Here is a 252,500-nt window from a genome sequence, read left to right on the forward strand (position 1 = left end):
AATATACATACATATACATACACATATATACATATATATACCACTCACTCATCAAAGCTACCTTATCTATAAAGAAAGATCCCACGCCCTATCTCACAAATGAAAATATCATCCAATTCAGAAAATCATGCAGTAGAGAAGATCTAATCTCCTCTCTCACTAACACCCTAGACAAAATTGATCTCACTGACACTGAATCTGCTCTCAATTCCTGGAAAGAGCTCACCATCAACATTGCAGACACCATTTGCCCCTTAACCACCAAAGTCCTTCACCCCGCTAACAACACAAAAAAACCATGGTATTCACCTGAACTCAGAAAACTCAAACACGACCTGAGAGGCTTAGAAAAGAAATGGCGTAAAGACCCCTCCCCCACTCACCTTGCAACATACAAATCATCCCTGCACTTCTACCGAACAACCATCCTCAAAACAAAATGAGACTTCCATGCCCTTCGAATCCACAACTTACAATACAACTCCAAAGCCCTGTTCTCATATGTCTCTAACCTCACTAAATCTCCCACCCACACCAGTCCTGAGTTTGCCACTAAATGTGTCGATCTTGCCCAATTCTTCGACAACAAAATATCTAAACTCATGCTACATTTTCCTCCCACCACCTCACAGGCCAACCCCTCCCCACCACCTCACAGGCCAAACCCCTCCCCTACCTTTAACACATTTGAACCCACTTCCTCCTCTGAGATAGAATCACTATTAAAGAAAATGAAACCTGCCTTACACCCATCTGACACAATGCCAACTAAACTGCTACTGTCTATACCCAACAAAATAGCATTACCCCTTGCCAACATAATCAATAGTTCCCTCCCCTCAGTAAGGTTCCGACCCCCCGAAAAAAAGCCATTGTCAAGCTCATCCTAAAAAAACCAATCTTGACTCAGTCGACCTCGCCAACTCCCGCTCTGTCTCAAACCTGCCCTTCCTTGCAAAACTTCTTGAAAAAGTAGTAAACCTCCAACTGACCGACTACCTAGAAAAACATAACATACTTTCCACATCACAAGTTGGCTTCCGCAAATTCCACAGCACAGAAACCCTACTAATATTCCTCACAGATACCATCCTAAAGGGTTTAGACAAAAGCCATTCTTACATTCTCTCCCTACTGGACATATCATCCGCATTTGATACCATCAACCACAACATCCTTCTAAACCGTCTCACAGAAATTGGCATTTCAAGAAACCCCCTTACCTGGTTCAAATCATACCTCGACAACAGAAACTACAAAGTCAAAATAGTGAATAGAGAATCCAAATCTATCAACCGATCCAGAGGCTTCCCCAAGGTTCTTCACTCTCCTCCACACTCGTTAACATCTACCTTCTCCCCCTCTGCCAACTCCTCTCCAGTCTTGGTCTCACCCACTTCATTTATGTGGATGATGTCCAAATACTCATCCCCAACACTAATTCATTATCCAACTTTTTCAAAGCCTGGGAAATCGCTCTCTCCGCAATCAATGATCTCCTTACCAACCTCCACCTCGCACTCAATACATCCAAGACTGAACTCCTCATCATCTCGCCCCAACATAACTCTACCACCATCTCCATTATAAACGCACACCCCACCTAAACAGCCAAATCGCAACATGTATGTGACCTTGGAGTCACCATAGACAGTCATCTAAACCTCAAAAAATGTATCAGCTCAACCCTGAAAGAGTGTTTTTTCAAACTAAACACTCTCAAAAAATCCCTTTTACACTCTAATGACTCCTGCACAGTCCTTCAAGCAACCATTTTCACCAAACTTGATTACTGCAACGCCCTACTACTAGACCTCCCCAAGGCTTTCATCAAACCACTCCAAATGCTCCAAAACTCTGCAGCTAGAATCCTTACCAACACTCACAAAAGAGACAACATTACACCTATCCTCAGAGACCTCCACTGGCTCCCAATCTCCTTTAGAATCCTCCACAAAACCCTCACAATCATTCATAAAACTCTTCATAACCAGGACATACACTGGCTCCATGACTCTTTACAGTTCCACACCCCCAATAGACCAACCAGATCCAACTACACAGGAACCCTCCGCTCTTTCACCCATCTCACCTCTACGAAAGAACACGCACTATCCATTGCTGGGCCTGCTATTTGGAACTCCATGTCCCCCGACCTGCGCCAAGAGCACTGCCTCCAGAAATTTTTTAAAAAGCTAAAAACCTGGCTCTTCAAGCAGGCTTTCGCATAATCCCACCTCCTTTCTCTCCTCGCTCTCCTCACTCTTTGACCTCAATTCCCCTCTCCCTCCCCCCCTTCGCCTGCCGCACCTCCTTTCTTCCACTTGCCCTCTATGTATCTGTAAATAGCTGTAAATAATTCCACCCCTCTTTGATATATTATACTGTTATCTCCTTTTCCCTCCCTGCTCTTGTTTTAAGCTTTACGGTTCAATGTAATTCTATCACTTTGTTCATTTGTTCTGTGTAAACCGATATGATATGAAAATGAATATCGGTATAGAAAAAAAAATTCTACATAAATAAATAAATAATCTACTTAACTTTAGAACAGATATATGAGACAATCAGAGTTATCCAGCTAATTCTGAATATCATAGTTAACCAGATAATTTATCTGGCTATCTCCACTCCTCTCTGGAATGCCTCTGGGCTGCCTGACTTATCCAGCCAAATTCTAGCCAGCTAAATAGTTATCCAGCTAGAATAAATTGTCACATTTTCATTTAACCAGATAACATCTTAGGTATCCAGCTAAATTTGTTTGAATATGGATCTACAAGTGCCTAAGCACTAGATATTGTGAAGGCAGTGTTTAAGAGGATTCACTTCTACAATAATTTTAATTTCAAGCTAATTTTACGTTCGTACTCTTAAAATTAATTACGCTCTGCAATTAACCATCAATACTTGAAAGCATCCATATTGGAAAAAGTGTTACAAATGAAGCACGTGGGCACATGATATCCTTTATGACGTTACTTTTATCAATATGATTCCTTCCTGGCAAGCAAAGGAATTGACAAGTGATGACTAATGTTTTTTAGAAATCAGACAATCTTTAGTTTCATGCTCGATGCAATGCAATATATAAGTTAGATCTTAAATAACATGGGTGAAAGTTTTCTTTGAATTAAGCTTAAATTTAAATAAGATAGAATTATTTAATGACATTTCAAACTCTGGTATTCTTAACAATTTATTAATGACCCAACCTAATGGCATTCAGTTTCTTAGAAATGATATTTTCAGAGGAGATTTTCCTTAGCGCAGCTTTCACTTCCTGGTTTCTCAGGCAGTAGATTAGGGGGTTTAACATGGGAATCACCACAGTGTAGAATACAGAGATAATCCTGTCCTGCTTTAGAGAATAAGCTGAACTGGGTCTCAGGTACATAAAAAGAGCTGATCCATAGAACAAGGTGACACTGACAAAGTGGGAGGCACAGGTGGAAAAGGCTTTGCGTCTTCCCTCTGCAGAGCGGATCCTCAGGACATTGGAGAGAATGGAGGTATAGGAGATGAGGATCACCAGAATTGAAGGGAGACTTATTAAGACGGCAAAGGTATTCAGCACAATCTCATTGAGATATGTGTCCATGCAGGAGAGCTTCAGCAGTGGGGGAATATCACAGAAGAAATGGTTGATAACATTGGATCTACAGAAGGATAAACGGAAGGTGTTACCTGTCTGTAAAATAGAATATAGAAACCCTGCAATGTAGACAATGGATGCAAGCTGAGTACAGACTTTCCTGGTCATAAGAACTGGATAAAGCAATGGGTTACATATTGCAACATAACGATCATAGGCCATCGCTGCCAGTAGGAAATTGTCTGTACATGCAAATGCAAGAAAAAAATACAGCTGTGCCGCACACCCCAAGTATGAAATTGCTTTATTCTCAGACAGAAAGTTGACCAATATTTTTGGAGTAATAGCTGAAGAACAACAGAGGTCAACAAATGACAAGTTACAGAGGAAGAAGTACATAGGTGTGTGAAGGCGAGGATCCAACTGAATTAGTAGAATAATACCAAAATTGCCCAGAAGAGTCATCAAATATATCATGAGAAATACCACAAATAGAACAAACTGCAGTTGAGAATCATTGGTGAATCCTAGGAGAAGGAACTCAGTCACCAAAGTGTGGTTTTCTTCTGCCATTCACCAAGAGTTAAAGTTCAGGAGCACCTGGAAGAAGAAAAAAATGAATGATCAGTTGGGAACAATTACTAACTTATGTAGACTATCATTAGTCTACATAAGTTAGTAGTCTACATAAGTTAGTAACTTATGTAATAGTCTACATAAGTTACTAACTCCACCCCACCCCAAGAAAGTCCCGGGGATTTCTTGAGGTGGGCGTGTCAGGGGGCATGACGCGGTCGGCGTGTCATCGGGGGGCGTGTTGGGGGGCGTGACGCGGTCGGCGCGTCATCCGGGGGCGGTGCCGCGGGTGTGGTTTTGGCCCGGGGGTGTACCGGGGGCATGGCCGTGGCCTCCAGACCAGCCCCCGGACTGGAACATGGCACATGGCAGCCGGCCCGGCATGTGTAACTTGTGCGTCAGAGGTAGGGGAGGGTTAGATAGGGCCAGGGGGGTGGGTTAGGTAGGGGAAGGAAGGGGAAGGTGGGGGGAGGTGGAGGGAATGGGCAGCGCGCGCAGGGCTCGGAGCGCGCAAGTTGCACAAATGTGCACCCCCTTGCATGTGCCGACCCCGGATTCTATAAGATGCACGCGGCTATGTGCGTATCTTATAAAATCCTGCGTACTTTTGTTCGTACCTGGTGCGCGAACAAAGGTACGCGCGCGCGCGCTGTGTTTTAAAATGTACCCCATAGAGTTGTTCTGTTCCTGCTTGTATGCTAGTGAGATGTCACAGAAGGACCACAAGCCCCTATAATCCTTAAGTATGTTTGCTGTTGGCCCTTTATGGTTGCATGTTTCCAGCTCCCACTGATTCTGGACACTTCCTATTAACTCAGATATTGCTTCATGGAGTTTTTCAGATGGTAAATGGGCATCTGAGGAAAAAAAGAAAGAAGCAAGTGATCTCTCATCTCTCCTTTTCCTTAGGAATGCATTTCCATTTTACCAGATAGACACAGTCTGACATATATAATAGATGTGCTTAAATCTCCAGTACAATTCCTACAACAGCTATTTCAACTCTAGTGTCAGTGCTCTGAACCTGAGATCAAGCATCAGACAGAGGATGAAATGCTAAGAGAAATCAGGGAAGCTAACCAATTTGATAGTGCAGTAATAATGGGAGATTTCAATTATTGGAAACAATGAGGGAAACCAAAAAAATATATATATATATATTTAGAAAATAGCCTAAGTGACGGTGTCACTTTCAAAATGAAAAACTTTTATTATCTCAAAAATATTTTTTATCGTATATTTTTTTTGTCTTTTCATAAAAATCAACTCTAATCCATAAGAGAAGTATAGCCAGCAGTCTCTTTGTAAGATGATAACCGCAGCCCTACACGGCCAGTGTTTCGCAATACACGCTTCCTCAGGGGCATATGAAATTGCTATAACAAGAGTCCTTGCCTAAAAACATCAGACAAAAGTGTATTTAATAGAATGCTGTAGATAGAAAAAAGGAAAAATCACTTATCTTAAACACTGGAGGCTACCGCTTCAAAATGGACACAGCGTCTCTACTGTCTTCTTCATCGGGAAGAGGAAACGAGGCTGACGTGAACATCTCATTAAATGCCTAAAGGTATGATGTCACATGATGATGTCACTAAAATGCAAATTATGTATCAGCTGGTATAATCAAAATCAATAGGAAAACACAACAGTATTACTAGAGATTCTTCATCCTAGACAAACATGTAAGTCAAGATCTGCATTGAGACCCATAGGACTGTAGATCCAACATTGTACAAATTTTAAAAGCTGTAGTTCGCGATCACCACCACGCCAGTGTTCAGGCATGTGGTCAATCGTACAGAAGGATAGGTCCACAAACCCGTGTTCACAGGAAATGCAATGTGCTACCAGCGGTTCATCAACTCAGGAGTTCTTAATATTGGATCGATGTTCGATCATCCGGGTCTTCAACAGGCATTTGGTCTTTCCAATATATAATAGATCACAAGGGCAACAAATCAAGTAAATGACCATCGTACACAGACAAGATGTTATATATTTCAGAAAGATTGTATAACCTGTGTTCAGAACAATTTTGTCATTTATTGACATTGAAACTGCACCTATGGAACAGTTATTACAGGGTTGATGAGACCCCCTTATGTCACTGTCCTCAATTGAAGAGTTAGAGAAATCGGAGTGGACCAACAATTTCTTTAAATTGGACGCTCGGGAAAAGCATTTGCAACACATGCCAATTGTTGAAAATTGATTGACGGATCATGTAAGCTTCCGACGAAAATGGAAGAATGCATGTGTAAGCTGGAGAATCTTCAACAGAACGTGGATGGAAAAGCCACTCCCGATGGGCAAATTTTGCTCGTAGATAGGCTTTTAGAATGCATGAGCGAGGATATCCTCACTGTAAGAAACGTTCAGAGAGATTTTTTGCTTGCATTTCAAAATCAGCAAGGGTGACACAGAGATGTCTTAGACAGATAAAACTGACTCACAGGAAGGTTAGACTTAAAAGTCCGTGGATGAGCACTTTCAGAATGCAGGTATGTATTCGAGCAAACCGATTTCCGGAAAATGGAGGTAATAAAACCTTCATCTGTCATGGTGATCTGAATGTCCAGGAAAGAAATCAAAGTACATTGAATGTCTGCAGAAAATTTCAGATAAGGATTACAAGTGTTTAACCAATCCAAGAACAACTTAAAGCTGTCATTATCACCTCTCCAGAGAACAAGCATATCATCAATGTATCATTTCCAGATGATTACTTGATTTTGAAAAGGATGATGATGTAGCCATTGCTCTTCAAAGCTGTCCATATATAGGTTGGCCAGGTCGGGGGCCATGGTGGCCCCCATGCCAGTACCTCAAATCTGCTAATAAAACCTCCGATTAAATGCAAAGAAATTCTCCTTTAGTGCAATATGTAATAATTGTGAGAGGAAATCACTTGGAACATGATGGAGTCATGGACGTCTCTCAAAAAACATATTAGCAATCTCAATCATCTCGTCTTGCGGGATGGAGGTATACAATGCCTCGACATCCAAGGTCACTAATTTTAAGTCCGTGGTATCAATTTTCAGCTGTTTAAGAAATGTCACCATATCAGAAGAATCTTTGATAAAAGAAGCCATCTGTGGACTAAAGGAGGCTAAGAACTGATCAATAAATCGTGACAAAGGCTCCAGTAAGGATCCACAACTGAAAACTATTGGTCATCCTGGAGGATGTTGTAGATCTTTGTGGATTTTTGGTAAGGTATAAAATACCGGAACTCGTGGATGAGATTTAGTCAAACATTTTGCCACCTTCACGGTCAGAAAGCCAGATTTGGAGCCACGGTTTACAACCTTAGTAATGATCTTCTGTAGTGTTTCTATGGGATCCTGATCAAGAAGTTTGTAAAATCAAGTATCCTCTAGTTGACGACTGATTTCTTGTTCATAAGTGATTCGATCCTGTAAAACAATCTTCCCACCTTTATCCACCAGCTTTATTATTAGATTCTCAGCTGAATGTAATTCTTGAAGAGCAATCTTTTCAGAACACGATAGATTGTAAAAAGGCTTAGAAGTAGAATCGGTTTTAAGTGAAGCAATTTCCTTTGAAACCAGTTGGTAAAACACCTTAATAGCTGGATCTTCCAGCCCCAAAGGGGTGCAAGTAGAAGGGTTGGATATTATTGATATATCACAACTTGATGGATGAGAATCAAAAAATAATTTCAATTTTAGTGTCCGCACAAACCGAAAGAGAGCCACTTGTAATGAAAATAAATCAGTACTAGGAATAGGAACAAATGATAACCCATGTTCCAAAATCATAAGTTGAATTGGTGTCAGTTCAAAAGAAGAAAGATTCAAAACTAATGATTCTTGGCGAACTGAGATTATACAATCTTTCTGAAATATATAACATCTTGTCTGTCTACGATGGTCATTTACTTGAGTCATTGCCCTCGTGATCTATTATATATTGGAAAGACCAAATGCCTGCTGAAGACCCGGATCATCGAACATCGATCCAATATTAAGAACTCCCGAGTTGATGAACCGCTGGTAGCACATTGCATTTCTTGTGAACACCGGTTTGAGGACCTATCCTTCTGTGCGATTAACCACATACCTGAACACTGGTGTGGTGGTGATCGTGAAATACAGCTTTTAAAATCTGAACAATCTTGGATCTACAGACTTGGCACTGTCAGTCCTAAGGTTCTCAACGCAGATCTTGACTTACATGTTTTTCTAGGATGAAGAATCTCTAGTAATACTGTTATGTTTTCCTATTGATTTTGATTATACCAGCTGATATATAATTTGCATTTTAGTGACATCATCATGTGACATCATACCTTTGGGCATTTAATGAGATGTTCACGTCAGCCTCGTTTCCTCTTCCCAATGAAGAAGACAGTAGAGACGCTGTGTCCATTTTGAAACGGTAGCCTCCGGTGTTTAAGATAAGTGATTTTTCCTTTTTTCTGTCTACAACATTCTATTAAAGCACTTTTGTCTGATGTTTTTAGGCAATGACTCTTGTTATAACAATTTCATATGCCCCTGAGGAAGTGTGTATTGCGAAACACCGGCTGTGTAGGGCTGCAGTGTTTCGCAATATGCAGCTATTAATCAAATTTACTTAGGGAATAGCCACTGCTATTAATTGTATCAGTGGCATGGGATCTTCTTAGTGTTTGTGTAATTGCCAGGTTCTTGTGGCCTGGTTTGGCCTCTGTTGGAAACAGAATGCTGGGCTTGATGGACCCTTGGTCTGACCCAGCATGGCAATTTCTTATGTTCTTATGTAACATCGTCACTTAGGCTATTTTCTATATATATATTTTTTTCCCTCATTGTTTCCAGTTGTTTTCTGGGTTACTGTATTGACTCTCTATGATAATAATTTTGTGGTTCACTCCTTGAGTCATGGAATCTGAGGTTAATATTTCTTTGAAAACTTTAAGTTTCACTGATGCCGATTTACAAGCGTTATTAGGAAAACCTTCATCTTTTTCATCATTATCCAGCTCATCTTCCAACACACAATGATTTTCATTGCAAAAATTATTACATCATTCTGTTCGCACTACTCTTCATGCAGACACCTTGTTGGAATATTGTAGAGTTCAACGTATGTCTCGAGGGTTACGTGTACTAAAAGAACCCCATCTCTATAAAGAGGATGCCAAATTCATCTCAGACTGGAATGCGATCCTAAACAAGTGTAGCTTGGATCTCATGATCCTGATCATTAAGAAGGCTCAAGCAACTGATTTGATTATACAAGATGAGATAAATATGACCAAGTCTCTCCGGGCATCCACTATAGAACAAGATCAATTCGCACTTCAATTTAAAAAGAGAAGAATTGATTGAAAAATTTCATACCGAATTAAAAAATTATAAATATGACAAATTTTGTCAGGAAGAAAAAGATTACTATAAAGGGTATGTTTACCCTTGGATGTCGAAGACTAATACCACAAAAACTCCAAGGCATGTCACGTTCGATTCTAATGGGGATGATTTATCAGGTGATGATTCACAAAATCGTTCTCAGTGCAATGATAATTCAACTTTTACAAAATCAGGAGCATCTTCTTTTTTAGGTCAGAACATGCGAGGATCTCGCCATCCATTCAACAACCGTTACAATCGAAATCCACCTCCCAACAATTCCGATCAATTCGAACAATCAACCAGAGTCACCCGGTCTCAGTTCGCCAAGAATCATTAGTTTTGAATCTTTCTTCTTTTGAGCTGACACCAATTCAACTTATGATTTTGGAACACAGGTTATCATTTGTTCCTACCCTAGGACTGATTTATTTTCGTTACAAGTGGCTCTCTTTCAGTTTGTGCAGACACTAAAATTGAAATTATTTTTTGATTCTCATCCATCAAGTTGTGATAGATCAATAATATCCAACCCCTCTACTTGGACCCCTTCGGGGCCAGAAGATCCAGCTATTAAGGTGTTTTACCAACTGGTTTCTAAGGAAATTGCTTCGCTTAAAACCAATTCTACTTCTAAGCCTTTTTACAATCTATCGTGTTCTGAAAAGATTGCTCTTCAAGAATTACATTCAGCTGAGAATCTAATAATAAAGCCGGCGGATAAAGGTGGGAAGATTGTTTTACAGGATCGAATCACTAATGAACAAAAAATCAGTCGTCAACTAGAGTATACTCAATTTTACAAACTTCTCGATCAGGATCCCACAGAAACACTACAGAAGATCATTACTAAGGTGGTATACCATGGCTCCAAATCTGGCTTTCTGACCATCAAAGAGGCAAAATTTTTAAGAACATAAGAAATTGCCATGCTGGGTCAGACCAAGGGTCCATCAAGCCCAGCATCCTGTTTCCAACAGAGGCCAAACCAGGCCACAAGAACCTGGCAATTACCCAAACATTAAGAAGATCCCATGCTACTGATGGGATTTTAGACAATGCTGGGGAGGAGCACCAACGACATAGGAAAATGTGGGAGGGAGGTTCTGGAAGCCAAATTTAGGCTCTTAGGTAGAAAGCTTAAATCCAGAACCTCCAGGGTAGCATTCTCTGAAATGCTCCCTGTTCCACGCGCAGGTCACCAGAGACAGGTAGAGCTCCGGAGTCTCAATGCGTGGATGAGACGATGATGCAAGGAAGAGGGATTCAGTTTTGTAAGGAACTGGGGAACCTTTTGGGGAAGGGGAGGATTTTCCAAAGGGATGGCTCCACCTTAACCAGGGTAGAACCAGGCTGCTGTCACTAACCTTTAAAAAGGAGATAGAGCAGCTTTTAAACTAAAACAAAGGGGAAAAGCAAGTCACTCAGCAGCACATAGTATAGAGGGAGGTATTTTCGAAGGATACTAATGAAGCATTAGAGTTAGGGCATCCCAACAGTGAGGTTCCACTAATAAGAAAAGTAGTCCAAGTGCCTGTAACTAAAAACTCACCTGAGTTAAAAGATTCCAATTTATCCCCGACAACTGAAAAGCAGAATGAAAATACAAACAAAAAACTTACTTTGAAATGTTTGTATGCTAATGCCAGAAGTCTAAGAAGTAAGATGAGAGTATTAGAGTGTATAGCAGTGAATGATGACATAGAATTAACTGGCTTCTCAGAGACCTGGTGGAAGGAAGATAACCAATGGGATAGTACTAATCTGGGGTACAAATTATATCGAAATGTCAGAGAAGAGCATCTTGGTGGCAGAGTGGCGCGTGATGTCCAGGTTAGCATAGAGTCCAACAGGATAAATATCCTGCATGAGATTAAATGTACAATCTAACCTTTATGGGTAGAAATCCCTTGTGTGTTTGAGAAGAAAAAATTGATAGCAGTATAAGACCATCCACCTGGCCAAAATGGTGAGACTGACAGTGAAATGCTAAGAGAAATTAGGGAAGCTAACCAAACTGGTAGTGCAGTAATAATGGGAGATTTCAATTACCCTAATATTGACTGGGAAAGTGAATCATCATGGCATACTAGAGAGATAAAGTTCCTGGGTGGAATAAAAGACAGTTTTTTTGGAGCAATTGGTTCAAGAACCGACATAAGAACATAAGAAATTGCCATGCTGGGTCAGACCAAGGGTCCATCAAGCCCAGCATTCTGTTTCCAACAGAGGCTAAAACCAGGCCACAAGAACCTGGCAATTACCCAAACACTAAGAAGATCCCATGCTACTGATGCAATTAATAGCAGTGGCTATTCCCTAAGTAAACTTGATTAATAGCAGTTAATAGACTTCTCCTCCAAGAACTTATCCAAACCTTTTTTGAACCCACCTACACTAACTGCACTAACCACATCCTCTGGCAACAATTCCAGAGCTTTATTGTGCGTTGAATGAAAAAGAATTTTCTCCGATTAGTCTTAAATGTGCTACTTGCTAACTTCATGGAATGCCCCCTAGTCCTTCTACTATTCGAAAGTGAAAATAACCGAGTCACATCTACTCATTCAAGACCTCTCATGATCTTAAAGACCTCTATCATATCCCCCCTCAGCCGTCTCTTCTCCAAGCTGAACAGCCCTAACCTCTTCAGCTTTTCCTCATAGGGGAGCTGTTCCATCCCCTTTATCATTTTGGTTGCCCTTCTCTGTACCTTCTCCATCGCAATTATATCTTTTTTGAGATGTGGCGACCAGAATTGTACACAGTATTCAAGGTGTGGTCTCACCATGGAGCGATATAGAGGCAATATGACATTTTCCGTTCTATTAACCATTCCCTTCTTAATAATTCCTAACATTCTATTTGCTTTTTTGACTGCTGCAGCACTCTGAGCTGACGATTTTAAAGTATTATCCACTATGATGCCTAGATCTTTTTCCTGGGAGGTAGCTCCTAATATGGAACCTAACATTGTGTAACTACAGCAATGGTTATTTATCCCTATATGCAACACCTTGCACTTGTCCACATTAAATTTCATCTGCCATTTGGATGCCCAATCTTCCAGTCTTGCAAGGTCCTCCTGTAATGTATCACAGTCCGCTTGTGATTTAACTACTCTGAATAATTTTGTATCATCCGCAAATTTGATAACCTCACTCGTTGTATTCCTTTCCAGATCATTTATATATATATTGAAAAGCACCGGTCCAAGTATAGATCCCTGAGGCACTCCACTGTTTGCCCTTTTCAACTGAGAAAATTGACCATTTAATCCTACTCTCTGTTTCCTGTCTTTTAACCAGCTTGTAATCCGCGAAAGGACTTCGCCTCCTATCCCATGTCTTTTTAGTTTTCGTAGAAGCCTCTCATGAGGGACTTTGTCAAACGCCTTCTGAAAATCCAAATACACTATTTTTATTTATTTATTTATTTATAGATTCTTTTATACCGAGGTACGTATAGCTATACATCACCTCGGTTTACAGTGAAACAATATATTAGCAACAGGCTTTACATATAACAGTTTATACAGTAGAACAAATATCAGAAACAGGCTTTACATTAAACAGCAACAGGCTATACAAATAATAAAATAACGGCATTCAATGGAAATCTGCTAACTTCATAAGCTATAATAACCATAATAAATTAAACTTCAGGATTTGCACAGGATCAGAAAACTGTCGAAGGCAAAGTTTTACGTCACATTAGGGTCCATATACCTAGTTTGTAAGACAGGGGGAGAGGTAAGAGGGATCAGGTAAGGGATAGAAGGTTCACCTTTATCCACATGATTACCTTTATCCACATGATTATCTACTGGTTCACCTTTATCCACATGATTATTAACCCCTTCAAAAAAATGAAGCAGATTTGTTAGGCAAGACTGCCCTTGGGTAAATCCATGTTGACTATGTTCCATTAAATCATGTCTTTCTATATGCTCTACGATTTTGATCTTGAGAATAGTTTCCACTATTTTTCCCAGCACTGAAGTCAGGCTCACTGGTCTATAGTTACCCGGATCACCCCTGGAGCCTTTTTTAAATATTGGGGTTACATTGGCCACCCTCCAGTCTTCAGGTACAATTGATGATTTTAATGATAGGTTACAAATTTTAACTAATAGATCAGAAATTTCATTTTTGAGTTCCTTTAGAATCCTAGGATGCATACCATCCGGACGAGAGAGGGATCAATTTTACATTGATGGGTGGATGGGGCCGGTTGGCAATAGTAATCAAAATATGTTCAAATTTGAATTAATGACTGGAAGGGGGACAATATGTAAATCCATAGCTCTAGTATTAAACTTTCAAAAGGGAAACTTTGATAAAATAAGAAAAATAGTTAGAAAAAACTGAAAAGTGCAGTTACAAAGGTAAAAAGTGTTCAACAGGCATTGACTGTTAAAAAATACCATCCTAGAAGCACAGGCCAGATGTATTCCATGCATTAAGAAAGGTGGAAGGAATGCAAAACGATTACCAGCATGTTTAAAAGGTGAGGTGAAAGACTATTTTAGCCAAAAGATCTTCAAAAATTGGAAGAAGGATCCTTCAGAAGAAACTAAGATAAAGCATAAGCATTGGCAAGTTAAATGTAAGACATTGATTAGACAGGCGAAGAGAAAATTTGAGTTGGCCATAGAGGCAAAAACTCACAATAAAAACTTTTAAAAATATATCCAAAGCAGAAAGTCTGCAAGGGAGTTGGTTGGACCTTTGGAATATCAAAGGGTTAAAAGGGCGCTTAGAGAAGGCCATCACAGAAAGATTAAATGATTTCTTTTACTGAAGAGGATGTTGGAGAGATATCCATTCCAGAGAAGGTTTTCATGGGTGATGATTCTGATCAACTGAACCAACTGAACCAAATCATGGTGAACCTGGAAGATGTGGTAGGCCTGATTGACAAACTGAAGAGTACTAAAGCACCTGGACTGGATGGTATACACCCAAGATTTCTGAACGAACAAAAAAATGAAATTTCAGAACTATTAGTAAAAATTTGTAAACTATCTTTAAAATCATCCAATGTACCTGAAGATTGTAAGATGGCCAATATAACCCCTATATTTATAAAGGGATCTATGAGACAGGTTGTGAGAGTGAGAGCCTGCGTATGTGTGTTTGAGAGCGAGAGCCATTGTGTATGTATGAGAGATAGCATGTGAAAGTGAGAGCATATGTGTGTGTATGTGTGTGTGTGAGAGAGCATGTGAGAGAGATAGCATGCGAGAGCTTGTGTGTGTGAGAGAGTCTGTGTGTGAGACAGCATGCGAATAGGCGTCTGCATATGTGTGACAGAGAGCATGTGAGAATGAGTGCATGTGTGTTTGAGGAAGGAAGGGAAGAAGAAACAGAAAGAAAAAAAAAGAGACCCTGTAAATGGAATTGGGAAAAGACCAAGAAAGGAATGTGGGGAAAAAAGGCCTGGGTCCAACTGATTAGAAAAATAAGATCAGACAACATATGTAAAAACAAAAAATTAGTGATTGGCATATGTTATCTTTTTTTTTAAATAAACTTTATAGAATTTTCAATTTGTACAACAAGAACATTTTTTTACAGTGTATGAAAAGTTTGCTTATGGGAAAAACATAAAAAGTCATCATTCTATAGGAAAATATAACATAAGACTAACAATAGTTTGTAATTAAAGAGACAGATTAAACCAGTTAAGCAAGTATACTAATTTAAATACTGGAGGAATTCCACAACAAAAAATCAAACATATCACATTTACCCTACACTGGATTTATCAACAAGGAATCTTTGAAGCTGTGTAGAATCATAGAAAATGAATTTGTTCCCTTGAAACATCACAGCACATTTGCAGGGAAATTTGAGGAAGAAAGTTGCTCCAAGTCCTAAGACTTGGGGCTTTAATTGCAGGAAAGATTTTCACTGCATCTGTGTGTGTTTAGACAAATCTGGAAAAACATTTGCACCCAAAAAAAGACAGAAATCTATCCCTAAAAACAGTTTTATCACTAAATCTCTAGCAAATATAACCATCTGGGAGTTTTCTAACAAAGCAGAAACATTTAATCTAACAGAAGAAGTCAATATCTCAATACCACGGTCATGCTCTTTAGATACTCGTTTCTGGGAAGAGATATAATATGCTCTCTATATATAGAAGGCATTATTTTGAGGTAATATCTTTAAATTCTCAGAGAAATATTTTTTAACCATCTCGACAGGAACCATAGAATTACATCTAGGAAAATTAACAAAACTTTACATTTTTATATCCCATAGAATTTTCCAACATTTCAATTCTTAAATGTAGAGAATTATTCTTTTTAATTAAAGCCTTCTGTACAGAGGAAAACTCAGAAATCTGATTTGAAAGAGATCCTAAGAGAGTAAAGTGACTAGCTAATGAAGAGGAATGTGATTCTATCTGAACAGAGGCATCAACAGAAAATGTAAACAACCCAACCTTCCACTCAATGAAGCAGCAACATCTTCAAGAGAGGTATCTTTCCTAGATGTAGAAATAGGCATCCTCTGTAAATTAGGGGGAGGGACTGGATTTAAACAAAAAGGAGGGGGAAGAAGCTAACTTTTCAGCACTGCAAGGACCAACACCCAAAATAGCCAAGGGAGAGAACAAAAAATTATCACCCACAGCCAGTCCAGAAGCCCCCCCTGCAGTAAGCCCCACCAGCAAAGATCCTGCAGCTGCTCCTTCTCCTATCACACCCAGAGCAGTCGAGCAAGGATCTTCAAAAGAGTCAATAGTACTCAAAGTTTGATAGAGAGGATTCCGGTTTTCTGGGCTCAAAATACAAACATTGCTTGGAGATGACTCTGGTGAAATTAACTCCAAGAGCAATCCCACTTGGTTGACTCACAGATGTTGCAACCCAAGAATCCTAGGGACCATAGTAAGAGACCGAAATTACCATGGATAAATTAAGTATTTATCCTTTTGTCACATGGATAAAATTATAAAATTTTGTCACATGGATAAAATACCATGGATAAATTAAGTATTTATCCTTTTGTCACACCCTGTTTATTGTAAACCGGCATGATGCGACTCCCATCGCGAATGCCGGTATATAAGAAATGCAAATAAATAAATAAATAAATGGAGAATGACATATTCTGTCCCTTCCTCTTCTTGCCCATATATAAACCAAGGGAACATGGCTAGCCAACTGAAGGAGGGAGGAAGGAAACTTCCAAAGCCAAGATGGGTCCAAGAGTCCACTAAACTCCCTGCTGGGCTCCCCAAGGGTCTCACAAGGGGCACGCCCCTTTGTTTCGTGCCTATGTTCCAAAATCTTAAATGGCACCAGTCTATGATGTCAACTGGAGATCGCAGCAATTACCACCCACCCGAACAGATTCTCTCAAGGAGCAGCAGCTGTTTCTTCCTGCTGCGTCTCTCACATGTGCAATAGGCCCAAGATCTTGAATGGCACCAGTCAATGACGAAAGCTGGGGATCGTGGCACCAGGCACCACCATCCCAAACAGAATCCCTTGGGGAATAACAACTGTTCCTTCCTGTCGGGTCCCTCTGCTGTATGTTATGCATTACATATTTGTATTTTGTATTTCTTCAGTATTCCACCTTTCAGAGTCTGGTTTTTCAAGCTTTCCATTTTATTTTTGTCTGAATGTTTCTGCTTCTAATTTGTAGTCCCTTATTCTGTATTAGGTAAGGGTCTGTCTGTGTTCTGCATGTGTCACTGAAGTGCAGTATTTCTGCTGTCTTGTAGTTTTTAAGACTTTGTAGCTGTACAGCTTCTTCTGTTAACCTCAGTAGGTGATGTATTAGTGTTCTAGGGCATGGTATAATACTTGCATTGCTGCCGTGTGAAAGATAAGGCTACTGCTGTTTGAGTCCTGAGATAGTGCTGGTATGATATGATATAGAAAGATTCTAGGTGTCTTTTTTGTTTGTTTGTTTCGCAGGGGTTTGTGTTACTTCTCAAAGTGTTTGGAAGTGAAGGGTTTGCAGTTACTGAGATGAGCATGTGTGAGGAAGAGGAGGTGCATGTATGTGAGTCTGGGGAAAGGAATAAGAAAGAGTGAGTGTATGTGTGTGTGTGTGTGTGTGTGAATGAGCATGTATGTATGAAAAAGAGTATGAGAGTGAATATGCAAGTGTGATAGTGTGTGTGTGTATGAGCATGTATATATGAAAAAGAGTATGAGAGTGAATATGCAAGTGTGATAGTGTGTGTGTGTGATAGTGTGTGTGTGTGAATGAGCATGTATGTATGAAAAAGAGTATGAGAGTGAATATGCAAGTGTGATAGTGTGTGTGTGTGTGTGAATGAGCATGTATGTATGAAAAAGAGTATGAGAGTGAATATGCAAGTGTGATAGTGTGTGTGTGTGAATGAGCATGTATGTATGAAAAAGAGTATGAGAGTGAATATGCAAGTGTGATAGTGTGTGTGTGTGTGTGTGTGTGAGAAAGTTTGTGGGCATGCTGTTACCAATGCTTCCTCTAAGGATTGTGTTGTTGAGAGCATAAAATTGATAAGGCGTTTTGCATCAAAGGAAGTAGTGCTCACAGGATAATGAAACCAAACATTTTTGCTCATAAGCAAAAGGTTTTGTACACAGCAACCCAATCTTTAGAGGGAACCTTGGCTGGAACATCTCTCCTATGATGCGAGGCTGAGCAGGCTAGGGCTCTTCAGTGTGGAAAAGAGATGACTAAGAGGGGGCATGATAGAAGTTTATAAAATCATGAGTGGGTGGAATAGATAAATAAAGGACAATTATTTACTAAAACAAGGGACACTTCATGAAACTAACAACCAGCACATTCAAAATAGGTTGTAGAAATTACATTTTTTCATTCAGTGCACAATCATGAAAAGGCACTGGCATAGAGGGTTTGGAGTAGTCCCTGAAGGAAAAGTCCTTAACACATTTTTAGCCGTGTAAACAGCTATTGCTATCCCTGGGAGTGAGTAATAAGAATTAAATCTCTTTACGGGATCTGCCAGGGATTTGAGATCTAGATTGGCCACTGTCAGAGAGAGGATGCTGGGCTCGAAGGACCTTGGCACTTTTGATCTTCTTATGTTAAGTTGGGAAAACTGTACCTATAAACTTCAGGTCAAATAGAAGCGGAGAAACTCTATACTACAATGGATGAATAAGTAACAAAGGGTCTCGCTATATTATTTACTAATTGCATAACTGAAGAAAGAAACGAAGAACCTGAACCTATGCAGGAGAAGCGATTGCACTACAGTCTCATTCCAGAATAAAGTGCCTGGGACCCTGCCAGGGTCAGGATACTGGGCTCAATGGACTTTTGGTTTGATTCAGTATAGCAAATCTTCTATTCTTATGTTCCTGTGCCTTGATATTGCCAGGATTACCCATGGGAAATCACAAAAAAGATTTCCCTTTACCTCGATACCAGGAACATCAACCAAAATCAAATATATAAGAGCTAGCCAGGATCCAACACCTCCTCCAGTCCCAGAGTTATATACCAGTTTCACTAGTAATGACAAAGAAAAAAGATCTGCAGATTTATAGAGAGAGAAGTAGAAGAAGAATCGTACAGTATGGGTGGGGCGAGGATTCATTTTGGAGAAATGAGTGTATAAAGAAGATGAAGAGAAACATAAGAAAAAACATACAGAATGTAGGGACACCTAAGTATGACCCTAACATGACATCTGGATAGTGTGTACCTCAAAAAGTGTTCCTCACCAGAAGTTTATTAAGTCTTCACATATTACAAATAAAACATTTGTAACTTTATTTATTTGTTTATTTAACATTCTTCTATTCAGCCAAATGCAGACCAAGTTGTTTTAGGCAGATTACAACTAATAACATAAAACCATCCAGATTCTCTCAAAAAAAAAAAAAAAGATAAGCGCAGAAAACAAATATTAGCATGGCACAAGACTACTGCAAACAAATCGTAATAAACACAGCGCAGCAATCTAACTCACTTCATTTGTCATTTCTTTTTTAAACTATGACTTTCTTTTTCATTTTTGTTGATGTATTTTCTGCTTTCATTATTGTTTATAGTTGTGCAGAACTTAGTGGTTTTATTACTTACAACTTCTTAGAGAAGCAGTATAGAAATTGATTAAATACAGAGTTTTGTCCTCCCTAAAAACCAATAAGGCTAATAAATATGTGCAATTGTCTGTCCTACCTCCAAAGTTGTTTTGCATCTTTATAGTTTCATTTGACCACAGAACAAATCCAGCAGCATAAACCACCAGTGCTATAAACCCCCAAGGTAAGCCTAATGTTATAACACAAACCAACTGAACTACAGAGCCCAGAACAGGTGTCTTTTATCTGTGAAGCTCGTTCTGGGATTGCATTTTTTTTTGAGTATTCATAAGGTGATAGAGATCTTTTGGGTATAAGCACGTCTGAACTTAAATGTTAGGCTGCCATATAACATTTAATTCCCAATGGGCTAATTATTAAAGTCAAATTTAGAAAATATGATCAGAATTCCATGGGGCAGCCTTTCCTGAATATATGAAACATCAAATTATTCCTCATGGGTTGCAATTTTTGAAGGGAACAAAAATCTTTTTAGATAATAAGGAGTTTGTGTCTAAATAAAAGTTCGCTAGGAAGGTATCTTCAAAGGATACTAATGAAGCATTAGAGTTATGGCATCCCGACAGTGAGATTCCAATAATAAGAAAAGTAGTCCAAGTGCCTGTAATTAAAAACTTACCTGAGCTAAAAGACTCCAATTTATCCCTATCAACTGAAAAGCAGAATGTAAATACAAACAAAAAACAAACTTTGAAATGTTTCTATGCTAATGCCAAAAGTCTAAGAAGTAAGATGGGAGAATTAGAAGGTACAGCAGTGAATGATGACATAGACTTAATTGGCATCTCAGAGTCATGGTGGAAGGAGGATAACCAATGGGACAGTGCTATACTGGGGTACAAATTATATCGCAATGACAGAGAGAAGCATCTTGGTGGTGGGGTGGTGCTTTATGTCCGGGATGGCATAGAGTCCAACAGGATAAAGATCCTGCATGAAACTAAATGCACAATCAAATCTTTATGGGTAGAAATCCCATGTGTGTTGGGGAAGAGAATAGTGATAGGGGTATACTACCGTCCACCTGGCCAAAATTGTGATATGGACAGTGAAATGATAAGAGAAATTAGGGAAGCTAACCAAATTGGTAGTGCAGTAATAATGGGAGATTTCAATTACCCCAATATTGACTGGGTAAATGTATCATCGGGACACGCTAGAGAGATAAAGTTCCTGGATGGAATAAATGATAGCTTTATGGAGCAATTGGTTCAGGAACCGATGAGAGAGGGAGCAATTTTAGATCTAATTCTCAGAGGAGTGCAGTATTTGATGAGAGATGTAATGATGGTGGGGCCACTTGGCAATACTGATCATAATATGATCAAATTTGATTTAATGGCTGGAAGGGGGGCAATTTGTAAGTCCACGGCTGTAGTGCTAAATTTTCAAAAGAGAAACTTTGATAAAATTTATTTATTTATTATTTATTTAACATTTTTATATACCAGGATTCATGTAGAATATTACATATCATCTCAGTTTACATTATAACGGTAGCGAGCATGTAAGAATGCAATTACATTGAAACAGGGTATAGAAACTTGGGACAAATAAATGGGGAATAACGAAAGAAAAAAAACTATATAAATAACAATGAATAAGACCTGTTTTGTTTTGTTTTTTTAGCTAAGACTGGTCTGGCTGAAGATCTAGGTATATACTGGAAATAGTTTAAGGTCAGGTACTATGAGTAAACTTGGATTGCTCGGCTGTAGAGTTGGGATGCTAAACTATGTGTATAGACTGAACGGATGGATAGTCTGATATTTGGCCTGTTGGCTAGTAAGGTGATGGAGGAGGTATCTCATTGGCATAAATGAAACGCTTGTTCGAATAGCCAAGTTTTTAGTCTCTTTTTGAAAGTGATTGGGCACTGTTCCAACCGGAGTTCTGGAGGTAGAGAGTTCCATTGTGCAGGACCTGCTGTGGACATGGCTCTGAGATAGGATTTGATGAGTGGGACATGGAGAGTGTCTCTATATACTGCTCTCATCGGTCTAGAAGGTAAATGTAGTCGAAATGGCATGTTGAGTTCCAATGGAATGAGCTTGTGAATGGCTTTGTGTATGATCGTTAGTGCTTTGTAAAGGATTCTGAACTTGATTGGAAGCCAGTGTAGGTCCCTCAAGATAGGGGTAATATGATCTCTTTTGTTGGTCTTAGTTAGAATCCTTGGCTGAGGCGTTTTGCAGCATTTGTAAGAGTTTAATGTTGTTAGCAGGGTGGCTGAGTAACAGAGAGTTAAAATGAGAAAAATTGTTAGAAAAAAAATTGAAAGGTGGAGAAGGTAAAAAGTGTGCAGCAGGCATTGACGGAAATATCATCCTAGAAGCAAAGAACAGATGTATTCCATGCAATAAGAAAGGTGGAAGGAAGACACGATTACCGGCATGGTTAAAAGGGGAGGTGAAAGAAGCTATTTTAGCCAAAAGATCTTCATTCAAAAATTGGAAGAAGGATCCAACAGAAAAAAATAGGATAATGCATAAGCGTTGGCAAGTTAAATGTAAGACATTGATAAGACAGGCTAAGAGAGAATTTGAAAAGAAGTTGGCCATAGAGGCAAAAACTTACAATAAAAACTTTTTTAAATATGTCCAAAGCAGAAAGCCTGCAAGGGAGTCAGTTGGACCATTGGATAATCAAGGGTTAAAGGGGCACTAAGAGTAGATAAGGCTATCACAAAAAGATTAAATTATTTCTTTGCTTCAGTGTTTACTGAAGAGGATTTTGGAGAGATACCCGTTCCGGAGAAGGTTTTCATAGGTGATGATTCAAATCAACTGAAACAAATCATGGTGAACCTGGAAAATGTGGTAGGCCTGATTGACAAACTGAAGAGTAGTAAATCACCTGGATGGGATGGTATACAACCAAGGGTTCTGAAAGAACTAAAAAAATGAAATTTCAGACCTATTAGTAAAAATTTGTAACCCAACATTAAAATCATACGATGTACCTGAAGACTGGCAGTTGGCCAATGTAACCCAATATTTAAAAAGAGATATAGGGGTGATCTAGGAAACTATAGACCGGTGAGCCTGACTTCAGTGTCAGGAACAATTGTGGAAACTGTTGTAAAGAATAAAATCACAAAACATTTAGATAGACATGGTTTGATGGGACACAGTCAGCACGGATTTACCCAAGGGAAATTTTGCCTCACAAATCTACATTTTTTTTTTAAGGGGTGAATAAACATGTGGACAAAGCTGAAACAGTAGATGTGGTGTATTTGGATTTTCAGAAGGCATTTGACAAATTCCAGCATGAGAAACTTCTAAGAAAATTAAAAAGTAATGGGATAGGAGGTGATGTCCTTTTGTGGATTGAAAGTTGGTTAAAAGACAGGATAGAGACAGAAGGATTCAATGGCCAGTTTTGACAGTGGAAAAAGGTAAATGGTGCTTTTTAATATATTTATAAATGATCTGGAAAGGGGTACAATGAGTGAGGTTATCAAATTTGCAGATGATACAAAATTATGCAGAGTAGTTAAATCTCAAGTGGATTGTGATGCATTGCAGGATTGGCAGATGAAATTTAATGTGGACAAGTGCAAAGTGATACATATAGGGAAAAATAACCCTTACTGTAGTTATACAATGTTAGGCATCATAGTGGATAATACTAGAGGTGTGCATTCATTTTCGCCGTATCGGTAATCCACAACGTATATGTCCCTATTCGTTATATTTGTGGGGAGGCGAAATGAATCGTGCCTCCCCATGAATATAACTTATCATCCATTGCATTCGTTGGCCGCCATTTTGAAGGGGCTGATTTTAATTTTAATTCCTATAAAATCCAGGCCTCTATGGCTTTCCCCGTTCCCTCCACGGCCGCTCTGAAATCGCCCCCGGACCGTGGTCTTGCACACGACCCCGCCCCCAGACCACCAAATTTTTGCAAGCCCCAGGACATACGCGCATCCCGGGGCTACTGCTCCCGGACTGCGGCCCCGTCAACGGCCCTGCCCCTGGACTGCCAATTTTTGGACGCGCGTATGTTAGATCAGTGCACAGCAAGGCACCGTGACAGTAGGCAGTGGGTAGTTTAACAGACTGAACTTTATTATTGGGTCGGTCTGTGCAGTGAAATCCCCAGTCTGCCTCTTTTGTGCTTACAAGCAAGCTGCGTGTGTGGGCACACCACACGCGTTAGATTAGTGCACAGCAAGGCACCGTGACAGTAGGCAGTGGGTAGTTTAACAGACTGAACTTTATTATTGGGACGGTCTGTGCAGTGAAATCCTGTCTGCCTCTTTTGTGCTTACAAGCAAGCTGCGTGTGTGGGCACAACACAGATTAGTGCACAGCAAGGCACCGTGAGATGGGCAGTGGGTAGGCACTAGGCAATGACATTACATCCATAATGTCAGGGAAAGCTAGATATAGTCAAGTGATTGAGACTGGCAGAGGAGGCACTTCAAAAGACACTAGTGACACTCCTCCATTAAAGTTAAAAAGGCACCTGTCATAATCTAAACTCTTTATAGGGGCAGTCAGTTCCATCCAGAAAAAAATGAAATCTGACCATGATGCATTGTCATCACCACCACCTGTTTCTGGCCCTGTAGTTTTGGAAGTGAGGGAAGGGGAGGCTGAGTCATGCCAGACAAAATGTCGACACCCAAAAGCAGCAGGGGGACAGAAGTCTCGACTAACACTTAGCGTTGACAATGTAGTGCAGTCACTGTTTGCTTCTGATTCAGATGAAGAATCATCTTGTGTGGGATTCTCATCTGAAACGGAAGAAGTAATAGGTGACGAATCTTTGGGAGGATCAGTGAATCCTGTGTTAGCCTCCACTTCAGTTCAGCAGGGGAGAGATGAAACTGATGAGGAGGAGGAAGAGCAGTCAGCACAGGCACAGAGGATGACTGAGGCCCCTGACATTGCTTCTCAGGGTTCACCCACTACCTCAGCTCCAGTGCCAACATCCACCCCCAAGGCTTTAGAGAAGGGAGGATCATGAAAGACATCTGCGATCTGGAGCCACTTTAAAGTGACGGATGACCCACGTTTTGCTCGGTGTAATTACTGTGCCAGGGATATTAGCAGAGGCAAGCAAATGGAACATCTATCTAATTTTGGCATGACGCATCATATGAAGAGGCAACACCCAACAAGATTACTGCCATCTGGGGGATGGTGGCAGTACCAGTCAGGGGATCCCTTCCAAGCAGCATAAAGTGATTCAAAAGCAGCAGAGTCAGGCCACACCCTCATCCCCTTCTAGCAGTCAGGTGGCAGGCCAGCAACCCTCTGACATGTGACAGAAGTGACAACCCACCATGGAGGAAATGGGGTGGAGTGCGGTAACGCTCTCCCGGGGTAGGAGGCAGGCAGCCTCAAAAGTTGTAACCAGGAGCATTGGGGAAATGATTGTCCTTGATGACCAGCCCTTGCAGTTCATGGAGAATGTGGGTTTCAAGCGTTTTCTGAAGGTCGTAGTTCCAAATTACAAAGTCCCCTCCAGAACCACATTTAGCAGAAAGGTCATCCCCAGCCTGTACAAGCAGTGTTGCAGTCACATGCAAGCGCTGCTAGCTAAGGCAGAGGGGAGAGTGCATTTCACCTGCGCTATCTGGACCACCATGAATGCTGCACACTCTTACCTCTCCCTGACAGCACACTGGTGGGACCTAGCTGAGACAGGGGCAGCCAGCAGCTCTATAACTGAACAAGTATCAGGGTGGAAGTGGGCTTTACTGTACACCCACCTGATGGACGAGGCCCATACCGCAGCCAATATTCTAGCATGCATCAGACAGATGCTGGAGGGCTGGCAACTACACCAGCAAGACAGGAATACTCAGGCAGGGTTCTTTGTCACAGACAATGTTGCAAACATTGTTAAGGCAATAAATGACGGGCACTTTAAGAACATCCGATGTTTTGCACACACTCTACACCTGGTAGTGAAGTCAGCTCTGGGGTTGGATTCCAATGACAAAGAGAATGAATACCTGCATAGGTTAATACAGAAGTGCATGTGGACAAGTGCAAGGTGTTGCACATAGGGAAAAATAACCCTTGCTGTAGTTACACGATGTTAGGTTCCATATTAGGAGCTACCACCCAGGAAAAAGATCTAGGCATCATAGTGGATAATACTTTAAAATAGTCAGCTCAGTGTGCTGCAGCAGTCAAAAAAGCAAATAGAATGTTAGGAATTATAAGGAAGGGAATGGTTAATAGAACGGAAAATGTCATAATGCCTCTTTATCGCTCCATGGTGAGACCGCACCTTGAATACTGTGTACAATTCTGGTCGCCGCATCTCAAAAAAGATATAGTTGCGATGGAGAAGGTACAGAGAAGGGCAACCAAAATGATAAAGGGGATGGAACAGCTCCCATATGAGGAAAGGCTGAAGAGGTTAGGGCTGTTCAGCTTGGAGAAGAGACGGCTGAGGGGGGATATGATAGAGGTCTTTAAGATCATGAGAGGTCTTGAATGAGTAGATGTGACTCGGTTATTTACACTTTCGAATAATAGAAGGACCAGGGGGCATTCCATGAAGTTAGCAAGTAACACATTTAAGACTAATCGGAGAAAATTCTTTTTCACTCAACGCACAATAAAGCTCTGGAATTTGTTGCCAGAGAAGGTAGTTAGTGCAGTTAGTGTAGCTGGGTTCAAAAAAGGTTTGGATAAGTTCTTGGAGGAGAAGTCCATTAATGGCTATTAATCAATTTTACTTAGGGAATAGCCACTGCTATTAATTGCATCAGTAGCATGGGTTCTTCTTAGTGTTTGGGTAATTGCCAGGTTCTTGTGGCCTGGTTTTTGGCCTCTGTTGGAAACAGGATGCTGGGCTTGATGGACCCTTGGTCTGTCCCAGCATGGCAATTTCTTATGTTCTTATGTTCTTATGCAGGAACATAGCAGCGCACTTCCACAGAATTGTGAAAGAGGGGCAGGTTCTCCGACAAAAACAGACTGATTTAGAGATGCCTCACAAGCGTCTCATTCAAGACATTGCCACCCGGTGGAATTCCACCTTTATGATGCTCAAGAGGTTAGTGGAGCTGCAGACACCCCTTCATGAACTTTCTGGTATAATGGACATAGGTGTGCAGAATCCCCTAGGGCATCATGATTGGTCAGTCATGAGTCAGCTGGTAAAAATCCTGTAGCCCTTCAAGGATGTCACAGAGGAGCTGAGTTCCAGAAGTGCCACCTTGGCTGACATCAACCCTATAGTTAATCTCCTGGATGAAAATTTGGAGGCCTTTAAACAAGAAGAGGGAATGACAGTTGAGGTGCTGCATTGTGTAGACGTTTTGCAGCAGCAGGTGAAAGAGAGATTAAGGCCTTTAACAGAAGACCAAACATACATGCTCACCACAGTCTGTAATCCCCGTGTGAAAGGGAAACTCGCCCTACAGTACAATTGTCTCTTATTGGTGAAGGACCTGCTGTTAGCAAAAGTACGTGAACAGGAGCGCCATAGGCAGAGACAGATTAGGTGTGAAGCACAGGTGGAAACAGCGGGCTCTTCAGAGAGTTGTGCTGCTGGCCCAAGCAGGAGCAGCACTGTGTCAGCGACAGATAGTACCTCCTCCTCCTCTTCAGAACGCCAAAGGCATGTTGCCCATAAAGATTCATCTGTTGTGCGACGGGCGAGATAGAAAGCAGCTGGCATGAGTGACTCTCAGCCCGCCAAGCAAAGGAGACACCAGCACAGCTATCAGTGACACCGGTATCTCTCAGAGCCGACAGAGAACATACAGACAGATCCGCTGGCATATTGGGCACACAAGTCCACTGTCTGGCCACACCTAGCCAAAGTGGCTCAGCGATATCTGTCATGTCCACCAACCAGTGTGCCCAGTGAACGTGTTTTTTCAATGACAGGGGATATCATGAGCCCTCACTGCTCAAGGCTGGCACCAGAGTTGATGGAAATGCTAGAATTTTTGAAAGTAAACCTGCCTTTGTTTGGGTTTCCAAATTTTCCCTGTGAATGTCAAGATAAATAAAAGCAATTGGAAGCCTTGCAGCAGCTCCAACTGCCTCCTATGCTCCAGATAATATAAGCACTGCAGCACATGTACCTGATCTGAAACTCTGTGCCTGACCGTCCACTGTCCAGGCTGTACGTCCCTACAAGGGCCTGACCTCAAACGCTGTGCCTGTCCGTCCACTGTCCAGGCCGTATGTCCCTACAAGGGCCTGACCTCAAATGCTGTGCCTGTCCATCCAGGAATTATGTCCCTACGTGGGATTGACTCTGTCCTCGACTGCTGTGCCTGTCCATCCAGGCCTTATGTCCCTAGGTGGGATTGACTCTGTCCTGTATTGCTGTGCCTGTCCATCCAGGCCTTATGTTCCTACAAGGGTTTGACCTCAATTGCTGTGCCTGTCCATCCAGGCCTTACGTCCCTAGGTGGGACTGACTCTGTCCTGTATTGCTGTGCCTGTCTGTCCAGGCCTTATGTCTAGGGCCCTGTGTCTGTATTGCTGCCTTCTCATGGGTAGAATTGTTGCTGTTTGAGTTCTACCAATTAGTGCTGTTATAGTTTGGCAGATCTGTATATAGGTTCTGAGTAATTGTTTTTGGAGATTTCTGTGTCATTTCACATTGTGTCTGATAATGGAGAGACTCTGTGTCATGGTTACTGATGTGACAAAAGAACTGGAAAACGTTTTGCATGATGACTAGTAAGGGAAAACATTCTAGTTCCATACAGCTAGCCATTTCAGAGATTACCTTCAGCCAGTGCAGTAAGGATTTCTTTTAATTTATAAATATTATGTATTTCTTGACTTTTTTTTTTTTTGGAGCATACCCTAAAAGAAATCACAGATGACACATTCATGAGATGCTGAGATGTGAATTCTGAAATGTATTCATATTTTATATACATATATAGATGGATATATAGATAGAGATGATAGAGATATACACACACAAAACAAAGTTCAATATTTAAAAGTATGGGGGGATTTTCAAAACTGTACGTTTTAGTGGTAAATCTGTCGGCACTTTTATCCACAGGCTCTGCACCAGTTCTCAAAGGGAAGGTACAAGCACACATTCCCTTTCAATCGGGTGTAGCTTTGGCTGCATTTTATTTGGGGGGGTAGGCCCTTTTCTCTGATTAAATCAGTATTTACCCATGTCTATGGCTTGTTCAAATGATGTGATTTTTCAGGATTGCTCCGGGAGGGGTGATGATGGCGTCATGGTGATTGAATTTATTTAAAATCTCAGGGTGGGGTGGCCTATGGGTCTGAAAGTTAGTTGGAGGAGTGGGCCAGGAGGCGTAAAACTGAAGGCTGAATGTTCTGCTAGGGTGCCTAATACCCTTGCAGTGGCCCTGCTGATGTCAACATTCCCTCCCCATTATGGAAAACAGGGGGGCTTTGTGACATCATTGACTGTTTTGCTGGCATCAATAAAGAACTTTATTCTAAATGTGAACTCACACTCAGTGTAGATCTGCAATGTTACTATTCAGCTAGATTCGGGGCCAGGCATAGAGGAAAGGATTAGGTGCTTTTAACTGCCTGGACAATGAGCTGCACTGAGTTTACTGCATGGAATTGCCCTTTGATTAATCTTTTGAAATAATTTTTAAACAAAAATTAACTCCATAATTGTCTTCCTATATTCTCTCAGAGCTTGCTGACTTTGGATTGACCCAAGTGATAGTGGAAAAACTTTTGAATTTCCCTCCATGAGTGCTCCTGAGCATAAGAGTGGGCCTCAAGTTTCCCTCCCCACATCAAAGGACCTAGAACAAGAGGATTGTAGGACATCAAACAGAATGGGGACCCTGGAGGCTCGATCAGGTGCCCAGCCCCTGGATACAGGAGGAGCTTTGCATTCTTCTTCCCACATCGCTTCATCCTCTTCAGGGCTTCCTCTGCAAACATTCGGCTGTTGTAGTTCCCATCTTCTCCTCCTACAATGAAGAGGATGGGTCCCTGAGCATTCTCCACAGGGAGGATACAGTCCTGGTTCCTCTCCTCTCTGGGGTCTTCTATGGCATTATGGAACTCCATTGCCCCGGTGCTAGTGAAATGAATGCCCTCGGTAATGTATGGCATTCCTCTTATGTAGAGATTTCTGTACCGAAGTGAGTTTCCATTGATGCCATTGGGCCCATTGATGCAAACAGTGGCAATCACCTTCTTCAAGAACGTGGCCATGGCTAGGGCTATCTCTGCCCCTTTACACACAGCGATCACACCGACTCCAGAGCCCATGACCTAAAGAGAATACAGAAAGTCAAGAGAACATACTTCCGGACCCTCATCCCTCTATCAATGGTAAATATAGAAAGAAACAGAGAAACATGACAGCAGAAAAAGACCATTATGGCATATCTAATCTGCCCATCCACACCAGCTAAGATATGGTTACATAGATGGGTTTTGGTGTCTTAACTGCAGAGAACTATCAGCTATGATGGAAGAAGCTGTTATTGACAGAGGATTACATTATCCCTAGCTCACATCACTACTGCCTTCGGTCTGGTCAAAGAGTTTTCTCTTTATTTACTTTATGTCAACAATTTACAGTCTAATTACCTGAACCAGAGAATGGTTAGACAGGGAAAACTTGTTTCGTCAAATTTCAAACCCATTTAAACTTTTTTTAACATTTTTTTTACTATTGACATGCCAGCAATTTAGCACAGGGAAAAGATATTGAACATTGGTGGTGCCCCCTTGGGTCGGCCACTAGATGGCCCTGGGTCCCTGCTTAGAAAGTCAACATCTCTATGAGCTTTCCATCCTTTTCAGCCACTCCCAGCCTAGAGAGCCTTATTAAGCAGTCTTGTGACCTTTAGCTCATGTGAGTTTGCTATGACAAAGGGATTGAAGGTTGATGTAATCAAGACTTTTTAGAATTTTATTCTTAATTACTTTTGACTGCCTCATCCTGTTTAGTGAAGCTAGTTTAATATTCAGTTAACCTCAGAGGAGTAAGGATGCGGTTTTTCCTGCCTCATCAGGAAATTTAATTTGGAAGAGAGAGAGATTTTTGCCGGATCCCTTTTTGGGAGTCCTGTGAAGGGGTTGAAGACCTGTGAGCACTAATCTAGTCCTTAGGTGAGGCAAGCACCAGCAACAGTACCCAACAGCGTGAGATTTTTTGATGGCTAAAATGTATCCTATCTTTAGAGGAGACTGCTGTTTAAATCTTGGAGAAGGCTCTCCCAGACAGAAAGGATAGGGGCTGAAGACCCGTGAGCCCTAATCTAGTCCTTAGATGAGACAAGCACCAGTGACAGTATAGCAGCAGTCACTGAGAGATTTTTTGTGGCAAGCAAGCATTCTGGTATTGTTTTGTGGGGAGGTTTTCGTTGAGTCACCCCTCCCCATATGGAATCCAGGACTGGGATAGCCTGGTTCCTGATGCCTCAAGATGTTTTCTTCATGAGAAGTTAATGACCACCAAAATCAAGGGAAAGGACCAAGATTTTGGAGACCCCTCTAGAATCTCTACCCTTGTGGGACTAGGAAACAGGCTGGGTCACCAGGAATGAACATCTGAACCATGATAAAGGGGATCCTACCCACCATAGGATCTCACTATAGTGCTGGAACACTTTATACAATCAAAGACGTAAAAGCCCCAGGAGAGTAAGAGAAAACACACCTATCCAGAAAAGAGAGGCATCTGTAAACATTCTTGATAAACTGGACTTTACTTTGACTTTAAAGAATCAGTAAACTTTTATTTTAACACCCAGCATGTTGCCCTGCCTGTTTGTCCCAGGATCCACCTCTAACTACATACAGTGTTGGCATGTGCGCATTGACGCGCTGATTTTATACTGACGCACGCATATATTGATGCATGATTTTATACTGGCGCGCGCATGTGCACACGAATGCCGTCTCGAAAGCGTAGCTGGGGGCAATTTTAGTAGGTACGCGCAGTGACACAATAGGCCTTTTTCCCAGTTCACCCCAGTAAAGGAGAGGATGGCCTATACCCCCTAGCTTGCTTGCCTCCCTTTCATCCTATTGCCCCCGACGCTTAAAAACCCGCTAACTAGCAAATTTTATTTTGTTTCATGACTTACCCACCATCCATAGCAGTAGGGGACCCCAACGAGCGCTTGTGCAAGGAAATATTTACATGCTGGATTCATGCTACAGATCCGTCCTGTCCAGACCACACACACCCTGCCCGTTTTTCAGAAAACCTTTTCTTTGTGCATACCAGGAGATACGGCCATGGCCACGGGCCTTTTAAAATCCGCATGGCGCGTGCAGATCTGAGTCATGCGCGTAACTCACAGTTTTTGAGTGTGCAAGTCTTTGAAATTTGACCAGAGTAAGAGAAGAACACACAACCCCGGGCCATAAGCTTCACCCACGAAAAGGGATCCACACTTGGGACAGAGAGTAAAGTTACGGAAGAAGCTCAGAGGAACATTCCAGAACCTTCCATAGTCAGTAAGAAAGTGAAGCCTTCATCACAATCCCTGGCACCTCAGACATTAGTAGGAAGGCTGGTTGAGCAGGCTGACAGGGCTGAGGTATAACAGGAGGGACATATTCCCAGTTACAGCACAGGCCTTTACTCTGCATACAGTGTGATTGGACACAGATCGGCTCTGTTCAACTTATTAAAGGCATTATTAGGAAGTCTTGTGAACCTTAGCTCATTTGAGTCTGTAATGACAAAGGGATTGAAGGTTGATGTAATCAAGACTTTTCAGATTTTTAGTCAATTACTTTTGGAATATTTCCATAATTGTTCTTTTATGAACGTGAAAGTATGTTATGTAGATCAGTTGAAGAAACTTCTACTTTAATGCATTTTGATTGGTATTTTTTAGACAGCAGAATGTGAAAAATGCTCGAGTTGGAAAACTTTTACAAGGCATGTATAATATTTGTATTTTGTATGCATACATTCACTTAAATTATGAAGTCCTTATTCAAACACAGCTTAGCCAGATAAGTCACTTATCCAGTTACATAGTTAGCAAAATAGTCAGTGGGCGTAACTGGGCAGCATGAACTATCCAGCTAACGTAGCAAGATAAGTAGGGATATTCAGCTTTATCTGGCTACGTTAACCAGATAAGTTAGATGTTACCCATTGCAGGTCTAAAGTTAGCAGGAGAAGCTTATTCAGCTAACTATAATAATTATCTGGCATTATTGTGCCTTTATCTGGCATTATTGTGCCACTGAATATCCCATGTAAGTTAGCCGGATAAGTCTTATCCGACCTTCATAAATAGCTAGATCTAAATATCTACCCCTGTATTTTTTGTAGAAGTTTTCAAAGCTCAAAATTGTTTTTTAAACTCAGTGTCCTTACTGAAATATCTCAAATCTTCCTAAAATGTATGAAGCTTTTTACAAAGCCCAAAACATTCTGTAAAATGTCCCCTTTGTATTAGATGGATGTGAGGACTTCTGAAACTCACCAGTAGACACCATGACGAGCAAAGTGACAACTAAGAATCATAAGTTACTTCTTTCTGTTCGTCTCTCTGGTGACGAGTGAGAATTAAACCCTTTACCCAGATAAACTGGCCTAGCTGAGAACTGCCCTTTTCAAAAAGGCTAGAAGTGCACTTGGGATTTTACAGTCTGTGTTTAAAAAGATGCATTCCTGGGGAGAGCATGGGGAGCGCTAAGTAAGGGAAGGCCAACATGATTGGAGTTTTATCCTGTTGTAGCTCTATTACCCCTGCTCAGCCACCTGCACAAACAGTGATGGATGAACACAGGCATTTTTCATGCATGTAGATTTTTCCACCCCGTCTACAAGAACTCGGAAAGTTATTTAAAAAAAAACAATTCTGAACTGTAAAATTAACCATGCTGAGCCATCCTGGAATGTGTAGCCAAAAGCCATTGATTCTGTCCTACAGTTAAGAGCTATGTAGAGACCCTCTAGGTCTCCACTAGATGGCCCTAGTCCTATCCTGGGGTCAGTGAGCCGGGAGACGGGAACAGCACCTCCTTCAGGCTTGCTGGAGGGGAAGCACCTGTGTGAATAAGGGAGGGGGGGAGTAGAGGGAGTTAGAGTTGGAGAGTAAGAAGCTGGTAGTGTTTGTTTGTATTTTGGTTGGGCCTTCCAATCTAACCACACTTAAAAAAGGGTTTTCCTATCAGGCACTCCCATGCTTGGAAGATTCTGCTTAGATCCTGGACTTTGAAACAGTTTGACGTTTTCTTTGGAAATCCGAGTTTGTCTCTCTGGGTAGTCCCTGGTCCTGGTCAGAGAAGGGAAAGAGGTAACTCATGTCATTAGAGACTTAAAGAGGGTTTTACCTTTTTGGCTTTGTGAAAAAAATCCAATTTTGGTGTTTTTTTTCCTGAGTCGGGGCAGGATGTTTGGAGCCAGCCTTCCTTGCCCAGAGCTTAGGGAAAGTGAAAACATTCTCTCAGCCTGGGACTTTTTATCCAGAGAGGGCAGCAGCAGATTGGAGAGGAGAACAGGAGTTTAGGAGACATCTGGAGTCTTTGCTCCGGGCACAGGACAGAGACGGGTTTGTGGAATGATTGGAGACCATGTGAACTTCAGGTACTGTAGGGGATAGGGTTTCCACCATAGTTAGGATACCCCACCCACCTGAGACTTTTATCTATCCACTGCCTGAAGGGTATGAAGTTCTCAGGGTCCAGTCTGAGGGGCACTTCCGCAGAGGAACAAAAGATCTAAGCCAGTGGGACTCTGTATGGAAACAAGTTACTCATGGACATTAGTATTTTTTTATCAAAGTAAAACATTTAATTTGGAACACCTACCAGTGAGTCCAGCCTGCTATTTCCAGTGTGCTGGTCCCACACACAGGGAAGGGATTTCACCCTTTCCCCCTCAGAGACCAAGAACCCCCAAGCCTAAGGCAAAAGGACCAGTGATAGTAAAATTGGGAGTTAGCCCTGGCTTTTATTGTGGCCCCAGCAAAGTTCAGCAAACAGCTTGAATTGTGGTTACAGCAGAATATGTGTAACTTATTTAACCATGAAGTACAGCTATGTGGAAAATACCTTGGGATGTCTCATCAGGAGGTCAACAGCTTCTTCAAAGTACTCCAAGTCTATCTCATCCAGCATTTTTGGCAAATCATCATATGCAAAGTAGGCCAAGGAAAGTGCCACAAAACCATGGCTAGCAAGGAGTCCACCTCGGAATTCAATGAGGCCTCCAATACCTCCGAACATGTCAATGACCCCCGGAAATGGGCCTTTTCCTGTGAACGAGAGTAAGAAGGAAGAGTTAGGCACAACCTGCAGCTTATGCTCTCTTAATAATGGAATTGAAAAACCAAATGCTGAAGTAAAGATACATAAGCAGTCAGATCTCTTGAGAAGTGTAACGTGATGCACATAAGGGAAGAATTATAGCTACAAAATGCAAGGTTCCTCATTAGGAGTTACCACAAGGAAAAGGATCTAGGTGTCATCATTGAGAATACGTTGAAATCTTCTGCTCAATGTGCAGCAGCAGCAGCCAAGAAAGCAAATAGAATGCTGGGGATTATTAGGAAAGGACTGGAGACTAAAATAAAGAATACTGTAATGCCTCTGTATCGCTCCAAGAAGCGATTCTGGTCACCACATCTCAAAAAAGAAATAGCAGAATTAGAAAAGGTACAGAGAAGGGCCAACCAAAATGATAAAGGGGATGGAAAGATTCTCCCATGAGGAAAGGCTAAATAAGTTAAGGCTCTTCAGCTTGGAGAAGAGACAGCTGAGGGGGATATGATAGAGGCGTTTAAAATAATGAGTGGAGTGGAAGGAATAAATGTGAATCAGTTGTTTACTCTTTCAAAGAGTACAAAGATTATTGGGGACACTATGAAGTTACTAGTAATACATTTAAAACAAATAACAGAAAATATGGTTTTCCTCAACACAATTAAGCTCTGGAATTTATTGCAGGAGGATGTGGTAAAAGCTTAGAGTAGCTGGGTTTAAAAAAAGGTTTGGACAAGTTCCTGGAGGAAAAGTCCATTATTAAGGTAGAGTGGTACAAATACACTGTTATTATTGGGAAAAGCAGCTTGGAATCAATCTACCCCTTGGGATCCTGCCAGGTAATTGTGACCTGGCTTGGCCACTGTTGGAAACAGGATACTGGGCTTGATGGAGCTTTGGCCCGAGCCAGTGTGGCATGTTCTTATGTTCTTATCACTTCTGAGAATATCTGTGTTTTCAAGATCAGTTCCTAACACTTCCAAGTAAAATCAAGCCTGGCGCTTGAGGGGTGCTCACCTCCCAAACCAGAAAGAATTGTTTTGTATTATTCTGCTCATACCTCAGAGCTGTCCAGCACCAAGAGCTCCCACTGCAAGAAGGAAACCTCACAGGAGCCACCAGTGCCACACAACTCAAGAGCTCCTGAGCAACAAAGCAGAAAGAGAACGCAGACCACTGGAAAGGAGAGGCAGAGAGAGTAGGCTCTCTTTTCACTCAAGGGCATGATTATATATTTCACAGTACTATTTTTTTTTTATTATTAGTAATGACAATTTTCTCCCTGCTCCTTTTGTTTTGTGTTTTTGAATTATGTAAATTGCTTTATTAAAAATAAAATTCATAAAGATTATTTAACCTATCAAAACTTTCCATATTAAAAGTTATAAATGGGGAGGGTAAATATACAGGGAGCTATATACACAGCACTAAAATTACTTACAAGGTTGCTTACGATGTGCTAAGGGGAAGTTACCTATTATTTACAGAAGATGATCTGTATTGCAATTAAGAGGTAAAGAATAGAGGGAGGTATGATAGATGTATTGGAGGGACCAGTCAGTTCAGCTGCAGTGGGGTCCATGCGATGAAAGGGGTCCTGTTGCAATCAGGGGGTTCTGCCTTGCATAAACACAGGTAATGGGGAGAAAGTGCCCACTCGCTATATGAATGACTTGCCCTCCCTTTGCTTCTCACCAGTGTTCTTGCGGGCCTGATAGTCCTATCCCACTCCAACCTCTCACCCCCCTTTCCTCTCTGTGGCCGAATCCCAGCCATGAGGAGGAAGGTAGAGCTGCTTCAGACCAGCTCCTCCTGCTTCCAGGGCTTCTCTCCCGTGCAACATCCGTCTTCTTTCCATCACACAGAGCCTTGTGGATACAGAGCATCGCATGGTTAAACAGCGGATATGTGACCCGTATAGGAGAAAGTCCCCAGTGCCAGGAGCAGCAGCTTACGAGCGCCAAGCTCCCTGTGCCATGCTCCTGCCAACTGAGATCAGGCCAAAGAAAGGTAGGAGGGAGGCGAGTGGACTTTGGGGAGCAGGGATGCAGAGATTGTGGGAAAGTGGCAACTTGGGCATTATAGGGTTTAGAGTAGGCTTGATGGGTGTAAGTGAGGGCGTGAGACAGATCTGGGGATTTGAAATGGGGGGATAAGAGAGTGGGCTGAATGGTGAGGAGAGGTCAAGAGTGTAGTGGACCTGGGTGCAGTGCAAAGAAATGAAAGCCTGCGTAGGGATTGAGAGAGGGTGGATATGGGGGGAGAAGATGGGTATAGGAGGCTGGATAGAGGGTAAGAGACAGAAGGAGCTGAAGGCAGGGAATGAGCAACAGGGAATGCAGGGCTGCTGAGGGGATGAAAGGCAGGGGAAGGTAGAGGAGAGCTGGGGAAGGGGTGAGATCAGAGTGTAAATAGGGGACTAGGAGTGAGTGAAAGGCAGGGGAAGGTAGAGGAGAGCTGGGGAAGGGGTGAGATCAGAGTGTAAATAGGGGACTAGGAGTGAGTGAAAGGCAGAGGAAGGTAGAGGAGAGCTGGGGAAGGAGTGGAAGGCAGGCTAAGGGAAGGAGAAAGCTGGTAGGCAGGAGGGAGATGGAAGAATAAAACTAAGATGGGGAGATGTGAGAGAGGCTGGGAGTCAATAAAAGATGTGAAAGATGCAAAGGAGGGAGAAGTGAAAACTGCTCCAGGTTTCTTTCTTCTGCTTTCCTCATCAGTCATCTCTGAATTCCTTTTCCAGGACCTTCTCTCTTCTCCTGTCTTCATTCCTCTCTGACACTCACTTTTCACTTCCTCTCTTCATTCTCTGTCCACAAACTCCTCCTTTCCTTCAGCAGGTCTCATCCTCCATTTTTGCCCAGCTCCATTGTCTCCTCGCAGTCTTTCCATCTCCCCCCACTAATCTCCTGCTCTCTTGCTCCCTTATCTCTCTCACCCCCTTTCAATCATTTCATTTCACTCATCCCCTCCAGTCTGACTCCCTCACCCCATCCTTCTTACCTCCATTTCATCTCATCCGCTCACCCTCTATTCATCTCTGACTGTCTCACAACCAGTCTTCCCCTTGTATGGCCCTCTTCTTTCCCCTATCATCATCTCCCTCCCCACCCCACCATTACCTCTGGCTTTCTTTCACACATCCCTCTCATTCATTCCCCCTCCTCTTCTCCCACTTCTCTTGCATTCCCTCTATCCGCTCTATTCCAAGTCTCGTTCGTGCCCCTATCCCCTGGTCTCCTGCCCTCCTCCATTCCCACCCCACATTGCATCCCTTTCTCTCTCGCTCCCACTCACGGTTTTCATGCACCCCCTCTATGTCTCACACTGCACAGCTCCTTCCTCTGGGTCCTTGCATTGTTTTTTGCACCCCCCCCCCTTCCATTCTCCCCAATTCTGGTTGCAGCGCACCCCTCCCCTGGTCCTCTCACACCTGCTGCTGGTCTGTAGGAGGATAAAGATGGAGCCTACGCTCTCAGTCCCAACCCGCTCTTCACTGGCAGTCCCTGGGAGAATGAGCAGCGCTAGGAGAAGTCCCTGGGAGAGGAGCGGGGAGAATGAGCAGCGCTAGGAGGAGTCCCTGGGAGAGGAGCGGGGAGAATGAGCAGCGCTAGGAGGAGTCCCTGGGAGAGGAGCGGGGAGAATGAGCAGCGCTAGGAGGAGTCCCTGGGAGAGGAGCGGGGAGAATGAGCAGCGCTAGGAGGAGTCCCTGGGAGAGGAGCGGGGAGAATGAGCAGCGCTAGGAGGAGTCCCTGGGAGAGGAGCGGGGAGAATGAGCAGCGCTAGGAGGAGTCCCTGGGAGAGGAGCGGGGAGAATGAGCAGCACTAGGAGGAGTCCCTGGGCGAGGAGCGGGGAGAATGAGCAGCGCTAGGAGAAGTCCCTGGGAGAGGAGCGGGGAGAATGAGCAGCGCTAGGAGAAGCCCCTTCCTCTCACCTGGCATCCAGGCCACCACAGTCCCACTGCCGTTCTGCTAAACACTCACCTGCTGAGCACTGAAAGACAGAAACAAGAACGTGGCCTGGGGTGGGGAGGAAAAGGGGGTGATATGGGAGGAAATGGGAGAGGACGAGGTTTCTGGTGGCTCTTGGAACGCACTATGTATTAATCAATAGGTGTTGGCTTAATGTCATTTTTCTTTTTATATTTTTCTTAGATGCCAATCCTTCACTGGTGTTTTTGTTTGTATCATCCAAGGCTACTTGGATGCTGATTAGCTTTTTCTGTTCCTTGTATTTTTATAATATATTATTGAATAATTAGTATATTCTATTTCCTATTCAAACAAAATCAAACAGAATGCTGGGAATTATTAGAAAGGAATGGTGAATAAAATGGAAAATGTCATAATGCCTCTGTATCGCTCCATGGTGAGACCGCACCTTGAATACTGTGTACAATTCTGGTCGCCACATCTCAAAAAAGATATAATTGCGATGGAGAAGGTACAGAGAAGGGCGACCAAAATGATAAAGGGGATGGAACAGCTCCCCTATGAGGAAAGACTAAAGAGGTTAGGACTTTTCAGCTTGGAGAAGAGACGACTGAGGGGGGATATGATAGAGATGTTTAAAATCATGAGAGGTCTAGAACGGGTAGATGTGAATTGATTATTTACACTTTCGGATAATAGAAGGACTAGGGGGCGCTCCATGAGGTTAGCATGGGGCACATTTAAGACTAATCGGAGAAAATTCTTTTCCACTCAATGCACAATTAAGCTCTGGAATTTGTTGCCAGAGGAGGTGGTTAGTGTAGCTGGGTTTAAAAAAAGGTTGATAAAATTTCCATTTGTAAAAACGGTATATAAATACTTTTAAATAAATAAATAAAATATTAACTGCTATTATTTCAAGTTTACTTAGGGAATAGCCACTGCTATTAATTGCATCAGTAGCATGGGATCTTCTTAGGTTTTGGGTACTTGCCAGGTTCTTGTGGCCTGGATTGGCCACTGTTGGAAACAGGATGCTGGGCTTGATGGACCCTTGGTCTGACCCAGCATGGCAATTTCTTATGTTCAAGATTATGTTGATGTAATTAGTTTGAAAGCTTCATAAAAATACAATAAAAAAAGAAATATGTTACTGAGTTTATTCCCAATTGTGTATTCCATTGGGAATTAATGGGGGGAAGAGAGAGAGAGAAAGACACAGAAAAATGAAAGAAACAGATAACATTGTAATATTCAGATTAATTCATTAACTACTACCTGGAGGGAGGAAGAGGGCCCCACGAACTCTGCCTTCTCTGATGAGAACCCGCTGCACACCAGGGGCCACGTACCACCTTTCCACTATCCGGCTGGCCACAGGCAGCACATCTGGTGCAGAGAAGAGTTGGTACATGTCATACAGATCCAACTTAACGTGCAGCGGGCTGTGCATCAGCTCTCGTTTCATCAGCCTGTGAAACATCTTCTCTGGCTTCAGCGAGCAGAGCAGGCCCATGGGCTGTGCCCCGCTGTAATCTCCTCCCGTGGCTGCGTCCCTTTCCAAATTCACCTCCCCTGCCTCGTTGCTTCGGTAGAAGGCGCGGGACTGGAAGCCCACCCCTTTCTCGTCTGTGAGAGATGCTCGTAGAGTAACGATCTGGAGGGGAGCAAGGCCGGAGACCTGGATCCTGAGAGGCTCATCGGCCAGGGAGACTTCTGGGGTGACCGTGAACTGGACCATGACTGAAGGATCCCACAAACTACTATCTGGGGTGGAAGAAAAAGAATGATATTGTTAATGTGTGAAAAGGTGATGAGATCAAGAGGAAGGGGGAAAAGAATACAGAAAGAAAGAATGGGAAAACTGTGTATTTGAGTGCAGGTTCTGTGATGGAAGTCGTCAGATACGGAGGCCTCAGTCCTCCACCATCAAACTAGCACCTGAGGAGGAAGAACCCATGTGGAGGCACTGGTCCTACGAATGTCCTGCTTCCGCCTCTCTGATCCGGCCTGCACCTCTGCTTTGGACAGGAAGTATTTGCTGGCTCGGAGAAGAGGAGGCAGGGTCATGGGAAATCTCTAACTTTTTACTAGTCTGAGAGCTGCCAACTAACTCAGATTCCTGAAGGTCACACTCAAAAGGATTCGGTTTATTTTATTTCTCAGCGCATTCTGGGGTATCCTCTGTTTGAACGAATACAGGACAGGAGTGTTAAAAGAGCTAGAACTAACTCAAAGTAATTCATTACTTGGTAGTCAGCTGGCAGCTCTTCACTTTACATGATACATGTGTCTGTATGTGTTTGTGTATCTATACATGTGGAGCTGGGTGTTATACAAAATACAATGAAGGAACAAATACAACACTTTTTCTCTCACATACAAAGAGAGAAAATACTTTTTGTCTAATAACTAAACACCAATTTTAATAGAATAATACAAATTTATACAAAACATACAAAAAATGTTTAAAAACAATTTATTATCATAAGAACATAAGAAATTGCCATGCTGTGTCAGACCAAGGGTCCATCAAGCCCAGCATCCTGATTCCAACAGTGGCCAAACCAGGCCACAAGAACCTGGCAAGTACCCAAACACCAAGAAGATCCCATGCTACTGATGCAATTAATAGCAGTAGCTATTCCCTAAGTAAACTTGATTAATAGCCGTTAATGGACTTCTCCTCCAAGAACTTATCCAAACCATTTTCGAACCCAGCTACACTAACTGCACTAACCACATCCTCTGGCAACAAATTCCAGAGCTTTATTGTGCATTGAGTGAAAAAGAACTTTCTCCGATTAGTCTTAAATGTGCTACTTGCTAACTTCATGGAATGCCCCCTAGTCCTTCTATTATCCGAAAGTGTAAATAACCGAGTCACATCTACTCGTTCAAGACCTCTCATGGTCTTAAAGACCTCTATCATATCCCCCCTCAGCTGTCTCTTCTCCAAGCTGAACAGCCCTAACCTCTTCAGCCTTTCCTCATAGCGGAGCTGTTCCATCCTCTTTATCATTTTGGTTGCCCTTCTCTGTACCTTCTCCATCGCAATTATATCTTTTTTGAAATGCGGTGACCAGAATTGTACACAGTATTCAAGGGGCGGTCTCACCATGGAGCGATACAGAGGCATTATGACATTTTCCGTTTTATTAACCATTCCCTTCCTAATAATTCCTAACATTCTGTTTGCTTTTTTGACTGCTGCAGCACACTGAGCCGACGATTTTAAAGTATTATCCACTATGATGCCTAGATCTTTTTCCTGGGTGGTAGCTCCTAACATGGAACCTAACATTGTGTAACTACAGCAAGGGTTATTTTTCCCTATATGCAACACCTTGCATTTGTCCACATTAAATTTCATCTGCCATTTGGATGCCCAATCTTCCAGTCTTGCAAGGTCTTCCTGTAATGTATCACAGTCCGCTTGTGATTTAACTACTCTGAATAATTTTGTATCATCCGCAAATTTGATAACCTCACTCGTCGTATTCCTTTCCAGATCATTTATATATATATTGAAAAGCACCAGTTCAAGTACAGATCCCTGAGGCACTCCACTGTTTACCCTTTTCCACTGAGAAAATTGACCATTTAATCCTACTCTCTGTTTCCTGTCTTTTAACCAGTTTGTAATCCACGAAAGGACATCACCTATCTCATGATTTTTTAGTTTTCTTAGAAGCCTTTCATGAGGGACTTTGTCAAACGCCTTCTGAAAATCCAAATACACTACATCTACCGGTTCACCTTTATCCACATGTTTATTAACCTCTTCAAAATAATGAAGCAGATTTTTTAGGCAAGACTTCCCTTGGGTAAATCCATGTTGACTGTGTTCCATTAAACCATGTCTTTCTATATGCTCTACGATTTTGATCTTTAGAATAGTTTTTTCCCGGCACTGAAGTCAGGCTAACCTGTCTGTAGTTTCCCGGATCACCCCTGGAGCCCTTTTTAAATATTGGGGTTACATTGGCCACCCTCCACTCTTCAGGTACAGCGATCCAAATACATTGCTAAGATTTGATAGTCATCACTCCTTTGCTTTAAGAACAAATATTCCTGTTGGGCAACTGCTTCGGCGGCTCTGCTCTTCAAAGGATGATTTTATCTTTCAGGCTAAGCAGATGCTGTCCAGGTTCAGGGTAAGAGGGTACCCTCAACCCATTCTTCGCGGAGCTTTTAAACACGCTCTCTATGCGAGTCATGATTTTTGTTTCTTCCTGAAAATCCAATGTCAGAAGGGTACATTAATTGCATACTGCCATTTTCCACTCCTGTACAGGATATCACCACTATTATAAGCCGTCATTGGCCTATTCTGTCTTTACACAAGTTTTTTGGTCACCCTCTCAGGTTTTCTTTCTGTCAGGGCAGAAATTTGAAGGACATTTTGGTTCATTCACATCTAAGTGATCTGGTTTTGCCAGTCACCCATAGTAATTTTTCAGGTCATCAATCATGCGGACACTTCTTGGTCGGTTTCCACACACTATCTATAAAATTAATTTTGAACATCCAATTTCCCATTTTAAATACAAGCTGAATTTTTCCTCTACCTGTCAAACAAAAGGGGTGATTTATGTAATTCTATGCCCATGTTCAAAACTATATGTGGGTAAAACTATCTGTTGGGTCCGCACGCGGATCGTGGAACATCGTTCCAGTATTAGGACTGGCCGCGAATCTGCACCCCTCGTATCACATTGGCTGTCTTGTTCACACTCCGAATCTGATTTGAAGGTTTTTTTGTGATCGATGTGTTGCCTCCTCCGTCTCGGGGAGGCAACGTTTCAGAGATACTAATACGTAAAGAGCAAAAATGGATACACAGATTGGACTGTGTGGTCCCTAAGGGCTTAAACATTGAAACAGCATGGCAATATTTTGTTTAAATGTTTAATCCTTTACCTGTTGCTTTCATGTATGACTGTTACCTCCTTAGGATTGGCTGGAACTGTGATGGGTTGGAGCCCCCTCATTGGTTCGAATTTTGGTGCCATTTCTTACGTTCTCTTTAAATGTTTGTCTCCATCTCTGCCCCCCGCTCTCTTTGCTTTATGAATTGTTAGACTGAGCTGTCATTTACAAGGTAATGTCTATCGGTGAAACTTGTTAGGGTAACCGTTTCTTTTTGGTCCTTGCTTGGATAGTAATATTGAGGTTATTTGCTTTTTACTTTATTTTTAGTTACTGAAATTGTTATCCCTCCCGACGCAGCCTGTTCGGCGAAACACGGGGTCCATGTCTGGGGACCCTAATGAGAACTGTATTTTGACAAGATGAGCAATGGAGTTGCCGGTTTGTGAAAAACCTTAAATAAAACTACTGGACTTACAAATTGAATTGGACCTTGCTTAATTTCTTGCACTTCCTTGGATGTGTGTATATTGAATTTTTGGAGTGCAATTTCTTCTGCTCCAATTTTTGTATTATGGGAAATTGATACAAGGATGGGCACGGGAATTTGAATTCCATTTATCTGAAGACCAATATGCACAATGTTTTAGGAGAGTGCGCCCGATTACATGTAACGTTATACTCTGGGAAACACAATACACATTTGCGTTCTCGTACTGGTCAGGTGCGCCATTTTCGGGGAAGGGATTGAAAGGAGCCCAGTGTTAGTGGAGCAGAGGTTCCTTTGGGGGATGTAAAAGGGAAGGGACGCATTCAGCCAGTCAGTCTTGTCATTGTAGAGTGTTTTGTTAATGAGAGTTAGAGCTTTGTATTGTATTCTGAATGGGATGGGTAGCCAGTGTAGGTCTTTGAGGATTGGTGTGATATGATCGGCTCTTTTGCTGTTTGAGAGTGATCTTGCTGCTGCGTTCTGTAACAGCTGCAATGGTCTGTGGGAGACGGCCAGGAGGCCCAGGAGGAGGGCGTTGCAGTAGTCGAGTTTTGAGAAAAGAAGTGCCTGAAGAACAGTTCGATAGGCTTGGCTGTAAAGAAGCGGTTTAAGTTTTTTTAGGACCTGTAGTTTGAAGTATCCATCTTTTATCATTGTGTTAATGTGTTTTTTAAGGTTTAGTTCGCCATCTAGAATGACACCTAGATCTTTTACTGGAGAGACAATATGACCCTCCATATGGGATGATGTGCAGTCATGGCTGAGCGTTGTGGTGGTTTTGTTTATTATGTATAAGATTTCAGTTTTATTGTGGTTGAAACAGAGAGACATTTGTGAGAGTAGCTGAGTTATTTCTTGTAGATATGTCACAATCACTCATGTTACAATCACTCCACTGGTTGCAAGTTCAATGGCCTATCCAATGTAAATTAGCTGTCATCATTGAAAACCTTCTTAATAATATAAAATCTCCTTGGATCACTTCCTCCTTACGGCTATACACCCCCTCTCAAACACTATGCTCGTCCAATCCTACTTCAGCTTCCCTCTTTATGAGTTCTTAAGATTGGCGATCCACGAGCCCGTCCTGCAAACTGCCGCACTCACCTCCCGCCCCGCCCCGTGAGTGCAAGTTGCTTCGGCGCACTCAGCCAGCCTTTCCCGCTGCTCTCCCTGCTGCCAGGACGAGCGTCTCTGTCTGCACAGCAGGCCTCCACTCTGGCCTTGCCACAGATGCTGCTCCTGTCTTCAGTTCCTGCCTTGCTGTGGTGCCCGAGTCCGCGTCTTCTGTCTGTGGTTCCCTTCATCCAGTTGTTACTGAATTTTCTTGTCTGTGGTCAATTTCTTCTCGGCTGTCTTCAGTGTCTCTTCGTGTCACGGTGGTCCTTCTCTTCTTCCTCGTCGTCTTCTTTCATGGATTGATCTTCTGGCTTTGACCCTGGTGTGGACCCGATGCTGTGTGGACTCTGCCTACCACGACCTCTGCCTGGACATTGACCTTGTTTCTTGCCGCTTGCCTTCGACCACTGCCTGGACCCCTACGTTGCTGTGCTCCCTCTACTCTGATCTCCACTGTCTCCTCAGCATGCTGGCCTACAGCACTTCCTGCCTACCTGGACTTCCGTTACTGCAGAGGCCATCACCTAAGACCAGCCGGCCCTGGAACCTGAGGGCTCAACCTAAGGGGAACGAGGGCTGGTATTTGCGAAGCTCCAGTTGGGCCTCTGCTTCCACCAGCTACGCCCACCGACGGTGGGGGATCTGTGAGGCTCCTCCCTGCAGGTAGCACCAACTCCCCCTTGGTTCAAGGGTCTGGCAAGCACAGCAGTACCACAAAGGGACTTTTCCATAGCTGGCCCCTGTATTTTGGAATACCCTCCAGCTACATCACGTAATATAAGAAAGCTTAAAGAGTTTTAAAAAGCTTTGAAAACTACTTTATTTAAAATGGTTTTTAAGGCAGTGTAAAAACTTGATGAGAAGATTGCCAACATGCAGTAAGTAATTGTAGCATTAATAAGATATCTGTCTCTATATATAACTGGAAAACTTTACCCCATCAATTGGTTATCTCTCTAATGAGAACAGTGTAGTACCACCCCTCTTAATTATCTTATAACGTATTCAGTGAGCAGCTTCTATATGGCTAATTTAACTTGTATTTGTGCTTGATTACAACTGTGTGTTACCAGCGTAGATGACAGTGATAAAGTAGTGTTTATATGTTATTGCCGACATTATTGGTTTAGACTGATTTTGTTGATTTTATTATGTATGTTTTTATGTAGCCCGCCCCAAACTACAGAAGGAGTGGGAAATAAATTATTTTAAATAAATAAAATAAAGAAATGATGCCAGTGAATTAGAAAATGTGCAGTAAAGTTTAATTTATGAACACCCGGTGTATTACTTGTTCATTCAGCATCTACATGGAAATACACTCAAGAAAGAGATTTCCCCCCTACACCTGGAGGCTCCTTGGCCCGAGGCTGTTGGACTGTGCAGAGATTTAGCCCTGAGACTGAGTGGCCCCTGACTTCTTATGAAAGGGAATATCGGTGCCAGAGAGACAGATGGAAGAGCGGAGGAAATAGAGAGAAATGTAAACGAATGAGAAGGGAACAAAAACTGCAGCAGCACAGTATGAGTGGAAAAGAGAGAAAATGGTTCATTGAAATATTGCATTTTCTGACTTTAAAGTTTAGTTTAAATAATTTAAAATAGTTATATCTCTAACCATGTAGAAATGTCTAGACATGTTACCTGGCACGCCGTTCGTTTTTAGCTCCTTTCCTTGTAATATTTGGCAAGTTTTTAAGGGCTGGTGGGGTCACTGCCACCCTGGCAATGCCAAATCAGACTCTCTGACACTCCTTGGCATGCAAACCCTACAAAAGAAGACGCACAATGCCCCGGCTTCCCAGTCAGTCCAGAAGTCCTGCACAGTGTGCACCAGCAGCTGGACCTGGAGCAGGGGTCAGTGACTCCCAGCCCCCTGCAATGTCCCACGTGCTGCTACCGTATGTCCTGAAGTGCAGGGTGCACACGCATGCAGCTGTACCTGGTCCTGGAGCAGGGGTCAGTGACTCCCAGCCCCCTGCAATGCTCCGCTTGCTGCTATCGTATGTCCTGAAGTGCAGGGTGCACACGCATGCAGCTGTACCTGGTCCTGGAGCAGGGGTCAGTGACTCCCAGCCCCCTGCAATGCTCCGCTTGCTGCTATCGTATGTCCTGAAGTGCAGGGTGCACACGCATGCAGCTGTACCTGCTCCTGGAGCAGGGGTCAGTGACTCCCAGCCCCCTGCAATGCTCCGCTTGCTGCTACCGTATGTCCTGAAGTGCAGGGTACACACGCATGCAGCTGTACCTGCTCCTGGAGCAGCCTTCCCTGCAGGGGCTCAGTCACTCCCAGCCCCCTGCAATGCTCCGCTTGCTGCTATCGTATGTCCTGAAGTGCAGGGTACACACGCATGCAGCTGTACCTGGTCCTGGAGCAGGGGTCAGTGACTCCCAGCCCCCTGCAATGCTCCGCTTGCTGCTATCCTATGTCTGCATGCAGCTGAACTCGGAAGCAGATCCAGGCCAAGCCTCTAATCTGGCAGCAGCCTGAGGATGACTCTGCACCGAGAGCCGTCTCTTCCATTTGTCTTCCCTCTCCCCCTCCTCACCCGTTGCAAGGGTTACCACTTTGAGCACTACAGAAAAGTTTCATAAGCACTGATTTTATAAGGATCTACACGGAGAGAAGCAATGAGCCACCATAACCAGCAGGAAATCTATGTAAGTATAAGAAGATCTCCTCTGCACGCCTCCTTCAGAGCTGTCTGTCCCCACCTCAGCCCCTGCTCTTAAAGACACAGGCACAAGGTAGCAAACTTTTTAAAGCAGCACGATCACTATTTGCCAAAGAAATTGAGAAAGCAGTGAGATTTTCTGGCTCTGTTGGTCATTAAGTTTCATCCTTTTCCTGCCCAAGCTTCACTCCATTCCGTCTCTCCTCCCCTGAAATACTTTTGGCTGTCTATGGATTTTCAGAAAGAGAAAAACTGGAAAACAATGCACACAGTGAAAGACAGCAAAAGAAAATGAGAGGGGCCTATATAATGGGCTGTGTGTCAAAACATTAACTTTGGTACAAAGAGGACTGCATATTCTGACCGTTGTAACCAACACTTTCCTACAACTAATTCAGGAGACAGGGCATAGCAAGCTTTGAGTTTTCTAAAGCTGTTATATCGTTGCTTGCCAAGCTTATTAGTAGAAACGTTGAATAGTAAATGCTTACAGGTTAATGATTCATTTCAGCCAATAAAGGTCAAAGGTACCGAAGAAAGAACCAGACCAGCACCTTTAACAACGGCAAGTGAAATATACAACAGGTAAGTATTTCTCCTAACTGCGTACCTTTCACTATTAACTAAGAACGGGCATTCATTTGAAAAAAAATGCGTTAAACATGACAAATAAAGCTATTTACTGTTTGTTCTGCATGAAATGAGGTAAAACATTTTTGTATTCTTATATTTTTTAAAGCATGGGCTTCCAACGAGAGAAAACCTTGGCCTGGTCCTATTGCTAATCACAAGAGACTACTTAGGGCCCCTTACTTGTGTCCTCACTCCACTTAAAAGGCACTAAATACAAAAGGCTTTTTAGGTATCACACTTTAGCAACAGTGTCATGTACTTGCAGGCTGCTGTCTGATAACTGCGGAGGCGTCAGGGATGTGTGCAATCTCACGATTTCCCACTTTAGCAACAGTGTCATGTACTTGCAGGCTGCTGTCTGATAACTGCGGAGGTGCAATCTCACGATTTCCCACTTTAGCAACAGTGTCATGTACTTGCAGGCTGCTGTCTGATAACTGCGGAGGCGTCAGGGATGTGTGCAATCTCACGATTTCCCACTTTAGCAACAGTGTCATGTACTTGCAGGCTGCTGTCTGATAACTGCGGAGGCGTCAGGGATGTGTGCAATCTCACGATTTCCCACTTTAGCAACAGTGTCATGTACTTGCAGGCTGCTGTCTGATAACTGCGGAGGCGTCAGGGATGTGTGCAATCTCACGATTTCCCACTTTAGCAACAGTGTCATGTACTTGCAGGCTGCTGTCTGATAACTGCGGAGGTGCAATCTCACGATTTCCCACTTTAGCAACAGTGTCATGTACTTGCAGGCTGCTGTCTGATAACTGCGGAGGCGTCAGGGATGTGTGCAATCTCACGATTTCCCACTTTAGCAACACTGTCATGTACTTGCAGGCTGCTGTCTGATAACTGCGGAGGCGTCAGGGATGTGTGCAATCTCACGATTTCCCACTTTAGCAACAGTGTCATGTACTTGCAGGCTGCTGTCTGATAACTGCGGAGGCGTCAGGGATGTGTGCAATCTCACGATTTCCCACTTTAGCAACAGTGTCATGTACTTGCAGGCTGCTGTCTGATAACTGCGGAGGCGTCAGGGATGTGTGCAATCTCACGATTTCCCACTTTAGCAACAGTGTCATGTACTTGCAGGCTGCTGTCTGATAACTGCGAAGGCGTCAGGGATGTGTGCAATCTCACGATTTCCCACTTTAGCAACACTGTCATGTACTTGCAGGCTGCTGTCTGATAACTGCGGAGGCGTCAGGGATGTGTGCAATCTCACGATTTCCCACTTTAGCAACAGTGTCATGTACTTGCAGGCTACTGTCTGATAACTGCGGAGGCGTCAGGGATGTGTGCAATCTCACGATTTCCCACTTTAGCAACAGTGTCATGTACTTGCAGGCTGCTGTCTGATAACTGCGGAGGCGTCAGGGATGTGTGCAATCTCATGATTTCCCACTTTAGCAACAGTGTCATGTACTTGCAGGCTGCTGTCTGATAACTGCGGAGGCGTCAGGGATGTGTGCAATCTCACGATTTCCCACTTTAGCAACAGTGTCATGTACTTGCAGGCTGCTGTCTGATAACTGCGGAGGCGTCAGGGATGTGTGCAATCTCACGATTTCCCACTTTAGCAACAGTGTCATGTACTTGCAGGCTGCTGTCTGATAACTGCGGAGGCGTCAGGGATGTGTGCAATCTCACGATTTCCCACTTTAGCAACAGTGTCATGTACTTGCAGGCTGCTGTCTGATAACTGCGGAGGTGCAATCTCACGATTTCCCACTGGCCAGGAGCACACCTGCTGTTGCTTGGGACCAGACCACCTTAAACAACTTGGCTCCCACCCCTGCACTGTCCAAGTTTTCGGATCTATGGCTGCCTCTTTGTAAGGATGATCTCGGTGTTGGCCACCAGGAAATGCAATGGGGGATTAGGACAGATGAGAGAGACTCCCTATATCATCGCTCTAGAGCAGTGGTCCCCAACCCTGTCCTGGGGACCCCCCAGCCTGTTGGGTTTTCAGGATATCCACCATGAATATGCATGAGAGAAAATGTTCATGGTGGATATCCTGAAATCCTGACTGGCTGAGGGGTCTCCAGGACAGGGTTGGGAACCTCTGCTCTAGAGAGAGTCAGGGCTGAGAAATACAGAAAGGGAAATGTCCATTTAAAGAGCCACAGGGAAGTGTTTGGGACAAGTGAATCTCTGTGAGTCAAGTGGGGTAGAAAGAAATGCAGCACATTACACTCCCTCGTGCATTCCTGAGGTAAACCACCACCAGGATGACCTTTATTCTGTAACGCAAGAATGAATTCCATACAAGTTACTGAGTCACCCAATTAACAGAAGGACTAAGGTACCATGGCAGCTTCCACATGGACCTTGTGCTGTCTGGGTGCCACTAATCCAGGGTCAGAACCGCACTCGGCACTGGGAATAAACTGGAACATCAAGGCAAAGGATGGGGAAAATGTCGACAGAAGCAGGTGGGCCCGAGCAGGAAGAGGCCATCAGGCAGGGGGGCTCGGCCATTCTTCAGCCCACATGGAGCGCACCGACATCTAGGGGGATAGCGTGGGAGTATATGAGCAAACAAAGGGGAAGCGGCTGTTGCAGTCGGTGTTACCCCACAGTCCGAGTCCTGAAAAAAAGATTGAGAAAGGCAATTATCTCTCTGTGTGTGCCTATGGCACTTGTCAGTCCTTCTCTGGACAGGCTTGCCGCAGTTGTCAGGGGCCCCTTTCTCTCTGCAGGATCTCAGGAAAAGTCTGCAGCCCAGTTTACAAGTCTATGGCAAATTTAAATACATTTGCATATTCAGTAAGTATAAAAGAACTAATTTAAACAAAAAACCAAGTCATACATATATTTCTTTCAGTTAAAATATTCACAGATATGCTTTAAAACTTCCACCTGTTAGGTTCATGATGTGTCCCTCGGTCCTAGTACTATTTCAAAAGGCGAATAACTGTTCTTTATTGATCCATGGCTCACTCATGATTTTATAAAACCTTATATTCCCTCTCAGACCTCTAACCTCTTTAGCTTTCCCTCAGAGAGTTGTTCCACCCCCTTTATTATTACTGTTGTCCTTCTCTGTACCTTTTTTCCTAGTTCCGCTATCCTAGATCTTCCTCATACGTTCTGTTAGTATAGTAGGGCAAGTTAGGTTTCCAATTAACACAGAAACGTTTAATGCAGCAGCCACCACTCTGTCAGTCTATTCGCTTGGGGAAAATGCAGACTCGTCATCACATGGTGCACATCCTATTAAGCTAAGAAGTCTGAAAACAACTGCGCCTTGAACTCTGCTCTGTTGTCAGGTACCAGGGTCTCAGATGATCCAAATTAGGCAAAGAGGCTGCATAGAGAGAGTAAGTAAATTGCAGGATTTCAATCCAGTGCCACTAAGTAGGTTTACCTTCTGCCAAGGAAGGTCGGGCAGCTTTGACGTGAACAGAGGCTCCTTGTTTTGGCTATGCCTATGGATGAGATGTTGTTGGCAAGAGAACATTCTCTTTTATCCAATGACCCGATGCCCGACCACCAGTTTGTACCTCTCCCTGCATTTGGCAAGTCCTGAATGACTGCGATGTATGCTCTGTACTCTCTCAGTTCCCAGTCTCATGAGGACTATGACACTTATCATATGTCAAAATTCCATTTGACTGGTCAATATAGAGGCTCCAAAGTCACAGCTCCTACAGCTGCCTAATGAAAGCTTCTAACGGTGCCCCCTCAAGCTGAAACCTTGCCCACTCAAATTACATTGCACTTGGGATAAAAGTATTCCTCATTCTGTTCTAGGACCTTTTCATATTTGTTTCTGTCTCCCTAAGCCTGGAAGATAAATTATTTGAAGGTGTGCTTTGCTTCGTGCCCCATAGTATAAATGAGTGTGCACACTTCCACCTCATACTCCATGTGTAGCCGGATACCCAACTTGTACCTGGCAAATCACTGGCGTAGTCAGGCCAAGATGCCGAAACAACATCCCTTCCAACTGTGTCATATTTCTATTCCCCCACTCCCCAGGTGAAAACCACTGCTTGAATGAAATTTACAACCATGCCTAGTAAGAAAGCACCTCCCCTAAACACATTAAATAGATGTGCAGTCTCCAAAGAACAGATAAACTCTGCTTCTCTTACCTCCTATTCCAAGGGAGAAACATCCACTGATACCAAAGATTAGTCCTCTCTGGTTGTTCCATCCCTATCAAAAAATCAAATTCTGTCTTTAACAGTAAATAAGGTCAGACCAATTTAAAGTGACTCCTGCTAAGTAATCCATGATTATTTGAAGGTACACCAGTAGACACAGACGTATAGTACCTTTATACTGACTCTCCACCTGAGGTTTAGCACAACAACTGATTGATCTAATAAACTGAAAACCCCACAGCTTCTCAAGCATTCCTCTGAAGCAGGGGTGACCAACGCTGCTCCACAAGAGCCACATACAGGCCAGGTTTTCAGAATATCCACAAAGAATATGAGATAGATAGATCTGCATGCACTGCCTCCATGGTACGCAAATCTCTCTCATGCATATTCATTGTGGATATCCTGAAAACCTGGCCCATTTGTGGCTCTCGAGGACAAGAGTTGACCACCCCTGTTCTGAAATAACCGGCTGCACAAAGCAGACTCAGAATGCCATTGTATCAACGTTAAAAATCATAGAATTCAGTCTACAAGTGATTTCCCTTCAGAATAAATAAACTGGAGCACCATTCTGTCTATTTTTACTTTGGATCCAAGAATAAGGTCTATGAGCTCAGGATAGTGTCTCTTAGCCTTTTCTACCCAACCCCATTGGAGACACGATAATTTAACGACTATTGCCGAAACAGAAGGATTAAACCTCCTAAAAAAAATTGATGAACTGCAGATATTTGGTACTGCCAGAATGTCTGATTCAGATTGTGTCAGGATAAAGGAGTATAACGGTGATATTTCTATAACTAGCTCACGTGTTTGTTGTAATGCCTGCTTCAGGGAGATGGAACCCAGACATCATTGTCACTGTTTCAGAGACCCTGTAATTTTACCAGGTCCCCAGATGCTCTTTGCTCACTGTTCCAGGGATTCTGTATTGGGAGTATCCCAATGCAGTTGGATGCCCTTTGATGAGCCTTTTGTGCACTCCGTTTCTTATTTACAGGTTGGCCGCCTTTGACAGAACGTTGATACTCACTTTCACATCACTTTGTTCTGTCCAGAACTGAGCTGCCTTCTTGTCCATAGATTTTGCAAGAGCCACAACAAAAGCATTTTGTCTGATATCCTCAATTCTGGCCAGCTGGGCTCTATTGAAAGCTGATTTACAGAAACGCTGCAAAAAAAATCAGCAAGAAATGGAAGCACTTTTGTAGAAATCGTGCAGTGCAAACACTGAGAGACACAGGAAGAAACAAAGAGAAAGCCATACCTCAGCCTCGGCTTTTGTGCTCGGTGTTGGCACATACAGGTAACAGTTATCCATGTAATTTATCCAGTGATCCAGGCACGGTCCCTGGCAGAAGTAGTCTGCATTAATGGAAGAATCTAGAAGCATCTGATTCTCAGCACCAATCCCAACATTAATGGATGGAAATTTAATTTCAGTAGAGGAGGGCTGCTGCTTGGAGTTGTCCCATTGTCCAAAGATGAAGCCGCGGATATTTTGAGGATGTCCCTCGACTGGAAAATATGAAAAACATGACCAGCTTGGAGAAAACTTTCCCATGGTCTATACCTTTCCCTAGGACGAATCCTCATCAAATCTGTGCTATGAAAATACACAACAAGAAGCAAGATGAACCAAGGGTCCTTCAAACCCTACATTTCAGTTCTCTTCCTTGTTCCTCTAATGCTTCTCTCCCTTTCTCTATTTGGAGCCCATTTTCTTCTCTCATCCTTCTCCAACTTTTCACCTTTCTCCCAATTTCTTATCTTGTTATCTCCTGTCTATAATTTTCGATTCATAAAACTGGTAATAGAGAGAAGGTTGGAAACTACAGGCCAGTTAGTTTGACCTCGGTAGTGGGAAAACTTAATGGAGATTCTACTGAAGGACAAGAGATTGAAGTATCTAGAATCGGTCAGTTTGTACGGTTTTACCAAAGGAGATTGTTTTCAATTTTTTATTTTTTTTTTCCAGAAAATTAGATCAAGGGCACATGCACTGGATGTGGTTTACTTGAATTTCAGAAAGCATTTGATACTGTCCCACAAAGGAAGCTATTAAGTAAACCAAGCCAAGTGGGAGTGGCCTGCATCTGTCTATGGCAACAAAAAGGATTCAGGCATTTAAAACTAGAGGATGGGAGTGGCAGATGGAAGCCACGGTATTTGCAATGTCATCCCCAAGCAGCACATGAAATGGGTGGCAAAAATAAGAAGATAAATCAGCTCATTCGTCCACACTTAAGCAAAAGGTGAAGAGATGGACAGCTATGAGCACAAATGCTGAAAATGTGGGCAATAAAGTTGCAGAGCTGCAGGCAGACTTGGATATTGTTAGAGACACGGTCCAGCAAACCTCAAGAATGAGATACAGCCATACTGATCTATAACCTGTTGAGGAAGGGCAGGGATCACAGAAAAGGGGGAGGAGGAACTGTTTGTGTCACCTGAAATGCAGAGGGAATGGGGAAAGGAGGAAGCACTGTGGAGTGCCTTAAAAAACAGATAATGGCACTTCTATTTACACTGGCGTGGTCTACAGGCCTCCAACTCAGGCAAAGGGAATGGACAGAGATCTGGCTGAAGACATTTAAAAGGTGGAAAGGAAGGCAGAGCTGTTGCTCATTGGAAATATTAATCTGCCAGATGTGGATTGAAGTATCCCTTCTGCAGAATCTGTAAAATGTAGAGAGATCGTGGATGCCCTTCAAGAGGCTCTGCTCAAACAAATGGAGGGGAAAAATTCACAAAAGTACCTCTAATGTTATATTAAATTATTTTAGGGAATTATTTTAGGTTTTCAGAAGACTTTGTAATGCACAGGTGGGGTTAGTATGTAACATAGCAATCATCAATCAATAAACTAATAAATGTGGATCAATATATAGTGCACAGCTTAGCATAACACATGATGCTGCTGCATACTCTTTTTTTTCCCTTCTTCTCTAAGTTTTCTCATTAACTGACTGAGATAAGAACAGGTTCAATGTTTGACTTCTCTGGGGCTATCCAGCACCAGGATGCCTAACGAGCTACAGCTGGGTGTAAATCTCGTCAGAGCTGTGAGTTCCAATTAGACCAACTGGCTTTGCAAAACCTCAACTAGAGCCAGAAAATGAGAATTATAAGGAAACAGCAATTACAGTGTCTTTAGAATTGCCAGAGGGAGAGCACCAGTAGCCACCCCATGGTCTTTTCCCCAGGCCTGTGTATCCATCTATTTTTTTCACAGATACATTGAATTGGAATACATATCCAGCGCAGCTCAATGCTTCAACAGCAGGGGGATAAAGAAAAGAGGATTTATATTCAGACAACCACCAACAAGGACTGAATTGCACAGGCAGGGTAAACAAGCATGGGAGTAGCTTAGTTATTACGGCGGTTACTACCCCTAACCAATAGCTAGATACTTCACTTAGATGCAGCTCCACCACTGCTATCTACATCGATGGTGGGGGTGGAAGAGGAAACAGAACCAAAAAGTTACTTGTAAGGGCCAAGAGTAACAGATAAGTATTATTGTAATGCTATTTGCCTTTCACTGATTCATGCAATATTGCTGTGATACTGTGTGATATTTACTTTTGCTGATTTTTACTATATTTTTACAATATTTAGTAAATTGAGTATTTGTTTCTACATATCTGTGTTGTATGTTCTATGACATAATTACCACCATTCAGGCCACCACTTGTAAATGTCCGGGCAGATACTCACCTGAGCACTAGTGATCATCAGATAGTATGGCTTGATGTAGCAGCCAAGATGAAAACATGTCATAGGAAGCTCAAAGTCCTAAAGTTAAAAAATGTGGTCTCTGGTAAAATTCGGAAATACTTTGAAGAGGAGCTAGATGGCTAGGAGAAGACAGGTGAAATGAAAAAAGAGTGGGCCCACACTAAAAGGAGAGATACTAAAAGCAACAAATCTTTATGTAAGAAAAGTAAATAAGAGGAAAAGAAACAGCCATGGTTCTCCAAAGAGGTGGCTGATAAAATAAAAGCAAAAAGACTGCATACTTAAAATACAAAGGATCTCATAAAAAAGAATATTTAAATAAAATTAAAGAGATAAGGAAAGAAATCAGTAAAAGCCCAGGTAGAAGAAAGGGTTGCCATAGAGGTAAAATGAGGTGACAAAAGATTTTTAAGATATATCAGAGAAAGGAAGGCGGCCAGGAGTGGTGTCTTAAGATTGAAAGGAGACAAGGAGCAATGTGTGGAGAAAGCAGAAATATTAAACAAAAGACCTTGGAGAAGGAATGTTGCTGATTGGCAAGAGTAAGGATCAGTGTGGGGCAGAACTAGCAAAACCGTTTGAGTGGACAAGGTTATTGGGCCTGATGAGATACATCCCAGGATACTAAGGGAACTCGGGGAGGTGCTTGCGAGATGGGATTTCTGCCACAATATTGAAGAATGACGGTTGTCAGAAGTGTTGCTAGGTACCTAAAAGATGTGGGGTATAGGCCCATAAACTGCGAGACTCTCCGTGGTTCCTTTTCCCATTCCCTCAGAAGGAAGAAATTCTTCCTTCACACCCATGGCCTCAGACCTTTTTCCTTGAGGGGAAAAAGCTCTTGAAGGGTTCCACCTAGAATGGTTCCCGGGCCCACTAGCCCACAGGCTGACTCCAGGTCAACTACATCCTGGAGGACCTTCTCTCTACCAGCTCAGACCTAGAAAGGACCAAATCCCACCTAAAGCGCCAGAATTTATACACCCTTGGGACCATCTTCCAGCAATCACCTAAACCCACACTCTTAAGAGGAGCAGCACATCACCCCATATTCACCACACTATTAAGGCATCATATAGACCCTCCTTCACAACAAATATCATTCTATGATCATTCGGTGATATTACATATTCACAAACAGTGGAAAATATTTTAGATAAAACTTTAAACAATTAGAATCCCAGGGTCTCATCCACCCAGAATATCTGATACAACTAGAAGTGAAAAAGAACCCAATTCTGAGGGTCTCCGTACATGCCTTTCCCTGCAGCTGTCATCCTACATGACTTGTGACAGGGGAACCATCTTGTTAGTTCAATCCCGGCACAAATCCCATGGCTTCCTCCACACTCGTCTCTTACCATGCTCCCTTACTGTGCACCAAACAAAAATAATATCCAAATTTACCTCAGTAACAGCAACATAAATTCTTTCTACCAGTAACATTATGAACCATAACAAAACCTAGCCAAAAATGTACTCAGAACATAAGAACATAAGAAAATGCCATACTGGGTCAGACCAAGGGTCCATCAAGCCCAGCATCCTGTGTCCAACAGTGGCCAATCCAGGCCATAAGAACCTGGCAAGTACCCAAAAACTAAGTCTATTCCATGTAACCATTGCTAATGGCAATGGCTATTCTCTAGGTGAACTTAATAGCAGGTAATGGACTTCTCCTCCAAGAACTCATCCAATCCTTTTTTAAACACAGCTACACTAACTGCACGAACCACATTCTATAGAGAACCACAACCTATAGAGAAAACCTGCTAGACTCAAACAGTAACAAGTCTACTCATGAAAAGCAGTGGCGTACGGTGACATTTATAGCAGGGGATTCAGTCTTGTTCCCTTAGTCCCCTCTCCCCTTCCACATGCACCACTCACCCTCTCCCCCCCCTACCAGGTCTACAACAGTCTTCCTTCCTCAACCCCCCTCTCTCCTAGAGATAAAACACACATGGAACCATATGGCATTAGGCCTCTTGCAACATGCAATGGGTGTGGGCTTGACCCTCAGAACAAAATGCATAAATAATTACAATATAGTAAACCTCCCATATCAAAATCAGCACTAATTGCCAGCACTCAAAGTACAACTCCACCTACGAAAAGGCAACCATGCAAATATTACATCAGACTCTAAAATACCAATATACCTCCCATTTAGAAAACAAAACAAGCCACGCTGCCTAAAATAAAAAGATGCATGTACTAAAATATATTATACAAAAGCTTTTAAAAACTACATAAGTCACTTCTTCAGATGTCAGATCACAGACATTCACATCTAAAAATTCAAGAACTTAATTATGCGTTGAGTCAAAAAATATTTTACTCAACGCATAATTAAGTTCTTGAATTCATTGCCAGAGGATGTGGTGAAAGCTATTAGTGTAGCTGCATTTAAAAATGGTTTGGACAAGTTCCTGGAGGAAAAATCCATTAACCATTATTAAGGTAGAAAGATCTAGGCATCATAGTGGAGAATACATTGAAATTATTGAATTATTAGAGAGGGAATGGTTAATAAAATGGAAAATGTCATAATGCCTCTGTATTGCTCTCCATGGTGAGACCACACCTTGAATACTGTGTACAATTCTGGTCACTGCATCTTAAAAAAAGATATAATTATGATGGAGAAGGTACAGAGAAGGGCTACCAAAATGATAAGGGGAATGGAACAGCTCCCCTATGATGAAAGACTAAAGAGGTTAGGGCTGTTCAGCTTGGATAAGAGACAGTTGAGGGGGGATATGATAGAGGTCTACAAAATTATGAGAGGACTAGAACAGATAAATGTGAATCGGTTATTTACTCTTTCAGACTAGGACTAGGGTGCACTCCATGAAGTTAGCAAGTAGCACATTTAAAACACATCAGAGAAAATTATTTTTCACTCAACACATAATTAACCTCTAGAATTCATTATCAGAGTATCAGGTCGATCCAGTAAGGCTGCGGTAAAAACAGTGAGGTAGTGTCAGGCGCACCCTTCCTCCCCGCACGCACAGTTCTCTTCACTAACTCCCCGATACTCTCCTCTAATCGCATGCAAATGCATGCCGCGGCTGTGAAGCGTTAGGGAAGGGTTATGCCCGCGCAACCCATTTTACTGTATAGGCGCTGTAACAGCGCCTATACAGTAACCTGGGTGCGCTGGTGCCTGTCATTTCAAATGACATTTGAAATGACAGGTACCAGGAAGTGTAAAAAAGTTTAAAAAGTGTAAAAAACAAAAAACCTGTGTGTTATATAAAAAAATAAAACAATTTTAAATACCTGTCGGAGGGCCGTGGGTCCCGGTGGGCGGCCGGTGGGCGGCGGGCAGCCATCAGCGGCATCCGGTAGTCCCTTCTCCCTGCCTGGATGAGCGCCAAAATCGCACGGGCGGGTCAGCAGCGGGGGGGGGGGGGGGGGCGGCAGCAGGATCCGGGAGCGGCGGGTAGGCAGCAGCGGGGTCCAGGGGGGCAGCGGCAGAGAGATCCGGGGAGCCAGCAGCGGCAGCATGTTCGATCGGGCAGGCAGGTAGGTGGCAAAGTAAAGATGGCCGCCTGCACGGGAAAATCGTGCAATTGACCATAGCAGGCCCGAGCCTTGCTACTTTTTCGTTTGTTTTTTTTTGCCCTGGTCCCGTCCGGTCTCCTGCAGCCCCGTCCGGTCCGGACGGGGCTGCAGGAGACCGGACGGGACCAGGGCGGGTAAGCAATGTTTTTACCCTACACTACACTAACTCCTACTAGGGGGAGGCGGTAAACTAGCAGGTTAAGGCCGCGGCAGAACAGCGGGTTACGGAGGAGATAATATCAGCGCCCGTTACAGTATCGCAGGGGAATAGCTAATTCCTTCATTATACAGCTTTTTCGTTCATTTACATGCCGGGTGCGGAAAGGGTTATGCGTCTGTTTTCAGAAGCGATACGGACGCGTGAAACTGGAGAATGTATCGCCGAATTGCCTTGCGCGCCCGAATTGTGCGCTACGAGCACGTTACAGACGGGCAATCCTCGAGCGGACGATACTGGATCGACCTGTATGTGATTAAGGCAGTTAGCATGGCTGGGTTTAAAAAATGTATGGACAAGTTCCTGGAGAAGTCCATAAACTGCTATTAATCAAGCTGACTTAGGGAATAGTCACTGCTATTACTGGCATGATTATTAGCATTATTTAGAACCACAGTCCTTTAATTATTAATAATTTTGTGTTGGACCATTGGTAAACAATGACCCACAAATGCAAAGAATACCAATAGTGTCCAAATTAATTTTTCTTTTACCAAGAACCTCTATAGTGCATGTGTACATTAGGCTTAATTGATCATCATAATAGGTGTCATCGTATAACTTAGTTACACTTTAATATTCCACCTTCTGTTTAAACAAACCCAAGGTAATTAGAAGCTTGGCCATGTTATTAACAAGGATGAAATCCAGCTCCATGCAGAAAGATGACTAGGGTCTTTTCTGCTCTCCCTATACTTCCCATTATAGTTTCTCTCTTGCTGGCTCCTCAGTTTCTTCTTTCTAATGTCTCTGTCATTACCGGGGCCTTATTAACAGCATAATGCCAGTGAAGTCTGCGAGAATTCATTTGCTTTGGAGATCAGGTTCATATTTTGGATACAGCATATCAGAATATCTGAGGATGTTTCTGCTGTGAGGAGAAAAGTCACTCACCTGCAAGCTTGGGAAGAGTCACAGTCCCTAGGAGCAGAAAGCAAAGCCACACCATCATTGCTACTATCGGAGATCTTCAGATGCAACCTGTAAAAATGCAGAGTTTATACCCGGATACCTCCATTCATGAGCTATTAGATGGGTGAAATAATGAGCAGATGACAGACAGGAAATCTCAAGCTATAAAATGGGAATATCACTCCTACCTTGATCGGCTGGTTGACCACTTTATCTAGTTTTCTGCCAGTTTAACCAACTGTAATTAAGTAATAACAGATCATGCCAAACGATATAGATGATTATATTAGAAAGGGAGATGGATGGATTGCGGTTCCACACTCCCTCGCTTTTCAAGAACACTTTAGGGAAATGCAATACTGATACTTGTCCCTGACGTATTTATAGGGCCAGCCTTGGCCACAGTTCATTATTCCTTCTCACAATCAGATTCTGTTCAATTGTAGTATTTACAAAGCTTTTCGCATATAAAGAAATCAGGGAGGGGTGAGGTTAGCTTGGTTATATCTACTTAAATTCATGCTAGGGAGCTTTATAATACTTTCAACTCTAGGTAAACTCAGGAATAATGCAGAGGTGAGGGAGTAGAGCAAGGAACATCTGGAAAGTGAGTTCCTCTCTGCAGGGCAGTGCTGGGGTCCATCCACCGAAAGGATAGGCAGAGACCCCGCGGTCCCGTCTGATACCAGCTCAGTCCATTGTGACCAGGGCACATGAAAGTCCATCTCCTCCTCCCCCCACCCACTGGGGAGCCCTCTGTTATCTTCCTTCAGCTCATGGGACTGGTCCTGGGCCCAGGTCCTACTGACAGCGGTCAGTAATAGAATCAGCGCCCACTCCCAGGCCCCACAGTGGCCCTGTATGGCTTTTCTTTGTAACAGGAAGCTCATGGAGGAAGAGGAGGAGGAGGGAAAGTGATGGGGGCCTGTGAGCGCTCGCCAGCTCACGGGACCCTTACTGAATCCATCACAGACTGATGCCGTCACTGGTTCTATCAAGAAAGTGCTCTCCCCTGAAGAACTGCCCCCCATCTCTCCAGCAGCGTGCACCCAGGAGTACAGGCCAAGGGTCAGTTCCCACTGTGAGAGAGCAGCGTGCACCCAGGAGTACAGGCCAAGGGTCAGTTCCCACTGTGAGAGAGCAGCGTGCACCCAGGAGTACAGGCCAAGGGTCAGTTCCCACTGTGAGAGAGCAGCGTGCACCCAGGAGTACAGGCCAAGGGTCAGTTCCCACTGTGAGAGAGCAGCGTGCACCCAGGAGTACAGGCCAAGGGTCAGTTCCCACTGTGAGAGAGCAGCGTGCACCCAGGAGTACAGGCCAAGGGTCAGTTCCCACTGTGAGAGAGCAGCGTGCACCCAGGAGTACAGGCCAAGGGTCAGTTCCCACTGTGAGAGAGCAGCGTGCACCCAGGAGTACAGGCCAAGGGTCAGTTCCCACTGTGAGAGAGCAGCGTGCACCCAGGAGTACAGGCCAAGGGTCAGTTCCCACTGTGAGAGAGCAGCGTGCACCCAGGAGTACAGGCCAAGGGTCAGTTCCCACTGTGAGAGAGCAGCGTGCACCCAGGAGTACAGGCCAAGGGTCAGTTCCCACTGTGAGAGAGCAGCGTGCACCCAGGAGTACAGGCCAAGGGTCAGTTCCCACTGTGAGAGAGCAGCGTGCACCCAGGAGTACAGGCCAAGGGTCAGTTCCCACTGTGAGAGAGCAGCGTGCACCCAGGAGTACAGGCCAAGGGTCAGTTCCCACTGTGAGAGAGCAGCGTGCACCCAGGAGTACAGGCCAAGGGTCAGTTCCCACTGTGAGAGAGCAGCGTGCACCCAGGAGTACAGGCCAAGGGTCAGTTCCCACTGTGAGAGAGCAGCGTGCACCCAGGAGTACAGGCCAAGGGTCAGTTCCCACTGTGAGAGAGCAGCGTGCACCCAGGAGTACAGGCCAAGGGTCAGTTCCCACTGTGAGAGAGCAGCGTGCATTCAAGGGATGAAATATTAGATCTGATTTGTGGAGCAGGGTGAAAAAGCAGCCATGTGAGGGGAGAAATCAAGAATCACATCCCAAAGCTGAAGCAATTTGTGAGAAGTGAGGCGTGGGTGTGGTGGAGCTCCCTCTACAACAGGAATTAAATGAGCCCGTACTGAACATTAATTATCTCCTGAAGCCCATTAAATATTTTTTCAGTCACAGCTCAGAGCAAATCTTATTTTCTTTAATAAAAAAAAAATGTATACCCCACCTATATAACAGTCTAATCCTCTTAAAATCTCTGCAGTAAATATGAAAGGTTAATATTTGTTTTTGCACAAAATATTTACCAGAAGGTTGAAATAAATGTTCTCTTTCATGTGATATTTTTTTTCTTGTGACACAGTTTTGTATTGATTTATCTGGCCTGTCCCTATACTTCACAGAAATCTCAGGGGACAGACCTCTCACAGTGGCTGAACGCAGGGCCACATTTCTCCCCCGGGTACCCCTGGTCTAGACACAGGGCAGGTCCTCCTCCAGGCTGCACGAGCTTCCCTCACACTCAGATTAGATACAACCAGGGGCGGATTGGCCGATCGCTCCCGTCACGTGGTCTGCCAGGCGCGGCTGTGACAGAGCCGCGCTTGGCAGACCACATGACGTGTCCTGGGCCGCGAATACCCGGGCCGGTCCGACATGGTGAGTCCGCCGCTGGATACAACAGGGACGGCAGCGCTCACTGCACCTCACACACTGCTCTGCCTACCCGAGGAGGAGGTTTATACATTCCCCAGTAAGAACAGAGACAGAACCGCATGGAGGATGGATCCTTAGCTAATCTTCATGTAACCCTTACCCGGGGTGTTTCCTCCCAAGGGCACACAATCTTAGTTATAACCTTCGGGGCTGTTCCAGCTAGCTGACTCCTGATCCCTGAGATAGGGATAGGGATTCTTTCTATTTATTTGTTTTTTTATATACCGATGTTCAGCAATAGCCACCACATCGGTTCACATATAACAATAATGATAGAAGGTTACATCGTGAAGAATAAAAACAATGGTGTTATACAAAATAAGAGAGAGAATTAAAGAAGAAAGTGAAAAAGAACAATAATAGAGTTACATTTATTATATAATTCAATTGATCATGTTGGAAAAGCTTTTAGAAAAAGTAAAATTTTTAAATTCTTCTTAAAAGTTTGAGTAGAAGATTCCAGTCTTAATTCAATAGGAAGGGAGTTCCACAATATCGGACCAGCAATTGAAAAAGCAGGTTGTTTTTCCATGGGGGAGACTCATCTATGGCCCAGACAATGGTGTGTGATGCAGTGTGTGTTGGTAGTTGTGACATCCCAGGGAGGGAGATGCTGTGAAAGAACAGGCAGGTCCAGGAACTGGGCGTTAAATAATAATTTACTGATTAGTCGAAGGCAAAATAAAGTCCATCTTTAAATACTTGTGCAGTTACAGTTGATTTCTTTACAGTTCCAGTGTTTCACTCCTTTTATTTCAGCAAACTGGTTGAGCTTCCCATGGTGGTGTAAGTTGTGCACTTAAAGCTCTCCCAGTCGGGGGGGTGGCGCAATGGTGCCTAGGACGCCTAATCCCCTTGCACCAGCCCTGCTTCAGAGGTGTCTGGTCAAAGTCTTCTAAAGTCAGCCCCACCTCACAGGGCAATTAGCTCCCCCACTGGAGGACTCTCAGCCTTTGGCAGTCTCCAGGGTTGAAAGTGGGTGGGACTGGGCTTCCTTACAGTAAGGCAGGATACAGTTCACCGAGTACGAACGTTGAGCCCCACCTCTGGGATGATAAACTACTGCATGCTTGTAAATGTTCCTGCCCCATTGCAGTTCAGCAACCTTGCAGTCTAGAGTCTGGAGATAGTCTGTGCGCTCCCTACGGTATTCTGGGGTAGCAGAATCTTTCACAATGGTGCAGTTGGCGTAGGCCGCCAACCAGGCAGCCCGGTTCTCCTCCATGAAGTTCATCACATGGATTGGCACGTAAGGATACTGTAGCCCGAACATAGAAACATAGAAATGACGGCAGAAGAAGACCAAACGGCCCATCCAGTCTGCCCAGCAAGCTACGCAATTTATCCATTTTTTTTTTTTTTTATCTCCCCCCCCCCCCTTTTTTTCTCCCCCTCCCCCGTCACTATCGGCTTCCAGCACCCTCCGGCCCCAATTCCCTTCCACCCCTCCACCAATGCAGAGAGCAGTGCCGTATCCGCATCCCAATGAACATCCAGCTCAATCAGGGGTAGCAACTGCCGCAATAAACGGCCACACCCCTGCCCCATACTCTTACCCACCTCTGTTTTGTTTGTTTTTTGTTTTGGTTTTTTTTGTTTTTTGTTTTTTTGGAGATGGCAGCCCTCCAACCTTCCGCTCCGTGAAGGTGGAACACAAACCACTGGCATCCCGCTCCGTGAATGCCTCTGTGGCTACTGCCGCTCCGTGCAGTATTTTGCTGCCTGAAGGTGGAACAACTACTGGCCACTGGCATCCCGCTCCGTGAATGCCTCTGTGGCTACTGCCACTCCGTGCAGTGTTTTACCACCTCCTCTATATTTATGCCCACTAGACTTGATGGATCCACAGTGTTTATCCCACGCCCCTTTGAAGTCTTTCACAGTTTTAGACTTCACCACTTCCTCCGGAAGGGCATTCCAGGCATCCACCACCCTTTCCGTGAAGAAATACTTCCTGACATTGGTTCTTAGTCTTCCTCCCCGGAGCCTCAGCTCGTGACCTCTGGTTCTGCTGATTTTTTTCCGTCTGAAAAGGTTTGTCGTTGTCTTTGGATCATTAAAGTTTTTCAAGTATCTGAAAGTCTGTATCATATCACCCCTGCTCCTCCTTTCCTCCAGGGAGTACATATTTAGATTCTTCAATCTCTCCTCGTACGTCATCCGATGAAGATCCTCCACCTTCCTGTTCGCCCTTCTCTGTACCGCTTCCATCTTGTCTTTGTCTCTTTGTAGATACGGTCTCCAGAACTGAACACAGTACTCCAGGTGAGGCCTCACCAAGGACCTGTACAAGGGGATTATTACTTCCCTTTTCTTACTCGATATTCCTCTCTCTATGCAGCCCAGCATTCTTCTGGCTTTTGCTATCGCCTTGTCACATGGCATATAAATGATGTTCTAACAGACGCTCTTGGTGAGAAACCTTGTGCAAGTTGTGTCTCTCTTCTAAAAGCCTGGGGACACCCCAAAATTGATCCTGGAAAACTTCAGAAGGCGTATGTCGTCTCCTGCTGGAGTAAGGTGATCCCCCTGGCAATGCAGAATCTCCTCCTGACGAGAACCCAGAGCTGGATGGCAACACGGACACCTTCATGGCCATCCACCCATTAGGTTGACCATTTGGGTGACTACTCTGTAGAGCTGTTCAGCCTGCTCTGCAGTAATCACGATGCTCCACTCTCTCCTATTGGAGAAACGGTAACTCACAGTAGGCTGTGATCAGCTCAATGTTCCCGAATTTGCTGACAGAAGATCCGCAGGTGGTGCTCTACTCTGATCCACATGGGGGGCTGATGTGGCAGTGAGCCACTTGGGGGGGTATCCTCTCTGGGGTTGATGGCCACGGGGTTTCTGGTGAAATGGGTTTAAGGTAACCCATGACCTTGCCCAATCACGGATGCAATCATGGCTGTTTCTAGTTCTTTTAACTCTAGGCCCTCCATCTGGTCAGCCCAGGAGAGTTGTCCAGCATCACCATTTGCCCCACCCTCAGGGGGAAGAATCTTTAATGAAGACCTTGACTATGACATTGGGGTCATCTCTGTATGCGAAGCCCTGACCAAGCCCAACTTCTATATTCACTGTGCCACCCCGCCACAGGAATGCCTGGGGCAGGAGACGATGGTGGTTTTGCCCCTGAAGCCATCTTCTCTTTCCTGGTACTACTACTGCTGCTCTCATCTGTCCCCACCATGGAAAAGTGATCACCACTGTGGTCTACACCATCCAGCAAAATGAGCTGGTAGCAGAAGGATCTTCTTGACAGTGATCCCGGGTCCCCCGCTGACATCTTGAAATAGTGGCCCTATGTGTTTTGCCCATGTGATAGTCTCTAGCTGCCTCTACCAGTGGGCACAGCCAAAGAAAATTATTGGCCACCCCATTGTGAGTTTACTCCACCTCAGTCGAAAGGACAATTTCCAGCATAAGCTCTCTGGGAAGGGCACCTACTGCTGAATAAAGTTATTAGCACTTGGCGTGGACACTTTCAGCTGAATAATATGCACTTTGGCACTATTTGACCCTGACTTTGGGGCATGTTCAGTAGTAGTAGGTGTCCACCCCAGAGAGTTTATACTGGAAATTAAATTCTTTCCTGGGCCGGGGTAGAGTACCACACTGGCCACCAGAAATGTGATTTCTCTCTACCTCAGACCCAGGAGTTCAATTTCAGTTTCCTGTTCATAACCCAGATCAGTCCAGACTCCTGGGATTATGCCTCCCTTCCAGCAAAAGGAGGCAGAGAAAGTTTTATTTGCACTGGTATATAATATCTGGAGGGTCACCTGCAGTCCCTCAGTATTTCTCTGTCTCCAGCAGATGGTAGAGGTGCCACCTGCAGTCCCTCAGTATTTCTCTGTCTCCAGCAGATGGTAGAGGTGCCACCTGCAGTCCCTCAGTATTTCTCTGTCTCCAGCAGATGGTAGAGGTGCAATCCCTGCAGTCTGGGGAAAAAAAAAAAAGGGATAGAGAACTAAAATATGTTGATGTTCCCTCCCAGGAGGTTGCTAGGCCCTGGTAGGGCTATCCCTCCTGCTGCTGAGGAGTTCGAGCAGGGGGGGTCGGGGACCCTTGTCCGTCTTGATCTGTTGCTACCCGGGGGGGAGGGTTATAACCTTTGCAGGTTGAATTGATCGCATCTATTTGGTATACCTACCACGGCAATATTGTTAATTGACCACAGCACTATATTTATTGACACCACGTTTCAGAGACCATCTGATGCCTCTCATATACACTATTTGAATAATCAAGGATTTCTAATTGATCAAATTGAGCCCCTGACGCAGCCCCATTGTAAGAGGGCGAAACTCGGCCTGAGTCAGGCTATTTTAAAGATATTTAAATCTACAATAAAGAATCCAAAAATGTGGACATTTTGGCTTCTAATACTCAACTTGTTGCCTCCTCTGGGGAGGGCAGGAGCTGCCACATCTCCCCGTCTCGCCTTGCTGAAGCTGTTCTCAGAGGATTTCTTCACAGGCGCTCCCCAGAGCTGCTTCTCCTGTTACTGGGCAACCTCGCCTGTCAACACAGGACAGAGGCAGGAGCTGGAGGAAGGGGGACCCTCTCAGCCCAGCGACAGGAAGCACCAGGGGACACGCTACAGGTAACAGAAACACTTTCACATACCCAGAGGCCAGCACTGATTGGCCCAGTGGGGCTTAATTGCTTTTATTTTTTTAAGAACAGATTAGGTCTCTTAAGGGAGAGGCACTGAGCTCCGAATCAAGCAACAGCAGGACTGCATAACAAGAGAGCTGGAAGCCGGCAGTATTGACACAGTGCCAGCTGGGGGAAAGGCTTCAGTCTCTAGTAAGCAAACTCTTGTATCCACATCCTCATATAGGCAAGCAGCCAGGAGATGCGCCATTACCCCCAGGCAGCTGAGGCAAAGCTTGGCACCCAGTGCCCTGTTGTTCTCTCTCTCCTGTCACTACCGCCAGCATCTTCCCAGCTGTAACACCAGAGGGCGCTGTATCCCAATGGGGATTAAAATGATGGAAGGCCAGAGGTGAATACCCTCTCCTGTGCAATGCCTTAGCAAGCAGTGTGGGGGCTGCGGTTATTGTAAGAACAGAGCACCCACATGCATCCATGGGTAAATATTGATTAAAAATGGGTCATCTCCACCAATGGACTGGAGGGGTCATTGCAAGAGATGACTAGCAATTTAGTTTTCCTGACAGAGGTGGCTTAGCAGTCTCCATCTCTTCAGGGAAAACAAACCTGCACCGAGGTACAACCAGGACTGGATTGGGAAACGGAGCCAGCCAGCTAATCACCTTACAGGCAGGAACTGCACTGAGAGCAGCAACTTGTTACATGAAATGCACATAAAGCAAGGCACTCGGCAGTCCCAGACTGAGCCCGATCTGAGCCGAAGGATGGAAGTGAAGAAATGCACACAGCGGCAGTTACTATCCTAAAACAAAAACACATGCTAGGCAGACCGGATGGACCTTTTTCTGCTGTCATTTACTAAGTTACTATGGGTCCTACAGAAGAAAGGCTCAGCATCACTGTGGTGCTTTACCTGAACATAAGAATATGCCATACTGGGTCAGACCGAGGGTCCATCAAGCCCAGCATCCTGTTTCCAACAGTGGCCAATCCAGACCATAAGAACCTGGCAAGCAATCAAACATTAAACAGAACCCGTGCTGCTAATGCCGGTAATAAGCAATGGCTATTCCCTAAGTCAATTTGACTAATAGGAGTTTAGACCTGCCTCTCCTTCCAAACATTTTGCTACTGAAAAATAATTAATGTTCTTCCCTTCTGAGCAGCGTTTAATGTGTGACGTGCCGGTGCTATTAATTATTTGACTAAAACTAGCCATGCTCCAAGGAAGGGCTCTCAGCTGTTTATTATTATCAGTGCCGCAGGGCTTTGTTAAAAAGTTAAAGGCTGACAGCAATTAGTTGACTTGCTAACGAGTTCCAAGAACTTGCAAATTGGCTCCGCTGGGAGGTTAATAGATGAAGCAGTTTTTGCAGACAGGGAAAGTTCTCTATATTGATCTCTGTATTGTCAGTATGAGGTTAAGTCATGCTGTAAGGTGGCCACTGCACTCTGAAATAGCATGGGGCTATTTCTGTGAAGTCACCTGCTGCAATGCACAAGAAACACAGCTGTGACTGTGATATCATAACATCCAAGCACAATGCGGCAGTAGGGCACTGCATGTCAGAAGTCACTTGCAATATCAAGCGCGAGAAACGCAAGTCCAAACTGGGCACACTTTTTTCAATGTGCGCACATCTCCCTCTCCTGGGTGCCCCTGCAATAGGCAGATGAGCTGCTGTGCTAAAACAGAAGCGCTATGGATAAATTGTGCATCCCTAATGCGTCCATGGCATTGGGAGCCCAGGAGATGTGGCGTGCGTGGGTTAGGAAAACAGACACTCAATTAACGAGCATCAGTTTTCCTAACTCGCACACAGCCATGGGCTAGAAAAACGGACACTCGTAAACTGAGCATCCATTTTCTTAACCTGACCCCCGTCAAGAATTTTTATTTATTTTTTTTTTTTAATGCTGCTTTCTGTGCTTCCTCCTACTTAGTTTCGGGACCACAGAAAACCAGTAATTCCTGTTTTTTTAGCCCTTGACGCACGTCAAGACAACGCCAGTTCCAGGGCTGGCTTCAATTCTGGTGTGTAAAAACGTGCTCGTCAGGCGCACAGTGATGTTTCACATCAAGGGCAATAGCAAAGCCTCATATACATGGCATTTACATGTGATGAGTGCTATTAGCTAAGGGTATGTTTGGACACACGTTTTGGATGCACTAATCCCTTTTTTTTTTTGCATCAGGTGTTAGCCTGTGTGCTAGCCTGAGCGCACAATATTGCATAGGCCCCTTGGTCTTTTGTCTCTTGCCTCTCATGGCTTGCAGCTCACACCTGCTCAGTTTCATGGGAAGCAGTAGAGTTTATGCCCATTTACTGCTTGGTAACAATAGATTGTGAAGTGCAGGCTTGTCATCCTCCCTGTTCATGTCATGACCCATCTTCCTCATGTGAGAAGTAGGAAGAACACAGAGTAAGCACCACAATTCCTGTCTGTTATCCAAGCAGCTCTAAGGGTGAGAAAGCAGAGTTGCTTACCTGTAACAGGTGTTCTCACAGGACAGCAGGATGTTAGTCTTTACATATGGGTGACATCATCAGGATGGAGCCCAATCACGGAACACTTCTGTCAAAGTTTCTAGAACTTTGTCTGGCACCTACTGGGCATGCCCAGGATGGCACTAACCCCGCATCCAGCAGGGGTCTCCCTTCAGTCTTATCTTTAGCCAAAAGAGCGTGCAAAAAATAAAATAATAAGTCGCAAGCGTACCCAACTCCGCGGGGTGGCGGGTGGGTTTCGTGAGGATTAACATCCTGCTGTCCTGTGATAACACCTGTTATAGGTAAGCAACTCTGCTTTCTCACAGGACAAGCAGGATAGTAGTCCTCACTTATGGGCGAGTAACAAGCTGAGGATGCCCGTGCATGTAGCAAAAACATCCAAAGACGTGCAACTGGCACAACAGGGGTGATTCTTTGGATAACGGGAAGCCTGAATATCCCAGCGGGTGAAGAAGGAAGTTGGATATTACGCTGAGAATAAGTTGCGTAGAACAGACTGGCCAAAAATAGAATCTTGTGTACCAGCTTTGTCTATGCAGTAGTGGGCTGCAAAGGTATGGAGAGAACTCCAGGTTGCAGCTTTGCAGATATCAATAAGAGGTACAGAGCGAAGGTGTGCAACAGACATTGCCACTGCTCTAATGGAGTGTGCCTTAATGCATCCCTGGAGCGGAAGGCCTGCTCATAGATAGCAGAAGGAAATACAGGCCGCCAACCAGGAGGACAGGGTCTGCTTTCTGACCGGGATTCCCAGCTTAGGCTTATCAAAGGAAACAAAGAGCTGGGGGGATTTCCTATGGCCTGCAGTGCATTCCAAATAAAAGGCAAGCGTATGTTTGCAGTCCAAGGAATGGAGAGCCCACTCAGCAGGAAGTGAGTGGGGCTTTGGAAAGAAAGTAGGCAGCACTGTGGACTAATTTAAATGAAACTCAGATACCACTTTCGGTAGAAATTTAGGATGAGTGTAAAGGACCACCCGATCATGAAGAAATTTCGTGTAAGGGGGTATGTAACCAGTGCCTGTAGCTCACTGATCCTGCGAGCAGATGTTAACGCCAGAAGGAAAAAGGCCCTTCCAAGTGATATGCCGTAACTCGCAGGAATGCAGAGGCTCAAACGGAGGTTTCATGAGCTGCTCTAAAACCACATTAAGGTCCCAAGACGGGGCCGGTGGACGGAGAGGAGGCTTCAGATGAAGCAAGCCCTTCATAAAGCGCACCATCAGGGGCTGTGTCGAGATAGAGACATCCACTGTACCCCTATGGAAGGTGGCCACTGCACCAACATGCACTCTGATGGAAAAGGTTTGTAAACCCAACTCTGAGAGATGCCAGAGGTAGTCTAAAAACTGATTTGTGGAGCAGGTAAAAGGATCTAACTCCTTTGAAATGCACCACAATGAAATGTTTTCCATTTAGAATGACAAGATCTTCTAGTAGAAGGCTTTCGTGAAGCAACTAGAACCTGGGACACAGAGTCCAACAGAATGAGCAGTTGCAAAATCAACCTTTCAACATCCCAACTGTCAGTGATAGGGTCTGAAGTTTGGGGTGGCGCAATTGACCGTTCCTGTGAGAGATCAGGAACGGATCCATGCCTAGAGGAATCTGCGGACACACAGATCCCAAAGGATGGGAAATCATGCCTGTCGTGGCCAGTAGGGGGCAACAAGAATCAAACCCTTGTCTGTGCGTAGCTTCAAGAGAGTCTTGCTGATGAGAGGAAGTGGTGGGTAGGCATAGAGGAAGCCCTTCTTCCAGGATAGGGCGAACACATCCAAAGGCAGAACTTGGCGACTGCGACGTAGGGAGCAGAAGTTGTCCACCTTGTGATTGCAAGATGACGCAAATAGGTCGATGCTCAGATATCCCCACTTCCGAAATATCCAGTCTGCCACTAAAGGGTTGAGAGACCACTCGTGTGGCTGAAACTCTCGACTGAAATTGTCCACACCTGCCAGATACGTTACTCTCAGAAGCATGGCCTAAGATAGAGCAAAAGCCCAAATTTGTGCCACCTCTTGACAGAGAAGGTAGGTCCCGGTGCCTCCCTGCTTGTTGATGTGCCACATTGCTACCTGGTTGTCCATTTGGATCAGGACTGTTTTGATGGCCAAACAATCCCAAAAAGCAGAGAGAGCATATCTGATCGCTCGGAGCTCCAGAAAATTTATTTGATGTTGCGACTCCTCTGCCGACCAGGTTCCCTGAGTCTGCAGGTCATTGACATGCGCTCCCCAACCTAGAGTGGAAGCGTCGGTTGTTAAGATTATGTGAGGTTCTGGAGCTTCAAATGGTAGACCTTGAAGCAGGTGGGACTCCTGGATCCACCATGCCAGTGAGAGGCAAAGCTGCCTGGTGACGTGGACAACGTCGGACATTGGATGATGTGCCTGTGACCACTGGGACTTTAATGTCCACTGCGTTACTCGCATGGCCAGACGAGCCATTGGGGTAACATGGACAGAGGATGCCATATGTCCCAGCAAGACGAGTAAATGACGGGCTGTCGTGGTTCGGCGAGACTGTATAGCATGCGCCAGCGATGCTAGCGTGTGAGCTCGGTCCCTGGGAAGTAAGGCCCTTCCTTGGATCGTGTCGAGATCCGCTCCGATAAAGGAGAGGAACTGAGACGGAACCAGGTGAGATTTTTGATAATTGATTAGAAATCCCAATGATAGTAGTAGCTGCACTGTAAGATGGAGGGAGTGAAGAACTCCTTCTGATGACTGAGCTCTCAGTAACCAGTCATCCAGGTAAGGATAGACACGAGTGCCCAGTCTTAAGTATGCGGCTATGACTGCCAGGCATTTCGTGAAGACACGAGGGGTCGATGAAAGGCCGAAGGGAAGTACTCTGTACTGGAAATGTTGGTCTCCGACAAGGAAGCAGAGATACTTTCTGTGAGACGTGGTAATTGCGATGTGCATGTACGCATCTTTCAGGTCCAGAGAACAAAGCCAATCCCCCCTGTTGGAGAAGTGGAAGTAAGGAGCCCAAGGTTACCATCCGAAACTTCTCTCTCCGAAGATGTTTGTTTAGAGCTCGAAGGTCTAATATCGGGTGAATATCTCCCATCTTGAGATTAAAAAGTATCGGGAGTAGAACTCGAGCCCCCTCTGTGAAAGAGGAACCGGTTCAATGGCATTCGTTTGAAGAAGGGAAGTTACTTCCTTCTGCCGATGAAGATAGTAGTCAAAGGTGGTCCACCCCAGCCGAGGTGGATTGACCGACGGGACAGAGAGGAAGTTTAGATGGTAGCCTTGAGCTACGACACTCTACCCACCGGTCTGTGGTAGTTTAGCCACATGGTGGTGAAGTGGTATAGTTGGCCGACAGGCAGAAATGGCAGAGGGGGATGATCTTCGCTTCCGAGTTGGAAGTCAAAACCCCGCAACAGGACTAGGCTGGGCGGGAGGTTGAGTTTTATGAGCCCGTGGCTGGTGTGGCGCAGACTTTTGGAATGGGTGGGATGGACGAGCCCGTGCCGTTGGTGGATATCATCTCTGGGCTTTGTATGCTGTTCGTTTAACTTCTCGTCTAAACAGGCGCTTGGAGAGAGCTGACAGAGTTTCATTGTGGTCCTTCAGCTGGGCTACCATCTCCTGAATTTTTTCACTAAAGAGGTTATCCCCTGTGCAGGGGAGGTCAGCCAGACGATCTTGCACCTCTGGGCGAAGATCTGAGGACTTCAGCCATGCCCAACGGCGAGTGCTGATGCCGGCCACTGACAACTGGGAGGAGTTATCGAAGACATCATTCGCCGATCTGACCTCATGTTTACCAGCATCGAAGCCTTTCTTAATGATAAGAGTTCAGCTGGTCTTGAAGCTGCTCTGGGAGAGACTCACCAAAGTCCTGTAGTTGTTTAAACAGGTTCTGATTGTACTGCGTCATATATAATTGATACGACGCAATATGTGAAATGAGCATTGCTCTGTGAAACACTATGACTGAATGTATCAAGAAACTTCTGCTCCTTCCCAGGTGGTGCTGAGGAATGAGGCTTTTGACACTTGGCCTTCTTATGGGCGGACTCCACCACTACCGACTGATGCGCCAATTGCATCTTCTGGAAGCCTAGAGATGGCTGCACAAGATAAATTGCATCTGTCTTGCAGTTCACGGGAGGAACCGACCCAGGATTCTCCCAGTTCTGCTGCATCAAATCCTGTAAAATCTCATGGACGGGGACGGACATGATTTCTTTTGGAAGATCCAGGAACTGAAGTACCTCCAGCATTTTATGCCTGGAGTCCTCTTCTGTCTGCAGTGTGAAGGGAATAGACTCCGCCATCTCCTTGATGAAGCTTATAAATGAGAGGTCTTCAGGAGGAGATTTGCGCCTTTCCTCTGGAGGTGACGACTCCGACGGAACTTCGGTGGAGTCCTGGGAATCAGATGCATCATCTGTCCACAGATCATATAACTGATCCCCATAATCCATCGGCGGTCTTGATGGAAGAGATGGGATCCCTCCAGCCAGAGGGGGCCTTGGCATCGAAGGCATCAGAGCCGGCATAGATGGTCTTGGCCTTGGCAACGATAAATCGAGATCCGATATTGGTGCCGGGCGAAGTGGCACCGATGGCATTGGGGACTTCGCTGGTGGCCTCGGTGCGGGCACTCCCAAAGGCCCCGGAATGGGCTCCAGCCTCGACGCGTCCTCTTCCTCCGATGAAAGCGGAATAGGCATCGATGGAGCCATGGGGATTGGTGATTTCTTCGGTGTCCCCGGCAGGGCAATGATAAGCAAGTCAAGCTTATCTAGAAGAGGAAGTAGCATTGGTGGCATTGGTGCCGCTGGTGTCGGTGATCTCAGGAGGCTTTGGTCAGCCTGGACCACTGCCTCTTTCCGAGCGCTGGGGTGGCGAGCCCCAGGTCCAGAGTGGGAGGCATGGCAGGCAACGCCAGAGGATCCAACGGTCTGTCTAATTGAAACGACAGCAAAAGACTTAAGGTTTACATTTTTTATTTTAATAGTCGCTTTTGTGCATGCTGTAAGTGCCCTCCCCTTCTGGTGAAGGTCCTTGGACCTCAGTGCACACAGGACGCTCCATCTGTCACCCTCCACAGTGCCACATTAGCTGCTTCCCTTGTGCCATCTCCCAGTAATTCTGAACCCAGTGAGGCTCCATACACAGGAGCAATGCCGACAGGGGAACCCAGAAACGCTGGCCCTGTCACTTTGTCCCTCAACCGAAATGCAGGAGGCAACCTCCAGCCAGCCATCCTCTGGAGAATGCCATGATGCATTTTGGATGTTTGGAAGCAGAAGTCTAAGACTGCAGGCAACTCATGCCCTGCTGGGAGGAAGGCGATTTTCCTCAGGCACTTCAGAAATGCCTTCCCGCTCGAAATGTAAAACTGAACAGCAAGAGAAGCCAAGAATTAGACAGATGTGGTGTTAGAATAGTCCTGTTGTTACTGCTGACAGAGGGAAACATTAAAGGCCACTCTGGGTCAGTCAGTCAAAACAGTAGTTCAGGTGTCCCTGCCATGAGGTTTAAATTTGACAAAATATTTATGCTCCTGTGAAATAACCAGAGGCGTTCAAGATAGGAGCTTCACTCCATTGGTGCTTAAGCCAAGAACAAAATTGGATGTTGAAGTTGTTGCTCCTCTGGTACTGAGCAGGATTAGCAGAGTAATACGCCAGTGTTAGGGTAACTCACACTAAGCCATCTCCCAAAATACTCCTCCTTTTCTCAGATACCCATCTGGATGAAGAGAGAGAAAACGATGGAAGGGAAGAGCAGGGAGCAGGCAGATGTTCGGCCTCCTGCAAAGGTCCCTCATATCCACGTCCCCCCGTCCTGTCGGAACATGAGCTTACTAAAGGTGAGATGGGAGAGCGCAGCACGCGAGTTGGCATGAAAAAGCAGTCAAGCAGTGGTGTCTTGAGACAGAAATATTTGGGGGCGATAGGGGGCAAGCTAAGTATGGAGGAGGACAAGCCAAAGTGACATTTATTTTTATTTATTTAGCAGACTTCTAGCCTGCACAATCTAAAGTACTTGGCGGGTTACAAGGAAGAGACATCACCACCACATGAATTGGAAGTAAAAATTATAAAACATATGCAGGACAAACAACAAACCACCAAAAAATACATAATTTAAAACAAAGAATAAAACACACCACAATGGCTGAACACCCCAAAGATGTCTGTCACATACACTAATAGTCAAATGCCTGCTCAAAATAAAAGGTTTTCACCTGTTTTCTAAATGTGGAATAACATTGAATAGCGCGGATCTCCTCACAACCCCTACCTTTAAAATGGCTACAAAAGAAACAATAAGAACAAGTCCAAATGCCTCCCAGTAAAACTGCCATTAGAAATATTTACTAGCTTCAATCAAGTAATATGGCTATGAGAATGAAGCCTCTGCAGGAAGGGACAACGTCTCAATATAAATCCCACACTCCAATTCTGTAAAGGAAAATTAGTTTCTTGCCTGATAATTTTCGTTCCTGTAGTACCGCGGATCAGTCCAGACTGCTGGGTTTTGCCTCCCCCCCAGCAGATGGAGACAGAGATGTTTTTAAAACAAAACTCCGCCTTATATAGGAGAGTGGCAGTATTACGTAATGTCTAAGCGTGATGGCTCCCATAAGATGCCATAACTATGTACACTAACTCAAACTAGAAACAATTACAGCCTGGTCACTGAACCTCTGTAACACCTGAACCTATAGAACCACTTAAGGCTAATCAAATCAAAACCTCTGCAGACGTGGAAAACCTCCGAGAAAGAGAACTCCTTCAGAAAAAACCCACAAGCGGACTCTCCCCCCCCCCCCCCCCCCCCGTTCATAATTCCTTTTGGGCGGGACTCTGGACTGATCCGTGGTACTACAGGAACGAAAATTATCAGGTAAGAAACTAATTTTCCTTCCCCTGTACGTACCCGGATCAGTCCAGACTGCTGGGATGTACCAGAGCTGTTCTTACCTAGGATGGGAGCCAGAGAAGCCCGCTTGCAGCACACCTTCTCCAAATCCTCTCGACTCCGCAGCTTGCACATCCAACCTGTAATGCCTTGCGAAAGTATGTAGAGGCTTCCACATAGCCGCTCTACAAATCTCCTGTGGAGATCCGGGTACGTACAGGGAACGTGAGATTAGCTGGTGAGTTTTGAACATGCTTACCCAGCTAGAACAGACAGAGGAACAGCAGCACAAACTATCACTCATCCTCTTGCTAGGTTCGTGCACCTTAGTGGGAAGCCTTTAAGCTAATGTCATGTCCTGCTGCCGTGTGGCCAGTTTCAAGGTAAGGGCAGTGAGATCACACCATACCGCCTGAGACTGGCCTGGCAGAAGCATGAGATTACATTCGTTTAAACACTGCTCCTGCTGCTGGCGCACTAGGGTAGGGGTGAGGGGCAGTGAGTTGGATTTGTGGGTCATTGCTCTGTCCAGCTCAGACCGGGCAGGGATTTAGGTTACCCGTGCCTGATCCAATCTGACACCGAGATAGTAAAGGGATGGCATGCCATTTTTTGGGGGTGCTACTTGCCACCCCATAGCAATGCCTATGGAACAAAGGAAAGAGAGAACATGAGACAAAAAGAGGGGGCTTGGAAAAAGAGCACGATGCAATTACAACAGAGGAGGAAATAGAAAAGAGGGGAGGAGTTGAGGCTGATGATCAGAGTCATTAAAAGGGAAGTGGTTCAGGATGAAACATCTCTTGATGCACCGTCCTGCCCCAGAATACATATAAAGGAGCAAACAGAGGTGCTAGGGAGAAATAAGGAGTCTTTTTCACTTAAAATGGTCATATTTTGCCTTCTATCACTTTCCCCATGTGGTAGGATCTGTGGCCAGGCCAGAAGCGCTACCTGTACAGCATTATGAGTGTGTACGACACAGCGGCCGGCAGGAACCTCTTGTACCGGCGGTACCAACTCAAGCTGCAGCAGCAGAGTGCACTGGGTAAGGAGCAGCACCGCCAAGCATTGCCATGCTTTCAGTTCTAAGAAACATAGCCTGGCTGCAAGGTTTATGGGCGAGACGTTGATTCTTAAACAAAACAGATCTAGGATTTTCTCACAGTACTGCATGAGTGATATTCAAAAGTCATGCAGTGTCGAAAGATGGAATATAAATCAAACACACATTCCATTTTAGACACAGCACAGGCAGCAGTGCAAGCTTCCTACACACACACACACAGCTCCAGCACAGAACAGAGATAGCACAGGCAGCAGCACTACAAGCTTCCCTCATACACACTGCCCCTCCAGAGAACAGGGATAGGAGCAGAGTAAGCCACACACACACTGCCCCACCACAGAACAGGGTGTTTTATATATACACACACACACACACACACTCCCCCATAGAGCAGAGCAAGTACAGAACAGCAGGCTTCCCTCATACACTTACATATACAGCCCCACCATAGAACAAATACAGCAGGGCAGGCTTCCCTCACACACACACACACACGCTGCCCCACCACAGCACAGGTGCAGCAGTGACAACAGAAGTGCAAACTTCCTTCTCACACAAGTACTGCCATTAAGTATTCACAGAGCTTCTTTGGTGATGTATTTGATGATAAGTTATTATGGGCACCTCTTAATCCTTCTGCATGAGCCCCTGGGAAATTATAGGGTTGAATTAGGAGCAGAGTAGCTTTTTTTCTACTCCAGTTTCACCCCCCTCCCCTCCTGATCTCCGCAGGCTGCTGCCTGGGAGGGGAGGGGCTGGAGGAAACAGGGCTGTTCCCCATCCCATGAGAGTGACAGAGGAGACACCAGCAGGTAAGAATAATGCACTACTCTCTTATACCTCCTGCTGGCCATGACTGAACCTTGCAGCCAGTTGTAGGGGGTGGAGCTACCCTGTGGGAGGGGGGATATAGAGTGGTTAAAGGAAAATTAGTTTCTTACCTGATAATTTTCGTTCCTATAGTACCACAGATCAGTCCAGACTCCTGGGTTTTGCCCCCCATCTAGCAGATGGAGACAGAAGTTTTCAAAACAAAACTCCGCCTTATATAGGATGGTGCCACCTACAGTCCGGCAGTATTACTCAATGTCAAAGCAGAATGGTTCTCAAAAAACAAGCATAACTATGTACAATAAACCTTCAACAAGAAAAAGAAATAACCGGTTCACTTAACCCTCCTAGGAACTGAACCTGTAGAACCACTTGAGGATGGTCAATCCAATTTCTGCAGATCTGAAAACAAATCAATCAATAACTGAGCGGACTCTCCCTTACTTCCATGCATTCCCCGGGCGGGACCTCTGGACTGATCCGTGGTACTACAGGAACAAAAATTATCAGGTTAGAAACTAATTTTCCTTTCCCTGTACGTACCCGGATCAGTCCAGACTCCTGGGATGTACCAGAGCTTTCTTACATGGGATGGGATCTGGAGAGGCCTGCTCTAAGTACTGCTTCTCCAAACCTCCTCCACCCGGTGCCTGAACATCCAGTCTGTAGTGTCTGGCAAAAGGTATGCAAAGACTTCCAAAGTAGCCGCCCTGCAGATCTCCTGCGGCGAGACCATTTGACACTCCGCCCAAGAAGCCGCCTGCGAACTGGTAGAATGACCCAACGGTACAGGCTTACCACACAGCAAATATGCCAAGCCTATAGCCTCTTTCAACCAGAGTGAAATCATAGCTTTAGATGCCATATTTCCTCGTTTCGGACCAGCCCACAGCACAAAAAGATGGTCCATCACACGAAACGTTAGTAACTTCCAGATAATGCAACAACGCCCGAACATCCAGCTTCCGTAAGTCTTTAGACATAGGATCTGACTGGTCCAAAACAGGAAACGACGGAAGCTCTGCTGACTGATTCCCGTGAAAATCAGACACCACCTTCGGAAGAAAGGAAGGAATCGTCCACAAGGACACACCAGAATCCGAAATTCTCAAAAACGGCTCCATATAGGATAGAGGCTGGAGCTCCAATACCCTGCGAGCAGATGTAATAGTGATAAGGAAAATCACCTTTAACATGAGATCCTTTATTGTAGCCGTTTTCAGAGGCTCAAAGGGCGCCGTTCAGATTCCAAGAAGGACAAGGGTGCCTGATCGGGGGACGTAAATGCTTTGCCCCCTTTAGGAAAGGAGCCACATCGGGGTGAGCAGCCAACGCCATGCCTTGAAAGGGAACCGTGCAAACCACCAAGAGCTGCCACCTGAACCCTTGGCAAGTCCAGATTGTAAGAAACCTAAAATATCCGACACAGAAGACCGAATAGGAGTAATTACCTGGTCCACGCAACAAGATTCAAATAGTCTCCACACGCGCACATTCGCAAGGTTGGTAGGTGTCTTGGCGACCAGAGAATTGTTGCCACCACAGCGTTTGAATACCCTTTGCTCCTCAGGCGGCGCCTCTCAAAAGCCATGCCGCTAGACAAAAGCGATCAACCTCTTCCAACCACACGGGCCCTTGATGGAGAAGGTCCGGGAGCAGTGGCAACCACTGGGGACCCGCCACTGCCAGATTGACCAGGTCCGCAAACCAAGGCCATCTCGGCCACTCTGGAGCTACGAGGATGACTTCTGCTGGGTTATCTCCACGCTCTTGAGCACTTTGCCTATCAGCGGCCAAGAAGGGAAGACGTATAGCAGCACGTCGGTCGGCCAGGATAGCACCAGGGCATCTACCCTTTCTGCTCCTGTTTCTCTGCGGCAACCGAAGAAGCGCGGAGCCTTGGCGTTCTGAAACGCTGCCATGAGATCCATGCAGGGTACACCCCATGTGTCTCATATGAGCTGGAAAGCTTCGTCTGCAAGCTCCCATTCCCCGGGATCGAGGCGCGCCGACGAGAAAGTCCACCTGAACCTTGTCTACTCCTGCTATGTGAGACGCTGCAATACTTACTAAATGCTTCTCCACCCAGCTGATTAGCTGCCGGGCTTCCGTGGCCACTGGCTGGTACTTGGTTCCTCCTTGGCAATTGATATAAGCCACCGTGGTCGCATTGTCGGAAAGAATTCTGACTGACTTCGCCTGGAGGAGAGGGCGGAATGCTTCAATGCTAACCACACTGCTCTGGTTTCCAGACGATTGATCGACCACAGATTCTTCATGGGACCACTGTCCTTGTACCAACTTCCTCAGACAAACCGCTCCCCAACTGAAGAGGCTGGCATCTGTGGTCACCACTGTCCATTCGGGCACCTCCAGGGGAACTCCTCGGGATAAGTTGTCTGAGATAAGCCATCAATCGAGACTGGAGCGCGCCGTATCTGTAAGAGGGAGAGGTAAATGAAACTGTTTGGAGACTGGATTCCAACGCGAAAGCAACGCTGACTGTAAAGGATGCATATGAGCAAAGGCCCAGGGCACCAACTCCAGGGTGGAAGTCATGGAGCCGAGAACCCGCAAAGAATCCCGTACTCTTGGGAGATGGTTGGCCAATAAGTCCCACACTTGTGCTTGTAGCTTGACAATTCGGCCCGAGGTAAGGAACACTCTCCCCTGTTGAATGGAGAGCTCCCAAAAATTCCAAAGACTGGGTGGGCACCAGTCGGCTCTTGGCCAAGTTGATCACCCAACCCAGTAATCGCAGAAGTTGAAGCACTTTGCGAATTGCCAACTGGTCGAGTGACTCAGACTTTGCCCGAATTAGCCAGTTGTCCAGGTATGGATGCACCAGGAACCCCTCTCTGCGCAGATGAGCTGCCACCACAACCATTACCTTGGCATTCTGGGTGCGATGGCAAGACTGAAGGGCAAAGCTCGAAACTGAAAATGGTGTCCCATCACCGAGAACCTCAGAAACCTCTGGTGGTTAGCCCGAATGCCTATGTGAAGATACGCTTCCGTTAGGTCCAGTGACGTCAGAAACTCTCCTTTTCTTACCGAGGCAATGACTGACTGTAACGTCTCCATGCAAAAACGTGGCACCCTGAGGCAGCAGTTTACGCCCTTCAAATCCAGAATGGGTCGGAAGGACCCCTCTTTTTTGGAGACTACGAAATAAATGGAATAATGCCCTTTTCGCTGCTCTGCCTGAGGAACCGGGGTGATGGCGCTGAGTTGCAGAAGGCGTTGCAAGGTATCTTGTACTGCCTGTCATTTCTCTTCGTAACTGCATGGGGAGAGCTGAAACCGCCTCAGAAGGCGGTGTGCAAAATCTAAAGCATAGCCTTGATTTATCACAGTAAGGACCCAATGGTACAACCCATTCCTCGTAAAATAGGGACAATCTGCCCCCGACAGCTGGAACTGAAGAATGGGTCGGCGTCCCTTCATTGGGAAGACTTGGCCCTAGATGTGGACTAGGTAGCCCCGGTTCTGCCAAAGCATCGGTCACAAAAGGGCTGAGACCAGGACTGTTGGCGACCGGACACTTGCTGAAAGGAAGAAGCTGGAGCTCTGGATGGATGAAATCTCCGATTCCCTCTGAATTGAGACCGTGAAGAAAAGGAGCCCCTCAACTTGGGCCTATCCTCTGGCAGTCTGTGAACCTTGTTCTCCCCTCAGGGACTGAATCATATCCTCGAGGTCCTTGCCAAAAAGCAATTTACCCTTGAAAGGCAACGACCCCAGCTGAGCCTTGGAGGAAATATCCGCCAACCAGTTTCTTAACCACAGGAGCCAACTAGCCGAGGCTGCAGACACCATGGATCTGGCCGAAGTCCGTAACAGATCATAAAGTGCATCTGCACTATAAGCGAGCGAAGCTTCCAGACGCCTTGCTTGCTGTGCTTCTGCATCGGAAAGGCCAGCATTAGCCTGTAACTGCTGAACCCAGCGAAGGCCTGCTCGTAATGCAAATTGCTGCTGCACATAGTTGTCCGCACTTCCAGTGCAGAGGCTTCAAAAATTTTCTTGAGCTGCAGCTCCAACTTTCTATCCTGCAGGTCCTTCAGGGCTGTAGCACCCATAACCGGGATTGTGGTCTTTTTTGGTGACTGCGGACACCGCCGCGTCCACCTTGGGCACCCGCAGTATGTCAATTGCTTCCTCTGGAAGAGGATATAGCTTATCCATAGCCTTGTTAACTTTCAATCCCAGACCCGGGGTATCCCATTCACTATATAGCAAGTCCGTGGCAGAAAAATGAAAAGGAAAGAAGTAGCCGGGCCCCTCAGACCCAATAACAGGGTTCATGGCCCCTAGCCTGGACTCCTCTGGCGGCCCATCTATGCCTAGCTCTCCGAGTATGGCAGGGATAAGCGGAGCCAACTCCTCCCTCCTAAACAGATGGACCACCCTAGGGTCATCTCCTTCCACAATGTGAGAGCCTCATGCTGGATCCTGTGGATATTGATCAGGGTCTATATTCACCCCCATCGGAGAATTGCCCTGCGGGTCCTGGTCCCATGGGTCCGTATCCTGACCCGTGGAATCAGTATCGGTCTAATAAGCCCCTGTACGCAAAGGGTGCTTAGCTTTGGAGGACCCAGAGACTCCCTTAGACTTAGTCCGCTTTAGAGAAATTAAGAGCCACTAGAGGAAGTTTTACCCCCAGCCTGCAGCTTCCCTTCCCTCCTGGTTTTAAAAGCCTTATGGAAAAATAAAATAAACTCCGGGGAGAAGGAGGAAGAGGAGTCAGAAGCCCCCTCGGGGCTATCCTCCGCTGCAAATGAGACTGTAAAGGTTCGCTTCCTCCAGGAAACCCTGGCTGATGAAAGAGAGGAGGCGAGAGAATCCCCTCCCCCATAGCTGCACAAGTCGCTGATCTAAAAGTCTCCAAAATGGCCTCCATTACAGCTGATCTCGGTGCAGCTAACACTGAAGGAGATTGGGCAGCCTTGCATTTAATCATTTTTGCGGCCCTGGAGGATCCCTCCCCCCTGGGAAGACACACCGAGCACAGCCCCTCACGAGAAAGACACGCGCCGGCCAAGCCACAAGCGCGGCACGCAGATGAACACAGCATCGGGCCTGAGAAATCTAAAATTCAATTCTGTAAAAAATAGAAAAATAATCGTGGCCCACCCAAGCACCAAGTCAGGGAGGGAAGAGAACCGCAGCGCCGGTGACACTGACAGAAAATGGAAAAAAAAAAATTTTTTTTTTAAGACTTGCCCGGCAGTGGTCCACGGCCCTAATCCAGCGGGGTGAAGTGAACCGGGCTCCCCGGTGTCGCACCCAGCTGCTAGCTTGGAACAAGAGGGCCCTTGACCCTGTAATGCAGCTGCCTCAACAACCAGCGGGGGATGGTCCCCTCAGGACCTTACAAACCCCCCACCCCGGGAGGCTCAGGACAAACTTTTTTTTTTTTTTTTTTTAAATCAAAGTAAAAAAGTTTTACAGACCGAAAACTCTCTAAAACTCACTACACTAACTCCAATGAGCAATCAGCACAGACTATAGGCATTGCACCTCCACCATCTGCTGGAGACAGAGAAATACTGGACTGTAGGTGGCACCATCCTATATAAGGCAGAGTTTTGTTTTGAAAATTTTTCTGTCTCCAGCTGCTAGGGGGGGGGGGGGGGGGCAAAACCCAGGAGACCGGACTGATCTGGGTACGTACAGGGAACCTGATTTCCATCCTCTCTTCCCCCGAGGGCAGCCCTGCATCTGAGTACCAGCATCTTGTTTTCTAGAAAAAAGGCACTGTGTATTCCAATTCCATCAGTCATGATTAACGGGCAGTCCTTGCTAGCCCTATCACTAAGTTGCTGATTTCACTCCCTTAATCCAGGTTACCTGACTCCTGAGGAAGTCACCCATTACATGTCCCATGTGAATCGTTCTGGGAAGGATCCAAAGAAGGAATGGACCCCAAAGGGAGCCATGAACCTGCACTCCAGAACAAGAAATGTTTCTTAAACATCAGACGAACGCAAGGTTCATCCCAAATTTTCAAAAATTTCAGATTAAGAAAATGAGAAAATGAACATCTGGCAAAGAGAAACCCTATTTTACTGTGGCTTGTACTTTTCTGTTTTAAAAATTTGGAAGATTGCTGCAAGGTTTGGTGACTGCACTTTTAATAAAAAGAGAAGCAAAGCAAAATCATGCATTTGGTGTGCAGAAAATCAAAGGTCAACTACCATTTTATAGATGAAGTAATAGCAGGCACCAAACAAGAAAGAGACCTGGGGATCAGCATCTCCGATGGCCTCAGTGTGCTGCCTATTGTGACAAAGCTAGTGGGTGCATAAAAAGGAGAACTTGTAGAAAAGGGGAAGTCTATCTCTACAGGTCCTCTGGTGAGACCCCACACTGAGGTCTCTGTTCAAGACATTGACAAGGCAAAGGCAGTTCAGAAGAGGGTCACCAGAATAGTGCATGGCTTGCACTAAAAGCCATATACAGAGAGACTGAGGGTGCTAGATGACCTCTGTAGAGAAAGGGGAGGTAGAAAAACAAACATACAAAAAGTTAGCAGGTTTCAATAAAGTATCAAACAATGAGAAGCTCATGGACAATAAAAAGTTGTTATATGAAACTGAAGGCAGGGAAGCTCAAAAGAAATGCAAGAAAACACTTTTTCACTGGGAGGGTGGTGACTCCTGGAAAAGGTTTCCAGACATGGGAGGAGCCAAAACTGACAACATTGAAAAGGACCTTAACTGGCAGAAGCAAGAAGTTCATAGATCAAGTAGGACCCATGAGAGCAGAGGCCGATTCAGCAGCCCAAGCAATTCTAATCCCCTGACCTTGCTTGTTTTGTGCTTTAGACTATTAGATAACGACGTGAAATGCTTAGGAATGCAATGTCTCACGCCACAATGGCTAAACATTTACAAGTGCGGTACAGCATCAAGGGCCTGCAAAGCAGGACAAGATCCATAGCAGCTTGACAGACCCATGGTGCTGGGCCAGATCCTGTCACTTCGGTTTTGCATTTCTTTGTGGTTACACCATGGTTGCAACCAAAGAATCAGTGACTTTCAAATTCCCAACTCTGGGAACATTATCAATGAAAACGTACAAACTTTCCATTTGCTCAAGCACTCCTCTGCTTCAGGTCTCATTTTTTTATATTTTTCTGATGCCTCATTTGATGAAAAATGCTTTAATTCAGAAAGCACTGAAGAGTGGAGAGAAAGGCAACCATGTACGTTCCCATAAGACCTCACAGGCGATGGCATCACACAGCAGGTCAGGCACGGGAGATGGTGCTTGAGATGCTGATGGTTATAGGGATGTCATTAAGGCAAACACCTGAGATCTTGGAAATGGACAACTAAGACTCTACTAAGAAAGGAAAGAGTCTGCCAAACTGAGAACTATTTGTTGTAAGAGCTTAAATAGCTGCAATGAGGCACCCGTGTGCCAAACGTGTCCCGCTCTCCTGCATCATCTCAGAGAGCAATTTATTGGAGCTGGAAAAGCATATCTGGAAAATATTCTCCTTTTTAAGCACTTTTCAACACACAGTGGAAAAAGCACTTCTGCGGCAATTCAATCCATCTGTCTGGAGGCTCAGTAACTTTCCTCCAAGTGGACTCACCTTCTTGAATTTTGTAAGGTAGAGGTCATTTTCAATAAGGTGGCATTAGAAATTTCTGGAACATCTGTGCACTCTTTGTGACCCTGGGCAAGTTACTTCACCCTCCATTGCCTCACGTACAAGCTTAAGTTTGTGAGCTTCTGGAGACAGGAAAATACCTTAACTGTATCTGGATGTAACCTGCCTTGAGCTACAATGAAAAGGAGCTAAATACACAAAATTAAAATAGTTTTTGCTTCCTTCCTTGTCTGAGGACCTGGAAAGACTTGGAGAGAGGAAGCAGTCTGGATCCTGGCAATAAAGAGGCAGAGCCACCATCCCTTTACCCCTCTGCCTCCCAACCTCAAGAAAGTGGAATCAGACAGCATGCTGGCAACTAACAAAACATTTTATTGACCTGCTTCACAAAAAAAATGCCATTTCTACATTGTAAACACCTCGATGCTCTGCACAATCTATGGCTGCTGACTCACCATCAAGAGACTGAAGAAAAACAAGAAGCAAACTAAACTGTTCAGCAACACTGAAAAATAATCTATATGACTGAACATGAAGAACCAAACGTTAGGCAAAAATCGCTTATATTAGAGATAGAAAATCTAGATAAAATAACTCCAAACAGTAACAAAATACGAGTACTCTTGCATCGACAGAGCACAGTAATGTCGCAGTACTCAGCTACTTGTGGTGCTGCTGTTCTGTTTATCACCAGAAGATTGCAAGTGGCAATACCTGGATCCACAAAATGAGGGCCCAAGATGACATGAAAAGGAGCTGGCAGCAAGTCATTTCAGCAAACTGGAAACCCCTTGCCCAGAAATAAAAATGAGGTTTATCATTTCTGCAAGATGACTCCCCAAGAGCCTACAATTTGAGCACAAGAAGGTGCTACTCTGGAAATTCCTGGAACTGGTGCATGGGTTCACTGGGTGTGGATGGTGAAGGGACGGGAGCTAAACTTGCATGTCGGAGTCTGAGCACAGTGTACAGGACCAGCAACAGCCGACAAGGTGGGACATTCCTCAACCAGCCCATCAGCAAGACATCCAGACTCTGCTGCATCTCACAGCAATCCATACCATGTGTGGAAAAGGCCTGGCGCTGGAATTCATATAAAAACAAAAAAATATTTCCAGTTTTCCCCAAAAGAAAAATCTATATTGTAAGACTTTCTAGTTCCTAATATCAGGAAGAGCCTCTATTCCTTGCTGCTGAGTGAGACTGACATGCAAACCTCAGAATATGTTTCTTCCTGAGTGGATACAGTCAGAATGCAAAAGCATTAACAAGGCCACTGAAGCTGCTTCCCGAGCTCTATACACAAAGCAACCCAGAAGACCCCCACATATTCTAGGATGCCAAACCTCAGATGGACTGAACCAGCCCAACCGGCGCAGCAGCCAGTGAGAGAATGCAAAACCTCCTCTGGCCTGCTCTCTGCCATCTCTGTTCCCTCCTTGTTTTCTTTTCATGCCATTTCTATTATTTTCAGATGTCATTCTAGACTTTTGCTCCCACTCACCTGACCAGCTCCTATAATGCTGCCTGAGCCCCAAGGCACATTTGTATGTTCCTCCCTCCAACACGGTATAATAAATCCAAAGATTCAGAAAGCAGATCCTGAAATCCCAGGATTTTATTTACTTGGATCAGGATGGCACTTCCTAAAGCCAAGTGTAAAAATTGACTAAGTCACAGAGCAGGGAAACACACAGGAGCCACCAGGAGGGAGGGTCAGAGCAGGGACACACACGGGAGCCACCAGGAGGGAGGGTCAGAGCAGGGACACACACGGGAGCCACCAGGAGGGAGGGTCAGAGCAGGGACACACACGGGAGCCACCAGGAGGGAGGGTCAGAGCAGGGACACACACGGGAGCCACCAGGAGGGAGGGTCAGAGCAGGGACACACACGGGAGCCACCAGGAGGGAGGGTCAGAGCAGGGACACACACGGGAAGCACCAGGAGGGAGGGTCAGAGCAGGGACACACACGGGAGCCACCAGGGAGGGAGGGTGAGTGCAGGGACACACACGGGAAGCACCAGGAGGGAGGGTCAGAGCAGGGACACACACGGGAAGCACCAGGAGGTAGGGTCAGCGCAGGGACGCACACGGGAGCCACCAGGAGGGAGGGTCAGAGCAGGGACACACACGGGAAGCCACCAGGAGGGAGGGTCAGTGCACAGACACACACGGGAAGCACCAGGAGGGAGGGTCAGAGCAGGGACACACACGGGAAGCACCAGGAGGGAGGGTGAGCGCAGGGACACACACGGGAAGCACCAGGAGGGAGGGTCAGTGCAGGGACACACACGGGAAGCACCAGGAGGGAGGGTCAGTGCAGGGACACACACAGGAAGCACCAGGAGGGAGGGTGAGCGCAGGGACACACACAGGAGCCACCAGGAGGGAGGGTGAGCGCAGGGACACACACAGGAAGCACCAGGGAGGGAGGGTCAGCGCAGGGACACACACGGGAAGCACCAGGAGGGAGGGTCAGTGCAGGGACACACACAGGAGCCACCAAGGGAGGGTCAGCGCAGGGACACACACGGGAAGCACCAGGAAGGAGGGTCAGTGCAGGGACACATACGGGAAGCACCAGGGAGGGAGGAACACACTCATAAGCCATCAGAAGGAAGGGTCAGAGCAGGGATATACACATAATCATCAGCAGGATGATTGGTTCATGAACACATCCATAGGTATCCATCAAGGCAGGCACTCAGTAGAAACAGAGGGTGTGTATGTGTGGGTTTCATTCATGCCCAGAGACTTCCCTTACTAGGATAAGATAGTTGGGCTTTTTCCCAATGCCATTCAGTGCATGATCTAGAAGCCACATATGACACTTCCACACTTGCTCAGGAGCTCATTTCTTCCACCACTTTCAGAATATAATGAAGCTTAAATGTGCATTTTATGGTTCTGAGCTGATAATTTAATAGGACTCTTGAAGGATCAGACAGATGGTAAGAGGCCTTACCAAGGCCCAGTACTACTGATGTAAAATGAGCAGGGCAAACAAAACAAGGATGTTTTCTGTCTGCAAGAGGAAACAGCTGGAATGTAGAGTGGCCCCCATATATTGCTGCTGCTGCAGAGGTGACACTTATTTGGGAGGCAGCTTTGCTCAGCTCTAGTTACACATCTGGCTGCTCGGGAGTTAGGGTAGACGCCTCTGGAAAGGGCGCAGACTCCAAGCAATTTTGTTTTTTTGCTGACCCATGCTTTCCTCTGTGGTAGTTGTGTGTGTGGTAGAGAAAGTTGAGGTGAACAAAAATGAAAAAGATTTCCTCTCTGGCAGCAACACAGCTGCAGGAAGGCCTGGAGTATTGTGCGCCGCTCAGCCAACTCCCTGGTGGGAGCTCCGATCCAGGCGGCTCGAGTCGAGAACACGGCAGGTACCGTCCCTGAGGGAAGGATGAATCCAGCGCTGCTGTCACAGTGACACCCCAAGGCCAGGCAAAGAATAGCACCATGGGGTCCAACTTACAGGAGAGGCCATGGACAAACATGTAGACCAAGGCTAGGCAGGGTGGTTTCCCAATGACAGCAGGCTCGGGAATGCAGTAAGCAAAGTGGCTTGCAGTCTGACAGCATGAAAATGTAGGACATTATCCACCTTGTAAATACAGGTCTCTGGAAGCACAAGGGTGCCCATGGAGGGGGCACAGGTTATCATCCTATATAGATACGGTGGAAGTCGTTGGCACCAAAGGCAGCGTTGCATTTGGGGCACTTCCGCTGGCGGGTGTCATAGCGGGTCTTCACACACTCAAAGCAGAAGACATGGAAACACTTTGTCAGGACGGCATCCATCTTCCGCATGTTACAGCATGGGCAAGTGAGGCGAGCCTGCAGAGGGAGCGAACGAGAGACAGATGTGAGGCAAGAGCGTGAGCAGGGAAAATCCTATCCCCTGCTGCAGAAAGCACAGGCGCAGAACTATTGTCCTGCCATTGGCTCAGGGGGCACAACCAGCATCTGCGCTGCCACCCTCCCCCTCCCCCGCTGGTTCGGAGGGGCACCACCAGCATGTGCTGCCACCCTCCCCTCCCCCGCTGGCTCGGAGGGGCACCACCAGCATGTGCTGCCACCCTCCCCTCCCCCGCTGGTTCGGAGGGGCACCACCAGCATGTGCTGCCACCCTCCCCTCCCCCGCTGGCTCGGAGGGGCACCACCAGCATCTGCGCTGCCACCCTCCCCCTCCCCCGCTGGCTCGGAGGGGCACCACCAGCATGTGCTGCCACCCTCCCCTCCCCCGCTGGCTCGGAGGGGCACCACCAGCATGTGCTGCCACCCTCCCCTCCCCCGCTGGCTCGGAGGGGCACCACCAGCATCTGCGCTGCCACCCTCCCCCTCCCCCGCTGGCTCGGAGGGGCACCACCAGCATGTGCTGCCACCCTCCCCCTCCCCCGCTGGTTCGGAGGGGCACCACCAGCATGTGCTGCCACCTTCCCCTCCCCCACTTAATTTTCTCTCTCATGGGATAAGTAATAAAAAATCTCAAACATTCCTTTGAAAATGTGAAAGGATGGACAAGTGAAATGCTCTTGCTTGGACAGAAAAGAGTCATTTTCAACTGCTGGGTGACTGGCAAAATCAGCCTGAGGAACTTATTCAGCTAACCTGACTCGGGCATGCTGCTGAACATACCCAACTATCTAAAAATTGGCTGGATACGTTCAGGAGTTCTCTCTGGCAAAGCGCCAGGTGAGCCGGATCACACTGATAATTGGTACCGGGAGATCCATCAAACCACATAGTCCATGTTAAACAGCATAGCCCTGCCCAGATTCCCTCCCCTATTACAATGTATTTGCATGCATACATTTCTCAAATCCATGCAAAGCAGCTTATTAATAGGCAATCTGATGTTAATAATTTAACGCGGCTGATTTCGAAATTTGTCAGTTGTGTTAACTATATCTATTGAGGAAACTAATCTAATGCGAGGGTCCGCATTAGATTTAAAGGGCCATGCAAAAGGAAAAAACAATGTAAGAAAGAAAAATGTGTGAGGGAGTCAAAGCTGACATCCTACTCGCTCTGAGGCAGCCCCGACATGCCAAGTGTTCAAAAGGAAAATTAGTTTCTTACCTGATAATTGTCATTCCTGTAGTACCGCGGATCAGTCCAGACTCCGGGGTTTTGCTCCCCCTCTAGCAGATGGAGCCACCTACAGTCCGGCAGTATTACTCAATGTCAGAGCAGAATGGAACTCTCAAAACCATCCTAACTATGTATAATACAAGAAACTGAACCCTCCTGGGACCTGAACTTTGAAAAAAAAACCCCACTTATTTATTTAATGATTTTTAATATACCGGCGTTCGTGGGGCACATCACACCGGTTTACAATTAACTCAAGAAAGAAGGAAATTACAATAAACAGGGAGTGGGAGCAGGCGAGAAAAGGGCGGTTGAGGACAAAACGTTAAAAATCTCTGTGAATCTGAAATAACGAAATAGATAAGAACCGAGCGGACTCTCCCGTTCTTCCATGCCTCTGACGGGCAGGACTCTGGACTGATCCGTGGTACTACAGGAATGAAAATTATCAGGTAAACTAATTTTCCTTTCCCTGTATGTACCCGGATCAGTCCAGACTCCAGGGATGTACCAGAGCTTTCTTACCTGGGATGGGATCCGGAGAGTCCCGCTCTAAGCACTCCCTCTCCAAATCCTCCTGAAACTGGAGCCTGGACATCCAATCTGTAATGTCTTGCAAAAGTATGCAGAGATTTCCACGAAGCCGCCCTGCAAATTTCCTGCGGTGATACCATCTGACACTCTGCCCAAGACGCCACTTGTGAACATGTAGAATGGGCACGTAGATCCGTAGGAAGGGATCTCCCACTAAGGAGATGGGCCAAACTAATAGCCTCCTTTAGACAACGAGCTATAGTAGCTTTGGACATCTGCTGTCCTCGTTTAGGACCGCTCCACAGCACAAAAAGATGGTCAGTCACACGAAACTCACTGGTAACTTCAAGATAACGCAGCAAAGCTCTGCGAACATCAAGCTTCCGCAAGTCGCTAGCCAAAGGATCCAAACGGTTTAAGTCCATGAAGGCTGGCAGCTCCATCAATTGGTTGACATGAAAAGAGGAAATCACTTTCGGCAAGAAAGGCAGAACCGTCCTTAAAGAAATGCCTGAGTCTGAAATCCGCAAAAAGAGTTCCCTACAGGAAAAACGCCTGGAGTTTCGACACCCTACAAGCCGAAGTAATGACCACCAGAAAAATCACCTTTAAGGTAAGATCTTTTAGAGTCTCTCTCTTCAAAGGCTCAAAAGGCGCTGAGCAAAGGGCAGTGAGGACTAAATTCAAACTCCATGATGGATAAGGATGCTGAAGCGGAGGATGCAAGTGTTTTGCTCCCTTAAGAAATCGAACTACATCCGGATGTGCTGCTAACACTACACCCTGGACAGAACCATGCAAACAACCAAGTGCCGCTATCTGCACTCTGAGAGAACTACATAACTCTTTAGAAAGACCGGATTGTAAAAAACACAGAATATCCAACACCAAGGCTTGGGTAGGTGCAACCTCATGGTCCAAACACCAAGACTTAAAAACTTTCCATACTCTAACATATGTGAGATTGGTAGAAGCGTAGCTACCACAGCCAGAGAATAGCCTTTGCAAGTTAACCTCTGCCTTTCAAAAGCCATGCCGCTAGACAGAAGCGATCGACGTCCTCCAAACAAACAGGCCCTTGATGCAGCAGGTCTGGGAGAACCGGAAACCACAAAGGACCACCCACCGCGAGATTGAGAAGGTCCACAAACCAGGGATGTCTCGGCCATTCTGGAACTATCAGAATGACCTCCATTAGATGGATCTCTACCCGCCGGAGCACTTTGTGGATCAATGGCCAAGGTGGGAAGACATACAGCAGAACTTCGGTGGCCCAAGGCAACACTAGGGCATCTACCCCTTCTGCTGCCGTCTCTCTGCGACAAGTGTAGAGAACCTCGATGCTTTGGTATTCTGAAAAGTTGCCATCAGATCCATGCTGGGTGTGCCCCATGCATCGCATATGAGTTGAAAAGCGGTCTCTGCCAGCTACCATTCTCCGGGATCTATACGGTGACAACTGTGAAAGTCTGCCTGCACATTGTCCACACCAGCGATGTGAGATGCTGCTATGCTTACCAAGTTTAGCTCTACCCAGCTGATCAATTGGCGAGCTTCTATTGCCACTGGTTGACTTCTGGTTCTTCCTTGGCGATTGATGATATACACCACCGTGGTCACATGGTCTCAGCGAATTCTGACCGATTTGCCCCGGAGAAGACGATGGAACGCTTGCAATGCTATCCATACCGCCCTGGTTTCCAGTCGATTGATCGACCAGAGCTATTTGGTGGGGGACCAAAGTCCCTGCACTGATTTTCCTTGTCATACCTCCAGGGGAACTCCTCGGGTTAAATTGTCCATCACTAACCACCAATCGAGACTGGCTCGTGCTGTCTCCGTAAGCGGTAAAGGTAGATGAAAAAGCTCGGAGACTGGGTTCCATCGGGAAAGTACTGCGGACTATAAAGGTCTCATATGAGCAAAGGCCCAGGGTACCAGTTCTAATGTTGAAATCATCGACCTGAGAACCTGTAAATAATCTGACTCTGGATGGGTGCTTGAGCATTAAACATCAAACTTGGACTTGCAGCTTGGAGATGCGTTCCATGGTAAGAAAAGCTCTGCCTTGCTGAGTGTCAAAAAGAGCACCCAAATATTCCAACGACTGAGTGGGCTCCAGTCGACTCTTGGCGAGATTGCCCACCCAGCCTAGGGATTGCAGGAGCTGAAGTACTTTCTGAATTGCCTCCTGGGCGAGCACTTTTTACTTCGCACGGATCAGCCAATCGTCCAAGTAAGGATGCACCAGTAGCCCCTCTCTGCGGAGATGGGCTGCCACCACCACCATCACCCTTGGTGAATGTCTTGGGTGCTGTAGCCAGACCGAAGGGTGGAGCCCGAAACTGAAAATGCTGATGCAGAACTGAAAACCAAAGAAACCTCTGGCGGTCTGACTGAATGCCTATGTGAAGATAATCTTCCGTGAGGTCTAAAGATGCTAGAAACTCTCCCTTGTGAACAAAGGCAATGACAGACCGAAGCATCTCTATGCGAAACCGGGGGACCCGGAGACATCTGTTTACACTCTTAAGATCCAGAATGAGCTGAAAAGATCCCTCTTTTTTTTGGGACTATGAAATAAATGGAGTAACGGCCCTTCCTTCTTGCCTCTGGAGGCACTGAGACAATGGTTCCTAGTTGCAGAAGTCGTAAAGTGTCCTGCATTGCTCTTCTTTTGGTTTCGTACCACACGGAGAAATTGGAAATCGGTCCAGAGGACACCGTGCAAAATCTAAAGCGTAGCCGTCTCTTATCACAGTAAGGACCTACTGGTCCGTCGTTACTTTGGTCCATTCCTCGTAAAAAAGGGACAGTCTGCCCCCTATCTCTGGCACCGAGGAATGGACCTGCGCCCCTTCATTGTGATGCTTTGCACTGGAAGCAGACTGGGATTTACCAGGTCTGCCAAATCGACGGCCCCGAAAGGTCTGGGACCAAGTCTGTTGCATGTTAGGCGCTTGCCAAAAAGGGGCTGTGGGCGGTCTATATGGGCGAAATCTTCAATTCCCTCTGAATCTGGCCCGAGAGGCAAAGGAACCTCTGGATTTCGGTCTATCCTCTGGTAATCAATGAATCTTATTCTCACCCAGAGATTGGATCATATCTTCTAGATCCTTACCGAAAGTAGTTTGCCTTTGAAGGGCAAGGACCAGTTTCTCAACCAGAGGAGCCTATGAGCCGAGACAACTGAAACCATGGATCTGGCCGATGTGCGCAAAAGATCATGCAGTGCATCCGCGCTGAATGCCACCGAAGCTTCCAGATGACCTGCCTGGACCACCTCCTCATCCGATAAGTCAGCGTTAGCTCGCAATTACTGAACCCAGCGGAGACCCACTCGTAAGGCGAAATTGCTACAAATAGCCGCACGTACTCCCAGTGCAGAAACTTCAAAAATCCTTTTAAGTTGCACTTCCAATTTCCTGTCTTACAGGTCCTTGAGTGCTGTAGCTCCAGTGACTGGAACTGTGGTCTTCTTGGTAACAGCGGACACTGCCGCATCTACCTTGGGGGTACTCGAAGCAGCTCTAAAGCATCCTCTGGCAGAGGATATAGCTTGTCCATGGCCTTACTCACTTTCAAACCCAGATTCGGGGTATCCCATTCTCGTAAAAGAAAATCTGTAGCCGAGAAATGAAAAGGAAAAGAAGAAGCAGGGCCTCTCAGACCAGCAACACAGGATCCATAGCACCCAATTTAGATTCCTCTGGGGGACATTCAATGCCCAGTTCAGCTAAAATAGCAGGAATAAGGGGACCCAACTCCTTTTTTCTAAAAAGGCGCACTGCCTTTGGGTCATCCCCCTCCACAACATGCGTCCCACGCATTGCGCTATGGTGCTGTAAATCAGAGTCTACGTCCACCCCTTGCGGGGGTTTGGGCTGGAGGTCTGGGTCATCTGGATCGGTGTTCTGACTAGAAGTATCTGGAGTAATCTGGAAAACCCCTGACCGACGGATACGTTTAGGCTGAGTAGGCTCTGCACCTCCCTTAGGGGTAAGACCTTTGGGTAGGCGCTAATTTCTGAAAGTAAAATGTGTGGCTTGGCTGCACATTTTACTTACTGAATCGCGCGGGAATAACTAATAGGGCCATGAACGTGCATTTGCATGTTGCGGGCGCTATTAGTTTCGGCGGGGTTGGACGCGCGTTTGACGCGCTATTACCCCTTACTGAATAAGGGGTAAAGCTAGCGCGTCAAACGCGCGTCCAACCGCGTGTTAACAGTGCGCTCCGCAGGAGCACTGTACTGTATCGGCCTGCAAGTAAGCACACAGCCCAGACTGTAGGCCCCCATCTGCTGGAGACAGAGGAACACTGCCGGACTGTAGGTGGCACCATTCTCTTTATAGGCGGAGCGTTGTTGTTGTAACTGCTCTGTCTCCATCTGCTAAAGGGGGGGCAAAACCCAGGAGTCTGGACAGATCCGAGTACGTACAGGGAAATAAAAAAAATGTGTCCGCACAATGATGGCCCTGCCAAACCTGTAAAAAATCAAAGTGTCCCCCCACCCCAATAGAAATACATCACTCCAGGTTCTCCCCCAATGGTAAAAAAAAGATTTATTAGGATATAGAGTCTCCCAAAACCTCTCTCTTCCCCCTCCCCAATCCTCCAAGACAGAGAAAACTTCATTGGTTTCTAATGGGACCCCCTACCAACCCCCACCCTCACCCCCTATCCTCAAAATAGCAAATTTGGCTCTAGCACTGGAGCCTGGGACTTCCCCTGGCTCTGGGTCCGGTCAGCACCATTTTTCAAAATGGCACGGACCTGCCCTTGCCCCAGTCACATGGGCAGGATCAGGTCAGTGCCACTCGTTCTCAGCCAGGTAGAGGGGGATACTTTATTGCGGAGCTGTCACCGCACGAGGAAATCCTTTCTATTTTTAACATTTGGCATGTTGGGGCTGTCTCGAGTGGCAGCCCCGGAGTCAAGAGATCAGCTTTGACCCCCCCCAATATATTTTTCTTTTTGACGGAAAAACAGCTTTAAATATTGATCCCCAGAGAAAGTACAGCACAGCCTGGGAGATAAAGAATAAAAGAGACTGGAGAGGACAGGTGAGAGCTGACGGGGCCGCCTCCCCACCTTGTACTCCTTGATCTCCTCCATCAGGATCTCATCACAGTTGGGGACCATGTCTGGCTTCTTGGTGGTCTCCAGCTTTCTGCGCAGGCGGGAGATGTCTTCCTGTAGGGAGAAGAAGAGGCTGAACATTTTGCCAATCACTGCACGGTATATGGTTCCTTCCGAGGGCCACTTTTTTGGGCATCGCATTCAATTCTTCTAACAGGCAGAAACTCCGTGGATGTGCACATAACTGATCATACAATCGCCTGCCACCATCTCCTGCATGAATATACTCAGCAGAAGAAACAGCGCATTGGATAAGGCAGACGTCAGTCACAATCACTACAATTTTATCAAAGCCTTTCAACTGAGAACCTACTTAGAAAACAGCTGTCAGGGAAGAAGTCAAACACCACAATTGGGCATCAGCACATACACCCTGAACTCCACTTTACCAGGAAATATCAGGACCTGGAGATGGGGAGGGGGAAGCTGAGGTGACTGCCCCTCAGGCCATGTAGCTTGGTTTAGCTTAATTTCCTATACAGAAAAGGAAAATTGGTTCTTACCTGCTAATTTTCGTTCCTGTAGTACCACAGATCAGTCCAGACAGCGGGTTGAGCCCCCTCCCCAGCAGATGGAGACAGACTAAAACTGAAAGGGTATCCTGCACCAGGACAGTGCTCACCCTGCATCCCTTCAATATAAACATTATCAAAGCAAGAAAAGGTAAAGTTAACCAGTAGAAGATAAAGCAAACAACACCCAACATGTAACTGGAACTATCAACACGTGAAAGAACCGCTCTTACATATTCCGGTGCCTTGAAGTTCTGATAGGAAGGAACTGGATCCAAAATGCTAAGAACCAAACAAAAAAAGGAAGAAACCTTCGAGCGGACGAATCAAAAAGAAACCACAGCCCAGGCGGGAGTCTGGACTGATCCGTGGTACTACAGGAATGAAAATTAGCAGGTAAGAACTAATTTTCCTGTCCCTGTACGTACCCGGATCAGTCCAGACAGTGGGACGTACCAAAGCTTCCCTAAAGAGGGTGGGATCGAGACAAACCCACTCGAAGCACCTGCCTGCTGAAGGAGCTAAACTCTGGCGCCTGGATGACGAGGCGATAATGACAAGCAAAATTATGCAGAGACTTTCAAGTAGCCGCCCTGCAGATTTCCTGAGGAAAGACCGACTGACTCTCTGGCCAAGAAGTAGATTGTGCATGCAAAGAATGGGCCTTCAGACCCTCCGGAACTAACTGGCCACAACAGTTATAAGCAGACCCAATGGCCTCCTTCAGCCAGCAAGCAATGGTAGCCTTAGAGGCCTTGTTACTTCTAATAGGGCCGCTCAATAGGACAGAGATGATCAGAGATGTGAAATTTGTTAGTAACCTGTAAGTATTGGAGTAGGACTCTCTTTACATCAAGACGCCTGAGGTCACCACCAGGTGTGCTTGCAATAACTTCAGGAGAAAAGGCAGGAAGCTCCACTGACTGAATGACATAAAAAGAAGACACGACCTTTGGAAGAAAGGATGGCACCATCTTGAGGGAAACACCCGAGTTAGAAAAACGGAGAAAGGCTCCCGACAAACAAGGCTTGGAGCTCGGACACTCTCCTGGCCGAGCAAATAGAGACCAAAAATACTGTCTTAAGAGTGAGGTCTTGAAGCATGGCCCACCAGAGGGGTTTGAAAGGCACCTCGCAAAAGGCTTGAAGCATCAAATTGAGGCCCCAGGACGGACAGGTGGGTTTAAATGTTTGGCCCCTTTAAGGAAGCGAATGACATCCGGATGGGTCGCCACCATGTAACCATCGATACGCCCAAGGAGGAAACAGAGTACATCCGCAGAGCATTGAAAGACAAACCTTTGGAGAAACCAGACTCTAGGAAGGAAAGGACCTGAGACACCGGAGGACTGCACGCCTGGACTCCGGCCTCAGCCCATGCATTCTCAAACACTCTCCATACCCGGACGTAAGTGAGAGAGGTAGATGTCTTCTGTGCCCGCAAGAGAGTGGAGATAACTTCCTCCTTATACCCTTCCTCAGGCGCTGCCGCTCAAAAGCCAGGCTGCTAGACAAAAGCGATCCATCTGATCGAAAAATATTGGTCTTTGGCGGAGCAGGTTTGGGAGCTGTCCGAGGCAAAGAGGCCAGTCTGTTGCGAGGTTCACCAGGTCCACAAACCATGGTCTCAGAGGCCATTCCGGCGCTACGAAAATGACCTCGCTACGAGAAGCTGCGATGCTGACTAAATGCCGTTCCGCCCACAAGATAAACAGATGAGCCTCTGACGCCACCGGATGACTCCGGATGCCACCCTGGTGATTGATGTAAGCCACTGAGGTCGCACTGTCAGAGAGAACTCGGACTGACTTGCCCCGGAGAATTGGAAGAAATGCCTGTAGTGCCAGGCATACCGTCCTGCTCTCCAAGCGACTGATGGACCATTGCGCTTCCTCTGGGGACCACAGCCCCTGTACAGACTCTCTCAGGCATACAGCTCCTCAACCTGGGCGCTCTGGAACTTGCAGACTTCTGCTTGCGAACCTCGGATGCCATGGCTGCCCCATTAAATCCCCCCCCCCCCCCCCCCCCCCCCCCCCCCCCGGGACCTCTGCTACGGGCTGCGAAGAGCTGGTGGCCCTCGTCTTGTCTGGGGCCAAAGCCACGGAGGCTCCTTCTCCCTCTCCAGCACAGCTCAAACACAAGGACACCTCATTCAGCTGCGTGGACCACAAATTGCAAGCTTTACAGGCTGCCATGTGCAGCTTTGGCGCCAATAAATATAGGCGAGAAACGGCGGCCTAACGGAAAAAAACCTGCTCCGGTGCTTGCACACAGGCCGTGCATGTGGTCTGCCCTCAGAGCTGCATGCCTGCACAGGCCTCACTTAGCACACGGTGAAGAAAAAACACCTGAACAACCTGCCTGTCAGCACCCCAGATCCCCCAACGGCCACAGCAGCTCAACATTTATTTATTTATTTATTTATTTATTTATTTATTTATTTAAAAGTCTTCTATACCAATGTTAGTCGAAACATCACCTCTGTTTACATGGAACAAAAGCAACGGAAATTACAAGTAACAGGGGAAGGGTAAGGGGTACAAAAAAACCATAAGGAGAACAGAGAAGCATAGGAACAAACAACAAGTGAACTATAATGTCATAAGAACAAGGTCATAGTCAAATTCAGGTCATGATCTCTCTTTTCAGCGCCTACGGCTCCCACTGAAGAAAAACAGCCCTTGCCGCCAAGCTGTCCTGACCGAAGCTCCAGTTTCTCTCTTTTTTAAACAAATTTAATAAAGAAATCGTAATACTTCCATGCCAGGAGAAAGACAGCCTGAAGGAGGAGACCTCAGAGCAAATAGGGAGCCATTCCCCTGCCTATCAGTCCCTCTGGAAGTAGCAGGCTAAAGCCAGACAGGGATAGCCAACCGCCTGTTCGCCTGGCTCGACCTGAGGGATGGTCCACAAAGGTACCTAACATCTCAGGAAGTACTGCATCAAGTTCTGTCTTCTTTCCTTTGCTTCTTTTATTTATTTTGCTCAGAATGCAGGATTGCAACTCTACCATATGCTGGAGACAGAGAAATACCAAGGGACTGCAAAAGGCACTCTCAGGATATGCAACAGTGCCTCAAAGTTTTGTTCTCTGCCTCCATCTGCTGTGCTAGGGATGAAAAACCCATTTGCCTGGACTCATCTAGGTATGAACAGGAATAGGCCATAAACAATGTTCACACTTTTCCTCATTTTGATATTTTAAGAGGAGTAGCCTAGTGATGATTAAAAGCAGCGGGTTACGACCCAGGGAAACCAGGGTTCAAATCCCACTGTTGCTCCTTGTGACCTTGGGCAAGTCACTTTACCTCAGGTACAAAATTAGCTTGTAAACCCTGTGGGGATGGGAAATACCCATAGTACCTGAATGCAATCCACTTTGACGTACACTTTGAAGTGCCGAAAAGTGGAATATAAAAAAAATCTAAATAAATAAAAGTTTAATCCTTATGATCTGGCCAGTGTCCAAACAGTTGTGTGGCAAGACATTAACTCCTTATATTAGACAGATTTGCAATCTCAACTAAAGGCTAAAGGACTGTCTTCAACTCACGGCTCAGGGGTTCTTAACGTGGGGATCTATGGATGGGATCATCCATAGATCAACAAACCAATAGAGCAAGTTACTGCACTTCACAAATATCCCAGCAAAAAGTGCAGAAAAGGAATTTAGTCCAAACCATAAGATTCAGCAAAGCTCTACAGAGCAGCGAGGTTTTTATTCATTTTTAGGCGGCAACTCCACAATTTCAAATTAGCAAGCAGATTAGAATGCGTCCCCCGACACGGTCCCGTCGGGGGACGCGCGTCAGGAACGGGGGCAACTGTGATTGGCCCCGTCTGACCATGTGACCTGTCAACCTGAGTTCGCGCCAACTCCGTGTGGTTTAAATGCCTGTCTGCATCTAAGATGGACGCGCTCCCTGCCATTTTTGAATTCCTCAGCATTCAGGTATGTGTGTAATCATTTGTAATTTATGTCGACTATCTGCCATTTTATGTCCTTACCAGTGTATGTTTTATTTACAGTGCTTTGTGAAAATTCTTGCTCCCTCCCGATGCAGCCCTCGGCGAAACACGGGACCATGTCGGGGGACGCATTCTAATCTGCTTGCTAATTTGAAATTGTGGAGTTGCCGCCTAAAAATGAATAAAAACCTCGCTGCTCTGTAGAGCTTTGCTGAATCTTATGGTTTGGACTAAATTCCTTTTCTGCACTTTTTGCTGGGATCATCCATAGATCCCCACGTTGCTTACCTATATAACAGGTGTACTCCTAGGACAGCAGGAAGTTAGTCCTCACATGAGGGTGACATCATCAGATGGAGTCCAGCACGCTACTATCCACGCGTCCAGTCTCATAAGTAGAATAGGAAAAAATAAAAACAGGCTACAGGAACCCAACTCCGCAGGGTGGTGGGTGGGTTTCCTGAGGACTAACATCCTGCTGTCCTAGGAGAACACCTGCTACAGATAAGAAACTTCGCTTTCTCCTAAAACAAGCAGGATGGTAGTCCTCACATGTGGGTGAATCCCTAGCTACAGGCTGGCCCCGAAAAATAATGAGACCAACAAAGTCCAAATAGGTACCAACAGGCACATCAACAGAGATGCTGTTGGTAACAGCGGGGACAGTCTGAACTCAAACCAGGGTCCTTAGGTTGGAAGAACTGGGTTCACAGCTGAAAGAGATACTTGAGGATAGACTGGCAGAACCTGCTATCCCGGCGGCTGTCCCTATCCAGACAATAAGGAGTTGCGAAGGTGTGGAAAGAACTCCTTGTCGCAGCCTTGCAGATCTCTACCATTGGAAGTGAGCCACAGAAGTTGCCATGGCTCTAAAAGAATGAGCAGTGACGTGGCCCCCCAGTTGCAGTCCCACCTGGACATAGCAGAAGGAAATATAGTCCACTAGCCAAGCAGAAAGAGTCTGCTTAGAATCGAGAGAGACAGAGAGCTGGGTGGACTGTCTGTGGGCTGCTGTCCGGTCTAGGTAGAAGGCTAAGGCTCTCTTACAATTGAATGTGTGCAGCGCCCTTTCCCCTTGGTTGCAATGAGGCCTAGGGAAGAAAGTAGGTAGGACGATGGATTGGTTGAAATCCTTCACCACCTTTGGCAGGAACTTCGGGTGCATGCACAGAACCACCCAGACATGGATAAACCTTGTGTAGGGTGGATAAATCACGCCGAGGAGGGGTCTGCACCTGACACCGAAATCGGTGTGGATGGCCTCAGGTTGCTGGACACGAGGAAGGAAGAGGACTCCTCTCACTGAGGGGCAAGGCGGCAAGCGCAGTGACTAACCTGAGCATGAGGACCGAGACCAGTGGCGGTACTTCTAAGATCTCCCAGGATGCTTGGCTTGGTCTTTCCCCAGTGCCGAGGATGACGATCCAGAGGTCCAGGACTTAGAAGAAACCGGTACAGGTCATTCTTCAGCGCCCTCCTCACCCGAAGGCCTTGGGGGAGGAGACACCGAAGGGACGAGGACGAGTGCTTCCCTTCGGTCCTTGAGGGTCGATGGCATCAATGCCGGAGTGGACGAATAGGACTTCTCTGATTCAAAGACTTTCTCCATCTTGTCCAGCTGGGCACGGCGACCCTTTGGGGTCATCTGAGCACACAATTTGCAGTCCCCAGGCACAGGATGCACACTTCATGTGGATCCGTTAAGGACATAGACCGGGGACACTGGGGGCATCGACCATCAGGCTCGCAGAAGACCGCAAGGACCCGAAGACTGGCGGACACCAAAGGAGAGGAAAAAAGAAAACAACTCACCACAGACGAAAACACCAACAGGTCTCTCTCAGACCCAGCGCAGGAAAGAAGTGGAAAAAAAACCCCACACACTTTGTGGAACGTTTCCCACAAAAAAAGAGCACGAGCTCCACCACCATGAGACGGTAGCTCCACAGAAAAGAACAGACTGAAGAGAGACCCCCACATAGACGCATGGACAGTGGCATGCTGGGTATGCTCAGTGTGCCTGTCAAAGTTTCTAGAAACTTTGACAGAATTTTTCCGTGCCGGGCTCCATCTGATGTCACTCACATGTGAGGCTTGTCCTAGGAGAAAACGTTTTTGTGTATGCGTTTATGTGCAGTTTTCTTGGGAGGGGGGTCTATAGCTTGCATCAGATTCTCAAAAAAGGCTAAGAACCACTGCCTTAGCCAAACGATGCCAAGATTACATGTGACTGACCTATGAGGCGGGAGATGTCACTGCAGTGAGAGCCTCTGCATCTTCACTTGCTTTTCAATGAAAGAGGAGCTTGAAGTGAACACACAGCATCACTTGTTTACTTTATTAAATGTAATATACCATCTTTCCATGATAAATCAAAGTCCTGAATGAAAGTGAGAGAAGGGGTGAGGACTGGGGTGTTTTGGGGGTAACACCTTCTTGTACCAGCACTCACTTAAGAGGGAGGAGTGAAGTAAGCCCTGTACCTGTGCTCGCTTGTAGTTGAAGGTGTCCTTTTCCTTTGAAACGCTGTTTTCCACGATCTCCTCCCGAATATCGTGCAGCTTCTTCTGCGCCAGCTCCAGCTGTGCCTTCAGCTCATCTGCCTGCTGTGCAGCTTCGAGTGCCTGCCAGTGAAATCAAAGCAAAGAATAAATAGTTCATCCCAAACCGAGCACAAATGCTAACTTGTCTTACTGTGAATGCCCTTCATTTTAGCAGCTTCTGCCGGTTCTGACTGCAGTGTCAGTACTGGGAACACAGCCAGAATCCCTCAGTGAGAGCAGTTGCTGTAAAGGGATATTTCCTATGAACCTTATGCAATCACCTCCCTAAAACAAAGGGCACTGCAGCACAGGAAGTTTATAAAAACAAAGAAAATGGGAGAAAATGTGGTACTTTTGCACTCTCTCAACATCCCTGTTGCTAACTCATGGAAATAAAAACTTCTCTCTTTCTCTATTATGTTTCCTCCCTGATCCTCCCCTGGAATATAATGCAAGTTTTTGAGGAGTGCACGGACTCACTGATCCTTGGGAGTTGGCCATCAAGGCATGGTGAAGATAAGGGTGTTAACACTAGGCATAGCCCTGTCAGGGGCACTCACCTTGCGCTTGTTCATTTCCAGGGCCTGGGTGCGCAGTGCCAGCTCCTTCTCCCCGGTGCTGATGTTATTCTGCAGTAGGTGCTCCTTCTCCTCCAGTTTTCTCACCACTTGCAGCTGTGCATCCACCTGCAGTCAGCAAAAGGTTTGAACGAGGGAGGGCAGAATGTGAAAGGAGAGAAAGGAAATAGCACAGAACAAAATTAAAAGGTACATGAATTTTCTCATCTCTTGAATTTTCTAAGGCAGACTTATCTCCTCAATAATTTGCTCTTTTCATTCATAACTCCTTATTCCATCTTCTCACAACCATCACCCATCCTCCACTCCATCTCTTACATGTCAACGCCCAGCACTATGATCCCCCTTCCCTCAGAGTGCACGTACCTGAGTTTTGAGGGTCAGGACCTGCTCTGCCAGCTCCTCCTTCTCTTCTTTCAGCAGTTTGTGGATCTGGTTGGACTTGATGCGTTCTGACATCAGCTTGAAGTTGGCATCGTCCTTCTCCCGCAGCTGCTGCATAAGCCGAATATTCTGCTCCTGCATGTCCTCGAAGGCCTGCCCTGTGACATCCATCTCGGAAAGCAGTGCCTCCTCCTCCTGGCAGATCAGAGAATGAGGTGGCACATAAGGACAGTCTGCCCCATGCCGTAGACCCCAGTAGATCTTTGGCTTTTTAACCACAACTGGAGATCCTCTGTGCTTACTCCAGCCTTTCCTGAATGCCATTACTGTTTTTGTCTCCATCACTTCCAATGGAACACTATCCCATGCATCCACAATCCTTTCCCTGCCAAAATATTTTCTGACGTTATTCCCGAGTCTATCCCCTTGGATCCTCTTTGTTCTCAGCTTACCTTTCCACAGGAAAATGCTTGTTTCTTGTACAATACAGGAAAATTGGTTCTTGCCTGCTAATTTTCGTTCCACAGTACCACAGATCAGTCCAGACTCCTGGGTTTTGCCTCCCTGCCAGCAGATCGAGACAGAGAAAGTTTCACAGACACTGTTCATAACCCAGTCTGCCACCTGCAGTCCCTCACTACTGACCTGTACCCAAGCCAAGATAACAGCAACAACCATAAATTTTGTAAGCAAACTTCTAAGCAAACTCCTCCCCTCCAACAAGCTAGAAGAACTTGTTTCCTAAATTTATCATAGTGATCAGCACTGAAAATCTCCAACAACTCGCATTATATACAAACAACAGTACAAGCGGCAGACTCTCCCCCCACTGAATGGGCAGATCTCTGGTACTCTGATCTGTGGTACTACAGGAATGAAAATTAGCAGGAAAGAACCAATTTTCCTTTCCCTGTACAAACCCAGATCAGCCCAGACTCCTGGGATGTACCTAAGCTCCCCTTAACTTGGGAGGGATCTGGAGTGTTCTGCTCAAAGAACACTCTCACTAAAGCACATGGAAGCTGGATCCCCGACATCCAAGCAATAATGCCTAGCAAAAGAGGCAACAACTTCCCAGTAGCCACCCAACAAATTTCATGCTGAGACACCTGTTGTGACTCAGCCCAAGAGGATCCGTACTGCCTTGCGACGGAATAGGGGAAGGAATGCCTTGAGAGCCAGGCTTACTACTCGAGCTTCCAATCGCTTGATGTGCCAGTGAGATTGGATTGGGGACCAGTAGCCTTGGGTAGACTGGGTCTGGCACACCGCTCCCCAACCGGAGAGACTGGCGTCCGTCGTGACAACAATCCACTGAGGAGTCTATAGAGACACTCCTTTCATTAAGTGGGCAGGCGAGAGCCACCATTGTAGCTCAGCAACAGTAGACTCTGACAGCAGGAGAGGCATCTGAAATTGTTCCGACACCGGCTTCCAGCAGGATAGTAACGCTTTCTGTAACGGACGCATATGCGCAAAAGTCCAAGGGACCAGATCGATAGTGGAGGCCATGGAGCCCAACACCTGAAGGTAATTCCAGGCCGTGGGTAGCGGGAGAGAGAGAAACGAGCGCACTTGGTCCCTGAGCTTGGACACTCGTGAGTCTGGGAGAAAGACTTTGCCGACTCGGGTGTTGAAGCGCGCTCCCAAGAATTCCAGAGTCTGAGAAGGCTGAAGCTTGTTCTTGGGAAAATTGATGATTCTTCTGACACCTTTTTTTTTTTTTTTTTTAACAGAGGTTCAGGTTCCAGGAGCAAAGGCCCATTGGTAGACCAGAAAAGAGCCAGACCACTGGCTACATCAGTAACCTTTCGCCAAATTTTAGCAACACAGCCCAGGACAAACTGTATAAAAGGAATACTTCTCCACCGGGCTTGCAGAGCAGAACTACCAGCAGGTTCCACCGCTGTCTCTTGGGGGATGATAGATCTGGACTACCAGGTGTCCACCCCACAGACCGAGTTATCAGAAGGGTCACCAACCCCCTGCTTGTCTGCCTCAAACCAGGGGGAATGGCCCCACCAGACCTCACAACCCCCTGGAAGGATCCAGAAATTTTCTTGTCTTAATTTTTTATTTTTTTTCTCTCTCTCCAGACTGCAGGTTTTATACCATCTACCATCTGCTGGAGACAGAGAAATACTGAGGGACTGCAGGTGGAACCTCTACCATCTGCTGGAGACAGAGAAATACTGAGGGACTGCAGGTGGAACCTCTACCATCCGCTGGAGACAGAGAAATACTGAGGGACTGCAGGTGGAACCTCTACCATCCGCTGGAGACAGAGAAATACTGAGGGACTGCAGGTGGAACCTCTACCATCTGCTGGAGACAGAGAAATACTGAGGGACTGCAGGTGGAACCTCTACCATCTGCTGGAGACAGAGAAATACTGAGGGACTGCAGGTGGCACACTGGGTTATGTAGCAGTGTCACAGAAACTCTCTCTGTTTCCACCTGCTGGGAGGGAGGCAAAACCTAAGATTCTGGACTGATCTGGGTTTGTACAAGGAAATATACTTTTGAGATCTCAATATTACGATCATATCCTCCTTTCCCTCTTTGAAGGGTCTCATCTCACAGAGCCTGTGATGGCAATTCTTCACCATTTTGGCAGTCCTTCTTTACACTTGTCTCGATTCAGTAAATACCCTCTACGAGGTACTCAAGGTTCCCTGACATCCCTTGACTATGAGAGACTCCAGAGTCCTCTTCAGAGCCAGGTATCACTGTATATTCAGGATACCAGTTTCTGATCAGGAGGGGGCCCAGAAGCTGCATATTCAAGGCGAGTGGGCTTCAAGGGGGTGTGCATTTGACTTGGATGCAGATCAGAAGGTGCATATTTAGAGTGGTTTAGAAAGTCAATGTGCATATTTAGGATGAAAAGGGCGTTAGATAGTGGGCATCTAATGTGAAAAGGGACTGGGTGTGTGAACGAGGAGTAGAAATCAGGCATGCCTATTTTGAGCAAGGTTAAGGATGGGGACAGCAGGATGTGCATATTTGAGCTGATGGGTTCAGAGATGTGTAATCAGGTAGAAGGGGATTGGGTGTGGTTTTCAGAATGAAAGATTTGGGCTAGGAGGAAGGAAGAGGTACGCAGTTAGGATAGGATAAAAAGGAAATGAAGTGTGCATAAGGACATCTCTTCTTCTCTGACCTCAGGGGATGGCTACATGTGCACACTAGTGGCATGTCTGGTTTGCAGGACTCCAGTCTTACAGAGAGGCTGCTGCAAACTCTGGATAGGCAAAGGGAGAGAGAAGAAATGGGAAGTAAAATAAAAGGAGCTATCAGTTACACTTAGGAATGCCAAAAAGAAGGTAAAGGTAGGATACAAAGAAGAGAGAAGGCATAAATTATAACCAAGAAAAACTAAGACAAGCAATACAACAGACACTACTCAAAAGAGAAGACTCCTTGTTGTGTGTACTGAAAATGCACGTAACTCACTAGTTTGATTTGGAAAATGATTCATAAATGATGTTCAGTAATTCAAGAAAACAATGCCACAGCTCACAAAGAGGGGAAGAAAGCACACTGGAAGAGCTAGGCTGAGGACACACCCAATATGCCTGTCAGAGCCAGACACCTGCAGACACACATACACCAGACTCTATGACAATGAGAACAGCATTAACCCATTCATACCTCCCAAAGACAGCTGCACCTCCCCATCGATAAATCAGAGAGGAGTAGGGATGTGAATCGTTTTAGGACGATTAAAATTATCGGACGATAATTTTAATATCGTCTTAAACCGTTATGGAACACAATACAATACAGATTCTAACGATTTATCGTTATAAATCGTTAGAATCGTGAGCCGGCACACTAAAACCCCCTAAAACCCACCCCCGACCCTCCCGAACCCCCCCCCCCCCAATAACTTAAATAACCTGCGGGTCCAGCGGCGGTCCAGAACGGCAGCGGTCCGGAACGGGCTCCTGCTCCTGAATCTTGTCGTCTTCAGCCGGCGCCATTTTCCAAAATGGCGCCGAAAAATGGCGGCGGCCATAGACGAAAAAGATTGGACGGCAGGAGGTCCTTCCGGACCCCCGCTGGACTTTTGGCAAGTCTCGTGGGGGTCAGGAGGCCCCCCACAAGCTGGCCAAAAGTTCCTGGAGGTCCAGCGGGGGTCAGGGAGCGATTTCCCGCCGCGAATCGTTTTCGTACAGAAAATGGCGCCGGCAGGAGATCGACTGCAGGAGGTCGTTCAGCGAGGGTTCCGGCGCCTCGCTGAACGACCTCCTGCAGTCGATCTCCTGCCGGCGCCATTTTCCGTACGAAAACGATTCGCGGCGGGAAATCGCTCCCTGACCCCCGCTGGACCTCCAGGAACTTTTGGCCAGCTTGTGGGGGGGCCTCCTGACCCCCACGAGACTTGCCAAAAGTCCAGCGGGGGTCCGGAAGGACCTCCTGCCGTCCAATCTTTTTCGTCTATGGCCGCCGCCATTTTTCGGCGCCATTTTGGAAAATGGCGCCGGCTGAAGACGACAAGATTCAGGAGCAGGAGCCCGTTCCGGACCGCCGCTGGACCCGCAGGCTATTTAAGTTATTTGGGGGGGGGTTCGGGAGGGTGGGGGATTTAATTTAAAGGGTCGGGGGTGGGTTTTAGGGGGTTTTAATGTGCCGGTTTTTCGCTTTTTCGATTTTTTTAACGATTTTTCACGATATTTTACCCCCCCAAACGGCAACAATACGATTCCCTCCCCCTCCCAGCCGAAATCGATCGTTAAGACGATCGAGGACACGATTCACATCCCTAGAGAGGAGCGCCAGCTTTACTATTGCTCTCTCACCTGCTTGGCCATAGCCAGCTTCTTTTGTAGATACTCAATCTGTTCCTCCACCACGCGAATCTTTCGCAGGGCATCCTCGTCTGCCATCTTCTTGCTTTCCTTCTTCTCCTTTTCCTCTAGCTCTTTCAACCTCTGCCGCAACTCTTCTAGCTGAGAAGATAGTAAGGGACCAGAGGAAGAGATCATTACTGACAAAGAGCAATCAGCCACACATCCTACTGCAGCAGATATATATATCTATCTATCTCTATCTTTAGAGATAGAGATATAGATATAGATATCACAGCAAGCCATGGGAGGACATGGTATCACCACCATGACAAATTCTGTTCCTGCAGCAAAAAGCATGGAGTCACTACTAGTGAGAAGAAGCTAGACCTTACACATTACAGCATCCTCACAACGGGTGCATGCCAAAGAAGAAAGGCAGGGCCTAGCGGTTAGAGAAGAAAATTATTCCTTACCTGCTAATTTTCGTTCCTGTAGTACCATGGATCAGTCCAGACAGTGGGTTATGTCCCCAATCCAGCAGATGGAGTCAGCCAAAGCTTTGAGGGGGCGTCACCAGGAGTGCTACTACCCCCTCTGCAGGAGTTCAGTATCGAGAATATCCAAGCCCGAGTAAAAACAAGAACCCCCATATTGGATCAAGTTTAATGAACGGCAACAATCAGCCGTAGAACCCTTCCCACCAACGGGTGGGGGGACAAAAGGTCAGCGTGTCAACCCCAAAACAGAACTGTGACAAAACAGGGAAGAACTGAGCAATCATGAGAGACAGAAAATACTACCGTCCCGTATGAGAAAAACCCCGTCGAGCAGGAATAGGACCCAAATGCGGTGGGCGTCTGGACTGATCCATGGTACTACAGGAACGAAAATTAGCAGGTAAGGAATAATTTTCTTTTCCCTGTACGTACCTGGATCAGTCCAGACAGTGGGATGTACCCAAGCGTCCCTAAACCGGGTGGGGTCCTGCGAGACCCGCTCGTAGAACCTGCTCACCAAAGTGTCCAAAGACCGAGGAAGCGAGGTGAAGACGATAGTGTCTGGAGAACGTGTGTAACGACTTCCAGGTGGCTGCCCTACAGATTTCTTGAGAGGAGACCGAGCGGGTCTCCGCCCAAGAGGCCGCCTGAGAGCGTGTAGAATGCGCAACAATACCGGGCGGGGGAGTCCGTCCCACCCCAATGTAGGAAGCGGCAATGCCAGCCTTCAACCATCTGGCAATGGTCGTCTTCGTGGCCTGAGCTCCCTTCCGAGGGCCGGACCAGAGGACGAAGAGATGGTCAGAAGTCCGGAAATCATTCGTAGCCTCCAGATAGAGGTGCAGGGTGCGCTTGACGTCCAGAAGCCGGAGAGACCTCGGTTCCGAGGAGGAGAAGGAAGGGAGCTCCACCGTCTGATTCACATGGAACGCGGACACCACCTTCGGGAGAAAGGAGGGAACAGTGCGAATCGAAACCCCGGAGTCCGAGAACCGGAGGTAGGGTTCCCTGCACGACAGGGCCTGCAGCTCCGAGATGCGCCGAGCGGAGCAGATAGCCACCAGAAACACCGTCTTGAGAGTGAGATCCTTGATCGTCGCATTCCGCAGTGGTTCAAACGGAGGTCCAGACATGGCCCGTAGCACCAGGTTGAGACTCCAGGAAGGACAAGGATTCCGCACCGGAGGCCGCATGTGTTTGACCCCTTTGAGAAAACGGAGAATATCCGGGTGTTGTAGCCGGGATCCCCCGTCCCGCAGGAGCGAGCCAAGGGCGGCCACCTGAACCCGGAGAGAGTTGTATGCAAGCCCCTTGTCCACCCCTGCTTGCAGGAACTGAAGTATCTGAGGAACCGAAGCCTCAGCGGGACTCGTGTTCAGGCCGGCACACCACAGCTCGAACACCTTCCAGACTCGCACATAGGCTACCGACGTCGAAGTCTTCCGAGAACGCAGCAGTGTTGAGACTACCGCCTCCTGGTAGCCCCGGCGCCGGAGGCGGCGCCTCTCAAAAGCCAGGCCGCAAGACAGAAGAGTTCTGCCTGGTCGAAAAATACCGGGCCTTGGTGAAGGAGGCGGGGGAGATGTCCTAGACGGATGGGTCCGTCGATCACCAGTTGGATCAGGTCCGCAAACCAAGGTCGTCTTGGCCACTCCGGGGCGACGAAGATCACCGGTCCCTGGTGGACCTCTACGCGGCGGAGTAGTCTTCCCACCAGTGGCCACGGCGGGAACGCGTAAAGGAGCAGGTTGGCCGGCCACGGGAGTACGAGAGCGTCCACGCCCTCCGCTCCCCGCTCTCTCCGGCGGCTGAAGAACCGGGGAGCCTTGGTGTTTCGTGCGGACGCCATGAGGTCGAGGTGGGGGATCCCCACCGCCGAACGAGCAGCTGCATCGCCTCGGAGAGGGACCATTCCCCGGGGTCCAAAAACTGACGGCTGAGGTAATCGGCCTGGATGTTGTCCACGCCCGCGATGTGCGAGGCCGCCAGACGGGCCAGATGCCGCTCCGCCCACTGCATCAGCATCTCTGTTTCGAGCGCGACCTGCGGACTGCGGGTGCCGCCCTGCCGGTTGATATAGGCCACCGTTGTCGCATTGTCCGATAAGATCCTGACCTCCCGGTTCTGGAGGAGAGGCAGGAAGTGCTGGAGCGCTAATCTGACCGCTCTGGTCTCCAGTAGATTGATGGACCACTTTGATTCCTCCGAGGACCACGTTCCTTGCGTGGCGCTGCGGTCGCAGACCGCTCCCCAGCCTACAAGACTGGCGTCGGTGGTTACCACGACCCAATTTGGCAGATCGAGAGACACGCCGCGGGCCAAATTCTCCGGATTCATCCACCAGGTCAGACTGTTTCTGGCAAACAGCGGTAGGGGAAGGAGCACCTGGTAGTCCTGCGAAAGCGGCTTCCAGCGGGATAGAAGCGCTCTCTGTAGAGGCCTGAGGTGCGCAAATGCCCAAGGGACCATGTCGATGGTGGAACCCATCACCCCTAGGAGCTGCAGGTAGTCCCAGGAGGTGGGAACCGATAACGCAGAAAACCGTTGTATGTGTTCCCGTAGAGCTTGCGCCTTGTCCTGGCGTAGAAAGACCGCGCCCACACGGGTGTCGAAGGTCGCCCCCAGGAAATCCAAGCGCTGCGAGGGCACCAGGGAGCTCTTGGAAAAGTTCACCACCCATCCTAGGGACTGCAGAAACTCTATGACTCTGGCCACCGCCTCCTGTCCATGCCGAAAAGACTTCGCTCGAATGAGCCAATCGTCCAGGTAAGGATGAACTAGGATCCCCTCCTTCCGCAAGGCAGCCGCTACCACCACCATGATCTTGGTGAAAGTGCGCGGAGCCGTTGCCAGCCCGAACGGGAGAGCCACAAACTGGAAATGTTGATCCAGGATCTTGAACCGTAGCAGACAATGATGCTCCCGGCGAATGGGGATGTGGAGGTAGGCCTCCGTCAGGTCCAAGGAGGCCAGGAATTCCCCCCGATGCACCGCCGCGATCACGGACCGCAGCGTTTCCATGCGGAACCGAACCACCCGAAGTGATTTGTTGACTTCTTTCAAGTCCAGAATGGGCCGGTAGGAACCGTCCTTCTTTGGCACCACGAAGTAGATGGAATAATGGCCCGAGCCCACCTCTCCGAAGGGCACGGGCGCAATGGCGCCTATCTCCCAAAGTCTGTCCAGGGTCAACTGCACCGCCTGTCGCTTGGTGTCCGAGCCGCAAGGGGAGAATATGAACCGTCCCTTTGGAGCGTGTACAAACTCCAACGCGTAACCTTGTCCGATGGTGTCCAAGACCCACTGATCCGAGGTGATTCGCGCCCACTCCTCGTAGAAGAACGCCAGTCGCCCCCCGATCCTGGGGACGGCGGAGTGGGCGAGCTGAACATCATTGCGAGGATTTGGGCGGAGGTTGTCCAGCTGCGGGGGCGGGACGCGCGGGGCGGCGCCCGCGAAAGGAGCGAGACCAGGGCTGAGACCTGGGGGCAGAGGGCCTGGTTGCCGCCGGTCTGTAGTTCCGGTAGCGCCGTTGCGCCCTGGCTCTGGTCCGAGAGGACGGAAAAGTCCTGGTGGAACGATACCTGTCCTCCGGCAGGCGATGAACCGCATTTTCCCCCAGCGTCTTGATGATTTGATCCAAATCCTCCCCGAACAGGAACTTGCCCCTGAAGGGCAGGGAGCCCAGGCTCGACTTGGAGGATGTGTCCGCCGCCCAGTTGCGGAGCCATAGAAGGCGCCGTGCCGCTACCACCGAGGCCATGGAGCGGGCGAGGACCCGAAACAGGTCATAGGAGGCGTCAGCGCCATAAGCAACCGCCGCTTCCAGTCTATCCGCCTGGGCGGCCTCCCCAGCCGGTAGGACCTGAGAGGTGAGCAGTTGTTGAACCCAGAGAAGGCAGGCCCGCTGAACCAGCGAGCTACACATCACCGCTCGCAAGCCTACCGCGGAGACCTCGAAGACCCGCTTGAGGAAGACCTCCAACTTGCGATCTTGTGCGTCTCGTAAGGCCGCACCCCCTGTCACTGGGATGGTTGTCCTCTTCGTGACCGCTGTCACCGCGGAGTCCACTTTCGGTACCTTGATGAGATCGAGAAAATCGTCCGGCAGTGGGTAGAGCCTCTCCATGGTCCGGCTGCCCTTGAAGGAAGCTTCCGGGGCATCCCACTCCCCGGTGAGAAGCTGGAGGAAAGAATCATGAATGGGAAAAGCCCGAGCCCTCGGCCTCCGGGCTGCCAAGACCGGATCCCCCTTCCTAGAGGAAGTGACCACAGCGGGCGCTACGGGCGCGGGCGGCTCCGGTGGTGGATCGAGGTCCAATTCCTTAATAACCTGTGGCAGGAGGTCCTCCAGCTCTTCCCTCTGGAACAGACGCAGCGTGTGCGGATCATCACCTTCTGAAGTGGAGTCCCCTTGACCCGGGTCTGCCGGATCCGATCCAGGGGAACCTGGTCCTGTGCCCGCAGTCCCCGAGCTTCCCGGGAGCCGGGCGCGAGCGGGAGGGAGGGGGGCCCCCACACCCGCCGGAGCGGGGGGGGCCGGGGGAGGCAGAGGGGCCCCCGCAGGTAGGGAGGGCCGCGGTATCTTGTGTGGAGGAGGCCCCGTGGGAGGCTCAAGGCTCTGCAGATATGCCGTGTGCAGCAAAAGTATAAACTCTGGGGAAAACCCCTGTCTCCCGGAGGGGGGCTCCGAGGGGGGGGCCCCCGGTGGGACTGTCTCCGGGTCCGATTCGGGGAGTAAATGTGGCGGGGACTCCCCCGCATCCCCGGTCCCAAGCGCCGTCTGTTCCCCTTCAGGGGGTGCAGAGTGTAAAATGGCCGCCGTTCCCGCCAGGAATGGGGGAGGGGCCGGCCCCCGCCGCCCGGGCAGACCTGCTAAGCGGGGGAAATCGATGAGGGGCCGCGAGGTGCCCTCCCCCCCGGGGAGACACCTCGCACAAATGCCCTCCCTCGAGATCCGCGAGCCCAGCTCGCCGCAAGCAGAGCAGCGCTCTGGCCGCGGCATCGGGGCTGAGCAGGAAAAACAGGCCCGGCAGAATAAACCACCCGGCAGAGCCTCGGGGGGGGCCGAGAACGGAAGCGCCGCTGCGGGAGGGGGCCCGGACGGCCTGCACAACCCGAAAGGAAGAAAAACGGCACCGCGGGGGGGCCTCCTGGCCGCGCGACCCGCCGACGACGCTCTCCCTGCCTGCCTCTGCAGCCCACGAGGAGCCGCGAAAATGGCCGCGGGCAAGGGAGAGAAAACGCGGAGGGGCCGGTCCTAATGTCCTCCGCGAGCCCCTCCGTCGAAGATCAGCTGCAAGCAAGGAGAAAAGTAAAGGCAAAACAACACTTACCTACCCCGCTCGCAAGGAGAGAAGAAGAAGAGAGAGCAAGACAAACACCGAGGGAAGCCACGCCTCCCAATTAGAGCCCTCTAAACTTTTTTTTTTTTTTTTTTTTTTTTTTTAAACAAACTTGATCCAAAAAGAAGTAGGCAGAGAGAAAAGCAAATCAGAGAAGAAATACAAGAACTGCCTGAGGTAATCGGGAGCAACCCGGATTCACTACTCGCATCTGCTGGAGTCAGAAGATACTGAACTCCTGCAGAGGGGGTAGTAGCACTCCTGGTGACGCCCCCTCAAAGCTTTGGCTGACTCCATCTGCTGGATTGGGGACATAACCCACTGTCTGGACTGATCCAGGTACGTACAGGGAACAATGGATTGAGCACCAGAGCTCAAATCCCACTTCCCTTATTGATGCTTCTTGTGATCTTGGGTAAGTCACTCCACAGGTACAAACAGACTTAATGCTCTTATTGCACCTGAATTTTAATAATGCTGTAAACTACTTTCAGCATCATTTAGAAAGGTGAACTAAAAATATAAAAAGGTATTATGATTTTAAATAGAAAAATAGTGACAGAAAAAAAATGAGAACTAGGGGATATAGATGCAGACAGAAATAAAGGTTAACAAATAAAAACTACAAAAATTATATATGGCAATACCTTTCTATTGGGCTAATTTAAAACACTGCTTGAGAAGCTTTTGAAAGCTAATGCTCTTTTCTTCAGGTCAGAATAGAATAAGCAAAAGAAAACATGACCAGCAAATACAAGTGAAAGGACAAAAGGAAAATTGGTTCTTACCTAATTTTCGTACCTGTAGTACCACGGATCAGTCCAGACACCTGGGCTCATACATCCCTGCCAGCAGGTGGAGACAGAGAAAAAAAAACTTGCCTGACCCTGCTATATAAAGCCTAGTGCCACCTGCAGTTTCTCAGTATAGATCTGTACCCAAGCAAAAAATTGCAATTCTCAATCCAATGAATCAATAGAAAAAAAGTAAAACCTGAAACTTTGGCAACGTAAAAAACTATAAACAGGCTGCTATGAATTTGTACGCATAAGGCAAAACTACAGCTGAGCGAGCGACTCTCCACCTCCAGGAAAAATGGGCAGGTTCTGGACTGATCTGTGGTTCTACAGGAACAAAAATTAGCAGGTAAGAACCAATTTTCCTTTCCCTGTATGGACCCGGATCAGTCCAGTCACCTGGGATGTACCAAAGCTCCCTAAATGAGGTGGAACCTGGAGAGTCCCACTCGCAGAACACTTTCGCCAAAAGGAGACCCAGAAGCCACCAAATCCAGACAGTGTCGCGCAAAAATATGTAAGGATTTCCAAGTTGCAGCTCTGCAAATCTCCTGAGGAAATGCCAATTGCACCTCCACCCAGGAGGTCGCCTGAGACCGTGTAGAATGAGCGCGTAAGCCCTCTGGAACCTGCCGCCCAGCAGTAATGTAAGTGGAACCAATATCTTCCTTCAACCAGCGTGCTATAGTAGCCTTGGAAGCTTTAGAATCTCAGCTCGCACTGCTCTACAAGACAAAAAGATGATCGGATCTCCTGAAATCATTAGTCACTTCGAGATAGCACAAAAGAGCTCGACGAACGTCTAATCTCTTGAGTTCTCTCACAATGGGAGCAGATGCTTCCCCCTCCGGAAAAGTGGGAAGCTCCACCGTCTGGTTCACATGAAACACGGAAACGACCTTCGGTAAAAAGGAAGGCACCGTCCTCAACGAGACCCCCAAGTCTGAAATCTGGAGGAACGGATCCAGTCAGGACAAAGCCTGTAATTCCAAAATCCACCTAGCGGAACAAACTGCTATCAGAGAAACCACTTTGAGAGCCAAGTCCTTCAGCGTCACCCTCCGCAAAGGCTCAAACGGCACTGTACAAAGACCCCATAGAACTAGATTCAGGTTCCAGGATGGACACACTTTACAAACTGGAAGCCTCAAATTCTTCGTTCCTCTAAGAAACCTCATCACATCCAGATGAGCTGAAATAGCGGAGTCACCAACTTTACCCTGCAGACAGCCCAAGGCTGCCACTTGAACTCTAAGGGAACTCAGAGATAGATCCTTAGGAAAACCTTCCTGCAGAAAAGACAAAATCTCGGGGATGGAGGACCGAAGGGCGTGAACCCCATGAGCAATACACCAGGACTTGAACACCCGCCAGACTCGTAAACCAGATTAGTAGATTGCCTCCTGGCCTACAATAAAGTGGTGACGACAGACTCCAGATAACCTTTACTCCTTAACCTCCGCCTTTCAAACGCCAATCCGCTAGACAATAGTGATCGACCTGGTCGGAAAATATGAGACCCTGCCGAAGAAGGCCCTTGAGATGTCCCAAACGAATCGGACCATCCACTGCCATGTTGATGAGGTCCGCAAACCATGGCAAACCATGGTTGCAGAGGCCACTCCGGCGCAACCAGATTCACTTCCCCGTGATGTCTCTTGATGTGACGCAACACCCTGCCACCAGAAGCCAAGGAGGGAACACGTAAAGCAGACCCCCCTGCGGCCAAGGCAGAACCAGTGCATTGATGCCTTCGGCCCTGGGCTGTCTCCTTTGATTGAAGAAGCATTCCGCTTTGGCATTCTGACAAGTCGCCATCAAATCTATGTAAGGAGACCCCCAACGTATCCAGATGAGCTGCATCGCGGTCTCCACCAACTCCCACTCTCTGTTCAGCCAGTTGGCTAGATAAGAATGCACAAGGAGACCTTCCTTCTGAAGTGCCGCTGCTACCACCACCACCACCACTTTGGTGAAAGTGCGTGGGGCTGTGGCCAGACCGAAAGGACGTGCCCTGAACTGCCAGTGGGCAGCCGCTTGTGCCATCTCACCAATACCTGGCACACAGATCAATGGGTCCTCTCTGTAGTGGCTCAAGGTTACCATCTCAATTTCCTTCCGGTGCCCACCTCAGCCGGGGTGGGGTTTATCCGGCCACTCACCGCTTCTAGAGGAGGAACTAACAATCCAGTGGGAGCACTTAGAGGAGAGGATCACCTTGCTGGTGGCTGAAAAGAATCAGTAAGTTTTTGCTTGGGGAATTTTCTTTTTTAAAAGTATTGGGACGAAGTTAACTACTTGGGAATATTATTTAGTGTGTGTTTGTGCTTTTAATAGTAAGCAGGGAATAAACTGAAGTTAGACTGTTTGTATTTTTAATAGTCTGTAAGACAGCTAATAAGCAGAAGTTAGTGTTTGTATATTAAAAAAAAAAAAGTAGCCAGAAGCTAGAAATAAGCTAGGAGCAGTGTATACCCAAGTAAAAAGGTTGAAAAGTTCAACAATCACCTTGGAAAGGTGTTAAGGTAGTGTGATTTGGTTTGATTAGGTACCAACATTTGTTAATCGAGAGAGCAGTGAGTCACTCTGGCTGACTAACTGAAATTAGACTGTTTGTATTTCCCAACCCACCCACCCCTAGCTCATTCTTTAATTTATAGGCAGGTGCCACTTTCACAACCCCTCACCCCACAAAAAAAACCCACCACCTTATTGAGAGTTTGATCATTCCCCTGTAGGCCACTACCAGACATACAGTGAATTCACTAATACATTTAAAGGACGTTAGACATTCCCACTCCCATAGCAACCTAAAACTTAACTAGGAACTGAACAAATCTGAGATGAAGGCAGCAGTCCAGCAGCAAGAGGGGGACTTCCCAGTCTTTTGCACAGAGTGTCACTTTTGTGATTTTTTACCCACCGGTGAGAAGTTGTACATGTGCATGCGATGCAAAGAGCTCATGTCTCTCAGAGAACGAGTCCGATCTCTGGAGGCTAGAGTGGCAGACCTGGTGGAGCTGAGGCAGACAGGTATATAGATGAGACCTTCTGGGACATAGGTAGCCAAGTCCCAACTTCAGACTGGCAGCCCTGGTGCTGCCTTGGAGGAAGAAGGTCTCATGATCGGAGAGCATCAATCTGGTGCAGCAGGAAAGGATCCTGTAGCAAGGACCTGCTCTCCAGGTGGTGCATTGTCCTTTCGCACCAAGGATGTGTCTCCAAGGCCTACTACCCAGGAGGGAAGGGTTAGGTCAGCCATCATAGTTTGTGATTCGATTATTAGGTAGCGGTGTTGATGGAGGCAGGATACCTTGGAGTGCTTGGATTACTGCCTCTTGAACCATCCAGTTCAATTCCTCGCAGAAAGCTGGCGCTTGAAAAACCAGTTCCTGAGTAGGAGGTTGCACAGGCGTTGTCGGATGGTCCACCGGTGAAAGTGGAGTCTTGGCTCCCAGCACCAGCGAAGGTGGGGAACGCCTTCGTGACTCGGGCATAGAGGAGGATGGGGGCTCCTCAGCCCGGGCCTTCTTCTGTGGTTCTATCAATGCCGACGTCGAGGCTGTGCCGGGATTGGCCGAAGCCTTCCGATGCCGGTGCTTTTCACAGTGCTCCGCCCGTCTTTCTCCAGCGCCAAGGACGAAGAGGTTGATTTCTTCGGCAGAGATCCACACAACCAAGAATCGCCGGTGGCCGGCCAGTGCTGAGGAATCGAAGGCGACAGCATCGATGACATCAATGGCTTCAACGGAGTGGGCTGCTTAGTCTGGAAGAGGAGTTCCATTTTCTCTAAGCGAGCCCGGCGGCCCTTAGGTGTCATTTGGGCCAGTTGGTACAAGAGATGACATCATGGCTAACCCCCAAGCACAGGACACATACCTGATGCGGGTCCGTGATGGACATCATCCTTGGACAGTCAGGGCAGCGTCGAAAACCCGTCGCCATACTTGTGAAGAAAGAATTTAGCTGCGGTGCGGTCGGTGGCTGCCGGGCCTAAAAAGGGAAACCGGCGGTAACCAACCACGAAAATGAGGTAAAGCCTTACCTTACGGTAGCGGGTATCAATAATCGATAGGGGGACCCCGGATGGGGGAAACTATCAAATTTTGAAAAAATTCCGTGAGGAAAAATTTCCTGTCAGGAATATTTGAGAGAGCTCCTCAATCCACATGGCTACAGCTGCGCAGAAAAAAAAAGACTGAAGGAGGGACCCCTGCTGAATGCTGGGCATACTCAATGTGCCAAGTCAAAGTTCTAGAAACTTTGACAAAAGTGTTCCGTGAGGGCTCCATCCTGATGTCACCCATATGTGAGGACTACCATCCTGCTTGTCCTGTGAGAAAACAAATTCTGGGGAAAAACACTTTACAGCCCCCACCAGGCCCACTCATTTCCACTCTCTCCAGGCCCCCCCCCCCCCCGACCGACCCCAAAGTCGAAACAGGCCAGAGACAAAGGAGGTGGACCCTCCCCCACTCTCCCCGATGGCACGGGAACTGCCACCAAAAAATTCAAGTTATCCGCCGTTCCTGCGCCCTCAGAGGAAGAATCAGTACCCCGGACAGCGCGGCAACCGAAAATAGCCCCCGAATCGCCGGAACGATGTCACTTCACTGGTGGAGGAGCTCCGGAGGAGCCCTCCCTGCCCTCCGAACACAAAGCACAAAGGAAAATTGGTTCTTACCTGCTAATTTTCGTTCCTGTAGTACCACGAATCAGTTCTTTAGAGTTTTTCTCTGTCTCCATCTGCTGGAAAGGAGGCTCAACCCACTGTCTGGATTGATCCGGGTACGTACAGGGAAAAACCGGCCCTGTTTAGACGCGATTGTGCTGAGCCACAGGCTCGACACACGGTACCTCGGGTCATGCTGAGGAAGGGAAATAAAAATTCACTCGAGAGGGAAAAAGAAAAAAAGGTAGGAGAAAAAAAATCCCAAAGGAAAAAAAAAGTCTCCCTCACCCCGGAGCTGATCTTACCGAGGGGAAGTTGCTGTCAGAGTTGTGCTGCCGTCTGCCAGGAAAAAAAAAAAACGAACCACCTTTGATTTTTTTTTTTTAACTTTATGGAAAAATACACTGAGAGCTAAAAACCTGACTAAAAGAAACAGGTAGTCTCAGCCATAAGGGAACGAAAAAATCCCTGGAGAGCCTGTAGCCGCCTGAGCGGCCTCATTAGGGAGGGACCTGGACAACCAGATGTACACCCCATGGGCGCACACACGGGCTCACAAAAGGGAACAACCCCCGGCCCGTCTGCCTCTACCGGACAGGGTAAGACCCACCAGGAATCCAACGAAAAAACAAAAACCTCCGGGAGGCTCAAAAGAAAAGCATTAAAGACAAAAAACCCACAGAACTGCAGGTAGAGCACCTGTGCCATCTGCTAAAGACAGAGAAAATACTGAGGAACTGCAGGTGGCACTAGGCTTTATGCAGCAGGGTCAGGCAAGGTTTTTTCTCTGTCTCCACCTGCTGGCAGGGATGTATGAGCCCAGGTATCTGGACTGATCCGGGTAGGTATAGGGAAGAGGGTTTTGATGGGTGATCAGATGACTGTCGTCCAAGAGATAGAAGTATAGGGAAAGCGGTAATCCTTTTTGGTGTACTCAAATTCCTCATGCATACTTTGTGAGAAGGGAGAAGGGAAAAGGGAGATGGATGGGGGCTGGAAGACATGGACAGAGAGAAACAAAGGAGGAGGAAGAGCTTCAATTACCTCTGCTTTGGCTTTCTTCTCTGCAGCCATGAGCTGCACTTTGTCCCTCTGTTCCTTAGGGGCGGAACGATACATGTCTAAGAGAAGCTTCATCTCCTTCTGGCTCTCCTGTGCCTTCCTGCAGACACGGAAAAACATGGATCCCATTGATGTATAGAAGAGAGAGAAAGACAGGCACCACTGATAGGTAAAGTAGAGAGAGACTGAGACTGACTGAAAAACAAGCAGACAGAAACACAAACTTCAACTCCAATTTCAAATAAAAATATAAGCCCATCATAAAAGTACAGGTCTGCATTATATCCTCTTTCAGTTTGTTTCTACCTGTATCCTGATGGCCAAGGGAAAGCAGAATTGCTTACCTGTAACAGGTGTTCTCACCTGTTACATGCATGCGGAACAAATCGTATAGGGCATCCGCCCTATAAGCTATAGCGCCTTCTAACCTGTCAGCCTGCTCTGCCTCTGCAGGTGGGAGGTCTTGGGTGCTGAGTTATTGTTGGACCCACCTAAGACTTGCCCGCTGCATGAGACTGCTGCAAATCGATGCCCGAACACCCAAGGCCAGGATTTCAAAAATGCGTTTGAGATGGGATTCCAGCTTACGATCTTGGACATCCCTCAAGGCTGTAGCCCCTACCACCGGGATGGTGGTATGTTTAGTGACCGCCGTCACAGAGGAGTCTACCTTAGGCATCTTCAATAAATCTGAACACTCCTCCGGGAGGGGATAAAGCTTTTCCATGGCCCTCTCGACCTGAAGGCCCGACTTGGGGGCCTGCCATTCCCTGAGGAGCATTAGTTTGTGCATAGGGTGGAAAGGAAAAGAGCACGGCAGAGCCCTGAGCTTCGCCAGGACTGGGTCTGAGGAAGCCAGCATTGCCGCCGAAAACTCATCCACTGGGGGACAGTCAATCCCCAATTCTTGGGAGATGAAGGGAAGAAGAGATTCCAGTTCCTCCCTACAAAAAAGGCGGAGAACCCGGGGGTCCCCCCCCACTCCGGGAGGGGGGGGGGGGAAGGGACGTCAACCGAGTCCGGATCCTGATCCTGGGAAGGCAGGGGAGCGGGGGGGGGGGGAGGGTCCGCCTTCTCTTGTAAACTTTCCAAGTAAGATTTGTGCAATAAAAGCACAAATCAGTTGAAAAACAGGGGGGGGCTCAAAAAAAAAAAAAGGGGTCCTGTGGCTCAGGCTGCTCTGAAAAAGAAGCAGCAGAGAAACCTAGAATGGCCGCCGTTCCCGCGGTTTGACGGCCCGGGAACAGCGTGGCCAAACGTTTAGAAGGTCTGGATTGGGGTCCTGAGGGCATCGGGACATCTGAGGAACCTCCTCCCCGCCAGTACACTTATGGTTTCACTTTGTCAATCCTTTGTGCTATTCCCCGCCTGCAGCATCCGTGTCACAGACAGATAAAGTAAAACCATAAGCCCTTTTTATTACATAAAACATGATAAAAATAAAGAAACTTGTCTAAAAAAATAAAAAACACTACATGAGGCAAAACACTGCTTTCATAGACAAAATAAAAGTGGAATAATTAGAGAAAAGCAGAAAAGAAAGATCCAGAGAGAGACAGACACATCAGAAAGGGCTGACAGAAGAGACCATGAGATGGAGAGAGAGAGGAAAGCAGACAGTGACTGACTTGAGATCGGCCTTCAGCTGTTTGATGAGCTCGACTTCCTTCTTCTTGCCATCCTCATGCTTCCCTTTCTCTTTAGATGACGATGACTCTCTCTCCTTTTCAAACTCCCTCTGCTTCTCCCTCTGTTTCTCCCGTTCTCGTTCCTTCTCCTTCTCTCTCTCCCGCTCTCTCTCTTTCTCCCTCCTCTCCCGCTCCTCCTCCTCCCGCTTCACTTTGGGTTCAGCAGGCTCTTCTACTCCAGGTTTTGGTGCTGGGCCTGGCGCGGGCGTGCTGAAGGGCTCTTCAGGCTCTTGCTTGACCTCCGGCAGCTCCTCCTTCACGTCTTCGGTGCTGGACTGTGTCTGCAGTAGTAAGCTGCCACTTCGCGACCGGACCTGAGGAAGAGGGCAGGCAGTTACAAACAAGTATTGCATACAGCCAGTGAGGAGAACAAAACAAGAGAGAGACAGAAGGAGAGAAGGAATGAATTGTAATTTCCATCTAATGAAAAGCATATTACCTGATCATTTCCTTTCCTTAAATCCCTCCCTGTCGGGAGGTAACCAGAGCACTAAACGTTTGCCATGACATCAATCACAGTACATGAGCTTGTGCAGCAGCAAACCTTGTGAGTATACTTTTGTCAAAGATAATCAACTGAATAATCATTAGAACAGCTAACGAGTAATAATTTTTATAATTAACTGTTGAAAAATAGAAGCCACTCCAAGCCTTTCCTCTTATTCTCTTCTCCTTTGGGGAGGGAAGGGACTAACAGGTCCTGGGGGTCCCTTCTGTTTTCCCAACAAATAAATTGCTATAATTTCTGTACTTTTGTCAGCTTACATTGACCTGGGAGGGCTCTAGACTGGCAGGATTCAAGGAAAGAAAATTATCAGGTAAGAGTAAATTTCTCCTTCCTTATCCTGCCATACCAGTGGGACATACCCAAGCTTCTCTCATACTGGTTGGGAGAAGGAACATGCTGTACTGGTAGCCTCTGGCCAATATATACTGCCCCATTAGCTTCTTTAATCCATTTGGGTATAGAAGATTTAGAAGCCACCTCGAGACCCAGTAAACAAGACAAAGTTTGCCCAACTTCTGAAAGGAACTGGTCACTTTACGGTATCTCAAAATGGTTCTATTGACATCTAATTTATGTAGACTTCTATTCTCACTCTTACAATCCTTCGATGTAAACATTGCTAAGGAAATTGATTAGTTAAGGTGAAAGCCCCTACACCCCTACTCATGTAAAGAGAAGGGCATGAGACAGATCACGTTTTAAATTGAAATCAACAAGTACGGATCCCTAGAAGACAGAGCCTGTACATCCATATTCAGCTGCAATCCAGCAGAACAAGTTAGCCAGATAAACATATCCAACTAACCTTTTCAGGATATTCATTGGCACAACTAATAGCTAGCCAGATAATTTCATCCAGCTAACTTTAGCCCTGCTCAATAGCAGGTCTGACTTAGCCGGATAAGTCTTAATATCATCACTTATCCAACTAACGGGCTCAAGGTGATCACCACCATACGAACCAATCTTTCGCAGTCCTCTCTGGTCTTGGCGCGAATCAGCCAGTCCAGAGGTATGGATGGACCAGGATCCCCTGCTTGCGAAGGAAGGCTGCTACCACCAACATGACTTTGGTGAAAGTTCGAGGAGCCGTCGCCAGACCAAATGGAAGGGCCTGAAACTGGAAGTGTTGTCCCAAGACCTTGAAGCGTAGAAACTGCTGGTGACATAGCCATATCGGAATATGCAGATAAGCCTCCATAAGATCCAGGGACGCAAGGAACTCCCCCGTCTGAACGGCAGCCAGTACCGTCCGCAGGGTTTCTATGCGAAAACGAGAGATTAGGAGACAACAGTTCACCTTCTGTACGTCTAGGATGGGACGAAACGTGCCTTCCTTTTTGGGAACCACAAAGTAAACCGAGTAATGTCCCCGACCCTCTTCTGCCTCTGGAACCGGGACAATGGCCTGTAGCTGGATCAGGCGCTGCAGGGTCTCTCGTACCGCTTCCTGAGCGAAGCCACGTGGGACTCCACGAACACCTCCTGCACGGGACGTGAAAACTCTAGCATAGTCTTCTCTGATCACCTCCAGGACCCAACGGTCTGAGGTGATCCTTGCCCATTCTGTGTAAAAGCTGGACAATCCGCCCCCGACAGCTTCGACGATAGAATGGGGACTCGTGGCTTCATTGGGAGGGCTTACTACCTCCTGTCCCGAGGTGTCCAGAATCACGGCCGGGGGGAGGACCCCCTCGAAAGGACTGTTGCCGTCCTGAGGTCTGCTTAGACGTGGAAGGCGAGGAATACCTGCCGGAACGAAATCCGAGAGAATCCCGAAAACGCGGCCGCGAAGGAAACACCTTTCTGGTGGGCCTTTTATCTTCCGGCAACTTGTGCCCTTTAGATTCTCCGAGTAGCTTTACCAACTGCTCCAGTTCCTCTCCGAACAGGAGCTTACCCTTAAATGGGAGGTTACACAGCTGAGATTTTGAAGACAAATCCACTGACCAATTGCGCAGCCACAGCAGTCGGCACGCAGTCACTACAGAAACCATGCTGCGCGCTGAAGTTCGCACTAGGTCGTAAAGCGCATCTGTTATGTATGCGATGCCCGCCTCCAAACGAGCACCCTCCAAGGCGGCACCACTACCAGCTCCTGTAGTGGCATTAGAGGCCTGAACCCAGCACAAACATGCCCTCTGCATGAGGCTGGTGCAGATTGTGGCCCGAAGACTCAATGCAGCCACTTCAAAAACTCGCTTCAACTGGATCTCCAGCTTACGGTCCTGCATATCTTTTAAAGCAGCAGCACCCGCTACCGGAATAGTGGTCTTCTTTGTCACGGCCGAACCCACCACATCCACCTTCGGAATTTTCAGAAGATCCAAGATATCTGTTGAAAAAGGATAGAGCTTGGCCATAGCTTTGCCCACCTTGAGCCCCGCGTCCGGTGTGTCCCACTTGCAGGTCACCAGCTTGTGAACCTTTTTAGGAAGTGGAAAGGATGAAGTGGGCCCCCGTATTCTGTCAAGACCCGGATTAATCCCATCACTATCTGATTCTTCCTGAGAGATCTTAAGCCTCAGAACTTCCAACACCTGGGGAATAAGGGGTCGTAGTTCCTCCCGCTTAAAAAGGCAGACCACACTAGGATCATCCCCTTCTGTGAGTGGCAAATCATCATCATCTGCAGCATCTTGATCAGGGTCCCCAAGATCAGGAACTAAATCCGGAACCTAGGCCGGAACCTGAGCCAGATCCGGAACTCCGGAGAGTGGGGGCGGGGTCTGCGGCCCCTGGGGGGCCATCACTTCCCCCGTGGGCCTGCTGTTCCTCGAGTCGACCTTTCCTGAGCAGCGGCTCGGAAAGACCCACTGACTGAATTTGCCTCCTGAAGCACGCCTGCTTTCTGGCCATGAAAGCCTGGTGCATTAACAAGACAAACTCCGGCGAAAACCCTCTGCCGGAAAGGGATCCTGAGAAGCCGGTTCACCCAATCCCCCAGCGCTGTCCTCCGCCACAAGGGCTAAGACTGGAGGGGATCCCTCCTCCCTTGAGCCTCGGCATGAAGACCCCCCACCCCCGTCCTGGGGGGGAAGGGCTCAGGGCCCGAACTTTCCATCCCTAGGAAGGATAAGGGAGGGGAAAAAAAACACAACACTAAACTAAATTCTGCCTTCGCGCCCACACGTCTGAGAGCGCGGAGAGAAAGAGAGGGCCCCTTGAAAAAAAACACGCAGTCACGCAGCCCAGGAGCTGAGGGGAGGAACGGAAAAAATTAGAAAAAAAGGCGCGCTGCCAGCAGTCCGATATCGGGAAGGAGCAAGGCCGCGATAACTTCCCCCACCGGAGCTGAAGAAAAAAAATGCGCACCGAAACTGAGGCGGGAGAAAAAAATGCCGACAGGCCCGTCGTAACGGGTCGCGCTGCCGAGCACGGTGAGCCGTTCCAAAAACTGGCTGGCGAAGAAAACACTTACCCAGTCCCTTCAAAGCAACCAGGAGCCCCGGGAGTAGAGGGAAAGGGGGCCGGAGGGCTGCCAAATACCCCGGCGTACCTGCAAGGCTGGCTATCCCGACCCGACTCTTTACCTCAGCTCGAAACCACAGAGGACGTCTCACTCAGTTTTATTTATTTATTTAAACTTTACTGAGTCCTGTAGCATAGAGGGTTGAAGGAGCAGCTTCGGAGGAGCCCCTGGTCTTCACACTCCAAGTGGTGACGGACGAAACCCAGACGGAGGTAACCAACCCCCCGACGCCTGGCTTCGACTGAGGGATGGCCCACGAAGGTGCCTAACACCTCAGGAAGCAATCCTGAAGAAAAAACCCGGAGAAAACAATCTAACTAAACTGAAAAATTGACTAAGACTGCAGGTGCCTGTCTTCCAGCTGCTGGAGTCAGAGAAATACTGAGGGACTGCAGGTGGCCCTCTCCTTATGTAGCCGTGCCCAAAATTCTAATTGTTCTGACTCCATCTGCTGGTAGGGATACACAATCCACTTCTCTTGACTGATCCTTGTACGTATAGGGAATTGAAAATACAGTTAGCATTCAACTGGATCAATACTTAGATAATCTTTGGGATCCAAGTCAATCAGGTTTTCATGCTAAATACAGGAGTTGGTTGTATTACTAGATACAATTCAGAAACATTTGGATTCGATACAGCACTTGTTCTTTTAGATCTCAGCTCTGCATTCTATTCTGCTGCATCAGTTAACATCTTTAGAACTAAGAGAAGTTGCCTACAACCGATTTTTCATATCTCTCTGAAATACCTACAAGTACCTAAATGTAATCCGTTTTGCAGTGTCTGAAAGGGGGACGAGGGGAGGAAAAGAGAAGAAATCAATAGGTCATAGCCATGAGAGAAGAATTTCAGCCCTCAATGGGTTTGGAGCCCTTCGTGATCTCAGGAACACTGAGGTTACCTGAGACCACTTCTTCACCCATTGGGTTCTAAAGGACCTCCAAAGAATGATCAACTAGGAGCAACAAACTCTGTGCCAGTCCAGATATTTCTGCATTTGCTGGAGACAAACACCAGAAGGATGTGATGGGAAACTTGTAGTTTTGTCTCCACCTGCTGGCAGTGAGGTATAACCCACTCATCTGGACTGATATAGCAGGATGATGAGGAAGTTCTAATTACCTTTTTGCTTGCTCCTCTCTCTCCCAGATTACCTATCCAAAGCACCTTCAGTTGACCCTTCCAGCCTTACATTGTTGAAGTCTTCCCTTCCCCCTTCCATGCGCCTCCCAAACGTCTGCCTCCTTCCCACAATACCTCCTACACATACATACATCCTTCCTCCAACAGCACTTCCCAGAAGTCCCCCTGCCTCCCACCTGCCCATGGCACCTTGCTGAGGTCTCCCTGTGCTTCCCGTAGTTTCCTCTTATATCTCAGCACTTCTCCCTTTAGCTGGTGGTTGTGATTTTGGAGGCTGCTGATCAAGTGACGCATCTCCCGATTGATAGGGCCTGGAAAAGAAACACAAAAACAAATTTACCATGCTAGGTCAGACTAAAGGTCCATCAAACCCAGCATCCTTTTTCCAAAAGTGGCCAATCCAGGTCACAAGTACCTGGCAGGATTCCTAAGTTCAATAGATTCCATGCTGCTTATCCCAGGGCCAAACAGTGGATTTCCCCAAGTCCACCTTAATAATGGTTTAGGGACTTTTCTTACAGGAACTTGTCCAAACCTTTTTTTAAACCCAGCTACACTAACAGCATTTACCACATCATTCGGCAATGAATTCCAGAGTTTAAGGTGAAATTACTACTTACCTGATAATATCCTTTCCTCTATGACAGTCAGGCCGGTCCATCTACAAGTGGGTTACGCATACCAACTAGCAAATAGAGATAGATCAAAAGCCCACTGATGATATATACCTCTGTGCTGACATCAACCTGCCAGTAAATTCTGTAAAAGCTAACTGTGGACACTTTAAACCATTCAGTCTCCTTTAATTTTTTTTAAACTTCCAGAAGAACAAAGAAGCAAAAGAGCTCACCAAACAGAAAGATTGGTAGCCATGGGGAAAATGAAAATACTCCTCTCCAAACTCACCAAAATCTTAAGTGCTGAATGACATGGCGCACAAATATTTTCCTGAAGGCCAGCCATGAACGTACAAGCAAACAATCAGAAGGCAACAGAGAGAGGGAACATGACTGTTCTAGAGAAAAAGAAATTATCAGGTAAGTAATAATTTCACCTTCCTCTTCACCTAGTCAGCCGGTACATTACCAGTGAAATGTGCCAAAGCTGCTCCCTCTAAGAGCAGGATGCTGCCCACACCCCCTTCAACACTGCTGCCATCTGTACCCGCAATGAACTACAGGATAACCCCTTAGCCAAACAGTCTTGAAGAAAGGCTAAAATAGTGGATATTGACACCCAGGTAGATAGAATTGAACAAGCAACGCACCATGATTTGAAAACCTTCCAAACTCGCACATACGCCAAGGACGTCGACCTCTTACGCGACCTCAGAAGGGTGGACACCACCGCATCCGAATAACCTTTGCTTTTTAGCCTTCGCCTCTCAAAAGCCATGCCGCTAGATAAAAGCAATCTACCTGATTGAAACACACGGGTCCCTGATGAAGAAGATTCAGCAGACATGGGAAACACAGCGGGGTCCTCTACCGCGAGATTGATGAGATCCGCAAACCACGGCCTCCGAGGCCACTCGGGAGCCACTAGAATTACCTCTGAGGGATGGCCCTCTATTTGACGAAGAACCTTGCCGATCAGTGACCAGAGCGGAAAGACATACAGAATAATCGTTGTCAGCCAGGGTAACGCCAAGGCTTCCACGCCCTCTGCTCCCGTGTCCCTTCGATGGGCAAAGAATCGTGGGGCCTTGGCATTCTTGAAGGTTGCCATCAGATCCATAGCCAGCGTGCCCCATCTGTCGCAGATGAGTTGAAAGGCCCTGACCGCCAGCTCCCATTCTCCGGGATCGAGCTGATGTCAACTTAAGAAGTCTGCACGAATGTTGTCGACCCCTGCTATATGGGATGCAGCTACGCTGACAAGGTGACGTTCCGCCCACTGTTTCAGAAGGCGAGCTTCTAATGCCACCGGCTGACTCCTGGTCCCCCCCCGACGATTGATGTAGGCCACTGTGATCGCATTGTCGGACAGAACCCTGACCGACTTTCCCTGAATCAGGGGGAGAAAGGCCTGCAAGGCCAGTCGCACTGCCCTGGTCTCCAGTCGATTGATCGACCAGTGAGACTCTGTCAGGGACCAGCGTCCCTGGACGGACTTCCATAGACAAACCGCTCCCCAACCAAAGAGGCTCGCATCCGTGGTGACCACCATCCACTCCAGTGTCACGAGCGGAACTCCTGGAAGGAGGTTGTCCGAACATAGCCACAACCCTAGATTGGCGTGGGCCGGATTAGTCAATGGCAACTGGAGGTAGAATTGCTCTGACACCGGACTCCAGCGGGAAAGCAACGCTGATTGTAAGGGCCGTATGTGTGTGAAAGACCAAGGAACCAATTCCAGCGTCAAAGCCATGAAGCCTAGCATCTGTAAGTACTCCCAAACCGGCGGCGGTTGTTTCAGCAGTAAGGACCTGACCTGTCCCTGCAATTTGTGACAGTGCCCGGACGAGAGGAAGACCGCCCCTTGACGAGTGTTAAATAAAGCTCCCAAAAACTCCAGTGACTGTGAGGGAGTGAGCTGACTCTTGGTGGTGTTGACTACTCAACCTAGAGACTGCAACAGTTGAAGAACTCGGCTGATCGCCGAACGACATAGGGATTCTGATTTCGCTCGAATCAACCAATCGTCCAGATATGAGTACACCAACAATCCCTCCCGTCTTAGCTGAGTTGCCACGACCACCATGATCTTGGTGAAGGTTCTGGGAGCTGTCGCCAGTCTGAATGGCAATGCCTAAAATTGGTAGTGTTTTCCCAACACATAGAACCTGAGATGCTTCTGATGCTCCTTCCTGATCCCGATGTGCAAGTATGCCTCCGTGAGATCCAGAGACGCCAGGAATTCTCCCGGATGCATGGAAGCAATTACTGAACACAATGTCTCCATGCGAAAACGAGGAATCCGTAGACATCTGTTGATGCACTTTAGGTCTAGTATGGGACGGAAGGACCCTTCCTTCTTTGGCACGACAAAGTATATGGAGTAATGTCCTTTTCGTTGCTGGAACAATTGCTCCCAGGTCCAGTAGACGAACCAAGGTCTGCTGGATCGCTCGACGCTTGTCGGTGTACCTGCACGGGGATGGGAAAAACCAAGGGCGGGGTTGGCATGCAAAATCTAAAGTGTAGCCGTATCTTATCATGGAGAGCACCCACTGGTCCGTCGTGATTGTGGTCCATTCTTTGTAGAAGAGACAATCTGCCCCCTACCCTGGGTAAAGATAACCTTTATAAAGATAAATTATAAAGATAACCTTTACCCTTTTTTTTAAATCAGTGAAGACTGTGGGCCAAGCACCTGGACCATCTGCTGGAGACAGAGTAATACTGACAGGCTGTGGGTGGCACCCTGGTACTTATGGCAGAGCCTGTCAAATCTTGCTCTGACTCCATCTGCTGGTGCGGAGGCAAAACCCAGGAGTCTGGACTGATCCGGTACATACAGGGAAAAAAGGGACACTTCCCTGCTTCACTGGGCTTGCAGTGCAGAACTGCCAGCCGGTTCCACCCTTGTCTCATGGGGGAGGAGGGATCTGGACCAGCAGACGTCCATCACATGAACCTCTGGACCGAGCTATCAGAAGGGTCCACCAACCTCAAACCAGGGGGCTTGGCCCCACCACAACCTCATAACCCGGTGGGAGGTTCCATAAATTTTGTCTTTTAATCTTCTTGGTTTTTTTCTCTCTTTCCAGACTGAAAGTTTTACACCAGCTTCCATCTGCTGAAGACAGAGAAATACTGATGGGCTGCAGGTGGCACAGCGGGTTATGTAGCAGTGTCAGTGAAAGTCTGTCTCCATCTGCTGGCAGGGAGGCAAAATCCAGGAGTCTGGACTGATCTGGGTATGTACAGGGAACTACTTTTTAAAAGCTTCTAAAAAGCAGCCTACACGGGTACAACACAACTTACATTGTGAGCAGAAGCAGCATATCCCAAGGTCAGAATTTGCCTCTAGTGCTCCTTTCCTTAGGGCAACAGGAGGGTGAGGGGGGCAAAATATCCTGTGTGCTGTGTGAATATTGCTTACATCTCCCCAGACAAAACCTAGCTACAATCAGTGATCACGGAGTCAGAAACATTATGCTACAGTGCAGAATAGGACAGATATCAAACTGGTTTTGCTGTCTGCGATCTACAGTGGCCACTACAACATGGCTCTGACTGGAGGGAGATAGATGAAAATCAGACAGTGGGCTCCAGAAATTTATGAGGGAGACTCGGGGATCTAGAGGAAACATGAGAACAGTAAGACTATGGAGCCTGCAGAGATGTGCAACAGCACCTCAAAGACAGAGGAAATTTAAGATTTTGTGGCCAGGATGAGTGAGGAGGAGGAGATATGAGGATGATGGTATGTAACAGCAGGGTACAGAAAGGAATTAAACAGCACCCAGGGCAGAAGAGATGTGAGGATGCTATGAGACAGCAGGAATGTGAGGATAATATCAGATCTTACAGGAAATATGGTTACAGCCTGTTTCGATACCTGCTTGCTCATTAGCAGCCAACGTCTGTTCAAACTCAATGCGCAACATCTCATACTCCTTGCGCACCTGCGCCAGTGTATCCTCCAGCTGGATCACCTCCGTCCGCAGCTTCTTCTGCAGGCTCACCTCATCCCGCTGCAAATCAGGGGGGAAAGAGTTAACTCCTGCTCACGTCACACTGCAGCACTCACCCCAACCACAACCACCTGTAGCCTCATCTCGTCCTGAAGGAAACCAGACCGTTGAGTCACAGGAAACAAAGAGGGCAAAAAAAGTGAAACAAAGAGAAAAAGCATCAGTGAGAAACAGACATAGGGGGGAAAAGGAAAAAAAATGTCTTCCCCCCACCCTGCCGGGTTCTAACCCCATTTCACTCCTTTAATTGCTCTTACTGGAGAAGATCCTTATGCCAAATACAGGAGGATGAGCCAGAGTCAAAGGTGAAGGGGATAAGAGTTCCTGGGAGCTATGGACAACTTTCAGAAGTGTCAGGGCACAGGAGGTGTGCCTAGGAATCAGAAAGAGTCAAGAACATAAGGCTACCTCAATGAGCTCCACTTGTCGCTGATGGATACCACGAGTCCCGTGCAGCAGTGTGCGAGCCTCGTCCAGCTGTGCCTTCAGCTGTAGGCTCTCGTTATACAGCACAGAGAACTGGGACTGCATGCAGCGATACTCGGGAGACTCCTTCACCGCCTGCTCAACGGTGCTGCGCAGCTCCACCTGCAGCCAAGGCAGAAACAAGGCTGAAAGGTTGCAGCCACATAGCCTCATGTCCTGCCGCCACTGGACAACCTTGCTTTAATTGGCTGAGGCGGCTGCTTCACGATGTCACATCGGCCCAGGTAGAACTGTTCTCTACCAATAGAAACAATTTCAGCATAACGGCTTTAAAGCAACAGTGTGCATAAAAATAATAGAAAACACAGTTTACAATAAGACCGTTGACAGTTACAATTGTGATGATCCCACCCGTCACTCAGATATTTTTGGTTCCAAAATCTAAAGCAACATTTAAGTTTGTGGAAGACAAAAACATGAAACTAAAGTTCTTTCCTCCTTTTTAAGGCCTGAAGCATTTTTATTCCAGCTGACTTTGCTTTCTTGGGCTGGCTGCACCCTCCAGCTTCCACTTCAGTCAGACCCAGCCTTTACTGGAGTTTTGGAGATATAAGAAAATTGATTGTCTGCTAATTTTCATTCCTGGAATGCCACAGATCAGTCCAGACTACTGGGTTTTGCAACCCTGCCAGCAGATGCAGACAGCGAACGTTTCATTGACACTGCTACATAAACTAGTGTGCTACCTGCAGTCCCTCAATATTGACCTGTAGCCAAGCCAAGATAATATTAACACTAAGAACCTTGAATGCAAACTTCCATGAGTAGGAGGAAGGTGAAGTTGCAACCAAATTGAAACTCATTACCAAAAATAAAGTAAATAAACAGCACTGAAAACCTCCAACAACTCTGCGTTATATAACAAATCATCAGTACAAGCAGCAGACATCCCCCCCAAATGAGTAGATATTCAAAGAATGAAAATTAGCAGGTAAGAACCAATTTTCCTTGCCTGTTCATACCCCAAATCTGTCTAGACTCCTGGGATATACCTAAGCTCCCCTAAACAGGGTGGGACCTGGAGAGTCCTGGCTCATAAAACACTCTCAAAGCACACCGAGGCCGGATCCCCAACATCCAAGCAATAATGCCTAGCGAACGTGTGCAACAACTTCCAAGTAGCCACCTTGCAAATCTCCTGCGGAGACACCTGTTGTGATTCGGCCCAAGAGGTTGTCCGAGAACACGTCACGTGAGCCCTTAAACCCTCAGGACACAGGATGACCCATAGATATATAAACCAAGCACCTCCTTAAGCCAATGCACAATCGTAGCCCTATTAGTAAAAATTTGTAACTTATCATTAAAATCATCCATTGTACCTGAAGACTGGAGGAAAGCAAATGTAACCCCAATATTTAAAAAGGGCTCCAGGGGCGATCCGGGAAACTACAGACCGGTTAGCCTGACTTCAGTGCCAGGAAAAATAGTGGAAAGTGTTCTAAACATCAAAATCACAGAACATATAGAAAGACATGGTTTAATGGAACAAAGTCAGCATGGCTTTACCCAGGGCAAGTCTTGCCTCACAAATCTGCTTCACTTTTTTGAAGGAGTTAATAAACATGTGGATAAGGTGAACCGGTAGATGTAGTATACTTGGATTTTCAGAAGGCATTTGACAAAGTTCCTCATGAGAGGCTTCTAGGAAAAGTAAAAAGTCATGGGATAGGTGGCGATGTCCTTTCGTGGATTGCAAACTGGCTAAAAGACAGGAAACAGAGAGTAGGATTAAATGGACAATTTTCTCAGTGGAAGGGAGTGGACAGTGGAGTGCCTCAGGGATCTGTATTGGGACCCTTACTGTTCAATATATTTATAAATGATCTGGAAAGAAATACGACGAGTGAGGTAATCAAATTTGCAGATGACACAAAATTGTTCAGAGTAGTTAAATCACAAGGGGAATGGAACAAATCCCCTATGAGGAAAGACTAAAGAGGTTAGGACTTTTCAGCTTGGAGAAGAGACGACTGAGGGGGGATATGATAGAGGTGTTTAAAATCATGAGGTCTAGCACGGGTAGATGTGAATCGGTTATTTGCTCTTTCGGATAGTAGAAAGACTAGGGGGCACTCCATGAAGTTAGCATGGGGCACATTTAAAACTAACCGGAGAGAGTTCTTTTTTACTCAACGCACAATTAAACTCTGGAATTTGTTGCCAGAGGATGTGGTTAGTGCAGTTGGTGTGGCTGTGTTTAAAAAAGGATTGGATGAGTTCTTGGAGGAGAAGTCCATTACCTGCTATTAAGTTCGCTTAGAGAATAGCCACTGCCATTAGCAATGGTTACATGGAATAGACTTAGTTTTTGGGTACTTGCCAGGTTCTTATGGCCTGGATTGGCCACTGTTGGAAACAGGATGCTGGGCTTGATGGACCCTTGGTCTGACCCAGTATGGCATTTTCTTATGTTCTTATGCCTTACACCCCTTTGATTCGATCTATGGAAATCATTGGTAACATTCAAACAAGGCATTACATCTACTGCAGACCATATTCGCTTCTAAAGTTCTTTGTAAAAAAAGGTTAAATCTGTTAAATGCTATTGTTACATTCTATGTTACTTGTAATAATGTTCAATGGTTTATTGTTATTGTTCCATGTTCTATGTAAAAAAACCCAGGTCTAACTTCCCAGACCAGGGCAACCTCTTTCGTTACTTGTAAACCGGACTGATTTGTATTGCATACAGGAATTCCGGTATATAAAAATTTAAAATAATAATAATAATAATAATTCAGCTACCTGAACAATGCATGCCTTACATCCAAGAGTCTAAGTTCTCTCACATGTAGCATGGAGGAATCCAAATCTGGAAAAGCTGGAAATTCCACAATTTGACGAAGATAGAACGCCAAAACCACCTTTGGCAGAAAGGAAGGCACCACGCGCAAAGATGCCGCCAACTCTGAAGTCTGCAGAAAGGGATCTCGACACGACAAAATCTGGAGTGCCAAGATTCTCCTGGTTGAACAAATAGCCCCCAGAAAACCCACCTTAAGAGTCAAGTCATTTACAATTGCCCTCTGCAGTGGTTCCAAAGGAGCCTCACACATTCCTCTGTCTCCCAAGTAGAACAGATCTTTCTCACCAGAGGACGCAAATTATATATTCCCTGAAGAAAACGTATGACATCCAGATATGTGGACAAAGGATATCCCTGCACTATACCCCAAAGACAGCCCAAGGTCTCTACCTGTACTCTCAGAGTTAAAGGTCAGACTCTTGACCAAACCCTCCTTTAGAAAAATCAAATATGCAACACCATAGCCTGAATAGGCTGCACTCTATTAACAGTATACCAGGTCTCGAAGATCTTCCAAACCCTCACATATGCCAAGGATGTAGAAGGTCGCCTGGCCTGCAATAAGGTGGTATTAACTGCTTTGGAATATCCCCTCCATCTCAGCCACCTCCTCTCAAAAGCCAGGCTACAAGACAGAATGAGTCACCTGATCTGCAAATATTGGACCCTGGTGGAGAAGATTTGACAGATGTCCAAACTTCAGCAGCCCATTTATGGCCATGTTGACTAGATCTGCGAACCATGGTTAATGTGGCCACTCTGGAACCACCAAAATCATGTTGCCTGTATGTTTCTTTATTTGCCGAAACACTATGCCCAGTAGTGGCCATGGAGGAAAGATATGAGGCCATGGTAGAACTAGAGCATCGATGCCATCTGCCCAGTGTTCTCTTCAGCAGCTGTAAAAAGAGACGCCTTAGTGTTCAGTCTGATCGTCATTAAGTCCATATGGGGATAGCCCATTTCTTGTAGATGAGATCCATTGCCACCTCAGATATCTCCCACTCTCTGAGGTCTAGTTTTCTTCAAATGAACAAATCCTCCTGAATATTGTCCACCCCAGCAATGTAAAATGCTGCTAACCTCTCTAAGTGCCCAGAGAATCAACCCTGGGCCTCCTGAGTCACCACCCAAACTCTTGGTTTCTCCCTGCCGGTTGATACAGACCACAGTCATTGCATTGTCTAATAGGATCCGCATCGGACGGCCACATTACCGTGGCAGAAAGGCAAAGAAAGCGTAATGCACCGCTCGTCTCTAACCAACTGATAGACCATGAAGCCTCTTTCTTCGACCACTAGCCCTGTGCCGAATGATCCTGATACTCTGCTCCCCAGCCGGAAAGGCTGGAGTCGGTGGAGAGTATCACCCAATTCAGAACATCCAGATCCACATCACACTCGAGACTGGTCCGAATAAGCCACCATGAAAGACTGCCTCCCCCTTCCCCCTCGAGCTGAAGGGAAAGAAGAAACTTCTGCTAGATTTTGAAGGGAGAGAAGAACCCTCTGAAGATGCTGCAAATGCATGAACACCCAAGGCACTAGCTCCAATGTTGATGACAGAGCTCAAAACTTGCAAATAGTCCTAGACCTTGGGCATCAAAAGCCCTAACAGGTGTCAAATCTGACCCTGCAACTTCAGCAACCTCTCTTCCGTGAGAAACACTCTACCTTCCCAGCATGTCAAACCAAGCTCCCAGATACTCCAGTGCCTGAGAAGGAACGAGATGGGTCTTTGCCAAATTGTCCAACCAGCCCAGAGATTTCAATTGATCAGTACCTTCTGCAGACCGAGGACCTCTGATTTCACACAAATAGCCAGTTGTCTAGATATGGATGCATCAACGCACCTTCCCGTCATAAGGCCACCGCCAGCACCACCTTCTTGGTGAACATATGAGGAGCAGTTTCCAATCCGAACTGAAAATGTTCACCTAGGATCATGAACCTCAAAGCATGCTGGTGCTCTGGCCTGATGGCTATGTGCAGTATACCTCTGTCAAGTCCATACCGCTGCTAAGACTGACCACAGGGTCTCTCTCCAGAAATGAGGGCGGCATCCACCACCTTTAAATCCAAAAGTTGGGTAAAACGTTCCCTCCTTTTTTGGTACTGCCCTGTTCTTTACTCCCCTCAAGGAACAGACAAGAGCCCCCAGATGCTGCAAGCGGTCCACTGTCCCTTGAACTGTCCCCTTACATCGTTTTCCCTTGCGTGAGGAACGCAGGGGGAAACGATGTAAGTGTCTCATATTGGCCGAGAACATTCTAACGCGTAGCCATCTTATAATCACGCTTAGAACACACTGGTCCATGATCATTTTAGCCCTCGCCTCAAACAAAAGCGCCAAGCACCCTCAGACAGCCAGAACTGAAGTGGGCACCATCCTCGCTCCATTGCAAGGAGTTCACACCTCCTGCGCCTGAACCAGGGATGTCTCAGGGTGGCTTCCTGGACTGATTTGGGGTACGAACAGGAATGGCCTTAACTAGGTGCCAAAGCTTTCACTGGCTATAGCAGTCAGTAAAATGTGGTAAACTCAATCCTGCTATACAGGACACAGTGACAGAAAGCAAAGGGGCTAAATCAGTACTTTTATGCCTTTCATCAAGAGCCTAGCAAAACTTATCCTCTGCCCAGGAAAAAACATGCCCATCACAGGTTAGTCATGCAGGAAGCCTTTGGGTATCATCATAGCTGCAACCTCCAATCCACCTTGCAGCTATGATATTGCCCTGCTTCTCACAATCTGGCTAAGAGTTTGGGATCATCATCAGAGTCCTCACCTTTAGCTCCTCATTCAGCGTGGTCACCTCTTGCAGGTCCTGCCTCAGTTTCTCCAGCTCCGCATGCCGGTTCCCCGCCAGCTCCTTGTTCTCTTCTAGTTCAGAGTTCATCTCTTCAAACTGGGGGAAGGGAAGGAAATTAAAACACCAATCAACTTGAACACAAAGGAAAATTGGTTCTTACCTGCTAATTTTCGTTCCTGTAGTACCACAGATCAGTCCAGACTCCTGGGTTTTGCCTCCCCTCCAGCAGATGGAGACAGAGAAAGTTTTACTGACACTTAAGCAGAGGTGCCATCTGAAGTCCCTTCAGTAAGGACCTGTATCCAAGCCAGAAATTTAAAACACAAAACCAACTATACTCCCCCAAACGAGCAGGGGGAAGTGGAGAAATACAAAAGACGAATTGCGCTCACACAAAACCTCCGCCATTCTTCAGAGTAAGCATAGAAAAAAAGAAAGACAAATCGAGCTGACTCTTCAAAACACCTATATCCTCAAGAGAGTGGTACTACAAAAATGAAAATTAACAAGAACGAACCAATCTTCCTTTCCCTGTACGTACCCGGATCAGTCCAGACTCCTGGGATGTACCAAAGCTTCCCTAAACAGAGTGGGACAGAGTTCCACTCGAAGCACACTTTCACTAAATCCCCTGATCTCTGAAATCCTGGACATTCAAGCGATAATGTCTGGCAAAAGTGTGCAACAACTTCCAAGTAGCCACTCTACATATTTCTTTCTTGCGGAAAAGCCAATTGACATTCAGTCCAGGAGGACGACTGAGATAATGTGCCCTAAGTCCCTCTGGAACCGCGTGACCCGGACAGATATATGCTGAACTAATAGCCTCTTTCAACCATTTCGCAATGGAGGCTTTTGATGCCTTATGCCCTTTCTTGGTACCACTCCACAGAACAAAAAGATGATCGGACACACGGAAACTATTGGTGACCTCAAGATACGCATCAAAGCGTGACTTATGTCTAAACGTCGTAAGTCTCGAGCATATGGCTCTAAGGAGTCCAAATTGGAAAAGTACAGCAGTTCCACTGATTGATTTAAGTGGAAATTTCACCACCACCTTAGGCAGAAAAAAAGTAACCGTCCACAAGGAAACACCCTCGTCCAAGATTCTCAATAAGGACTCCTTGCAGGATAAAGCCTGAAGTTCGGAAATTCTATGAGCCAAACAGATAGTGACCAAGAAACCACTCTCAACGTGAAGTCCTTCATAGTCATACACCTCAGAGGTTCACAAGCTGTTTAAGACCATGTTCAGGTACCAAGAAGGACACAGCTGCCGAACCGGTGAGTGTAAGTGCTTCACTCCCCGAAGGAAACACACAACGTCCGGATAATTGGAAAGAGCAAGTCCACGGAACCTTAACACACAGATAACCTAACACTTCCACCTGAATTCAGAGAATTAAAGGATAACCCTTTTACCAAACCATCCTGGAGAAGGGTCAAAATATGCCCCACTATGGCTGGCCTAGGATCCACTCGCTGAGCGGAACACCAGGCCTCAAAAACTCTCCAGATCCTCGCATAGGCGAAAAGTAGAGGTTTTCCTAGATTGCAAGAGCGCAGCGACAACCACGTCTGAATAACCTTTGTCTTTCAAATGTTGCCTATCCAAAGCCAAGCTACTAGACAAACTGGTCTAAACTGATCTAAACAAACTGGGCCTTGATGCAGAAGATTCAGCAGGTGGATGAGCCACAATGGCCAGTTCTCTGCCAGTTTGACAGTCTGAAAACCTGCCCACTAAGGAGTGAACACATACAGCAGGACATCCATTGGCCAGGGCATCTACTTTCACTCCTTTCTCTTAAATGACTGAAGAAACGTGGGGCCTTGGCATTTCGGAAGGCACCATCAAGTCTGATGGCAGCCCCACCTGCGACTGACGAAACTCATCGCCTCTTCTGACAGCTCCCACTCCCCAGGGTCTAGCTGCTGGTGGCTCAGAAAATCTGCTTGCATGTTTTCCGAGCTCGTAATGTGTGAGGCTACCAAATGCTCCAGATGTTGTTCTGCCCAGTCGACCAAAAGATGAGCCCTCCTGAGCCACAGCTCGATTCTTGGTTCCTCCTTGAAGATTGACGTAAGTGTCTGTTGTCGCATTGTCCGTCAAGATCCAAATGCACCACTCTCGTCTCTAGATGACTGATAGACCTGGAAGCTTCCTCCGGTGACCAATGACCTTGCACGGACTGGCTTTGACATATCGCTCCCCAGCCGGAAAAGTTGGCATCAGTGGTGACAATCGTCCAGACCAGGATATCGAGATCCACACCACAGCTCAGTTTTTCCAGGAAAAACCACCATGCAAGACTGGAACGTACATACTCCAGGAGAGGGAGAGGTAGGTGAAAATTCTGCAACGGACTCCAGTGAGACAGCAAAGCAGACTGAAGAGGCCTCATGTGGGCAAAAGCCCATGGAACCAGCTCCAAAGTAGAGGCCATAGACCCGAGTACCTGCAAATAATCCCGGACCTTGGGAATCAGCTTGTCCAAAAAGCCAAGCCTGTAACTTGGAAATTGCTCCTTGATGAAACACCTTTCCCACTCTCGGGTCGAAATGTGCCCCCAGGAATGCCAAACTCTGGGAAGGAACAAGATGACTCTTGGAGAAATTGACTATCTACCCCAACGACTCCAGGCGCCCGAGAACCAGATCCAATGCCTTCCAACAAAGGGCTTTCGACTTTGCCCGGATCAGCCAGTCGTCCAGATACGGATGGACCAGAAAGCCCTCCGTCCGGAGAGCCACAGCCACCACGATCACCTTGGTAAATGTCCAAGCACAGTCACCAGACCAAAAAGTAGAGCGCAAACTGAAAGTGTTCCCCCAAAATCATGAACCGGAGATATCTCTGATGATCAGACCAAATTCCTATATGCAAGTATGCTTCAGTTAGATCCAGGGATGCCAGGAACTCTCTCGGATGTACCACTGCGATCACCGAATGTAGAGTTTCCATCTGGAACAGAGGAACCTTCAGAGCTTCGTTCACCTTTTTCAAATCGAGAGTCGGTCAAAATGTTCCCTCCTTTTTTGGAATGATGAAGTAGATGGAGTAGCGACCAGTCCCTTGCTTGACTGGAGGGACCGGGAGAATGGTTCCCACGTGGCGCAGGCAAGAAACGGTATCTCTTACTGCCATTTGCTTTTCCTGGTAACTGCACAGGGATATTAGAAAATGGTCTCTTAGCGGCCGAGCAAATTCTAAAGCGTAACTGTGCTTATCACACTTAGGACCCACTGGTCTGATGTGATCTTGGCCCATTCCCTGTAAAAGAAACCAAACCGGCATCCTATCGCTGGAACCGAGGAATGAGCCAGCCTCGCCTCATTGAGAAGATTTGGCACATGTGCCCTGGAAGGATCCATCTCTCCCGGGCCGATGGGAGAGACAGCAAGTCTGGGACGGGAGTTGTGCTGCCTCACAGCCACTCCCAGCTGCTTTGCTGAATTTTTTTTTTTTTTTTTTAAATTTTATACAGCAAACAATGGCACAAAGTACATCCCTGAGAAAGGCTGGAGGCTCCGCTGGTCCCTCAGGGCGAGTGACCCGGATCCCCCGGGTATTAGCCCTGCCCAGCGCACAAGGAGCAAGCTTAAAAAAGGGATCCCTGACCCCCTGCTCAATGCCTCTTAAACCAGAGGATGGCCCCCCAGGACCTAACAACTCTCTGAGAGGCTGCAATCCAAAGTCTAAATCTTAACTTTTTTTTTTTTTTACTCAGACTGCAGGCTTTGCACCTTCTGTTGGAGACAGAGAAATACTGACGGACTGCAGGTGGCACCTCGGCTTAAGTGGTAGTGTCAGTAAAACTCTTTATCGCCATCTGCTGGAGGGGAGGCAAAACCCAGGAGTCTGGGCTGATCTGGGTATGTACAGGGAATGAGTTCTATGGTGACAGCATTCACATACCATCACCATAGCACTCTGCAACCTGCTCAGGTAGACCTGGGTGACTTTCAGCATTTACAATGAGATTTCAGAGGGCGATGCCTCTGAAGTACTTAGACAGGAATGACTTGATTAGGATGGTCTTCCTGAACGTCATCCTTGCAATGAGGTGATATTGAGGCCAGCTGTCTTAATACAAACTGCGGCATGTATCACACAATTCAAAAATAGCCATCCAAGGTGAGCTTGGTGACTGGCCAGCATTTTATGAAAATTTTGCATGTTAGAAGGGATGACGACGCACCCTCCCATCATAATACCTTGCGGGCATTGATAGTAATGGTTCCCCCATACAGACTGCTCCCAGCGCCATACACTTTGTAACCTTTCGAATTCACCTGCAAAAAAAAAACAAAACACAAAACTAGCAACAAAGCCAAAAAGAGTCAGAGGCTCCGCTAGGAAATCAAGCACTTACTCGCACGCTAGCAAATATCTGGCAACAGCAAAATCCGGGGAGACACCCACAGATCTCCTTTACTGTACTCTCAGCTTTCTCTCTCTCTACCTAGTACTGAACCATTCAACTCCCACGTGTAATCCCTGGAGATTTCCCCTTATCTATGTTACGGGGAGATGGGAGGGAAGGGGGTCCTGTCCTGGATTGCACCGTTCCTTGCCCCACCCTGGACTGGGTTCTGTTACCCTCTCCAGCACTTCTGTAAGGTGCCTGTTCAGCCTCTGCTCTCTCTTGCGAATTTTGTCAATGTCCCACTGCAGATCTTCCATCCTGGTCTCCAGGACAGACACACAAGACTCGGCTGTCTCCACCTTCTCTTGTAGTTTTGAGAACTGCACAGAAAATAAAAGGGTCAGCAAAACTCCATGGATATTCTGTATCGCTATACATTCATTTTATAGCAGAGCAGAATCCCCTCGTCTGCATCTCAAGAAGCAAGGGAGGAAGTCAGCAAACTGCCCAGAAGCATAAGATATCTAAACGTAACATGATCAGGCAGCATGGGACTCACACAGTGTAACTGAGAACTCTGTTTCCTTCTCTGACTGTTACAATTCTTCACAAATGTAGCACAAGCAAACAAAACTTATTTCATGGAAACATGGGAAGGGCACCCAGACCCTCCAGCTCAGGGACATCTCAGTCACCCCCTTAGCTCTACCCTTTTACACTCTCAATACAATTCTGAAGAGAGACATTGCTGCTGTTGGAGTGAATGTTTACTGTATTACATTCGGGCACCATCCACCATGAATTCAGACAGCAATGCATTACTTTACAGACAGACATGATATGTTAGAAGAATTAGTCCACAGAGATCTGAAATTTAGCACTTTCAGTGGTGGCTCTGCCACAAACTGAGTGGCCTCAAGTCACACAAGAGTACCTGGGTAAGAATAAATACTAATATTCTATGTCCCTTCGAACAGCTCAAGTACTAACACTAGTAGCCACATTTTCTGCCCCAGAAGTGGCTGTGTGCATGTTTCTGAAACATTAAATTGCAAATTGTGTTCAGATCCAGGTTAGAAGTCAAGCACTACATAAATCCAATTAATTATTCCTGCTGGGGAGAAATGAAGAGGGAATTTAGTGTTGGGGATTCAGGTACCTCCTGCGACATGCTCTCATGCTTATCCTGCAGCAGGTCAGCCAGCTCCTGCAGGCGGCTGTTTTCTTCAGCCAGCAGTGCAGTCAGCTCCTTCACAGTCTCCTCTATTGCGGCGGGGTCTGCAGGCCAAACGCAAGGATGAGCAGCACGCAGCGACTCCCGATGGAGCATTAAGAAAATGCAACCTGCCCATCCTATTACTCCTAGGAAAATAAACCCAAATAACCCAGCCCAGCACGCTTATTAAGCGAAAGGGCATCCCCCAGAGGTAAAAAACCTGCTCAGTCCCCAGCTTATACATCGGAGCTGCACAGGTCCCTCCCCTGAACTCTCAGTTCAGTCCCCAGTCTATGTTACAGATTATCATCGAGGACGCATGGGTCGGTCCCCATGCTCTCTTCTTACCTACAATGCTCAGCTTCTGCCCTAGCGCCTTCACTTTCTGCTGAAGCCGTTCATATACTGCCGCAATCTGCACCACTGCTCGGCGGGAGGCTTCCACACGCTCCTGAAGCTGCGACTCTATCTCCTCACTGCTGCTGCTTGCCAGCGTTGCCAAGAAAGAAAAGGCGGGCTCCAGCAAGCCTTCCCCTGAGGAAAGAAGAAAACATGAGGAAGCCCAAAATAGAGCAGAGGGGGAAAACATGAGAGCAAAGCATGAGAGGGGAAAGAAGGGATAGGGAGGAGAGAGAAAGGACAAAAATGAGACAAAAGAGAGCACAGAAAAGTCAGAAACTGACTACAAAGCTATTCTCGAGTCTTCTCTCTCCTGATGCAGCCCACTCTCCCTACCTCGTTCTCTCTCGTCTTTACGTTCCTGATTGCTATCAGAGTCTGGTTCTGGTTCCGGTACTAGCAGGGCCTTGCGGTCTGGTAACAGGTCTCCCAGTCCTTGCTCCAGGTCATAGCGCTTCAAGATGATCCGGACATTTTCGTCAAACTGGAAAAGAGCAAAGAACGGATGAGGGGGTCTAATCTACGAAGAGCCAGAGAGAGAGCGAGAGAGAGAAGAAGAAAGTGAGAAGAGAAAGCAAAAGGCAGCATACACCAGAAATGGTCAGAAAGAGAAACAGCAGAACTACAGACCTGGCTGCATCAGGGATAGTCAGATCTTACTTCAGCAGAGTTAAAGATTTTGGGGGTAATCAAACACACTAGCCAAGAAAAGCAGAGCCAGTCAGGTATTAACAGAAATAAAATGAATCAGAAGCAGAGACTAGCAGCACAGACCTGGAGCAGGGTGATGACACTAGAAGATAGGGGAGAGTGGTGATGGACAGCAAACATCAAGGCTGGTCAGAAAGACTGACTGACAGCGGCACAGACCTGGCTCCAGTAACGGTTGATGATAAGCAAGGAGGCATCATCTGTGGCCTGCCGGCGCTCCAGCTTCTCAATGTGCTCCCGCAGCTCATCCTCGATAGCCTGCCGCTGGTCCAGCATCTCGGCCAGCTTCCGGTTCTTTGTCTGCAGAGTTTTGATATCCAACTCCTCCTGTCAGGGGAACGGGTGATCAAGGTATTAATGTGTGATTACTTCTTCCCCACTAGAATGAGGGAGAGGATGCAGAATGAATTTGAGACCTTAATCAGAGCATTTGTTGCTGCTTCAGGATTCAGGAGATGGGGTATAAACTGCAGCAACAAGAAAATTTAAAGAGGGTTTGTAGTACTAAAAAAATCCCAGTTCCTGGGGTTCCCTTCTCATGAACTTCCTCCATAGCAAGATCTATACCAGAGCGGCTTAGGATTAATTAGGAGAGGACAGACGCCCCGCGGACGTACCTGCCAATGTTTTGGAAGGCAATAATCACACCCCTGAGATAAATAAAGGAACTGGCAGGCCTTCCAGCTCTCTCAGCCTCCTATACCAAGACCCTGGGGATTTGCTAAAACTTCCTGCACTGTTGTTCAGATTTATACCCTGGGAAGAGTGACTGCTTGTAACGCTGTTCACAAAGCTTCTGAAATACTGTAAAGCGGAAAGCTCTGCATGTTGCAGTAACGTGCTCCAGTCTGCTCTCGGTTGCTGTAGTGGTTTTTTCCCAGGTAAAGTAGCAGTGCTAGGTATGGGAAACAAACTAAGAGCAAACATGTATTCATGTAAAAACTTTATATATTAGTGTTTAAAGTTTTTGTAAGCCCTTCAAATCTCCGTAATTCAGGAGCACTGCTCATAGGAAAACTGGTTCTTACCTGATAATTTTCACTCCTATAGTACCACAGATCAGCCCAGACTCCTGGGTTTTGTACCCCTGCCAGCAGATGGAGACAAAGTTTTACTGAAACTGCTATAACAATGTAGAGTGCCACCTACAGTCCCTCAGTAAGAAACTGTAAGCCAAGATGCCAACTAAAACAATTTTAACTGCTCAGTGATCTGCTAACAACTCTGCAATAACTCAGACAAACTATGCACAAGTAGATGACACTGCCCCTTAGACAACAGACTCAAATAGATACCTACCTAGGGGTTATACCACTCCCGGCTCTAAGAGGGTGAACAGGCTTTTTTGGATAGGGTGCTGAATAAAAACTGCCAATACCCAATAGTGAAGACTGGTCTAGGAGTAGGATAAGGATTAAGGAATTAATATTTGGACGAACTATAGGAATCTGGGAATAAGGCCAGCAAAGAGGAAACAAGCTGATAGTTAAACGTTGCTCATATCTTAAAGACACTTTTGTTCAATTCAATATTACACCAAGAATAAAAAAAAGCTACAAAATGTATTTCAATATCAAACATTGCAGTCTTAAAACAAACTTATGAAGGGGATGGGGAGGTGCACGCAAGACTCTGGAATAATCTGTGAAAACTCATGTATGAAACCGGTGGCACATCATATGTTATTATTATTTGCTCTCTCCCTATTACAATAACAAATCCGGTGTCTGCCTGCTTCCAGCAGGAGGTCCCCACTTACCAAAGACAAAACGCTGCCGAGCTTGATGGTTTCCACTTTAGTTCCCGAGTCCTCCACCGCTGCTTTCTTCTCGGGGGGCCCGCCGGCGCCGGTGTCCCCCCCAGACCGTTTACTGCCGATCCCCGACATCCTGCAGCTGCAAGGGACGGGAGTCAAGCACAGGGAGGTTACCCGGAGACCGGAGCTTAGGAGCCCACGTCTGTGTGTGATCAGGGGGCGCGGGGGGCGAGGGCGCCGGTGCTGGGCCGGAGCGCGGCTTCCGCAATCCCCGCCCCTCCCCCGGCGAGCCTGACTGGGGAGGCCCCGCCCCCTCCCCCGGTTCTAGGTATATTTTTCGTTACTTCCCCTCCCCCCTCCCGATAGTGAGAGGCAGTGGCGGCGCTTTGGTCCCTCGGTGAGGAGGAGGAGGGAGGGTGAGGGCGCCCTCTGTCTCTGCTCCCATTTCAGGGGGGTATCTCGAGCTGTTTTGGGGTTTTTTGTTTGTTTTTTTTAATTCTCTTCCTCCCTCATTTTCTTCCTTCCTCCTCCTCCCCCGGCGGGAGTCTCGCGCCAGCCCTCCAGACACTCGCAGACGGGGCTAAGACCGCGCGCGCGAGATGGAGGACTACGAAGCCCCCCCCCCCGGATCACGGGAAGAGCCCGCGTTACTATCCTCATCCCCCTCCCCCTCCGGTAGCCACCGACCTCCTGGGCCCTGCGTTAGGTAATCAAACTTAACAGCGTCTGCGTGGGGGTGGGGGGGGGGGTGACGTCGGGGAGCGAGGGCGCGCCGTGTACCGGCCAATCAGGAGGCGCGCCCTCGCTCCCCGACGTCACCGCGTCACTCCCCCCCCCCAGACGCTGTTAAGTTTGATTACCGGCGCTTAGGACGCACTATGGGGCGGGGAGTGACGCAGTGGCGTCGGGGAGCGAGGGCGCGCCGTGTATCGGCCAATCAGGAGCCGCGCCCTCGCTCCACGACGTCACCGCGTCACTCCCCCACGCAGACGCTGTTAAGTTTGATTACCGGCGCTTAGGGCGCACTATTTTGAGGGGGAAAAAAGTGCGCCCTATTCTCTGGCAAATACGGTATATTCATTCCCATCGACCTCTGAATATACACAGTTTTCAACCCTCATTTCCTGCAATACCTCTCCTGCTCTCCCCTACCATGCCTGGTGGAACCTCTGTGCCTTTTCTGCTTTTCTCTAGCGGACTCCATTTTTTAGTCCTGCCCAAAGGACATCACATCTTCATGGAAGCGTTGCAGTGGTCTCCATAAATGTTACTGCAGCCTCCAGAACCTATCATCACACTCCTCCTGCTACAGCCTGCACTCTTCCGTTTCCTCACAGCATGCAAATTTAGGGGCAAGGAATTATTTTTCCTATGATACATATATGATGTATGTTAAGAAAGGAAAAGTGGTTCTTACCTGCTAATTTTCATTCCTGGAATACCACAGATGTGTCCAGACTCCTGGGTTTTGCCTCCCTGCCAGCTGATAGAGACAGACACTACTACTTGACCTAGTGTGCCAGTTTCAGTCCCTCAGTATGACCTGTTCCTAAGCTAAGATGAGATGAGATTAGCTATAATACAACAGAGACCCTCAACCCCACTCAAGGAGCAGGAGGAAGGTGAGCCTCTATCAAAAACTAAGCAGAACATCATTTAACCAAAACAAAGTATTCTGCATCATTACATACTGCCATGACGAGCAGGCTTTCCTAAATGGGCAGTGTTCTGGACTGATCTGTGGTATTACAGGAACTAAAGTTAGCAGGTAAGCAGGTAAGCCCAGATCAGTCCAGACTCCTGGGATGTACCCAGGAATGTGATGGCCCATCTCCAATATAATCTCTCCAGAAGCCCATGGAGTCTGGATTTCAGACACACAATTAGAAATGTCTGGCAAAAGTGTGCAAAGACTTCCAAGTAACCGCCCAACAGATTTCCAGTGGCAAGACCTCCAGCTGACACTCGGCCCATGGGGTTGCCTGCGCCCGAGTCAAGTGAGCCCTTAGACCCTCCAGCATCAAACGGCCTTTACAAATGTATGCCAAGCAATCGCGCTCTACAGCCAACATGCAATAGTAGCCTTGGATGCTTTGCATCTGTTCCTTGGTCCATTCCAAAGCACAAAAAGACATGATCTGATCTCCAAAAACTATTAGTCACCTTGTGATACCCTCAACTAGGGATGTGTAGAAGGACGCCATACGTTGCATTCGGGATTCATATTCGTTGGGGGGGGGGCAGATACGTTGCATTCGGCAAGGGGGGCCTTCGATATGTTTATACGTTAATTCTTATTCGTTACCCGGCTCCTGACCCCCCCCCCCCCCCCCACCCCAAGACTTACCAAAACTCCCTGGTGGTCCAGTGGGGGGTCCGGGAGCCATCTCCTGCACTCACACCCTTGGCTGCCGGTATTCAAAAAGGCACCGATAGTCTTTGACCTACTATGTCACAGGGGCTACCGGTGCCATTGGTCAGCTCCTGTCACATGGTAGGAGCAATGGATGGCCAGCGCCATCTTGTGCTCCTACCATGTGACAGGGGCTGACCAATGGCACCGGTAACCCCTGTGACATAGTAAGGGCAAAGGCTATCGGCTCCATTTTGATTACTGGCAGCCGACGGCCCAAGTCCAGGAGGTCGCTCCCGGACCCTCGCTGGACTTTTGGCAAGTCTTGTGGGGGTCAGGAGGATCCCCCAAGACTTGCCAAAAGTCGCTGGTGGTCCATTGCTCCTACCATTGGTCCTACCATGTGACAGGAGATGGCTCCCGGACCCCCCGCTGGACCACCAGGGAGTTTTGGTAAGTCTTGGAGGGATCAGGAGGGTGGGGGGTTGTAGTTAATTTAATTTTAGCCGGGAAACGAATAAGAATTAACATATAAACATGTCGGGGGCCCCCTTGCCGAATGCAACGTATCTGCCCCCCCCCCCCCCCCCGATGAATACAAATCCCGAATGCAATGTATGGCGTCCCTCTGCACAGCCCTAGTGCTGAATGTATAGGCCTACTGCTCCCAGAAGTCTCATGTGGTTGGCATAATGGCTTATTGCCTTTCTGTGTAGGTCTCTTGCAAGTCACGCATTTAGTGGCACCTGAGACCTTGAGGTGCCCATGTCAGTACCTCAAAAAAAGTATGTTTCATATATGCCTTTCCCAAAACAAAAAAAGACCAAGTCAAATAGTATTATAGAGCTGTGCCAACCACAAATACTTGTCAGAACGTAATGTCCTTAAATGATTTTAATATTGTTCATTTGAGAAGATACCGCATCAGCAAGCCAGTCACGGCAGTGAGAAACACTTGCCGTCTGGACTTCTCGTCACTTGCGGTGTAGATGTTTGCAAGAGTATTATAATGAAATTGTAATCCAATGTAAGAATGTCAGCTGGTCCCTACCGTTTTAAATAGCAAATCAATATCCCGACAGCGGACGTCTCAATTATTATTGCAGTGAGAACGGTCCCGTTCTCACTGCAATAATAATTGAGACGTCCGCGTCCGTATAGAAGCGCCTCTTCAGTCATTTAAAGTACTCCTGAAGAAGCGATCTCTCGATCGCGAAACACCGGCCGCTGTCGGGATATTGATTTGCTATTTAAAACGGTAGGGACCAGCTGACATTCTTACATTGGATTACAATTTCATTATAATACTCTTGCAAACATCTACACCGCAAGTGACGGGAAGTCCAGACGGCAAGTGTTTCTCACTGCCGTGACTGGCTTGCTGATGCGGTATCTTCTCAAATGAACAATATTAAAATCATTTAAGGACATTACGTTCTGACAAGTATTTGTGGTTGGCACAGCTCTATAATACTATTTGACTTGGTCTTTTTTTGTTTTGGGTTTGATCTATAAGACTAGTGCCGCAGTTCTTTGTTTTGTTGTTTCATATATGCCTTTGACATATCTTTTATGCAGACAGGTGTAGATAATCTTCTGTGCCGAGTAAGGACTCAGACTACCTCATTAGCAGTTACGGACAAGCTGCCACAGACATCAATGATATTTTATGACAAACAGTCCAGGAACATATGCATTGGCCAAAGTGCTGCAGGTAGTCTGTACCCAATAGATATGTGTCAGTGTGCATCTCGGTGAGTGACGTGCTGTGTTAGCCTCTGTCTCTCTGAGTGTCTGGGGGATGATGTTGCACTTGTAGGTCCTCTCTTACAATACCACTGAATACTCCATAGCAGGCAGTGTGTGTGCATTCATGTTGCACACACTGGCTTTGGACACCAGTGAACCACTGCTATTACTAGCAACAGTAGCATAGGATATACTTAGTTTTTGGGTTCTTGCCAGGTTCTTATGGCCTGGATTGGCCACTGTTGGAGACAGGATGCTGGGCTTGATGGACCCTTGGTCTGACCCAGTATGGCATGTTCTTATGTTCCCCTGCTTGTTCTGTGCTGGGGCAGTGCATGTGTGTGTGTGTGTGTGTGTGTGTGTGGCTTGCATTGCTGCTGTACCTGTTCTGTGGTGGAGCAGTATGTGTGTGTATGTGTCAGGGAAGCTTGCACTGCTGTTGCCTGTGCTGCCCCTGTTCTGTGGTTGGGCAGCATGTGTGCTTGTGTGCATGTGTGTGTGAGGGAAGCCTGCTATGCTTGTTCTTGGTGGGGCAGTGCATGTTTGTGTGTGGCTTGCATTGCTGCTGTACCTGTTCTGTGGTGGAGCAGTGTGTGTGTGTGTGTGTGTGTGCGTGAGGGGGAAGCTTGCACTGCTGCTGCCTGTGTGTGTGTGTCAGGGAAGCTTGCACTGCTGTTGCCTGTACTGCCCCCTGTGGTTGGGCAGCATATGTGCTTGTGTACTTGTGTGTGTGTGTGTGTGTGAGGGAAGCCTGCCGTGCTTGTTTTTGATGGGGCAGTGCATGTTTATGTGTGGCTTGCATTGCTGCTGTACCTGTTTTGTGGTGGAGGAGTGTGTGTGTGTGTGTGTGTGTGTGGGAAGCTTGCACTGCTGGCGCCCGTGTGTGTGTGTGGGGGGGAAGCTTGCACTGCTGGCGCCCTTGTGTGTGTGTGTGTGTGTGTGTGTGTGTGTGAGAGGAAGCCCATACTTCAGTAAATGCAGAATGCAGGGACTGACAATGCTGGAGTCTGCTTGCTAGGAGATGATGAAAGAGCTTAGCCTGCACGGTTGCCATGGAATAGCGGTGCCAGTCCCCGGCTCCTCCCTCCTGTAGTGCTGGAGAGTGTGCCCGGAAGGCTCCATCTTCCTCCCTGCTCTCCCCTCCCGGGAACTGGTGCCCTCTCTGCAAGAAGCTGCTAGGAGCCCAGGCATGGGGACGCTCTTCTCTCGGTGACCGAGTCAGTCCTTGGCTAGCACAGGTCAGATGGGTTTTGGGCTCCGCTTTCTTCTTTGTGTCTAATGGGCTACTGCACATTTATAACAAGCCCTGGGTGGCTTGTGAGTGTTCGGCAGCCTCGCCATGGTGGCCACGGATTGCAGCAGAGCTGGCTGGGTGCCCGGGCACCAGCTGTATCAGCAGGAGGGAGTGGGAGTGGGGGCTTGGACTGACCCAGATTTGCCCTTGGCAGAGTCCCCATGGGCAGCCCTTTGGCACTGTCGCTGCCCTGCGACCCCCAGCTTCCTTTCTCGGCTGTAGGCACAGACTGTGCTGGCCAGCCTGCTCCTCTCACCCTCGACCTTTGCACTGGGGAAATCAGGCGAATGCTTACAGAGAAAAACCCGCTCCCTGCTTCTCCCTTTTTATCTGCGGTCTTTCTCCTCCCCACCTCTCTCTCCCGCCCTTCTGAAATGCCAGTGACCCCCATTCTCCTGTCCCCGGCTGCTGCTGCGGCAGAGTTTATTTGCTGTCTTCCTATCTCTGCTGTGTGTTTAAGTTTTATTGCTGCTCCATGATTGCCCGGCAGAGTAGAGAAATGTTTTTATGAGATGGCCAGCTCATCCCATGCCGACACTGGAATTTCCAGTACTTGTTCCCAACTGTTCTGCTTTTTGCAGGAATATCCAGTACAATCAGTACCTGCAAATCCAAAATGTGCCCGAGTGTCCTGTAAACTCTAGCAATAAGTCAGTGTCGGACAGACCTGTGCCCTCGCCACCACTCTTCTGGATTCCCTGTGCCTGGCTCCTGAACTTGCTTCCATCTGCTGCCTGCCCTGCTCTTTGCTCCTGAACAGACGTCACCGTGCCTGCCTGACCACATCTGCCTCACGATTCTGTTCCATGCCTTTAGCCCTGTCAGTCAGCGATCCCCCCTTCCAAGATCATGACAGTTTGCACAGGGCATAGATCCGGCTGATGATCCCTTGCCTCACAGACGGTCCAGCAACAACAAAACAAATCAAGATCACATTATTGGGGTCCCAAAAGACCATTCTTTAAGAACATAAGAAATTGCCAAGCTGGGTCAGACCAAGGGTCCATCAAGCCCAGCATCCTGTTTCCAACAGTGGCCAAACCAGGTCACAAGAACCTGGCAATTACCCAAACACTAAGAAGATCCCACGCTACTGATGCAATTAATAGCAGTGGCTATTCCCTAAGTCAACTTGATTAATAGCCATTAATGGACTTCTCCTCCAAGAACTTATCCAAACCTTTTTTTGAACCCAGCTACACTAACTGCACTAACCACATCCTCTGGCAACAAATTCCAGAGCTTTATTGTGCATTGAGTGAAAAAGAATTTTCTCCGATTAGTCTTAAATGTGCTACTTGCTAACTTCATGGAATTCCCCCTAGTCCTTCTATTATCCGAAAGTGTAAATAAAAGGACTAAATCAACTAAATAAAGCTAAATAAACTACAGTCGTCCCTAGCTATGACTATGCCAAGTCCATCATTTGCACAACCGGTCACAGCCGGAGCTTCATCTCTGACTGCTCCTTCACCTTGCCTATCTCTGCCACCTTGGAATGATGGCAACCCTGAAACCTACTGAGGCTTCATCAGTCAGTGCCTGATTCACTGAGCTCCAGCCGGCCACTGACCTGTCTGGTCAGGCTCGGGCATGGACCTCTCCAGTCCCTGTACTCTCCAGGTATTTCTGACCTGCTTCAGGAAGCTCTTTCATGAGCCTGCTCCAGCATTTTTCTGTAACACTGACCGGGGATATGGACCCTTTGTGCTGTGGTGCAATTGGTGCCACCTAGCGGGTGAACTCACCAGGCTTGCCCTGGCAGCTGGCGGAGAAGGCCTTGGACAGCATCGACTGGAGCTCCTGATAAGACTCCACCGTGCCTGCCTGACCGTTACCGCCGGATTTTCTCAGGACTGCGAGCTCAGAAAATCCAGGTGTAAGTTTGTAGCTGAGGCCTTGTGCCTCGGGTGATGTGACTTGTCCAAGATCACAAGGAGTGGCAGTGGAATCTGAACCCTGGTTTCACTGATTCTCTAACCACGAGACCCTCCTCCTCCAGGGCCCTTTGCTGCCCTTTGTGAAAAATTACGGTGCTGCCCACCCCCACTCCAGATCATTCAGTGCCTGTCCCGGGCCCATCAAATAAAGCCCAGCTCCGTCCTGCAATCTGTATTTTATTAAAAACTGACAAACTGTCCGTCCCCCCCCCCCCCCCCCCCCCCCGGAACCCATGGATAGGGAAGGGCATTAGATACCCTAGGCAAACCTTACAGCCTTACTCTGGGTGCAGGGATTGATTGCCAACAGTCGCTGGCGCTGAACAGCTGCTCGGGCAGGGAGATTAAACCTGAACATCTGGCTTGGTCACCCCGCAGACCACTCCAACAGGTTGCTGACCATGCGTTCCCCAAGGGGCAGCAACTACTCCCCACTGCCTCCGTTGTAAACCTTTGTTGCCCCTGACTTCACGATCCTCCAGAATGAGATGTGATTTGTTTCCCCTCCCCTGCTCTGGGTGCAGATCCTGTGTCTGATTTTTGTAATTAAGCCATGAGGAGGTGTCTGAGTTGAGACCAGGAAGGGTGGGGAGTGCCTGGAGGGTCCTCTCCCTCACCATGCTCTTCAGCCATAGGAGGGAACTCCTCCTCCCCTACTCTTTGGGAGTCTCTAACTCTGCCAACAAGCCCGATGACATTAAAATGGCCGAGAAGCGCTGCTTTAGATTATTACAGAAGGTGGTGGTGCGGGTGGGAATGTTGGAAAGTATGAGCGAAGAGATCAAATCTGCAGAGGACCCAAAATTATTCAAAGCACTGAAAGCCTAAGCTGATTGTGAAGAATTGCAGGAAGACCTGGCGAGATTGGGAATTGGGCGCCTAAATGGTAGATGGAATTGAACGTGGAGAAGTGCAGAGAGATTCATATAAGGCAAAAGAATCCTAAGCTATTTGTATGCAATGGTGGACTCCACCCAGGAAAACGATCTTAGAGTCATTGTGGACAATGCGATGAAATCCGCAGCTCAGCATGTGGCAGCAGTCAAAAAAGCAAATAGAAAATTAGGAATCATTGGGAAAGGAGTAGAAAATAAAATGGGGAATATCATAATGTCTCTGAATAGATCTATGTATGGCCGCATCTTGAGCACTGGGTGCAGTTCTGTTTGCTGTTCCTCAAAGTCATCTTTAGCAGAACAAAAAAACCTAGAGAGAAAAGCAATAAGGTTCTCTATAACCTTGATTGTGCTTTGTCAGTTTGAGAGCTATAGAGACTTTGGGCTGGATTTTCAAAGCTCTACGTGCATAAAGCCAGTGGATTTACGCGCTTAGAGGGGGTTACGCACGCCGAGCCTATTTTATAAAGGCCCAGCGATGCGCGTAAAGCCCCGGGATGAGTCTAAGTCCCGGGGCTTCAAAAAAGGGGTGGTTCGGGGGCAGGGCGGGTCCAGAGGCCTCCAGCACTGCGGCCATTTGCGCTGTGTTGGAGGATCGCGTGCCAGCAAGCTCCTGGCGCATGTAACTTGCACCTGCCCAGAGGCAGGCACAAAAGGTAAGATAGAGGTGGGGTGGGAAGGTTAGGGGAAGGGGTGGGAAGCATAGAGTAGGGGGAAGGGAACAGGTGAAGGCCGCGGGTGTCGGCGCGGGCGCGCAGGGTGCACAATGTTGCACCACCTTGCGCGCGCCAACTCCCGATTTTATAACATGGGCATGCACCTGCGCGCCCATGTTATAAAACCGGGCGTCCATGTGCGCGTGCCGAGTAGAGCGCGCACATGGACGCCAGCGCGCTTCTTTGAAAATCTACCCCTTTCTGTCTCTGGTACGTGCACAGATTGGAACCAGTCGATATATGTCACACTGGTCGTGTTGTGATGTTTTATTGTATATGTTTGCCGAGAACAATAGATCAAGCGAGTTAGACATTTTTTAAATAAGTAAAACCCAAAAATTATTACAGGATGGAACGGCTCCCTTATGAAGAAAGACCCGACAGGTTAGGGCTCTTCCACTTGGAGAAGAGAGAAATGAGATAGAGAGTTATAAAATTAGGAGCGGCATGGAACAGGTAAATATGGAACTGTTACTAACACCATCACATAGCGCTAGGAATCGGGGCCGCTCCATGAAACTAAGAGATTGAACTCAAATTTAAGAAAGGTTTTTCTAGTCCCCACACGTATCTCGCCAGAAAATGTGCTTAAGGCTCATAGTATAAAGACCAATTGGGTCCGTCCAGTCAGCGCAGCTATTCCTGTGCCAGGTGTCAGTGGTAAAGTGCGGCTGCTTGTAGGATATCCCTCCTGTTCTCATTGCTTCTCCACCATCCTTCTCAGACGAGCATATAAGATCCTAAGAACACGAGTGCCTTGCTCCTTCCAGCTCAGCCGCCTGTCTCTGACACTGGTTAGTCTGGGTCACCTAGAAGTACCCGGAAAATGCCAACAGGAAAGTCTGTTATTGGTCTGTCTGGCTAATAATTAATTTCTTATGGACCTGGCTTCCAGAAACTTGTCCAAAGCTTTTTTTAAACTCAGTTTTCTGCCATTATCTTCTATGTTACTATGTTTCTGTGCCGAAGCCTTCTAAAATGTCCATGTTTGTGTGATGTCTCCCTGCTTCTACACATTTTTCTCTCCTTAAGTGTCTCTCTATGTATATTTTACAGGAAAGGCCATGCGCCATTTTGGAATCCTTTCTTTGACCTGCTTTCGACCTCTCAATGTCCTTATGACGTCTATCCTCCAAACCAAACACAGTACTCAAGGTGGGGTTTTACCAGTGACTTACAGAGCAACAAGATTACCTCCTTTTATCTGGTGTTGATATCTCTCCTTATCTCTATTAGAATTTTATTAGTAAAAATCAGTAAATTGGCGCTCACAATAGATATTAAATTTTAAGAAATGTTCCTACCAATTTCAGGTGCACGTTCCTACCAATTTATTTATTTATTTATTTATTCAATCTTATATACCGGCTTTCAAGTTCATTTCAAGGCGGTTTACATTGATTGAAGTTGCAGTAGCAACCTTCAAACACATATATACTAAAAACAAAACATGGTACATGACTAAAATACATTAAAACCAAAAGCTAGCTGACTAAAAATATATTAAACGTGCACGTCTCTTTATTTTCTGAGTGCTCACCTCAGTGATGCTGGTTTATATGAAATAATAAGACCAACAATTCCTAACTCTAAGTTATTCTGTGTTTGTTGATTGTAGGTTCAACTGGGGGGATTGCTGAGACCTATAGTGCTTTCACCCACAGCTTGAGAGGCAGCCAGCAGAAGGTCCTATCAGGGGCATGCGAGCAATATCATGGCACTGTTTCTTATTGTGGCTTTGCCCCAGAGGGGGACGCTGCACCAGCCCCTTCCTCCATCTGCTCATTTTGACGGCAGTGACCTTCGGAGTACTGTTGCCCCTGCTGTGCCATGGTCTTCTCCACTCGTACTTTTATGTCCGTAGGTGGCACCTGGACCACATGAGCTTGGAGTTTTTGGAACAGAATCTGGAAGAAGCGCAGGCCGCTGCCCAGTATTTTGATAACCTGCATTTGTTGAACTCATCATCAACATTGATGTCTTCGGTCAATGCTGATGGGCCTTCTCCTAAGCCTTGGTTGGTGATCACCATTGTCACTGTGCATCGGCAGCCAGAGTACCACTACCCACTGCAGGTGATGTCCCGCTTCCACCACCTTCTGGCACAGTGTGGCGATGCCTGCCATCACCACCAACTCTTCATTTGCAATGTTGACCAGGACCCACAGAATCACAGGGATGCCCATGTCCTGGCCAAGTTCTTCCCCACTGTAGTGCGCTATGGTGAAGAAGAGGGTGCACCATCTGAAGACACCAGTTCTATCAACCTCTTTGAAAAGGAGAAGCAAGACTATGCTTACTGCTTGTCCAAGACACTGTTGACCTTTGACACAGAGTATGTGCTGATGGTGGAGGATGATGCAGTACCAGAGGAAGAATTCTTTTCAGTTTTGCATCACTTGCTCCTGGCACGGTTCTCAGAGGCTCCACTAGGGGGTGCTCTCTACTTCAAACTCTATCACCCAGAGCGGCTGCAGCGTTATGTGAATCCTGAACCCATGAGGATCCTGGAGTGGATTGGGCTAGGAATGTTCCTGGGTACCCTCCTGAGTTTGGCATACACCCGGGCAGTTGGCTATCAGTCCATCAGTTGGCCCATTTTCCTCTTCTTTATGCTGTACAGCATGGCATTGGCAGAACTCTTTGGACGCCATTACCTCTTGGAGTTGAGGCGTTTGGCGCCAGCACTTTATAACGTTGTGCCTGCTACTGAGTGTTGCACGCCTGCTATGCTGTACTCTAGTGCCTCTGCCACTCGAACGTTGGGGTACCTCAATGAGTTCCACTGTAAGCCAGGCTTTGCCAAGGACACAGCTCTGTACTCCATCCTCAGTGAGAAGGGGGAGTGGGCATCTGTGGTGGAGCCCAATCTAGTGAGGCATGTGGGGCTTCACTCCAGCCTCAGAGGGACAAATAGTGACCCCAAGCTACTTTGAGTCCTTAAATTATTGCCCTTGCAAGAAAGAGAAGAGTCACAGACTTCCCAAAACATAACCAAAAGGGGTGTCAAAGTCATGAACTGAACCTCAAAATGAATAATGGAGATGAACAGCAGGGGCAGGAAACAGAGGTTGACAATTAGGCTTATTTATCAAGGTCTCCAAAATGCAACAACACAGGGGTAGGTGAAGTGTAGAAAAGCAGCGCTCTAGTCTCCAGAGATGGAGGAGAGGTGAGCAGAAGGAGTGGTTCTGTGACACGCTAAACCCCTGCGCTGCTCACAGCCTTGACACAGGACAAGCACGGGGGTCTAGGCTGATCCCTAGCCCACAGCCTGATGCTCTGTTTCTCCCCTCCCTAGCCACACAGAGTGTTACACTTTGACGAGAGGTCATTTGAAATCTTGGGTCATTCAGGCTTTTAGTACCTAGTTCCTGTTTTTTCTCACACAAAAGAAATGCATCCTTAAAACAAAGCCTGCACCTCTGAGGTGCTCAGTATTATAAAAGTGCACGCACAGTGGGCAGTAAGATGCAGCCTGTGCCACTGACATGTGATCAGCTTGTGTGGTGCCGTCTGCAGCTCCTGCTCCTCCATGGCCCGGTCCAGTCTGGTGGATGCACTGTGAGGATCATTTGTGCGCCTCTGGCTCCCAGGGTTTGGGGGGAATTCCAGGGCAGAGTAACGATGTTACTCTGCAGAGTAACATCGTTACACCAGGAGAGGTAGGGGCTGTTGCTTGCTCTGAGTAGGAGCCCAGCATTGGTTCACTCAGACGTGGGATCCGTTCTGTGACATGAGCTCTGCCCACTATGCTCAGGGACTGTTGGTTGGTTTTGTCTTGATCCACTCCACCGGGAACCAGCTTAAATGTTCAATGACGCATTACCACTGCAAAAAAGGAGAGGCAGACATGTAAAACAAGTCTCTTGAAGGTGGGCATCCTATACATTTCATTTTATGCCAGTCCAGAAAGATTTCTGTTTCTCTTTTTCCCTTTGTAATAAGGTGAAAACCAGTTTCATCAAATCAAACCAGTGGAAGGTACCAGTCCTTTAAGACAATAACTGCTGGAATAGTGAAACGCTTAATCTTGCTTGCAAAGGTGCTCCATGAATAGCAGCTGCTCCACCGACATCGCTGTTTCAGCTGTGTCCTGCTTCTGGGGTTCCTCCAGAGCTAGCAGCCCATTGCATCGGCAGAGGAACGTACTGAGCTTCCACCCCTAATGTGGCAGTGCTTAGCCAAATGGGCTGGGTAGGATGCCAGCCTTCAAGAGACTGTTGTGATAGTTTTAAGATTTTAAATTTCTGTGCCCCACTTTTTAGCAGTGGTTTGTCTCTCACACATAGAACTTAGTTGCATTACAACATACTAATACAGTGCCACTTACCCCCAGGCCTAGTGATCACATCCAACTCTTCAAGGTGCATCAAAGTAGCACAGCATCAGATGAGAACTGGAAGCAGCACTGGGACAGTTACCAAAACAACTGCACCAACTCCTGAAGCCTAAATCCTTCCTTGGGACCAAAAATTCAGACAACTCAAGTCTCCCAGCTACTCTGGGCAGTGCAAGCCTATTTGGCACCCTAGGCAAAACTTTTGGCTATTCACCCCTCCCCCCTTATCTATTGGTGGCAGCTCCAACACTGCACTCCCTCCTTCCCACAGCAGTGGCTCCAGGACGGCGCTCGCTCCTTCCCACAGCAGTGGCTCCAGAACGGCACTCCCTCCTTCCCACAGCAGTGGCTCCAACACTGCACTCCCTCCTTCCCACAGCAGTGGCTCCAGGATGGCACTCCCTCCTTCCCACAGCAGTGGCTCCAACACTGCACTCCCTCCTTCCCATGGCAGTGGCTCCAGGACGGCACTCCCTCCTTCCCACGACAGTGGCTCCAGGACGGCGCTCCCTCCTTCCCACAGCAGTGGCTCCAGGACGGCGCTCGCTCCTTCCCACAGCAGTGGCTCCAGGACGGCGCTCCCTCCTTCCCACAGCAGTGGCTCCAGGTCGGCGCTCGCTTATTGACTTGCTACAGCATTCTAGGCCAGCGATTTTCAAGCAGTGTGTCGCAGCTTCCTGGTGTCCCATTGCCCTGCTTGTGCTTTCCTCCCTCTCGTTCATCGCAGTGAGATGCACATATTCTTCTGCTAACACTGCTGCCGTTTCGTCCGGGCAGGAATGGCAGCAGCGTTAGTGGCATGGCCCTCTCTTCTTCCTGTCCCCGCAGCCCAGAACAGGAAGTGCATTACAGTGGGGTGCACAGGAGGAAGAGAAGACCATTCTGCATGAAGTCTGGCAGCAGCATGGACTCGGACCAAAATGAAGTGCATCCCGCCATCAGCGATGGGAGAAAGAACAGAGTTAAACCCCCACAGCTGATGGGATTCTTCATTCTTGGGCCACAGGGGCTGGAGAAGGAGGCTACTGCAGCTGCCATTTGTACTGGGGAGGAGCGGGGTTCATGAGAGAAAACAAGCCAGAGGGGGAGAGAGCCGTTTTTATTATGAGTTTTTGCCTCTACAGCGAACTTCTTTTCAAATTCTCTTTTAGCCTGTCTAATCAATGTCTTACATTTAATTTGACATCCACACAAGTGCAAGAAACAACGTAAGTTCCTGGTGTAGTGTTAAAGTTTCATGTATGACATTTTATTGCGGCAACTCCTGAATTCAAAACAATGACTTTAAATACGATGGGGGTTTTGAATTCAGGAGTTGCCGCAATAAAATGTCATACATGAAACTTTAACACTACACCAGGAACTTACGTTGTTTCTTGCACATGTGTGGATGTCAATATATTAGAGTGCAAGCATTACTCCAGTGTTTTGTTACATTTAATTTGCCAATGCTTATGCTTTATCTTGTTTTCTTCTGATGGATCCTTCTTTCAATTTTTGAATGAAGATCTTTTGGTTAAAATAGTCTTTCACCTCATTTTTTAACTATGCCAGCAATCATTTGGCCTTCCTTCCACCTTTCTTAATTCATAGAATACATCTGGACTGCACTTCTAAGATGGAATTTTTAACAATGTTCATGCCTTTTTCACGCTCTTAACCTTTTTAGCTGCACCTTTCAAGGTTTGGGTTTTTTTTTACTATTGTTCTCATTTTATTAAAGTTTCCCTTTTGAAAGTTTAGTGCTAGGACCATAGATTTACTTACAGTCCCCCTGCCAGTCATTAATTCAAATTTGATCATATTATGATTACTATTGTCAAGCAGCCCCACCACTGTTACCTCTCTCACCAAATCCTGTGCTTCACTGAGAATTAGATCTAAAATTGCTCCCTTTCTTGTCAGTTCCTGAACCAATTGCTCATAAAACTGTCATGTATTCAATGTCACCTATTTAGTGGATTCTGTTTCATAGGTAGAAATAAAGTCATTTGAAAGCTGATAATGTACAGATACTATGTTATATTGTATTATGCAGCAAGCAACACAAGTTTAAAGTAACAGAGACAGGAAGAAGAAAATAGTGAACTACAAGGATCAGCCACAAGGTGGCACCAATCTGAAAGTTAACATTTGTAACCTCTCCTGTTTGTTTGCAACTTTCTGTCATATAATGAGCTACAGATGAAGTCTCTTACAAGTGCACCTGTAGACAGGGCTTTTCTGTAGATGCAACTGCTGATCTCTGCCTGGCGTCAGGGGGCTGCTATCTCTCCTGGCTCTCATGATTGGCCTCAGACTGCCTGCTCGCTCAGGGCTCTCATCTATACTGTTCCCCACAGAAACACCCCCCCCCCCCCCCTTTTCACAATCTCCTCATCCCCTCAGCTCCTCTTTCACAACGTGCCCTCTATTTCCTATTCGCCAGCCCCTTTTTAGTTTGCTGACCCCACTTCCCCATCCCCATTCCTCCCTCGCTGATTGTGCCAGCGATGGAAGGAGGTGAGCGGCAGTGCCTTGGATTATATCTTTCTCTGCTCTCAGGGCACCGCCAGGCAGTAGAGGAGGAGGATGGAAGGAGGTGAGCGGCAGTGCCTTGGATTATATCTTTCTCTGCCCTCAGGGCACCGCCAGGCAGTAGAGGAGGAGGATGGAAGGAGGTGAGCAGCAGTGCCTTGGATTATATCTTTCTCTGCCCTCAGGGCACCGCCAGGCAGTAGAGGAGGAGGATGGAAGGAGGTGAGCGGCAGTGCCTTGGATTATATCTTTCCCTGCCCTCAGGGCACCGCCAGGCAGTAGAGGAGGAGGATGGAAGGAGGTGAGCGGCAGTGCCTTGGATTATATCTTTCTCTGCCCTCAGGGCACCACCAGGCAGTAGAGGAGGAGGAGGAGGACGTGGCCTGACGCACTGCTGTTCACCGCCTCTTGCTGCCAGCCCAGTTGGTATGGGAAGGGGTATCTGCCCTAGATGGGGGGGGGGGGGGGTGATTGTAAATGAACTGCTGCCGCCCCCCGCCACTTGGCTTGGCTCCTCATCAACCACTAAATCCACTGGAACCAGCCAATTTAGTGGTAGGAGATAGATTTTATGGCCCTTCCCTTGGCTATAAAGTTACGAGGGACTGGGGACTTTCAGCATGAACCCTTAAAACAGTACAGAAGTTCCCCCACAGTAACCTACCCAAAGTTAAAGGACTCCTTAGCCTGGGGACCACCACATCCCCCGTCCACAGGAAAAACATCTTGCACACTGATTTACACCTCTGACCTAAATGCACACACAGAAAAGTCTCTTTATAATCCGGCTAAAAGTGTGCACACTGGAAGCCCAGAAATAGAAAGGCAATTTTCAGCAAAACCATTTTATCCAGGTAAATTGTTCTTTACCCAGGTGAACAGCTCTGGGAACTGTTTCTGATTAAATAGCACAATAGAAATAATGTACTTTGTGTGAGCTACTCTCAGAGAGTGAGGTGATAGCTGAACAGCTTAGGATCTGGTGATTTATTCCTGGTTAAGCTCAAGCAGCTGCAAACTAGTATTACAATGCCCCAAAGCGGTATCAGCAGCTGTTTCAGCATTATCAGTGCAGAAAAGGTCACGCAAACATGCCTGGCTGTTTGGGGGCAGTGGGTAAGTGTGTCATATTGTATTTATAATTATATTCAGCTTGTATGTCCCAGTCTGCTGAGCAGTAAAGAAAAGCAGACGAGCGGGCATTCTCCTTGAACAGAGAAAACAAGGGAATGAGGAGAGCCGGAGGATCAGATGATTAGGAAGGACTGTCCTCTTCCACTGCTCTAACCTCTGTCTTAATTGTTGTAATCTGCAAATAGACAAATATACCGATTACTCTCTCAGATTGCCCTTGCCTCATCCACCTCTTTGGCCATCTTATTTATGTATTTATTATTTATTTAACATTTTTATATACCGACCTTCATGAAAGAAATTCATATCAGATCGGTTTACAAATAACATGAGGGGAATAACAAAGTCAATCATATAACAAGAAATGAAAGTTACATATAACAAGGTTACATATAACCTTGTTATATGTAACCTTGTTATATGTAACTTGTTATATGTAACTTGTTATATGTAAGTTATATGTAACTTGTTATATGTAAGTTACATATAACAAGTTACATATAACAATAATGATCTTAAGATCATCAGATACAATCACCCCAGATCCTGTTCTTGTTTCATTCTTATCACTTCACCCCCTATACTGTGCTGCTCCCTTGTTTTTTTGCCTGCATTTTTCAGCATTAAATCTTAACTGTCAGATTCTAGACCAAGGGTCTCCAAACTTCTCAAGGGAAGGGTCACACTGGACATTTCAAATCATGAAGAAAGCCAAAGGCAGGGGATAGGCTGTTCCTGGCCATAAGCCTGCCTTCAGGGAACTGAAGCATTACTGCGCTGTCCCGTTCTCCTCGTGGTCCGTGACCAGTCTGCAAGGGCTATGTAGGGCACGCAGTGGGACAGGGTGGTCCACGACTCAGTCCCGCGGGTGGCCTGAGTAGGGCGCCCTGAGAGACAGTGCCAATGTCCATCTTCCTTGCTTCTTGTCTCGTCTAGGATTCCAAGTTCCTCGTTATTTCTGCACTTCAGCATCATGTCTCTGATGTCGTTGCATCGACCCTGGTCCGGGATGCCATCGCATCGACCACTGGTCCGTGATGTCTTCACATCAGCCTTGGTGTCAAGTCTTCATCTGCGATGCCGTTGCATCGATCCTGGTGTCACGTCTTCATAGTCCTGGTGTCATGTCTTCAACCCAAGTCTTCATGCCATGTGATGCTGTTGCATCAATCTTCATAGTCTCGTCTTCGTGTCAAGATCCGTCTGCCCTCAACCTCAGGCCAGGCCTGCTGCTCCATGCTGCTCGCAGCAGGTCCGAAAGGGCTCGGAATGGTCGAAGGACCATTCAACTTCCAACATCCTCGGATGTTGGCCTTGGGAGCTTGCAGGCCTGGCAGAGGGTACGACCGTCAGCTATGCGGAGCCACCGTCAACCCTTGGCTCGGCCCTGAAGGTCTGGATCGGGCTGAGGCCCATGGGCACACTAAACCACCAGAGTACATAACAGAAGAGTCCTAACCTCTTTAGCCTTTCCTCAGGGGAATCGTTCCATCCCCCTTATCAATTTAGTTGCCCTTCTCTGTGCCTTTTCTAATTCTGCTGTATCTTTCTTGAGATGTTGTGACCAAGGAGTCCTCTTGGCGTGGATCAATCTCTTCACGGAGTAGCATCGGGGCCTTTCCCTTCACATAGCAGACTCAGAGAAGTGTTGGTGAAGGATTCTAGGAAAGGGGTTCCTGGAAGTCCAGATGTTTAAGAAGCTGGACACAAATGTACTAGGAGCTGTCAGAAGAAGGACAGCCTGCCTGAGTGAAGCTGGGAGCCCTAAGGAGAGGCGCATTTTCCTGGAGAGTATGTGGACCGAGCTGCTGGAAGGTGCCAGAGGAAGAGCAGTCCAGCTGGGAATGTTCCCTAGAGTCTAAGACTGAGTCAGCAACACCGTAGAGAAAAAGAAAGAAATCTTTGAAAAAAGATTATCTGGGAGGGCCCAGGGTGGAAGGGATACCTGTCCCAAAGAGCTGACCTGTTTTGGGGGTGAAGAGATGAAGCGATATTGTTTATTTTTGGTGCTTTTCAGGACTGATTTGCTCTTGTGCTGCACTGCCCTAAGTGTTTCTTGTTGGTACTTTAATTTCCCTGCCATCAGTTGGTAAAGATTTTTATTTTGAACCACATCACTGGTTTGGAGAGGGTCTTTTTGGAGTTCTTGACTGGTGAACAGGAAGAGCCCCTGGCAGCCTAAAACCCTTGCAAAGAGTGAACTTTCCCCTGTGTGGAAAGCTCGGGAGCTCATAGGGCCTTGCATGGTCTGTGATCCACGCCATGTGCCCCCCCGTGCCCAGGGCCACATATATTTGTCCACATGTAATGTGGATCTACAGAACCTTACGCCCATGAATGTGGAAAGGGTTGAGCATTCTACCATTGCCTGTAGACGTTTTCTAAGGGAATCCACATCCTCTGCTGCGTTTGTGTGCACGAGTGAGCATGCGCACAATACCTCCAGCCATGCATGCTTTAGTGTGGCAGTGTTTTTTGGTCCTTAGCCTTGTAGATCCTCATCCACCGATAACCCCAGGGTCACAGCAGGATTTAATGAGCAGCAAGGAGGGAGGGACCTGCCGATGCAAGACAGAGACAACAAAAGGGCCACCTCCGCTGCGTCATTCTTTCATAAACAAGGCCTCTGATTAGATAGCAGCCACGGAAAGTTGGACTTTGAGATAACTGAGTAGCAGAGATGGTGAAAAACCTAGGATACAGCAGAAAAAAATAAATGCATGCAAAGAACGGAGCACCTACTGCAAACTGCACTCTGCACACCGATGTGAGCGTGAGAGGAGAATTCATTCGCTGCCTGTTCCTTTCCCGCGTATGCACCGCTCCAGCAGTGACCCCCATCCCTCTCTCCAGAAAAGGCTGGAATTCCTCCCACTCTCACATGCTGCTCCCCACCTGTGCAAGGGAATGTAGGTGCACAGGGCGGGATTTTCGTGCTCCTAAAGGTGGCCACCCACACTGGACATTTGAAAATACAGCTGCGCTATCTTTAGCCACTGAAAAAGCAGACTTGTGTGCTGTGTCAGGGAAAGGGAGGTAGCCAGATGGCACCAATTTTCAATGCTGAGAGACGACTTTGCAGGCTTAAATGGAGCTGGCTAGGTTTTGATCAGTTCTAGTTAAGCCTAATTTCAGCAACAAACCAGCAGGTAACGCTGTGGCTGAAACTGAGCCTAAAACTGTATGTGCGGCAAAACCAGCTGCTCTGCCCTGCATTCAGTATCAGCTCCATAATGACCTCTATAAAAGCAATCATTTATAAACATTTCTCATTTACAGCCTTCCTTCCAGTGTCCTAAGCAAGTGGTTCCCTAACCTGTCCTGGGGGATCCCCAGCCCGTCAGGCTTGCAGGACATCCTCAATGGATATGCATGAGATAAATGTTCATGCAGTGGAGGCCTATTCTTTGTGGATATCCTGAAAATCCAGCTCCCAGGACAGGTTTTGGAAGCCCTGTCTTAGACAGCTCTTGATATTTCTTTTGGATTTGCTCCCATTTCTATGTCTACGCACAGTGGCGTCAGTTCAGTCGCTGAGCAGCTAGTTAAGTTAAATTAGCCGTCGAGGTACATGCGTTCCATTAAGGGTAATAACTGCCGCCGCTGAGGAGGCTGGAGCCTGGGGGAAGCTGTTTGCAGTGCATGGAACGAGGGACGGCTGTGAGGATGAGAGCAGTGCTGGCCTTGCATGGGCTGGAGCCTGGGGGAAGCTGTTTGCAGTGCATGGAACGAGGGACGGCTGTGAGGATGAGAGCAGTGCTGGCCTTGCACGGGCTGGAGCCTGGGGGAAGCTGTTTGCAGTGCATGGAACGAGGATGAGAGCAGTGCTGGCCTTGCACGGGCTGGAGCCTGGGGGAAGCTGTTTGCAGTGCATGGAACGAGGATGAGAGCAGTGCTGGCCTTGCACGGGCTGGAGCCTGGGGGAAGCTGTTTGCAGTGCATGGAACGAGGGACGGCTGTGAGGATGAGAGCAGTGCTGGCTTTGCATGGGCTGGAGCCTGGGGGAAGCTGTTTGCAGTGCATGGAACGAGGATGAGAGCAGTGCTGGCTTTGCATGGGCTGGAGCCTGGGGGAAGCTGTTTGCAGTGCATGGAACGAGGGACGGCTGTGAGGATGAGAGCAGTGCTGGCCTTGCATGGGCTGGAGCCCGGGGGAAGCTGTTTGCAGTGCATGGAACGAGGGACGGCTGTGAGGATGAGAGCAGTGCTGGCCTTGCATGGGCTGGAGCCCGGGGGAAGCTGTTTGCAGTGCATGGAACGAGGATGAGAGCAGTGCTGGCCTTGCACGGGCTGGAGCCTGGGGGAAGCTGTTTGCAGTGCATGGAACGAGGGACGGCAGTGAGGATGAGAGCAGTGCTGGCTTTGCATGGGCTGGAGCCTGGGGGAAGCTGTTTGCAGTGCATGGAACGAGGGACGGCTGTGAGGATGAGAGCAGTGCTGGCTTTGCATGGGCTCAGCACACATTCGGCTGTCTCTGAGAGCAACACTCACAGTGGCAGCGCTGATGAACTGAGCTAATGTTTAACTCACTCCACTTTGATCGTAAACGTCGGCTTGCCTTCCACTGAACGCTTGCTGCTTTCCACGCTGAGCGTCTGATGGTGGAATTAGGGTTGTGCGCTCTAGGTCTGGGCTCATTGCCACTCGTATATGGACACTGTTTATGCAATTTGCTCACAGTGTGTGTCACATGGAGAGAATCAGTTTATAACAGCCCCCAGATGTTATCCCAAAGTTTTGGGATTCTCGTGTACACATAGTCCAGAGCAGAAGTACATTTTCATGCATACTTTAACAAATCTAAAGGAGATGGATAAATCCTCACTCCACCCCTCAGAATAGCTCTTTATAGTGCATACAGCATGGGGCTTGCACATCATTTTATACACACAACCCCCTCAATGATTGTAAAATTGCTCCTTACACGCATAAACCAGGATTTCATGCATGTAAGTGGCTTTGAAAATCAGGTTCAGAGAGAGTGAGGTACCAGTGAGTTTGGGTCAGATCTGCTGAGGCTCTTTTGCCGTTCTTTGTCAATGGGAAAAATGCTCAGCACATCCGGTTCTTCGTTATATGAAACAAAACAGAAGCTCAGCAATAAGGCCGGGGATCTTATGTTTCAAAGGCATGTGGCTTACCTTTAAATCCTTCTGTGTGTGTGTGAGATAATTCCAAGGGCCTGATGTACTCAGCAGCAGTTTTCTCATAGACACTTTGGGAGTCGTTGCCAAAACTGTGTTTTACATGTGTAAGTGGGCTTTTGAAAATTCCTACAATATTGACCATTGAATTATCCATAGGATTTGCTCACATAAGTGCACTTTGCATGCGGAAATTACTTTTGAAAATTGCTACAATAGTATGTTACATTTACACATTAACTCCTTTGAAAATGACCTCCAAAATGAGCCAGGCTCTCTAGTACACCCGGCCCTTGGTTATTTAACTCAAAGAAAATAAAGCTGAAAAGGGAAAGACCGTGACTGGATATTTATTTATTTAAGGTTTTTATATACCGGCATTCATGAAATGATCACATCATGCTGGTTTACAAATAAACAGGGGTGCAATAAATACATCCAAAACAGAAATAACGTGTGGAAGAAAGCAGTTACAATTAACAAGGACCATTGAACTGGGATCAGAGAAAATAAAGATAGTTTAGCAGAGACTAAATTATACACAAGGAGATGAGGTACAGCTGCTGTGTTGGATATGTTGATGGCGAGGTGCATTAATTTAAGTCCGGGAAAGCTTGCATAAACAGCCAAGTCTTGAGTCTTTTTCTAAAGGTTAGGAGGCAATGCTCCTGTCTGAGATCGGGAGGGATGGAGCTCCATAACAGTGGGCCCGCTGTGGAGAGGGCTCGATCTCTTAAGGTAATGTGACTGGTGGTTTTAGTACGGGGTACATGGAGGGGTCCTCTGTATGCGTCTCTGGTAGGTCTTGTGGAGTTGTGTAAGCGGAGAGGAAATTGTAGGTCAATTGTGGTGTGGTGATGGATGATTTTGTAAATCAAGGATATGGATTTGTAGATGATTTTGAAGTGAATTGGTAACCAATGAAGGTCTTTTAGAATTGGGGAAATATGGTCTCTTTTCCTGGTGTTTGTTAGTAAACGGGCTGCTGTGTTTTGTACCATTTGGAGCGGTTTGGTGTAGGAGGAAGGGAGATAGCGTTACAGTAATCTAACTGAGAAAATAATTGCTTGGAGGATCGTTCTGAAATCTTGGGTGTGGAAGAGAGGTCTTATCCTTTTTAAAACTTGATATGTAGCACATTCTTTTTTTTCTGTCTGTACAGTGCTGTGTACATCCAGCTGTGGGATGGAAACGTTCCAACCGCCCAAGCTCCAGTTTCTAGCGCTGGCTCACAGTCCCAGCTGCCAGGGTTTTGGGAGGCTCAGGACGTTTGGACTCTGCATGTTAAAAAAACCAAAACCATGTGGTTTAGAAAGAAATGTGAGCCCTCTGCCCTTTGCCCCAGTTCTGCCTCAGTCTGGGGCTGGAGGAACAGGTTTCCCAGACTCGGCCAGATGTGCCCGACAGAGGCGAAGCTGCTTCGGGTCCCACAGAAGAAAAGAACCCAGAGCTGGGTGCAGAAGGATTATTTCTGATCTTAGCCTTTTCATGAGGACAACGCGTGCAGAGTTTAAGCTCAAGCCAGCGAAACGCCTGGCATGTACGGCAGTGACGGGCAGGCCCGACGGCAGCTGCTTCACAGGGCTCCTATGGAGGCCAGATGCAAGGAGTTGGATGGGATCCAGCACTTAAAGGGTTACAGTAGAGCACATCCTGCTCAGCAGCAATTTCCTAAAGGTTTACAGTGAGTTAGTGAGATGGGCACTGGAAAAACACAGACTTTAGGAGATACCCAAGGAGCAAAAAGCCAGCAATAGATTTGTTGAAATCCTATCCAGCTCGATTTATTTATTTACTGGGATAATTATTTGCTGGTATAATTGTTGGTGATTGACAAAAAGACCAGCACCAAGATAAAAAAAACAACGTATCTCACTCCTGCCCTGCAGCACTCCCTGTTATACCAGTACTGAGACCCACACCCAGCTCTGCCAGTGCACCTCACTCCTGCCCTGCGGCACTCCCTGCTGTACCAGTACTGAGACCCACACCCTGTTCTGTCAGTGCACCTCACTCCTGCCCTGCAGCACCCCCAGGCTGTACCAGTACTGAGACCCACACCCTGTTCTGTCAGTGCACCTCACTCCTGCCCTGCGGCACCCCCTGCTGCTCTGGTGGGGTGAGGAAGGGAAGCTCAGTGCACAGGGGTCATGGGCGTGGCTGCAGCTGAGTGCATGGAGCTGGAAGAAAGTTTGTGGAAAATGGGGAAAATACCTTGAAAGAAGCAAGAGAAAGTGAAGATACTGTGCCTGAAACTGGAGAAAATATGAAAAGGGAAAGGCAAAGACAAGGAGCTCTGCTTGTAACCAGAGCAGATATCCAGAAGGAATCGGAGGGGCAAAACCCCAGGACCGCAAACTGCAAGTAACCCTCGATTTTCTGATCTGTTTAAGGAACAGAATCCGCTAGAAAACTGCAGAGTGGTGCGATTTCACTATGGGACTCACTGTGGCCCTCGGGACCCAGAATGTGTTGGGAAAGTCCCCCCAGCAAGTGAAGGCTTTGATTCATCCCTCAGGAAGCTCTCAGCACGAGATGGCACTCAGAGCTGGCAACCACCGGTATGGAAAGGTAAAGCCACCCAGGGCGGAAGGATCCCGGCAATGATCCTTCCACAGACAGAGCGAGGACAGTGAATGTGCAGTGTAAAGCTGAGCACCTTGAGGCCCGCGAGGTCCTGCACGGAGCTGGAAGGGTCACGGCCTCTGCTGGACTCACAGGGCTTCTGGACTGCAGGCCGCAAAGCCGTCGTGCATCTCCCCCCGGCCGATGGCCGCATACAGCACCTGCCTAACAGCTTCATGACTGGAAGGGAGAGAGGTGTCTGTTTCTACCCTGGGCAGATAAAGAAATGTTTTAAATGCAGCTCTACAGAGCATTTCAGTTCAGCTTGCAAACATGAAAAGTGTGGGAGATGTGAACAGACTGACCACACCAGTGCTGACCACACCGAGCGCGTGAAGTGCAACCTGTGTGGGGTGGACAGCCAGGTGTGCAGGAGTGAGGTGGGACTCCGAGGTGAGCGCCCGCTCTCCCACGCGCGCCCAGGCCGCTCTCCTGGCGCGTGAGGGCCCACGAGGGCCCGCGCTAATAAGGAGGCACTAGGGACGCTAGCGCCTCCTTATTGGCAGAAGCGGCGGCAGTCAGCGGGTTTGACAGCCGACGCTCATTTTTACTGGCATCGGTTGTCGAACTCGCTGACAGCCATGGGTTCAGAAAACGGACGCCAGCAAAGGTGAGTGTCCGTTTTCCAACCCACGGGCAGATTTTTTATTTTTTTTTATTTTTGGGGCCTCCGACTTAATATCGCAGTTTTTTCTGCTTTTCTGTGCACTTTCCCGGTGCCGGCCGAAATTAATGCCAATTTCTGAGAGTAAAATGTGCGGCTTGGCTGCACATTTTACTTTCTGTATCGCGCAGGACTAACTCATCATCGTGCATTTGCATGTTGCGGGCGCTATTAGTTTCGGGGGGGGGAGGGTTGGACGTGCGTTTTCCACGCACTATTACCCCTTACTGTATAAGGGGTAATAATAGCGCATCGAAAACGCACGCTCGGCCTGAGCGCACGGTACTGAATCGTCCTGTTAGATTGTGAGCTCTCTGGGGATAGGAAATACCTGCAGTACCTGAATGTAACCCGCTTTGAAGCACTGAAAAAAAAGTGCAAAAAGCGGAATATAAATCTAAATACATAAATGTAAGGAAAAAACAATTTTACACCCCGGTCATAATTTATCCTGCTGCTCCCTGTCTGATAAAAAAGAACCAAACCACTGAAGGACTTCTCCACCAAGTCCTATATCAGATAACCTAGATAATAAAATCTTATGTTTAACTCAATCAAAGGCCGAGCTTATATCTAAGTAAATTCCTATTACAGCGCCTCCGGCATCCAAACCTTTTAGCAAAAAGTCATTTATCGAGAACAATAAGGTCCCAGTACTATTCTGTTTTTGCAGACGGCATTGCTATGGTGCAATCCAGTTTGCTGTGATAAAGACTCATTCAGACAGAGTTTTACCCAGCGAGATCAAATTTGAAATAGGGCGATAACTTGTTAGCGCATCCAGTGGAAATCTCTCTTTCTCAATAACTGGACAAATTACTGATCTCTTTAGTTTATCAGGGACCGGCCCTTCCTCAAATGAGCAATTAATTAAATCAGTAACAGCCTCAATGAAGGGGTCTCCAGTTGGACAAGGATCTAATGGGCATTTGGAAGATTTGACCCGAGTCAGATGACTAACAATCTCTGTTTGGGTAAGAGAATGAAATGTTTCCCGGTAAGTAGTGGCTCGTTCTATTTCTATTTCTAGCCGAACCCTTAGGGTAGAGAGTTCCTGAGTCCTTTGGACATACTTATTTACATAATAGTCAGCAAACCTCTGAGAAGAGCCAGGCAAAGCTGGAGATTCCTGTTTTCATGCGGTAACAACTTATTCACGTCTGTGAATAAGCTGTGAGGGTGAGTTACAGCTGAAGTAAAATATTGTTTCCTAACCCTAAGAAATAAACTTCTGTATTCCCTCCTCCTATTTATACAACTGGTAAAATTAATAAATCAGGATGTCTCTGCCACCCTCACGGCTCTTTTCCCTGTCCTATGGACTCTCCCATGACCACAATTAACCTTAACCACTTTTTCGGGACAATCCCACTGGTTAATGTCAATAACGACCTGAGGAAGGAGTCAGTGAAGGACTATAGGAGATGTTATCCTTTGCTTCAACCCAGGCTGATTTAAACTCCTCAATTCCTATTGGACCTTAGTGGCGCTGTTCATGTTCCTGCCTTCAATGTGAGGGAAAATTCAAAGTAAAAGAAAGGAGACCACGGTCAGACCACGGACCCTGTGAGATTGTTAAATTCCGTACCACAGACTGGTTCTTTTCCAAGTTAGATATCAATATTTGATCAAAGACAAGAGCCTTATTTGTGGGAGCGTGGACCATGGCTGACATGTGTAATGCAGATAGAAGCATCTGAAAATCTTCAGCAACATGGAGATTGAAATCTCCTATTACAAAAACAATTTCTGATCATAGCTTCAGCTGGGAAATCTTCTAACAGCAATAAATCTTCCCGGGAGGGAATAAAAATGAGGAAACGCAAGATTCAAACAAGCACCAGACTCTCAGATCCCCCTTCCTGGTTTTGGCACAAGGGGAGAGAGAGAGAGAGAGATACTATCCTTGTAAACCATAACCCCACTTCCTTCCATCCCTGGCTGTGTGTATAATGTAGAAAGTACAACTCTTGCCTTCTATTTGAGGAGCAAAAGCAGGATGGGAAGCTTCTCTGAAACAGGGTGGCATATTCTGAGGGGCGGCCTGCCCTGGTAGCACCCACACGCTCGCTCGCAGAGTTAACAGGAGTTTGTGCAGCTGCCCTGCTCCCATGCTGGCTGTGAGGGTGCCATGGTCTACGTGAGCGTTTGCTTCCCCTCCTCCTGATTTGGAGTTGATCAGGTTATTTTTGGCACTGCATGGGTTAACTTGCTCAAGGATTGCAGCTGAGTTACTCAGGTTCTCCTACATTTCTTCCTATATTCCTGAATTATGTAAGGTTGCACGTAGAAGATGCGGTATAGCGCCGACTGTGATTTATTGTTGATTCTTGTGCCGGAATCCGCCAGCAGGAAATGAATGAATTGTCTCCTGGGTGTAACAACAAGTTTAAGCCGGTTTAGAAACAGAACCAGGTCCCAGGAAGAAGGAAGAGGAGAAGAAGTTCCCCGAGGGACTGGGGGTGATAGAGCGAGCTGCAGCCTGTCACTCAGGCTCGGCCGAGCGCACCGTTTCGCCCCCATTTGGCCACATGTCTTAGACACGCTATTATTTCCCCTTATACTATAAGATGTTGATGAGCCTATTAGTTAGTCGCCCGAAATACAGAAAGTTAAATGTGCGGCCAAGCTGTACGTTTTCTCTCAGAAATTAACTCCTGCCCAAGGACAGGCATTAAATTCTAAGCAACCCCAAAAAGTATTTTCTGCTTTTCTGTACACCCTCCAACTTAATATCCTAGCGATATTAAGTCGGAGGCACCACAAATAGAAAAAAATCTGCCTGCCAGTCAATTTTGCCGGCATCCATTTTTCTAACCCATGGTTGTCAGCGGATTCAAAAACCGACGCCGGTAAGATTAAGCGCTGGTTGTCGGACCCTCTAACAGCTGCCTCTTCTGATAATAAGAAGGCGCTAGGGACGCGCTATTGTCCTCAGCACCTCCTTATTAGCGCCAGTCCTCATTTAAATAGAGAATCGCGTGCCCAGGAGAGGCGCCAGGGCGCGTGTCGGGAGCGCTGGCTCTCCCGCACCTTTTATTGAATCGTCCTGTGTGACAGGGGCTGAGCTGTCCTCAGCGCGTTTACACTGCATCAGCTCTAAGCACTTTGCAGAAGTTGGAACACATTCAGGAGAGCAAGGGCTGAACATAAAGGGCAATACAGTAATCCAAAACAGAGAATACAAATGCTTGAACTACCGCCAGAAAGTCTGTAATAGGAAGAACATGCTGACTTTAAAACAGCTCCACTTCGGGGAATGAAAGATAAGCTACGCCCTCTCTGAACCCCCAGATCTCTCACGTGGTCCCAGACAGACCTGGCGGTGAGTAGCTCAGGAGCAGACACTTTAAAAACAAGCCCATCTCTTCCACTGTGTGGCGGAAAGGGTAAGAAATAAATCCTAAACAAAACGGGGAAAGAGCTGATCCCTGTGACAAACTACCTTGCACCTCAATTCTAACTTGTACCTTCCTTTCCACTAAAAATGACGAAGCCACTGCCAAGCAGTCAGACTAACCTGTCAGGGCCAGGTCGCGTATCGAGTGCTGATCAGAAGCACTGAGCCCCCTCGGCCCAGTTCTCGTGGAAAGGAACCCGACGTGGGCAGGAGTGGTGGCCTTGTGCTGTGTCCTCATCTCAAAGCCCATTGCAATCGAGCACACATCACGGCCAAGCCACGAAAGCAATGACAGCTCATCCCTAGCAGTAAATAGGGACAATGGGGCTGATGCAGTACAGTGCGCTCAGCCCAGGGCACTGATAACCCGCAGTCGGACATGGGATAAAAAGGCGATAATACACTCCCTAATGTAATAGGGGGATTAGTGCCTATTTAACGTGCGTCCGACGCGGAGTGAATGAGATAGCGCTCATCACATGCAAACTCCTGGTGAATGGGCCTATTACTCATTCACTCCGCACGCAGAAAGATAAATGTGCGTCTCAGATGCACGTTTATCGCTCAGATATTAACGTCTGCCTGGAGCAGGCGTTAATAGCTGAGCACAGGTAAAACAAGTTCAGAAAAGCAGAAAAAAACTGCTTTTCTCTACTTCTTTTTTAAAGTAAAAAAAATAAAATAAAATAACTCTGCAGACCGCCGAGTTATGAAGACTGACACTGGTAAACTCAGCCTCGGTTTTCATAACCGGCAGCCGCAGCGGGTCGCGTTAGCAAGGAGGCGGTAAGGTCACGCAAGCGACCCTAGCGCCTCCTTCCTAGCGCGACCCCCTAATTTACTTACAGGCCGATACAGAAAAACGCACGGGAGAGCGGGCGAGTGCCCACTCTCCCAGCGTGTGCACAGGCCACTCTCCTAGCGTGTGCACAGGCCACTCTCCCGGGGCACGTACAGGCCACTCTCCCAGCGTGTGCACAGGCCACTCTCCTAGCGTGTGCACAGGCCACTCTCCCAGCGTGTGCACAGGCCACTCTCCTAACGTGTGCACAGGCCACTCTCCCAGCGTGTGCACAGGCCACTTTCCCGGGGCACGTACAGGCCACTCTCCCAGCGTGTGCACAGGCCACTCTCCCGGCGCACGCACAGGCCACTCTCCTGGACGCGTGATTCAAATTAGGGCCCGCGGTAAAAGGAGGCGCTAGGGACATTAGCGCATCCCTAGCGCCTCCTTTTTGACAGGAGCGGCGGCTGTCAGCGGATTTGACAGCCGCCGCTCAATTTTTCTGGCATCAATTCTCTAGCCCGCTGACAGCTATGGGTTAGGAAAACGGACGCCGGCATAATTGAGCGTCCGTCTTCTGACCCGCGGGTCATGGGCAGATTTTTTTTTATTTGTTTTAATTTTTACTTTTTTTTTTTACTTTTGGGGCCTCCGACTTAATATCGCTATGATATTAAGTTGGAGGGTGCACAGAAAAGCAGTTTTTTCTGATTTTCTGTGCACTTCCCCGGTGCCGGCAGAAATTAACGCCGACCTTTGTCAGGCGTTACTTTCTGTAATGCGTGGGAATAACTAATAGCGCCCACAACATGCATTTGCATGTTGTGGGCGCTATTAGTTTCGGGGGGGTTAGCCGCATGTGTTCGATGCGCTATTACCTCTTACTGTATAAGGAGTAAAGCTAGCGCGTTGAAAACGCGCGTCCAAACCTGGGCTAACATTGTGCGCACTGTAGTGTATCGGCCTGATATTGCATGGCCACCCCCCTTGCGGGCGCCATGTGTGCGTTAAGAAAACGGGTGCTGAAAAGTCAGCCCCCGCTTTCCGTGAACATCATTGCATCGGCCCCTTTGGGAGGGGGTGTGTGTCGTTTGCGGGGGTGGGCCCGGAGAGGAGTTAGCACACATTTCCGAAAATGCGGATTTTCTCATATGAAGGACCCGCGCGAACAGCAGCTGAGGGAGTCTGCAGGGACCTTTCCCCACTCACTCTTCAAAGGGACCTTTTTGAAAGCTGGCGTGACGTTTGCAGGTAGAAAGCACCCGCAGACATCGTAGGGCTGTGCACGCTTGCTGGGTGCCCGTATATGGTGACTGGCTCGCTGGGCTCCTGCCTGGCCAGAGTGCACATTCCCGTCTGGAAGGACAATTGGAATAACAGGAAAGGTCGTCTTGTCCCCCTCCCCTCAGGGGGAAGGGCAAGTTGCCTTCTAATCCTAGTACTGGGGGGGCACTGCTATTACAGATTGTCTCCAGCACTGCTAGACGCACCCCGCGCTTGTTCAGACGCACAGAAGGGACAGGTCCTGGCCCTGTAAAACAGAATTAGTATTCAGATTTCCTTTCCAAGACTCACCATGATATAAAGGTGCATTGATCACTGATCTTTACCTTTCGGCATGGCTGATAAAAAGATCTGCAGCAGTGCCAGCAGAAGACAGGCTTTCCGCTGCTCCCTTCCATTCTTCCCTATAATGGGGACTCGGGGGATATTTCTGCCAGTCTAAGACCAAGAAACCATTTTCTCTCATTGTTAAAACTGCAGTAATAACCAAATATTTTAGGTAATTTGGTGGTCGGTTAATATCCTCTTTACTATCCTGACTTTCATTTAATTCTCCAGGAAATACTGTTAAGGCATTTAAAAGTACCTTCTACTTATTCCCTCCCAGCATTATCAAGCGAAGTATATGAAGGCTCGGCTGTACTGAACCTCATCCAGACCTGCTATAGCCCGAATACAGCACAAACAGGCAAAGAGCAGATCTTCATATAAGCATAACACCAAGACAAATAAAGCTGGAATACAGCACGGACAGATGAAGAGCAGATCTTCATTAGATCCCCATACCAGCCTCACACCAAGACATGTAAAGCTGGAATACAGCACGGACAGATGAAGAGCAGATCTTCATTAGATCCCCATACAAGCTTCAGATCAAGACATGTAAAGCTGGAATACAGCATGGACAGATGAAGAGCAGATCTTCATTAGATCCCCATACCAGCCTCACACCAAGACATGTAAAGCTGGAATACAGCACGGACAGATGAAGAGCAGATCTTCATTAGATCCCCATACCAGCCTCACACCAAGACATGTAAAGCTGGAATACAGCACGGACAGATGAAGAGCAGATCTTCATTAGATCCCCATACAAGCTTCAGATCAAGACATGTAAAGCTGGAATACAGCATGGACAGATGAAGAGCAGATCTTCATTAGATCCTCATACAAGCATAACACCAAGACATGTAAAGCTGGAATACAGCACAGATGGCTGAAGACTAGATCTTCATTAGATCCTCATACAAGCTTCAGATCAAGACATGTAAAGCTGGAATACAGCACAGATGGCTGAAGAGTAGATCTTCATTAGATCCCCATACAAGCTTCAGATCAAGACATGTAAAGCTGGAATACAGCACGGACAGATGAAGAGCAGATCTTTATTAGATCCTCATACAAGCATAACACCAAGACATGTAAAGCTGGAATACAGCACGGACAGATGAAGAGCAGATCTTCATTAGATCCTCATGCCAGCCTCACACCAAGACATGTAAAGCTGGAATACAGCACGGACAGATGAAGAGCAGATCTTCATTAGATCCTCATACCAGCCTCACACCAAGACATGTAAAGCTGGAATACAGCACGGACAGATGAAGAGCAGATCTTCATTAGATCCTCATACCAGCCTCACACCAAGACATGTAAAGCTGGAATACAGCACGGACAGATGAAGAGCAGATCTTCATTAGATCCCCATACAAGCTTCAGATCAAGACATGTAAAGCTGGAATACAGCACGGACAGATGAAGAGCAGATCTTTATTAGATCCTCATACAAGCATAACACCAAGACATGTAAAGCTGGAATACAGCACGGACAGATGAAGAGCAGATCTTCATTAGATCCTCATGCCAGCCTCACACCAAGACATGTAAAGCTGGAATACAGCACGGACAGATGAAGAGCAGATCTTCATTAGATCCTCATACCAGCCTCACACCAAGACATGTAAAGCTGGAATACAGCACGGACAGATGAAGAGCAGATCTTCATTAGATCCCCATACAAGCTTCAGATCAAGACATGTAAAGCTGGAATACAGCATGGACAGATGAAGAGCAGATCTTCATTAGATCCCCATACCAGCCTCACACCAAGACATGTAAAGCTGGAATACAGCACGGACAGATGAAGAGCAGATCTTCATTAGATCCCCATACAAGCTTCAGATCAAGACATGTAAAGCTGGAATACAGCACGGACAGATGAAGAGCAGATCTTCATTAGATCCTCATACCAGCCTCACACCAAGACATGTAAAGCTGGAATACAGCACGGACAGATGAAGAGCAGATCTTCATTAGATCCTCATACCAGCCTCACACCAAGACATGTAAAGCTGGAATACAGCACGGACAGATGAAGAGCAGATCTTCATTAGATCCCCATACAAGCTTCAGATCAAGACATGTAAAGCTGGAATACAGCACGGACAGATGAAGAGCAGATCTTCATTAGATCCCCATACAAGCTTCAGATCAAGACATGTAAAGCTGGAATACAGCACGGACAGCTTACATTTGAAAAATAAATATGTAAGAGATGTAAAGCAGGCAGGGTGGGCCCCAGGGAAGCAGGCAGGGTGAGCTGCCCTGGGATTTCAGAAAGGCTTGAGACAATGATATTGGGAAGTGAAAGCTGCTCGGAAGCCCAGGATTGCAGCTCGCCCTGCTCGCCCAGGGGGTGGGACCGGCAGCCAATGAGAGGCGCCCCCGCCGGACACCGCCCCCAGGACGGGAACTTTATAAAAGCTCGGGGAGGGGGCGGCCTCGTCCTGTCTGCCTGCTGCCAACATCTGGCGCCCTCCCTGCTACGCCTCCGACCTGTAAGTCTTCTCCCGATCCTTCTCCCCCCTCCCTGCGACGCCTCCGACCTGTAAGTCTTCTCCCGATCCTTCTCCCCCCTCCCTGCGACCTGTAAGTCCTCTCCCGATCCTTCTCCCCCCTCCCTGCGACCTGTAAGTCCTCTCCCGATCCTTCTCCCCCCTCCCTGCGACCTGTAAGTCATCTCCCGATCCTTCTCCCCCCCTCCCTGCGACCTGTAAGTCATCTCCCGATCCTTCTCCCCCCCTCCCTGCGACCTGTAAGTCATCTCCCGATCCTTCTCCCCCCCTCCCTGCGACCTGTAAGTCCTCTCCCGATCCTTCTCCCCCCTCCCTGCGACCTGTAAGTCCTCTCCCGATCCTTCTCCCCCCCTCCCTGCGACCTGTAAGTCCTCTCCCGATCCTTCTCCCCCCTCCCTGCGACCTGTAAGTCCTCTCCCGATCCTTCTCCCCCCTCCCTGCGACCTGTAAGTCCTCTCCCGATCCTTCTCCTTCTCCTCCTCCCTCCCTGCCGCGCTCTCTCTTTCCTCAGGGTTTTCTTTGTCCGTCTGGGCAGAGGCTCCGCAGAGCTCAGGGTAACCGGAGTCCTGGCTCCTCCGAGGGCTCTGATTCTCTAGATCCGGTCAGAAATCCTCGGTGGGAGCCGCTTTTATTCATTGCCCATGGCCGGAGCGCAGGCAGGGGGTGAGCAGAGCCTCGGGATACAACAGGGGAGCCCCTGTCCCCAGGTGATGCCGGCAGGCACAGGGTTAACGGGAGGCATCGGTGGCCCCTGTGACGTGCGCTCGCCACATCGGCTCGGCCGGACCTCGCACCACGTGGAAGGGGGGGGGGGGGAGAGAAAGATTGCAAAAGCAGGAGCGGGGTCTGCAACAGCTGGGGCTGGGCAGCGGGTCCTGCCTCAGTCTGCAGGCAGAGGTTTGCATTAAATGGCAGGAAACTATAGGAGCCCGAAAGCTCGGTTCTATAGGTAACGCCTGACGGCTCGCGGGCCTTCTGAGCTGCCTCCATGTTTGCATTTCAGTGCATATTTTATCTGTGCTACAAACCTAACTCGGGCACTTAATAGGGAAAATACAGGCTGAAGCAGATGTTCCGATCCAAAGAACATGCCAAGTGCATGACCAGGAAGGGTCCTGGGGATTACCCAGCAATGCAGGCAGGGATATGAGGTCAGACTTTAACACCAGACATACAACATCTGGGTATGAGGTGGTATAAAAGTTTAACTTGCCCTTTTTATAGTCATGTGATTTGCCCTTTTATCCGGTTTGGAAGGAAGCCGTCTGCAAGTTATAAAAACTGTCAAAATATCCCCAGGGTTGGGGAAGTACTGGCAAGTGACATTAAAGGGTCCGCTTTCCTGGGCGGGCACCCAGAGCAAACAGTTCCTGTTCCTGGTGCTGTGCATCCCCTCTGGGTCCAAGCCATTGCACCTAAAACAGAAACATGAGCTCTTGGGGGTGGGGGGAGAGGGTGAACAGTGCCCTTTGTGCCCGCGCCGGGACCTGTGCACTGCTCAGCTGTGGGTGCCCACCCTCTGATTCACTTGCCAGGCCTTGCATGCAACATTAGCACTGGGCCAACCAAGAAGAGATGATGGAGCAGATTCCAGCACTTGTGCCTCTTTCATTATTCGTTTTAGTGCAGATTTTCAGCTTTACTCACGTTCTTAGTGTGGGTTTCCCATTTACTATGGGTTTTGTTTTACTCGTATTGCATTAGCCATTAATGCACTCTTAAACGGTAACGTTAAACGAGCGCACGGATGCCCATATCTGGACACATGTTGAAGGTTGAAATCGCGCAGAGTTACATGTGAATGATTTAACGTGCTCACTGCTTGTAAGTGTGCCCCTCATTTCAAGCAGTTACTTCCTATATCTTTCTTAGGGCTTTGCCTTTAACGCATGCAGGGAAGTGTATTTTAAGACCTGCTTGAGTGAAGGACACTCTGTTTTACCCATTAGGCCACCAGTTTGTCCAGTCTGTCTCAAGGTCATCCAGCACCCCTCACCCCCAGTTCTTCAGTTTGCTCTCTCCCCCCCCCCCCCTCCCCCGCCCCAGTTGACTCAGTCCCCTCACACAATCATTTTGGGCCTAAACAGATTTCTGTAGACTTGTACCTCATCAAGAGCAAAACCTAAACCTCTGCAGCTCTCGCCCACTGCAGCCGCTGCATCTAAAATACTTAGTAAACCTCTGCAGCTCTCACCCACTGCAGCCGCTGCATCTAAAATACTTAGTAAACCTCTGCAGCTCTCACCCACTGCAGCCGCTGCATCTAAAATACTTAGTAAACCTCTGCAGCTCTCACCCACTGCAGCCGCTGGATCTAAAATACTTAGTAAACCTGTGCAGTTCTCGCCCACTGCAGCCGCTGCATCTAAAATACTTAGTAAACCTGTGCAGCTCTCACCCACTGCAGCCGCTGGATCTAAAATACTTAGTAAACCTCTGCAGCTCTCACCCACTGCAGCCGCTGGATCTAAAATACTTAGTAAACCTCTGCAGCTCTCAGCCACTGCAGCCGCTGGATCTAAAATACTTAGTAAACCTGTGCGGCTCTCACCCACTGCAGCCGCTGCATCTAAAATACTTAGTAAACCTCTGCGGCTCTCACCCACTGCAGCCGCTGCATCTAAAATACTTAGTAAACCTCTGCGGCTCTCACCCACTGCAGCCGCTGGATCTAAAATACTGATTTAGGCACTTAAATCTTGGCCCTGCCTGGGAATGTCCCTGACATGCCCCAGCTCCACCCTTTTTCCACGCACACGCATATATGCATGTAATTTGTGGTTTCTAAAATCCATGTCGCTCTCGCGTAGCTCGTATACTCATGTACATGGGTCTTAATGCGAGCAATGCTTCTAAAATTCACCCCTAAGTAAACTGAAGCCTGCACTAAACATTTAGCACAGGTTTTAACTTTGGTGTTACTATGTCTGCCTGTGTGTGCACACATTTTCGGGGCATTGTGCCCACAGTTTTGCCTGAAACGTAAAACAGGCCTTTTCCCTTTCTAAAGTTAACAAAAGTTTATGGCTGCCGTGCACCCTGAATGCTGCAGGAGGTGGAGAAGGAGCTAGACACAGCAGGGCTTCAGAATAACAGCCGTTGCAACACTCACCAGCACAGCACCGGGGTCGGTAACAGGGATCCATTAAAGATGACCTTGTTCAGGAATGTTCTCTTTAAGTTGATGCTGTTAAAAATGTACCAAAAGAAAAAAGCAGTTTATGAAACCTAATGGTGTCAGCATGAGCCGTGCCAGGCCGAGATTCCTGTCAGTCACGCTTGCCACTTGACTCAGGTGAAGCCTAGGCTGAGCCACTCCTGGTTTTGTGCAGGCAGTTGCAATAGGGGTGGATTTACCAATTGGTAAAGTGAGCAGTGGTCCCAGCGGGGCAGCCTCTACGGCTTGCTTGCTGTCTGCCATCAGCTTCAGCGCACTGCCACGCTGGCTCTCGTCCTCCCTGGCTATTTTGGAAACTGTAAGGGGCCCAGTTGAGCTTCAGCACCATTGGGTTATGCTGGTTAATTTTATTATGAGTGTTCTCTTGTAAGCTGCCCAGCATGGTTAATCTATTCTGGGCAGAATAAATGTCTTAAATAAAAGAAATAGCCATTTTGTTTTGACCGTACTCATCGGCAGGCCTGTCACTGCGTTAGTGGGGGTAGAGGGATGGTGGCTGGTTGGCCACATGCCTACGGGAAGCTTGGGTTCTAGATCTGTCTCTGCCCATGAGCCCAAAGCTATGGTGGGAGGGGCGGAATCAGAAGGGGATCAGCTTCTCCAGGTTGCCCTTTAGTGTCTGTGTGCAGGGAGTAACTGTAGGCCTTGCCCTGCTTGATGCAATGGCTCCTCCTCTTCCTGTTTCCTGAAAGGTGGGAGCATAGGAAGTAAACTGGCAGTAGCACAACCTAATGTGGCTCTTCTAAAATCTCTTCCCCTTATATTAACATTTAAACAGGTGCACACTGGCTGGAAAGTTAAGCACCAGCCTTAAACTATAGGGAGAAAGGTAGAATGGGTGACTTATGGGGAGGTGCTTCTATACATTGTGGATTAAAAATATTCCATTTGCTAAAATGTAGAATTTATCCTCATGTTAGTGTAGACCTCAATTTATTAAGAGCCATTTTTGGAATCTGGTTCGTCAGGTTTCTCCTTGGCAGTGGTGTCCAGGTTAACATTGAGTCTTCTTTGGGTGTTTGCTATTTACTTTCACCTCAGCACTGCCAGCATGCACAGTGGCGCGGTACAAGACATGGCTCTAGGACATGTCTAGGACTGGAGAGCTTACACTAATTGACTCATTTCTGGAGATGAGTTCTCTCGATGTGAGATGCTGTATCATAGTCATGAGAAATACTGCACTGACCCCAACATCATGCTCAATCCGTACAAGCCGGGTGCCAGCAAGCCGGGTGCCAGCAAACATGGGATAGGTGTCCTATGAAGGATCAAGCATCTACGGGGGATTCTAGATCTTTTCTGTAGCATTTCCTTTGCTGGCTCTGTGACATAAGAGATTTATAATTTTGGGGTGGGTTCCCTCTGGGGAATGTCACTTTCCAAGAGGCTTGGGGTACTCAGACATTAGTCTTCTATTCTGGAGTACAGTTGGCATGGTTGGGTTGTTTCTGGATGGAGGCTGCATTTAGCTAGCTTTATAGCTAGATTCCTTGGATCTCTGCGCCTGCTCTTCGAATGCTCATCCCAAGAGCGAGTAGGTGGAGTCCAAGCAAACAAACCTGCAGCAGAGAGCTCTAAGGAAGATTTGGTAAGAGGGACGGCTGCTGGGAAGGTTTAGAGGAGCAACAGTTCTGAAGCAACTGGCAAAGCTGCTTGAGGACCCACATTCCTGGCAACCGTTCCTGAACTCCACTCCCTCAGCAAAGCTCCAGGAAACGGGGCCTCTCCTTTCCTTGCGAGTTTTCTGCCAGTGCTGGCCTCCTATTTTATTTATTTTGTTTTTCTATACCGGCATTCACGAGAGGTATCACATCATGCTGGTTTACAATTAAAGTTAATTAACAAATTTTGTTAATTAACAAAATTCCTAGGTTAGAAAGAAGTTTGCAGTCCCATTCTCTTGCTTCTGGTCTCTCCCCCATGTGTTTTTCTCTCTTGGTGTTGAACTTTGCTCTAAGCTCCTGTTAAATTGTTACCAGGATGTAAAGTGCTGACGATTGCAGAGTTTGCTTTGCTTTGAGCATTGGGAGGGGTTGAGCTCTAACTGGTTTGCTCCACAGCTGACTCCCAGACACAGGGACGTGAAGAGGTAAAAACCCTTTATCAGCAGGACCCCATGGATAAATGGAAACTCTTGGTCTGTCATGGAGTTTGCATTTGAAATCCAGTGCATTATGGTATTTGTGGTCCTGCTTTTGTATATTAATGCATCAAGAGGGGGGTGTCACAAAGTCAGGACTGGCCTTCAGACTCCGGTATATAAGCTAGATCAGTGGCTCCATCAGGACAGACGTGTTCAGTGTCACACATGTGAACATGTACTCTGCATGTCCAGGAACCCCCAACAGTGGGTGCAGAGCTGGGACATTTCCCCACAGTGACTCAGGTATCATCTCAGACAGCAACACAACTACACTACTACCAGGTGCATTGTAAAATACAAAACCTAGGGAAAAAACCCCCGCATAGCACAGCAGCACTAACTCAGAGGAGTCAAACAGCAGCAGCGCAGCCTACGAAAAGGCAGCAGTGCAGCACCAATGCATGTCCTAGTGAGAAAGCTCAGCAAACACCTACATGCCAGTAAGATACCTTCGCTCATACAGAATGAAAGAGCACAGGTTACAAAGGTGGAGACAGAAACTGGAATGGGAACCCCAGGAAGCAACTGCATGCAGTACATGTCCTCCTGCACCAAGCAACGTACGAAGACAGAAGAGATGCATTCCCCAAACTGACATCCCCTCACCCCCCCCTGTGCTTCATGTCTCCCCTTCCTGCCCAGCATTCCCGACCCCTCTCCCCTGTGCTCCCTGCCTTCTTCCCCTCTCCAGCTCCCTGCCCACCTTTCTCACTCCTTCCTGCCTGGTTTCCTGACTGTCCTCCTTCCCCCTGCCCAGCAGCACCCACACTTCCCTCTCCTCCTCCCCTCCCTCCCTAACAGCACCCATCCCCTTCCCCCCCCCCCCCCCCCTACCTGCCCAGTAGCACCCACACTTCCCTCTCCTTGCTTCCAGCCAGCGAGAATGCCTCCAGTCTGGCGTAACTGCTTCGTGGGACTTCGTGACACCAGTTGAGAACCACTAAATCAGATCTCGTGGTAGCTACTCTGGATGAACTTACTCAGGTCCTTTCTGGCCCTTCCTCACCAGAGCTGGGAGAAGTCATGGACAGCCAGTTCAGCTCAACTCCTGCCCAGTTGCTGCTCTCCATTTTCTTTTTGTTTGAATGTCTCAGGAGCACCCAATGGTCAGTGGCATCCTGTGAGAGACCATGGAGGATGTATGTAAGAAGGCCCAAGCCAGTGTGTCCCTTATTTATGGCTCTTGCCATGCCCAAGGCATGCTGGGAGATGGGGAAACCCAGAATACAATCCCTAGAAGGCCGAGGGGTAGCTGAACATTCAGAAATGCCTCATTCTATCCTTGATGTCCTGAGAAATGTGGAAAAGAGGATTTGCATTCAAACATCCAACAAGGCATTAGTCTGGGTAACCAAGCATCGGGGTAACTTGCTTGATGTGGTGGTTACTGCCCTTAACCATTAAACCTTATGATTCACCTTTGATGCAACTCCAACATTACTCTCTGCATCAATGGCAGGGGGTGGCAGGAAATTTGAATCAATTACCAACAAGAGCCCCCTTGTTGGGGGCTCTTGTTGGTAATTGATTCAAATTTCCGAATATCTGGGAAAATAAGTGTGGGAGCTTGCTGGGCAGATTGATCTTTTTCTGCTGTCATTTCTATGTTTCTATGTGGAGCCTTCTGACCACTTGCAGTCATGTGACCCGTTGTGTTCTACCCTAAGCTGAAACTTTAATCTTTCTGTTTCCTTGCTGCTCAAGTCTTGCAGCCATGACTCACCCGTTCCCAGCCCTTAGCACGGAGCAGAAGAAGGAGCTGGCATGCAATGCCCAGCGCATCGTGGAGAAAGGGAAGGGCATCCTGGCAGCCGATGAGTCTGTGGGTGAGTGAAACCTGATCCTTCACCTGCTGACCATTCTCTGGCCCTGAAGTAATAGGATGTGAAGGTCAGTGCATGCAGACCCCCCAGGAATTTTAATGACTTTGGGGGTGGGTGGGGGGATGTTATCAGGGCCTGGTGGCCCCACACTCCCAGGGCTGCCGCCATGCTGTGTGTGTGTGGGGGGGCTTTCATTACTGTGGTATTTTTCCGTAGTGGGAAAGATTGTGGGATTCACAAAGCTGGAGGGTCATTTACTGTGGCTTCGTGACTGCCACATATGTACAATGTAATCTCTGCTGAACAGAGATGTCCTATTGAGAGAGCACAGCAAACAAGACTGCTATAAAGAAAGACCGACATGCCAGTAAGATACCTCACCCAGACAGGATGGTGAATAAAACGGAAAATGTCATAATGCCTCTGTATCGCTCCATGGTGAGACCGCACCTTGAATACTGTGTACAATTCTGGTCGCCGCATCTCAAAAAAGATATAATTGTGATGAAGGTACAGAGAAGGGAACCAAAATGATAAAGGGGATGGAACAACTCCCCTATGAGGAAAGACTAAAGAGGTTAGGGCTGTTCAGCTTGGAGAAGAGACGGCTGAGGGGGGGATATGATAGAGGTGTTTAAAATCATGAGAGGTCTAGAACAGGTAGATGTGAATCGGTTATTTACTCTTTCGGATAATAGAAAGACTAGGGGGCACTCTATGAAGTTAGCATGGGGCACATTTAAAACGAATCGGAGAAAGGTCTTTTTCACTCAACGCACAAACTCTGGAATTTGTTGCCAGAGGATGTGATTCGTGCAGTTAGTGTAGCTGTGTTTAAAAAAGGATTGGATAAGTTCTTGGAGGAGAAGTCCATTACCTGCTATTAATTAAGTTGACTTAGAAAATAGCCACTGCTTTTACTAGCAACAGTAGCATGGGATAGACTTAGTGTTTGGGTACTTGCCAGGTTCTTATGGCCTGGATTGGCCACTGTTGGAAACAGGATGCTGGGCTTCATGGACCCTTCTGACCCAGCATGACATGTTCTTATGTTATGTTCTAGTTATTAGTTTAAATTTGATCATGTTATGATCACTGTTGCCAAGTGGCCCCACCACTGTTTCCTCTCACCAAATCCTGCGTTCCACTAAGAATTAAATCTAAAATAGCTCCCTCTCTTGTTGGTTCCTGAACCAATTGCTCCATAAAGCAGTCAGTTATTACATCCAGGAACTGTTATCTAGTTAATATTGGGGTAATTGAAATCTCCCATTATTATTGCACTGCCAAATTGGTTAGCTTCCCTGATTTCTCCTAGCATTTCATCTGTGTGACCATTTTGTCCAGGTGGACGGTAGTATACTCCTATCACTATACTCCTACCCAACACACATGGGATTGCTACCCATTTAGATTCTACTGAGCATTTAGTCTCTTGTATGATCTTTATCCTGTTGGACTCTATACCCTCCCAGACATAAAGTGCCACACCCCCACCAAGTTGATCCTCTCTATCATTGTGATATAATTTGTACCCTGGTATAGCACTGCCCCATTTTTTATCCTCCTTCCACAAAGTCTCTGTGATGCCAATTATGTCAATCTCATCATTTGCTGCTATATACTCTAACTCTCCCATCTTCCTTCTTAGACTTCTGGCATTGGCATACAGACATTTCAAAGTGTGTTTTTTGTTTGTATTAACAATCTGCTTTTCAGTTGTTAGGGATAATTTGGAAATCATTAGCTTCGGTGATTTTTTTTTACATATAGGCATGTGGACTGTTTGCTTTTAATGGAACCTCTCTGGGATGCCCCAACTCTCCTGTTTCATTAGTATCCTTCAAGGGTACATTTCGCCGAACCATGCACTGCTGAGTGACTGTCGGCTTTCCCGCTTGTTCTAGTTTAAAAGCTGCTCTATCTCCTTTTTGAAAGTTAGCGCCAGCAGTCTGGATCCACTCTGGTTAAGGTGGAGCCCATCCTTTCATGAAGTCTCCCCTTTCCCCAAATGTTTCCCCAGATCCTTTCAAAACTGAATCCCTCTTCCTTGCACCATCGTCTCATCCACGCATTGAGACTCCGGAGCTCTGCCTGGCTCTGGGGACCTGCGCGTGGAACAGGGAGCATTTAGAGAATGCTACCCTGGAGGTTCTGGATTTAAGCTTTCTACCTAAGAGCCTAAACTTGGCTTCCATAACCTCTCCCACATTTTCCTGTCGTTGGTGCCCACATGTACCACGACAGCCGGCTCCTCCCCAGCTCTGTCTAAAATCCTATGTAGGTGACACGTGAGGTCTGCCACCTTCGCACCAGGTAGACAAGTTACCAGGCGATCCTCACGCCCACCAGCCACTCAGCTGTCTACATTTCTAATATTTGAATCACTAACTATGATGGCCGGCCTAACCCTTCCGTCCTGGGCAGTAGCCCTGGGAGACTTGTCCTCAGTGCGAGAGGACAACGTATCACCTGGAGAGCAGGTCCTTGCCACAGGATCACTTCCTGCTACACCAGGGTGATGTTCTCCTACTGGGAGACCTTTCTGATCCAAGGCAGCACTGGGGCTGCTGGACTGGATTTGGGACTTGGCTACGATGTCCCTGAAGGTCTCATCAGTGTACCTCTGATTTGTAAGCTGCTTTAGGCACTTTCTTGAATGGAAAGATGACGATAAATTCAGAAGTCTTACTGTTTTTGCTTGTTGGGAAGGAGCAGGAGCCCTTTATTTTTAATTTGCAGGAAAGTGCTTTAGATTTTGATTGAGTGCCATGGAGGTAAGTGACTGCCCAGTCACCCAGTCAGTGGCAGAGCTGGGATTGCAGCGGAGGGATTTCTCCTGAACTGCAGACCAGGGCTTCACCATTGGCCTGCTCCTTCAGCTCTAGCAGGAGTTGCATTTTCTAATGTCTTTCCTCTCCTACTCCAAAGGCAATGAGCAGGTGCTAGGGCACTGGAAGGGCAGCAGCCTCTGCGGGGGAACCCTCTCTATTCTGCTGCCGTTGGAGGGCTCCCTGCAGCACTGTAGTCGATTAAACATTGAAGGACTTGTCCCAGTGATTGTGAGAAACCTGCTTGGTCTCCTGCACTGCCACTGGCTCATGGGGAGAGTCCAATCAAACTGAACATTTAACTGCAGGAGAGCGTTTGGGCTCCATTGGGAGTAAATGTGCAAGATGAGTATTCACAGGAGTCCGTGGTGGAGGGATGTACAGGTGTTGGTGGTGGGGGTCACAGGGCAGGGTCAGGCTCCATTGCTGGAGTAGAATATGGGAGCAAGCTGAATTCTTCAGCCCTGAGAGGAGTCGCTGTACATCAGATGTTGTGTGCTCTGATAGCAGATATTGGGTGCCTTAATATCTGAGTCTTGGCTCCTCTTCCTAGGCACGATGGGAAACAGACTTAAGCAGATTAATGTGGAGAACACGGAGGAAAACCGTCGCTGCTTCCGGGATATTCTCTTTTCTGTGGACTCCTCGATCAGTGAGTGCATTGGAGGAGTGATCTTCTTTCATGAGACCCTGTACCAGAAATCCACAAATGGGAAGCTGTTTCCTGCACTGATCAAGGAGAAGGGCATCGTGGTTGGCATCAAGGTACAAAGCTCCAGATCTTGAGACCTCTACAGGCTGTAACATTCTCCTGCTGGGAGAGGCCAGGACTAGCTATGAGCTCCTTCACAGCCAGTGCTTACAGCGCCTTCTGCTGAAAGAGGCTGGGGCTGCAAGAGTTGTGAGCTTCCCATGCCCAGGACTCTTGCAACATTGTCTACAGTGACCCCTCCTGGGAGAAGCTGAGACTGCATGCACTGAACTCCTCCCCTGTCAGTGTTTCTGCACCATTCCCTAAAGCAATAGTTCCCAAACCTGTGCATTCATTACAGATCTGAAACTGGACTGGCTGTGGGATGACTAGGACTGCAGGAGACCTCCCCCCCCCCCTCCCCCAGCCAGAGCTGGCTCTGTACTGTTCCTTGGTTTCTGAGCCTGGATCCCCTCCTCATGGCTGAGAAGCCTCCTGACCTGTCTAACGTACTTTTCACAGGTTGATAAAGGCACTGCTGCCCTTGCTGGAACGGATGCTGAGACCACCACACAAGGTGAGCACTGCTGTATTCTCTGTGGGTTTTATGGGGTGGGGTGAGGGAGGAACAGCTTGGACTTAGGTTCCCAGCTGATTGATTTTTATTCGGCCTCCAAAACTGCAATGAATCTCAAACCTAGATAGGGAAATTCCTCTGAAGGGAATGGCCAGGCCAGTTTACTGGCTTAGGTTTGTCCTAACTTGGAGAGTGGCTGGGTCCCAGTTTACTGTCGCAGGAATCCTATGATCTGTGCTAGAAACCCATCCTGGGGTCTGCAGGTCTCCACAGCCTGATGACTGAAGGCAGACCCAGATAACTCCAAGCCAAGGGTCAGAGGTGAACATTATTATTCTGTCAGGTCAAGGGGGTTTCTTTGCACCCTTTTGCAGGTTTGGACGGGCTCGCTGAGCGCTGTGCCCAGTACAAGAAAGAAGGGGTAGACTTTGCCAAATGGCGCTGCGTGCTTAAGATCACGGACGCTGCACCCTCCTCTCTGGCGATCCAGGAGAATGCCAACGTGCTGGCTCGCTATGCCAGCATCTGCCAGCAGGTAAGGATCTGCTCTGCATTTATCCCCTGCTTCCCCCAGTCCTTCTGTCTCTGCCTGTCTTCCCACTTGGCAGAGTAGGCAGCTGCCTGGGGGCCCCTGTGTGGCAGGGGCTGGGTCTGAGGTGAGGGGGAGTCACCAGGAGGAGTCAATGGATTGCGGGAAGGCAATGCTGCAACCTCCAATGGGAGCCCCCCACCACCACCAACTCCTGCACCTGGGGCACCCTGGACGTAAATCCTGCCTTGCTCGCTCTTCCACTATCTCTGCCTGCCTTTATGTAATCCTTCCTTCTCTGAACAAGGTGAACCTTTCAGGGTTACAATATTTTCAAGATTCTGCGATGCCTTGCGTAGCCCCGAGTACTGATGGGAAATACTTCTCGTTCCAGTGTGAGATTTGGACCCGTTTCTCAGTGCTAGACGGGAAGCGCATTGCATGCTGTGCTCCTGAATTCAAAGCCGGGGTCTCCCCTTTTGTTTCCATGGGGAAAAGCCCCTTGTACGCAGGCTCCAGATCTCACATTGGTACCCAGGTAGTTGGAGGGTGTGAGGTGTAGGGGGGGCAGTGCCAGCCCGCCCGAGGTTGCACTGCTTGCTTCAGGGAGAGGGATGTTACAAGGGGACGCTGCACTGCACACCTCCGAGATGCCCAGCATAGCCTCCATTGGAGCGTAGCTCTCTTTTCTGTCTCTAGTACTACTGCAGGGCTATCTTTCAGTACTTACACAATTTTTAAAACTACAAATTTTGCATAGAATATAAAATTGTTGCACTTCCCAAAATCCTATTCCAATACCTAAAATAAACATGGAAATTGTTCTTTCTGTTAAGTAGATAAGGGGTCTCCCATCTGTTCTCCCCCACCCATCTCACTGTGCAAGCTCTTCTCATCCTCCTTCCCCAGTGCAGGGTTCACTTCTAATCAGGAAAGCCCATGCAAAAGGAACAGTGAGTGGGGCAGGGGAATGGATCCAGGAAGCACAGCCCGATCGGGGTCCCCTGCAGCGCTCTGGCTTCCTCTCCTGCCTGCTCCCCAGCTGCCTTGAGGCTAGGAAATGCTGCAGGCGACGGCAGAAGGGGAGTGCAGAGCAGTGCCGACCACAGATAATAGCAGCTGCCCATCTCCTGCAGCTTAGGGTGCCAGGGGACGGTGGTAAATGGCCTCTTGCATACCCTTGGTTGAGAACCATTGCTCTGGAGTTTATCACTTCTTTCCTCTGCCCATTATCTGCCCTCAGAATGGGCTGGTGCCTATCGTGGAGCCAGAGATCCTACCGGATGGAAGCCACGACCTCCAGCGATGCCAGTACGCCACAGAGAAGGTAAGTCCCTGACACATGGGGCAAGCTTCCTGCGTTCCCAGGGATGGCCTCTTCCGTTCCCATAGATCTGCCTTGCTTTCATGTCTACATGTGGTGGTACAGAGCACTCCTTCATTCTCACAGCCTTACATTTTCTTTGATAAAAAGCTAGTAAAAGTCTTTGTGATTATGCGGCTATCGCACAGTAAAGCTGGTGGTAAAAAGTCAGGTGTTGTAGAATTGGTAAACGGTAAATTCCATCACGTAGTCAAAAGTAAAATATAAAGAGATTATCTGAAGGAAATATTTAGGCCATGGATATATAAAATAAGGAGATCACATCCCAGCATGCTTTTTTTCATGGCTCATCCCTTGCTATAATCGCAGCCCCTGGTTGCCTGCAGTAAACTAACGGGATCGCTCTTTATTCCGCGCTGTGCCGGTATCGCCTGCGAGAAGGCCCTACGCACATCATACCAGCCCCATCGCAGCCCTATTATTATAATTAGGGGAAGGGGAGGAGTGTGTTCGGGGTTGGGGGGAGTTATCTCCCGGCAGCGCTGCAGGCGATGATTGTTTTCACGTTATCGCCGGCAGCACTGCGGGAAATAACGCCACCTTTTCCCGTGGCGCTATGGGGGGTGATAGTGTGCGGCGTGGGTGAAACCACACCACCGTGATGCAGCTGGCTGCCCACTTTTTTCGTGCCTTATCTAGGGATAAAATCTTCTGCAGTGTTTATATGGCAGGTTGGCATGATTTTTGCATAAAGTGTCATCTCTCACCAGGAAATCGTCTTCATTGAAAACGTCATTGTTCTGAAACAATATACAAATACTGACACTTCTGTGCAAAAATCAATCATTATCAAGTAAAGACCTAGGTAATATACGTAACTGTGAAAAGTCACTTCTGGCTTGAAATACAGCACAGCTGTGCTCTTGTATCTTCTTGAGAAGGTCCTTATCTTTTGGAGTAGGGGTTTCTGCATTCAGTTGATAGCATTGTCAGGCTGGTAAGGGACCTTAATGCCCCCTCTGCCAGCTGGGGGACTTCACAGAAATATCTGGCTTGGTCACATCCAGGAATTATATCTAAATAGTTTGATTTGACTTAAGAGGCTTTTCAAGGGTCAGACATGGACTGTTTGCTCCGTCCACTCCCACCTCACCCTTTCCTTCCTATTCCTGTCAGGAGGGGGGGAGGAGAAGGGCTGGATTAGGGAGCAGAGAGCTCTTCTATCTGCCGCCACGTCGCCCATCCCCTCCTGTTCGCTGGATATTGCCTGAGGGGGGTGGAGCAGGAAGCAGCAGCCTTTGACTCGGCCTGCAGGCAGAGTGTAGCTTTGGATCATTACACTTTACAGTAAGGGAGCTTCAGGTTTGATTAAGAGGCTGGTCAACCAGGCACTTGGTCAGGGTTTCCAATAAAACGCTGAAATCAATTGAGTGGCCAAAGATTCAAGGAAGCCAAAGGGGGCCTGTCCAGCAGCCCTTAATCCACCGGCAATCAAAGGAGGCCATAGGTCTATCCAGAGGATCCCAGCCCGCTGGCAGTCCAAGATTGAAGCAGGCCGCACAGCCAAAATGAGAAGGAACTGGGGCTGCAGGTGGATGCCAGCAGAGCTGGAGATGCAGGGGGTGTGGCGCTGGGTGGGTGGGTGTGTGTGTGGCGCTGGGTGGGTGTGTGTGTGTGTGTGGCGCTGGGTGGGGGTGGCACTGGGTGTGTGGGTGGGGGTGTGGCGCTGGGTGGGGGTGTGGCGCTGGGTGGGGGTGTGGCACTGGGTGTGTGGGTGGGGGTGTGGCGCTGGGGGTGGGTGTGTGTGTGTGGGTGTGGCGCTGGGTGGGGGTGGGTGTGTGGCGCTGGGTGGGGGTGTGGCGCTGGGGGTGTGTGGGGGTGTGGCGCTGGGGGTGAGTGTGTGTGGGTGTGGGTGTGGCGCTGGGTTGGGGGTGGGTGTGTGGCGCTGGGGGTGAGTGTGTGTGTGGGTGTGGCGCTGGGTGGGGGTGGGGGTGTGGCGCTGGGGGTGAGTGTGTGTGTGGGTGTGGCGCTGGGTGGGTGGGTGTGTGTGTGGCGCTGGGTGGGTGGGTGTGTGTGTGGCGCTGGGTGGGGGTGTGGCGCTGGGGGTGTGTGGGGGTGTGGCGCTGGGGGTGAGTGTGTGGGTGTGGCGCTGGGGGTGAGTGTGTGGGTGTGGCGTTGGGTGGGGGTGTGGGTGTGGCGTTGGGTGGGTGTGTGGGTGTGGCACCTCTTTTGGAGGATGGCTCCTCCTCAGGGCACATAAGTAATTTATTTCTGTAGGGGCTGCTCCATCTAGCACATTACACCCCATGCTTGACGCTCAATGCCTGGGGGGGAGGGGAGGGGGTGATTCTCTTCATGGGGAGAAGCCCTCACTTATGGCCCAGATGTAAGAAGGTTGCCAGTGTGTGTAGGGTCACTTAGTGCTTCCCATGAGGTGAGAGGCTGTAAGAATTCACAGGACCAGGGATGGGTGGGAAATACGTTTACTGATTAATTCTCAAACCAAGATCCATGCCTAATATTGAAGTTATATCTGAATGCTGGTGCGCGGGTGGCTCTGGGCAGGTAGGTGTCCATTAATCGGGCATCTGGGTAGCCCCGTGGTGACTTTGAATGCGCACAGCGTGCCCAGCAGCCCTGAGGGCATCCTAATGAAGAGGTCCCCAACTTTACTGCAAAAATCCTACCTTTGGTCAATCTTCTCGGACACCCGGCCGGTCCTGGACCTTCCTCTGGGTGGGGGAGGTCTCCCAATCTTCTTCCTCTAATTCTTTATCCTTTCTCACTGTTTCTGGGGAACTCCTCTTGGGGGAAAATGTCGGTGGAATCGAGCAAGTTCTCAGCTCTGAAATCCCAGTGGGGAAAGGGATCAGAAAACCTCCCCACTCTGCTACAGTTGAAGCCGGATGCCTCCTCTGCTCTGTCTCTCAGCCGGACCCATCAGCGGTGCTTCCCACCCTGGCTACAGAGCAGGCTCACGGGGCTTTGGACCCCTGGTGAGCCCTTTTGCCTCTAAAGGGAATCAGGCTCAAGCCTCTCTCTGTAAATTAGTAGAAGGATCCTGGGGCAGGGCAATCAGTGAGGTATCGCGTCTGAAAGAAACTCCCTCTGGGTGAAGCTGGGAAGCCTCACCAGAGTGAAAAATCTACATCTTGACTGCTCGACTGCTTCCCCAAAGTGATTAAAACTCATGGCTAAATAGTCTTCAGGCATCCAATCCACTCTCCGGGTGTGAGGGGTTTGGATGGCTCCTTACTGGAGTTAAACGACAGGGACCCCTGGTGGCCAGACGCAGACTCAAAGTCCGGCCCAGCACTGACCCCTGTGCAGCTTGGAGGCTCTGAAGCCGAGTGTAACTGCTGTGATCTGGATGTGACCTTGGGCCTCCTCGCTACACAATATCCCCCCGAGGAAGCCTGCGAGGTGAAACCAGGGCTTGGCTGGGGAAGGAAATGGTTTCATTTTTTGAAAGTTTTGATGGACTAATGTGACCATTTCTGATGCTAAAACTAGGGACACTTTTGCATTTTGAAGCTGGCTGCTTTAAATATTGATATATTGAAGCTGTGGGGGAAGCAAAAACACTCGAGTCAAACTCTTCTGGCTGGAATTATCAGCGATGGGCATAGCGAATGGCTCCGTTAGCTGAGCAGATGTGAACTGTGCCGGGTAGACAGAACCTTTGGGTTTTGGCTTTGAATCTGGTTTGTAAAATTTCGTGTCATGTGTGAGGGACGTGTTCCTTTGGGTTTTTCTGTTACACATGTTGAACATCTCGTCAAGATATAGAAATCAGCAGAAAATGTCCAAACAATCTCTCTACATATAGATATCTATATATGAGGGGCACCCCACTCCCACTAATCCATGGCAGTCTCAGGGTGACTGGAAATAGTTTCCAGATGTGGAGAGGGTGAATTCTTTTTATTCTTAGTGTTTGATATTTATTCTTTATGGTTTTAATATGAATGATTTATATTTGATTTATTACTTGATTTTTGTAAGGAAGGCTTCTGTTTTTCCATTGTTACTGTATAGTACAGTTGGGCTTTTTGCCCTTTCCAGTTCAGTATTTGTTGGCACACTGTCTGTTAGAATCTCTATTCTGTATTTGGTGTTGGTCTGTCTGTTATGCATGTGAGGTTTTCTATTGCAGGGGTGGCCAACCGGCATCTTGTGAACTGCAAGCTCTTGCTGTGGCATCAGTGAGGCTCCTGGAGAGTGGGAATGGGAAAAGGAGCTGGCAGCAAGCAAGAGTTTATTTTATATAATGTGGCAGTTCTTCAGTGGTGGCACTCACTGAGTGAGCACATGAGCAGCAGCATAACAGCAGAATGTGTGTGTCTATCTTTGTCAAATGTAATGTGCATATCCTCTCTTATTTTGAATTTAAAGAAAGAAGCAATGCTATCCTGTTTGGCATATTTTTATTTAGGGGGGAGGGATGGTCCTGTGTGCTGCAGGTTCTAAATTGTGCAGCAACGGATTACGTATGCAGCAGGCTGGAGCTAGAGCTATAAAGTGCTGACTTTTTACCCTGGCTGAGATTACCTTACTTAATTTCCACAGTGCAGAATGGTGGTCACAAGAGCTCCCACACAGAATTGGTTGAATCCTAATCTGCTAGAGAACTGTACTCTGGTGTACAGTCACAGTTCATGGCAGGATGTAAAATACATGCAAATGAGGGGAACATCCCCCCACACCCATCCTGGTCTGTGGAAAAGCTGGCAACTGGATCAACATAACTGCAAATAGGATGGGGGTGGGATGGAAATGGGTTGGTTTAGTGTTAGGCATATTCTGTCAGTCGCTGTGCTCACCCCCTTGTGAAAGGCACAGTCCTAATGTCCCACCTCCTGTTGGACATTGCATTGATTGTCATATCTGCCCCCCAGGTCCTGGCGGCTGTGTACAAAGCTCTGAATGACCATCATGTTTACCTGGAGGGAACCCTACTGAAGCCCAATATGGTAACTGCCGGGCAGGCTTGCACCAAGCGCTACACCCCGGAGCAGGTTGCTTGGGCCACTGTGACTGCCCTTCGCCGGACAGTACCAGCTGCAGTGCCAGGTAACCATCTGCTAACTCACACCCTCTCTCACCCTTTAAGTTCATTCTGTGACTGCATGGCAGTCTAGGAGGGAGAATCCTTTTTTGCAAACATTTTTGAAACAATCACAGTATGGTGCATGGTCCATTCGGCGCTCCCTTGAGCAGATATAGTGTGCAGGTTCTCCATCAGGACTGCATTGATTTGCATACCCAAGAATCAGGACATTTATTGAGTTTTGTTCTCTTTTGACTACCTGTGCAATTAGGGACACTGAAAAGGTTTTAGATCAAGTTTTTGGCATTTTAAATAAAGGCGAGACACTTGTGAGCATTGCTGACATGGTGATGTGTTTTCCTGCTTTAACAAAATACCACTGGAAAAACCAAAATACGCCAGGCTGCAAAGTTTGCCTAGGGTGCCTAATACCCTTGCACCAGTCCTGCCACAGCTGCCAGGGGAGCCCATCCCACCCAGTGGCAGAGGTGGAGAAGGCCTGCAGCCCAGCTGAAGGAGAGACTGGAACCAGAGCCTACATGTCTGAGTGGAGCCAGTGCACGTGTGTGACAGTGAGATTTGAAAGCGTGCCTGTGTGAGCATTGGGATGAACATGTATATATGAGAGAGTTTGTGCACCTCCCTTCCCACTACTCAAAAATTCTCAGGTATGTAGAGTGATTTTTTAAAATCCTTATTGATTTTAATTAATCTGGTATCTGTGCATGCTATTTTGAAATATTGTGTTGAATGACATTTTAAAAAGTTTTTAATTATTGGATGCAGTTAGTGTAGCTGGGTTTAGAAAAGGATTGGATAAGTTCTTGGAGAAGTCAATCACCTGCTATTAAGTTGACTTAGAAAACAGCCACTGCTATTACTAGCATCAGAAGCATGGGATAGACTTAGTGTTTGGGTAATTGCCAGGTTCTTATGGCCTGAATTGGCCACTGTTGGAAACAGGATGCTGGGCTTGATGGACCTTTGGTCTGACCCAGTATGGCAGGTTCTTATGTTATGTGCAGCAGAAGATGAAGAGGGTCCACACCATAAGTCTCCAAGTCCACATGCCATTAACACCTGGGCCAATCCAGAGCCACCAGGAGTACTAGACCCTGTGGAACTCTGTTCTGCAAATGACCTGGCCAAACCTGTATGAGCATCTGCCCAGGGACCAATTCTCCTGTGACTGAAGTGAGGAACCTTCACATTGTGAAGTCACCAGCAGGTCTAGGGATGGAAGTCCCCAGCAATCCACTATCAGCTGAAATGCCTCAGTGGACAACACCCATTTCTCTGGGGTCCAGACTCTCTCCCTGCTGCTCTTGCTTTTTTCCTGCAATGTGGGAGGCCGAGATCATTTGAAGATGTTCTTCCACCCATCCCATAAGTTGGTCTATTTCCTGTGACACTTGCTGAATCTTGGTTCCCCCAAAAATTGATATAGGCCACCATCATAGTGCTGTCAAACATCACTCAGATCACTTGACCCATTCATTTCTGGATGAACTACAAGCACACCAACCTGACCCCCCCAGGCTTCAGGCGATTGATGTTCCAAAGAGCTTCTTCAGTTGTCCAAAGCCCCTAGGCTGTTAGTTCCTGATAGCGAACTCCTCAACCTTGGAGATTCACATTTGTCATGAGAACCAACCAGTGTGAGGATGACAAGGACTCTCCCCATCTCATATTAAGCTCCTGCATCCACCAATGGAGGTGACAATAGATCTCCATCAGCAAGTGGAGGCAAAACAAATAGTCCTGAGACTGTGGGATCCAATGAGACAGCAGTGAGCGCTGAAGAGGACACATGTGCCCTCACCCATGCCACCACTTCCAAGGTTGTTGCCATCAAACTGAGCACCTATAGATAGCTCCTCACTGTTGGGCAGATAGTGTTCACCAAGTGACTGTGACTGGGTCTATGTCCCAAACCTGAGAGGTCAGTTAAAACACCCAGAACCAAAGATCCAAGAGAAGGGGGGAAGGAAAACACAGCAACACCAAGCTAGGGATGTCCCCTGGTTGTTACAAAGACAGAGGAACCACAGGTGTGGGAAGTTAAGGGTGGAGATATAGAGACCAATCCTTGGCTTCAAGGGAAGGGCCAAAGTGAGGGTGGAACTTCTGAGCCAATCAGCTAGCAGAGGAGGAGTTTACAAGGTATAGGGATGTGCAGAGGGGATGCCATACATTGCATTCGGGATTTGTATTCGTCGGGGCAGATCCGTTGCATTCGGCAAGGGGGCCCCTGATACGTTTATACATTAATTCCTATTTGTTTCCCTGCTAAAATTAGATTAACTACATCCCCCCCAAGACTTACCAAAACTCCCTGGTGGTCCAGCGGGAGGTCCTCTGCACTCCCTTGGCTCCCGCTGCACTCACACCCTTGGCTGCTGGTGTCAAAATGGTGCCGATAGCCTTTGACCTATGTCATAGGGGGGGACCAATGGCACCGGTAGCCCCTGTGACATAGTAAGGGCAAAGGCTATTGGCGCCATTTTGATTACTGGCAGCCGACGGCCCGAGTGCAGGAGATCGCTCCTGGACCACCAGGGAGTTTTGGTAAGTCTTGGGGGAGGGGGGTCAGGCGGGTGGGGGGTTGTAGTTTAATTTTAGCAGGGAAACTACATATAAACGTATCAGGGGGGGCCCTTGCTGAATGCAACAAATCTGCCCCCCCCCCCCCCCCCCCCCCGATGAATCCGAATCCCGAATGCAATGTATGGCGTCCCCTCTGCACATCCCTAGTTATGGCTTAAGCACCATTCTTGATAAGGTTTCAGGTCACGCTCTAGAACATGTTACGTTCACACAGCAGTTTTAATTCTGTACATTTTATGTCTTCACTTTTGAGCCCTAGTCACTTTCTCTGTCTGCATGTCAGCACTCAAATATTTTTCGTTCTTTAGAGGCTGTTTTCGAACTCTTGTCTATTTTAGACAGACATCCATGTGATACATTGTTTCAAGTTTGTTACTTTGTTTCATAAAGTGGCCTTAATTTGTTACAATGCTCTTTACTGTTTGTCTTGAAGGCAATTGTTTAAACATTTATAGAGACAAACCACCGGCATTACATACAATAGGTATTTCATAGTTATTAACTTATAGATGAATTTACACATGGATATAGATAAAGGCACAAATAGAATCATTTTTTTGAGATGCTCTTTTTTATAAGGAGTGTTGCCAAGTCAATTGATTAGACCAGGTTATAATATTTCTGTCATTCAGTGTTGTCTATTAGTAGTTTTTTGATTTCATATATTTTATATAATTTCATTGTTTTATGTTTTTATTTGTGATTATATTTTGTTCTGTTAGTCCCTGAAGCAGCTCAAAGAGTGAAACTCGGCCTGAGTTGGGCTTTTTATGATTTTATGCAGAATAAAACTCCTGGTGTTCACTGATCCTCTTGTCTTGGTCGCTACGGCAATATTGGATCAGTTTCTGGTTTGTTTTCATAAGACTACACTGTGCCCTCTCGTACAAGCAGGTTGGAGTGTGGCAATTGCTTTTAAGTAGAGTGAATTATATAATGTCGGCGCTGACTTGTGGCCTTTCCTTTCAGGTATCTGTTTCCTCTCTGGAGGCCAGAGTGAGGAGGAAGCTTCCCTGAACCTCAACGCCATCAACCGCTGTCCTCTGACAAAGCCCTGGAAACTTACATTCTCCTATGGACGGGCCCTGCAGGCATCTGCCCTGGCTGCGTGGTGTGGGAAACCCGAGAACATCAAGGCCTCCCAGGATGCCTTCGTCAAGAGGGCAAAGGTAGAGCAGCCTCTCAGCTGGTGCAGTTTCACTTGGTATTTGCAGGGTTGCCAAGGTCTAATCCCACAGGAGAAGGAAGGAAAAGCTCCAGGCCTTGGCAGCTTTCCAAAGGGTCTTATGCACCCGATCTCCTGAAGAAAGACTTGCAGCAGATACAGATGCTTTAATTCTCTAATTCTGAAAACGGGAAACTATATCAGTAGTTGATTTGCAAATGTCATGGCGCACAATTATTCCAGTAAATTATCACTTAGGTTCCATCCGGGAAGGGAAACATTGGTTAAGTGAACAAGTCTCATGGATTCTGACAATCTGTGCTAACCGATTCTTACATTTCCATACTTAAGAGGCAGGGAGTTTCTCTCTCAGACACCTTACCCAGTAGCAGAATTAAATAGATCGGGACAAAAAAGGAAACTGTCCAAAAGATGAAAAAAAGCAGCACAGCTGTGATATTCTGAGGACCCTAGCATGTGGTGCATGAAGATTCAGGATCTCCTGTTTATCCTATAGTGAGGAGGTGTCCTGTGCAGGGTACACAAGGACTAGCCCATGGCACCAGGGGCTTGCTCTGGGAAGGAACAAGGAAAGCAGTTGGCTGATACATTTCTGAGAGTTGGATTGGTAGGAGGAAGGAGGTGAGCCATGTAGGGCAAGGGTTACGTTTATAGGGAAATCAGGAGACTAAAAGTTCCCGCATGCATGGACAGGAGCTAAAACTTGGCTTGTTGCACTTTTCTGGTTCCAGGTCAACAGTTTGGCATCCAAGGGCGAGTACACAGCATCGGGCACAACCGATTCTGCAGCCTCCCAGTCGCTATTCACTGCCAGCTATGCTTACTAAGGCTGCCGTTGCCTGAACAGGAGAAGCAAGACCCCTGGTCCCCTACTGAGATCCGTTCCAGCCTCTTCAGCTCTGCTCAAGACACATTCCAAAGTTCATCCTTCCAAACGGGAACCTTTAGCAAAGGCCGACACTGCTGCCCATCCTACCTCTTCCTACCAATGGTGAACTGCCCTGAGGTGAAGAAAATAACGCAGTGCCCTTGAAACCAAGTGATTAACAGGCTCCCTGTTTCAGAGCATGAGATCCAGTCCTGGTTTTACCCTCTGCTGCACACAGTCCTGTACTTCTAATCTGAGGGCCATTCTGTGCATCCCAAGCGGTAGAACCAGGACTAATGGGGCTGGTTACGCTGCATTTAATAGTGATAAAGGTGTTGGAACGGTCTTTGAATGTCTCTTAAACTGTGAAAAGAAATAAAACCTTGAGAGAAGAAGCATGTGTCTTTATATGGTGTAGTACAAGGCTTTCCAAACCGGGGGTCAGAGAACCTTAGCTGGGGGTCACAAGTACCTCAAGGGGCAGAGCTCTTCAGGCACCAGCATGAGGCCTTTGAACCAGGCCCTGTGGTGGCACTACCCTTACATGAATTTTTGTGGAAACAGGAAGCCCTGTGTGAGGAGAATCAGGACCACTGCAGGGCCTGTGAGCCTACACTGGCTCAGTGTGGATACTAATGCTTTCTGCCACTTGCATCTTCCCCTCACGGCTGGTTTGGGAGCAGCCGTGAGGGGAAAGGTGGGCTGAGTGTGCACAGGGAGACTGCTCCTCTCTCCTCACCCACCACTCAACCTACCCAAAGGAAGCTATGCCCCTGTCAGCAGCCTGCCCGCTCTTCTCACCAGTGGTCGTCCACTTTTGGCTCTGGGTCACAAAAACATATTGCTCCTGACCAGGGGGGTGTTTACAAGTGGGGCTGTTTGAAAGGAGGGACCAAATGCAGGAGGGATATCAGATTAGCTGTGGAATAGTTGCAATGGAGAAGGGCAACCAAAATAAGGGGAATGGAACAGCTCCCCTATGAGGAAAGGCTGAAGAGGTTAGGACTTTTCAGCCATGAAGTTAGCATGTGGCACATTTAAAACTAATTCTTTTCACTCAACGCACAATTAAACTCTGGAATTTGTTGCCAGAGGACGTGGTTAGTGCAGTTAGTGTAGCTGTGTTTAAAAAAGGATTGGATAAGTTCTTGGAGGAGAAGTCCATTACCTGCTATTAAGTTCACTTAGAGAATAGCCACTGCCATTAGCAATGGTTGGTAACATGGAATAGACTTAGTGTTTGGGTACTTGCCAGGTTCTTATGGCCTGGATTGGCCTCTGTTGGAAACAGGATGCTGGGCTTGATGGACCCTTGGTCTGATCCAATACGGCACATTCTTATGTTCTTAACTGGATCAATTGAGGGTATTAGAGATGAGGGAAGGGATGACTGAGGATCAATTCGGGGTTACAAAAAATGACTGGGAATTGAGGATCAGCTGAAATGATACAAAAAGGCAGAGGGGCTATGGCGAATGTAAGGTGCTTAGCTGGAGGACAGAGGTTGAGAGGATTGATTGGAGGGGGGACCACACCCCTGTGAGTTTGCTTTCAGCGGATGGGCTCATGTGAATTTAGGTGCTAAAATGGGGTCACATTAGCTAAAAGTTTGGGAAGCCCTAGTAAAGTATGACCTCATCCAACTCAGCCTACAACTGATCTAGTCCTAGTTTCACCACCCCAGAGAGGCTGTGTGCTCCTGTGATTAGAAAACACATTTACATAGCTTTGTAACTTTGATATATTTTTAGTTCAGTTTGTGTTGAGGCACTAGTCCCCACTTTTAGATAAGTTTATTTCATTTCTTTAGATTTTCATTGCTTTTTAGGGGGAAAGTAGTTCCACTGCAGCCTCTTCCCCTCCCTTATTCACTTCTCACACTTCTGGTTTCAGGATGTTTTATTGAGACAGTTTTTGAAGGAAAGTTTTATTTTAGGCAGGGTCAATTCTAGTGCACACTTTTTTTCTTATTGGCTTTATTTACATTCTTTTGAGCTCTGCTCTTCAGTATCCCACGAGTTAAAGGGCAGAGATCTCTACTCTTTTTTGATTTAGTTATTTATTTTCAACCTTTGTCCATAATTGCCTGTTTTGATTTTTTTTTTTAGTATTAAGTTAAGAGCACCAAGCTTTTACCTCTATTTTCTGTGAGTACTGTGGCTCTGGGAAAGGGCATAACTCAGCCAGGCCACAAGCTCTGAAGCCCGTCAGAGCTAATCAGATACCTGCTGCACCAACCCTCCCAGTACAGCAAGAAACCAAGCATGGTTTTTCAAGTGAGTTACATTTTCAGTTGCTCACTCCCCTATGCACTTCCTCTAACTTTTGGGAGGCATAGACTCACACAGCTAATAATTTGATTTTTTTCCTTGTGCACTGTACTCCATTTTTTTTTTTATTTACAGGCATGTGAACTAGCTCTCTTTGAATATTAATTTAGATTGGTCTTTATTCTTGGGTCCCTTTAAAGGAGCCAAGTTTGGATGCAGTGGGCTGATGTCACCACCAGGTGGTAACATCAGCCTGTGACTGACCTAGAATAGACCTAAAACAGTCTGGATTCCTAGTCCTACATTTGTTAGTGAAATTGGAACTACAGGCCCTGTCTGAAGTATTTAACAACTCATTTCCACCCTCCCCTCCCAGCTCTCACTTACCCCTTCCCCTCCTTCCCCCCCCCCCCCATCCCGCAGTTCCTGGTTGCTCTTTCATGCGCACTAAATTGATTTAGTACTCACTAAAATGAAACAAAAACAAATGTGTTGGTTGCACAGCTCTAGATTTCACAGTTCCCAGGGTCTGAAAAACCTTCCAGCAAATGGAGGCCTTCAAGCTGTGCGAGGGTGAGGCAGGAAGCCCAGGCCGCGGGGTGGAAATGCTCCTGCTTTGTAAATGGAGGTCCCCAAGTCTCGCTCCTCCTTCCACTGCAGGTAATGCTCAGTGACCAAGAGCGACCCTGGCTTGGTTACAGACTGGGACGCTGCTGATCCACCCACTACAAACAGGTGAACATACCAAGGGTCCAATTTTCAACAAGGCAAATCTGCCATTAGCACTGCCGTTTACTCCTGTTTTAGTGGGCATTTTTCCTGTTATCACTGGTATCTAACAGGGTTTTTGCATGGAATGTCGGGCTGGAAAGAAGGCATTGGTAATGCTCCTGATTCCAGGTGTGGCAGGGTAAGAGCTAAATAACTATAGTTAGTTATTTACTCGAGATAATGTTCTGTTCCTGCTATAACAGAGCTGTGGCACAGCTGGAAAACAGCTGCTACAGTATACCCAAGGTTTCCAGGGCCAGGATTACTTTTACGCCTTTGGACAAAGTACAGAGTAAGCACAGGAAGACAAGCAGCTTTTGGTAATAAAGTTCAACAAAATAGGATGATAAAAAGTAAAGCAAAGGTTATTGAACTGTAATTATAGTTTACCTGGCAAAAAATGGCTTAGTACAGAGATGTATATAACCACACCACTTTAAAACAGTTTATTTTTAGTGCATATTTGAATTTAGTAACAAACGTGTTAAGATTGATGGATTATGCATCACACTTAGTTGAAAAAAATTTAACCTTTCACGCAGGAATCATTGTTTGCTATACTAAGAGGCCAAGAACTAAGCTGTGAAATTTGTTTGCAGATGGCAGCCAATGTGCATTAAAACGTGCAACACAACCCAAAACACACACAAAGACTGGCATTTCAGGCTTTTGCACATTTTAACTTGCAAAAGGCCCATGTGCAAAATGTGCCCTTGGCATTGAGAGAAAAAAAACAAACTTTCACATCTAGGCCACCAGGCAGAAAAGTCAGAGCTAATGAGCCATGGCAATGCAACATAGAAAGCAGGCCATTCACTGCAACCTCAGCAACACTGCAGCGCAACGCAATCCAGCTCGGAGGCAGGGGTAGAGAAGCTGCGTGCAAACACAGCCACTAAACTGGGGCAATGCCGCAGGTTACTACATCAGTCTCAGCGTGAGGAGGCAGAAACCATTACTGGCCCGCAGGAAGGCAAAGCTTAGGAATGGGGTTTTTAGCAAGGGCCCAGGACTGATTTCTGTCGCTGGTCCTTGAAGTAGTGAGGAGCTTGGGAAACTGGGCTCCTTCACAGTGAAACTAATCACATTGACCACTGCTCGATTGGACACTGCTAAAGGATAAGTTGCTGGATGGTCCTGCAGTCCTGGCTGCTTTGTCCAACATCGCTTTAACGTCCTCCAGCTGTTTCACGGCTTCCGTACACACAGCTAGATTTCTGCAATGCTCTGCATCCTATCCATCCACCCCCAAAACGACTTATGGATGCTTAGAGATCTTCCTTTTCAGTTTGTGTTTCCTGGGAACTTCAATGTTATAGCCAAAAAAAAAACAAACCCAAACAGTGGAAAAATGACATAATTGGTGGAAAAGTCTTTTTTTCCTCTGGTTCTCTGAAATTCCCATGAAAAATCAGATAAATGAAGGTCCCTATGAATAGGAGTTTGCTATATATCATAGCATTTTAATTTTCAGAAATCTTTGTTAACTATGAACTAATAGATCTCAAAAGAGCTCATGCAAGTCTACGGAGCCCATGCAAATCTCGAAAACTGCCCGTGCAGTGAGAAAGAGAAAGATGACCTCCCCTCTGTGCAGCTCTGCTCAAAGGTTCCTGCTTCTGCCACGGAGTAGGAGATTGCAGCCTCAAGAAGCCCAACGGGCATGGTGTATCAGTAAAGGAAGCGTACAGAGTTAATTTAGCTCCATCCCCTCCCCGCCTTCCCCCCTTGTAGCAGTTAGCTAAGATAGTGGAAATGGAGAAGTCGGCTGTTAGACTCCATTGTTATGTACAAGGTCAGCATGGAGCTTGTAGGACGCAGTATTGCTTGAAGAAATTACAGGCTTGTGGGCTGTTAGGCAGTGCCCTGCTCTTCCTCTCCTTTCCTCTAATTTGAAGTCTGCAAGCTTCAAGGTCATACAGATGACTTAATTAAAAGCATAAGAACACCACTTATTCAAAGTCAGCTAGCAGATTACGAGTTAAATCTTAAGTTCAAAGTGCAGCACAGGTAGTTTTGCAAAAAGCCAAGAGCTGAAACACCTGGCATATACCAGATTAGTTTTGGTAAAATATCTCTAAGAAGAAGACAGTATGTACAGGTCCTTTTTATAGTGATTTAACAGTACCTGAGACATGACCTTAGCGCTACATATGCTGATTTTTGGTTAGATTAGAGAAAATGCAGAGCTCGTGTTCCCACACAGGAGAGAGAGAGAGAATGTCTGGACAATATGGCAAAGCAGTGAAAACAGACAAGTCGTCCACCATTTTCAGAGGTAGTAGTGTTTTTTTCATCAGTAGCATGGCAATATTTCAGGAAAGTTAATAAACAAAGAGAATTGTTCTGTGCACCTGCAAGCCAAGGACATTATATACGGATACAATGTAGGATGGGGCGAGACTGCGGACGAGAGCTGAACCAAGAGAAAAGACTCTGAGTCTCCGGTCTTGTATTATAATCTGTTTTCTTTGTTGTTTGCTCCCAAGCGTTCTCATAAGCATTTGATTTTGTGCAGAAAATACAGCTTTTCATAGTTTCTTATAAGCAGTAGTTTGTATTACTATTTTCTTAGTTTGCTTTGTGTGATGCACACGACAAGGCTTAAACCCATTACATTCAGAGAGAAGGTAGGGAAGAGTGCGGCTGATTGCCAGCACAAGGAGTTAGGGAAATGCGCTGCCACCAGCAGAGGCAGCAGCAAGCTGGGTGATGACCCCAGGAGCATTTCTGGCCCCTGCTACACCTGCTGAGGGAGGGGAGGCCACGGTGGGGGTCAGCACTCAGAAGGATGTGGAGAAGGGGGGCATGGAGGAGAGGGCAGTGGGCTTAAGAGGGAGGAGGGCACAGGGAGTGCCATAAAGTGCTTGGCCCCTTACAGGGATGCCTCAGCCCTGCTGCTGCAACCTCCTGCGGTGCTGTTTCCATTCTCACCTCCTTAGCCCTGTGTCGCTTTTACTGGGATGAGCTGTAGTCTTCCTCCTGCTCTACACTTTACCTAGTTTAGTCACATCATGGATATCAAGTTTAGTGGGGATTGAAATCTCCTCCATACTAGAACTGTTTCGTCTCCTTCAGACTCTGTTAACATTCATACCCTGCCTCGGGTGGATTTATTACTCAAAAAGGGGGGGGTAATAAATCCAAATAATTACTAAAAGAGCAGGAGAGGGGAGTATGGGGAATTGGAAGAAGGGAGAGAACCAGGGAAGGGACCAGAAGAGGAGGACAAGAGGCAAGAAACTCAGGAAGGGGCCATGGAGGAAAGGAAGGGGAGAGGGCAGAAGGGACAGAGTCAGGGCTGCAGGGAGAGCACTCAGGAAGGGGCCAGATCTCGCTCATTAGTATTTCCTTTTACACATTAGCAATGCTTCGATTAAAAAGAGCTGCATGGAGGGGTTTGCAAAGATTTCAATCCTGACATGAAACTTATTTTTTCACAAAATGTCCGCGCCCCTTGTTACTAGACGTGTTCCTTTCCCCTCTTCTCTGCAAGCTCAGGGCCTTCCAGGGATTCCCTGAATCCCAGCCCTCGGCCTTTTTTATTATTATTATTATTCAGCCGCGGGACCGGAGACAAACAGCAGCCCCTGGCAGCTTGCAGGCTGCGTCCCGTCCTCTACAGAATATCACTCTTTGGGATGGAAGTGCAGGGATGTTGTGCATTTCGGCGCAGGTCACTGTTTGCAAGCTCCTTCCACTGCCAGGCTGCAGCCCCTTAGGGACGCTCCCATCTCTGGACTGCCTACAGTGCATTCAAATTAATGCCACTCCTGCAGACTGGCCGAGCTCAGGACCACTCCTAGACCTCAACCTGCCAGCAAGCAGGAGTCAAATTCTAGTCTGCAACAGCCGTTAAGGAGAAACATTCCTCTTCAAAGTAATAGAAAATTGAGCTTGCGCCAAAAATCGCGCTACAGCATAACGGCTTTTTGTCTCCATCATGTCAATTTTTACAAACATAGGAAAGTAAAATTCAATTGCCGTGCACTCCCTTTGGTAAAGAACGTGCTGCTACGCACAGCGATTATACGATAGCGCATGATTCTTGGGGAAACCTAGGCAACGCTTTAAAAGGAGAAGTTACTATTTTAGGAAACACCTTCTCCCTTAGGAAATGGTGAAATCCAGTGTTGGCGCTGACATTTTAACGGAGGTAGATCTCCCTGTACAAACCCTGAAATTATTCACAGAATGTGATGCTTACCCCACAGACGGGATCCTGAAAGGGCATCCAAGCTGCCGGGGTCAGAGACCCAATCAAATGCCACTACAGAAGCAGGCAGATTTGCAAACATTTTCTACTCTTTGGTTTTTCAGGCTAAATCTGCACCCTCAGACCATTTAATTGGTCTGAAACTGTGAAAGGACTCAACCAAAAATATGACAACAGTTTCCAACCAATAGCCAAAGCTTTACCAGATAGCTCCAGGTCTGTAGCGAGAGGCCAAGCCAGTCCTGGTTTTCCACTCACTGCATGCTGGGAGTTGTAGTTCTTAAGAAACCATAATAATAAGTTCATGCTTACAATGAGAGTAAAACCATGCCTGGTTCGGCCCTTTCCCTACAGACATGGCGCTTTGGGATGCATAAAGGTCTCTCAGTGGTTCTCGTATCCAGCACTACACCCTGCTTGCAGCCGGCACTCTCCAGCTCTTCTGTCACTGCCTCTAATGGAGTCATCCTAAGACCGCTTGCTCCAACACCGGACTTGTGTCCCTCCTGTAACTGGCCAGAGCCAGAACGGACCTTCACTAAATAGGGGCTATGAGCTGCCAGCGTGAACAGCTTCCATATTACCCTGCTTTAGTCCTTTTCACTAACAGAATTGCTGAGTTGAAAAGTTCAAGTTTGGGGCAGTCGCCTCACATGCTCTGCTCCCTCCTGCTTCCCAGTAGGAGCTTAGCACCCCTGGACTTGAGGGTAGGAGCTTGGGGATGTCTATAATTTGTTGTGTTTTAAAATTCACAGACTTTAAATTCCCTTTTTATTACTGAATATTGTGGGATAAGAGCAGCTTTGATTGCTTTAATTTTGAGGCTCAATTTGGAGAACCAAAGGGACTTCAAAGTAGCTTGGGTGCTGGATTTCTGATGGTTCAGAGCTGTTTCTTGGCCTCAATCAATGGAAAATTCTAATTTCCTCGACATCCTCATTTGTGCTACCATTGTGGGTGCAGCATTCCCTCTGACTCAGGCAGAATTTGAGGATTTAGAGTAACTTGGGGTTATCGTTTCTTCTTCTAAGGCTGGAGTGAAGCCCCACGTGCCTCACCAGATTGGGCTCCACCACAGATGCCCGCTCCCCCTTCTCACTGAGGATGGAGTACAGAGCTGTGTCCTTGGCAAAGCCTGGCTTACAGTGGAACTCATTGAGGTACCCCAACGTTCGAGTGGCAGAGGCACTAGAGTACAGCATAGCAGGCATGCAACACTCAGTAGCAGGCACAACGTTATAAAGTGCTGGCGCCAAACGCCTCAACTCCAAGACATAATGGCGTCCAAAGAGTTCTGCCAATGCCATGCTGTACAGCATAAAGAAGAGGAAAATGGGCCAACTGATGGACTGATAGCCAACTGCCCGGGTGTATGCCAAACTCAGGAGGGTACCCAGGAACATTCCTAGCCCAATCCACTCCAGGATCCTCATGGGTTCAGGATTCACATAACGCTGCAGCCGCTCCGGGTGATAGAGTTTGAAGTAGAGAGCACCCCCTAGTGGTGCCTCTGAGAACCGTGCCAGGAGCAAGTGATGCAAAACTGAAAAGAATTCTTCCTCTGGTACTGCATCATCCTCTACCATCAGCACATATTCTGTGTCAAAGGTCAACAGTGTCTTGGTCAAGCAGTAAGCATAGTCTTGCTTCTCCTTTTCAAAGAGGTTGATAGAACTGGTGTCTTCAGATGGTGCACCCTCTTCTTCACCATAGCGCACTACAGTGGGGAAGAACTTGGCCAGGACATGGGCATCCCTGTGATTCTGTGGGTCCTGGTCAACATTGCAAATGAAGAGTTGGTGGTGATGGCAGGCATCGCCACACTGTGCCAGAAGGTGGTGGAAGCGGGACATCACCTGCAGTGGGTAGTGGTACTCTGGCTGCCGATGCACAGTGACAATGGTGATCACCAACCAAGGCTTAGGAGAAGGCCCATCAACATTGATCGAAGACATCAATGTTGATGATGAGTTCAACAAATGCAGGTTATCAAAATACTGGGCAGCGGCCTGCGCTTTCTCCAGATTCTGTTCCAAAAACTCCAAGCTCATGTGGTCCAGGTGCCACCTACGGACATAAAAGTACGAGTGGAGAAGACCATGGCACAGCAGGGGCAACAGTACTCCGAAGGTCACTGCCGTCAAAATGAGCAGATGGAGGAAGGGGAAGGTGTAACGCCTCTTTCTGAGGCAAATCTGCAGTAGCCACAGGGCCATGGTGTCCCTCTTATACATGTAGTTAGGCCTCCTGTCTCCATGCACTCACACTGTTACTGTCCTTGGCACTCCTCATAATTGTGCCTGCAGAAATAAAAGAGAAAACCTACTTAGAGCAACACCATCAGCAAAAAAACCCAAAACATACTGATTGTACCCCTGCCAGGTCACCAAATAGTCCCCAGAGGGAAATGTCCCCCCAGGAGGTTAGCAAACCCCACGGTATTTTTCCTGTTCACACATCCCAGGCTGTCTTCTTTTAATAGGGTCCACGTGGCCTGTAGGCATCCCCTCATCTGATGAGTAAAAGCCCCCGAGGGTCTATTAAGATTTCTCTGTCCCGCTGCCCTCACCCCCCCCCCCCACCCCACCCTTGCTGCACCCTGAAATGGATAAACTGTAAGAGCAATACCTGTGCCGGCCTTGCCCTGACCCTCTGGTGCTAACATTCCCAGCGCTCCTGGACCTCCACCTTACAGGCAGTGCCCAGGGGATGGTGCGATGGGCGTCTGAGAGGCTGAAGATGGCACCACTGGATCTGCAGCCTTAGGACCACTGGGGACTTCCTGTAACTGCTGAGGGTGGGTCTCTTTTTTTGGCATAGAAAGAGGCAGGGTTGGCTGGCCCCATTCTCCTTTTTATAGTTGAGCTGCCTCTGGGTATAGTGGGAGTGAGGGAGGTGGGATGGAGGTCCCCCAGAGGTTTTCTCTCATTGGTTGTGAGGCGGGAGAGTCTGCGCTGCTCAGGCCCTTTAAGAAAGATCCTTAGAGCACTGGGCTGTGCTTCTGTGTCCTGGACCTCCTGAGCTACGCTTACCTTTCAGCAAAGAATGGGGGCTTGCGAATTTAAGGCAAGATGTGGGTTTCGATTTCATAATATTTCACTAGTAATGAGCTAATTGGCATAAATATCTACCTTGTATTTACTGCACATGCAAAACAGCCGTAAAAACGCAGCTTAATAAAATTACCCCCTTAATTATTTAAGACACGAAAAATATTTTCAGGGCTGGTTTTTCCTTAGAACTAGGGCACTGTTTTTCAAGGGGGGGCAACTTTGACAAAAAATTGTCAGTGTGACAGCCAGAACCATTACGAGCCAAAGTGGCTGGTGCCTTGAGCAAGTGAGGAAGGGAGAGGATGTCTCCATTCAATAAAAGAGCTGCCCTGGGGGTGAGAGGGGATGTGGCCGGCCCAGCTGCTCAGACACACCCAGAGCAACTTTCTCCCCCAATCCCATCTCCACCCCCCTTCACTTTCCCTGGAGGTTTGCTGTGGGGGGGCCACCTCCCAAACAATTGTCCTGGGGTTTTTCCCCACGGAGTTTGAGCTGTGATGTCTGAACTCCTGCAGGGTCAGGAGAGATAACAGAAGGTGGGGGCCGAGCAGCAGGGTCCATGGGAGCCGCCGCTGGCTCCTGGCCTTACAGGAATGGGCACTGCCTATCCTAAAAGAGCTTTTTGCTAAGGTCCTCGCACATCTGCACTGCACTTCAGGCAGAGAGCTTTAGGTGACATACGGTATATACAGGTGCTTTCTGTCACAGGCGGGATAGAATTTGAATAGAGATAGCAGGTTTGCTTACCTGTATACAGGGTTCTCTGTAGACAGCAGGCTGAATTAGTCATAATGCGTGGGTGATGTATTTCCCTGTCCCCAGAGGGCTTATAATCTAAGGACGAAGTGACTTGCATAAGGGCACAAGGAGTGGCAGTGGCTTCTGAACTCAGGCTTCCCTGGCTCGCAGCCTATTATTCTAACCACAGGGTAACTCCTCCACTCCAGGTGATAATGCCAGGGCTCTCTCGTGGGATGAGGGGTGTGAGATTGAGCCCTTGCTGCTGTGCCATACGCCGACAGCTGGTAAATGCAGGACAGACTGGAGCGTCACCTATATCAGCCGTCTGCCCCGCAGGTTGAGACCTTAGGTTCTGGCGGCCGGCAGGACTTAGGTTGGTCCCTGGGGTGGAGGAGTGAGGAAGGCCGGATCAGGACAGGCAGGAGGCTGGAGAGACCAGGAAGAGGGCAAGAGTTGAGGCAGGCAGCAGACAAGCATAGACGGGGTGCGGTGCAAGAGGTCAGGATAAGGATGGCAGAGATACACAGGAGACACTGGATGAGACAGCGGGGCAGGGCAAGGCTGGAGCACAGGAACCCAGGCAGACACAGGAATGTAGGCCAACCAGTAACACAGGAGCTACGCAGGAGACCTGTTCCTGAGGTGAGGGAATGCCATGGGGTCTACGCTTAAACAGCCCGGTCGGGTTGATTCTTCGGGAGGTGCTACTCAGTTTTTCCTGCCACGGGGCCTATATTATGTGCACAGATGTGCATGCACCCACGGGGAGGCAGCAGCCGTCGGCCTGAAAGCATCAGAAGCTACTGCACAGGGTGTGAGATGGAGGAGGACAGGCCAGGGGCAGCCGTGCTCATTGACTTTCGGTAAGCAAGGAAACCAGTTCATTTTGGAATTGGATTTTATGTTAGGTTAGCAGACATGAATCTGGAACAGCGGGAGGAGGGAGCAGAATGGCGACGGGACAGGAGAGGTCTTTGGCATGACGAGGCTGTTAGGAAGGGGGGGGGGGTATAATGCCCTTCACCCACACGATATTGGGAACATGCAGGTGTACTTAGTTTTATGTATTCAGCATCGTCTATGGCTCACAACAGGATTTCCTGTTAGGAAAAAGGGAGGTGCGATTTATAAACCTTTAGTGCTTCAGGACCCTCTGCCTGGTCCGGTTATCTGGATATCAAAAAGTATTCAGATTAATGTGATTTTTGGATCTCATATGAGCAGAATTGTTCATGAATGTTCTGAAAACCAAACCTGGATGCAGATTGGGAAAAATCTCCCCATCTCTCTCATGTTTTAGGTTCTGGAGCTTGCCACAGACAGGTCTAGTTTTCAGGATCACTGCAATGAATGTCTGTGATGTATCTCTGAATGTAAACGTGTCAGACATAATTATTCTGCATATACTGAAAACCAGAACTGGTTGTTGCCCATTCTTGCTCTATTTTCACTGTTTCCCAATGAATATACAGGACTTAGATTTGCTTCTATTGGAGGCAGTGCGTGCAAAGTTACCTCACGCTTACCTTTTTTTCCTACTTAAGAACATGAACGATTAACTCCTCTACATTATAATCAGGGACCGTTGGTTTCAGTTTTATGCTGATTTCTGCATCTCTTCCCCCACCCCCCACCTTGATTTTTAAACGCAAAAGAGAAAATGGCAGTGGAGAGAGAGAGAGAGGAACTAGGGTCTGGCGCAGGAGTCCGCTATCTTCTCTCCGGATTTAACGGTCGCGTTGGAGGCGCAGGAGGAAGACGGAGAGGTAACGGCTGCTGTGATTCATGTAACTGTCATCGTACTTACCAATGTTTAATTTTAGACACTTTCAAATAAATCTATAAAATGTTGCTATTTAACTATTGTTTTAGCAGAGTGTGTGGATCCTGGGTAAATGGTCAAAAATATGAAGAGTTATTGTGGAACTTGGGAGAGAGAAGATGCATTTTAACAATGGATCAAGAAAGTTCCAGGCAAACCTACAGAAGCTTATTGCAAGTATTGCCAATGCCAAGTTCATGCTCCTAGGACGGACTGGACATCCCACAGCCCTGGTCTCCAGCATGAGAAATCTTTTTGCTAGGGGTGGTCATCAGAAAGTAGTTGACAATGGCATTAAAGTTAGCTACGCACATTGCATGCCATTCAAGTATATCAACGGTAGATCACACGGGGAAATTAGGGATATATCTGGAAAAGAGTTGAAAGTCCATCATACAAAATGCACAGCTTTGATTAAGCATGGTCTCAGTCCATCGATTCAGGAAGATTTATTGCAGGAATTAAATGTTTCCCTGTTGGATAGCATAGATGTGGGACATTTGATCATTGCTGGGGATTTTAATATCACTAACCAACCTCACATGGACAATTCTGGCTACCGCATCTCAAAAAAGATAGAGTTGCATTGGAAAAAGTACAGAGAAAAGTGACCAAAATAAGGGGCATGGAACAGCTGCCCAATGAAGCAAGGCTAAAGAGGTTAGGGCTGTACAGTTTGGAGAACAGGCGGCTGGGGGGGTGGATATGACAGAGGTCTACAAAATCATGAAAGGACTTGGAACAAGTTAATATAAATCGGTTATTTACTTTCTCAGATAATAGAAGGACCAGGAGATGCTCCATGAAGTTAGCAAGTAGCTCATTTAAAACAAATCGAAGAAAATTCTCTCTCACTCAGAGCATTATTAAGCTCTGGAATTCATTGCCAGAGGATGCGGTTATAGCAGTTTGTGTAACTGGGTTTAAAAAAGGTTTGGATAACTTCCTAGAGGAAAAATACATAAACTGCTATTAATTAACTTGTGATCTAATGTTTGGGTACTTGCAACTTGGTTTGGCCACTGTTGGGAAACAGGATACTGGGTCTGATCCAGTATGGCACATCTTAGGTTCTTATATATACCGGTAGCAGGTAATTAGGCCTGAAATCATGATGGGTAGAAGTATATTTTCCAGACCAAGGGTCCTATAGAATAAAAAATGATTTCACATTCTTTGCCTGTGGGGGAAAAAAAGAAATATCGATTGAATAAGGACTTAAGAATGTTCCAATCCTTGATCACTTTGGCAGGATGATATTACTTCGCTATCTGGCAAGCAGACTGACACCAGTACATGCCTGCTCCCTCCCGAAGGAAGCCATGGTGTCCACCAATTTGTTGCCCTTTCGCCGGCAGATCAAAGGCCACCTCCCTCTATGCCCATGCAGGGTTCGGGGGTCTCTCTCTCCACGCGTGACTCAATAATTCCTATCTCCACTGATGCCTAGCGGGGCAAGCCGACTCCTGAATAGGAAATCCATGGCTTTACCATCACAGAACGAGGTCTGGATGCTCCTCTCAGCCATGCTCACTTGCTGCTGTAACACCTCATCTGAGTTTTGTGATGAATAAATGAACAGATTGCTTATGAAAGTAGGGTTCTGCAAGCTAAGTTCATGCAGCTGGCTGAGCCAAGGTTTCTCTGGTGCTGGCTCCAGATTGCATGCAGATGTTTTCCTAAATTCTTGCCAGGCACCAATCCTAAATGTGAAGAGCAAGGGGGGAGCTCTTGAGAAGTTACGTTCTCATCCACGGGTCTGATTTGGCATACCTCACGTGTAACAGCGCCAGCTCAGGAACGCAAGTGTGCATCTGTGCCCCTCATACCCACACAGCCTCATTCTCTTCTCTACCAAAAAAACAAAAAAAAACCTAGTAACATCTGAATTTAGTTCTTTTTCCTTTAAGAAAATTGCTTTGTCTTGCTGCCAGTGCACCTGTTCTCCCTCCAGCAGCCGCGTTTTCAGGCCACGATGCACGCCAGTTACCTGTGCACTGGGGGTTTGTTGGTGGAGTGCTCTGCACATAGCGCAGAGAGCAACAGGCAGTCTACAGCCTGACAAACCCCACGCGCAGCCAGGCAGGGAGCCATAAAGGAGGCAAGATGGGTGAACTGTGCCGTGCGGGCAAACCACCATCTGAGGAACAGCAGCCTCCAAATAAGGTGGGACTGTGGGGGAGGGAGGGAGAGCCGGGAAGGGAAAGGTAGAGGATGAGACATACGTACCCCACTCACAGAACCAAACCCCTACACACACAGACCCCCAGCAACGTACCCACATGCATAACAACTGTCATGCATACGCTTCCCGCTCACTAACACACACACACACACCTCTCACCCACTCCAAACACTCACATGCACACACACCCCCGACCACTCTGTCGCATACAGGCACTCCTCCCACTCACTCACTCTTACCATATCCAGGGCTGGAGTACACACCTCCACGCAGTCACTCACACCTGCCGCTAACCTAACCAGTCAGGTACACACCTCCCTGGCCACTCACTCACTCTTACCATATGCAGGGCTGGAGTACACACCTCCACGCAGTCACTCACACCTGCCGCTAACCTAACCAGTCAGGTACACACCTCCCTGGCCACTCACTCACTCTTACCATATGCAGGGCTGGAGTACACACCTCCACGCAGTCACTCACACCTGCCGCTAACCTAACCAGTCAGGTACACACCTCCCTGGCCACTCACTCACTCTTACCATATGCAGTGGCTGGAGTACACACCTCCACGCAGTCACTCACACCTGCCCCTAACCAGTCGGGTACACACCTCCCTGGCCACTCACTCAACTGCTCTCTCACACACAAAGCCCATCCACAGCCACTCTTCTACCACTCATTTTTAACAGGATTTTCCACTACTAGCTCCATAAAAGCTACACACCAAAAGAATGTTTTCCAGAAAACTTATGGATCTCACCCAAAACTAAAAAAAGAAGTCATGGTACCGAATGAAGGAGTAGCCTAGTGCAGGGCTCATCACCCCTTATGCAACAAGGGGATTCCAACCCATCCTGTAGCTCATAGCGCTCATTGCATCTAGTTTAGTTTATTGGATTTTCTATACAGTTACATCAGCAAGGCCTTCACAACGGTTTACAAAGAATTGCAAGTAAGAAAATACATCATTTTGATAAAAATAGTAACAGCTAAAACTAATAAGAGACCAAAGAACAGAACAATTACATAAATTAGCTGTTAAACTAAAAGATGTACAAACTAAGCATTAAAACTAAAGCAAAGTATTACTAAAAGCAGTTAAATTCAATTAATATCCCTAAAATAAGATAAAAGTTAAAAGAACAGGGTTAGAAAAAAAGTTAAGCTCGTGTATAATTGGTGCTTTTGCTGCAAATGTTGATGAGGCTATTAACCCCTCATGTAAAATATAAGTGTGCACCCAAAGCGCAAATTTTAACCCTCAAAAATTAACCCCAGCCCTGCAGTTAGTCTTGAAGAGCCCCAAAGGTTTAACAGGAAAGCAGAAAATGCCGCTTTTCTGTGGGGCCTCCGCGTTAATATTGCAGCGATGTTACTTAAGGTAACAAAATAATAATAATAATAATAAATCTCCTGCCGGCGGCCGGGCTAGGAAAAGGGAGGCGTGCAGTCCCCTGTCCTGGGTGCCGGGGGGCGCAATCTCCCCCTGCATGGCCCGCCCGCCCGGGAGAGGTGGCGGGGAAAGCGGACACTGCAGCTGCCGGTTAGACCGGGAGCCCTCGGGGGCCAGGGAAAGACCCCCCAGGACCTGAGAGGCGAACATAAAGCAGAGAAACCGCGACTCACCCAGCACTGCGCGTCCTGCTCAGAAATCAGGCCAGGTCTGAAGATCGAGGCGCAGAATCCCCTCACCTCAGGTACATCTCTTCCCCGGCACGAAGTCCAAGTCTCCTTTCGGCAGTTGCAATGTTTCTTGGAAATAAAACTTAGTCCGTAACTTGCGATTGCTGCTGTTCAAGCCGCTACTCGAGTAACATTGTAAAGTTGCAAACGACCTTCTTCCTACGCCGCTGATCTCAGAGACCGCAAACCGCGCTGGGGGGAATCGCGCAAAAGGAAAAACAAATCGCGCACCTCCGTTCTCGGTAGCGCGCGGGGCTGATGCTGGGGGGGGCGGGACTGCGCCTGCTGGTCCAGGACGGAAGCGATGGGGGGGGGAGGTGACCTGAGCGCTCGGCCCCAGGGAGGGCACGGGCTGCCGCTTTTGCAGCCGAATTGCTACGGATCTGTTCCTCGCGCGCAAACCGAAGCGCGCAGAGAATGCGGCCCCGCCCCTCTCCGGCCGAACCCGAAGAAAGTCCCAGATCCTCCGCGCCAGAAGGAGCCCAGCCCCGGGCGACCTTAAGGGAGCAGCCGCCGCCGACTTCCGGCCGCTCCTGCCGCCCATCCGGTTTGTGCCCAGCAGGTGGCCAGGGCAGGGCCTTGCACAGACAGGAAAGACGCTGGGGAAAAGGGAGGCCCGAGTGCAGGGGCAGAAGAGGAGGTTTACAGTCTGGGCTGTTTCGCGAGCCCTTTTGTGGGTTTATTTTTTAAATATTTCCATTATGGGGGTGAACCAGCTGCCAGATCCAGTCCTGACCTGAAGAGGACGCTGTTCTGAACCCCCCCCCCCCCCCCCCACGTGATGGTTTAAAGGGCCAGCACCACTGTTCACTGGAAGCTGGGGCCTGTGCCTGTGCCAGCCTAGAATGAGGTTTTACCAACTTCTGCACACGAGAACCTTTCTTGCAAACACAGCCCAGAAAGGGAAGACTGGTCAGCACTATGCCCTTGTTCTGACTTTGCTCACAAAGGATAATCAGAAAAAAATACGGAAGGAAAGAAGGTGAGACCGCACCTTGAATACTGTGAACAATTCTGGTCGCCGCATCTCAAAAAAGATATAATTGCGATGGAGAAGGTACAGAGAAGGGCAACCAAAATGATAAGGGGAATGGAACAACTCCCCTATGAGGAAAGACTAAAGAGGTTAGGACATTTCAGCTTGGAGAAGAGACGGCTGAGGGGGGATATGATAAAGGTGTTTAAAATCATGAGAGGTCTAGAATGGGTAGATGTGAATCGGTTATTTACTCTTTCGGATAATAGAAAGACTAGGGGGCACTCCATGAAGTTAGCAATTGAATTAGCCTGCATAGGATGGAGCTGGGGTCAGGAGAAGCACGGGGTAGCTGGGGCTGAATCCTCTGGTAGCAGATGGGAGGGGTAGAGGCCAGCGGGAGTCTGGGGTCGTGGGAGAGAAAGTTTGTAACAACCCCCCCCTCTCCAATTTAGATAAATCAGCAGGGAAAGAAATGTGTGCAGCCGGCCCCCTCCCCCCACACACACATCTGTGCCAATCTCAGGGTAACCAGACCTCAGAAACACCCAGAAAACAAGCAAAGTGACCCTACCAGACAAAGTCCTTGAGTTACAGCCTTCATGAAGGACAAAGAGAAAAACCAAAGCTTGGTGAAGCCAACCCAGAAAAACCCAAGTGCCCTACACCCACCTCTGGGTCCTGTGAGCTGGGGCAGAACTGGCAAGGGGGTTGTTGTGTCGAGTCACAGACGTTCCTGGCTTCTATTTCTCTCTCACACACACACAAAATCTCTCTTCGATTCTGGTTCTCCCTCCTTGACCATGAAGACCGAATCCACTTAAACAGGCAGAAAAGTGAGAGCAAAACCAAAGGGAGCAGGCAGGCAGAGAAAGGGAGTGGTGAGCGCAGGGCTCTGAGCATCAAGATAGGGAACTGTGCCAGGGCAAACAACGGGTGCAGAGGGAGGGGAGGGGATGGTGCTTGCATCATCTCCCTGGAGAGGGGACCAGGAAGCAGTAAATAAGTGCCAGCAGAGCTGCCACTTCCTGCAGGAGAGAGAGATACAGCCTTGCCCGGGTTTTTCTTGGCTAACATCAAGTCAGTGTTACGACTATGGCTACTGTGCAGTCCCTCACGAGCACGCTCTCCTGGCTGGCCCAGTCTGGCCTACCTATCTGCTCCATGACCGGGACTTCCTACTTAACCCTGCCTAGCCAATGCCTCAGTGCTTCGGCCTCAAGTTCTTTTGGGCTCCCTGTCCTGCCTCCCATTTCCCTCTGTGTGCCTTCGGGCTCCCTGTCCTGCCTCTTTGCCCTGCTGCCTTCGGATGTTTGTGTTTTCTGTTCAGTGTAAGTCTTGTCTTGGTTCTGTCTAGTCCAGTCATGGTCTGCCCTGCTGTCTTGGTTCCCTCAGTCCAGTTCACACTTACCTACAGTCAGTCTCACACGTACCTGCATGCTGTCCAGATTCCACCCATACCTGCACCCAGTTCCAGTGTTCAGACCATGCTTACTGGCACTCACATCCCCGCGTACCCCCATGCTGCTCCAGTGTTTCCCAAAGCTCACCCTTACCCCCACGCACCTTGTTCCAGAGACTCCACTCCAGCCAGCACCTGACAGCAGAGACTTCTTCAAGCCAGCACCTGACTCCTTCAAACCAGCTCCCAGCACTAGAGATTATAATTCCAGTATCAGAAGGACTTCAGCCCTGCTGGGCACATCAGCTCACTACTGCCACCACTGATGGTTCAGCTTCCAGCTTAATAAAGAACTCTCTGTGTTTGTTTTCATATTCCAGCCTAGCCGGTGGTTCCTCTCAGGATCTCCTCCTGGGGCGCTGTCATCTACCATCAGCCCAGGGATTCACCATTTCCTCTAAGTGGTCTTTCCTTACACTATTAGCAGCACCATACAAACTGCCACTCCGTGGGAGCCAACCACTGTAGACCACTAACCCCGCTTACGGATGTATTATCAGATAGCTAACTCCTCTTTCTATGGGTCTTGCGTTTAACAGATTAATGTCTAACAGATTGCCACTTGGTAGCGGAAGTGTGATAGATTGCTATCCTTGTGGCGTAGTACAATAGATAGCAAACTCTGCCCTCCTGGCGGGCGCATCACTATCAGACTGCTAACCCCGCCCTCCTGATGAGGTAAGCACTAACAGATTGATAACCCTGCCCTCCTGGCGGGCGCATCACTATCAGACTGCTAACCCCGCCCTCCTGACGAGGTAAGCACTAACAGATTGATAACCCTGCCCTCCTGGCGGGCGCATCACTATCAGACTGCTAACCCTGCCCTCCTGGTGAGTAGATCACTAACAGATTGATAACCCCTCCTCTCCGGGGAGTAGATCAATAACAGAATGATAACCCCTCCTCTCCGGGGAGTAGATCACTAACAGATTGATAACCCCTCCTCTCTGGGGAGTAGATCACTAACAGATTGATAACCCCTCCTCTCTGGGGAGTAGATCACTAACAGATTGATAACCCCACCCTCCTCGTGAGGTAAGCACTAACAGATTGATATCCCCTCCTCTCTGGGGAGTAGATTAATAACAGAATGATAACCCCTCCTCTCTGGGGAGTAGATCACTAACAGATTGATAACCCCTCCTCTCTGGGGAGTAGATCACTAACAGATTGATAACCCCACCCTCCTGACGAGGTAAGCAGTAACAGATTGATAACCCCACCCTCCTGGCAAGGTAAGCACTAACAGATTGATAACCCTGCCCTCCTGGCGAGGTAAGCACTAACAGATTGATAACCCCTCCTCTCCGGGGAGTAGATCACTAACAGATTGATAACCCTGCCCTCCTGGCGAGGTAAGCACTAACAGATTGATAACCCCGCCCTCCTGGCGAGGTAAGCAGTAACAGATTGATAACCCTGCCCTCCTGGCGAGGTAAGCAGTAACAGATTGATAACCCCGCCCTCCTGGCGAGGTAAGCACTAACAGATTGATAACCCCGCCCTCCTGGCGAGGTAAGCACTAACAGATTGATAACCCCGCCCTCCTGGCGAGGTAAGCACTAACAGATTGCTGACTTCTCCTCCCTGGCGGGCAGATCACTAACAGAAGGTAACAGTGACAGCAGCTTTCCCTGCAGCCGGGCTGTTGCAAGCTGCTAACAATGGATCTATTTGGGTTAAATGTGCACAGAAAGAATCAGTGAGAGGATGAAGGTCTAAAGAGCTCAATTCACCCAACTGGAGGCAAAAAAGGGGGCTGTGCTGAACGACGTATTCAGGATGGCCGATGAATAAAACACAACTGCCATTCCAAGCTGGAGCCAAGGCTGCATGAGAGGCTGAACAGGAAGGCATGGGATAAACATGGGGGATTTATGAGGGAGAGCTAGAAATGGCAGAGCTGGGGGGTTGGCGTGGATGGGCCAAAGTGATCATGTTTCTATGAACAGCAATGAAGTGGGGGTAAGAAAGTGCATAATGAAACCGCATTACTCTGTACGAGGGCCTAATTATCCCTTCTCAGACATGGCTCCTCTCTGGCCGTGGTTCCTGCACTCCCACTGCATAATGAAACCGCATTACTCTGGTCGAGGGCCTAATTATCCCTTCTCAGACATGGCTCCTCTCTGGCCGTGGTTCCTGCACTCCCATGGATTAGTGGGAGTGCAGGAACCACGGAGGGGGTTCTGCACTCAGGAGGGGGCTGCCACGTCTCTCCCTTACTGCGAAGCTGCCGCGGAAGAATGGGGGAGCAGGGTGGGGGAGTGGTGGCTGCTGGCACAATGCTTGCAATGCCCTCTTGCCTCTACTTGCTGATTTCCCCCCTCCTGGGCTGATCGGGCTGGCAGGGGGAGAAGGTGAACGGCAGTGTCCTCTTCCTCCTTTGCTGCGTCCTAAGTTCAGGAAGCAGTTCAAGTAGTGAAGCGAAGCGTCTTCGAGTGGAGTGGAAGAAGCAGGAAGGAAGTCCTTGCTAACTTGTAGGAAGCATAGTCAGGATGGGTTAAATACATCTGGCGGGTGATGTCATGCGGAGGGGACGCCCCCGAGGTTCCCGCCATGATGTGGATAAGAGAGGGCCTGGTGTGCGCGCCGTAAGTAATCCCCGACTCAAGATGGCAGACGGGATTTCCCGTGCCGGGGACACCGAGGAAGGCAGCGTTTGCAGGCTGAGGCCGCCATGGCCTTGAGAATTGCTGAAGCAGGGAAAAGAGAGGTGAGCAGCAAAGGTCGCAGCCATCTGCGACTGACGGGAGCAACAGTGAGAGTAAAAATGTCAGTGTATAACACCCCCCCACCCCCAGCATGTTGCGTCCGTCGGTCTCAGACGGCTTCGACCTCTGTGCCTCACCTTTCTTCCTTCTTTCTCCTCAAGCCTTGGAAAGATGGCGGCTGCCGCATCTTCATGCCGCTCTCTCCGGGGTCCCCGGATCAGCAACGGCCATTTTCCTGAGGGCTTCCTAGGGTGCGCACGCCACCCACGTCTATATCCACGTCATGGCGGGAACCTCGGGGGTGGTCCCTCCGAGTGACGTCATCACATCCTGGTATTTAGCCTGCCCTTCGTTTGCTAACCAGCGGGCTGATACAGTAAAAACGCAGGAGAGCGGGTGAGCGCCCGCTCTCTCAGCGCGTGCACAGGACACACTCTTGTGTGTGCGATTCAGTATTTTAATTTATTTTAATTAGGGCCGGTGGTAAAAAGAGGCGCTAGGGACACTAGCGCATCCCTAGCGCCTCTTTTTGGACAGGAGCGGCGGCTGTCAGCGGGTTTGACAGCTGACGCTCAATTTTGCCGGCGTCTGTTCTCGAGCCTACTGACAGCCATGGGTTTGGAAACCGGACGCCGGCAAAATTGAGCGTCTGGTTTTCGGCCTGCGAGCCGCAGGCCCATTTTAATTTTTTTTTTTTTTTTTTTTACTTTTTGTAACTTTTGGGGCCCCCGACTTAATATCTCCATGATATTAAGTCGGAGGGTGCACAGAGAGGCAGTTTTTACTTCCCCAGAGCTGGGTTTTAGCGTTTCTGGAGCCTCTCAGGTGTCAGCAGGCTGCAGATTCTGAAGAGCCCCGCCTCCTGAGGGCTTTTTTGTCGTCTCCGGACTACACTTCCCAGCGTTCGGTTTTACTTCCGGGTGTCTGCACCCGCCCCCTTCCAGGAACGCGTTTCCGGTGAAGATGGCGCTGCTCGGGGGGATCCGGGTGCTGCACGAACCGCGCTGCCTGGGAGTTTCGTGCCGGGCACTGTGGCAAGGTTTCAGGTAAAGCTCCGGCAGGGACTCCCTGCGAGCTCTGGGCTCTCCGAGATCTGCTTCCCTCCTCCCCTGGGATAGGAGATCCCCGCCTCCCTCCCCTCCTCTCCACCACTCGGGACAACAGCAGCCCCGGCTCTGCGACTTCCCTCCTCCTCCCCTGGGATCCCGGCCTCCCTCCTCTCCACCACTCGGGACAACAGCAGCCCCGGCTCTGCGACTTCCCTCCTCCTCCCCTGGGATCCCGGCCTCCCTCCTCTCCACCACTCGGGGCAACAGCAGCCCCGGCTCTGCGACTTCCCTCCTCCTCCCCTGGGATCCCGGCCTCCCTCCTCTCCACCACTCGGGGCAACAGCAGCCCCGGGCTCTGCGACTTCCCTCCTCTCCACCACTCGGGGCAACAGCAGCCCCGGGCTCTGCGACTTCCCTCCTCTCCACCACTCGGGGCAACAGCAGCCCCGGGCTCTGTGACTTCTCTCCTCTCCACCACTCGGGGCAACAGCAGCCCCGGGCTCTGCGACTTCCCTCTTCTCCACCACTCGGGGTAACAGCAGCCCCGGGCTCTGTGACTTCCCTCCTCTCCACCACTCGGGGTAACAGCAGCCCCGGGCTCTGCGACTTCCCTCCTCCTCCCCTGGGATCCCGGCCTCCCTCCTCTCCACCACTCGGGGCAACAGCAGCCCCGGGCTCTGTGACTTCCCTCCTCTCCACCACTCGGGGTAACAGCAGCCCCGGGCTCTGCGACTTCCCTCCTCTCCACCACTCGGGGCAACAGCAGCCCCGGGCTCTGCGACTTCCCTCCTCCCCTGGGATAGGAGATCCCCGCCTCCCTCCTCTCCACCACTCGGGGCAACAGCAGCCCCGGGCTTTGCAGCGGCGGCGACTCTTTCCTCCCTCGGTACTCCCAGAGCAGCAGCTGCTTTAGGCTTTGACTTTTGCCTTCCCCCTTCTTGCTGTTTCTCAAACTGATTGTGCAGTAATTCCCAGGTTTTTAGGGTGAGCAAACCGTACGGATTAGGCGTGATTTTAGACGGATAGCTCTATCTTGTGAATCAGAGCTGCTGAGAGCCTGCTGTACTGCATGGCAAGGATCTCGTTATAGGTAGGAGGGCAGCTTCCTGCATCTTGTCTAGATCTCATCCTGTTTTGTGTTTTTCTTCATAGTCCACCTGGTAACACATTCACATCTTGTTACTATTTCCTTCTTTTATGTCTCCTATCTCACATTCTATCATTGTTTCATACTTTGTATTTATATTAATCACTTTGACTTACTAGTTACTCAAAGTAAGTTACATATAACAACCACATAACCCTCCCCTGTAAGCTTTGTGTCTCATTACATTCCTCACAGCCTTGCAGTGCATTACACATTCACCAGCTTTTCATATCCTGTTCTGCATCTTATTCAGAAATTGTGTGCCGCGATCAGATCTTCGCCCGAATAGAGCGTGTGCCACGGGACGCGCTCCGTTTCCAGCATGCCAGGGTCTCCTAAGCTATTTTCATCCTCTCCCGTGATGGCCGCAGCAGAATTCCCCCGTCTTGTCCCTGGTGTTGCAGAGTGTTTGAGGCTCCAAGGCCGATATATTCTAGCGCCATCCATCGGCGGGCTGGAGAAAATCCGTGATCACTGACGGACACAATACCAAACCCGATATGTTATGGATTTATTTCACTATTTTTGTTTTTGTAGACGTACTCCTAAGGACTTTTGTCCGAAACACGGTCCCATGTTGGGCATTGGCAGTGTTTACTGCAGTGAATATTCAGCATGACAGCCAATGATCATATATTGTTTGGGAGTAGTTATGAAATAGTTTGGAAGAGAACCCAGAAGACTGGATATGCAATGATTTCTCAGATAACATTTCCAGCATATTTAAATTTCTTTGATTCATTGTAAGTGCCACGAGAGCCATTTTTAATTGCAACAGAAAAATTTAAAAAATTATGTATCAGTTCAATGTGGGACATTTCTGCTATTTGAATGACCTATGATTAAATATAAGGCAGAGCAGTAAAGTGGTTCCACTATCGATGATGCCTACTATGACAGTCATTCCTTAAATTTGTGCGTCTTTAATGGTTGTGTGACAACTGGAGGTGGTTTATTTTTTTCACATTAGATGTAACTCCTGTCATTCCTCTAAACGGGAGCCCACAGCCAGCAAATAAAACACTAGAAACAAACATAAGTGCCGGCTGGGCACTGCCATGTGGAGGAAGCAGGGTTTGCTTCCCAGCTGAGGTTGCCTGCTCCGCAGGTCAGGAGGCAGAGGTGACGCCTGGTGGATGGATTTACAGACCCTGATTGTAGGGTTCCAGAAGGAGCCCTAGTGTGAGGCTCCTGGCCCAGGACTTTTGCTGCATTTAAGTCTGCAGTGCATATGAAATAAGAGGAAAATCCCCAGTAGTGGTGAGTGAAGGCTCCCGGTGCCAGATTCCAGACCTTGTTGGGATTTGAGCTGGAAGCCAAAAAAAAAAGCAGGAGAAAATTGCTGGGTAAACACATGCCCACCCTGGGAATCTAAAGCTATTAATGTTTTACCTGTGCTACCTGTTTCACAAGCTGCCAGAAAACTGAAACTCTGAATTTTGGAATGTTTCTCACAGGAAGAAAGTGGCAGAAGACTCCAGCATCGTGAAGGTTTCCGGCCATCTTGAGTTGACACCAAGCCCCAGCTTGGATCCTGCTCTGACACGCCCTGAGCCCCGCAGCCGTAAATATACCCCGCCTGCAGATCTGGAGTGCCGCCTAGAGGCCCGCGTGAAGGAGGTTCTCGGGCCCACGCTCCCCAGCGATTGGCGGGAGGCTGTGCTGACCGACAGCCACCTTAAGTTCCGTCTCCTGACCCAGCTGGCTGCGGAGCTGGGTCACACTGTCCCCAACTCCAGCTTGCAGTGCATGCGCCGCGCGGGTGATGTGTTGGAGTTCTATGCCACGCCTGTCAAAGACACCTCCAAATTTGATGAGCTGAGCTGTGCTGAACTGCCCTCCAACCTGAAAATCCACTGGGAGTACTAGCAGAGGGCATATCTGGCTCAGATCCTTTAAGGGGTTCCCTTCCAGATGTCACAGTTTAGTGAGACCTGTGGAATCAACAGATATGAAGTAGCAGGTTAGAAGAGTTTGGATACACCTGAAGAACCCAAATGCATTCTGGGGCATGTTAAAAGCAGTCTGTGCAGAGGCCTCCTCACCTCGGCCATAATTCTGACACCTTGACTTTGTTCTATGGACATTTCCACCACAGAGACCTCTGCTTCTCTTTCTTTTGTTTATGCCTATCCAGACACAGACCACATTTTACCCCTCTTAACCTAGAGAGCTGCTTTTATTTAAGAGTTTCTGTAAACCTGATTGATATAAACACCTGCTATGAGGGCTGGAAAAGAGAGAGTTAATGACTTGGAAGTGCCCCCAGCTCACAGGCTTCCTTCTGTTGGATGTAAAAATTACTGATTAAAATGCAAATACATCTCATGATGTGTGCAGTCTGAAAGAGGTATTTTCTCAGTGTTGGTGCTTTCTGATCAGACTTAAGTGACTCTGCCTTTGCAGATTATTTTTAAGTCAACTTCTGCAGTCCCGAAAATCCAAGTAATATTGCCCCATCCTCGCCCTTAGTGTTTGGGTACTTGCCGGGTACTTGTAGCCTGGATTGGCCACTGTTGGAAACAGGATGCTGGGCTTGGTGGACCCTTGGTCTGACCCAGTATGGCAGGTTCTTATGTTCTTATGTAAATAGTATAGAGATGAAGCTGCATCTTTTGAGTCATGCTCCTTCGTTTGGAATACAACAGAAGGAAAAGTTTTATCACAGAATATATGTAGATAACAAAGAAACAGAATTAAAAATGGAAAAACATAATTAGAATTGTGGCATAAAGCTTCAAATCCACCAATTAGGAGGAACCCAAAGAGGAAATCTCACCAAGGGTGAGATTCTTTGTGTATTCTCATAAAGAATACATTTTAGGTCTAAAACTCTACGATGGCAGTAGATGAGGATAATGACCTCATTGGCATCTCACGGACACCCATTGGGTCACAGAGAAACCCGAGTACAACATAAAGATGTGGTGGTAAAGATACAAGGCAGTACAGTAGGATACTAATTCTGCAGGTAACACACAATGGATAGAAAATCCATATGTGACGGAGGAGTGCAGCGGAGGGGGTTTATTACTTTCCACCTGACCAGGAAGGTGAAATGCTAATGGTGATGAGAACTGCACATGGTACTCAATGGAATTTTTGCATAAACCTTATATTTTGGCAAAGCGCAAAAGTGATCACAAGATTAGGAAACTTGCGGTGCTCTCCACAGGATCCTTTCCTGGTGCAGCAGGAAAGGATCCTGTAGCAAGGACCTGCTCTCCAGGTGGTGCATTGTCCTTGCACACTGAGGATGTCTCTCCCAGGGCTACTGCCCATGAGGGAAGGGTTAGGTCGGCCGTCATAGTTGGTAATTTGATTATTAGGAATGTAGATAGCTGGGTGGCTGGTGGGCGTGAGGATTGCCTGGTAACTTGCCTACCTGGTGCGAAGGTGGCGGACCTCACGCATCACCTAGATAGGATTTTAGACAGTGCTGGGGAGGAGCCGGCTGTCGTGGTACATGTGGGCACCAACGACATAGGAAAATGTGGGAGGGAGGTTCTGGAAGCCAAATTTAGGCTCTTAGGTAGAAACCCAGTAACTCCAGGGTAACATTTTCAGAAATTCTCCCTGTTCCACGCGCAGGTCCCCAGAGCCAGGCAGAGCTCCGGAGTCTCAATGCGTGGATGAGACGATGGTGCAAGGAAGAGGGATTCAGTTTTGTAAAGAACTGGGGAACCTTTTGGGGAAGGGGGAGTCTTTTCCGAAGGGATGGGCTCCACCTTAACCAGGGTGGAACCAGACTGCTGGCACTAACCTTTGAAAAGGAGATAGAGCAGCTTTTAAACTAGAACAAAGGGGAAAGCCGACAGTCGCTCAGCAGCGCATGGTTCGGAGAGAGGTATCTTCAAAGGATACTAATGATGCATTAGAATTAGGGCATCCCGACAGTGAGGTTCCAATAATAAGAAAAGTAATCCAAGTGCCTGTAATTAAAAACTCACCTGAGATAAATTCCAATTTATCCCTATCAATCTAGAACATAAGAAAATGCCAAACTGGGTCAGACCAAGGGTCCATCAAGCCCACCATCCTGTTTCCAACAGTGGCCAATCCAGGCCATAAGAACCTGGCAAGTACCCAAAAACTAACTGCACTAACCACATCCTGTGGCAACAACTTGAATACTGTGTACAATTCTGGTCGCCGCATCTCAAAAAAGATATAATTGCGATGGAGAAGGTACAGAGAAAAGGGCAACCAAAATGATAAGGGGAATGGAACAACTCCCCTATGAGGAAAGACTAAAGAGGTTAGGACTTTTCAGCTTGGAGAAGAGACAGCTGAGGGGGGATATGATAGAGGTGTTTAAAATCATGAGAGGTCTAGAACGGGTAGATGTGAATCGGTTATTTACTCTTTCGGATAGTAGAAGGACTAGGGGGCACTCCATGAAGTTAGCATGGGGCACATTTAAAACTAATCGGAGAAAGTTCTTTTTTACTGAACGCACAATTAAACTCTGGAATTTGTTGCCAGAGGATGTGGTTAGTGCAGTTAGTATAGCTGTGTTTAAAAAAGGATTGGATAAGTTCTTGGAGGAGAAGTTCATTACCTGCTATTAAGTTCACTTAGAGAATAGCCACTGCCATTAGCAATGGTTACATGGAATAGACTTTGTTTTTGGGTACTTGCCAGGTTCTTATGGCCTGGATTGGCCACTGTTGGAAACAGGATGTTGGGCTTGATGGACCCTTGGTCTGACCCAGTATGGCAGGTTCTTAACAAATTCCAGAGTTTAATTGTGCATTGAGTAAAAAAGAACTTTCTCCGATTAGTTTTAAATGTGCCCCATGCTAACTTCATGGAGTGCCCCCTAGTCTTTTTACTATCCGAAAGAGTAAATAACCAATTCACATCTACCCGTTCTAGACCTCTCATGATTTTAAACACCTCTATCATATCCCCCCTCAGTCGTCTCTTCTCCAAGCTGAAAAGTCCTAACCTCTTTAGTCTTTCCTCATAGGGAGCTGTTCCATTCCCCTTATCATTTTGGTAGCCCTTCTCTGTACCTTCTCCATTGCAGTTATATCTTTTTTGAGATGTGGCGACCAGAATTGTACACAGTATTCAAGGTGCGGTCTCACCATGGAGCGATACAGAGGCATTATGACATTTTCCATTTTATTCACCATTCCCTTCCTAATAATTCCTAACATTCTGTTTGCTTTTTTGACTGCCGCAGCACACTGAGCCGACGATTTCAATGTGTTATCCACTATGACACCTAGATCTCTTTCTTGGGTTGTAGCACCTAATATGGAACCCAACATTGTGTAATTATAGCATGGGTTATTTTTCCCTCTATCCAACACCTTGCACTTATCCACATTAAATTTCATCTGCCATTTGGATGCCTAATTTTCCAGTCTCACAAGGTCTTCCTGATATTTATCACAATCTGCTTGTGATAGGCGTTAATTTCTGCTGGCACCGGGAAAGTGAACTGCTTTTCTGTACAGTTTCTGACTTATCATGATGATATTAAGTCTGAGGTCCCAAAACAGCTCAAAACGTTAAAACTGAGGTCCCAAAACAGCTCAAAACGTGGCTCTTCAAACAAGCCTACAAGGATGGGATAGGCTAAACTAACCATTGCTCAGCACACACTCCGTTACCTATCACCATAGCCCCCCCTCCCCACTGAACAAGCTCCCCAACCTCCCCCTTCTATTTATCCGACAATTCCAACTTCTGCCCTCCCTCCAACAATGCGACCCAAGCCGCCACCTTTACCTTGCTAGAATAACTGTTTCTCCCTCATTATATCAGTTTTTTCCCTTTGTTAATCTGGCGTTTGTTAGGATTGTTAACTCTTGTTACAGCTGTCCTCTGATTCTTTTTTTTTTTCAATATAATGTTTATTCAAAAATGCACTGATTATGAAGCGTTGTACAATAAGATGCATAAATTTACAAAATTACGCAATCAAGAACCAAGTAAAACACAGAATCAAAAGATAAAAGACATACAAAGGTCTATCGTACAACCGTTTCAAAAAGAAAAATATGTATAAGAATGCACAAATATGATAAACAAATGTGAAGAATAAAAGTTTTCCCGTGGCCACTAAGGAAACATCTGCTCGTCTCATGGGATTGGATACTGCTTGTCCTCTGATTCTAATGTTCACTGTTACTACAACCCTCTCATGATTTTAATGTATAATGTTGTTCAAATGTAAACCGGAGTGAAGGCCAACACTAATACTTCAGTATATAAAAACAAACAAATAAATAAAAAGTAAAAAATAATTAAAAAAAAAAATTAAAATCAGCTCGCGGGTTGAAAACCGGACCCTCAAATTTTGCAGGCGACCGGTTTCCGAACCCGTGGCTGTCAACGGGCTCGAGAACCGAAGCCTGCAAAATTGAGTGTTGGCTGTCAAACCCGCTGACAGCCGCCGCTCCTTTTACTGCGGGGCCCTAATTAGCATATTTTTATTTACTGGATCGCGTGCGCTCGCCCGCGTTTCTTTCTGTATTGGCCTGTTTCTTAGCCCAGATTACAGCATCGGCCTGTGATGGCCTTTAACTTCCTTCCCCCTTTATCTAGTGCATTTTGGCTGGAGCCTGGCTTTTATTCCCAGTGCTAGTGGGTTGCCCCTCCCTGTTTTACGATGGAGGCGGGTCTGGCTTGCCCTGGAGGCTCTGTGCCATTGGTTAATGCTCCTCAGGCCCAGAAGGTACAGGGAGATGCCTGCACAGGCTTTGGTGAATAATAGAAACCCTGCTTGCGCCCGCTGAAGATTGTGTGCAGATTCTGCTGCGTGAACGTTGTCAATAAAGTTGGTGTTAGTGATCCGGGGGCGGAAGCAGGGACAGCTGCACGTGCGCACTACGCGGCCAGTGAGCGCGCTGGACTGCCCAGGCGTCGGAGCGGGTGCGTAAGCGCGTGGCGCGAGGCAGCCGGACGTGGCTGTGGGGGGCGCGGGGCGGAACCTAACCTGCAAGGGAACTTCCGGAACTCGGCTGTTAAGGGGGAGAGTCCAATACTGAGTCCCGGGGACCGTGGAGATGTGCCGGCCTGGCTCGCTGCTCGGGCCCGGCGCCTGACCCAGGCCTAGTTTGGGGCTGTTTTGTCCATTCGTGCCAGATTTTAAATGGGGGTTTGCAGTCCGGAGAAGGGGAAACCCCGAGCCCAAAAGTAGCCCAATCTTCAAAAGAAGGAGTCATGGCCAATACAGATTTTATTTTCGATGTAGTAAAATACACAAACTGGTGGTGTATTTACAGTGTAGCAAACTATCCAAACGCGTGAGTACAGGATATAAAAAACTACATCAATAAAGAATCAAAAGCCTTACTTTGTAATAAAATCCTGAGGCAGGGGGGTAATTTTCTAAGCCATTTCCAAGGGTAAAACAGGTATTTGACCTACACAAATAAGATTTTACAAAATTAACTGCCCGATATGCAAGTACAAGTCCGCAGGTAGGGCCTGTCTGTATGTACCTTCACTCGCCTTGAGTACAGGGCTTCCTGTGGTGATGGGGAAATTAGGAAATGCAATCGTGTGTAGGTACTCTTGGGATAACTTTCAAAAGGAAAATGTGTAAATTCATTGATAATTGACTTTTAATCTGTGCAGTTGGAAAAACTTTGTATGTATAGGGCTTGAGAGACTATTGAGGAAATTAAAAAGTCAAAAAGGAAGAGGAACTGTGGAGGGGGTGAGATGGGCAGGGCTAGGGCCAAGTTTGGCCTGTGCAAAGGGGTAGGACCACGGCCAGGGGTGAACTCCTTTGCTCATATATATATATATCGGCCTGTCAGTAAGGGGTAATATATATATATATATATATATATCTGAATCAAAGCCATGTAGCTGCCCTGCTCTGCTTCCTCCAAGGGCCGGAGGGGGCCATAACTGATCCACGCATCTACAGGGTTTGTTCTGTATTCTCAGAACTGATATGCAGTACTGACTCTGCTCTGCTTTTTTGGGCTGCAGGTGGCAGAAAGTCATTCTGGGTTATTCTGGCAGAAATGAAGCCCTCAGTAATGGACATAAAAAGGGACTGAATTTGCATAAGTGTGAATGTTGTGAGGAGTAGTGCCATTCATCAAGGTTCAAGCCTTAACAATTGTCACTACTGCTCACAACTCTCAAACTTGTGCTAATTCAAACCTTTTTTGTATCTGTTCTTTGCAGTATTTGCTTCAGTATCACCCCTTTTCCTTCTGTTTCCTGCAATACAGCAGGAGAAGTAGGGAGAAGGGGGACTGAGAGGAGGGGCTGGAGTAGAGAGCAGAGTGGATATTCTCTTCTCCTGTGCTTCAGGATCAACCCCTTTCTCTTCCATTCAGGCTGCCTGTAGGGGAAGGGTTGGAGCAGAATACACGTGCTGCTCTGCCTCTTAAGCCTGAAAAGAAGTGCCGGAAGTGCATTCCCCATTCCTTGGATAGGAGGCAGTGTTGTGGATTGAGAACTAGTTAAAAGAGAGAGTAGGATTAAATGGTCAGTTTTGTCAATGGCAAAAAGTGAATAGTGGAGTGCCCTAGGAATCTACTGGGATCACTACATTTCAACATATTTAGAAATGACTTTGAGAACAAGTGAGGTGATAAATTTGCTGATGATACAAAGTTATTCAAAGTTAAATCATAAGAGGATTGTGAGAAATTGCCTGCTGGATACAGATATTCTCTCAACAGGAGTGGTAAAGGGCTCCAGAGCAAGGCTGGGTTTGCTGCCTGGGTTGGATCTGCAGGTTCTGATAGCCGGCAGGACTTTTCTGGAAGTCTGTATCCAGGCAGAGGTTGGGGTAGGTGGAGAACAACAGCAAAGCAAGGGCTGAAGTCCGTCTGGATCAGCAATAGAAGATCAGTCTGAGGGAGTCTGACCGGGAAGCAAGCTAAAGCAGGACAGGGAAATAAGACTGGGCAGAGCAGGAGCACAGAGGGAAACAGTAACATACAGGCCGATACGGTACAGTGCGCTCTGGTGTAGTGCACTGTTAACCTGCATTTGGACGCGTGTTTTCGACGCGCTAGCTTTACCCCTTATTTAGTAAGGAGTAAGAGCACATCGAAAACGCGCATCCAACCCCCCGAAACTAATAGCGCCTGCAACAGGCAAATGCATGTTGATGGCCCTATTAGTTATTCCCGCGCGATACAGAAAGTAAAATGTGCAGCCAAGCCGCACGTTTTACTTTCAGAAATTAACGCCTGTCCAAAGGCAGGCGTTAATTTGTGCTGGCTCCGGGGAAGTGCACAGAAAAGCAGTGCTTTTCTGCGCACCCTCCGACTTAAGTCGCGATATTAAGTCTGAGGCCCCAAAAGTAAAACAACTTGTGACAGCACAGTAGACAGAAATCTACAGACTAGATGGATCAAGTGGCCCTTTCTGCTGATGTATGTTTCTATGGTTACTCTCTAGCTCTTTGTGCTGTATTTGGACTTTGGTTATATCGGGGTGCTGTTGACTCTTTTTGAGGTATCTCTGAGGTGTCCAATGTATAGAAATAGAACTGGTATTTTTCACACTCATTATAACAGTTTTGATGGTCCATTGCATTCTGGTGGTAAATTGAAGCCTGACCCCTTAATTGTCTAGGTTTTTGTGCCTCATTTGAACTTTCAAATGTTTTCAGCTAAATGTTAGAGAAAGCTTCGCTCATATCTGCTAAGCCCTGGACATGCTGACTGTGGAAGGCAGGATCCTGGTGGTGGTTGTAGCCATGGGTGGTCAGAGGTAGAAATCAGGCTGCTATTGTGTTAATTGTCGGGAAGCCTTGGTCCTCCGTGCACCACAGCCAAACCTCCTGCTTTCTCCTTTACAGGCTACAGCTCGTATCTGATTTGGAACATCTGCTAACCCAAAATGAATGAGCCGGTGGATCTAGGGGAGGCTCCTGAAAGGAAGAAAAGATTTATCATTCCGTCACAGGACACTGATTCCACACCGGTAAAGATCCCCCAAACAGCTTTTCGGTTCTTTAATATCCATGGACACTCTCTTCTCCTCCCTGGGATTTCTGCAGTTAGTATTTAATAAGTAGATACTAGTTTGATCTTTTTTGTGTAGAATCTGGATTTATGGATTAGGACCACTTTACCTAAAATGTACCCTCACTCTTTGGCCACTACAAGATCTTGGAATCCTTGCAGGGTTAAATCTTGGATGAGAGAGATCCAAGGAGCATTGAGTGCTGCTGGGATGTTACCCTGAGTTCTGGCGAGCCTGAGGGGAAAGGAATGATTGCAAGGCCTCCCTAAGCTATATGGCATGGAGGAGAAGCCGAGCGGGTAGAGCAGGGGGCTGTGAACCAGGGAAACCAGGTTTGGAATAATCCCACTGCCACTCCTTCTGACCGTGGGCAGGGCAGGTCACCTCACCTTCCATTGCCTCAGGCTCATTTATGAAGCCGTGAGATGTTACTGCAGGAGGTACTAAGTATTGGGGTGGGGCATCCCCACAATATTTGTTTCCCCGCCCTGACTATATCACTGTGTAATTTTTTATTTTTTTTGTGATGGTGGCCTACCTTGGCCAGGGCTGCTAGCTCGAGGCCCAAATTGCAGCCCCATCCATGCATAAATGATTGCAGGGATCTTGGTAGACCCCCATCTCCAGCCCAGGGCCACCTGCCGAGGTGGCCCCACAAAAAAATAAAACGCACCCCCGGCCCAACCAAAGCCCCCTCCCAAGATGCCACCACAATTCCCCCTGCTCCCTTGACTCCCATTTCCTGGAGGTTTAGGGTAGGCCCAAACCCCTCTTCCCTGTACCTACCCGGATCAGTCCAGACTCCTGGGCTTTGCCTCCCCCCCAGCAGATGGAGACAGAGAAGTTTTTGACTGACACTCCCCTTAAGTTGAGGTGCCACCTGCAGTCCCTCAGTATTTCTCTGTCTCCAGCAGATGGTGGAGGTGCAAATTCCTGCAGTCTGAAGTAAAAAAAAATAAATAAAAAGAAGATAGACGAATCTACTGCCTCCCAGGGGGTTTGGTAGGTCCCGGTGGGACCATCCCCCCTGGTTTTGGAGGTGTTCGAGCAGAGGGTGGAGGCCATGGAACCCAGAACTTGTAGGTAATCCCAGCTTCTGGGCACGTGCATGGCCAGTAACAAGAGAACTTGAACTTGCAATTCTGTACCTCATGCTCCTGTTTTCTATGGCTTTTGGTTTTTTTCCAGACAGCCTGGATTGGTTACTATGGGGTGCCATTGGTGTCCTCCAGCCTTCGAGTTTGATTTTGCTTTCCTCTTATTTTGGTTGGTCATGTCTAGCAGGTTCCATCGATGCCCTTGGTGTCTGTCACTGACCCCTTGGCAGATGTATTCTGTGCCTGAGGGCAAATGTGCAACCGTGACTGCAAAAGCATGGAACTGATGAAAAAACATTTCAGGCACTGGAAGGACCGATGCATCAACATGAGTTCCATGCAGGCCCAGAGACCTTCTGCAGTGATGGTCACACAGTGTCGGAGGCATCAAAATAAAAGGACCTCCGAGCTGCATCGGTGCAGGGTCTGTCATCGGCATAGGAGGGACCGTCGGTTCCTTCAGTGCTAGTGGCTGATAGGGAAGCTCTCTGTAGTTTTTTGTCTCTTACCTTAGGATCACTCCCTGTCTCATAGAACATGCATAAGTTCGTACATAACCAGGTGGTGGGTGTATTGCAGGTCTCCTCCCCCCTCCCCATTACTTCAGGGGGGCTCCTGCCATGTTGCAGGTCTCCTCCCCCCTTCCCATCACATCTGTATGCCAGAGTCAGTGTTTTCCTGTCTCAGACTGACAACCCCTTCTTCCAAGGGTTGGGGGTCTTTCTGACCTCTGGACTCCCTTGGCCGGTCCATGACTCCTGCTTATGAGCTGAAGTTGTTGCATTGGCTTTCTGTTCGCTTCTTTACCCAGGCGCTTACAGATCTAGATGAAGTATCCTTCAGTGTAAAGTTTTAAAGTTTCTTTCCTTGAGCTGTGACTGTGCCGTTGGGGCCTGTCAGTATCTGACCGCATACTTCTTTGGCTATCATGATTCATATTTGGTGCTTTCAGTGGTAAAACATGGGCTGTCTCCCTATAGGAGCCCCCCAGGGATGGCACCGACATTTCAGTGCTTCAGCTCAGGCATCGTGCAGATGCCATAAATGTTCGTTAGACCACGAGATGAGCCTTTTGCTGATGACCTGTTCTGAGTGAAAGTTTCTTACTGAAACAAAGGGCCTGCGTGATCCTCTAGTTTGCTCGTTTCTCCATTTTGTTCCAGTACCACAGACCCCATTTGATCCCCAGTTTAACCCTCGCTTCCCACCTTGCATTTTCCAGCAAATAATTAAAGATGGATTTAAGTAATATAGAAGATATATATATATTAATTTAGCAGTGGGACCTTTTTTATTTTTTTTTTACTACTGGCGCATAAAATGATTTTGTGCAAGAAGTGTTTTATTTTTGGGATGATTTTGGATGTCTTGTTACTTGGGTTTTGTCTTTCAGCTGAAACCCCTCTTTAAGTCTTCGGTGGGCTGTGAAGGGTCAGCGAGAGGCGCTGTGGCGCCAAAGCTGGTTGGGACCTATGCTGACTACATCTTCAAGCAGGACGCTGGCCCCTCCGCCCTTCAGCCAGGCAGCCAAACTGAGGGCGGGTCCAGAAAAGGAGCTGCATGTGCTGACCGCCCTGTCCAGCTTGGTACTGTGCAAAGCGCGGAGGCCGGAGGAGCTGGCACCGTGACAGGGAAACCCGCCGGGAAAAGCAACTGCATCCTAGTCAGCCCTCGACAGGTCAGGGTTGCTTGTCCCATTCTGTCTATTTTCTGCCTTCCCTCTCCTTACAGGGTCTTCTTTCTGCTTTTTTACTGCTTCCTTATTCCTCCTTGTTCTTCTCACCTTTTTTCTGTGTCTTTGTCCTCTCTCTTTTTTCCCACTCATCAGCCTTTATCGCTCTCTATTTCTCTCAGGCCTTGCCGTATCGGTGATGGTGCTTTCTCTTTTTTTCCCACTCATCAGCCTTTATCGCTCTCTATTTCTCTCAGGCCTTGCCGTATCGGTGACGGTGCATTCTCTCTCTTTTGTCTTCCTCAGAGAGGGAACCCCATTCTGAAGTTTGTCCGCAATGTGCCATGGGAGTTTGATGAAATCACCCCGGATTACGTCATGGGACAGACCACCTGTGCTCTGTTTCTCAGGTAGCAGGGGGCGGTGGGATCTGCTTTGGTTTTCAGGGAGAGAGCCGTGGAGACAGTAATAGACTGACCCCATTCTGAGAAGGCAGCAGGGCACTGCAACTCAAGTGGGCTTAGTCTTGGCATGTAAACATGAACAGTTGTTTCTATAGGTTTTGGCTGTGGTTTAAGGAGAATCACCAGCATTTAGTTAAGCTGAAGAGAGAAAATGGTGACTACCAGGCTAGGATTCACTGGAAATATTGACAGACAGAACTTTCAGCCAGTCAGAAGATAGTATAATTAATAAATTTAGGGCACATGTTTTGAAAATGTGTATGAGGAATTTCAGACCTAATGCTATCAACAGGCTGTCGTGAAATTTTGTGCCAGATTTTCTCACTCCCGAACCAGAAGGACCAGGGTCAGAAAGTATTTAAGTGGCAGTGAGTGAAAGATGCTTTACATCCTTAGCATCCTGTGTAATGGTCACTAGAAGGTGCTCTTATTCTTTGCAATGAACACACACACACACTACAGTATATAAAGAGCCATTCAGAAGGTATTACTGCAGCTAATCATACAGATACCGATAGTAAGGATAATCCCAAGGTTAATAGGTACTAAGTAAATAAGATACAAGAGACCATATATATATATATATGTGTATAGTATTTACAGTTCAGCTCTGAATGTGCACTTCCTTGTGTCAGTCGTATTGGGAACTGCAGGGCTGGAGTAAGGTAGCCACTGAGCATCTATCTTGCATCTGTACCAAACTGCAACATTCACAGGCTACCTTTATATGGTTTTTTCCTCCCTTGTTCCTACTAAGAGGGCCCCACAAATGAATCATACTATTCATACCAGCCATGTTTCCTTTCCCTCGCCTTCCAGTCTCTTGCAGGACGCACACGCTTATGCCAGATGTCTAACTCAGCATATCCTTGACCCCAAGCATTTGTATACCATCTGTACACTTAACTCAATAAGAGCCTGCCAGTCCCTAATACTGTACATCGAGATTTCTTCACGTTGTCTCTCCTTATGTTTCTAATATTGCCTGCTAGATTTACATAAGGGCTTTCCCTGCTCCACAGCTGATGGAGGCAGAGGACACACTTCGTTTATGACATTACTCTGGATTTATAAAGGGGGATGTGGTCATAGTCCAATCCCAGTAGTCTCTGTCTGGCAGTTGTGACGCATGAGGACCGTCTTGGTCTGTCCTCGGCCTGCTTGAGTCCACTAGCTCCCACGGCAACGGTCCTTCAGGGCTGCTCTTCTCCCCCACTGGGAAAAGCCTGATCCTGGAAGGAGACATTAAAATAAAAAGCACCTCTTGGTTGGGTTCTCTTATAGCACCATTAGCGGTCTAGTGAGTACCTCTTCTCCAGTCCAGAGGATTGGAAACCTCGGATGAGTAGTGGAGCTTGAAACTGCTCTTACCCTTCCCATCTTCCCCCTACCCATTCTGCCTACTGTGAACTCTTTCTCTGTTTTTCTTCCGTGGTGTTTCTGGCTGCTACAGGACTACTTAAAGTTCCTTTTTATTTTTAAGTTATTATTTATCAAACAAAGCATCCACTTTGTGCGTAAATATGGTATTCAAAACAGAAATATACACACAGAGAAAATCAAATGAAGAAAATACTCATTGCAATTCCCATTAGACCACAATATGTGGGAGAGGAATTCAGCAAAAGAGGAGAAAATGAAAGAAATTAAGAAAAGAAATGGAACTGCCATAGCTCAATACGGCATGCATACATCCCAAAAGGATGAATTCACCTAGATATTCCTTACTTGAAGCTTGATCTTCGTAGAATCTATGCAACTTGTAAGCTGTTCTGGTAAAAAAGAAAAAGACATAACTATCTCTATTATACTTACACGGGACCTTAGAAAGAAGGTTGCCCCAATGGCTAAGGTCTCTTGGCGCAATGCCAAGAGACCCTTCCTTCTCTCCTGAGTGGACTTCTGACTTTTTGACCCATGAAAAGTGCATTCACTTTCCTGAAATAGCTTTCCATGATCGTACTCCAATCCTTGTCAGTAAATAATGATATTAACAATGCGGCTCTTTCAGACACTTCATAATTAGATGACTCTAAAAGCAATCAGTGAAGTTAACCAAATCTACTTGAGGAGTCTGATGGCAAAAAATGCCCTTTATCCAGGGTGGGAACGGATTCTGTGGTAAACTCCAAAATATCAAGGAAATACCCTGGGAAAATGTAATACTCGCAGATTTAAATGCCTTAAAGGGTTTTCTATAAATTCCACTTTTCTATTAAGAATAATAGTAGACGGAACTCCTTTCCCTGTACGTACCCGGATCAGTCCAGACACCTGGGTTGTGACTCCGCACAAGCAGATGGAGACAGAGCAAAACTTGATGAATTTCTTCTTCCACATTTTTCAATGTATCCAGAATCTCCTGTCTTTGTGAGTCTGTATCCACTTGCTGAGAGAGAGAACAGTCTGCCTCATCTCCTCCAGCCTCCCTTATCTCGTCAGTCCTTCTTTCCTTGCTCCTCGGACTCACTACCTGGACCTTGGTAACGTTCTGCTTGCCGCCTACCACTGACCCTTATCTGGACCTCAACTACTCTTGCTTGCCGCCTGGCCCTGAATTCTCTTTCTCCTGATGCCCTGTGGGACTTTCTCTTAAGCCCTGCCAGCCCCCGGAGCCCAAGCGCTCAACCTGTGGGGAAAGGGGCTGGTAAAGTGGAAGCTCCTGACATCTGCCAGCTGCCTATGTGGGCATAGGGCATTTACTCCTTAGGCTGTACCAACCACAGCACAGCACCAAGTATTCATTTCCATTACAGCTGGTCCTGATAGAGGACCCGGCTCCCTTCTCTCTCATGGCTTGGCCCTTGAAAGTAGCACTTGTGGAACAGAGGTTATTCCCTGTTGCGTCTGTCGGTCTCAGACGGCTTCGACCCTTGTGCCCCACCTTTTTCTCAGCTCTCCCCGCTAGCCTTGGGAAGATGGCGACCGCCGCGCCTGCAAGCCGCTCTCTCCGGCGTCCCTGAACGGCGATGGCGTTGCCTCCCGCTATGTTTCTCCCAAGGACCTCCTGGGGTGCGCGCGCTACCCACGTCTTTATTCCAGCTATGGCGCGAACCTCGGGGGCGTCACGCCATCCGGGTATTTGGCCTGTGCTTGTTTGCGAGCTCATTGAGTTAGCAAGGACTGGACTCCTCCGGTCTAAGCTACACTGCCGCTGGGAGCTCTCGCTGCCCTTCGGGGTAATCTCTAAGCTGGGTACCCGCTCCTCGGGGGCCCTCTGCTTTATTTGGGCTCAGGTACTCGCTCCTCGAGGGCCTGCTCTCCCTGCCTCGGTGCCTGTTACCTTCTGCTTCAGCCTGGTGGAATCGCATACCGACAGCTGCCATCTAGTGAGAAGGCTAACTCTGTCTGTCTCCTCTCTAAAATACATGTATTAAGAAAAGAGCCCCCAAAACTGGAGCTTTCCCTGCAGTGAGGCTGGCGGCACTGACCTGTGTAAAAACATTTCAGGCATTCCCTAGAAGGGTTCACATTTTGTAAACACCATGGCCCCCTGACCCTGAAACTTTATAACCATAGCAACTTTGTCAAATCATCTTTGATTGAAATCCTGGTTTTTATATTCAAGAATAGCCCCAAATTTCTTTTTTGAAATGTCCCAATCCACATGTTTAGCGTTTGGTTTCCTGCTGGAGAGCCAGAGCCCACTAGGGACAGGTTCAGGGCCCATTTTTATTGGGTACATTTGCTGCTGAATGCCATGGAGACACTGGATGTGAACTGCTTGTCTTGTCTTGCTTGGACAGTCTCCGATATCACAACCTCAATCCCAACTACATCCATGAGCGGCTGAAGAAGCTGGGCCAGACGTACGCACTGCGGGTCCTGCTGGTGCAGGTGGATGTGGTGAGTGCCCTGTCTGTAGTCACGCAGGGTTTATATTCATGGAAAGATGTACTGAAAAGCAGTTGGTAAACAAAGTGGCCAAGAAGTTTGTGGTGGAAGAACAGCGTGGCAGAAGTGTGTATTCCTGAGCTGAGGGCAGGATTCCCCTCTCCCACAGAATTTTACAGCTCTCCTGGGCCAGTGGGAGTGAAAGCTGCCGGGTCCTTTCTCCCTTCCCCACCAGCCTGTCAGTCCCATGCCCTGCCGTCCCCAGAACAGGCTTTGTTCTCGGTGAGTTTCAGCCATACAATGTCTGTACGCCCGTGCTCGGTCTTACAAGAGCACAGAGGTCCGGGGGTGGTGCTGGAGAGACACTAAGTGAGAGAGTATGCTGGAGAAAGACTTATCTTGATGCGTAATAAGTCCGAAGTGCAGGCGCAACCCTGTGGAGCGCTCTGCCACCAAATAGCAGACAAGCTCCAGATTTTATCAGCTTTCAAAAAGTTACTAAAAACATATAAGTGGATATTCAAATGGTAGATAGCTGGATAAGTAGTACTTACCTGCCTGCCTAGCAGCCGCTGAATATACGGTTATACTCAGCGGCCGCTAGTTACCCGTATAAGATGTGGATAACTTATCCAGCTAAGTGGCAATATTCAGCCTTAGCTGAATAACTTATCCGGCTAAGATAGACCTGTTTAATATCCGTTTAGCTTATATAAATGGCTAGGCTTAGAATATTGACCCCATAGTTTTTCAGCTGTAATCCTGAGATTAAACCTAAATTCCCTGCTAATAACTACTGCTCTTTATTATTTGCCCATCTGAAACTCCAGCTCCTAGTGCTGCTGTGCTTGAAACTGTGTTTTAATCTGCTAGAACAGTTCATTCATCTCCTACCATGAGATCCTAAGCACCATCGCTATTAGAATCAAACTATCGTCCCGTCCTGTGGTGCAGTTACAAATGTGCTGACGTTCTCTCTGCTGCTCTTTAGCTAAACTATAAGACTGCTCTCAATAGCCCATTACCCAGTGAGTCTATGTTTATAAAATGTATATTGATGACCCCTCTACCTCTCCTTAGCTAAGTAGCAAAGATTGTTACTGATAACTGGGACCCAGATATTCTGTATTAAATATGTGAATGTAAACATTAGTCATCAATTTGAGCATTTATACTTATGAAACCCTGAATGTAAACATTAGCCACTTCCCAGCTATTGTGTCTTTAGGATGTGGATGAGTACTTTAGCCTGTGGTAACATGCTTTGAACTCCTTAGCTGGAAAAGCAGGAAAGAAATAAAGGAGGAGGATGATGATGATGCTTTTGATCTTGTTTTGAGATAGAAAGACCCTCACTTTGCACTGAAGGAGCTAGCGAAGATCTGCATTCTGGCAGACTGCACGCTCATCCTCGCATGGAGGTGAGTCTCTGGGACAGGGGTCAGTGAGGCTCCAACATTACACACTGACCATAGAATATTACCGTTTCCTGTTCATACCCAGATCAGTCCAGACAAGCGGGTTTTATATCCCTACCAGCAGATGGAGGCAGAGAACAAAAACTTTGAGGCACTGCTACATATCCGAGAGTGCCACCTGCAGTCCCTCAGTATTTCTCTGTCTCCAGCGGATGGTAGAGGTGCAGGCCTGCAGTCCCTCAGTATTTCTCTGTCTCCAGCAGACGGTAGAGGTTCCACCTGCAGTCCCTCAGTATTTCTCTGTCTCCAGCAGACGGTAGAGGTTCCACCTGCAGTCCCTCAGTATTTCTCTGTCTCCAGCGGATGGTAGAGATTCCACCTGCAGTCCCTCAGTATTTCTCTGTCTCCAGCGGATGGTAGAGGTGCCACCTGCAGTCCCTCAGTATTTCTCTGTCTCCAGCGGATGGTAGAGGTGCCACCTGCAGTCCCTCAGTATTTCTCTGTCTCCAGCGGATGGTAGAGGTGCCACCTGCAGTCCCTCAGTATTTCTCTGTCTCCAGCAGACGGTAGAGGTGCCACCTGCAGTCCCTCAGTATTTCTCTGTCTCCAGCAGACGGTAGAGGTGCCACCTGCAGTCCCTCAGTATTTCTCTGCCTCCAGCAGACGGTAGAGGTGCCACCTGCAGTCCCTCAGTATTTCTCTGTCTCCAGCAGATGGTAGAGGTGCAGGCCTGCAGTTCTGACTGAAAGTTTGGAGATAGTGAAGAGAAGTTAATGTAGTTCCCCAAGGTGTGTGTTAGGTTCCTTTGTGGGCCATCCCTCAGGTTGAGCCAGGCATCTGGGGGGTTGAAAACTCCTGTCTGGTGTAGCCTGTTGCTTCCGGAGGGTTTGATAACCAGGGGATTGGCTCCCTCTTACCTTCGATGATGACTCTTGCCAGCTGCTGCTCAGGGAAGTACCTTTTTTTTTTTATTCTTTGTTCATTAAGTTTAAAAAAATAAAAGGAAGACATTTGAAGGAAGGGGAAACTAGAAGAAGCAGTGTGTTTTCCAGTTCACCCTAGTAAGGGGAAGGTTATCTAATTTTTGGTTTGGTTATGGGTCAATGCTGAGGGACTGCAGATGGTTCTCTCGGTTATGATGATCAGGGAGTAAGAATTGGTCCAAGGTTTTACAATTTCTATTTTGATCATTAGTCCCGAGGAAGCTGGGCGATACCTGGAGACATATAAATCCTATGAGCAGAAACCAGCTGATGTCTTAAAGGAGAAAGTGGAGCAGGATTTCCTGTCTAAGGTGAGTCTGCACCTGTCCTGGATAGCTGGGTCAGCATCCTCACTGCATGGTCCCTGTTGCTTCTTGTGGGAACTCTAGAATTTAAAGCACCAGTATATTAAAAAATAAAACCAGGCCAGCTGAGAACCAAGATGGCCGCCGCATCGTGAGCACGGGAACCTCTCTCCTCCGTGGTTTTCTTTTCAATTTTCCTAAGAACCTTTGCCTATTGAATTTCAAATTACATGCCTCACTCGAAAAGAAAGGCAAGGATTCGTGAGATCCTTACCTCTACCCCTGAAGTTTCAATGCGGCAAACTCGGCTGGAGGAGGTTTTTCGAGCGGTACAGCAAACACCGGAGAGCTTGGCTGCTGGCGTCTCAGACGGAGAGCGGCCGTCGGACGCCTTAGCTGAAGAAATATCTTTAAGCCCCGGAGCCCCAGCGGTGCCCTCCTTGTCATATAGACCCCAGTTCGCTGGGGGGACGGAACAGCAGACAACACTACCGTGTACCTCCAATGTTACTCAGAGAGGAGATGGGGAATCGCCATCGACCTCGGTGAGCCTGGAAGAACATGGCTCCAGAGAGAACATGGAGGAGTCGCGGCAGGAGAGTTCAGACAGGAGGGACCCCATGGAGATAAGAGGTGAGGAGACCGGGATTCATGTAGAGTTGAACACAGACTTGGTAATGCCAGAAAAAATAACTCTCACTGAAATCTGGAAAGTACTTACAAAAATGAATACCGCTATGAATGATTTGACTAAAGCTGTTAAAAGTAATATGGATAAAACTCAAAACCTGGAAAAAAGAGTACAGACAGTTGAAAAAGTTTTAAAAAACTCTGAAACAGAGACTAAGGAGATTAAAGAGGTTCAAATTAACCTAATTAAATCAGAAAATATGCTTAATAACAGGATGGACTTTCTAGAAAATGAAGTAAGGAGAAATAATTTAAGATTTCTTTTTCCCCAAAACAAAATGGGCAAACCCAAAAGATCTCCTTAAAAGTTATTTTACTAATATATTGGGACTGCCTGAAAATACCATACCAGAAATCTCAAAAATTTACTATCTTCCTGGGAAAGAAGTTACAGAACAACAAGAAGACCTGGATAACACTGTATTTGATAATCTTACAGATTTCTTGGAGAAATCCTATGAGGCTAAAATTGAAGCCAGAGCAACTTTGTTTGTAACCTTTACCCAGGCCTCTGATAAAGAAAATATATTGAGATTATCTTTTAGAAAACAACAATATCTGTTTTATGGCTCTCAGGTGAGAGTGTTTCCTGACATTACTAAAAAGACACAAGAAAAAAGGAAGTTATTTCTTCAGATGAAAAATGAGGTGCTCTCTCGAGGAGCCAAATTTTTCTTGCGATTTCCCTGTAGATGTGTCCTGATACATCAGAATGATAGATATATCTTTTCGGACCCTCAACAACTGCGTCTATACCTGGACTCACACTCTTAATATCTTCATGAGGACCTAGGGCATGGAAGAAAAAGTAAAATTGTTGTACTAGATGAAACTGCCAATTCCTAAAACTTTTCTTATGAACCGCTTTTATATGGTTCTCCACTCATTCTTATAATTTAAAACATGTCTATTTTCTGACATTTAGAGTCGGAGGTAATATTACTCCTGTTACCTTTGACTTAATTTAATTTAATTTCTTGTATTATAGATTGGAGATATATATTAATCCGTCTGTATTCCTTGATATATTCTGTTTATTTTTCCTCAAAATACTGTTGTCATTGTATGATAATGAAAATTCAATAAAAATAAAATTAAAAAATAAATAAATAAATGAAACCAGGGACTGCACAAAATCCCTAGCTGTTCTGCGCCCAGGGTCAGTGAGAGCCAAAGATGCTTCGGCCACACCATTTACAGGCTCCCTCACCTTCCCCGTCCAGTGGAAGAATGGGGGGAGGAGGAGGGGCATTAGTCATTGGAGCTTCATGTGGGTGACACACTGATACATGTAAAGCTGGAATACAGCACGGACAACTGACGCGAGGAGCTCCATGCATGTGTTGCACTGCTAAATGTAAAGGCTGAATATTGGGGATATTAGTGAGTTGTTAAAAGACTATTGTAAAAGATGTATGCTTTTCATTTTGAATAAGTAAAGGTATAATAAATAATATTTATTGGAACAAAACTGAATGGAGACTTAGGCATTAGATTAGGAGAGATTGTTATAAATCCAAGAAACCAGTAAATGTTTTGTAGTTTCAGTAGAACAGTGATTTTTATATTATCTGTTTCTGACTGCAGATGACTGACTGTCTGACAACCATTAAATCAGTGAACAAGACTGATTCCCTGACTCTCATTTCTACCTTTGAGGTAAGACCTGCCTTCTACCTCTCTCCATTTCCCTTTGAACAGATATATATTTTGTGTGTGTGTTGTTTTTCCTTTCCTACTACATCAGTCCAGCTTTGACACATGGGTTACTTCCCCCTACCAGCAGATGGAGACAGACAACACTGATTTCTTCTGTGACATCACAGCCACTACTTAGGAGGTGGCGCTATCAGTGAGAATCCAGTATTTTCTGCCTTTAGCAGCTGGAACACAGGGAAGAATTTCTGATGAAGCTGAGGGAGACAAAGAAGGAAATCAAGAAAGCTAAAAGTCAGGTGGAAGAAAGGATTGGTAAAGAGAGGGGATAAAACATTTTTCAGATATATCATAGAAAGGAAAAAAGGTTTAAAGTGGTATAGTGATCAGTGTGTGGAGAGAGATGAAGAAAAGGCAGAAATATTAAACAAATACTTCAGTTCAGTGTTCACTAAAGAGGACCCTGGGGAAGGACCTTTGCTGGTTGACA

The 252,500-nt window shown here is 47.5% G+C and overlaps 10 protein-coding genes across 28 annotated transcripts in view; 5 read left to right on the top strand and 5 right to left on the bottom strand.

Annotated features, from left to right (window-relative positions):
* Window positions 1-3,202: 3,202 nt before the first annotated feature.
* LOC115075293 (olfactory receptor 1019-like) lies at window positions 3,203-5,747 on the bottom strand. The gene is made up of 2 exons (XM_029575586.1): window positions 4,839-5,747; window positions 3,203-4,195 (listed from the first exon to the last, which is right to left on the bottom strand). The coding sequence occupies exon 2, from the start codon at window positions 4,166-4,168 to the stop codon at window positions 3,203-3,205; it is 966 nt and encodes a 321-aa protein (XP_029431446.1). The 5' UTR covers window positions 4,169-4,195; window positions 4,839-5,747.
* Window positions 5,748-28,482: 22,735 nt separating this feature from the next.
* On the bottom strand, window positions 28,483-48,396 carry BAAT (bile acid-CoA:amino acid N-acyltransferase). 4 transcript variants are annotated; one of them, XM_029574899.1, is made up of 5 exons: window positions 47,602-48,396; window positions 47,181-47,486; window positions 40,036-40,524; window positions 34,621-34,823; window positions 28,483-29,859 (listed from the first exon to the last, which is right to left on the bottom strand). In XM_029574899.1, the coding sequence occupies exons 3-5, from the start codon at window positions 40,496-40,498 to the stop codon at window positions 29,263-29,265; spliced, it is 1,263 nt and encodes a 420-aa protein (XP_029430759.1). In that variant the 5' UTR covers window positions 40,499-40,524; window positions 47,181-47,486; window positions 47,602-48,396; the 3' UTR covers window positions 28,483-29,262. The 4 variants fall into 4 exon arrangements, with proteins under 4 accessions (XP_029430759.1, XP_029430761.1, XP_029430760.1 ...); XM_029574901.1 differs by lacking the exon at window positions 47,181-47,486; XM_029574900.1 differs by lacking the exons at window positions 47,181-47,486; window positions 47,602-48,396 and adding an exon at window positions 47,487-47,551.
* Window positions 48,397-50,746: 2,350 nt separating this feature from the next.
* LOC115074922 (snaclec 5-like) lies at window positions 50,747-78,171 on the bottom strand. Of its 5 annotated transcripts, none has more exons than XR_003852372.1 (6): window positions 61,296-64,272; window positions 61,090-61,176; window positions 53,929-54,179; window positions 53,695-53,832; window positions 52,647-52,710; window positions 50,747-51,136 (listed from the first exon to the last, which is right to left on the bottom strand). XR_003852372.1 is itself a non-coding variant. In XM_029574897.1 (6 exons), the coding sequence occupies exons 2-6, from the start codon at window positions 61,145-61,147 to the stop codon at window positions 51,057-51,059; spliced, it is 591 nt and encodes a 196-aa protein (XP_029430757.1). In that variant the 5' UTR covers window positions 61,148-61,176; window positions 78,113-78,171; the 3' UTR covers window positions 50,747-51,056. The 5 variants fall into 5 exon arrangements, 4 of the variants coding, with proteins under 4 accessions (XP_029430757.1, XP_029430755.1, XP_029430754.1 ...); XM_029574897.1 differs by lacking the exon at window positions 61,296-64,272 and adding an exon at window positions 78,113-78,171; XM_029574895.1 differs by lacking the exon at window positions 61,296-64,272 and adding an exon at window positions 68,220-68,437.
* Window positions 68,348-86,019, top strand: FAM216B (family with sequence similarity 216 member B). The gene is made up of 4 exons (XM_029574919.1): window positions 68,348-68,431; window positions 76,670-76,798; window positions 78,781-78,901; window positions 85,605-86,019. The coding sequence occupies exons 2-4, from the start codon at window positions 76,682-76,684 to the stop codon at window positions 85,730-85,732; spliced, it is 366 nt and encodes a 121-aa protein (XP_029430779.1). The 5' UTR covers window positions 68,348-68,431; window positions 76,670-76,681; the 3' UTR covers window positions 85,733-86,019.
* Window positions 86,020-87,729: 1,710 nt separating this feature from the next.
* On the bottom strand, window positions 87,730-150,071 carry RNF20 (ring finger protein 20). Of its 2 annotated transcripts, XM_029574891.1 has the most exons (20): window positions 150,018-150,071; window positions 149,334-149,469; window positions 147,734-147,901; window positions 147,200-147,347; window positions 146,813-146,998; window positions 146,408-146,526; window positions 145,482-145,628; window positions 145,097-145,174; window positions 140,852-140,971; window positions 135,177-135,356; window positions 134,633-134,768; window positions 130,316-130,437; window positions 124,941-125,314; window positions 123,295-123,412; window positions 110,949-111,098; window positions 106,126-106,338; window positions 105,742-105,867; window positions 105,122-105,262; window positions 98,107-98,208; window positions 91,045-91,221 (listed from the first exon to the last, which is right to left on the bottom strand). In XM_029574891.1, exons 2-20 carry the CDS (start codon window positions 149,460-149,462, stop codon window positions 91,045-91,047), a joined length of 2,934 nt encoding a protein of 977 aa, XP_029430751.1. In that variant the 5' UTR covers window positions 149,463-149,469; window positions 150,018-150,071. The 2 variants fall into 2 exon arrangements, with proteins under 2 accessions (XP_029430752.1, XP_029430751.1); XM_029574892.1 differs by lacking the exon at window positions 150,018-150,071 and having other exon boundaries at window positions 87,730-91,221; window positions 149,334-149,963.
* A 4,469-nt stretch (window positions 150,072-154,540) lies between these two features.
* Window positions 154,541-163,912, top strand: LOC115074925 (transmembrane protein 246-like). The gene is made up of 3 exons (XM_029574904.1): window positions 154,541-154,670; window positions 159,335-159,433; window positions 159,897-163,912. Exon 3 carries the CDS (start codon window positions 159,979-159,981, stop codon window positions 161,212-161,214), a length of 1,236 nt encoding a protein of 411 aa, XP_029430764.1. The 5' UTR covers window positions 154,541-154,670; window positions 159,335-159,433; window positions 159,897-159,978; the 3' UTR covers window positions 161,215-163,912.
* An 18,940-nt stretch (window positions 163,913-182,852) lies between these two features.
* Window positions 182,853-206,231, top strand: ALDOB (aldolase, fructose-bisphosphate B). Of its 2 annotated transcripts, none has more exons than XM_029574907.1 (9): window positions 182,853-183,008; window positions 190,055-190,176; window positions 193,558-193,769; window positions 194,218-194,272; window positions 194,647-194,807; window positions 196,045-196,128; window positions 201,024-201,198; window positions 204,752-204,951; window positions 205,700-206,231. In XM_029574907.1, exons 2-9 carry the CDS (start codon window positions 190,065-190,067, stop codon window positions 205,793-205,795), a joined length of 1,095 nt encoding a protein of 364 aa, XP_029430767.1. In that variant the 5' UTR covers window positions 182,853-183,008; window positions 190,055-190,064; the 3' UTR covers window positions 205,796-206,231. The 2 variants fall into 2 exon arrangements, with proteins under 2 accessions (XP_029430767.1, XP_029430766.1); XM_029574906.1 differs by lacking the exon at window positions 182,853-183,008 and adding an exon at window positions 189,258-189,456.
* Window positions 206,232-209,308: 3,077 nt separating this feature from the next.
* LOC115074924 (transmembrane protein 246-like) lies at window positions 209,309-224,432 on the bottom strand. 2 transcript variants are annotated; one of them, XM_029574903.1, is made up of 2 exons: window positions 224,229-224,432; window positions 209,309-215,393 (listed from the first exon to the last, which is right to left on the bottom strand). In XM_029574903.1, exon 2 carries the CDS (start codon window positions 215,325-215,327, stop codon window positions 214,089-214,091), a length of 1,239 nt encoding a protein of 412 aa, XP_029430763.1. In that variant the 5' UTR covers window positions 215,328-215,393; window positions 224,229-224,432; the 3' UTR covers window positions 209,309-214,088. The 2 variants fall into 2 exon arrangements, with proteins under 2 accessions (XP_029430763.1, XP_029430762.1); XM_029574902.1 differs by lacking the exon at window positions 224,229-224,432 and adding an exon at window positions 222,524-223,129.
* On the top strand, window positions 223,299-232,281 carry MRPL50 (mitochondrial ribosomal protein L50). 2 transcript variants are annotated; one of them, XM_029574917.1, is made up of 2 exons: window positions 223,299-223,562; window positions 231,389-232,281. In XM_029574917.1, exons 1-2 carry the CDS (start codon window positions 223,426-223,428, stop codon window positions 231,798-231,800), a joined length of 549 nt encoding a protein of 182 aa, XP_029430777.1. In that variant the 5' UTR covers window positions 223,299-223,425; the 3' UTR covers window positions 231,801-232,281. The 2 variants fall into 2 exon arrangements, with proteins under 2 accessions (XP_029430777.1, XP_029430778.1); XM_029574918.1 differs by lacking the exon at window positions 223,299-223,562 and adding an exon at window positions 228,624-228,781.
* The window catches only part of ERCC1 (ERCC excision repair 1, endonuclease non-catalytic subunit), a 33,126-nt gene continuing 9,304 nt past the window's right edge, over window positions 228,679-252,500 (top strand). Inside the window, exons 1-8 of one of the 8 annotated variants that reach the window (XM_029574909.1) lie at window positions 228,679-228,781; window positions 239,725-239,924; window positions 242,382-242,666; window positions 242,967-243,070; window positions 246,871-246,970; window positions 248,303-248,379; window positions 249,571-249,670; window positions 251,942-252,013. In XM_029574909.1, the coding sequence (XP_029430769.1) occupies window positions 239,766-239,924; window positions 242,382-242,666; window positions 242,967-243,070; window positions 246,871-246,970; window positions 248,303-248,379; window positions 249,571-249,670; window positions 251,942-252,013 (897 nt within the window). In that variant the 5' untranslated portion in view covers window positions 228,679-228,781; window positions 239,725-239,765. Of the gene's footprint in view, window positions 228,782-236,643; window positions 236,820-236,847; window positions 237,305-237,350; window positions 237,455-239,724; window positions 239,925-242,381; window positions 242,667-242,966; window positions 243,071-246,870; window positions 246,971-248,302; window positions 248,380-249,570; window positions 249,671-251,941; window positions 252,014-252,500 lie in introns of those variants that run through there. The other 7 variants (XM_029574910.1, XM_029574914.1, XM_029574911.1 and 4 more) reach the window with 7 other exon arrangements.

This window comes from Rhinatrema bivittatum, chromosome 13, assembly GCF_901001135.1.
Source record: "Rhinatrema bivittatum chromosome 13, aRhiBiv1.1, whole genome shotgun sequence".
In the NCBI taxonomy this organism is placed as follows: Eukaryota; Metazoa; Chordata; class Amphibia; order Gymnophiona; family Rhinatrematidae; genus Rhinatrema; species Rhinatrema bivittatum.

Coding starts and splice junctions, on each gene's coding strand:
- FAM216B (XM_029574919.1), top strand. CDS start 76,682: ATGAAGAGAGAGAAAACGATGGAAGGGAAGAGCAGGGAGCAGGCAGAT. Junction 76,799..78,780: donor GGAACATGAGCTTACTAAAG/GTGAGATGGGAG, acceptor CCCATGTGGTAG/GATCTGTGGCCAGGCCAGAA. Junction 78,902..85,604: donor GCAGCAGCAGAGTGCACTGG/GTAAGGAGCAGC, acceptor CCCTTAATCCAG/GTTACCTGACTCCTGAGGAA.
- LOC115074924 (XM_029574903.1), bottom strand. CDS start 215,327: ATGTATAAGAGGGACACCATGGCCCTGTGGCTACTGCAGATTTGCCTC.
- MRPL50 (XM_029574917.1), top strand. CDS start 223,426: ATGAGGTTTTACCAACTTCTGCACACGAGAACCTTTCTTGCAAACACA. Junction 223,563..231,388: donor AAAATACGGAAGGAAAGAAG/GTGAGACCGCAC, acceptor TGTTTCTCACAG/GAAGAAAGTGGCAGAAGACT.
- LOC115074922 (XM_029574897.1), bottom strand. CDS start 61,147: ATGATGGTGTGGCTTTGCTTTCTGCTCCTAGGGACTGTGACTCTTCCC. Junction 54,180..61,089: donor GACTCTTCCCAAGCTTGCAG/GTGAGTGACTTT, acceptor CATATTTTCCAG/TCGAGGGACATCCTCAAAAT. Junction 53,833..53,928: donor GCACAAAAGCCGAGGCTGAG/GTATGGCTTTCT, acceptor TTTTTTTTGCAG/CGTTTCTGTAAATCAGCTTT.
- BAAT (XM_029574901.1), bottom strand. CDS start 40,498: ATGGTCCAGTTCACGGTCACCCCAGAAGTCTCCCTGGCCGATGAGCCT. Junction 34,824..40,035: donor GGCCCTCTTCCTCCCTCCAG/GTAGTAGTTAAT, acceptor TCTCGTTCACAG/GAAAAGGCCCATTTCCGGGG. Junction 29,860..34,620: donor TCCTGATGAGACATCCCAAG/GTATTTTCCACA, acceptor TATTCTCTTTAG/GTCATGGGCTCTGGAGTCGG.
- RNF20 (XM_029574892.1), bottom strand. CDS start 149,462: ATGTCGGGGATCGGCAGTAAACGGTCTGGGGGGGACACCGGCGCCGGC. Junction 134,769..135,176: donor GACAAGTGGAGCTCATTGAG/GTAGCCTTATGT, acceptor CCTGATTTGCAG/CGGGATGAGGTGAGCCTGCA. Junction 105,263..105,741: donor TGGAAATGAACAAGCGCAAG/GTGAGTGCCCCT, acceptor TTTCACTGGCAG/GCACTCGAAGCTGCACAGCA.
- LOC115075293 (XM_029575586.1), bottom strand. CDS start 4,168: ATGGCAGAAGAAAACCACACTTTGGTGACTGAGTTCCTTCTCCTAGGA.
- LOC115074925 (XM_029574904.1), top strand. CDS start 159,979: ATGCGAGCAATATCATGGCACTGTTTCTTATTGTGGCTTTGCCCCAGA.
- ALDOB (XM_029574906.1), top strand. CDS start 189,374: ATGGACAGCCAGTTCAGCTCAACTCCTGCCCAGTTGCTGCTCTCCATT. Junction 201,199..204,751: donor AGTACCAGCTGCAGTGCCAG/GTAACCATCTGC, acceptor CTTTCCTTTCAG/GTATCTGTTTCCTCTCTGGA. Junction 204,952..205,699: donor CCTTCGTCAAGAGGGCAAAG/GTAGAGCAGCCT, acceptor TTCTGGTTCCAG/GTCAACAGTTTGGCATCCAA.